Genomic DNA, 288,358 nt, shown 5'->3' with positions numbered 1-288,358 from the left:
AGCAGGTCATATATCTAAACAGTGTTTATACTTAAAAGAACCCCCTGACGTGGTGAACATCCTGATCATTGTGTCGCTCTCATACGAGGTCCATACAGCGAGTTATGTATAGAAATGGTTTGTCATAACAATAAGAAAAGGGAGGATTCAGCCTCTGAGTGAGGTAACTACAAGAGGAGTGCCTTGGTTTTAGGGGCTGGTGTTGTATTTCTTGATGAAGGGGGCACGATACCTCTGAAACGCGTTGAATAAAACCACTGTAAATCGACTACATTCTCTTGAAATACATTCAAATGGCAGCGCGGAACTTTTACTATGAATTCCCTTTGAAGACAGTACTTTCTCTGGTCATTGAAGACCTGTGGATCTGCAGCAGCCGCTATTTATATGCTCCTATCTCATCCTAATCAGGTGAGCTTATTTGGTGTTTATTCTCTCCTGTGTAACGTGGATAGGCCCATATTGCGCTCTTTGTCTCCCCATTTTTTGCAATAGTTGGTTTTAGGCTGGGAGATAAGTGAGTGAGACAGCAGTCTTCACTAGTCTTTGTCCTGGGTCTAGCTGCGAGACAGGTGTGTGATGCATCTAGATGTGTGCCCCTCCCCCACAGCACACGGTCTGCCATGAGACGGAATGATATGAAGGAAATATAAGTGTTTTTTCAACTTTAATCCCATTTTATTTGTAATTGTACTGTACATACAACTTGTCTACTTTTATAATATCTTATTATACTTCTGTAAACACTGCCTACCTTTTTTGGAGTAAAATATATAAAATTACTAGCTTTGTCTCTCCTTGCCCTATAACGTACTGTCAAGTCCTCTGAAGTGAGTTACACTACTAATTTGGATTGGCTCCGGACCCTTAATAAATAAGAAATCGGAGCTGGTGGCAGCGGATTTGTCCTGTGCAATTGGGAGGCTTTATAGCGATGACGGTGTTGTTGATAATTATTGCTCCCGCCTGAGTGGGAGTAGTTTTATCGCCCTCGCTGCAGCGTTCCCATTAGCCAGTACAAAGTAAGGTAGACTTTCTGGCAACTAATTATCCTAGGTGCGGTACCCTGTCTGACCTGAGGGTAAGGGGGGCGCCAGAAAGCTGCAAGTTCCAAACCGGAACTTGGAAGTGGGATATAGATAAATCCCCTTCAGAAAAGAACTGGGCTACCAAATAACCCTGGTTCATGACAAATTGGTGTGAGTGGTGGGGATGATAAGGTATCATCCCACGTGAATAGTGACATATTGGTGGCAGCAGTGGGATCATAGAGCATTAGTGATTGGGTTTGAGCAATCATTCCTTTCACTACAAACTTGCACAGTTCTTGAGAGGACTCTGGGAAAAAAAAGTTTTGGAGAACAAGCTCAGTGTTTACTAGTCCTCAGACGATACCGTGTGTACTTGTGATCACACCCTCCCTTTCTCTTTGTTTTTCTATCCTACCTTTTACTTGTCAATGATGGCAGCAAAAGGAGAAGGTTGGTACACCCAGCAGAAGGACACTCTTGTTGGAATATGCACATACCATGGCCTGGACCCCCATGGCAAAACCAAGGCTCAATTGGTCACGGAACTGGTGCAATTTTAAGCAGACCAAGCCTAGCCTCAGAGCCCTGTGGACACAGAAGACAGCACCAGCGAAAATGGTGCTGCAGCAGAGGTCCAACCACTGAATGACGGCCCTACTAGCAACCAGGGCTGATTGGACCCAACCTGCTGGCTGGCCCAACTCACAGCCATTCCATATGGCACACGGAGCAGTGAGTCCAGCAATGCGCAGTTCCCAAAACCCCGGCCAGAGCACTTTCCTGTGATGGAAAAGGACAGGGACTTGGACACTTTTTTGAGGGCCTTTGAGAAGGCCTGCAAACAGTATTGGCTGCCGGATGATGAATGGGCCCGGTACCTGACCCCAGGGCTAAAAGGCAAAGCTCTGGAGGTGTTTGCTTCTCTCCCGCCAGAGCAAGATGAATACTATGAGGCCATCAAGCAGGCCCTGATAACAAAGTACGAGCTTACACCTGAGATTTACCGTAGAAAGTTCCGGAACCTCCAACGTGCCCCACACGACAGTTATAGCTATGTGGTGCCTGGACTCGGGACCACCACTTTAACCAGTGGACCCAAAGACTGTCAGTGACCACCTTTGCACAGCTGCGGGACCTGATGATCAAAGACCAGTTCTTACATCTTTGCCCTGCTGAGGTGTGACAATTCGTGATGGACAGAGAGCAAAAAGACGTGGCTTAAGCAGCGCAAATTGCTGATGCCTATGAGGCCAACCATAAATCGGAAGTGCGGAAGCCAGTCACCACCAGCTGGAAAGGGGTAAGCCTGCAACCAACCCCAGTGCCCCTGCCAGCTAACTCACCAGAGGCCCTGTCCCTGTTGCCAACAGCATTAGATCTACCACCGACCTTCGCCAGTGTTTTTCCTGCAAGCGGACTGGTCATATCAGCACCCACTGTCCAGAAAAGCAGAAGAACCCCCCAGCCAAGGCCCCCATGACTTAATGCAGCAGTTCTTTTGGTGGGTGGGGCGGTTGGGAAGGGGCATGACAACGTGCAGCACGTTACCGTGGGGGGCCATGTCGCTCAAGGCCTGAAGGACACCAGGGTTGAAAGAACCCTCATCCGACCCAAACTGGCAGCCCCTAAAGAGATTACTCTCTGAAAAACCCTGACTGTCACAGGAATTGGGGGCATCCGCTGTCCCCTGCCAATGGCCCGGGTGTATATAGATTGGGGTGCCGGGAGCGGAGTGAAGGAAGTGGGGCTGCCGATAACTTGCCCATTGATGTTTTATTGGGGACTGATTTGGGGTGGATGGATGCATATTATGTCCCTGACTCCCCTCCCTGATCTAATGCTGATGATAGCGATGGGAAATTGCATGTGTTACCTGACAATGCTTTACCGACTAATGATGTACCTGATAATCATTTTTATGAAAATGCCGAGGGTAATACTGATGCTGCTGTTGAAAATGTGCATGTGGATTGCCCCCACGTAAGGGCAATGGGGTACTCGGTACTGGGTCCTTCAATTCCCTCAGAGGGGATGTCACCATGGCCTGACCCGGACCGTGGCCCTTTGAGGGGCGCCCAATAAAAAGGCAGAGTTCGTAGATAACGGTAGTGTTCGTGACGCCACCTGTGGTATTCGGTCAGAGTGCCTGACGCTGCTCAGGGGTCCGCTGGGGTGATGTTATGGCAGCTAGATGGTATACCTTCCCACAGGTGAAGTATTTCCCCAGGGTTTCCCAGAAGTGTAGATGGTGATGGTGGATGATGTAAGGCGCGGCAAATAACGAGGACACAATGGGTGCAGTCTCTTTACCTTTACTGAAGGCTTCAGCATCCACAGTCCAGAGTGCCGGAAGACAGAGTAGGCAGTGTCCGGCCGGTCTGATGGCAATTCCAGAGTCCCCTTATCCAGGTGGAAATCAGTAGCCTTCCTTCTAGCGCTCGTGCGTTGTAGTACCCCGCTGCTGAGCAACTCGCTAAGGTCCTCACAACTTTTGTGGAAGTTATGTCTTTCTCGCTCTCTGTCCCCCAGATGGATAGGACAAACCCGTATGACGGTGATGGCCTGAGGCTATTTTATAGGGACCCTAGAGACGCCCCTCCTCCACAATTGCCACCGTGTCTGCTTAGGTGTTTAGGTCGGACAGCCAACTTGGAATTGACTGCCCAGCCGGTCTCTGAAGTAAAGCATAGAGTCTATTACTCCCTCGGTGTTCCGGCCACCGTCCCGCACTCCAGAAGGAGGCAGCCTCTCTTAGGACAAAAATCCTTCTGGTTTTTGTTCTCCTTTTGCTGTGACTTCGTGGCTTATTCCCTACAGCACAATTCTCTTTGTGTCCTTTCTTAGGATGCTGCCGCATGGGTTGCAGGTGCAGCTCCGTGTCTTTCTGTCTTACTGAACCTCTGATGTTCTTCCTTTCCCCTCTGTCTGCCTGACAGGTATTCCCTGGGCAAAGCCCAGTCTGCTTCTCTCTAGGTGTTACTTGGGCAAAGCCCAGTCTGCTTCTCTCTAACTTCCTATCCAACCCACCAGTTTTACCCTGTGTGAGGAGTGGCCTAGTAGATAGAACCTTTTGCTCCCCCTGGTGGACTGGAGTGTGAAGTGTGCTGTGTGTTTTGTGATACCTGGCAGGGTGAACTCCTTTGGTGCCATCAGACGTAACATCACTCCCCCTGGTGGAAGAACGACATTACTGCAACGACCAGGACTCTGGGGCGCTCCACATGTTTTACCTGGTAACCATTTATTTCCTAAGAATGATGTGCTCACAGCTGCAGGAGTGCTCAGCCACGTGACTCTGCAGGGTGGGATGGCTGAGGAACCCCTAACAGGAGCAAGCGATGTTGCTAAGGGAGATGCATAGGAACCGTGAGGAAAATAATGCAGTGCAACTGACTAGTGCCACAGAGGAATGTAACTGCCCAATAAGTAGCACTGCTCCTGAGATGGTGGGGGTGGATGGGGAAGTAGTACCCAGAGCAGTGCTGGCTGATGGGTCTGTGGAAATCCCCGGGAAGACAGCCTACACAGCTGCTGTCACCCGCAGTCAGAGTGCCCGGAACGCAGATAACATTCTTCCTTCTGGACCCTCCTCAGTCACAGAGGGACTGAACCAGAGATAGACCCAGAGCAGGTCCCAGAGGGTTCCCGTGGGGAAGGGACCCTGATGTCGCTTCTGGCTGCCCCTAGCCAGGAGTTCCAGGTTGCTCTGCACTCAGATACACGCCTGGAGATTTTGAGGCACCTCGCCAAGACGCCTTTCTCTGTGACTGATAAGGAGAGGGTGTTCTGGGAATGAGTTAGGTTGTACTGTGAGACAGTACCTGGAAAAGGAGTGGTTGAGGGAAAGACAGCTGGTCGTCCCGTACCAATTCACGGGTGAGTTGTGGATTTCTCAATGAGTTCCTACTCACTGGGCACTTGGTGATCAGCAAAACTAAGGCCCAGCTGTCTCAACACTTCTATTGGAACAAGATGGGGACAGATATGACAAACCACTGCTGCTCCTGTATCACCTGCCAAAAAGTGAGGAAGGCGGGGCCTGCTCTTAAGGCTCCTCTGATCCCGTTGACAGTGATAGAGCGTTTTCAGACTATTGAGGTAGACATTGTGGGCCCCCTGGTCGACCCCAGCAGCTCTGGAAAGCAATATGTCCTCACTGTGGTAGGCACTACCCAGTACCCAGAGGCAGTATCTCTGTCCTCAACCAGGGGGAATAAGGTGGCAGATGCACTGTAGGCCATCTTTTCATGGGTAGGATTTCCCAGGGAGATGCTTACCAATCAAGGGACCCAATTCATATCTCGCATGCTGGTTGAGACCCAAGGATGCGACTGGGAGTGGTACCTCCCACACCTGCTATTTGCTTACCGAGAAGTTCTGCAGGCCCAACAGGGTTCTCACCCTTCGAGCTACTGCATACCAGGCGAGTCCGGGGACCACTTGGGTTGGTAAGGGAATCCTGGTAAGAGGAGCTGAACCCTTCTGAAGTGTTCATAGTGGAGTATGTCATGCGCTTCCGTGACAAAATGCAGACCTTGACGCAGTGGTGCATGACAACATGACACAGGCTCAGGCTGATCAGAAGCACTGGTACGAACAGAACGCCCGGGTGCGGACCTACCAGGTGGGTCAAAAGGTGAGGGTGCTGGTCCCCGTACCAAATGATAAGCTTCAGAAAGCCTTAAAGGCCCGTATGTCATCCACCAACAGCTCAACCCAGTCACCTCACGCTTGACCACGCTCTGGGTAGGCGAAAGGCCGTTCATGTCAATATGATGAAGGCTCATCACAAATGTGAAGCCTACGTCCTACCGGTCAGCAGCCTGCCCAAAGACAGGGATGAAGGCCCTCCACCTGGATATGCTGGCTCAAACCAAGGGCGGTGGGTCCATAGAGGACATGGAGCTAAGCGCTTTGTCAACCAAACCGCAGCGGTCGCAGTTGCAGACCACGCTGGAACCCTTCCGGGCCGTTTTCTCTAACCAACCTGGAAGGACTGAGTTAGTGGTCCACTAGGTGGACACCGGGAATCATGCCCCACTACGGCGAACACCCTATTGGAGGTGCAGCAGGTTACAGTATGTGCCAGGAGATCGATAAGATGTTACCACTGGGGGTGATTCAACTGTCAAAGAGTGCGTGGGCCTCACCTGTAGTTCTCGTGCCAAAGAAGGATCGGTCCACCTGGTTCTACGTGGACTACTGGGGGCTCAACGGCATCATGGCCTCTGATGCGCACCCAATCCCGTGCATCGAAGAGAGAATGCCCCTGCTACTTTCCAGTGGATGGTCAACCACCTCCTTCTGGGACTGGAGAAGAACCCGGTGGTGTACTTGGATGACATTACCATCTTCATTTCCTCCTGGGGCAAACACCAGCAGCATCTTCAGGAGGTGCTCAGACGAAATCACCAAGCCGGTCAGACCATCAAGCGGGGAAAGTGCCAGATGCTCATGAAAGAGGTCCACTAACTGGGGCACTGGGTAGGCAAGAACTCTATAAGGCCAGAGCCTGTGAAAGTGAACGCAATCATGTCCTAGCCCAACCCCAGGACCAAGAAGCAGGTGATGTCCTTCCTGGGCACTGCAGGGTACTATAGGCACTTTGTACCGAACTATAGCAACCTGGCAAAACCCTTGACGGACCTCACAAGGAAGAAGCTACCCCAAACTGTCGACTGGACCGATGGCTGTGAGGGGGCCTTCCAGGCTTTGAAAACAGCCCTGTGCAACCCTCCTATGTTAAAAGCAGTTGACTGTTCCTGGTGCAGACTGACACCAACCAGTTTGATCTCCATACTGTGCTCAGCCAGGTTGACTCAGGGAATCAAAAGCACCCCGTGTTGTACATGAGCCAGAAGCTTCTGCCGAGGGAAGTGGCCTACACCACCATTGACAAGGAGTGCCTTGCCATGGTCTGGGCCCTGCAACGTTTGCAGCCCTACTTGTACGGTCACACCTTCACTGTGGTGATTGACCACAACCCTCTACACTAGCTACAAGCCATGTGTGGAACCAACGGAAGGGAGCCTTGCCCTCCAACAGTACGACTTTACCATGAAACAAAAAGGGCAGCAAGCATGGCAATGCAGACGGGTTGTCCCGCCGGGACGAACCTGCCGAGTAGCTTATGGAGGAGTCCCGAGAGGTTCTGCCTCCATAGCGCAGTCCAAAAAGGGGAGGTGTTACAATAATGTGAATATGCCTTGTTTTGAGTATATACCTAAAAGGTCCATGGCTTTTCAGATACACGCTGTGGGCTTTTCCAACCCCCCTCTTCACTCTGCCTAGAAAGCTCTGCTGTCTTAGCCTGCAGGCAACTCCCTCCCCCCTGCTATATGGCTGTAATGTGAGCCCAGTGTGCCAGCAACACTGGGATCACTGAGAAATTGATATGACTCTGTGCTGTGAAAGCCAGTCTCTGTGTAAACCCCTCATTCCCCCTCCCGCCTGACACTAGCTAAAACTGGTACAGCCTGTTCCAAAATGCATGGAACTCTATTGTTCTTTTAAAGTTATGTATACTGGCACTGATCCGGGCTAGAGATATAAGGATTATATATTCCGGATGTCCATCGAGAGATCTATAGCTCATTGAAGTCACATTGAAGTCACTAGGAGCTAAACCCAATGAGTTGCAAGGAGCGGATTTCTCCATAAGCGGGTCATGAATCTACGCCGTGTTTATTCTTAAAAGAACCCCCTGACGTGGTGAATATCCTGATCATTGTGTCGTTCTCATACGAGGTTCATAATGTGAGTTATGTATAGAAATGGTTTGTCATAACTCTAAGAAAAGGAAGGATTCAGCCTCTGAATGAGGTCACCACAGGGGGATTGCCTTGATTTTAGGCTGGGAAATAAGTAAGTGAGACAACAGTCTTCGCTTGTTTTTGTCCTGAGTCTAGCTGCGAGTCGGGTGTGTGATGCATCTAAATGTGTGCCCCTCCCCCACAGCACACGGTCAGCCATGAGATGAAATAATATGAACGAAATGTTAGTGTTTTTTCAACTTTAATCCCATTTTATTTGTAATTGTACTGTACATACGACTTGTCTACTTTTATAATACCTTTTTTGGAGTAAAATATATAAAATTACTAGCTTTGTCTCTCCTTGCTCTATAATGTACTGTCACGTCCTCTTAAGTGAATTACGCTACTAATTTGGATTGGCTCCGGACCCGTTAATAAATAAGAAATCGGAGCTGGTGGCAGTGGATTTGTCCTGGGCGTTTGGGAGCCTTTATAGCGTCAGCAGCATTATAATGATTGTTCCCACCTGAGTAGGAGTAGTTATATTGCCCTCACTGCAGCGTGCCCATTAGCCAGTACAAAGTAAGGCAGCCTTTCTGGCGACTAATTATCCTAGGTGCAGTACCCTGTCTGACCTGAGGGTAAGGGGGGCACCAGAGAGTTGCAAGTTCCAAACCGGAACTGGGAAGTGGGATATAGATAAACTTCCTTCAGATAAGAACTGGGCAACCAAACAACCCCGGTTCATGACAAATTGTTGAGAGCGGTGGGGATAATAAGGTATGTGAACCGTGAAAACCACCAGTCACTTTCAGTAGCAATTGTAAATATAAGGATGGGCCACTCATGGGTACTGCTGTGTACTTGCCCCCAGGCTGCTAAAAATTTTTAGCCAGCCCCTGTACTTTAGGCATATAGGGCCATATAGCAAGCTGTTTTCCTGTCGTTTAATTTATGTTAGGTACAATACAAGCGTTCCCTTGAATCCCATTAGCAGATGGTCCATAAGTAGTGTTGAGCATTCCGATACCGCAAGTATCGGGTATCGGCCGATATTTGCGGTATCGGAATTCCGATACTGAATTCCGATACTTCCCGCGTATCGGATACCGGAATCGGAAGTTCCCAGAATTCAAATTGAACGCAGCAGCCAATGAGGAATGAATGAAAGTGTGGGCACATCCTGTTTAGCATGGTGGGCATGTAAGTACTGGCAAGGCTTGGATTGGCTGCTGAAATGATGTCACTCTGCACTATAAAAAAGCGCTGCCGCCATTTTGCGCTCACTCTGCTGTGATTTCAGTTAGGGACAGGACGCTGTGTTCTAACTGAGGGCCAGTTGAGCTAGCTAATTGCTTTATTTTCCTTTCCAAAGGCTAATTTAGCAAAACGCTGTGTGTTCTTCACTGTTCACCTTGCTCTTGCCTTGCAGCGCTGTTTTAACAGCGTTCTGCAAGGTCTCTGTGTGTGTGTGTGTGTGTGTGCAGCTCACTCTGTAGTCTGTGTGCAGCCATATACCCGGTTGTATTCAGCTCAGGGGGGGTTCACACTGCCTCACACAGTTGTTCTTTTTTGCTCTTAGTGCAGCCTGCTGCACATTTTTTCTCAAATTTCCTATTAGTGTTTTTCCACCAGTCTCCAGCTCTATTGTGGAAAAACACTACATAGGATAACCTAGAGGGGGGTTTTTGGGCCTTGCAGCGCCGTTTACGGCTGTCTGCACGGTCTCCGTGTGAGCCCAGCTCGCCCTGTAGTCTGTGTGCAGCCATAGCCGGTTGGATTCAGCTCAGGGTTCGTTACTGGCTCATACCTTGAGAAAAATTTTCCTTTTTTTCAAATAGTGCAGCCTGTTTAAAATTTGAAAAAAAAAATTCCTATTAGTGTCTTTCCACTCGTATCCAGCTAAATAGTGGAAAAACACTATATAGGATAACCTAGAGGAGGGTTTTTTGGCCTTGCAGCGCCGTTTACGGCTGTCTGCACGGTCTCCGTGTGAGCCCAGCTCGCCCTGTAGTCTGTGTGCAGCCATAGCCGGTTGGATTCAGCTCAGGGTTCGTTACTGGCTCATACCTTGAGAAAAATTTTCCTTTTTTTCAAATAGTGCAGCCTGTTTAAAATTTGAAAAAAAAAAAAATTCCTATTAGTGTCTTTCCACCAGTCTCCAGCTCAATTGTGGAAAAACACTACATAGGATAACCTAGAGGTTTTTTTGGGGGCCTTGCAGCGCCGTTTACGGCTGTCTGCACGGTCTCTGTGTGAGCGCAGCTCGCCCTGTAGTCTGTGTGCAGCCATAGCCGGTTGGATTCAGCTCAGGGTGCGTTACTGCCTCATACCTTGAAAAACAATTTCCTTTTTTTCAAATAGTGCAGCCAGTTTAAAATTTGAAAAAAAAAATTCCTATTAGTGTCTTTCCACTTGTATCCAGCTAAATAGTGGAAAAACACTATATAGGATAACCTAGAGGAGGGTTTCTTGGCCTTGCAGCGCCGTTTACGGCTGTCTGCACGGTCTCCGTGTGATTTAAACTAGCTCTGTAGCCCGATCTGCACCAAAAAAAAGGTTAAGTTCACCAAACACAACTTACACTTGTGTAGGCCACATTTGAAAAATAATAAAGTTTAGTCCACAATTTACAACATTAGTGTTTCTTACACCTGTTAGGAGGAGCATTACAGGAATAAGCACACTAAGGCCTTAGTACTTTTCTGCTTATCTTTATCTGTCAACCAAGATGAAGAGGGCAGGGAGTAAGGCACGTGGGCGTGGGCGCGGAGCAGGGAGAGGAGCAGGGAGAGGACGTGGTGATTCTGTGCCTGCTGCGGGCGCCGGTGACTCGTCGTCACTCAGTTTCAGCAGGGAACAGTCCTTCATGCGCAGCTTTGTCGGAGAGCGCCGTGCACCGCTGCTGCGTGAAGACCAAATTGAAGCCGTTGTCGGGTGGATGGCAGCTAACGCCTCGGCATCGACTTCAGTTAGTGCCACATCCTCTCAGGCACAGAGCACTGGAGAGCAGCCATCTGTCTCTTCACCACCTGCCAAATTGGCCAGGCAGTCAGAGAGCCCAGGACAGGAGCCGTCTCTACTTCTGTTCTCTGAATCTCTTGGCTTGGAAACAGGGGGCCAGCCAAGCAGCATTGGAGAAATGGAAGAAGAGGCAGTGTGCAGTGATGCCCAACACCTTTTTCTCTCTGACTCTGAAGAGGCAGGTGGGCCAGTGCCTCCGGTGACCACAGCGCAGTACGCATCTGATGATGAAACTCAGGTGCCGCTTTCTCGTGCGTACTGTGCTGCTGAGACTACCCAGGAGGAGCAGTTGGTGGCAGAGGGTAGTGGAGATGATGAGGTCCTTGACCCATCGTGGCGTGAGGAACAGGAAGGTGGTGGGAGCAGCTCAGAGGAAGAGCTTCCTCTTACGGGCCAAAGAGGGAGAGGGAGGGGGAAGACTGCGGAGCCTGTAGCCTCCACTTTGGCACCCGTTAGGAGCCTGTCTCTTTCCAAAGCCAAAAAGGGCGCTCCCAAGACTTGCAGTGCCTGGTCCTTTTTTGACACAGTTGCAGATGACATTTGTTTTGTCAAATGCAAGCTGTGTCATCATAAAGTAAAAAGAGGGAAAAATGTCAGCAACCTCAATACCACAAATATGTGGAAACATGTGCGGACCAGGCACGCGGTGGAGTTACAGAAACACACTGAAGATGTAGGCCAACCAACAGCGGCAGCTACCACCTCTTCAGCTCGTGTTGCCTCTTCCTCCAGCTCACGCACAGCTGGTTTGGCTTCCTCCCAGAGACCTTGTGTAATTCCACCCACAGCACCACCTTCCCAGTCATCCTCACACTCCCAGTCTACTCTACAGCCATCGGTAGTACAGGCATGGGAGAAAAGGCGGGCATTCTCGGCCAACCACCCCCGAGCACAGGCTCTGAATGCAGGCATTGCCAAACTGTTGTCCCTGGAAATGCTCTCGTTCAGGCTGGTGGAGACTGACAGCTTCCGTGACTTGATGGCATTGGCAGTCCCACAGTACAAGGTGCCCAGCCGCTTTTACTTCAGCAGGCAGGCTGTCCCTGCCCTGCACAGGCATGTTGAGGCAAACATAAAACATGCGCTACTGAACGCCGTCAGTAGCAAGGTCCACCTCACCACCGATGCGTGGACCAGTCAGCATGGACAGGGGCGATATGTTTCCCTCACTGCCCATTGGGTTAATGTTGTTGAGCCAGGTACAGATCGTGCGAGTGGCGCAGGACGTGTCCTGCCCACTCCAAGGATTGCTGGAATCCAGTCTGTACGCATCGACTCCTCCTCTTACACCAGTTCCTCTGATTCCTCTCTGCAGGATCCGTCACAGTCCACCCCCACATGGACCCGTGAACGTTTACCTATGACCGACATGAGCACAGCCGTGGCCAAACGTCAGCAGGCCGTCTTGAAACTAGTTTCATTGGGGCATCGAAGCCACACAGCGCAGGAGCTCTGGAATGCCATAAAGCAGGAGAGCGATGTGTGGTTACTGCCAGCGAATCTCCAGCCAGGCATGGTAGTGTGTGACAATGGCCGAAATCTGGTGGCAGCTTTGGCCCTTGGCAACCTCACTCACATCCCATGTCTGGCACATGTGCTCAATTTGGTTGTGCAGAGTTTTCTGAGGGACTATCCGGATCTTGATGCCCTGCTGCACAAGGTCCGCCTAGAGTGTGCTCACTTGCGGCGTTCCAGCTTGGCCAGATCCCGCATTGCTGCTCTGCAGCGCCGATTCCGCCTTCCGGAACACCGCATCATATGTGACCTACCTACCCGGTGGAATTCCACGTTACATATGTTGGAGCGGTTGTGTGAGCAGCAGCAAGCAGTTATGGAGTACCAGCTGCATCAGGCGCAAAGAAGTCGCAGTCAGCGCCGATCAGACTTCACAACCACAGAGTGGGCCACTATGAAGGACGTCTGCCAGGTTTTGCGTCCTTTTGATTATTCCACGCGGATGGCAAGTGCAGATGATGCACTAGTCAGCATGACTGTCCCCCTTATCTGCCTGCTTCAGCAAACTTTGCAAGGGTTAAGGGATGATGTGGTGGAAGAGGTGGAGGATGAGGAGTCACCTTTTCCATCAGCTTCTGGAGAGTCAGCGCCACGTGGTTCCTCACAAAGGGGTACGCAGGGGCCAATTTGTGAGGAGGATGAGGAGGAGTCAATGGAGGAGGAAGAGCTCCGTCCAGAGGAGGGAGCGACACAATTGTCCAGTGGTCAGTGTGTACAGCGAGGGTGGGGTGATGACGAGCGGGCAGAGATCATGTCTCAAGCAGGGGACAGCGTTTCTGGGCCGGTTGGCACTCTGCAGCACATGGTGGATTTCATGCTGCAGTGCCTGAGAAACGACCGCCGCATCGACCACATTCTCAACATGCCTGATTATTGGGTGTTCACCCTCCTCGATCCTCGCTACCGGGACAACGTCCAAAACCTCATCCCTGCGTTGACCCGGGAGCGTAAATTGCGGGAGTACCACGACACACTGGTGAATTCCATCATCTTCTCCTGTCCAACTGAGAGGAGTGCTGCTAGTGCTTTACAAAGCAGCTCAGTGCGTCGAGGCAGTGGGGGAGGCTCTGCCCAAAGAGGGAGCAGAAGCAGTGCCTCTGCCCAAGGCAAGCCCAGTATGGCACAACTCTGGCACACTTTTGTGTGCCCGCCCCAAATGTCTACACCATCACCGGCGGCTCCAGTCAGCAGGAGGCAACGGTTCCGTCAGATGGTGACAGACTACATGGCTTGCCCTCTTACTGTACTCCCAGACGGCTCTTCCCCGTTCAAGTTTTGGGTCTCTAAGCTGGATACATGGCCAGAGCTAAGCCAGTATGCATTGGAGGTGCTGGCTTGCCCTGCGGCTAGTGTCTTATCGGAACGTGTCTTTAGTGCCGCAGGTGGTGTACTAACAGACCGTCGCATGCGACTATCCTCCGATAACGTTGACCGGCTTACTTTCCTGAAAATGAACCAGGCCTGGATCTCGCAGGAATTTGCCACTCCTCTGCCTGATTAAGTAATTGGGTGTCATCCAGGTCTCCTGCTGTGTTCATCTTTCTACCACCTGAACTGCTATTCCTGGGCTCCAACACCGCCAGTTGCGGCTCAGAAGTGCAGGCTGCACAGTAAAAACATACGACCCAGTGTTATTGGGTTTCAGTAACGTCAGCTGATCCCCAGCTGTGTAGCCGGCAATGTGTCCTGCGACCGCCACGCTGGCACAACAACCTAAATGTAAGGGAACCTGTCCCCCCCCCCCCCCGTCGTTTGTTACTGAAAGAGCCATCTTGTGCAGCAGTAATGCTGCACAAGGAAAAGGTAGCTCTTTTTTTTTAGCTCTTTGCACACGCAGAACTTAACACTTATAAAATGTGTTCACTGATACCGTTATACCGTCCCGGAGCTGGGACTTTCCTTCGTAATGTGACGCAGCACAGCCGTCATTCCTACCCCCTTGGTGCCATGCGCTGCCTCCTCAGCGTTGTTTTAAGCTGTCACGGAGCCTGCGCTGTTCTGTTATCCCTTGGGCATGCCCTATTTGCGCTGCCTGTCTTCTGACATAATTTGGTGTCAGGCTGGCTGCGCCTGTGCGGCCGCGGTGCCCGAGATCCCGCCTCGCAGTGTCTTCTGATTGAGTCACACTGCGGGCCTGGGATCCATGGGCATGCGCAGTGCATATCTTCCCCTCGGGCTCTCGCTCATTTCCCTCCGCCTTCTTTAGACTGTGCGCCGTCAGCTGATCCCTAGCATGCCACGGCCGTGACACCGCACAGTCTGAAGAAGAGGGAAGGAGGGGAGTGAGAGTCGAGGTTATGCACTGTGCATGCCCATGGTTCCAAGGCCCGCAGTGGGATTACGTTAGATGAGACTGCGAGGTGGGATCTGGAGCAGCGTGGACGCACAGGCACTGACAGCCTGACACCAAATTATGTCAGAAGACAGGCAGCGCTAATTGGGCATGGCCAAGGGCTAACAGAACAGCGCAGGCTCCGTGGCAGCTTAAAACAACGCTGAGGAGGCAGCGCACGGCATCAAGGGGATAGGAATGACAGCTGTGCTGTGTCCCATTACGAAGGAAATTCGCACCTCCGGAACGGTTTAACGGTATAAAGGGACACATTTTTAGTGTTTACTTCGGTGTTTGCAAGGAGCATAATTAAAAGAGCAACCTTTTCCTTTTGCATCCTTAGTGCTGCACAACATGGCTCTTTCAGCTACAAACGTCTTGGGGGGGGGGGGTTAAAGGTTTCCTTTCAACTTGCTCCAATCAGGCTTCGGCCTACACTCTGTTCCTCTGCTCCTCCTGCTGTCCCTGGGCTCTAACACCGCCAGTTGGTGCCTGGAAGTGCTGTGTGCACAGTCAACAGTCGCTCCTCTGTTATTGGGGTTCAGTAACGTCAGCTGATCCCCAGCTGTGTGTGCGGCAATACCTCCAATCTGCTCCTCCTGCTGTCCCTGGGCTCTAACACCGCCAGTTGGTGCCTGGAAGTGCTGTGTGCACAGTCAACAGTCGCTCCTCTGTTATTGGGGTTCAGTAACGTCAGCTGATCCCCAGCTGTGTGTGCGGCAATACCTCCAATCTGCTCCTCCTGCTGTCCCTGGGCTCTAACACCGCCAGTTGGTGCCTGGAAGTGCTGTGTGCACAGTCAACAGTCGCTCCTCTGTTATTGGGGTTCAGTAACGTCAGCTGATCCCCAGCTGTGTATCCGGCAACGTGTCATGCGACCGCCACGCTGGCACAACTAAAATGTAAGGGGACCTGTCCCCCCCCCCCCCTAGGCGTTTGTTACTGAAAGAGCCACCATGTGCAGCACTAATACTGCACAAGGGAAAGGTCGCTCTTGAAATTATGCTCCTTGCAAACGCTGAACTACACACTCATGTAATGTGTCCCCTCACACCGTCCAACCGTCCCGGAGGTGGGACTTTCCTTTGTAATGTGACGCAGCACAGCCGTCATTGCTACCCCCTTGGCACCGTGCGCTGCCTCCTTAGCGTTGTTTGATTCCGTCATGGACCCTGCGCTGTTATGTTATCCCTTGGCCATGCACAGTTTGCGCTGCCCGTCCTCTGACATCATTTGTTGTCGTCCTGGCTGCGCCTGTGCGTCCACGCTGCCCGAAATCACACCTCGCAGTGTCGTCTAATGTGATCCCACAGTGGGCCTGGTATCCATGGCCATGCGCAGTGCATATACTAGCCTCTCACTCCCCTTCTTCACGCTTCTTCAGACTAGGCGGCGTCAGCTGATCCCTAATAGCATGCCACGGCCGTGACGCCGCACAGTCTGAAGAAGCAGGAAGGAGGTGAGTGAGAGGCGATGATATGCACTGCGCATGCCCATGGATCCCTGGCCCGCAGTGGGACTACATTAGATGACACTGCAAGGTTGGATCTCGGGCAGCTTGGACGCACAGGCACTGCCAGCCTGACACCTACATGATGTCAGAAGACGGGCACCGCTAACTGTGCATGGCCAAGGGATAACATTACAGTGCGGGCTCCGTGACAGAACCAAACAACGTTGAGGAGGTGGTGCCCGGCACCAAGGGGGTTGGAATGACGGCTGTGCTGTGTCACATTACAAAGGAAAGTCCCACTTCCGGGATGGTTTGACGGTGTGAGGGGACACATTATATGAGTGTGTACTTCAGCGTTTGCAAGGAGCATAATTTTCGGAGCCACCATTTTCCATGTGCAGTATTACTGCTGTACAAGATGGCTCTTTCAGCAACAAATGCCTGGGGGGGGGGGGTTAAAGGTTCCCTTTCAACTTGCTCCACTGCAGGCTTCGGCCTACACTCTGCTCCTCTTTGATTCCCTGGGTTTCAACACTGTCAGTTGCCACCTGGAAGTGTTGTCTACACAGAAAAAAACACTAGGTGATGTGTCAGTGGGGTTCAGCACCGCCAGCTGTTCCCCTGCTGTGTAGTCGGCAACGTGTCCAGCACAAGCCACGCTGGCACAACAGAACAAAAGCTGCCACCAGTGCAGGCTTCGGCCTACACTCTGCTCCTCTCCTCCTCCTGCTGACCCTGGGCTCAAACACCGCTAGTTTTTGCCCGGAAGTGCTAGCTGCACAGAGAAAAACACCAGCCAATGTGTTAGTGGGGTTCAGCAACGCCAGCTGTTCCCCTGCTGTGTAGCCGGCAACGTGACCTGCAAACGCCATGCAGGCACAGGAACTGAAATTAAAAGGGAACCTGGCCCCACCCCCCCAGGTGTTTCTATGTATAACAGCCACCTAGTACAGCAGTACTGCTGCATTTGTACAAGGTGGCTGACTTTTTCTCCTTGCCCACGTGGAACTCAACACGTACAAAATGTGTCTCATTGAGACCATTCCACTGTCCCTGAGGTGTGACTTTCCTTTGTAATGATACGCAGCACCCCCCTTGGTAGCGTTTCCCGTCTTTTGTCATCATGGTTAGCTGGCTGCGCCTGTGCATCCGCCCTGCTAGAAACAACGCCCCTCGTTGTCATATTTATTTTGTCAGCGAGGGTGTGGTTTATGGGCACGAGCAGTGCATATGTTCGCCTGTCTTAACTCATCTCCTTCCGCCTTCTTCAGACTGGGTGTCCTCATGGCCGCGGCAGGCGATAAGGGATCAGATGAGGCCGCCCAGTCTGAAGCAGGTGTAAGGACATGTGTGAGCGGCAAACATATTTAGTGCACCAGGGCACGAATCCCAGCACCGCAGTGTGATTTTTTAAAAACACACTGTGGGTCTGGGATTCATGTCCATCGCTAACCGCAACGGCCGACATGAAATGAGGTCAGAAGACAGGAAGCGCTCACAGCGCATGGCCAAGGGATCACAATAGCGCAGACTCCTGTACAGCAAATAACAACGCTCAGGAATCTGCGCCCAGTACCTAGGTGCAAATTTTGACACCTGTGCTGCGTCTCGTTAAAAAGACAAGTCACGCCTCCACAACTGTTTGACAGTATAATGGGGTAAATAGTGTACGTGTTTTAGTCAGCGTGTGCAAGGAGCAAAACAAATAGAGCAACCTTTTACTTGTGCAGCATTAATGCTGCACAAGGTGTGGCTCTTGTACCTTGCAACACCTGAGGGGGGGGTTAAAGGTAACCTTTGAAATTGGTTCAACTAGGCTTCGGCCTACACTCTGCTCCTCTACTCCTCCTGCTGACCCTGGGCTCAAACACCGCTAGTTTTTGCCCGGAAATGCTAGCTGCACAGAGAAAAACACCAGCCAATGTGTTAGTGGGGTTCAGCACCGCCTGCTGTTCCCCCGCTGTGTAGCCGGCATCGTGTCCAGCACAAGCCACGCTGGCACAACCGACCAAAAGCTGCCACCAGTGCAGGCTTCGGCCTACACTTTGCTCCTCTCCTCCTCCTGCTGACCCTGGGCTCAAACAACGCCAGTTTCTGCCCGGACATGCTAGCTGCACAGAGAAAAACACCAGCCAATGTGTTAGTGGGGTTCAGCACCGCCTGCTGTTCCCCCGCTGTGTAGCCGGCATCGTGTCCAGCACAAGCCACGCTGGCACAACCGACCAAAAGCTGCCACCAGTGCAGGCTTCGGCCTACACTTTGCTCCTCTCCTCCTCCTCCTGCTGACCCTGGGCTCTAACACCGCTAGTTTTTGCCCGGACATGCAATCTGCACAGAGAAAAACACCAGTCAATGTGTCAGTGGGGTTCAGCAACGCCAGCTGTTCCCCTGCTGTGTAGCTTGCAACGTGACCTGCAAACGCCACGCAGGCACATGAACTGAAATTGAAGGGAGCCTGCCCCCCACCCCCCCAGGTGTTTCTATGTATAACAGCCACCTTGTACAGCAGTACTGCTGCATTTGTACAAGGTGGCTGACTTTTTCTCCTTGCACACGTGGAACTCAACAAGTACAAAATGTGTCTCATTACAGACCATTACAATGTCCCTGAGGTGTGACTTTCCTTTTTAATGACACGCAGCACCCCCATTGTTAGCGCTGCCCGTCTCCTGACATCATTGGTTGGCTGGCTGTGCCTGTGCGTCCCCCCTGCCCGACACAACGCCCCCCGTTGTCTCATATATTTTGACTGCGAGGGTGTGATTGATGGGCACGAGCAGTGCATATGTTCCCCTGTTTTCACTCCCCTCCTTCCGCCTTCTTCTGACTGTGCGGCCTCATGGCCGCGGCATGCGATAAGGGATCAGCTGAGGCCGCCCAGTCTGAAGCAGGTGTAAGGACATGTGTGAGCGGCGAACATATTTACTGCACAAGGCCACGAATCCCAGCACCGCAGTGTGACTTTAGGAAAAGCCACTGTGGGTCTGGGATTTATGGCCATCGTTAACCGCACCGGCCAACATGAAATGAGGTCATGAGACGGCCTGCACTAACAGGGTATTGCCAAGGGATAACACAAGAGCGCAGTTTCCTGTACTGCAAATAACAACGGTAAGGAATCTGCGCACAGCACCTAGGTGTAAATTTGTACACCTGTGCTGCGTCTCCTTAAAAAGACTAGTAGTCACGCCTCCACTACTGTTTGACAGTATAATGGGCTAAATAGTGTACGTGTTTAATTCAGCGTGTGCAAGGAGCAAAATTAAATAGAGCAACCTTTGACTTGTGCATCATTAATGCTGTTCAAGGTGTGGCTCTTGTACCTTGCAACACCTGAGGGGGGGGTTAAAGGTAACCTTTGAAATTGGTTCAACTAGGCTTCGGCCTACACTCTGCTCCTCTACTCCTCCTGCTGACCCTGGGCTCAAACACCGCTAGTTTTTGCCCGGAAATGCTAGCTGCACAGAGAAAAACACCAGCCAATGTGTTAGTGGGGTTCAGCACCGCCAGCTGTTCCCCTGCTGTGTAGTCGGCAACGTGTCCAGCACAAGCCACGCTGGCACAACAGAACAAAAGCTGCCACCAGTGCAGGCTTCGGCCTACACTTTGCTCCTCTCCTCCTCCTGCTGACCCTGGGCTCAAACAACGCCAGTTTCTGCCCGGACATGCTAGCTGCACAGAGAAAAACACCAGCCAATGTGTTAGTGGGGTTCAGCACCGCCTGCTGTTCCCCTGCTGTGCAGCTTGCAACGTGACCTGCAAACGCCACGCAGGCACATGAACTGAAATTGAAGGGAGCCTGGCCCCCACCCCCAGGTGTTTCTATGTATAACAGCCACCTTGTACAGCAGTACTGCTGCATTTGTACAAGGTGGCTGATGTTTTCTCCTTGCCCACGTGGAACTCAACACGTACAAAATGTGTCTCTTTGAGACCATTCCACTGTCCCTGAGGTGTGACTTTCCTTTCTAATGATACGCAGCACCCCCCTTGGTAGCGCTTCCCGTCTTCTGACATCATTGGTTGGCTACTTGCGCCTGTTCGTCCGCCCTGCCTGAATAAAATGCTCCTCGTTGTCTTAATTATTTTGACTGCGAGGGTGTGATTGATGGGCACGAGCAATGCATATCTTCGCCTGTCTTAACTCATCTCCTTCCGCCTTCTTCAGACTGTGCAGCCTCATGGCCGCGGCATGCGAGAAGGGATCAGCAGAGGCCGCCCAGTCTGAAGCAGGTGTAAGGACGTGTGTGAGCGGCCAAAATATTTACTGCTCAAGGCCACGAATCCCAGCACCGCAGTGTGGCTTTATGAAAAGACACTGTGGGTCTGGGATTTATGGCCATCGTTAACCGCACCGGCCAACATGAAATGAGGTCATAAGATGGGCAGCGCTAACAGGGCATTGCCAAGGGATAACACAAGAGCGCAGACTCCTGTACAGCAAATAACAACGCTCAGGAAGCTGCGCCAAGCACCAAGGCGTTATTTTGGACACCTGTGCTGCGTCTCATCAAAAAACCAAGTCACGCATCCACTACAGTTTGACTGTAGAATGGGGTAAATTGTGTATGTCTTTCATTCAGCGTGTGCAAGTAGACAAATTAATAGAGCAACCTTTCACTTGTGCAGCATTAATACTGCACAAGGTGTGTCTCTTGTACTTTGTAACACCTGAGGGGGGGGTTAAAGGTTTCCTTTGAAATTGGTTCAACTAGGCTTCGGCCTACACTCTGCTCCTCTCCTCCTCCTCCTGCTTCAACACGGGCTCTAACATCGCTAGTTTTTGCCCGCAAGTGCTAGCTGCACAGATAAAAACACACGCCATTGTGTTAGTGGGGTTCAGCAACGCCAGCTGTTCCCCCAGTGTGTAGCCGGCAAAGTGTCCTGCAAACGCAACGCAGACACAAAGCTGCCTCCAGTGCAGGCTTCGGCCTACACTCATCTCCCCCTGCTTACCCTTTGCTCCAACACCGCTAGTTGGGGCTCTAGGAAGACAATCTTTAATAGGCAAGGCAACGCATCCGGGTTCCAGCACCGCCAGCTGGTTCTCGGCAGTGTTCTTGTCACAGGTACTCCCTCGTGCCAAGCCTGGTTTCAGCACCGTCAGCTGTTTCCGGGTTGTGTCAACTTCACTGAGACGCCTATGCTTGCCCCGTCGTGGGGCGGTCGAGTTAGCCAACTCCAGGGTGCCTCCAGTTTAGGAGCTTCCTATGTGGGCTGCGTGAACTGGTAGTCAAGGCTGGTTCTGTAGTGCCAGTAGGCCCAGCTCCCCCTGTAGGACTGTTGGGGTTCGGTAACTGCGGCTGCCTCGCGGCCTAGCTGTTCTCTCCTCTCCTGTGGGCCTTGGGGTCCACCACCTGGTTCCAGCACCGTCAGCTGGTTCCGGGCCGAGCCTTTGGCTTAGGTGCCTCCTCCTGGGTATCCGAGTTCCGCCAACGCCAGGCGGTCCTTGGTAGTGCTTTTAAGCGCGGGCACCTACAGCTTAGCAACCGGGTTCCAGCACCGTCAGCTGGTCCTCGGTCGTGCCATTGGCTCTTGCACACTGGGGCAACGCATCCGGGTTCCAGCACCGCCAGCTGGTTCTCGGCAGTGTTCTTGTCACAGGTACTCCCTCGTGCCAAGCCTGGTTTCAGCACCGTCAGCTGTTTCCGGGTTGTGTCAACTTCACTGAGACGCCTATGCTTGCCCCGTCGTGGGGCGGTCGAGTTAGCCAACTCCAGGGTGCCTCCAGTTTAGGAGCTTCCTATGTGGGCTGCGTGAACTGGTAGTCAAGGCTGGTTCTGTAGTGCCAGTAGGCCCAGCTCCCCCTGTAGGACTGTTGGGGTTCGGTAACTGCGGCTGCCTCGCGGCCTAGCTGTTCTCTCCTCTCCTGTGGGCCTTGGGGTCCACCACCTGGTTCCAGCACCGTCAGCTGGTTCCGGGCCGAGCCTTTGGCTTAGGTGCCTCCTCCTGGGTATCCGAGTTCCGCCAACGCCAGGCGGTCCTTGGTAGTGCTTTTAAGCGCGGGCACCTACAGCTTAGCAACCGGGTTCCAGCACCGTCAGCTGGTCCTCGGTCGTGCCATTGGCTCTTGCACACTGGGGCAACGCATCCGGGTTCCAGCACCGCCAGCTGGTTCTCGGCAGTGTTCTTGTCACAGGTACTCCCTCGTGCCAAGCCTGGTTTCAGCACCGTCAGCTGTTTCCGGGTTGTGTCAACTTCACTGAGACGCCTATGCTTGCCCCGTCGTGGGGCGGTCGAGTTAGCCAACTCCAGGGTGCCTCCAGTTTAGGAGCTTCCTATGTGGGCTGCGTGAACTGGTAGTCAAGGCTGGTTCTGTAGTGCCAGTAGGCCCAGCTCCCCCTGTAGGACTGTTGGGGTTCGGTAACTGCGGCTGCCTCGCGGCCTAGCTGTTCTCTCCTCTCCTGTGGGCCTTGGGGTCCACCACCTGGTTCCAGCACCGTCAGCTGGTTCCGGGCCGAGCCTTTGGCTTAGGTGCCTCCTCCTGGGTATCCGAGTTCCGCCAACGCCAGGCGGTCCTTGGTAGTGCTTTTAAGCGCGGGCACCTACAGCTTAGTAACCGGGTTCCAGCACCGTCAGCTGGTCCTCGGTCGTGCCATTGGCTCTTGCACACTGGGGCAACGCATCCGGGTTCCAGCACCGCCAGCTGGTTCTCGGCAGTGTTCTTGTCACAGGTACTCCCTCGTGCCAAGCCTGGTTTCAGCACCGTCAGCTGTTTCCGGGTTGTGTCAACTTCACTGAGACGCCTATGCTTGCCCCGTCGTGGGGCGGTCGAGTTAGCCAACTCCAGGGTGCCTCCAGTTTAGGAGCTTCCTATGTGGGCTGCGTGAACTGGTAGTCAAGGCTGGTTCTGTAGTGCCAGTAGGCCCAGCTCCCCCTGTAGGACTGTTGGGGTTCGGTAACTGCGGCTGCCTCGCGGCCTAGCTGTTCTCTCCTCTCCTGTGGGCCTTGGGGTCCACCACCTGGTTCCAGCACCGTCAGCTGGTTCCGGGCCGAGCCTTTGGCTTAGGTGCCTCCTCCTGGGTATCCGTGTTCCGCCAACGCCAGGCGGTCCTTGGTAGTGCTTTTAAGCGCGGGCACCTACAGCTTAGCAACCGGGTTCCAGCACCGTCAGCTGGTCCTCGGTCGTGCCATTGGCTCTTGCACACTGGGGCAACGCATCCGGGTTCCAGCACCGCCAGCTGGTTCTCGGCAGTGTTCTTGTCACAGGTACTCCCTCGTGCCAAGCCTGGTTTCAGCACCGTCAGCTGTTTCCGGGTTGTGTCAACTTCACTGAGACGCCTATGCTTGCCCCGTCGTGGGGCGGTCGAGTTAGCCAACTCCAGGGTGCCTCCAGTTTAGGAGCTTCCTATGTGGGCTGCGTGAACTGGTAGTCAAGGCTGGTTCTGTAGTGCCAGTAGGCCCAGCTCCCCCTGTAGGACTGTTGGGGTTCGGTAACTGCGGCTGCCTCGCGGCCTAGCTGTTCTCTCCTCTCCTGTGGGCCTTGGGGTCCACCACCTGGTTCCAGCACCGTCAGCTGGTTCTCGGCAGTGTCTTTTGCTCTTGTACCTTCTGCTCCCCATCCTGGTTCCAGTACCGTCAGCTGGTTCCGGGCAGAGCCTTTGGCTTAGGTGCCTCCTTCTGGGTATCCAAGTTCCACCAATGTCAGGTGGTCCTTGGTAGTGCTTTCAGGCACGGGTACCTCCTGCTTAGTAACCGGGTTCCAGTAACGTCAGCTGGTCCTTGGTAGTTCCATTGGCTCTTGGACATTCGGCTACCCATCCGGGTTCCAGTACCGTCAGCTGGTTCTCGGCAGTGTCTTTTGCTCTTGTACCTTCTGCTCCCCATCCTGGTTCCAGTAACGTCATCTGGTTCCGGGCAGAGCCTTTGGCTTAGGTGCCTCCTTCTGGGTATCCGAGTTCCGCCAACGTCAGGCGGTCCTTGGTAGTGCTTTTTAGCACGGGTACCTCCTGCTTAGTAACCGGGTTCCAGTAACGTCAGCTGGTCCTCGGTAGTTCCATAGGCTCTTGAACCTTCGGGTAGCCATCCGAGTTCCAGTTCCATCAGCTGGTTCTTGGCATTTTCTCAGCCTTCTTGTACCTTCTGCTACATTTCCAAGTTGAAGACCCTAACGTCGACAACCCGGAAGACCACCCCGATGACGACGACCCGGAAGACCACCCCGATGACGACGACGACGACGACGGCGGAGACGACGACGGCTGAGACGACGATGGCGGAGATGACGACACTGGAGACGAAGACCCTGGAGACGACAACATGGAAGACCGAGAAGCAGAAGAACAAGAGGCTGCAGAACAAAGAGCAGAAGAACATTAAGCATAAGACTTAATATCAGAGCAAAATATATTATCTAAATTATATGCAGAAGAAGACTAAGCAGTGTATGGGGGTGAGTCCGTTCCTCCTCGTGGTGCCCCTGGATAAAGCCTGATGCTGCAGGCCAAACTGAACGCGGACAAATGTAACTTTTGTGACTGGCAGAACGGAAGGTGTAATCTTCCAACTTTTATAGATAACAACTACGGGAATGCCTGTCACAAATGAGAATATGATGAAGAAGTAGAATAGGAAGAATAATAACAGTGGAATAAAAAGAATATGTAGAATAGGAAGAATAATAATAGTTGAAGAAAATGAATATGAAGAATGTAATAAAAAAAAAAAATAGGTAGAAGATGAAGAAGAAGATGAATAAGGTGAAGAAGTTGATGTCAAGGATGCTGATGATGATGAAGATGAAAGTGTGGGAAAAGAAAAAAAAAAAAGAAAAAAAAGAAGGGGAAGGGCGTGGAATAGTGAAACATCAATATCTGACAAAATAAAAAAAATTTACATACTCAATATCTTTTTCAATCCGAACGTCTTTAAAAAAAAAAAAAAAACATGCTATTCTATTTGATTGGACTAATCCTCATTGCCTTTAATGTCTCCGCCACCTCCCCCATACATCCTACATTATTCTTAGTTGTTTTCCTTCAGGTAGAATGAACCTACAAGGAAAGAAAGGGTTTATTTTAATTCCGATATTTTGGTCCCATTGACTTGCATTGGGATCGGGTATCGGTATCGGCGATATCCGATATTTTTTGAATATCGGCCGATCCAAACCGATACCGATACTTTCCGATATCGGAAGGTATCGCTCAACACTATCCATAAGGTTACCACCAATATCCTAATGCTGTAAATCATTATAATGTACAATTATTACTAAATGCTCCTGTTAATGATGCTACGTAGACTAATACTAGAAGAAGAACATTTTGATGTCACCCAGAAAATCTTGAAAACTTCTGAGTATTTTTTTTGGGGTATATAGTAGCCAAAAATGTTAAGGCAGAGATTGGGTGTTGCCTGGAAAAGATGTCATAGTCTGTAAAAATGAAACACATATTTATTGGATTAAAACAACACGTTTTGGTCCAGGTTGTGCATATTCCTTAGGTTAAAAACCCCAAGGAAAGTGCTACCTTATAAATTAGAAAAAAGAGCAAAAGCAGTACCGAAATGCTTGTTTTTATCCAACACAAGGCAGGGCCTGATCTATGGCTTAAAGGAAATCTGTCACCTCATATTTCGCATATAAGCTGCGGCCACCGCCATTAGGGGCTTATCTAAAGCATTCTGTAATGCTGTACATAAGCCCCCAATGTAACCTGAAAGATAAAAATAAGTAAGATTATACTCACCCAGGGGCAGTCGCGGTTCGGGTCCAATGGACGTCGCAGGTCCAGGTACGGCGCCTCCCATCTTCATGCGATGACATCCTCTTCCTTGCTTCTGTTGCGGCTCCTGTGCAGGCGTACTAATTTGCCCTGATCAGGGCAGCGTAAAGTACTACAGTGCACAGGCGCCGGGCCTCTCTGACCTTTCCCGGCACCTGCGCACTGCAGTACTTTGCTCTGCCCTCAACAGGGCAGAGAATTACTCCTGCACAGGAGCCACAACAGAAGCAAGGAAGGTGATGTCATTGCATGAAGATGGGAGGTGCCGAAACCGCACCTGCGGCGCCCATCGGACCTCCCCTGGGTAAGTATAATCTAACTTGTTTATCTTATCTTTCAGGTTATAGCGGGGGCTTATCTACAGCATTACAGAATGCTGTAGATAAGCCCTAATGGCGGTGGACGCAGCTTATAGCGGAAAAATGAGGTGACCGATTCCCTTTAACATTCTTGGCTTGTATACTCTTGAAACTCCATTTTGTTGTTGGCAGCAGGAGGTGGAGGGGTCGAGAGTCACAGCCTCACAGAGCAGGTGCCCTGCGGAGGTGATGGGTCACAGCATCAGAGCAGCAGCCAACAGAGGAGGTGGAGGTTTGCAGCCTCAGAGCAGCGGTCCGCGCAGGAGGTGGAGGGTCACAGCCTCAGAGCAGCAGCTGGCGGAGGAGGTGGAGGTTTGCAGCCTCAGAGCAGCAGCCGGCGGAGGAGGTGGAGGTTTACAGCCTCACAGAGAAGCAGCCGACGGAGGAGGTGGAGGGTCACAGCCTCAGAGCAGCAGCCGGCGGAGGAGGTGGAGGTTTACAGCCTCACAGAGCAGCAGCCGGCGGAGGAGGTGGAGGGTCACAGCCTCAGAGCAGCAGCCCGCGGAGAAGGTGGAGGGTCACAGCCTCAGAGCAGCAGCCGGCGGAGGAGGTGGAGGTTAACAGCCTCACAGAGCAGCAGCCGGCGGAGGAGGTGGAGGGTCACAGCCTCAGAGCAGCAGCCGGCGGAGGAGGTGGAGGTTAACAGCCTCACAGAGCAGCAGCCGGCGTAGGAGGTGGAGGGTCACAGCCTCAGAGCAGCAGCCCGCGGAGAAGGTGGAGGGTCACAGCCTCAGAGCAGCAGCCGGCGGAGGAGGTGGAGGTTTACAGCCTCACAGAGCAGCAGCCGGCGGAGGAGGTGGAGGGTCACAGCCTCAGAGCAGCAGCCCGCGGAGAAGGTGGAGGGTCACAGCCTCAGAGCAGCAGCCGGCGGAGGAGGTGGAGGTTAACAGCCTCACAGAGCAGCAGCCGGCGGAGGAGGTGGAGGGTCACAGCCTCAGAGCAGCAGCCGGCGGAGGAGGTGGAGGTTAACAGCCTCACAGAGCAGCAGCCGGCGGAGGAGGTGGAGGGTCACAGCCTCAGAGCAGCAGCCCGCGGAGGAGGTGGTTGGTCACAGCCTCACAGAGAAGCAGCCGACGGAGGAGGTGGAGGGTTTCAGGCTCACAGAGCAGCAGCCGGCATCTTAGGAGATGTAATTTTTCTCAGCCATGTTTCTCATAGAGTTATGCCTATTTATACACACCTATCCAAGGTTAGGGACTCCATGTCTATTTCATCCACCTCGTATGATATTGCACAATAAAGCGCACCTTCTTTTTAGTGATTATTTGGAGTATATGTACGCCATTCCTGTCTAGATTACAGGTTTATGCTACTCAAAAAGAAGTGACATTATAGAGATTGGGAGCAAGTAGAGGAATACCAGTTTTCACTTCCAGGTACTTCACTTTTATTAACTACATTTGGGGAGAGAATAAACCTACAAATCCAGTCTGCAAACTGCTGAGAAGAGATTCCTATCAGCATGAATGAAATGATGGAAATGAAAGGTCAAGGAGCAGCCAAAGGCAAGGTCTTATCTCTGCCTTACTATCAGCCCTTTGCTGGCTCTTTGATATATTGTACATTTGTTTTGAATTTGTCTTGAGTAAAAGCAACTACTTTCTCTCTTGAATTTCAGCCTCACTTTATAGCAAGTCACCTACTAAACATTTCACTGTGTTTTCTCAGTTGTATCTTGCTAGGGTATTTTCACACTGAGTAAATAATACTTCTTTGTGAAAATTCTACAGTTTCTCTAAAATTAGTATCTTGAGCATTTGCAGAGGTAGTTTTAGCAGCAGATCTATAGAGTCTGATGGAGCCCCACTTCCACTTGCTACACAAGTTGATACCAAAACTAACAGGCAGATAGTTGCTATCAGATGCAACTTACCTTCGGCACTGAAGATGAAGTTTTTTTGTAAGGTGAATCCAAAATGATTTATTAGACCAACAAGTGAAAAACAGATATAATACCAATGTTTCCGTGTGTAGCCTTTTTCAAGTGTATCTGTATACAGAGACATAATGTGTACACTCAAGATCTGATCAATAATCAAATAAACAACGAGCCAATAAACATGCTCTGTGTCAGGCTATAGTAATTTGGTTTTCACAATACACCTATTGTGATTTATGTACAGAACAAAACAAAACAGAGCAAAAATAAAGAATGACATAGGGATTTTTAACACAAAAAAGGTTACGTGATACACTAATCCCCTTTGTGATGTGCAGCATACAGTCTAAAAGGAAAAACAATGAAACAGTAAAAACAAGGATTTCAAAACACATTCAAAATAGAAAAAAGCCACCTACTGATTATTCTTCATTTCATCCTATTAGTTCTTAGGCCGGTAGTAAAAAAAAATCAAATAGTCCTGGATAACCCCTGTAACAGTTCACGTGTTAATGAACCGGACTGCAGGAGATATTCAAACTAACAACTTGACATTATCACATTCCTCTCGGTCTTTCCCATAACGGAGCTACCTCTTTAGTCATCGCTTGTCAAGTGCTCATCTGAAAAGGTGGATTTAACCGCAGGATATCAGTTAGTATAGGCAACAGGAGACTTGCTTGAAGAGATGTTACCTTGATTGCAGATGTCACATGTGAATAGTACAGAAAGCATGAGAGTATTGCGAGAAGTTGATAACTTGCTTGCTGAGAGGTAAGTATGGACAACACCCAGATAAATAAATAATCTTTTCATTTATATGCCAACATATTCCGCAGTGCTTTACAGTTTGCACACATTATCATCGCTGTCCCCAATGGGGCTCACAATCTAGATTCCCTAGCAGTATGTCTTTGAAATGTGGGAGGAAACTGGAGAGCCCAGAGGAAACCCACTCAAACACAGGGAGAACATTCACAATCTAGATTCCCTAGCAGTATGTCTTTGGAATGTGGGAGGAAACCGGAGAACCCGGAAGAAACCCACTCAAACACGGGGAGAACTGTTGTGAATTCTGTGGCTGAGTTCACTTCTGTGGTCACAAGTGGTATTGCAGTCTCTGGGCTTCCTCCCTCAGGTGTTTTGGTGAGCTCGTTGGCTGCCTTGCTATTTAGCTCCACCTGAGTCTGTCTTCCTTGCTCCTTGTCAATGTTCCAGTGTTGGATCTGAGCTACTGCATCTTTCCTTGGGCCTGCTGCTCTGCTAGATAAGTGCTTCTAGTTTGTTTTCTGTTTTTTCTGTCCAGCTTGCTATTAACTTTTGCTGGAAGCTCTGAGAAGCAAAGGGGTGCACCGCCGTGCTGTTAGTTCGGCACGGTGGGTCTTTTTGCCCCTTTGCGTGGTTTTCGTTTTAGGGTTTTTTGTAGACTGCATAGTTCTCTTTGCTATCCTCGCTCTGTCTAGAATATCGGGCCTCACTTTGCTGAATCTATTTCATTCCTACGTTTGTCTTTTCATCTTGCTAACAGTCATTATATGTGGGGGGCTGCCTATTCCTTTGGGGTATTTCTCTGAGGTAAGTCAGGCTTGTATTTCTATCTTCAGGCTAGTCAGCTCCTCAGGCAGTGCCGAGTTGCATAGGTAGTTGATAGGCGCAATCCACTGCTGCTTACAGTTGTGTGAGGATAGATCAGGTACTGCAGTCTACAGAGATTCCACGTCTCAGAGCTCGTCCTATTGTTTTTGGTTATTGCCAGATCTCTGTATGTGCGCTGATTACTGCACGCTGTGTTGCCTGATTGCCAGCCATAACAGTACAAGGAGCCAACCAATGATTTCCAATAGAGGGAAAAAAGAAATCCTGACATCATTTTTTTTTCTTAGCTCTGTCTTCAGTCTTTTTTTTCCCCTAGACATTAGAGTGCTTCAGGACACAGCTGTGGACATGGATATTCAGGCTCTGTGCTCCTCAATGGATAATCTCGTTGTAAATGTACAAAAGATTCAAGATACTATTGATCGGAAATCGATGCTAGAACCAAGAATTCCGATTCCTGATTTGTTTTTTGGTGACAGAACTAAGTTCCTGAGCTTCAGAAATAATTGTAAGCTATTTTTGGCCTTGAAACCTCATTCTTCTGGTAATCCTATTCAACAGGTTTTGATTATTATTTCTTTTTTGCGCGGCGACCCACAGGACTGGGCGTTTTCTCTTGCACCAGGAGATTCTGCATTGAGTAATGTTGATGCATTTTTCCAGGCGCTGGGATTGCTTTACGATGAGCCTAATTCAGTGGATCAAGCTGAGAAAAATCTGCTGGCTTTATGCCAGGGTCAGGATGATGTAGAAGTATATTGTCAGAAATTTAGGAAATGGTCAGTACTCACTCTGTGGAATGAATCTGCACTAGCGGCTTTGTTCAGAAAGGGTCTCTCTGAAGCTCTTAAGGATGTAATGGTGGGATTTCCTATACCTGCTGGTTTGAATGAGTCTATGTCCTTGGCCATTCAGATCGGTCGTCGCTTGCGCGAGCGTAAATCTGTGCACCATCTGGCGGTATTGTCTGAGAGTAAGCCTGAGCCTATGCAGTGCGACAGGACTATGACTAAAGTAGAACGGCGCGAACACAGACGTCTGAACAGACTGTGTTTCTATTGTGGTGATTCTACTCATGCTATTTCTAATTGTCCTAAACGCACTAGGCGGTTCGATAGCTCTGCCGTTATTGGTACTGTACAGTCCAAATTCCTTTTGTCCATTACCTTAATGTGCTCTTTGTCATCATATTCTGTCATGGCGTTTGTGGATTCAGGCGCTGCCCTGAATCTGATGGATTTGGATTATGCTAAACGTTGTGGATTTTTCTTGGAGCCTTTGCGGTGTCCTATTCCGTTGAGAGGAATTGATGCTACACCTTTGGCCAAGAATAAGCCTCAGTACTGGGCCCAGCTGACCATGTGCATGGCTCCTGCACATCAGGAAGTTATTCGCTTTTTGGTACTGCATAATTTGCATGATGTGGTCGTGTTGGGGTTGCCATGGCTACAAACCCATAATCCAGTATTGGATTGGAACTCTATGTCGGTAACCAGCTGGGGTTGTCAGGGAGTACATGGTGATGTTCCATTTTTGTCTATTTCGTCATCCATTCCTTCTGACATCCCAGAGTTCTTGTCGGACTTTCAGGATGTATTTGAAGAGTCCAAGTCTGATGCCCTACCTCCGCATAGGAATTGTGATTGTGCTATCGATTTGATTCCTGGTAGTAAATTCCCTAAGGGTCGTTTATTTAATTTGTCCGTACCTGAACACACCGCTATGCGCAGTTATGTGAAGGAGTCCCTGGAGAAGGGACATATTCGCCCATCGTCGTCACCATTGGGAGCAGGGTTCTTTTTTGTAGCCAAGAAGGATGGTTCGCTAAGACCGTGTATTGATTACCGCCTTCTTAATAAGATCACTGTTAAATTTCAGTATCCCTTGCCATTGATTTCTGACTTGTTTGCTCGGATTAAGGGGGCTAGTTGGTTTACTAAGATTGATCTTCGTGGTGCGTATAATCTGGTGAGAATCAGGCAGGGAGATGAATGGAAAACGGCATTTAATACGCCCGAGGGTCATTTTGAGTATCTGGTGATGCCGTTCGGACTTGCCAATGCTCCATCTGTTTTTCAGTCTTTTATGCATGACATTTTCCGTGAGTATCTGGATAAATTCTTGATTGTTTACTTGGATGACATTTTGATCTTCTCAGATGATTGGGAGTCTCATGTGAAGCAAGTCAGAATCGTTTTCCAGGTACTGCGTGCTAATTCCTTGTTCGTGAAGGGATCAAAGTGTCTCTTCGGTGTGCAGAAAGTTTCATTTTTGGGGTTCATCTTTTCCCCTTCTACTATCGAGATGGATCCGGTTAAGGTTCAGGCCATCCAGGATTGGACTCAGCCGACATCTCTAAAAAGTTTGCAGAAATTCCTGGGCTTTGCTAATTTTTATCGTCGCTTCATCTGTAATTTTTCTAGCATTGCCAGACCATTGACCGATTTGACCAAGAAGGGTGCTGATTTGGTTAATTGGTCTTCTGCTGCCGTGGAAGCTTTTCAGGAGTTGAAGCGTCGTTTTTGCTGTGCCCCTGTGTTGTGTCAACCTGATGTTTCTCTTCCGTTCCAGGTCGAGGTTGATGCTTCTGAGATTGGTGCAGGGGCGGTTTTGTCACAGAGAGGTTCTGGTTGCTCAGTGTTCAAACCATGTGCTTTCTTTTCCAGGAAATTTTCTGCTGCTGAGCGTAATTATGATGTGGGCAACCGAGAGTTGCTGGCCATGAAGTGGGCATTCGAGGAGTGGCGTCATTGGCTTGAGGGTGCTAAGCATCGCGTGGTGGTTTTGACTGATCATAAGAACCTTACTTATCTTGAGTCTGCCAAGCGCTTGAATCCTAGACAGGCCCGTTGGTCGTTATTTTTTGCTCGTTTTGATTTTGTGATTTCATACCTTCCGGGCTCTAAAAATGTGAAGGCGGATGCTCTGTCTAGGAGTTTTGTGCCCGACTCTCCGGGGTTATCTGAGCCGGCGAGTATCCTCAAGGAAGGAGTCATTGTGTCTGCCATCTCCCCTGATTTGCGGAGAGTGTTGCAGAAATTTCAGGCTAATAAACCTGATCGTTGTCCGGCCGAGAAACTGTTCGTCCCTGATAGGTGGACTAGTAAAGTTATCTCTGAACTTCATTGTTCGGTGCTGGCCGGTCATCCAGGAATCTTTGGTACCAGGGAGTTGGTTGCTAGATCCTTCTGGTGGCCATCTCTGTCACGGGATGTGCGTGCTTTTGTGCAGTCCTGTGGAATTTGTGCTAGGGCTAAGCCCTGCTGTTCACGTGCCAGTGGGTTGCTTTTGCCCTTGCCGGTCCCGAAGAGGCCTTGGACACATATTTCGATGGATTTCATTTCTGACCTTCCCGTTTCTCAAAAAATGTCGGTCATTTGGGTGGTCTGTGATCGCTTTTCTAAAATGGTCCATCTGGTGCCCTTGGTTAAATTGCCTTCCTCCTCTGATTTGGTGCCTTTGTTCTTCCAGCATGTGGTTCGTTTACATGGCATTCCTGAGAATATTGTTTCTGACAGAGGTTCCCAGTTTGTCTCGAGGTTCTGGCGAGCCTTTTGTGGTAGGATGGGCATTGACCTATCTTTTTCCTCGGCCTTCCATCCTCAGACTAATGGCCAGACCGAACGAACCAATCAGACCTTGGAAACATATCTGAGATGTTTTGTTTCCGCTGACCAGGATGATTGGGTGTCATTTTTGCCGTTGGCTGAGTTCGCCCTTAATAATCGGGCCAGCTCGGCTACCTTGGTCTCTCCATTTTTCTGCAATTCTGGGTTCCATCCTCGTTTCTCTTCAGGACAGGTTGAGTCTTCGGACTGTCCTGGTGTGGATTATGTGGTGGACAGGTTGCAGCAGATCTGGACTCAGGTAGTGGACAATTTGACCTTGTCCCAGGAGAAGGCTCAGCTTTTCGCTAATCGCAGACGCCGTGTGGGACCCCGACTTCGTGTTGGGGATCTGGTTTGGTTATCTTCTCGTCATATACCTATGAAGGTTTCCTCTCCTAAATTTAAACCTCGTTTTATTGGTCCGTATAGGATTTCTGAGATTCTCAATCCGGTGTCTTTTCGTCTGACCCTCCCAGACTCCTTTTCCATACATAATGTATTCCATAGGTCGTTGTTGAGGAGATACGTGGCACCTATGGTTCCATCTGTGGAGCCTCCTGCCCCTGTTTTGGTGGAGGGGGAATTGGAGTATATTGTGGAGAAGATTTTGGATTCTCGTGTCTCTAGACGGAAACTCCAGTATCTGGTCAAATGGAAGGGTTATGCTCAGGAAGATAATTCCTGGGTTTTTGCCTCTGATGTCCATGCCCCAGATCTTGTTCGTGCCTTTCATGTGGCTCATCCTGGTCGGCCTGGGGGTTCTGGTGAGGGTTCGGTGACCCCTCCTCAAGGGGGGGGTACTGTTGTGAATTCTGTGGCTGAGTTCACTTCTGTGGTCACAAGTGGTATTGCAGTCTCTGGGCTTCCTCCCTCAGGTGTTTTGGTGAGCTCGTTGGCTGCCTTGCTATTTAGCTCCACCTGAGTCTGTCTTCCTTGCTCCTTGTCAATGTTCCAGTGTTGGATCTGAGCTACTGCATCTTTCCTTGGGCCTGCTGCTCTGCTAGATAAGTGCTTCTAGTTTGTTTTCTGTTTTTTCTGTCCAGCTTGCTATTAACTTTTGCTGGAAGCTCTGAGAAGCAAAGGGGTGCACCGCCGTGCTGTTAGTTCGGCACGGTGGGTCTTTTTGCCCCTTTGCGTGGTTTTCGTTTTAGGGTTTTTTGTAGACTGCATAGTTCTCTTTGCTATCCTCGCTCTGTCTAGAATATCGGGCCTCACTTTGCTGAATCTATTTCATTCCTACGTTTGTCTTTTCATCTTGCTAACAGTCATTATATGTGGGGGGCTGCCTATTCCTTTGGGGTATTTCTCTGAGGTAAGTCAGGCTTGTATTTCTATCTTCAGGCTAGTCAGCTCCTCAGGCAGTGCCGAGTTGCATAGGTAGTTGATAGGCGCAATCCACTGCTGCTTACAGTTGTGTGAGGATAGATCAGGTACTGCAGTCTACAGAGATTCCACATCTCAGAGCTCGTCCTATTGTTTTTGGTTATTGCCAGATCTCTGTATGTGCGCTGATTACTGCACGCTGTGTTGCCTGATTGCCAGCCATAACAGAGAACATACAAATGCAGCACCCCAGGGTCTTGGTCATTGCAGTAATATCGTTCTCCTCTAGGGGGAGTGATGTTACGTTTGGAGACAATAAAGGAGATCTCTTTACCAGGTACCACAAACATACAACATATTCCATACTCCAATTTAACCGGGGGGAGCTATGCTCCTATTTATTAGGGCACTCTTCACACTTAGGTAAAACTGGTGGCCTGGATAGGAAGTTAGGCAGCTGCTGGCTGAGCTTTGCTCAGGTAGTGGGTCCCTGACAGGAGTGGGAGCCTGTCAGAGGCCTAGACAGAGGGTCATGGAGCTGCGGCTGCCCCACGTGCGGCAGTTCCTAAGAAAGGACATGACAAGAGAACTGTATTGTAGAGAGGGTGAGGTGCAGGATCCCGGTAGCTGGAACACCGAGGGAGCAACAGTCCTTTATGCCTTGCTCCAGAGACCTGCAGGACGGCTAATTGCAAGTTACTGATCCACCCTATACCCATGAGGCAAGGTGGCACCCACGAGAGGCCGGGGCATGATAGAGTCCCTGTAAAAAGCCTCAAGCCATCGGTCATACGGGTTTGTCCTATCCATCTGGGGGACAGAGAAAGATAACATCAATAACATCTACAACATCTGTGAGGACTGTTATGACCTGGTGGTTAGGAGCACCCGGAATGACCTGATAGTTAAACCACATACAGGACGAGCTCTGGGATGTGGGAACTCTGCTGACCGCAAGCCCTAATCCTATCACACACACTAGAAATAGCCGTGGAGCGCTCCTGACCAAACCTAGGCGCCTCGTCACAGCCTAAGAGCTATCTAGCCCTAGAGATGGAAAATAAAGCCTACCTTGCCTCAGAGAAATTCCCCAAAGGTAAAGGAAGCCCCCCACATATATTGACTGTGAGTAAAGATGAAAGTCACAAACGCAGAAATGAAACAGGTTTCAGCAAAGGGAGGCCAGACTTACTAAATAAACAGAGGATAGGAAAGGTAACTTTGCGATCAGCACAAAAACCTACAAAAGACCACGCAGAGTGTGCAAAAAAGACCTCCGCACCGACTCACGGTGCGGAGGGGCCACTCTGCATCCCAGAGCTTCCAGCTAGCAAGACAAAATCATGATAACCAGCTGGTCAAGAAAACAGTGAACAAATAATGACTATCAGGAACTTAGCTTCTGCAGGAGAAGGCAGGTCACCAGAGAGATCCAGGAGCGAACTGAACAAATCCAAAAACATTGACAGCTGGCATGGAGTAACGATCTGAGAGGAGTTAAATAGAACAGCCAACCAAAGGATAAACCACGTCACCTGTGTAAGGAACCTCAGAAGCCGCAGCTTCACTCATAGCCACCACAGGGAGCCCATAGACAGAACTCACCGAAGTACCATTCATGACCACAGGAGGGAGTTCGACAACAGAATTCACAACAGAGGACCTTATGAGAGGCTTAGCAGTAAGGTACTACAACACCAAGCTAGAGGAAGGCTACTGATTTCCACCTGGATAAGGGGACTCTGGATTTGCCTCCAAACCGGCTAGACTCTGCCTGCTATACGGATTGTACTCACTCAGATGCATAGGAGGAAACAGGAAGCACATTCTCTTTAGTGTCCATATGGGTTTATTTGCTCCATAAACCACAAAGGCAGCAACAAAAAGGTAAACAGTCCATACATCAGGTCGACACAGCATTAATGTCCATAGAAGAGCTCTGCTCTCTCAGGCCTGAAGGCACACAGGCTGTGCAGTGTCCAGTGCTCAGGCTCTATCTGAAGCCACAGACACAAAAGGGCTTCTCCCTCTCAATACACAGACCACTCTGTAGTGTCCAGCCAGGACACATGGAAGTCTATCCACACTGGCAGACTCCAAAACATTCACTAACGTGCCAAACACACCTCCATTAGGTAGCCTGAAACCATACCCACAGGTGAGGTAACATCACATGCACTGTCACATGATTATGACATCCCTGCATGTCCTCAAACTCCTGCAGGAAAAAGTGTACAGTGATCACCCCCACTCAGAGTGAGGCATGTGGCTGGCCATACCCTCCCATGTCTCATAGCTACCTGCAACCCGGACCCAGGTGCACTAAATGATATTTTTAGTGCTCACGTGCACTAAAGACAAAATACTCTGGGTTGCATCGCAGGGAGCATCCATCCCTGTGACACATACCTCCCATTAACCACGCGACCACCAGTCACACCACACCGCCCTGTGATCTGGTGCTCTGGACTGTGGATGCTAAAGTCTTCAGTAAAAAGGTAAAGAGACTGCAACCTTGTGTCCTCGTTCTTCACTGCGCCTCTCACCATCCACCATTTACACACTGGGACGCCCTGGGGACATACTTCACCTGTGGGAAGGTATACCATCTTGCTGCCATAACATCACCCCAGCTGACCCCTTAGCAGCGTCGGTCACCCTGACTGAATACCACAGGCGTCATGAACATTTCCCCTTTAAAGACCTTTCCCTTTTTAAACGAATGTCCCGAGGGCCACGGACCGGGTCAGCCACCGTGACATCCCCCTTGAGAACCGAAGGACCCAGTACCGAGTACCCCCTTGCCCTTGAAGGCGCTCCAATTTTGGCATCACGAACAGGATCTACTTAAGCCTGAAAATCGGGTCATGTGCGCCTAGAGACTGTGCCAGAATCGTGCTTCAACTGTGATTTGCTAAAGAACTGTGTACTGCAAAAGACCGCCAAAATTCCCGCCAAAATGGCCACCATTATAGTGCCATGCGGCGTACAGGAGGAGTGGGGCATGTCATCGTGGGCGTAGCCTGGAAGAACGGCGCAAAAATGGAAGCCGTCCCCCACAGATACTACTGCATCAGAAAAATATGCCCATCAACCAAAGGAATCCGCCTCCTAGTCTGGGATGGTGGAGGAAGAAGGAACCGCCCTCCAGAAGGGGAGGAGCAGAAACCGGAGGAGGAAACAGTCACTACCCTGGTTGGCAAGATGGCGAGTGGAGGTCACCAGGAGGAGGGGGAGAATACCCGCAGTGCTGTCCGCCAATCGGAAGCTGAGGAGGCTCCGCCACCATGTATGAACCCGGAGGTTCTCGGTGCGGAGGTGGAGGAGCTGTGCCGCCAGCTCCAGAAATCTTGGTACTGCTCAGCTGCCAGCATCCAGGAGCAGCAGCGCAGCCAGCCGACAGAGCCGCAGCCTGCAGTGGAAGAGACCAGCACCAGCGATGCTGTGGCCGCGGGTAAGCCTGTAAACCCTGCCCCGGTAGCTGAGGACACTGCCCCGCTAGTGCCAATCGACTCCCCTCCACCACTACCACCCAGCCGGGTGTGTAGCCGCCTAGAGTGGGAAAGACCCTGGGAGACCCTGAGGACCTCCAACGCCCCGCTGCAGCCCACTAAGGGTACCTTCACACTGAACGATATCGCTAGCGTTGCAGCGTCCTGGCTAGCGATATCATTGAGTTTGACCGGCAGCAGCGATCTGGATCCTGCTGTGACATCGTTGGTCGGAGCAGAAAGTCCAGAACTTTATTTCGTTGCTGGACTCCTGCAGACATCGCTGAATCGGCGTGTGTGACGCCGATTCAGCGATGTCTTCACTGGTAACCAGGGTAAATAACGGGTTACCAAGCGCAGGGCCGCGCTTAGTAACCCGATGTTTACCCTGGTTACCAGTGTAAATGTAAAAAAACCAAACACTACATACTTACATTCCTGTGTCTGTCCCCCGGCGCTGTGCTTCTCTGCACTGTGTAAGCGCCGGCCGGAAAGCAGAGCACAGCGGTGACGTCACCGCTGTGCTTTCCGGCTGGCGCTCACCAGCGTAAACATCGGGTTACTAAGTGCGGCCCTGTGCTTAGTAACCCGATGTTACTGGCCATGCAGCGTGAGGAGTGGGAGAAGAAGAAACAACTTAAGCGCCAGGCCGCGCATGAACGGGATCAGCAGGCCAAAGCCCGGGTCCACAAGATGGGCCATGGAGATCGGGGCCCACGGAGGTGCGAGACTGTAGTGGTGTTTCGCCTCAATACCGGCTGGGGATTCATTAAAGAACCAGACCTTTACGCTGAGGTCTTTGTGAACAGGCGAGATGTGGAGGTGCATTTGATGGAGGGCCACCCTGGTAGGGATCTCTACCCTGGTGATCGCGTCACCTACACCAGGCACTGGGGAGACAAAGGATGGTATGCCCTCCATGTTCATAAACACGAATTGAATGAAGGAAGGTCGCAATCTCGTGACTCAGAGCCATTGCCACCGGAGGCTCCACGTTGCTCAACACCGCCCTCACCTGGCCAGGTGAGAGAAACAACAGCTGCCCCTGAAAGAGCACCTGTCGTTTTGTGCTCCAGATGTGCCGGTGCCCTGGTAGAGCAAAGAACTGTGAGCATACAGACTCCAATCCAGAGTACAGATGCACTATATGTGATGCCGGGCAGTCGTTCGTATCCAAGAGGACTGCCCCCACCAATGCTACTGCCAGAACTGTTTCAGTAATCTACAAATCTGAAAGTGATTGTATATAGTTGACTGTTCATTCTTTTTGCTGCTTTAAACCCAACCAGGGTTATTTCTAAAAGGGGTCCCCTGTTAAAGGGATCCTATGTTTTACACAAGTTGCCTCATTCTTAAAGAACTGCAGAATCATGGACTGTGCATGATCGGAACTTATTTGTAAATAGTTTGTACCCTCTTAAAGGTGCTTCCTACTGGTTTAACAACGGAGGCTTTTACAGAGACTGCCTCCAACAGAAACTGCTACTAATCTTGTTGTGAGAATTGTTTTGTTTTTCAGACCTGAAGAAAAACCCATTGGTGTGGCAGAATTCCGGGTCACGATACACGTCTTGTAGCCTACCGAAGACCAACGTTGGGGGTTCATAACGGGCCCCTCGCTTCACGTTACTTTTGTTGCTAAATTGACTTGATTGTTGATGTGATTGATATTGCACTACCTCAGAAAAGACTTGAGTTTGCTCTTAAAGGGAATGTTCAATTATTGCACTTTGCCAGAAGGTTAATATATTATAGGGTTAACATAGTAGATAAAGTTAAAGAAATTTGAATCCAGATGGGATTATGTTTACATAGTTAATAGTATGCAGCCGGAGATAGAAAATACTTAATGATGTACTTTGAATAAAATTGAAGAAAAATGCAGCAAGCCCGTGGGGGTTGATAGACTGTCCTGCACCTGAATAGAGAGAATACTTGTTTTGCACTTGAAGAAGAATAACTGTAATAAAGTATTGATTTGCACTTTGAGGTTCTACGTTAGTATACCCTTAGAGGGTACTTGCATTTAATAGATAGTATACCTGTATGGGTAATTGTGTTCCATAGTTAGTTAATGCAAAGTTTACTAAATTGTTCCCACAATGTAAATATGCTTTGTTTTGCAATGTTCAAGTGTTCTCACCTCCCATAAAGGGAAGCACAGTTATATTAACTTGTTTTATAGCATTTAAAAATTGCATGTCTTTTTGCTAATGTATTGTTGTTTTCTTTTCCCAGTCCCAGAGTACTGGATTTAATGGGGGGGGGGGGGAGTGCAGCACCCCAGGGTCCTGGTCATTGCAGTAATATCGTTCTCCTCTAGAGGGAGTGATTTTACGTTTGGAGGCAATAAAGGAGATCTCTTTACCAGGTACCACAAACATACAACACATTTCACACTCCAGTCCACCAGGGGGAGCTATGCTCCTATTTATTAGGGCACTCTTTACACCTAGATAAAACTGGTGGCCTAGATAGGAAGATAGGCAGTTGCTGGCTGAGCTTTGTTGGTCCCTGACAGGGGTGGGAACCTGTCAGAGGCCTAGACAGAGGGTCACGAAGCTGCGCCTGCCCCATGTGCGGCAGTTCCTAAGAAAGGACATGACAAGAGAACTGTATTGTAGAGAGGGTGAAGAAGTCATCGCAAAGGAGTGGATACCAGGAGGAGTAGCCGGAACACCGAGGGAGCAACAGTCTTTTATCAACAGCAGAGAAGAAGAAAATATGCGGCACTCACCCCAGGATAACTGTAAAGATTGTGGTCTTTATTGGAGAAAAATGCAAGTTACATCCATCAGGACATCAGGTATATACGAGGGCGCGGTATAGGAGCTCGGACGACGGCCGTTTCGCACACACAGGTGCTTCGACGGGTTGTATCCGGACCCGTCGAAGCACCTGTGTGTGCGAAACGGCCGTCGTCCGAGCTCCTATACCGCACCCTCGTATATACCTGATGTCCTGATGGATGTAACTTGCATTTTTCTCCAATAAAGACCACAATCTTCACAGTTATCCTGGGGTGAGTGCCGCATATTTTCTTCTTCTCTGCTGTTGATGGATTTCTTGTTGGATATTTATGCAGAGCACCGGTTCCCATACTGATTGTGGCGCCTGTATACACAGCTGTCTGCTAATAGTCCTGACTGCTTGGAGACGTTCTACTCTAGTGCCGTTCTACTCTCTGTATTTGCAACAGTCTTTTATGCCTTGCTCCAGAGACCGGCAGGACAGCTAATTGCAAGTTACTGATCCGCCCTATACCCAGGAGGCAAGGTGGCACCCAGGAGAGGCCAGGGCATGATAGAGTCCCTGTAAAAAGCCTCAAGCCACCGGTCATACGGGTTTGTCCTATCCATCTGGGGGACAGAGAGAGAGATAACATCGATAACATCTACAACACCTGTGAGGACCTTATGAGAGGCTTAACAGTAAGGTACTACAACACTAAGGCGCTAGAGGAAGGCTACTGATTTCCACCTGGATAATGGGACTCTGGATTTGCCTCCAAACCGGCCAGACTGTGCCTGCCCTGTGATCTGGTACTCTGGTCTGTGGATGCTGAAGCCTTCAGTAAAAAGGTGAAGAGACTGCAACCTTGTGTCCTCGTTCTTCACTGCGCCTCTCACCATCCACCATCTACAAACTAGGAAGCCCTGGGGACACACTTCACCTGTGGGAAGGTATACCATCTAGCTGCCATAACATCACCCCAGCTGACCCCTTAGCAGGGTCGGTCACCCTGACCAAATACCACAGGTGTCGTTTCGAACACTCCCCCTTTAAAAACCTTTCCCTTTTTACAATGGACGTCCCGAGGACCACGGACCCGGACAGCCACCGTGACATCGCCCTTGAGAACTGGAGGACCCAGTACCGAGTACCCTCTTGCCCTTGGGGGCGCTCCACAAACTCCTTGCCTAATAGTTGGAATGATCTTGGAAACAATGCTGGTTACTGTATATCATGGAAGTCAGGACTAGCAAATGTGATTAGATACTGGGCTATGGGATTCCAGCATGCAGATTGAGATCCCAGAACCCTCTGTGGCCACCTTTCTGTGAAATTGCAAAATCTTGCAAGTTAAACACAGGATCTTGTGATTTGAACTAAACCAGCACTGCAGCATCATTTACTAACTAGTTACCAGTCGATAACCACACTAATAATGTTATAGATCATTAAAGGATATCTCTGTGAGCAGGTTTTATCTGTATATTCTGAGAGCAGCATGATGTAGGGGTCAAAATCTTGATTCCAGAGATGTTTCACTGACTAACTGCTTGCTGCATGTGACATCTGCGACTCGCAGCGGCGGCAAGCGACACCCTACTCATTGAGATCACCACTCTGCCCTGCTGAGCTGCCTCCTGTAGCATTTCCAACAGTGCTTCATCCTCCTGCTACTGTAAGGGTACCGTCTCACAGTGGCACTTTGGTCGCTACGACGGCACGATCCGTGACGTTCCAGCGATATACTTACGATCTCGCTGTGTCTGACACGCTACTGCGATCAGGGACCGCGCTGAGAATCGTACGTCGTAGCAGATCGTTTGAAACTTTCTTTCATCGTCAAGTGTCCCGCTGTGGCGGCATGATCGCATCGTGTAACAAAGGTGTGCACGATATTGTATACGATGTGCGCATAGTAACCAACAGCTTCTACATCGCAAACACGTCATGAAGTTATCGCTCCAGCGCTGTGCATTGCGAAGTGTGACCGCAGTCTACGACGCTGGAGCGATAATGGAGCGATGCTGGAGCGTCACGGATCGTGCCGTCGTAGCGACCAAAGTGCCACTGTGAGATGGTACCCTAAGTCTCCACCTATATAGGGAGGCACTGCCACTTTCTGCAGACATTTAACCCTATCGTGTCCTGCAGAGGTGAGATTCTCTGGCCTATCCAAAAGCAGCAGGACAATTATTAGGCAGCTACTCCCATCACTCCTAGCCTGATCTAAGGTTCTAGTTCAGTCTCTGTCTAGATTCCGGTAAGGTGCTTTCCAGTATTGTCTCTCCTGTTTTCTGACCCGGCTTGCATATTTGTCTATCCTGATCTCTCTGCTCATGACCTCGGCTACGTATAATGAACATGTGCTGCCTGCCCTGACCTCCTATTGTCAATCCACATCTTTGCCTTTGTCCACCTGTGCCTCTTACCCATATCTCTGACTCTACGGTCAGATGCTTTAGAACAAGGTACTGCCCTAGAGTAGTACCTGGTGACTACCGTCAGCCCAGCCTATCCTCACCATCAGAAGCTCTAGTGAATACCCAGTAGTCACTTATCTCACAACCTTCCAGGGAAATCCTGGGCCATGTCACAGTGGGTCCACATCCACCAGCGTTACACTGTCATTTTGATAAAATTTCTGCTTTATCTGCTGTAGATCTAGCTGTTCTCTTAAAGCTGAGCTCTGTATAACCACACCAACACCACTGATTGGCAGCATTCTGCCCATATACAGTGTACACAGAAAGCTACTAATCTGTGATGTGGGCGCGTTATCTAAAGCTCATGAATATGGAGGGATCACATGGCAGCAGGTGTACCGTGCACTAGTCAACTAATGATAATGTCCTGGTGTTAAAACAATGATTTTATCAAAACAACACTAAGCAGCCCAGTAAGTGATGCATTGCTGGATCATAGGGGCAGCACGGTGGTGCAGTGGTTAGCACAGCAGCCTTGCAGCGCTGGGGTCCTGGGTTCTAATCCCACTCAGGACAACATCTGCAAGGAGTTTGTATGTTCTCCCTGTGTTTGCGTGGGTTTCCTCAGGGCACTCCGGTTTCCTCCCACATCCCAAAGACATGCTGATAGGGAATTTAGACTGTGAGCCCCATCGGGGACAGCGATGATAATGTGTGCAAACTGTAAAGCGCTGCGGAATATGTTAGCGCTATATAAAAATAAAGATTATTATTATTTATTATTCAAGGTCTCAGCCCCTACATCATGCTGCTCTCAGATTACATAGCAAAAACCTGGTGACAATTTTCCTTTAGCTGCTTAGTAAATGATGCAGCAATGCATGTTTAGTTTATGGCATGAAATCTCTTAATAGCACATGAGATCTTGTGCTTTGCCAGTGAGGCAACCACAGAGCTTTGTAGGATCCCACTCGCTTCATACCAGGATCCCATGACCTAGAAATTCAAACACATTTTTTTGCTAGAAAATTGGATCTTTTAGGCTGGCATTAGGGACACGTTTGCTAACCTGGCATCTTTGATGCTGTGATGAACCCGCACCTCGCCTCCCCACCTGATGTCATGTCGCTATTATATCGGAGGGATCACGCAGTATAAGGGATGTTTCACACCCCAACAGGACATGTAAGGTCAGCTTGGTACAATTTTACACAGACAGCCCCTGTCCAGGGACTGCGAGAAAGTTACCCACACAGCCACTGATGCGGCACCACGGTCGCTCACAACCCTGAGATGCCCCTTTCACTAACACCAGTGGAACATAAGGCTGCCAGCCTGATAGGACTGCCACTAGATCCACCCTTTTTGCCCTTGGGATTGGCCTTATCCCCCTTCCTTGTGTGTTTGTAGCGAAAACTCCCAAAACCTATGAAGGATCATAATTTCCCAATGGAAAGTCATAGGGTGGTGATTCTGGCACCATCGGATCTGGCCGGCTACCTGGCTTGTACTAGCAATTCTGCGTTTCTTCCCACCCTGGGCTGCTAGAACGAATTTGAGACCCTGGAAAGTGTGAGGCTCAGTCCAGAGATCTCAGAAATGTAACCACTGTGTGACTATCCGATAACTCCATAGTCTCCTTAAATTTCCTTATGAAATTCTACCTGACTGAAGGAAGTTTGAATGAAGCAGTCACACAGCGTGTGCTCCACAGTTGACCATCCTGTATGACCCTGAATACTAGCTGGTGGGGCTGGACCACATGCTGAGACAGGTGTCCTGTTACTGATACATATTATGTTGAAGGAGGATTGTAGGCTGTCATTGAATCCCCCAATTTTCTTCACAGATGTCATCATCTCAGGATTTTTAAGGCCAGCTCAGGAAGCCATTTGTTGCCTGAGTATTCAGAAAATATGGCACATTGCTACCACAGGTTTTTGCATGAGTTAACCTCATATTTCTAGACTCTGCTGCAGCCAGGTGGCTAATTATCCTCCCTGCAACTTGTGCCTGCTGTTCAGCATAGAACTACGACTTCCTATCTCAGTCCAGTGAATCCTTTTGGCATTGCTGATAGCTCTCTGGAGTCAAGCTGCAAGTTCTACAAGTTTCAAACCAATTTCTACTATCTACTGCTATTCCTGTGGTTAACTCTATCCCTGTTGCAAGATACTGATTACATACTGTATACTCCTCTGCTGTAACTTCCCTCCACCTACATCAACTGCTTCCAGCTTTACTTGCCTGTCTCTGTCCCATAAACCCTGCTGTACTGATTATTGCTGATCCGTGTGCTGCCCAGCAAGTTCAGTTATACTGCTTCATTACCTCTGGTCCATGCTGCTCACCTTCACCTTTGGGGTAAGGAATCACCTCACCAAGTGAGCCTTTAACACAGGGATTTTTGATAAGTAATATTCAGTAAAATCCTCTGTCTGTGACTGCCTACTGATTTCATAAATAAAATGTGCCGCCCCAGTCAAGTCACAGGTTCTCTTTAAACTCCCAGCTCATAGACTATTCCATCTAAGGACAGATCCTGCAGCTGGCTTCTTGCATTGTCACACAGAAGGGTGAGAAAGTGAGGTGTTACAATTTCTAATCATTTTTGATCGCAATGAATGAATGAATGAAAACATTCATGTTTACATCCAGAGGCTCCAATCATTTTTTGATCATTCCTAACAGAAAGAGGTTGACATGTTAACTCTGATACAGGTTACAGGAGAGCTCATAGTTTCCTTTTTTACGAAATTACAATTAAGTAGTAGAAATGCTGTTGTGTTTTTTTCCAGAATTTATGCTGAATTCAATGCTGGATTAAAGGACTTTAAATCAAGTTAGATGACAAAATTCTAATAATTAAATATTGTGTACAGTAGGATAAGGAATCTGATTTTAAGCTGTCCATGGTACTGAAGTAAATAGCTCATATATATTGCTACTCAAATAAAATGATTAGGGAGTTTAATCTGCAGGTTCTCTACATCAAATGTGTGAGAAAGTGTTCTGCATTTAGTGAATAGAAACTTTCATTGAAGATGCCATTCACAGCAATCTCTGCCATTGCTATACCGAGAGTACATTTCCATTCTTAAGAGAGAATATAGAGAGAAGTGGATGGATGACTGGATGGATGGATTAATGGATGGATGGATGGATGGATGACTGGATTAATGGATGGATTGTTGGATGGATTGATTGTTGGATGGATGATAGGAAGGGTGGATGGATGGATTGATGGATGGATGGATGGATGAAAGGAAGGATGGATGGATTGTTGGATAGATGGATGGATGGATGGATTGTTGGATGGATGGATAGATTTGAGTTAAATAGAGATATAAGATATGCGAAAGGTTCAACTTGAACTTGAAAGGGCCCTAGATTTCAGGGCTAAAACTGGCTACAAAAGAGCCCACTTATTTAGAATTTCTACGGAGTTCTTCCTTTTTCTGTTTCTTGACAGATACAAAAATATTTAGAATTGAGAGTCCTCAGTGGTTGATGCCTTTTAATGGCTAACTGAAAAGATGGTAACAAATTGCAAGCTTTCGAGACTACATAGGTCTCTTCAACAGGCAAAGACTAAAAGAAATTCTGAAGAATCACATATTTATGCACAACATAGCACAGAAAGAAAAAAAACACATAGATAATACAGGTGACATGAAGCAGAATTACCATGAGTGATAAATAGTTATGTCTATAAATATTGGACCAGTTCTTAGATAAGGAATGTTTTATTGTCCTCTGATTGCGGTCTGGTTCTGTTGTGATGATTGCACATAGTCTAAGGGGCAAGTTCCTAAGTTCCTTAGTTGATGTAAAAAGACATAAATCCAGGCGACATATTCATTCCTGCACTAAGACTGTCAAAGGTCGTCATCAGTTTATATTCCCATACTCTTCTGTCTCTCTTAGATTTGAAGCTACCTTTTAATACAAGTAATTTCATGTCCATAATGTTATGATTTGGGAGACAAAAATGTATTGCCACAGGTAGATCCATTCTTTTTTCTCTTATTGTGTGGCGGTGAGAATTCATTCTTGTTCTAAGATTTTGCAGTGTCTCCCCCACATACAAACCCCCAGTTGGACATTTAGTACAAATAATCTGTTGACAGATACATTAATGTAATTAATTAAGTGTAAATAAAAAGATGGAAAAACACAGGGTATTTGGTTAATATGTTTTTTGCAAATAAGGTATATTAAGCGCTCTACCAAACGTCAAGGTATACCGTATTAGAGCAGTCCTGATTAATGTATGTAATCCCTATCTGATATATTTAAAAACCTGGTCATATGATGTATAATACCTGTATGAGCAGGGTATTAAAGATAGGTACGCAGCACTCATGCAGACATAGGCGGAGTTGAATGGAAGAGGTGCAGCAGTGGGCGGGGCTTAACGGATGAAGTACGCAGCCCTCTGCAGCTCTGCCCAATGAAAATGTGAAACCACCCATAGATAGATAAATAGAAACCGTGGCGTAACATGAAGCTTGTGGCCCCATTGCAAAATCTCCAATGGGCTCCCAACTATCACAAGTCTTTAATAGTCTTTTTATATGTGGCAAATTGGGGCCCCCCTTGTCTGCAGGGCCCAAGTGCAATTGCACACCCTGCACCTATTATAGTTACACCCCAGGATAGACATAAGATAGATATGTGACATGCAGAGTACAGTGAACCCGCTACGCCAAGCATGGGTCGGATCCTTCTTGTCACATGGGGGTTGGCCGTGCCTGGCACTCCGATGCAGTGAAATAGGCACAAGGCTGTGGGTGTGCGGAGGTTTACTCCGGCATTCCTGTCCTCTCGTCTTCTGGGTGTTTAGTGGCTTTTCACCACAATGTTGGTGTGGTGGAGGGAGACAGGATTAAAGTGAACTAGATGAAGCTTTACTGAAACAGCAGCAGGTGTTAACACAGCCAAAAATGGTATGTTTTCTTAAGGACAGTTTCCATGATACAAGCCACCACCAGCAGTAAATTGTGGCACACACTCTGCAACTACAGGTTCAATCGATGGTAGCTAGAGTTGAGCGACCTTGACCTTTTTAGAGTCGAGCCGGGTTTCGCGAAACCCGACTATCTCAAAAGTCGAGTCGAGTGGAATCGGCCGATTATCGCGAAAAGTCGGGGATCGACCGAAACACGAAACCCAATGCAAGTCAATGGGGGAGCATAGTCGGCAGTGAGTAGAGGCCAGGAAAACATGTACAGAGCCCATTGTATTGGCAAAAACATCCATTCTTGCTACTGAAGCTTGTCAATCGTAATTTAGCTTATAATAATTGTAAGGCATTTGAAATTGGGGGTCATTTGGCTAAAGTTGTGGGGGGTAGGGCTGGTTCAAGCAATTAGTGGGCCAAGGACATCTGGACCACGTCACGGCAGTGGAGCAGGGAGAGGTAAGTATTTCAACTTTGCAAGTGCTGTGATCCTGAGCAAGCAGGGGGGGCCCACTCGTTGGCATTGGCACTGGCACAGGGCCCCTCAAAGTACAGCGGTGTGTTTGCACGACGGGGGCGCCTCCCACCGGCAGCAACACTTTTGCGTACTATGAGAGGCCCTGTGCCAGTGACGTCGCCAACGAGTATTCCTCCCCCCACCTGATGAAGGAACCTGCACCTTCATCTGCACCTTCCTCTTTGTCCCCGTGTAATGTGGTATGGTATGCGGGAAGGGGGACCTGACTTTCAGCAGGGTCACAATCTTGCAGTGTAGCGTGCACGGGAAATGTTGCGTTATGGGTCAGTGTAACAGCAGACTCATCTATCACTGGCTGGGCAATGGGCAGGATGAGGAGGAAACACAGATATAGGCCCAAAGAATAAAGTGGGCTAAATGCAGTTCAAAATTGTTAACAGGACTAACCAGGGGGCATTGTTTTGTTCAGTGGAGGACAACTGGAATGAGAGGCTGACACAGAGAGTAGGCCCAAATCTGTAAGTAGTCTAAATGCAGTTCAAAATTGGCAAGAGTAGTAAACAGGCGGCACAGCTTTGTTCACTGTAGGAGAACAGCAAGGAGCGGCAGACACAGATAGAAGGCCCCAACCCAACTAGTAGGCCTAATGCAGTGTAGTTTTCAACAACCACTAAACGAGAGTCGGAAGACCGAAGCAATGGAGAGGAAACCTGGGGAACACCTTGGAGTGGAACACACCGTCTCTACACCCCATACCCAATTTGTAGGCCTAATGCAGTGTAGTTTGCAACAACTACTAAACGAGAGTCGGAAGACCGAAGCAATGGCGAGGAAACCTGGGGAACACCTTGGAGTGGAACACACCGTCTCTACACCCCATACCCAATTTGTAGGCCTAATGCAGTGTAGTTTTCTGCAACTACTAAACGAGAGTCGGAAGACCGAAGCAATGTAGATGAAACCTGGGGAACACCTTGGAGTGGAACACACCGTCTCTACACCCCATACCCAATTTGTAGGCCTAAAGCAGTGTAGTTTTCAACAACCACTAAACGAGAGTCGGAAGACCGAAGCAATGGAGAGGAAACCTGAGGAACACCTTGGAGTGGAACACACCGTCTCTACACCCCATACCCAATTTGTAGGCCTAATGCAGTGTAGTTTTCAACAACTACTAAACGAGAGTCGGAAGACCGAAGCAATGGAGAGGAAACCTGGGGAACACCTTGGAGTGGAACACACCGTCTCTACACCCCATACCCAATTTGTAGGCCTAATGCAGTGTAGTTTGCAACAACTACTAAACGAGAGTCGGAAGACCGAAGCAATGGCGAGGAAACCTGGGGAACACCTTGGAGTGGAACACACCGTCTCTACACCCCATACCCAATTTGTAGGCCTAATGCAGTGTAGTTTTCTACAACTGCTAAACGAGAGTCGGAAGACCGAAGCAATGTAGATGAAACCTGGGGAACACCTTGGAGTGGAACACACCGTCTCTACACCCCATACCCAATTTGTAGGCCTAATGCAGTGTAGTTTTCTACAACTACTAAACGAGAGTCGGAAGACCGAAGCAATGGAGAGGAAACCTGGGGAACACCTTGGAGTGGAACACACCGTCTCTACACCCCATACCAAATGTGTAGGCCTAATGCAGTGTAGTTTTCTACAACTACTAAACGAGAGTCGGAAGACCGAAGCAATGTAGACGAAACCTGGGGAACACCTTGGAGTGGAACACACCGTCTCTACACCCCATACCCAATTTGTAGGCCTAATGCAGTGTAGTTTGCAACAACTACTAAACGAGAGTCGGAAGACCGAAGCAATGGCGAGGAAACCTGGGGAACACCTTGGAGTGGAACAAACCGTGTCTACGCCCCATACCCAATTTGTAGGCCTAATGCAGTGTAGTTTTCTACAACTACTAAACGAGAGTCGGAAGATCGAAGCAATGGCGAGGAAACCTGGGGAACACCTTGGAGTGGAACACACCGTCTCTACACCCCATACCCAATTTGTAGGCCTAATGCAGTGTAGTTTTCTACAACTACTAAACGAGAGTCGGAAGATCGAAGCAATGGCGAGGAAACCTGGGGAACACCTTGGAGTGGAACACACCGTCTCTACACCCCATACCCAATTTGTAGGCCTAATGCAGTGTAGTTTTCTACAACTACTAAACGAGAGTCGGAAGATCGAAGCAATGGCGAGGAAACCTGGGGAACACCTTGGAGTGGAACACACCGTCTCTACACCCCATACCCAATTTGTAGGCCTAATGCAGTGTAGTTTTCTACAACTACTAAACGAGAGTCGGAAGATCGAAGCAATGGCGAGGAAACCTGGGGAACACCTTGGAGTGGAACACACCGTCTCTACACCCCATACCCAATTTGTAGGCCTAATGCAGTGTAGTTTTCAACAACTACTAAACGAGAGTCGGAAGATCGAAGCAATGGCGAGGAAACCTGGGGAACACCTTGGAGCGGCAGACACCGTTAGTAGGCCATACCGAAGTAGTAGCCCCAATGCAGTTTTCAAATTCCTAGAGGCTGAAAACCAGACTATTGACGCCTAGCTTTTTTCAAAGGAGGACAGCTGTATTGAGTGGCGCTGACAGACACAGGTAGTAGACCTTAAACCAAAAATGTGGCTCAATGCAGTTTAAAAAAGGTTACAGGGGTACACAGGCAGCATTGGTCTGGTCAGTGGAGGACTATTTCAATTACGGCCGGCAGACAGACTTTGTATGCCTACTATTAAAAAAAGGATGCTCTATGCAATTAAAAATAGGTTCCAGGGGTACACGGGCAGCAGTGGTGTGGTCAGTGGAGGAGTATTGGAAGGAGGGACCACAAACAGGCGTAGTAGGCCTAACATAACAAAATTTGTCTGTAGGCACTTTAAAATTGGTTCCAGGGGTACACGGGCAGCAGGGGTGTGGTGAACGGAGGACAATTTGAATTAGGGACTGCAGACAGACTTTGTAGGCTGTCCCCTGTGGACCATGCATCCAACACATTAACCCAGTGCGCCGTAATGGACACGTAACTTTTTGTGGACATGCCTACTGGTCCATGCGTCTCTTGTCAGGTCAGGTGCACCTTTCTACTGTTTGATTGCCTGAGTGCTATGACAATGCTGAATTTTTCATGCCGGTGGAGGGATGGGATGGCTTTTCTCGCAAAAGAAGTGACGACTGGGTAGCTTGAACCGTGGTACAGAGTAGTTCATCTGGGCTTTATAAATATAAAACAAAGAAAAAAGTAGGCTCCATGCACTTTCAGCTGGGTTCCAGGGGTACACGGCCAGCATTGGTCTGGTCAGTGGAGAACTATTGGAAGGAGGGCCCGCAGACAGGCTTCGAAGGCCTAACATAATAAAATTGGGCTGTAGGCACTTTATAATTGGTTCCAGGGGTACGCGGGCAGCAGTGGTCTGGTCAGTGGAGACCTAGTGGAAGGAGGGACCGCAGACAGGCTTCGAAGGCCTAACATAATAAAATTGGGCTGTAGGCACTTTATAATTGGTTCCAGGGGTACACGGGCAGCAGTGGTCTGGTCAGCGGAGACCTAGTGGAAGGAGGGACCGCAGACAGGCTTCGAAGGCCTAACATAATAAAATTGGGCTGTAGGCACTTTATAATTGGTTCCAGGGGTACACGGGCAGCAGTAGACAGGTCAGTGGAGGCCTAGTGGAAGGAGGGACCGCAGACAGGCTTCGAAGGCCTAACATAATAAAATTGGGCTGTAGGCACTTTATAATTGGTTCCAGGGGTACACGGGCAGCAGTGGTCTGGTCAGTGGAGACCTAGTGGAAGGAGGGACCGCAGACAGGCTTCGAAGGCCTAACATAATAAAATTGGGCTGTAGGCACTTTATAATTGGTTCCAGGGGTACACGGGCAGCAGTAGACAGGTCAGTGGAGGCCTAGTGGAAGGAGGGACCACAGACAGGCTTCGAAGGTCTAACATAATAAAATTGGGCTGTAGGCACTTTATAATTGGTTCCAGGGGTACACGGGCAGCAGTAGACAGGTCAGTGGAGGCGTAGTGGAAGGAGGGACCGCAGACAGGCTTCGAAGGCCTAACATAATAAAATTGGGCTGTAGGCACTTTAGAATTGGTTCCAGGGGTACACGGGCAGCAGTAGACAGGTCAGTGGAGGCCTAGTGGAAGGAGGGACCGCAGACAGGCTTCGAAGGCCTAACATAATAAAATTGGGCTGTAGGCACTTTGAATTCTCTTGCAGGGGTACACAGGCAGCATTGGTGTTGTCAGCGGAGGCCGATCGTAATGAGTGTCTGCCTGTCAGTAGTCCCAAACAATACATACATGTTAATGTCTCGCATTACAACAAAACGAAAACACAAAAGGGTGCATTCATTAGGTACAGGGGTGGGCTCCTCTGCGTAGTTTCAGACCTAGTAATTTGGCACAAAGTATTTACTTGGGTAAATATAGGACACTGCCCCTGACTATGTTAAGTACCATCATACATGTCAACACAATGGTATTGTCAGTGGCAGGAATTTACGGATGTCAGCGCATAGACTAAACATTGGTGGAACTGTGAGAGATAATTGTGCAAGTGGTAGAGCAATGTTTGAGCTGGGGGTGGGGGAACTCTCTTGTGGCCGGCGGTACAGGCCCAGGGCCCCTCATGTTACAACAGTGTGTCTGACGTTGGGTGCGCACCACCACCGCCAGAGACAATTTATTGTACTATGAGGGACCCAGTGGCAGTGCCGTCGACCAAAAGCGGGCACACCCACCTCTTCAGACAAACAGCACTCTCACGGGTGCTTGCGCCAAGTGGCGATACCACAGCCCCGTGTGGGGAGTTTGGCCATTTAGGGAGGTGTAAACATGTCGTATGCTGGACAATCAGCTGCAAATCATGAGATTGGTAAAGTCATTCAGAGTAGTCCACAGGCAATACCTTTTCATAGGAAAGCTAGGTGTCGGCCGGGCAAGGTGGGGCAAAAGAATTCGAAATCCAGTTGTGGTTCATTTTAATGAAGGTTAGATCATCAACATTTTGGGTAGCCAGACGAGTCCTTTTTTCGGTTAATATTGAACCTGCAGCACTGAATACTCTTTCTGATAGGATACTAGCTGCCCGGGCAAGCAAGCTCCTGCAATGCATATTCTGCCAATTCTGGCCAGGTGTCTAATTTGGATGCCCAGTAATCAAATGGGAATGACGGTTGAGGTAGAACATCGATAAGGGATGAAAAATAGTTAGTAACCATACTGGACAAATGTTGTCTCCTGTCACTTTGAATTGATGCAGCAGCACCTGTCCTGTCTGCGGTCATAGCAAAATCACTGCACAACCTGGTCAGAAAACCCCTCTGTCCAACGCCACTTCTGATTTCTGCACCTCTAACACTTCTGGTCTGCTGCCCCCTGCAGCTCGTGTGAGAACGATCACGGGCGCTGTGTGCTGGGAATGTCTGAAGCAAACGGTCAACAAGAGTTGATTGTTTGGTTGCTAATATTAGTTCCAAGTTCTCATGTGGCATAATATTTTGCAATTTGCCTTTATAGCGAGGATCAAAGAGGCAGACCAACCAGTAATCGTCATCGTTCATCATTTTCGTAATGCGTTGGTCCCTTTTGAGGATATGTAAGGCATAATCCGCCATGTGTGCCAAAGTTCCAGTTGTCAAATCTGAGGTTGTGCTTGGTTGAGGGGCAGTTTCAGGCAAATCTACGTCACTTGTGTCCCTCAAAAAACCAGAACCCGGCCTTGACATGCCACCAATTTCCAGTGGCCCCGGAGAAGCTTCCTCATTAACAAACTACTCATCCCCATCATCCTCCTCGTCCTCCTCCTCCTGTTCGCCCGCTACCTCGTCCTGTACACTGCCCTGACCAGACAATGGCTGACTGTCATCAAGGCTTTCCTCTTCCTCGGCTGCAGATGCCTGCTTCTTTATGTGCGTCAAACTTTGCATCAGCAGATGCATTAGGGGGATGCTCATACTTATTATGGCGTTGTCTGCACTAACCAGCCGTGTGCATTCCTCAAAACACTGAAGTACTTGACACATGTCTTGTATCTTCGACCACTGCACACCTGACAACTCCATGTCTGCCATCCTACTGCCTGCCCGTGTATGTGTATCCTCCCACAAAAACATTACAGCCTGCCTCTGTTCGCACAGTCTTTGAAGCATGTGCAGTGTTGAGTTCCACCTTGTTGCAACGTCTATGATTAGGCGATGCTGGGGAAGGTTCAAAGACCGCTGATAGGTCTGCATACGGCTGGAGTGTACGGGCGAACGGCAGATATGTGAGCAAAGTCCGCGCACTTTGAGGAGCAGGCCGGATAACCCCGGATAACTTTTCAGGAAGCACTGCACCACCAGGTTTAAGGTGTGAGCCAGGCAAGGAATGTGTTTCAGTTGGGAAAGGGAGATGGCAGCCATGAAATTCCTTCTGTTATCACTCACTACCTTGACTGCCTCAAGATCTTCTGTGCCCAGCCACGACTGCGTTTCTGTCTGCAAGAACTCGGACAGAACTTCCGCGGTGTGTCTGTCGTTGCCCAAACACTTCATAGCCAATACAGCCTGCTGACGCTTGCCAGTAGCTGGCCCATAATGGGACAACTGGTGTGCAACAGTGGCAGCTGCGGATGGAGTGGTTTGCCGACTGCGGTCTGTGGACAAGCTCTCGCTTCTGCAGAAGGACGAGGAGGAGGAGGAGGAGGAGGAGGGGGTGCGAACACCTACAGCCAACTGTTTCCTAGACCGTGGGCTAGGCAGAACTGTCCCGAAATTGATGTCCCCTGTGGACCTTGCATCCACCACATTCACCCAGTGTGCCGTGATGGACACGTAACGTCCCTGGCCATGCCTACTGGTCCATGCATCTGTTGTCAGGTGCACCTTTGTACTCACAGATTGCCTGAGTGCATGGACGATGCGCCCTTTAACATGCTGTTGGAGGGCTGGTATGGCTTTTCTCGAAAAGAAGTGTCGACTGGGTAGCTCGTAGCGTGGTTCAGCGTAGTCCATCATGGCTTTGAAAGCTTCACTTTCAACTAACCGGTAGGGCATCATCTCTAACGAGATTAGTCTAGCTATGTGGGCGTTCAAACCCTGTGCACGCGGATGCGAGGATAAGTATTTCCTTTTTCTAACCAGAGTCTCATGTAGGGTGAGCTGGACCGGAGAGCTGGAGATCGTGGAACTAGCGGGTGTGCCGGTGGACATGGCAGAATGAGAGACGGTTGGAGACGGTATTGTTTCCGCCGGTGCCCTACATGCAGTGTTTCCTACTACGAAACTGGTGATTCCCTGACCCTGACTGCTTTGGCCTGGCAAAGAAACCTGCTCAGATACTGCAGGTGGTGCGGAAAATGGTGGCCTTACAGTGACGGCAGGGATGTAGCGTTGCTGACTAGCTTCATTGGCCGAGGGTGCTACAACCTTAAGGGACGTTTGGTAGTTAGTCCAGGCTTGCAAATGCATGGTGGTTAAATGTCTATGCATGCAACTTGTATTGAGACTTTTCAGATTATGACCTCTGCTTAAGGTAGTTGAACACTTTTGACAGATGACTTTGCGCTGATCAATTGGATGTTGTTTAAAAAAATGCCAGACTGCACTCTTTCGAGCCTCGGATCCCTTTTCAGGCATTGCAGACTGAGCTTTAACCGGATGGCCACGCTGTCCTCCAACAGGTTTTGGCTTTGCCACGCGTTTTGTCCCATCTACGGGCCTGGCAGATGAAACCTGTTGCGATGTTGATGCCTGCTGCGGCCCCTCCTCCTCCGCTTCAGAACTACTGCCGCCTGCACCCTGTTCCCCCAATGGCTGCCAATCGGGGTCAACAACTGGGTCATCTATAACCTCCTCTTCTAGCTCATGCGCAACTTCGTCTGTGTCACCGTGTAAGTCGGTGGTAGAGCGTTTGTGATGGGGCAACATAGTCTCATCAGGGTCTGATTCTGGATCAGTACCCTGCGAGGGCAATGTTGTGGTCTGAGTCAAAGGACCAGCATAGTAGTCTGGCTGTGGCTGTGCATCAGTGCACTCCATGTCAGATTCAACTTGTAATGGGCATGGCCTGTTAACTGTTTCACTTTCTAAGCCAGGGACGGTATGTGTAAAGAGCTCCATGGAGTAACCCGTTGTGTCGCCTGCTGCATCCTTCTCTGTTGTTGTTTTTTCTGAAGAGGACAAGGAAGCGACTTGTCCCTGACCGTGAACATCCACTAACGACGCGCTGCTTTTACATTTACCAGTTTCAAAAGAGGAGGCAAAAGAGCTAGAGGCTGAGTCAGCAAGGTAAGCCAAAACTTGCTCTTGCTGCTCCGGCTTTAGAAGCGGTTTTCCTACTCCCAGAAAAGGGAGCGTTCAAGGCCTTCTGTAGCCAGACGACGAACCTGGCTCCACAGCTACAGACTTAGGTGCAATATTTTTTTTCCCACGACCACCTGATGCTCCACTACCACTACCATCATTACCAGCTGACAATGAACGCCCACGGCCACGACCTCTTCCACCAGACATCCTCATTGTTTTAAAAACTTAACCAAAGTAACGGTATTTGTTGCTGTCAAACAACTTACACGGTGAGCTATAACTTCAGTATGATTTAGATATCCCTTTACAGGTGGGTGAGACTGCAAGGAAAATCAGGCACAATGTTACACACTCTGTTTTCGGTGGCACCAAATGAGAGAGATGCCACACACGCAGGACTGTCACTCAAGCACAAATGTCAATATTGATCTCCCACTTTTTTTTTTTTTTTTCAGGGAGAATTTAGAAACCAAAAAAAAAAAATGATTTTTTCAGGGAGAATTTAGAAACCAAATTGAAAAAAATGATTTTTTCAGGGAGAATTTAGAAACCAAATAAAAAAAAAAAGGCTTTCTATGGCCCACTATTTGAGAGAGAGAGATGGCACACCCAGGAGTCAAGACTGGCACACAAGCAGAAAGGCCAATATTAATCTCCCACTGATTTTTTTTTATTTGTTCAGGGAGAATTTAGAAACCAAATAAAAAAAAATGCTTTCTATGGCCCACTATTTGAGAGACAGAGATGGCACACCCAGGAGTCAGGAATGGCACACAAGCAGAAAGGCCAATATTAATCTCCCACTGATTTTTTTTTTATTTTTACAGGGAGACTTTAGAAACCAAATAAAAAAAATGATTTTTTCAGGGAGAATTTAGAAACCAAATTAAAAAAAAATAGGCTTTCTATGGCCCACTATTTGAGAGAGAGAGATGGCACACCCAGGAGTCAAGACTGGCACACAAGCAGAAAGGCCAATATTAATCTCCCACTGATTTTTTTTTTTATTTTTTCAGGGAGAATTTAGAAACCAAATACAAAAAAACAAAAAAATAGGCTTTCTATGGCCCACTATTTGAGAGACAGAGATGGCACACCCAGGAGTCAGGAATGGCACACAAGCAGAAAGGCCAATATTAATCTCCCACTGATTTTTTTAAATTTTTACAGGGAGACTTTAGAAACCAAATTTAAAAAAATGATTTTTTCAGGGAGAATTTAGAAACCAAATAAAAAAAATGATTTTTTCAGGGAGAATTTAGAAACCATATAAAAAAAAATAGGCTTTCTATGGCCCACTATTTGAGAGAGAGAGATGGCACACCCAGGAGTCAAGACTGGCACACAAGCAGAAAGGCCAATATTAATCTCCCACTGATTTTTTTTTATTTTTTCAGGGAGAATTTAGAAACCAAATAAAAAAAAAAAAATAGGCTTTCTATGGCCCACTATTTGAGAGACAGAGATGGCACACCCAGGAGTCAGGAATGGCACACAAGCAGAAAGGCCAATATTAATCTCCCACTGATTTTTTTTTATTTTTACAGGGAGACTTTAGAAACCAAATTTAAAAAAATGATTTTTTCAGGGAGAATTTAGAAACCAAATAAAAAAAAATGATTTTTTCAGGGAGAATTTAGAAACCAAATAAAAAAAAAATAGGCTTTCTATGGCCCACTATTTGAGAGAGAGAGATGGCACACCCAGGAGTCAAGACTGGCACACAAGCAGAAAGGCCAATATTAATCTCCCACTGATTTTTTTTTATTTTTTCAGGGAGAATTTAGAAACCAAATAAAAAAAAACAATAGGCTTTCTATGGCCCACTATTTGAGAGACAGAGATGGCACACCCAGGAGTCAGGAATGGCACACAAGCAGAAAGGCCAATATTAATCTCCCACTGATTTTTTTTTATTTTTACAGGGAGACTTTAGAAACCAAATTTTAAAAAAATGATTTTTTTCAGGGAGAATTTAGAAACCAAATAAAAAAAATGATTTTTTCAGGGAGAATTTAGAAACCAAATAAAAAAATATAGGCTTTCTATGGCCCACTATTTGAGAGAGGGAGATGGCACACCCAGGAGTCAAGACTGGCACACAAGCAGAAAGGCCAATATTAATCTCCCACTGATTTTTTTTTATTTGTTCAGGGAGAATTTAGAAACCAAATAAAAAAAACAAAAAAATAGGCTTTCTATGGCCCACTATTTGAGAGACAGATGGCACACCCAGGAGTCAGGAATGGCACACAAGCAGAAAGGCCAATATTAATCTCCCACTGATTTTTTTAAATTTTTACAGGGAGACTTTAGAAACCAAATTAAAAAAATGATTTTTTCAGGGAGAATTTAGAAACCAAATAAAAAAAAATGATTTTTTCAGGGAGAATTTAGAAACCAAATAAAAAAAAAATAGGCTTTCTATGGCCCACTATTTGAGAGAGAGAGATGGCACACCCAGGAGTCAAGACTGGCACACAAGCAGAAAGGCCAATATTAATCTCCCACTGATTTTTTTTTATTTTTTCAGGGAGAATTTAGAAACCAAATAAAAAAAAAAAAAAGGCTTTCTATGGCCCACTATTTGAGAGACAGAGATGGCACACCCAGGAGTCAGGAATGGCACACAAGCAGAAAGGCCAATATTAATCTCCCACTGATTTTTTTTTATTTTTACAGGGAGACTTTAGAAACCAAATTTTTAAAAAATGATTTTTTTCAGGGAGAATTTAGAAACCAAATAAAAAAAATGATTTTTTCAGGGAGAATTTAGAAACCAAATAAAAAAAAATAGGCTTTCTATGGCCCACTATTTGAGAGAGAGAGATGGCACACCCAGGAGTCAAGACTGGCACACAAGCAGAAAGGCCAATATTAATCTCCCACTGATTTTTTTTTATTTTTTCAGGGAGAATTTAGAAACCAAATAAAAAAAAATAGGCTTTCTATGGCCCACTATTTGAGAGAGAGAGATGGCACACCCAGGAGTCAGGATTGGCACACAAGCAGAAAGGCCAATATTAATCTCCCACTGATTTTTTTATTTATTTTTACAGGGAGACTTTAGAAACCAAATTAAAAAAAATGATTTTTTTCAAGGAGAATTTAGAAACAAAATTTAAAATAATGATTTTTTCAGGGAGAATTTAGAAACCAAATAAAAAAAAAATAGGCTTTCTATGGCCCACTATTTGAGAGAGGGAGATGGCACACCCAGGAGTCAAGACTGGCACACAAGCAGAAAGGCCAATATTAATCTCCCACTGATTTTTTTTTATTTTTTCAGGGAGAATTTAGAAACTAAATAAAAAAAAAATAGGCTTTCTATGGCCCACTATTTGAGAGAGAGAGATGGCACACTCAGGAGTCAGGAGTGGCACACAAGCAGAAAGGCCAATATTAATCTCCCACTGATTTTTTTTTTCCCCAGGGAGAATTTAGAAACCAAATAAAAAAAAAATAGGCTTTCTATGGCCCACTATTTGAGAGAGAGATGGCACACTCAGGAATGGCACACAAGCCCCAAGGCCAATATTAATCTCCTACTGTTTTTTTTTTATCAGGGAGAATTTATAAACCCCACAAAAAAAAAACAGAAAAATAAAAAGGCTTTCTATGGCCCACTATGTGAGAGAGATGGCACACACAGGGATGGCACTCTAGCAGAAATGCCAATCTTAATCTCCCACAACTTATTTTTTTAGGGAGAATTAAAAAAAAAAAAAAAACAGGGACTGTCCTACAATTACTTGACTTTTGGATATGGGATGGACCCCACTCCTTCTTAAAACCACCATAACTACTGTAAACCTAGGTACTAAAATAAATACACAAAACACATTATTTTGGTTGTCAAAATGGCCACAGCTTTTATTCAAATCACAGGATTAAATAATCACAGTAGGAGTCAGGTGGAGTGCTAGTACATTGGGATTCACAAGTACTGCGATATCCCCAGCTGTCTGACATACAGCACCAGGACAGACAGCCATAAAGGGGCGGCACGCACTGGCTTGCCATTCAAGCAGAGCCAGTAAACTTTCAGGGCACCAATGACCCTATTATCCTCACCCTGTGCTTAACCACTGTGCCCGCCCCTGATTGATGTTACCATTACAACGTCCTTGAGGCTGGCCACCAAAGCCGAGCCTGCTCACCACCATGAGGTTTTACATCCTCTATTAGTTAAAATGAGTCCACCTTAACTTGTCTGCAACTTCCACCTGACTCCTAAACCGCAAAGCCGTGACGGGTTATAAATTCCAAGTCTCATTTGACACCTTTTTTTTTTTTTTTTTTTTTATAATTAAATCATTTTTGCAAACTTAAAAATTAGGAGTCCCTGCAAAAGCATTAATGGGACTAAACTTGGCAAACCCCCGACTCACAAAGAGTCATCCTACAGCGCTCAGGAGAGGAAAAACCCCCTGTGGAGGAAACCTCCAGGGAACCATGGCTGAAGGATTGCCCTTCCCTTGGGCTTAGAAGGTTGCCACAAATAATAACTCTTTATAGCCAATATACAATTGAACCTGGTACAAGATATACAATGACAAATTCAAAAATACAATAAAGCATTTATCATTATACAAGCAATAATTAAAAAGTGTAAGGACAGAGATTATAAACAGGGCGGGAGGGCGGGTAATGTTTCCTCCTGTCCATCGTGTGAGAGAAAGAGGGAGAGCCAGAGTTGCCTCCCCTATATAAGCCCCACCCTCCTCACAGTAATAAACCAGGCACAAACATCTAAACTCCTTCCTCTTAAAGCAACATCACTCTTGTTTAAAATCTACACTGCAATACAAACAAAGGCTGCAGGAGTTCTCAGTCCACCCATCCCCAAGTCATGTCCACCTCCGTCTAGTCTCCGGTGGTTTCTATCTCCCTGCAGTAATCTCAGCCAGGTATGGCAGGCAGCAATAAGGAGTGGACTGATGCACAAATGAAATAAAAAGTGTGGACAAACAAACAAGATAGCTGTGCAGAAAGGAAGGAACAACAGGATTTGTGCTTTGAAAAAAGCAGTTGGTTTGCACAGCGGCGTACACACAGCAATGCAGCTATCAGGGAGCCTTCTAGGGCAGCCCAATGAGCTACAGCGCTGAGGAAAAAGAAATGTAGCTTCCACTGTCCCTGCAAACAAAAGGTGGTGTTGGACAGTGGAAATCGCTACAGCACAAGCGGTTTGGTGGTTAATGGACCCTGCCTAACGCTATCCCTGCTTCTGACGAAGCGGCAGCAACCTCTCCCTAAGCTCAGATCAGCAGCAGTAAGATGGCGGTCGGCGGGAACGCCCCTTTATAGCCCCTGTGACGCCGCAGACAGCAAGCCAATCACTGCAATGCCCTTCTCTAAGATGGTGGGGACCAGGACGTATGTCATCACGCTGCCCACACTCTGCGTTTACCTTCATTGGCTGAGAAATGGCGCTTTTCGCGTCATTGAAACGCGACTTTGGCGCGAAAGTCGCGTACCGCATGGCCGACCCCGCACAGGGGTCGGGTCGGGTTTCATGAAACCCGACTTTGCCAAAAGTCGGCGACTTTTGAAAATGAACGATCCGTTTCACTCAACCGTAATGGTAGCAGTTTTTGAGACAAAATGCATAAGAGGAGAGCACTTCAGCAAGCCCTTCCAGTGTCTAAGGCTGGTGTCCAGTGCTGACACTGCAGAATGTTCTTCCACCCCTTTGGGGCCATGACCCCTAGCTGACCTCCATGCCCCACACCCACTAGTCTTCATTATGCGTGGTCAGCAGGTGTTTTCCAATAGATGCTATGAGGGACTTACTTCTGGATGAGTACTCCTGTGTCCACAGCACATTTATAATTAGACTGTGTATTCCCTCATTTCCAGTAGTAGAAGATGATGTGATTGACTACTGCCTGGAGCTGGGGACTCTACGGTGTATAAACTGCTGGGTACACAGATAGATACATAAACAGAAAGATAAATAGATAATACATAGATAGATAGATAGATAGATAGATAGATAGATAACACATAGATAGATAGATAGATAGATAGATAGATAGATAGATAGATAGATAGATAGATAGATAGATAGAAGATAGATATATATTAGATAGATAGATGTGGGATAGATAATAGATAGATAGATAGATAGATAGATAGATAGATAGATAGATAGATAGATAGATAGATAGATAGATAGATATTAGATAGATAGATAGATTCTACTTGCCTATTCAAATTGTAGGCTTGTAGCACAGAAGAGACATGTTTGTCCATTATTGTCGGCATTTTAGCCTGAAAGTGGCATGTACAGTAGGGTTAAGAGAGGACACATGAGAGAAGTGTCACCTTGCTGTGGTTGATGGGCACACATGAATTGGCCAATTTATGTGCTAAGATGCATTGTCTTTTTTTTCAAGCCCCTTGCTGAGGGACAATGCAGATAGAAGCTATTTCCATTGAAGCTATATGTCTTGGCATTCACAGGGTGCTGTGGTTCTGATAGATAGATAGATAGATAGATAGATGACAGATAATAGATAGAAAGATAATAGATAGATGATAGATAGACAGATAGATAATAGATAGATGATTGATAGATAGATAATAGATAGATAGATAGATAGATAGAGATAAATGATAGATAGATAGATAGATAGATAGATAGATAGATAGATAGATAGATAATAGATAGATGATAGATAGATAGATAATAGATAGATAGATAGATAGATAGATAGATAGATAGATAGATAGATAGATAGATAGAGATAAATGATAGATATATGTAATAGATAGATGATAGATAATAGATAGATAATAGACAGATAGATGATAGATAGATAGATAGATAGATAGATAGATAGATAGATAGATAGATGATATGGTAGATAGATAGATAGATAGATAGATAGATAGATAGATAGATAGATAGATAGATAAATAATAGATAGATAATAGATAGATGATAGATGATAGATAGATAATAGATAGATAATAGATAGATCATAGATAGATAGATAGATGATAGAGTGATAATAGATATAGATAGATAGATAGATGATAGATTGATAATAGATAGATGATAGATAGATGATAGATAGATGATAGATAGATAGATAGATAGATAATAGACAGATAGATGATAGATTGATAATAGATGATAGATAGAGATATATATGGTATGAATTCTGCATCAGTGCTTCTGTGTATTATTAGAGGAGCTGATCCGCCATCCTGCTATCAGGCTTTGCCTTCTCTATTCCTTCTTGTCTGACTGTTAAGTGACGGCGCTGACAGAACTGACACGACCAATCAGCTTCTACTCAGCAAGGTCACTCTTCCGTCTTGACTGGTGATTGGCTGCGGTGCCCGGCCTGTTATTACTGTCTGTTTTGATCGGAGGCAGAAGGAGGTCCACAGTCAAACAGAGAAAAGGTCTTGAAGAAGGTAATTAAATCCTGTCAGAGGCAATTATTGGTTCCAGGGCCACGGCTCTGGGACTGAATGCAGATGATCTGAAGCTTTATTCTTTGAGAAATTCTCGAGGTTTTCTGGCACTGCTCCCCGAGCCTCTAATGAAGCGGCCTCCTTTGTGGGAGACAATAGAGTCTTGTGTTATCAGATGCACTGTAGATTTTCTTCAATCATCAGTTATTTTATTTCCCCTCACATTTACATAGAGCAGCGCGGCCTCTGTCAGCCTCCTCCTTAGTGTGAGCTGCTCCTGTGCAGATTGATTCAGCGGCAGCTCCTGTAACAGACCTTACCATAGGGGTTAAATGATATTGTATTTCTGTGCAAACAAACAGGGATAACATGCAGATACTGTATCTCCTGGGAAGAGTGCTGCGAATAGGATTGAACTGCAGGGTCAAAATTGACATTTTTAAAAAAATATTTCAGATTTGCTGTATTACGGGAGACATGTAAAATGTGCTGTATAATTCCTGTTCAGTGTTAATTGACAAAATACCAAATTCTATAAAACAATATTTTTTTTCAGCTAGGGTTATGGAATTAGACATATCTGGAGACATGTAAGTCCATTAATAAAACCTCCACTATAGTCACATTGAATAACTTAATAAGTACAACACATCAATGCTCAATATTTGGGGTATTTGTGGGTCAGTCCCAAGTTTATTCATCAGTATTAGCAAATAAGTAACGATGATGAAGAGAGTACGCACAAGTCTGTCATGGCCTCCACCCACCGCTCCTGTGATGTTGTCCGGCCTATTCTTCTCTGGCTCTCCTATTGCAGACACGTGGCCTCCACTAATGCAACCTCCTATTGCACATCTATATATATAATTGTCTAAGGGTTTTTCCATCTGTCTGTCTGTCTGTCTGTCTGTCCTGGAAATCCCGGCTCTCTGATTGGTCGAGGCCGCCAGGCCTCGACCAATCAGCAACGAGCACAGCGACGATGATGTCATAAAGGACGTAGATATCCCGCGTCTAATTGGTCAGCAACGGGCACAACGACGATGATGTCATAATGGTTGCCATGGCGACGATGATGTCATAAAGGTCGCACAACAGACAACCATACACAAATATGCACAAATCATCATTGCCCATATACTACGGGGACATGAATATTCTAGAATACCCGATGCGTTAGAATCGGGCCACAATCTAGTTCTATTGTATATTTCCCTATTAAAGCTCATGTGACTCGGATAACTTAAAGGGAACCAGTCAGTAGGATCAACCATCCTAAGCCGTCTATATGGGCATGTAGGTCATAGGTAGCTGAATTAAATGATACTTTGATATCTGTGATCTGTTGTCTTATTTCAGAAAAATCCACGTTTTCCTTAATATGTAAATCTACTATTAATTTCTATGCAAAGCCTACAACCCAGTCTAGATCAATGTTTTGGTGAGAAAAGGTAAAAACCAGGACATTCCGGGACCTTTCAATTGAGCCAATGCCAATTCTGTTTCTCTACCCTATGGATTTTACAACTTCTAGATTGTCTATCTGAAAGTCATAAAACCCCATAGCAAACCTCCAGTGGTGACACATGCCTGGTTAACCATTGATCTTTGGACTGTCATTGACTGAACAGTCATTGGTGAACACAAAAGCCACAGTAGTCCTGTATATGTAGAAAGCCAGTCCGGTGTGAGGGCTGTACTGTTCGTGGAAGCCTGCTTAAGCTGTTAATAGCGCTTCCATGGACAGGTTTAGAGCAAGCCACTTTGTCAGATTCCAGGGATTGCCCTGGCCTTCATCCTTTAACCCCTTTACAGGGATCTAGACTTACACAGGGGCTCCTGGGTTGGGGGCCACAGCATAGCTGAAGGCAGGAAGTGTCACCAATGCCAAGGGGTCACATCAAGGACAAAATCCAGAAACATGAGGATGGTTAACCCCTTAGTGACAGAGCCAATTTGGTACTTAATGACCAGGCCAATTTTTGCAATTCTGACCACTGTCACTTTATGAGGTTATAACTCTGGAACGCTTCAACGGATCCCGCTGATTCTGAGATTGTTTTTTCGTGACATATTGTACTTCATGTTAGTGGTAACATTTCTTCGATATTACTTGCGATTATTTATGAAAAAAACGGAAATATGGCGAAAATTTTTAAAATTTTGCAATTTTCAAACTTTGTATTTTTATGCCCTTAAATCAGAGAGATATGTCATAAAAAATAGTTAATAAATAACATTTCCCACATGTCTACTTTACATCAGCACAATTTTGGAAACAATTTTTTTTTTTGTTAGGGAGTTATAAGGGTTAAAAGTTGACCAGCAATTTCTCATTTTTACAACACCGTTTTTTTTTAGGGACCACATCACATTTGAAGTCATTTTGAGGGGTCTATATGATAGAAAATAATGAAGTGTGACACCATTCTAAAAACTACACCCCTCAAGGTTCTCAAAACCACATTCAAGAAGTTTATTAACCCTTTACGTGCTTCACAGGAACTGAAACAATGTGGAAGGAAAAAATGAACATTTAACTTTTTTTTGCAAACATCTTAATTCAGAACCATTTTTTTTATTTTCACAAGTGTAAAAACAGAAATGTAACCATAAATTTTGTTATGCAATTTCTCCTGAATATGCCAATACCCCATATGTGGGGGTAAACCACTGTTAGGGCGCACCGCAGAACTTAGAAGTGAAGGAGCGCCGTTTGACTTTTTCAATGCAGAATTGGCTGGAATTGAGATCGGACACCATGTCACATTTAGAGAGCCCCTGATGTGCCTAAACAGTGGAAACTCCCCACAAGTGACACCATTTTGGAAACTAGACCCCTTAAGGAACTTATCTAGATGTGTGGCGAGCACTTTGAACCCCCAAGTGCTTCACAGAAGTTTATAACGAAGAGCCGTGAAAATAAAAAATCGCTTTTGTTTACACAAAAATGATCTTTTTGCCCACAAATTCTTATTTTCACAAGGGTAACAGGAGAAATTAGACCACAAAAGTTGTTGTGCAATTTCTCCTGAGTACGCTGATACCCAATATGTGGGGGTAAACAACTGTTAGGGCGCACCGCAGAGCTTGGAAGAGAAGGAGTGCCGTTTTACTTTTTCAATGTAGAATTGGCTGGAATTGAGATTGGACGCCATGTCGCGTTTGGAGAGCCCCTGATGTGCCTAAACAGTGGAAACCCCCCACAAGTGACACCATTTTGGAAACTAGACCCCTTAAGGAACTTATCTAGATGTGTGGCGAGCACTTTGAACCCCCATGTGCTTCACAGAAGTTTATAACGTAGAGCCGTGAAAAAAAAAAATTGCATTTTTTCTACAAAAATGATCTTTTTGCCCCCAAATTTTTATTTTCACAAGGGTAACAGGAGAAATTAGACCACAAAAGTTGTTGTGCAATTTCTCCTGAGTACGTCGATACCCAATATGTGGGGGTAAACCACTGTTTGGGCGCACCGCAGAGCTTGGAAGAGAAAGAGTGCCGTTTTACTTTTTCAATGTAGAATTGGCTGGAATTGAGATCGGACGCCATGTCGCGTTTGGAGAGCCCCTGATGTGCCTAAACAGTAGAAATCCCCCACAAGTGACCCCATTTTGGAAACTAGACCCCCCATGGAACTTATCTAGATGTGTGGTGAGAACCTTGAATGCCCAAGTGCTTCACAGAAGTTTATAATGCAGAGCCGTGAAAATAAAAAATATTTTTTTTTTTCCACAAAAAAGATTTTTTAGCCACCAAATTTTTATTTTCACAAGGGTAACAAGAGAAACTGGACCCCAAAAGTTGTTGTCCAATTTGTCCTGAGTATGCTGGTACCCCATATGTGGGGGTAAACCACTGTTTGGGCGCACGGCAGAGCTCGGAAGGAAGGAGCGCCGTTTTGGAATGCAGACTTTGATAGAATGGTCTGCGGGTATTATGTTGCGTTTGCAGAGCCCCTGATGTACCTAACCAGTAGAAACCCTCCACAAGTGACCCCATTTTGGAAACTAGACCCCCCAAGGAACTTATCTAGATGTGTGGTGAGAACTTTGAATGCCCAAGTGCTTCACAGAAGTTTAGAATGCAGAGTTGTGAAAATAAAAAATATTTTTTTTTCCACAAAAAAGATATTGTAGCCCCCAAGTTTTTATTTTCACAAGGGTAACAGGAGAAATTGGACTGCAATAGTTGTTGTCCAATTTATCCCGAGTACGCTGATGCACCATATGTGGCGGTAAACCACTGTTTGGGCGCACGGCAGAGCTCGGAAGGGAAGGAGCGCCTTTTTGGAATGCAGACTTTGATAGAATGGTCTGTGGGCATTATGTTGCGATTGCAGAGCCCCTGATGTACCTAAACTGTAGTAACCCCCCACAAGTGACCCCATTTTGGAAACTAGACCCCCCAAGGAACTTATCTAGATGTGTGGTGAGAACTTTGAATGCCCAAGTGCTTCACAGAAGTTTAGAATGCAGAGTCGTGAAAATAAAAAATATTTTTTTTTTCACAAAAAAGATTTTGTAGCCCCCAAGTTTTTATTTTCACAAGGGTAACAAGAGAAATTGGACCCCAGAAGTTGTTGTCCAACTTATCCCGAGTACGCTGATGCCCCATATGTGGGGGTAACCCACTGTTTGGGCGCACGGCAGAGCTCAGAAGGGAGGGAGCACCATTTGACTTTTTGAGCGCAAAATTGGCTGTCGTGTTTGGAGACCCCCTGATGTACCTAAACAGTGGAAACCCCCCAATTCTAGCTCCAGCCCTAACCCCAACACACCCCTAACCCTAATCCCAACCTCATCCATAATCCTAATCACTAACCCTAACCATAATCACAACCCTTACCCCAAAACAACCCTAATGTCAACCCTAACCATAACCCTAATCAAAACCCTAAATCCAACACACCCCTAATCCTAATCTCAACCCTAACCTCAAACCTAACCCTAATCCCAATACACCCCTAATCACAACCCTAACCTTAACCCTAATCCCAAACCTAACCCTAATCCCAAGCGTAACCCTAATGCCAACCCTAACCCTAATACGAACCCTAATCCTAACCCTAATCCCAGCTCTAACCCTAACTTTAGCCCCAACCCTAGCCCTAACTTTAGCCCCAACCCTAACCCTAGCCCTAGGGCTACTTTCACACTTGCGTCGTTTGGCATTCTGTCGCAATCCGTCGTTTTGGACAAGAAACGGATCCTGCAAATGTGCCCGCAGGATGCGTTTTTTGCCCATAGACTTGTATTGCCGACGGATCGTGACGGATGGCCACACGTCGCGTCCGTCGTGCACTGGATCAGTTGTGTTTTGGCAGAGCGTCGGCACAAAAAAAGTTCAATGAAACGTTTTTTTGTACGTCGCGTCCGCCATTTCTGACCGCGCATGCGTGGCCGTAACTCCGCCCCCTCCTCCCCAGGACATAGATTGGGCAGCGGATGTGTTGAAAAACTACAGCTGCTGCCCACGTTGTGCACAATTTTCACAACGTGCGTCGGTATGTCGGGCCGACGCATTGCGACGGCCCCGTACCGACGTAAGTGTGAAAGAAGCCTAACCCTAAGTTTAGCCCCAACCCTAACCCTAAATTTAGCCCCAACCCTAACCCTAAATTTAGCCCCAACCCTAGCCCTACCCCTAACCTAACCCTACCCCTACCCCTAACCCTAACCTAACCCTAACCCTACCCCTAACCTAACCCTAACCAACCCTAACCCTACCCCTAACCCTACCCCTAACCCTACCCCTAACCCTAACCTAACCCTAACCTAACCCTACCCCTAACCCTAACCTAACCCTAACCTAACCCTAACCCTACCCCTAACCTAACCCTACCCCTAACCCTAACCTAACCCTACCCCTAACCCTACCCCTAACCCTACCCTAACCTAACCCTGCCCCTAACCCTACCCCTAACCCTACCCCTAACCCTAACCCTAACCCTAACCCTACCCCTAATTTTAGCCCCAACTGCTGTTCTCCTGCCGGCCGGCAGATGGAGACAGATGGCGGGCGCACTGGGCATGCGTCCGCCATGTTCTGCTGCCGGCGGCCAGGAGGAGCAGCAAGAGGATCCAGGGACCTAGGTGAGTATGCTAGGGTCCCCGAATCCCCCTATTTCTCTGTCCTCTGATGTGCGATCACATCAGAGGACAGAGAATTACACTTTACTTTTTTTTTTTTTTTTTTTTTTGCGGTCGCCGGTAAACAGTTAATTACCGGCGATCGCAAAACAGGGGTCGGTAATACCGACCCCGATCGTGCTCTTTGGGGTCTCGGCTACCCCAAAGATTCTCCCGGTGCCGGCCGGCGGGCGCACTGCGCATGCGCCCGCCATTTTGAAGATGGCGGCGCCCACCGGGAGACACGAGGAGCATCGGGGGAGCTAGGTGAGTATTGGGGGGCCACCTGGGACCCCTTTTCTCTGTCCTCCGATGTGCGATCACATCGGAGGACAGAGAAATTAAAAAGAGATCGCTTTTTTTTTTTTTTTTTTTGCGATCGCCGGTAAATGGTTAATTACCGGTGATCGCAAATGCGGGGTGGGTTAAAAACCCCCCGAATCATGTTCTCTGGGGTCTCGGCTACCCTCGGCAGCCGAGACCCCGGAGAAAATCGGCCTCTGGGGGGCGCTATGGACTTTTTCCACAGCGCCGTTAATTAACGGCGCTGTGGTTTAAGTACCCTTAGCGGCCGCCGTTAAAAGGCGTATCGGCGGTCGCTAAGGGGTTAAAATTCAAGCCGAGATCAGAAAACAGGAGAAATCAGAAAGACAACACAAAAGCAAGGACTAGAGGCTACAAGCCAGGTAAGCAGAACTCATTGACTAGCAGTGGAAGTCAGAGACAAAGGTGTTTAAACAGCAGACAGCCCCACCCGTGGCTCTCAAATAGGAATAATCTAAACCAATTAACCCTATAGCTCCCTAATCTATTAGCACCATAAGTCCCAGGAATAAAACAGGACTTATGAACACTAGGAGATTTTGAGGTTTTTTTTGTATAAAATGTATATCTTTTATTAAATATAAAATATCAACAAAACAATAAATACATGAAGAGAACAATTTGTCATAAGTATGGATAAATTGTGTGATCCTATTAGGTGACAGCGCAATGTGATCACTAATCAGGACTGGGAAATATAACAAGTTTCAGATATTACCGCTAATTAAGTATATAGATAAGCATGAAACAGAAAGGGTGTTCATATTTCATACATGTGCCAAATTACGGGGACAATCTCTCCCATATAGCACTATATCAGGGGTAAATGTCATATAGAAAGTTCATTTAAACATTGCATCTGTACATGTTGCAGTGAGAGGTTAGTTACCCATGATCTCGGAGCTCAGTCCTGTAGGCGATCACTCTCCCCGACGCGCGTGTTCATATTAATTTAGAGTTTGTATATATTATTTAAAAGAAAAAATATACAATAATTTTTTCTTTTTTTGTTATATTGTACTGGTTTCTTTCTAAAAAAGGACTTATGCTGTCACACACCACTCACAATAAAGGTGCAAAGCTGCCTAGCGGTCGAAACAAAGGGAACAGGAACTGGCACTCGTAGACAGTCAGGAGACCATCACAAGATTGCTAAGGATAATATACTGTGCTAATTTTTATTATTTTAAATGACTGACTACTGTGTATCTGTTGAGTTTAGCAAAATCTGCAATACAAGAATATGATTTTGAATTTCATCCTTCCCACTGAATTCAGTGGACAAAACCTGTTTTCAGCATAATAAATTGGCATACATATATACTGTATTTATAACTTTTTAATGAGATGGTGATAGAGATATATTTTACTGAGATGGAGATATATATCTCCATTAGGATTCGGCTCTGCTGAGTCCAACCCTGTATATATTATATTACATTACATCTCTGGTATCTGATAAAGGGTTATTCACCATGTAAATAAAGTTATCCACAATCCCGATGATGAGGGATAACTTACTGACTTTTGGGAGCTGACAACTGGGAGCCCCAGCAATCCTGAGAACAGGACTGCAGCTCAGCCATGAATGGATTGGAGAGACGCATGCTTGACTTCTGCTCTATTCATTGTCTATGGAACTGATGGAAACAGCCGAGCGCAACTGTCAGCAGCTCTATAGATAATGAAGAAAGCAGAGGCAGAACATGCCCAACTCTGCTCCATCCAGGACAAGACTGCAGACCCCTGTTCTCAGAATCTATGGTGGGGGCAGTGGTTGGATTGAAGACAACTTAATTATTTGGTGAAAAATCCTTTAAATAGCCTGGTTGATTTTCCTATTCTTTATAATTACAGTATCATATATCAATCAAAAGCAAATACAGCTCTGGCTAAAATTACGAGACCACTGCAAAATGTTTATTTTGTCTCATTTTTCTCTTCATGGGTATATTTTTGAGTTAAATGTACATTGTTCTTTTATTCTATAAACTTCTGACATGTCTCCGCATTTCCAAGCAATAAATCTTGTATTTTTTTTTGACAAAGGAAAATGGTCAAAATTGAAAAAAATTCAGTGCTTTCAGACCTCAAATAATGCAAAGAAACTAATTCATAATCATTTAGAAACAACAATACTAATGTTTTACCTCAGGAAGAGTTCAGAAATCAATATTTTGTGGAATAACCATGATTTTTAATCACAGCTTTCATGTGTCTTGGCATGCTTTCCACCAGTCTTTCACACTGCATCTGGTGCAAAAATTTAAGCAGTTCTTCTTTGTTTGATGGCTTGTGACTATCCATCATCCTCTTGATTACATTCCAGAGGTTTTCAATGGGGTTCAGGTCTGGAGATTGGGCTGCCCATGACAGGGTTTTGATGTGGTGGTCTCTAAATTTTTGCCAGAGCTGTATGTTCACACATACATGCATACACAAATACACACACATACACTCATATAGACATAGGTACACACACACATAGATAAATACACATGACATTGCTATTGGTCGATCCTTCCCAGGGACGAAAACCCCTTTTCTATACCTTAGCTTCAGGTATTTTACCAAATAACGACAGACTCTGAACTTGGATCATAATTGGCCACAGTGGCCCTTTATTATAAACATACAACAATAATAAATAACGAAGGGAGGAGTCCTTGAAGCTCCAAACTGGTGGTCAACCATAACAGGGAGTGGACAGAAACAAACCATTTATTTACTCCCAGCCGTAACCATCCAGGCTCGGGAGCACCAAGTACCCCGAAGGGTTAACCATGTCCACTTTTAACCTGGGGATCCGGCCCACTGTTGCCAAGATCCCCCCCCCCCCCGAACCACCAGACCCGAAAACCAAGTTTACACCCACTGAAGGATCCGTACCCCGACGGATCCCCCAGGCCAATTTATCACCAACTCCAAGGACCCCTCCCACCGCCTCAGACCACCATGACCCAGCAATTACACAAAACGCAACAAAGCAAAACACGAAAATTAGGGCGGGCGGGACCTTCTTGCTGCTCCAGAGCGGGAACTGGTGAGCCCCACCCCCCCATCACCTTATAAACCCTGCCTCATGCATATCTCCCCCCTCCCATAATTAACCCCTTCCCCTCCTAATTATCCCTCCCAAACCCCTGTCATGACGGCCTGCACGTACGCCGTCTGCGAGGGGATGGGACGGCTCGCTCCGGCCTGCTCTTGACATTGCTATTGGTCGATCCTTCCCAGGGACGAAAACCCCTTTTCTATACCTTAGCTTCAGGTATTTTACCAAATAACGACAGACTCTGAACTTGGATTATAATTGGCCACAGTGGCCCTTTAATATAAACATACAACAATAATAAATAACGAAGGGAGGAGTCCTTGAAGCTCCAAACTGGTGGTCAACCATAACAGGGAGTGGACAGAAACAAACCATTTATTTACTCCCAGCCGTAACCATCCAGGCTCGGGAGCACCAAGTACCCCGAAGGGTTAACCATGTCCACTTTTAACCTGGGGATCCGGCCCACCGTTGCCAAGATCCCCCCCCCCCCGAACCACCAGACCCGAAAACCAAGTTTACACCCACTGAAGGATCCGTACCCCGACAGATCCCCCAGGCCAATTTATCACCAACTCCAAGGACCCCTCCCACCGCCACAACGAGGGTATTTGAATACCTTAAATACCCGAGGCCCCACCACACTTCACCGCTATTGCCCTTTCAATACCGTTCTGTAAACCCAATGCCCATAAGTCAGTGCCCACTGCGTTCAGGTGAACACCATCACCCAGGAGAAAATCCTCCCCACCCTGTTCCAGCTTCGGATGACGGACAAACAGACCTCCGTTCTTTACCACAAACTTGGCGACCGTCCGATTGACTTTTATTCTAGCCTTGTTGACCTTGTCCGCCGATCTGGCGTGCCTCCAACACCTCCGTGGAACAATATCAGACCACACAACCAGCACCTTTCCAAAAGACGCCCATAATCTGAGAAGATCATGTTTTATATCCCGGATCAATTCCCGACAAGGGCGAATCTCCAAATCGTTACCTCCAACATGCAAAACCAAAATGTCCGGGAATTTATCTAAACGAGCATTGTTGTGCACTTCCTTCAAAACCCCGTTCCAGCCCAATCCCCGAAAGCCCAACCATCTGACCACGGCCACCTCTTTGGAAAACCCGAGCTGCCGACCGTCCCGTCGAACGTCCGCCCGTCTCGCGCCCCAGTACACGTATGAGTGACCGACGATCCAGATCAACAGGGGATTGGAACCTGAAAATACATAACAACTTAAAATCCACAACCGTACTACAATTATGAACATCATGATAAAAACCCCCCTCCTCCATTCCATCCCCACTTAAGGTCTCACGTAGCTCTTATAACGCTTCGACTCCCATCTCCCAATTCGTTGCACTACTTCCGGTCTTAAACCTCCCAAGGCCGCCTCAGTTGCAGCCCCAATTCGGAAGGAGTGAGAGGCAAAGCGAGAAGCATCCAATCCCAACTCTCCCAGAGCTCGTCTCAGCACTGCCACAAACTGAAACTTGGACAAAAAGGACCCATTTTCGTGACACAACAAAGGACCTTCTTTCGGGGGTTGAAAACCACTAAAAACCTCCCAACAACTAACGGGACACATGCGTGAACCCACGACTGCACCCAAAACTACACGTTTTCCTCTACCCTCCTGATCAGTCTTCGATCTACGGAACCAAAATTGTAACCCCTTTTCGGTAAGCACCACATCCCTGGCCCAAAGCCCCCCCTGTGCGTACGTGCTAGGCGACACGATCTCACTCACCCGCAGCGCGCCAAAAAATGACAAGGAAAATGCCAAACGAAAAAGAGCCACCTCAAAGTCAGATGTGCAAATCTCACTGAGTTTCGCACCTACTCGTTCCAACAAGCTAAAGGAAATCGGGCGCCTTAGATCGCCCTTTCCCACCTTCCTTCTGACGCCCTTCATCGCCTGTCTCACTACAAACAACTTCGTTATATCCCGTAAACCTCTAAGCTGAAAACCAAAAGCCAAGGCCGACCGAATCCTCTCTACTTTTGACGCCGACCATCCGTCATCAGCACCCCGTCTCAACCACAATAACAGGGCCCCAACGTAATCCTCACCCATGTTATCCACCCCACAAGACACCAACCAGGTCTCCCAATCACACCACACCGCCCGGTATGCTGCCCAAGTGCTGGGTGCCAAAGACGCCTGAATCAAAGGTCCTGCAGCCCGGATACCACGTTCCAGAGTTCCTGAGGGCAGTCCCGACCCGTCTCCTCCGCCTCCGGAGCCAACGCACGGAAACGCTCCCACTGAAACCGACAAAGAGTCAGCGATGGAGTTCTCAACACCGGGCACATGAATTGCCGAAACATGCGCATTGATAGACATGCAGCCCAACACTAACTGACGCAACACCCGAATGACTGGGGGGGACGATGCCGTCAAACTGTTGATCACACAAACGAGTGCCATGTTGTCACAATTAAACCGTACCCTGCGATTGCGCAAATCTTCCTTCCACAAATGAACAGCTACCAAAATAGGAAAAATCTCCAATAGGGTCACATTTTTTACCAGCCCGGAACCGAACCAGTCGTCCGGCCACCTTGAGACACACCACCGCCCTCCAAAAAAGGCGCCAAAACCGATCCCGCCTGACGCGTCCGTAAACAAATCCAAGTCATGATTGCCAACCACTTCATCCATCAGAAGCGATCGGCCGTTGTACCGTGACAAAAAACTATCCCACACCTCCAGATCGGCTTTGTGCTCACTAGACAAGCGCACAAAATGATGGGGGGACTTCGCCCCTGCTGTAGCACCTGCCAGCCTTCGAGAAAACACTCTCCCCATTGGGATAATTCTGCACGCAAAGTTCAACTTGCCAAGAAGAGACTGAACTTCCCGCAAAGGCAACTTCTTCAAGCGACGCGCTCGAGCCACCTCGCTTCTCAAACCGAGCACCTTATCCTCGGGTAACCGAAACTCCCATGCGACGGAATCAATAACGATGCCCAGAAATGAAATACACGTACTGGGCCCCTCGGTTTTTCCTGGCGCCAGCGGAACACCGAACCGCCCGGCCACCCAAATCATTGTTTGTAACGCCATTTCACAACAACCAGACTGAGCCGGCCCGATGCACAAAAAGTCATCCAAATAGTGGATGATGTAATCCAACCCAGACACATCCCGAACGACCCACTCCAAAAACGAACTAAAAGCCTCAAAATATGCGCAAGACAACGAACAACCCATCGGCAAACATCTGTCAACATAAAACCCTTGGTCCCAATAACAACCCAACAGTCTAACGCTGTCCGGATGGACAGGCAGTAACCGGAACGCCGATTCGATATCTGTCTTGGCCAATAACGCTCCCCTGCCGCATCTACGCACCAAACGTGTAGCCTCGTCAAAAGAAGTATAAACCACGGAACAAAGCTCCGGATCTATGCCGTCATTCACAGACCGCCCCTTAGGGTAAGACAAATGATGAATTAGCCTAAACTTGTTAGGCTCCTTCTTAGGAACCACACCCAATGGAGAAATAACCAAATCTTCAATGGGTGGCGCGGGGAAAGGGCCAGACATCCTGCCCAACGACACTTCCTAGCTCAACTTTTCCGACACGACCTCCGTGTGTAACACTGCCGACTTCAGATTCCTTACAACTTGCGGAATACTAAAAGTAGGTGCAGGTATTTGAAAACCATCCCAAAAGCCCAAAAACAACAACTCCGCTTTCGGCCTATCTGGAAACCTATCTAGAAAGGGGGCCATCACGTCCAGCCTCACTGGCGTCAACCCCTTTTGAATTACCGTCTGGCTTAACCTTCTTCTTGAAGCACTTTGCTGCCCCGTGGGAGGATCCACTGCAATGCGAGCACACGTGCTTGAATTTACAGGTGTTCCCAAATTTGCACTGGCCGTCGTTAAACTGCCAGCACAAGCCGTGCTTCTGGCTCGCTTGGCCAGACTGACTACCTGCTCCCGCATTACCTTGTGCTGCGGTCTGGCCGGCATTTCCGTCCCCCCCTTGAAAGGAGTGGCCAAACTTTGTGGGCGCCATCACCCGCAACCATAGGCCAATGTCCTTCTGATCCCACCGGATCGACGTACGAACTGCCTTCCGCTGCCTAAATTGCTCATCGTACCGGAGCCAGGCCTGGCCCCCGTACGCTCTGTGCGCCTCCCCTATCGAATCCATATAACAGAAAAGCGCCGAACAATTTTCTGGCGCCTTTTCACCAACTACGCTCGCTAAAATCGCAAACGCTTGCAACCAGTTCACAAACGTCTGCGGGATAAGGCGCCACCTCCTTTTTTCCTCATCCTCCTTCTTACTGTCTTCTTTTTTGCTCTTATCTAAATTGAACTTTTCTAAAGGAAGAAGCGAAAAAATTTCCACGTACTCATCTTTCCATATCTTCTCCCTTACTTCCTTCTTCAAATGGGCCCCTAGCGGCCCCTCAAAACAAACGTAAACCTCACCCCGCGCTTTGTCGTCTAAACGGATCCCGCCTTCCTTCTCCTTCTCAGTTTGTACCGACACTGACACCGGGACACTTGAACTGCTGGGTGCCACTGCACCCTCCCCAGATGCCCCGGCACACAAATCTGTAGAACCAACCCACGCGGCCAACGGGGACGGCACCGATCTAACACCACCCAATCTCGCGAGCAACTCCCAAACGCTCGACAATAATTCACCAACCCCTTCGTTCCCCGAAACCGCCCCCATAGCCCCTACCCCACTTGTCTGATTAGCCCCTACCCCCGGGGAATATAATCGTGTTGGAGACAAAACAGACATAGAGTCTTGCTCACCAGGCTGCAGAGGAACTGCAGTCCCCCCAGCCGCAGGCGTCGTCCGTGTCCTGTTGTCCTCGGCTCCTGGTCCACTCTGTCCGCGAGGCTGCGTCTCACCCCGAGATGATGAACAAGAGGATGCGGCCCCGTCTCGGCCCGACGCTGAAGATCCCGATGCGGCCCGATATGAAGGACTGCCCGGTACTGGCCCACCGTCCGATCCATGCCCCGGGGACGCCCGGCCATTACTCCCTCTGGCTCCCACTTGTGCTCCAGCTGACGTACTTTGCGTCCTGGACGGGCCCGGCCGCACGGGGGACGAAGCGGTGCTGCCGGCCGCTGTATAACCGGCTCTCCCTCGCTGACTCACTGTAGCAGCAGGAGCAGTACGCCCGGCCGCAGCTACACCACGGCGCCCCCCCGTGACGTCACTGGTACTTGGCGCTCCAGCGCGCGAAGGCCCCGCCCCCTGAGCTGATGAAGCGGGCCTCACTACCGCCGCAGGCCCCGTCGCCGCTTGTGCACACCTCCCGGACCGGGCCCTGCTGGGACGCTTACCGGCAGGCACACGGTCCGGAGGGTCGATGGAGGGGCTCCTTCGCCGTCTCTGAGGCCGAATCGGATCCGGGGACAGCCGTTGAGGAGGCCGCACGCGCCGGGAGCGCCGCTCACTGCTGGCCGCCGTCTGCGCTCCTCCGCTGCCGCTACTACCGCCGCTGCCGCTGTCGCCGCCCAGAATACCGGAGACCTGGGCCTCCAACCAGCCTGGCGGCTGCTTCTCCGCTGCCGCCCGCAACTGCTGCAGGACACCGTCTATCCCGGACATGTTGACCTTCTTGCTGCTCCAGAGCGGGAACTGGTGAGCCCCACCCCCCCATCACCTTATAAACTCTGCCTCATGCATATCTCCCCCCTCCCATAATTAACCCCTTCCCCTCCTAATTATCCCTCCCAAACCCCTGTCATGACGGCCTGCACGTATGCCGTCTGCGGGGGATGGGACGGCTCGCTCCGGCCTGCTCTCTTTAGGCTGCCGTCACACTAGCAGTATTTGGTCAGTATTTTACATCAGTATTTGTAAGCCAAAACCAGGAGTGGGTGATAAATACAGAAGTGGTGCACATGTTTCTATTATACTTTTCCTCTATTTGTTCCACTCTTGGTTTTGGCTTACAAATACTGATGTAAAATACTGAACAAATACTGCTAGTGTGACGACAGCCTAATACATACACATGCATACATACACACACAAACACACACGCATAAACACATACATAGTGTGTACTTGGGTTGAGCGAAACAGATCGGACAAATTCAAAAATCATGAAACCCGACCTGATCCTAGTGTGGGATCGGCCATGAGGTCGGCGATCTGCACGCAAAAGTTGCGTTTTGTATGACGCTTTCAGCGCCATTTTTCAGCCAATGAAGGAGGACGCAGAGTGTGGGCTGCGTGATGACATAGGTCTCGGTCCCCACCATCTTAGAGAAGGGCATGACAGTGATTGGCTTGCATTCTGCGGCGTCACATGGGCTATAAAGGGGTGTGCACGCCGACCGCCATCTTACTTCTGCCGATCGTAGCATAGGAAGAGGTTGCTGCAGCTTCATCAGAAGAAGGGATATAGTTAGGGAGGGAAGATTAACCCCCAAACTGCTTGTGCTGTAGCGATTTCCACTGTCCAACACCACCATTTGTTTGCAGGGACAGTGGAGGCTATATTTTTGTGCATCAGCTCTGTAGCTTATTAGGCTGCCTTATAAGGCTCCCTGATAGCTGCATTGCTGTTTGCACGCTGCTGTGCAAACCAACTGCTTTTTTAAAAGCAAAAATCCTGTTGCTCCTTTCTGCACAGTTATCTTGTTTATTTGTCCACATTTTTGTGTGCAGCAGTCCTTTTTATTGCTGCCATACTTGTCCTGAGATCATTGTAGGGAGATTGATATTGTACTACAGTCCTTGTATTTTTTCATATATCTTCCAGCCACTTTCTGCCACTTAGACTGCGTTGTTATATACACTGGGCCTGAGTTTTGGTTCAGTCTCCCCAAAAAAAAGTGAGATTCAAATTCTCACAAAGTGGATATACTTCAGTCCTGTTAGTTTGTCGTATATCAGCCAGCCACTTTCTGCCACTTAGATTGTGTTGTTTTATGCACAGGGCCTGAGTTTTGGTTAAGTCTCCCCCCCCCCCCAAAAAAAAGGCAGATTTAAATTCTCAACAAGTTTATACACACCTTCTACCTTGTTTTACAGTACCATATAGCGGTTGTTATTTTGGTTAGATTTTCCAAAAAATGAGGAAGAGGAAGAGGCCGTGGGTGGTGGTTGCCAGCTGCTACTGATGGTGGTGGTGGGGGTGGTGCATCTGGTGGTAGTGGCAAAAGCACAATAGCACCTAAGGTTGGAGGTGTTGAGCCAGCGTCATCGTCTGGCTACACAAGGCCTCGAAGGCTCCCTTATCTTGGAGTAGGAAAACAGCTTTTAAAGCCGGATGATCTAACTTTCATTAAAATGAACCAATCATGGATTTCAAATTATTTTGCCCCACCTTCCCCTGCTGACACGTAATTTGCCTGAAAAATGTCTTGCTTTTGGCCTCGTCTTACTGACTTCTCCAATTCCTCCATTTGCAGCTACTGAATGTCCACCATAGGCCATTTTTATACCTCCCTAAATTGGCTGACTCCCCCCACAGGGCGTGGTCACCACCGGCGCAAGCACCCGTGTGAGTGCCATTTGCCTGGACAGGTGGGTGTGCCCACTCTTAGGCAACGGCACTCGCACAGGGTCCCTCATAGTACAATGAAGTGTCTCTGACAGTGGTGGTGCACAGCCGACGTCAGACACACCGTCGTAATATGAGGGGCCCTGTACCAATACCACTGCCCATGAGAGAGTGTTCCCCCCAGCTCGAACAGTGCTCTACCACTTGCAATACTTACCTCTCCCTGCTCCACCACTGTGTAGTCTGTGCTGTTAAATCCTTCAATGGCACTGCCAATACAAATTTGTTGAAATGATAGATGATAGTTAAAATACACAGGGGCCCTGGCCTCCATTTAGACCAGTTAATACTTTGCGCCTACTACCACTGTCTGCTACTCAGCAGAGGAGCCCACCCCTGTACCTAGCTATGCCTCCTGTTCAGTCCTGTTACCAATTTTGAACTGCATTTAGCCTACTTTATTATTTGGGCCTACTAACTGTGTCTGCGCCACTCATTCCAGTTGTCCTCCACTGAACAAAGCAATGCCGCCTGTTTAGTCCTGTTACCAATTTTGAACTGCATTTAGCCTACTTTATTATTTGGGCCTACTAACTGTGTCTGCCACTCATTACAGTTGTCCTCCACTGAACAAAGCAATGCCGCCCGCTTAGTCCTGTTACAAATTTTGAACTGCATTTAGCCTACTTTATTATTTGGGCCTACTAACTGTGTCTGCCACTCATTACAGTTGTCCTCCACTGAACAAAGCAATGCCGCCCATTTAGTCCTGTTAACAATTTTGAACTGCTTTTAGCTTACTTTAGTATTTGGGCCTACTAACTGTGTCTGCCACTCATTACAGTTGTCCTCCACTGAACAAAGCAATGCCGCCCGTTTAGTCCTGTTACAAATTTTGAACTGCATTTAGCCTACTTTATTATTTGGGCCTACTAACTGTGTCTGCCACTCATTACAGTTGTCCTCCACTGAACAAAGCAATGCCGCCCGTTTAGTCCTGTTAACAATTTTGAACTGCATTTAGCCTACTTTAGTATTTGGACCTACTAACTGAAGAGCCTAACTTACACGGAACAGCACACACACATGCATAGACACATACAGATACATACATACATACAGTACAGACCAAAAGTTTGGATACACCTTCTCATTTAAAGATTTTTCTGTATTTTCATGACTATGAAAATTGTACATTCACACTGAAGGCATCAAAACTATGTATTAACACATGTGGAATTATATACTTAACACAAAAGTGTGAAACAACTGAAATTATGTCTTATATTCTAGGTTCTTCAAAGTAGCCACCTTTTGCTTTGATGATTGCTTTGCACACTCTTGGCATTCTCTTGATGAGCTTCAAGAGGTAGTCACCGGGAATGGTTTTCACTTCACAGGTGTGCCCTGTCAGGTTTAATAAGTGGGATTTCTTGCCTTATAAATGGGGTTGGGACCATCAGTTGTGTTGTGCAGAAGTCAGGTGGATACACAGCTGATAGTCCTACTGAATAGACTGTTAGAATTTGTATTATGGCAAAAAAAAAGCAGCTAAGTAAAGAAAAACGAGTGGCCATCATTACTTTAAGAAATGAAGGTCTGTCAGTCCAAAAATTTGGGAAAACTTTGAAAGTGTCCCCAAGGGCAGTGGCAAAAACCATCAAGCGCTACAAAGAAACTGGCTCACATGAGGACCGCCCCAGGAAAGGAAGACCAAGAGTCACCTCTGCTTCTGAGGATAAGTTTATCCGAGTCACCAGCCTCCGAAATCGCAGGTTAACAGCAGCTCAGATTAGAGACCAGGTCAATGCCACACAGAGTTCTAGTAGCAGACACATCGCTACAACAACTGTTAAGAGGAGACTTTATGCAGCAGACCTTCATGGTAAAATAGCTGCTAGGAAACCACTGCTAAGGACAGGTAACAAGCAGAAGAGACTTGTTTGGGCTTATGAACACAAGGAATGGACATTAGACCAGTGGAAATCTGTGATTTGGTCTGATGAGTCCAAATTTGAAATCTTTGGTTCCAACCACCGTGTCTTTGTACGACGCAGAAAAGGTGAACAGATGGACTCTACATGCCTGGTTCCCACCGAGAAGCATGGAGGAGGTGTGATGGTGTGGGGGTGCTTTTCTGGTGACACTGTTGGGGATTTATTCAAAATTGAAGGCATACTGAACCAGCATGGCTACCACAGCATCTTGCAGTGGCATGCTTTTCCATCCGGTTTGCGTTTAGTTGGACCATCATTTATTTTTCAACTGGAAAATGACCCCAAACACACCTCCAGGCTGTGTAAGGGCTATTTAACCAAGAAGGAGAGTGATGGGGTGTTACGCCAGATGACCTGGCCTCCACAGTCACCAGACCTGTACCCAATCGAGATGGTTTGGGTGAGCTAGACCACAGAGTGAAGGCAAAATGGCCAACAAGTGCTAAGATTGTTGGAATACCATTCCCGGTGACTACCTCTTGAAGCTCATCAAGAGAATGCCACGAGTGTGCAAAGCAGTCATAAAAGCTAAAGGTGGCTGCTTTGAAGAACCTAGAATATAAGACATAATTTCAGTTGTTTCACACTTTTTTGTTAAGCATATAATTCCACATGTGTTAATTCATAGTTATGATGCCTTCAGTGTGAATGTACAATTTTCATTGTCATGAAAATACAGAAAAATCTTTAAATGAGAAGGTGTGTCCAAACTTTGGTCTGTACTGTACATGCATACATACTTACACATGTATAAACACACACACAAACAGACACACAGGGCCAGCTCTTGGTTTTCGTGCGAAAAAAGTCTCAGTGGGCCTCTTCAACACATACCACAATTCATGATGCACAAATATGGCAGAGAAATATACAGTGGGGCAAAAAAGTATTTAGTCAGTCAGCAATAGTGCAAGTTCCACCACTTAAAAAGATGAGAGGCGTCTGTAATTTACATCATAGGTAGACCTCAACTATGGGAGACAAACTGAGAAAAAAAAATCCAGAAAATCACATTGTCTGTTTTTTAACAATTTATTTGCATATTATGGTGGAAAATAAGTATTTGGTCAGAAACAAAATTTCATCTCAATACTTTGTAATATATCCTTTGTTGGCAATGACAGAGGTCAAACGTTTTCTGTAAGTCTTCACAAGGTTGCCACACACTGTTGTTGGTATGTTGGCCCACTCCTCCATGCAGATCTCCTCTAGAGCAGTGATGTTTTAGGCTTTTCGCTTGGCAACACGGACTTTCAACTCCCTCCAAAGGTTTTCTATAGGGTTGAGATCTGGAGACTGGCTAGGCCACTCCAGGACCTTGAAATGCTTCTTACGAAGCCACTCCTTCGTTGCCCTGGCGGTGTGCTTTGGATCACTGTCATGTTGAAAGACCCAGCCACGTTTCATCTTCAATGCCCTTGCTGATGGAAGGAGGTTTGCACTCAAAATCTCACGATACATGGCCCCATTCACTCTTTCATGTACCCGGATCAGTCGTCCTGGCCCCTTTGCAGAGAAACAGCGCCAAAGCATGATGTTTCCACCACCATGCTTTACAGTAGGTATGGTGTTTGATGGATGCAACTCAGTATTCTTTTTCCTCCAAACACGACAAGTTGTGTTTCTACCAAACAGTTCCAGTTTGGTTTCATCAGACCATAGGACATTCTCCCAAAACTCCTCTGGATCATCCAAATGCTCTCTAGCAAACTTCAGACGGGCCCGGACATGTACTGGCTTAAGCAGTGGGACACGTCTGGCACTGCAGGATCTGAGTCCATGGTGGCGTAGTGTGTTACTTATGGTAGGCCTTGTTACATTGGTCCCAGCTCTCTGCAGTTCATTCACTAGGTCCCCCCGCGTGGTTCTGGGATTTTTGCTCACCGTTCTTGTGATCATTCTGAGCCCACGGGGTGGGATTTTGCGTGGAGCCCCAGATCGAGGGAGATTATCAGTGGTCTTGTATGTCTTCCATTTTCTAATTATTGCTCCCACTGTTGATTTCTTCACTCCAAGCTGGTTGGCTATTGCAGATTCAGTCTTCCCAGCCTGGTGCAGGGCTACAATTTTGTTTCTGGTGTCCTTTGGCAGCTCTTTGGTCTTCACCATAGTGGAGTTTGGAGTCAGACTGTTTGAGGGTGTGCACAGGGGTCTTTTTATACTGATAACAAGTTTAAACAGGTGCCATTACTACAGGTAATGAGTGGAGGAAAGAGGAGACTCTTAAAGAAGAAGTTACAGGTCTGTGAGAGCCAGAAATCTTGATTGTTTGTTTCTGACCAAATACTTATTTTCCACCATAATATGCAAATAAATTGTTAAAAAAACAGACAATGTGATTTTCTGGATTTTTTTTTCTCAGTTTGTCTCCCATAGTTGAGGTCTACCTATGATGTAAATTACAGACGCCTCTCATCTTTTTAAGTGGTGGAACTTGCACTATTGCTGACTGACTAAATACTTTTTTGCCCCACTGTAGGTATACTACAATGCCAATGATTTCACTTCTTAAATTATATGAGTGATATCTATTGTAAATTCTACAATACCATACAGCAGAGGGGATTCAGGTGATCGAGGGTCTACATGTTTCAGTATTTCAGTACCGGTAATATTAGAGGTAAACAGGATATTGATACATGTACCTCACCAGTAAAATCTACCCTCAGCAGTGTGCCATTTACAAAAGTCAATTTCCTCCTATACAGTCCTCCATACAGTACAACGGACGTCATATATTAATAATAATATATAGAGCGCCAATATATTCCACAGCACTTTACAGTTTGCCCACATTATCATTGCTGTCCCCGATGGGGCTCACAATCTAGATTCTCTATCAGTATGTCTTTGGAATGTGGGAGGAAATCGGAGAACCAGGAGGACACAGTGGCGTAGGAAGGGGGGTGCGGGGGGGGCGGTCCGCCCCGGGCGGCACAATGCTGGGGGCGGCCGGCGCTGCAGGAGAAGAAGATGAAAAAAAAAAAAAAAAAAAAGACGCCCCTTTAAATCTTCGGGCGGCGCCGTCCGCCGCCACGACCAGGGCCAGCTCCCCCCACCCCCGGGTCCCGCCCCCGCCCCCCGCTCTATACTCACCTCTCCTGGTTCCTGCGGCGCCGGCAGCTGCAGCGTCCTCTGACTCTGCGACGTCTCAGAGCAGAGGGCGCGATGACGTCACTACTGTGCGCGCCGCTCTGCCTCTCTGTCCTGAGCGTCGCAGAGCCGGAGAGACGCTGACTGCACCGGACCTGCGCTGGGAACGGGAGAGGTGAGGATTTTACTTTTTTTTTTTTTTTCTTTATGTCTGACTGTCTGGGGCTGGGGCAATGCTGGACACACTGGGGCAATACTGGAGACCATGGGGCAGATTGCTGGACACACTGGGGCAGTACTGGAGACCATGGGGCAGAATGCTGGACACACTGGGGCAATACAGGAGACCATGGGGCAGATTGCTGGACACACTGGGGCAATACAGGAGACTATGGGGCAGATTGCTGGACACACTGGGGCAATACAGGAGACCATGGGGCAGATTGCTGGACACACTGGGGCAATACAGGAGACCATGGGGCAGATTGCTGGACACACTGGGGCAATACAGGAGACTATGGGGCAGATTGCTGGTCACACTGGGGCAATACTGGAGACCATGGGGCAGAATGCTGGACACACTGGGGCAATACTGGAGACCATGGGGCAGAATGCTGGACACACTGGGGCAGTACAGGAGACTATGGGGCAGAATGCTGGACACACTGAATACTGGACACATTGAGGCAATGCTGGAGACCCTGGGGCAGACTTCTGGACATACTGGGGCAATACTGGAGACCATGGGGCAGATTGCTGGACACACCGGGGCAATACTGGAGACCATGGGGCAGAATGCTGGACACACTGGGGCAGTACAGGAGACTATGGGGCAGAATGCTGGACACACTGAATACTGGACACATTGAGGCAATGCTGGAGACCCTGGGGCAGACTTCTGGACATACTGGGGCAATACTGGAGACCATGGGGCAGATTGCTGGACACACCGGGGCAATACTGGAGACCATGGGGCAGAATGCTGGACACACTGGGGCAATACAGGAGACCATGGGGCAGATTGCTGGACACACTGGGGCAATACTGGAGACCCTGGGGCAGATTGCTGGACACACTGGGGCAATACTGGAGACCCTGGGGCAGATTTCTGGACATACTGGGGCAATACTGGAGACCATGGGGCAGATTGCTGGACACACCGGGGCAATACTGGAGACCATGGGGCAGAATGCTGGACACACTGGGGCAATACAGGAGACCATGGGGCAGATTGCTGGACACACTGGGGCAATACTGGAGACCCTGGGGCAGATTGCTGGACACACTGGGGCAATACTGGAGACCCTGGGGCAGATTTCTGGACACATTGAGGCAATGCTGGAGACCCTGGGGCAGACTTCTGGACACACTGGGGCAATGCTGGACACTGGGGCAGATTGCTGGACACACTGGGGGTAATATACTGGACACACTGGGGCAATGCTGGACACTGGGGGTAATATGCTGGACACACTGGGGAAGACTGCTGGACACACTGGGGAAAGGCTGGACACTGGGGCAGATTGCTGGACACACTGAGGGCAGATTGCTGGACACACTGGGGGTAATATGCTGGACATACTGGGGCAGATTGCTGGACACACTGGGGGTAATATGCTGGACACACTGGGGCAGATTGCTGGACAACATGGGGGTAATATGCTGGACACACTGGGGCAGATTGCTGGACAACATGGGGGTAATATGCTGGACACACTGGGGGCAGGACTTGAGGCATGGGCAGAATGTAGATACGGGGCATGATTGGAGACACGGGGCAGGATTGGATCATGGGGCAGGACGGATACGATGGAGGCTGGTGGGGCAGGATGGGGAGATCATATGGGGTAGAATGGATACTCATGAGGGCAGGATACGACAACATATGGCTGGAGCCAGGAATGAGATAAACGGGGCCAGGGTGGGGAATATTATTACCATAGGGGATAATTAAGGGATATTATTACTGCAGTGATGTATTTATTTTATTTTTTGAGTATACTGTTTTAAATGGGGGGGCGGTCCTGTTACTGTGCAGAGTGACACTATATCACCTTTTTTTCTTCATGTGGTGTAATGTAGAAGTTGTGAAAAATTAAGTAATGTGTTCTGCAAGCGGAGCTCGAGATAACTGTGTTATTTCCTGCAGAAACGAGTCCTGGCTGGAAGGAATGATGGCGGTCTGTGCTGGATGAAAGATGAAGGACTTCACCTAGAGACGTCACTGGTGAGTCAGTGTTACCTATACACTGACACTATACACTGTATACTATATAGAGGTCCTGTGTATAATGTCACCAGTGATCTCTGTATTACCTCTACACAGACACTGCATACTAAGTACAGATCTCCTGTGAATACTGGCACTTATGGTGATAGTATTGTGGGTTTTTTTTTATTACTGATCAGTATTGTAGTATTCAGTCACTATGTGGTGGTAATATGTGGTCTGGAAATGGTGCGGTGGTATTTGTCCCTTGTATGTAGTATTATTCGGTCACTATGTGGCCTGGTCATGGTGTGGTGGTATTAAGTCACAGGTGTGGCATGTGGGGGTGACACCATTAGGCCCAGTTTAAGTTCTACAAAACAGGAAAACCATTTTTGGTAACCTTTGTGTGTATTGAGCTGGGGGGGGGGGGGGGGCGCCAAACTCGGGATCAGCCCCGGGCGGCAAAAGCTCTAGCTACGCCTCTGGGAGGACACCCATGCAAACATGGGTAGAACATACAAACTCCTTGCAGATGTTGTCCTTGGTGGGATTTGAACCCAGGACCCCAGTGCTGCAAGGCTGCAGTGCTAACCACGGAGCCAATATTGCTCCATACAGTATATAATGACCCCATATATTGCTTCATACAGAATAATTGTCCCCATATAAATCTCCACACAGAATAATTGACCCCATACAATGCTCCATACAGAATAATGGACCCCATATAATTCTCCATACAGTATAATGGGACCCAATGCCTCATATAATACTCTATAAAGAATGGGCCTCATATAATGCTCCATACAGGATGGGCTCCATATAATGCTCCATACAGAATGGGCCCCATATAATACTCAGTACAGTATAATGGGACCCAATGCCTCATTTAATACTCTATACAGAATGGGCCTCATATAATACTCCATACAGAATGGGCCAAATATAATGCTCTATACAGAATGGGACCCATATAATGCTCCATACAGAATGGGTCCCATATAATGCTCCATACAGAATGGGCCCCATATAATGCTCCATACAATATAATGGGACCCAATGCTTCTTATAATACTCTATACAGAATGGGCCCCATATAATGCTTCATATATATAAAAAAAAAATCAAATACTTACCTCACCCCTTCCCGCCGCAGGTCCGATTTCCCCAGGGACTTTTGTCTCTGCATTGTTCAGGACAGAAGACGTGCTGTAGTTGAAGCGATGGCCGGGGGACCATCACAGTGAAGGGAGACTACCGTACACAAGATGAGATGCAAACAACAAATGGTAAATTTATTGGAAGGCAAGGAATGAGGAAGGTGCAAACAGGAATATGCAATGGCAAAAGATATTTACAAGCGTTGTATTCTTTAGCTGGGCCATCAAATAGCATGGTGCTCCAACTATTACAGACTCAATATATGTCACACAAGCAAATGCAAACAATAAACAAAGAATGATGCTACTCTACGTATAGCCTCCCTGGCCTTTACTAAGCAGGCCTCACGGCTGCCGTGTTCTATCTGTTGAAGCCTACATTAGGCCCTGAAATGTGCACAAAACAGGAACAAACTCACGGTAATGTTGGGGAGTCAGATCCAATCCAGGGGCCCCCAACAGTCTAGTATGGCGGTGCACACTGCTCTCTGCTCCATGAAACATGGTCTTCTCCTTGCTTCTGGATCTGGGAGGAGCTCTGTTGTGAATTCCGCTCTTGGGCTCCCTCCGGTGGTTGTAAGTGGCACTTTTGTGAGTTCTGCTCTTGGGCTCCCTCTTGTGGTTTCTAGTGGTATGGCTGCTCCTTGGAGTTAGCTGTCTTCAGCTGCCTCCACTTATCTTCTCTTCTGCTCGGCTATTTAGGTCTGGCTCTTTCTTCAGCCAGTGCCACTTGTAAATGGTTTCTGGTTGGATTCACATCTCTTTGGAGTTCCCTGTTATCCTGACCAGTTCAGCTAAGCTAAGTTTTTGCTTGCTCTTTTCTGTCCATAGATTGTGGACTTATCCATTCTGTGCTTTCTATGTTTGTCCAGCTAATCAGTGTGAATTAATTCTGTCTTGCTGGAAGCTCTGGGAGGCAGATTTGCCCTCCACACCTTTAGTCACGTGTGGAGTTTTTTTTGTAAACTCTGCGTGGATTTTTGTAGGGTTTTATACTGACCGCACAGTATTCCATCCTGTCCTATCTATTTAGCTAGACTGGCCTCCTGTGCTCATCCTGGTTTCATTCTGTGTATGTCTTTTCCCTCTCCACTCACAGTCATTATTTGTGGGGGGCTAATCTATCCTTTGGGGATTTTCTCTGAGGCAAGATAGTTTTCCTGCTTCTTTCTTTAGGGGTAGTTAGCTCTTAGGCTGTGACGAGATGCCTAGGGAGCGTTAGGAGCATTCCACGGCTACTTCTAGTGTTGTGTTGAGCTTAAGGACTTGTTATGGACCTGGTGGTTAGGAGCACCCGGCACGACCTGATAGTTAAACTCACACAGGACAAGCTCTGGGATGTGGGAGCTCTGCTGACCGCAGGCCCTAATCCTATCACAACAACTAGAAATAGCCGTGGAGCGTTCCTGACACTCCCTAGACGCCTCTTCACAGCCTAAGAGCTAGCTAGCCCTAGAGATAGAAAATAAAGCCTACCTTGCCTCAGAGAAATTCCCCAAAGGAAAAGGCAGCCCCCCACATATATTGACTGTGAGTAAAGATGAAAGGCACAAACGCAGAAATGAAACAGGTTTCAGCAAAGGGAGGCCAGACTTACTAAACAGATAGAGGATAGGAAAGGTATCTTTGCGGTCAGCACAAAAAACTACAAAAGACCACGCAGAGTGTGCAAAAAGACCTCCGCACCGACTAACGGTGCGGAGATGCCACTCTGCATCCCAGAGCTTCCAGCTAGCAAGACAAAATCATGATAACCAGCTGGACAAGGAAACAATGAACAAATAATAACTATCAGGAACTTAGCTTCTGCTGGAGAAGACAGGTCACCAGAAAGATCCAAGAGCGAACTGAACCAATGCAGGAACATTGACAGCTGGCATGGAGTAACGATCTGAGTGGAGTTAAATAGAGCAGCCAACCAAAGGATAAACCACGTCACCTGTGTAAGGAACCTCAGAAGCAGCAGCTTCACTCACAGCCACCAGAGGGAGTCCATGGACAGAACTCGCCGAAGTACCATTCACGACCACAGGAGGGAGTTCGACAACAGAATTCACAACAGTACCCCCCCTTGAGGAGGGGTCAACGAACCCTCTCCGGAGCCCCCAGGCCGATCAGGATGAGCCAAATGAAAGGCACGAACTAGATCGGCAGCATGAACATCAGAGGCAAAAACCCAGGAATTATCTTCCTGACCATAACCCTTCCACTTGACCAGGTACTGGAGTTTCCGTCTCGAAACACGAGAATCTAAAATCTTCTCCACCACATACTCCAACTCCCCCTCGACCAACACCGGGGCAGGAGGATCAACGGAGGGAACCATAGGCGCCACGTATCTCCGCAACAACGACCTATGGAACACATTATGGATGGCAAAAGAAGCTGGAAGGTCCAAACAAAATGACACAGGATTAAGAACCTCAGAAATCTTATATGGCCTAATGAAACGAGGCTTAAACTTAGGAGAGGAAACCTTCATAGGAACATGACGAGACGACAACCAAACCAAATCCCCAACACGAAGTCGGGGACCAACACAGCTCCGGCGGTTAGCGAAACGTTGAGCCTTCTCCTGGGACAATGTCAAATTGTCCACCACATGAGTCCAAATCTGCTGCAACCTGTCCACCACCGTATCCACACCAGGACAGTCCGAAGGCTCAACCTGCCCTGAAGAGAAACGAGGATGGAAACCAGAATTACAGAAAAAAGGAGAAACTAAAGTAGCCGAGCTGGCCCGATTATTAAGGGCAAACTCAGCCAAAGGCAAGAAGGACACCCAATCATCTTGATCAGCAGAAACAAAGCATCTCAGATATGTTTCCAAAGTCTGATTAGTTCATTCGGTTTGGCCATTAGTCTGAGGATGGAAAGCCGAAGAAAAAGACATATCAATGCCCATCTTAGCACAAAAGGACCGCCAAAACCTCGAAACAAACTGGGAACCTCTGTCCGAGACGATGTTCTCTGGAATGCCATGCAAACGAACCACATGCTGGAAAAACAATGGCACCAAATCAGAGGAGGAAGGCAATTTAGACAAGGGTACCAAATGGACCATCTTAGAGAAGCGATCACAAACCACCCAAATGACCGACATCCTTTGAGAAACAGGGAGATCAGAAATAAAATCCATGGAAATATGCATCCAGGGCCACTTTGGGACCTGCAAGGGCAAAAGCAACCCACTGGCACGAGAACAGCAGGGCTTAGCCCAAGCACAAGTCCCACAGGACTGCACAAAAGAACGCACATCCCGTGACAAAGAAGGCCACCAAAAGGATCTAGCCACCAAATCTCTGGTACCAAAGATTCCAGGATGACCAGCCAACACCGAACAATGAACCTCAGAGATAACTCTACTAGTCCATCTATCAGGGACAAACAGTTTCTCCGTAGGACAACGGTCAGGTCTATCAGCCTGAAACTTCTGCAGCACGCGCCGCAAATCAGGGGAGATGGCAGACAAAATTACCCCCTCTTTAAGAATACCCGCCGGCTCCAGAACACCCGGAGAGTCAGGCACAAAACTCCTTGACAGGGCATCAGCCTTCACATTCTTACATCCCGGAAGGTATGAAACCACAAAATCAAAACGGGAGAAAAAAAACGACCATCGAGCCTGTCTAGGATTCAACCGTTTGGCAGACTCGAGATAAGTCAAATTCTTGTGATCCGTCAAGACCACCACGCGATGTTTAGCTCCTTCAAGCCAATGTCGCCACTCCTTGAATGCCCACTTCATGGCCAACAACTCTCAATTGCCAACATCATAATTGCGCTCAGCAGGCGAGAATTTTCTAGAAAAGAAGGCACATGGTTTCATCACCGAGCCATCAGAACTTCTTTGCGACAAAACAGCCCCTGCTCCAATCTCAGAAGCATCAACCTCGACCTGAAACAGGAGCGAAACATCTGGCTGGCACAACACAGGGGCAGAAGAAAAACGACGCTTCAACTCCTGAAAAGCCTCTACAGCCGCAGAGGACCAATTGACCACATCAGCACCATTCTTGGTCAAATCAGTCAACGGTTTAGCAATATTAGAAAAATTAGCGATGAAGCGACGGTAAAAATTATCAAAACCCAGGAACTTCTGCAGGCTCTTCACAGATGTCGGCTGAGTCCAATCATAAATGGCCTGAACTTTAACAGGGTCCATCTCGATAGTAGAAGGGGAAAAAATGAAACCCAAAAATGAAACCTTCTGAACACCAAAGAGACACTTTGACCCCTTCACAAACAAAGAATTTGCACGCAGGACCTGGAACACCATTCTAACCTGCTTCACGTGAGACTCCCAATCATCCGAGAAGACCAAAATATCATCCAAGTATACAATCAGGAATTTATCCAGGTACTCTCGGAAGATGTCATGCATAAAGGACTGAAATACTGATGGAGCATTAGAAAGCCCGAATGGCATAACCAGGTACTCAAAATGGCCCTCGGGCGTATTAAATGCTATTTTCCATTCATCGCCCTGTTTAATACGCACAAGATTATATGCACCACGAAGATCTATCTTGGTGAACCAACTAGCCCCCTTAATCCGAGCAAACAAATCAGACAGCAGCGGCAAGGGGTACTGAAATTTGATTGTGATTTTATTTAGAAGGTGATAATCAATACAAGGTCTCAACGAACCATCCTTCTTGGCCACAAAAAAGAACCCTGCTCCCAATGGGGACGACGACGGGCGAATATGACCCTTCTCCAAGGACTCCTTTATGTAACTCCGCATAGCGGCGTGCTCAGGCACAGACAAATTAAACAGTCGACCTTTAGGAAACTTACTACCAGGAATCAAATCGATAGCACAATCGCAATCCCTATGCGGAGGTAGGGCACTGGACTTGGGCTCATCAAATACTTCACGGTAATCCGACAAGAACTCTGGGACCTCAGAAGGGGTGGATGATGAAATAGACAGAAATGGAACATCACCATGTACCCCCTGACAACCCCAGCTGGACACAGACATAGACTTCCAATCCAATACTGGGTTATGGACTTGTAGCCATGGCAACCCCAACACGACCACATCATGCAGATTCTGCAACACCAGAAAGCGAAGGGGAAAAAATGAAACCCAAAAATGAAACCTTCTGAACTCCAAAGAGACACTTTGACCCCTTCACAAACAAGGAATTCGCATGAAGGACCTGGAACACCATTCTGACCTGCTTCACATGAGACTCCCAATCATTCGAAAAGACCAAAATGTCATCCAAATATACAATCATGAATCTATCCAGGTACTCTCGGAAGATGTCATGCATAAAAGACTGAAACACAGATGGAGCATTAGAAAGCCCGAATGGCATAACCAGGTACTCAAAATGGCCCTCGGGCGTATTAAATGCTGTTTTCCATTCATCGCCCTGTTTAATTCGCACAAGATTATACGCCCCTCGAAGATCTATCTTGGTGAACCAACTAGCCCCCTTAATCCGAGCAAACAAATCAGACAGCAGCAGCAAAGGATACTGAAATTTGGCTGTGATCTTATTAAGAAGGCGGTAATTGTTGTGAGTTCTGTTTTTGGGCTCCCTCTGGTGGTTACTGATGGTACTGGGTGACTTGTGTTCTCTGCGGTCTCTGGTGTCCACCTGTTCCATCAGGTTATGGGAGTTTCCTATTTAACCTGGCTTTTTTGTCATTTCCTCGCCGGCTATCAATGTAATCAGCGTGTCTTTTTACCTCTGCTCCCTGCGTCTGTTATCTTCAGGACAAGCTAAGTTTTGATTTTCCTGTTCCACGTTTTGCTTAATTTTTGTCTTAGTCCAGCTTGCAGATATGTGATTTCTTGCTGCTGGTTGCTCTAGTGGGCTGAAATTACTCCTCATGTTCCATGAGTTGGCACATGAGTTCAAGTAATTTCAGGATGGTTTTTTGAAGGGTTTTTCGCTGACCGCGCAGTTCACTTTTGTATCCTCTGCTATCTAGCTTTAGCGGGCCTTATTTTTGCTGATTCTATTTTCATAACTACGTATGTGCTTTCCTCTCATTTCACCGTTATTACATGTGGGGGGCTGCTATTTCTGTGGGGTGTTTCTCTGGAGGCAAGTGAGGTCTGTGTTTCTTCTTATAGGGGAAGTTAATCCTTCGGCTGGCGCGAGACGTCTAGGAATCATCGTAGGCACGTTCCCCGGCTACTGCTAGTTGTGTGTTTAGGTTCAGGATCGCGGTCAGCTCAGGTTCCATCACCCTAGAGCTTGTCCTTTTGTGATCCCCTGCCATTGGGATCATGACAGGTAATCAATACAAGGTCTCAAAGAGCCATCCTTCTTGGCCACAAAAAAGAACCCTGCTCCCAATGGTGACGACGAGGGGCGAATATGACCCTTCTCCAAGGATTCCTTTATATAACTCCGCATAGCGGCGTGCTCTGGCACAGATAAATTAAACAGACGGCCCTTAGGAAACTTACTACCAGGAATCAAATTAATAGCACAATCGCAATCCCTATGAGGAGGTAGGACACCGGATTTGGGCTCTTCAAATACATCCCGGTAATCTGATAAAAACTCAGGGACTTCAGAAGGAGTGGAAGGCAAAATTGACAACAATAGAACATCACCATGTACCCCCTGACAACCCCAGCCGGACACAGACATAGATTTCCAATCCAACACTGGATTATGGACCTGTAGCCATGGCAACCCCAAAACGACCACATCATGCAGATTATGCAACACCAAAAAGCGAATATCCTCCTGATGTGCAGGAGCCATGCCCATGGTCAATTGAGTCCAGTACTGAGGCTTATTCTTGGCCAAAGGCGTAGCATCAATTCCTCTCAATGGAATAGGATACTGCAAGGGCTCCAAGAAAAAACCACAGCGCCTGGCAAACTCCAAGTCCATCAAATTCAGGGCAGCGCCTGAATCCACAAATGCCCTAACAGAATAGGACAACAGAGAGCAAATCAGAGTAATGGACAAAAGAAATTTAGACTGTACCGTACCAATGGTGGCAGACCTAGTGAACCGCTTAGTGCGCTTAGGACAATCGGAGATAGCATGAGTGGATTCACCACAGTAAAAACACAGCCCATTCCGACGTCTGTGTTCTTGCCGTTCAGCTCTGGTCAAAGTCCTATCACACTGCATAGGCTCAGGCCTATGCTCAGAGAATACCGCCAGATGGTGCACAGCTTTGCGCTCACGCAAGCGCCGATCGATCTGAATGGCCAAGGACATAGACTCATTCAGACCAGCAGGCGTGGGAAATCCCACCATGACATCATTAAGGGCTTCAGAAAGACCCTTTCTGAAAATTGCCGCCAGGGCACACTCATTCCACTGAGTAAGCACAGACCACTTTCTAAACTTCTGACAGTACACCTCCTCTTCATCCTGACCCTGACACAAAGTCAGCAAGATTTTCTCTGCCTGATCCACGGAATTTGGTTCATCATAAAGCAATCCAAGCGCCAGAAAAAACGCATCAACATCACGCAATGCAGGATCTCCTGGCGCAAGGGAAAATGGCCAGTCTTGAGGGTCACCACGCAATAATGAAATAATGATTTTTACTTGTTGAACGGGGTCACCAGAGGAGCGGGGTTTCAAAGCTAGAAACAGTTTACAATTATTTTTGAAATTCAACAACTTAGATCTATCCCCAGAAAATAAATCAGGAATAGGAATTCTAGGCTCTAACATAGGATTCTGAACCACAAAATCTTGAATGTTTTGTACCCTTGCAGTGAGATGATCCACACAAGAGGACAGACCTTGAATGTCCATATCTACACCTGTGTCCTGAACCACCCAAAGGTTTAGGGGAAAAGAAAGACAAAACACAGTGCAAAGAAAAAAAATGGTCTCAGAACTTCTCTTATCCCTCTATTGAGATGCATTAATACTTTGGGCCAGCTGTACTGTTATGGACCTGGTGGTTAGGAGCACCCGGCACGACCTGATAGTTAAACTCACACAGGACAAGCTCTGGGATGTGGGAGCTCTGCTGACCGCAGGCCCTAATCCTATCACAACAACTAGAAATAGCCGTGGAGCGTTCCTGACACTCCCTAGACGCCTCTTCACAGCCTAAGAGCTAGCTAGCCCTAGAGATAGAAAATAAAGCCTACCTTGCCTCAGAGAAATTCCCCAAAGGAAAAGGCAGCCCCCCACATATATTGACTGTGAGTAAAGATGAAAGGCACAAACGCAGAAATGAAACAGGTTTCAGCAAAGGGAGGCCAGACTTACTAAACAGACAGAGGATAGGAAAGGTATCTTTGCGGTCAGCAAAAAAACTACAAAAGACCACGCAGAGTGTGCAAAAAGACCTCCGCACCGACTAACGGTGCGGAGATGCCACTCTGCATCCCAGAGCTTCCAGCTAGCAAGACAAAATCATGATAACCAGCTGGACAAGGAAACAATGAACAAATAATAACTATCAGGAACTTAGCTTCTGCTGGAGAAGACAGGTCACCAGAAAGATCCAAGAGCGAACTGAACCAATGCAGGAACATTGACAGCTGGCATGGAGTAACGATCTGAGTGGAGTTAAATAGAGCAGCCAACCAAAGGATAAACCACGTCACCTGTGTAAGGAACCTCAGAAGCAGCAGCTTCACTCACAGCCACCAGAGAGAGGCCATGGACAGAACTCGCCGAAGTACCATTCACGACCACAGGAAGGAGTTCGACAACAGAATTCACAACAGTACCCCCCCTTGAGGAGGGGTCAACGAACCCTCACCAAAGCCCCCAGGCCGATCAGGATCAGCCAAATGAAAGGCACGAACTAGATCGGCAGCATGAACATCAGAGGCAAAAACCCAGGAATTATCTTCCTGACCATAACCCTTCCACTTGACCAGGTACTGGAGTTTCCGTCTCGAAACACGAGAATCTAAAATCTTCTCCACCACATACTCCAACTCCCCCTCGACCAACACCGGGGCAGGAGGATCAATGGAGGGAACCATAGGCGCCACGTATCTCCGCAATAACGACCTATGGAACACATTATGGATGGCAAAAGAAGCTGGAAGGTCCAAACAAAATGACACAGGATTAAGAACCTCAGAAATCTTATATGGGCCAATGAAACGAGGCTTAAACTTAGGAGAGGAAACCTTCATAGGAACATGACGAGACGACAACCAAACCAAATCCCCAACACGAAGTCGGGGACCAACACAGCTCCGGCGGTTAGCGAAATGTTGAGCCTTCTCCTGGGACAATGTCAAATTGTCCACCACATGAGTCCAAATCTGCTGCAACCTGTCCACCACCGTATCCACACCAGGACAGTCCGAAGGCTCAACCTGCCCTGAAGAGAAACGAGGATGGAAACCAGAATTACAGAAAAAAGGATAAACTAAAGTAGTCGAGCTGGCCCGATTATTAAGGGCAAACTCAGCCAAAGGCAAGAAGGACACCCAATCATCTTGATCAGCAGAAACAAAGCATCTCAGATATGTTTCCAAAGTCTGATTAGTAGGGTTGAGCGAAACGGGTCGTTCATTTTCAAAAGTCGCCGACTTTTGGCAAAGTCGGGTTTCATGAAACCCGATCCGACCCCTGTGCGGGGTCGGCCATGCGGTACGCGACTTTCGCGCCAAAGTCGCGTTTCAATGACGCGAAAAGCGCCATTTCTCAGCCAATGAAGGTAAACGCAGAGTGTGGGCAGCGTGATGACATAGGTCCTGGTCCCCACCATCTTAGAGAAGGGCATTGCAGTGATTGGCTTGCTGTCTGCGGCGTCACAGGGGCTATAAAGGGGCGTTCCCGTCGACCGCCATGTTACTGCTGCTGATCTGAGCTTAGGGAGAGGTTGCTGCCGCTTCGTCAGAAGCAGGGATAGCGTTAGGCAGAGTCCATTAACCACCAAACCGCTTGTGCTGTAGCGATTTCCACTGCCCAACACCACCTTCGGTGTGCAGGGACAGTGGAAGCTACATTTTTTTTTTTTCCCCTCAGCGCTGTAGCTCATTGGGCTGCCCTAGAAGGCTCCCTGATAGCTGCATTGCTGTGTGTACGCCACTGTGCAAACCAACTGCTTTTTTCAAAGCACAAATCCTCTTGTTCCTTCCTTTCTGCACAGCTATCTTTTTTGTTTGTCCACACTTTTTATTTAATTTGTGCATCAGTCCACTCCTTATTGCTGCCTGCCATACCTGGCTGAGATTACTGCAGGGAGATAGTAATTGTTGGACACTCCCTGTTTTTTTTTTGTTTTTTTTTGTGGGAGATTAAGATTGACATTTCTGCTAGAGTGCCATCCCTGTGTGTGCCATCTCTCACTCAGTGGGCCATAGAAAGTCTATTTATTTTTTTGCTTGATTTGGGTTATAAAATCTACCTGAAAAAATCACTACATCAATCAGTGGGAGAAAAATATTGGCCTCAGGGCTTGTGTGCCACTCTTGACTCCTGTGTGTGCCATCTCTCAGTCAGTGGGCCATAGAAAGCCTATTTATTTTTTTGCTTGATTTGGGTTCTAAAATCTACCTGAAAAAATCACTACATCAATCAGTGGGAGAAAAATATTGGCCTCAGGGCTTGTGTGCCACTCCTGACTCCTGTGTGCATCATCACTCACTCAGTGGGCCATAGAAAGCCCTTTTTTTTTTTTTTTTGCTTTATTTGGGTTCTAAATTCAACCTGAAAAAATCAATAAATCAATCAGTGGGAGATTAATATTGGCCTTTGGGCTTGTGTGCCAGTCCTAAGCGTGCCATCTCTCTCTCTCTCAGATAGTGGGCCATAGAAAGCCTATTTATTATTGTTTTTATTGGGTTTATAAATTTTCCCTGGAACAAAAAAAAAAAAGTGGGAGATTAATATTGGCCTCTGGGCTTGTGTGCCAGTCCTGAGCGTGCCATCTCTCTCACAAATAGTGGGCCATAGAAAGCCTATTTATTTTTTTGCTTGATTTGGGTTCTAAAATCTACCTGAAAAAATCACTACATCAATCAGTGGGAGAAAAATATTGGCCTCAGGGCTTGTGTGCCACTCCTGACTCCTGTGTGCATCATCACTCAGTCAGTGGGCCATAGAAAGCCAATTTTTTTTTTTTGCTTTATTTGGGTTCTAAATTCTACCTGAAAAAATCAATAAATCAATCAGTGGGAGATTAATATTGGCCTTTGGGCTTGTGTGCCAGTCCTAAGCGTGCCATCTCTCTCTCTCAGATAGTGGGCCATAGAAAGCCTATTTATTATTTTTTTTATTGGGTTTATAAATTTTCCCTGGAACAAAAAAAAAAAAGTGGGAGATTAATATTGGCCTCTGGGCTTGTGTGCCAGTCCTGAGCATGCCATCTCTCTCACAAATAGTGGGCCATAGAAAGCCTATTTATTTTTTTTTTTTTTTGGTTTTATAAATTCTGCCTGAAAAAAAAAGGGAGATTAATATTGGCCTTTGGGCTTGTGTGCCAGTCCTAAGCGTGCCATCTCTCTCTCTCAGATAGTGGGCCATAGAAAGCCTATTTATTATTTTTTTTATTGGGTTTATAAATTTTCCCTGAAAAAAAAAAAAAGTGGGAGATTAATATTGGCCTCTGGGCTTGTGTGCCAGTCCTGAGCGTGCCATCTCTCTCACAAATAGTGGGCCATAGAAAGCCTATTTATTTTTTTGGTTGATTTGGGTTCTAAATTCTACCTGAAAAAAATCAATAAATCAATCAGTGGGAGATAAATATTGGCCTCTGGGCTTGTGTGCCACTCCTGACTCCTGTGTGCGTCATCTCTCACTCAGTGGGCCATAGAAAGCCTATTTTTTGTTTTATTTGTTTTATAAATTCTCCCTGAAAAAATCATTTTTATTTTATTTGGTTTCTAAATTCTTCCTGAAAAAAATCATTTTTTTTTTTATTATTTTTTTTTTCTAAAGTCTCCCTGGGAAAAAAAAAAAAATCAAATCAGTGGGAGATTAATATTGCCCTTTCTGCTTGTGTGCCAGTCTTGACTCCTGGGTGTGCCATCTCTCTCTCTCTCTCTCTCCAATTGTGGGCCATAGAAAGCCTATTATTTTTTTAGCTTGATTTGGGTTCCAAAATCTACCTGAAAAAATCACTACATCAATCATTGGGAGAACAATATTGACCTCTGGGCTTGTGTGCCACTCCTGACTCCTGTGTGCGTCATCTCTCACTCCGTGGGCCATAGAAAGCCTATTTTTTCTTTTGTTTTCTAAATTCTCCCTGAAAAAATCATTTTATTTTATTTGGTTTCTAAATTCTTCCTGAAAAAATCATTTTATTCTGTTATTTTTTTTTCCTAAAGTCTCCCTGAAAAAAAAAAAAAAATCAAATCAGTGGGAGATTAATATTGCCCTTTCTGCTTGTGTGCCAGTCTTGACTCCTGGGTGTGCCATCTCTCTCTCTCTCTCCAATTGTGGGCCATAGAAAGCCTATTATTTTTTTAGCTTGATTTGGGTTCCAAAATCTACCTGAAAAAATCACTACATCAATCAGTGGGAGATAAATATTGGCCTCTGGGCTTGTGTGCCACTCCTGACTCCTGTGTGCGTCATCTCTCACTCAGTGGGCCATAGAAAGCCTTTTTTTGTTTTATTTGTTTTCTAAATTCTCCCTGAAAAAATCATTTTATTTTATTTGGTTTCTAAATTCTTCCTGAAAAAATCATTTTATTCTATTATTTTTTTTTCCTAAAGTCTCCCTGAAAAAAAAAAAAAAATCAAATCAGTGGGAGATTAATATTGCCCTTTCTGCTTGTGTGCCAGTCTTGACTCCTGGGTGTGCCATCTCTCTCTCTCTCTCCAATTGTGGGCCATAGAAAGCCTATTATTTTTTTAGCTTGATTTGGGTTCCAAAATCTACCTGAAAAAATCACTACATCAATCAGTGGGAGATAAATATTGGCCTCTGGGCTTGTGTGCCACTCCTGACTCCTGTGTGCGTCATCTCTCACTCAGTGGGCCATAGAAAGCCTTTTTTTGTTTTATTTGTTTTCTAAATTCTCCCTGAAAAAATCATTTTATTTTATTTGGTTTCTAAATTCTTCCTGAAAAAATCATTTTATTCTATTATTTTTTTTTCCTAAAGTCTCCCTGAAATAAAAAAAAAAATCAAATCAGTGGGAGATTAATATTGCCCTTTCTGCTTGTGTGCCAGTCTTGACTCCTGGGTGTGCCATCTCTCTCTCTCTCCAATTGTGGGCCATAGAAAGCCTATTATTTTTTTAGCTTGATTTGGGTTCCAAAATCTACCTGAAAAAATCACTACATCAATCAGTGGGAGATAAATATTGGCCTCTGGTCTTGTGTGCCACTCCTGACTCCTGTGTGCGTCATCTCTCACTCAATGGGCCATAGAAAGCCTTTTTTTGTTTTATTTGTTTTCTAAATTCTCCCTGAAAAAATCATTTTATTTTATTTGGTTTCTAAATTCTTCCTGAAACAATCATTTTATTCTATTTTTTTTTTTTCCTAAAGTCTCCCTGAAAAAAAAAAAAAAATCAAATCAGTGGGAGATTAATATTTACATTTGTGCTTCAGTGACAGTCCTGCGTGTGTGGCATCTCTCTCATTTGTTGCCACCAACAACAGAGTGTGTAACATTGTGCCTGATTTTCGTTGTGGTCTCACTCACCTGTAAAGGGGTAGCTAAATCATACTGAAGTTATAGCTCACCGTGTAAGTTGTGTGACAGCAACAAATACCGTTAGTTTGGTTAAGTTTTTAAAACAATGAGGAAGTCTGGTGGAAGAGGTCGTGGCCGGGGGCGTTCATTGTCAGCTGGTAATGAGGGTAGTGGTAGTCGTGGAGCATCAGCTGGTCGTGGGAAAAAAAATATTGCACCTAAGTCTGGAGCTGTGGAGCCAGGTTCGTCGTCTGGCTACACAAGGCCTCGAACGCTCCCTTTTCTGGGAGTAGGAAAACCGCTTTTAAAGCCGGAGCAGCAAGAGCAAGTTTTGGCTTATCTTGCTGACTCAGCCTCTAGCTCTTTTGCCTCCTCTCGTGAAACTGGTAAATGTCAAAGCAGCGCGTCGTTAGTGGATGTTCACGGTCAGGGACAAGTCACTTCCTTGTCCTCTTCAGCAAAAACAACAACAGAGAAGAATGCAGCAGGCGACACAACGGGTTACTCCATGGAGCTCTTTACACATACCGTCCCTGGCTTAGAAAGTGAAGCAGTTAACAGTCCATGCCCATTACAAGTTGAATCTGACATGGAGTGCACTGATGCACAGCCACAGCCAGACTACTATGCTGGTCCTTTGACTCAGACCACAACATTGCCCTCGCAGGGTAATGATCAAGAATCAGACCCTGATGAGACTATGTTGCCCCATCACGAACGCTATACCACCGACCGACACGGTGACACAAACGAAGTTGCACACGAGCTACAAGAAGAGGTAATAGATGACCCAGTTCTTGACCCCGATTGGCAGCCATTGGGGGAACAGGGTGCAGGCGGCAGCAGTTCTGAAGCGGAGGAGGAGGGGCCGCAGCAGGCATCAACATCGCAACAGGTTCCATCTGCCGGGCCCGTATCTTACCCAAAACGCATGGCAAAGCCAAAACCTGTTGGAGGACAGCGTGGCCATCCGGTTAAAGCTCAGTCTGCAATGCCTGAAAAGGTATCCGATGCTAGAAAGAGTGCAGTCTGGCATTTTTTTAAACAACATCCAATTGATCAGCGCAAAGTCATCTGTCAAAAATGTTCAACTACCTTAAGCAGAGGACAGAATCTGAAAAGTCTCAATACAAGTTGCATGCATAGACATTTAACCACCATGCATTTGCAAGCCTGGACTAACTAACTACCAAACGTCCCTTAAGGTTGTAGCACCCTCGGCCAATGAAGCTAGTCAGCAACGCAACATCCCTTCCGGCAGTGTAGGGCCACCATTTTCCGCACCACCTGCAGTATCTGTGCAGGTTTCTTTTCCAGGCCAAAGCAGTCAGGGTCAGGGAATCACCAGTTTCGTAGTAGGAAACACTGCATCTAGGGCACCGGCGGCAACAATACCATCTCCCACCGTCTCTCAGTCTGCCATGTCCACCGGCACCCCCGCTAGTTCCACGATCTCCAGCTCTCCAGTCCAGCTCACCCTACATGAAACTATGGTTAGAAAAAGGAAGTACTTAGCCTCGCATCCGCGTACACAGGTTTTGAACACCCACATAGCTAGACTAATCTCGTTAGAGATGATGCCCTACAGGTTAGTTGAAAGCGAAGCTTTCAAAGCCCTGATGGACTACGCTGTACCACGCTACGAGCTACCCAGTCGACACTTTTTTTCCAGAAAAGCCATCCCAGCCCTCCACCAGCATGTTAAAGAGCGCATCGTCCATGCACTCAGGCAATCTGTGAGCACAAAGGTGCACCTGACAACAGATGCATGGACCAGTAGGCATGGCCAGGGACGTTACGTGTCCATCACGGCACACTGGGTGAATGTTGTGGATGCAGGGTCCACAGGGGACAGCAAGTTTGGGACAGTTCTGCCTAGCCCACGGTCTAGGAAACAGTTGGCTGTAGCCGTTCGCACCCCCTCCTCCTCCTCTTCGTCCTCCTGCAGAAGCGAGAGCTCGTCCACAGACCGCAGTCGCACAACCACTCCATCCGCAGCTGCCACTGTTGCACACCAGGTCTCCCATTATGGGGCAGCTACTGGCAAACGTCAGCAGGCTGTATTGGCTATGAAGTGTTTGGGCGACAACAGACACACCGCGGAAGTTCTGTCCGAGTTCTTGCAGAAAGAAACGCAGTCGTGGCTGGGCACTGTAGATCTTGAGGCAGGCAAGGTAGTGAGTGATAACGGAAGGAATTTCATGGCTGCCATCTCCCTTTCCCAACTGAAACACATTCCTTGCCTGGCTCACACCTTAAACCTGGTGGTGCAGTGCTTCCTGAAAAGTTATCCGGGGTTATCCGACCTGCTCCTCAAAGTGCGTGGACTTTGCTCACATATCCGCCGTTCGCCCGTACACTCCAGCCGTATGCAGACCTATCAGCGTTCTTTGAACCTTCCCCAGCATCGCCTAATCATAGACGTTGCAACAAGGTGGAACTCAACACTGCACATGCTTCAGAGACTGTGCGAACAGAGGCGGGCTGTTATGTTTTTGTGGGAGGATACACATACACGGGCAGGCAGTAGGATGGCAGACAAGGAGTTGTCAGGTGTGCAGTGGTCGAAGATTCAAGACATGTGTCAAGTCCTTCAGTGTTTTGAGGAATGCACACGGCTGGTTAGTGCAGACAACGCCATAATAAGCATGAGCATCCCCCTAATGCGTCTGCTGATGCAAAGTTTGACGCACATAAAGGATCAGGCGTCTGCAGCTGAGGAAGAGGAAAGCCTTGATGACAGTCAGCCATTGTCTGGCCAGGGCAGTGTACAGGACGAGTTAGCGGGCGAAGAGGAGGAGGAGGACGAGGAGGATGATGGGGATGATTATATTTTTAATGAGGAAGCTTTTCCGGGGCCACTGGAAATTGGTGGCGCGGCAAGGCCGGGTTCTGGTTTTTGGAGGGACACAAGTGACGTGGATTTGCCTGAAACTGCCCCTCAACCAAGCACAACCGCAGATTTGAGAACTGGAACTTTGGCCCACATGGCGGATTATGCCTTACGTATCCTCAAAAGGGACACACGCATAACTAAAATGATGAACGATGACGATTACTGGTTGGCCTGCCTCCTTGATCCTCGCTATAAAGGCAAATTGCAAAATATAATGCCACATGAGAACTTGGAACTAATATTAGCAACCAAACAATCAACTCTTGTTGACCGTTTGCTTCTGGCATTCTCTGCACACAGCGCCCGTGATCGTTCTCACACGAGCTGCAGGGGCCAGCAGACCAGAGGAGTTAGAGGGGCAGAAATCAGAAGTGGCGTTGGCCAGAGGGGTTTTCTGACCAGGTTGTGGAGTGATTTTGCTATGACCGCAGACAGGACAGGTACTGCAGCATCAATTCAAAGTGACAGGAGACAACATTTGTCCAGTATGGTTACAAACTATTTTTCATCCCTTATCGATGTTCTCCCTCAACCGTCATTGCCATTTGATTACTGGGCATCAAAATTAGACACCTGGCCAGAATTGGCAGAATATGCATTGCAGGAGCTTGCTTGCCCGGCAGCTAGTGTCCTATCAGAAAGAGTATTCAGTGCTGCAGGTTCAATACTAACAGAAAAAAGGACTCGTCTGGCTACCCAAAATGTAGATGATCTAACCTTCATTAAAATGAACCACAACTGGATTTCGAAATCTTTTGCCCCACCTTGCCCGGCTGACACCTAGCTTTCCTATGAAAAGGTCTTGCCTGTGGACTATTCTGAATGCCTTTTCCAATCTCGTAATTTTCTGCACCTGATTGTCCAGCATACGACATGTTTACACCTCACTAAATGGCCAAACTCCCCACACGGGGCCGTGGTATCGACACTTGGCGACAGCACCCGTGAGAGTGCTGTTTGTCTGAAGAGGTGGGTGTGCCCGCTTTTGGTCGACGGCACTGCCACTGGGTCCCTCCTAGTACAATAAAGTGTCTCTGGCGGTGGTGGTGCGCACCCAACGTCAGACACACCGTTGTAATATGAGGGGCCCTGGGCCTGTACCGCCGGCCACAAGACAGTTCCCCCCCCCAGCTCAAACAGTGATCTACCACTTGCAAAATTATCTCACAGCTCCACCAATGTTTAGTCTATGCGCTGACATCCATCAATGCCTGCCACTGACAATACCATTGTATTGACATTTTTGTTATGTTAGGCCTTCGAAGCCTGTCTGCGGTCACTCCTTCCACTATGCCTCCACTGACCACACCACTGCTGCCCGTGTACCCCTGGAACCAATGTAAAATTGCCTACAGCCAGCCCAATTTTTTTACTTTAGGCCTTCGATGCCTGTCTGCGGTCACTCCTTCCACTAGGCCTCCACTGACCACACCACTGCTGCCCGTGTACCCCTGGAACCAATTTAAAATTGCCTACAGCCAGCCCAATTTTTTTATTTTAGGCCTTCGATGCCTGTCTGCGGTCACTCCTTCCACTAGGCCTCCACTGACCACACCACTGCTGCCCGTGTACCCCTGGAACCAATTTAAAATTGCCTACAGCCATGTTATTATTTTAGGCCTTCGATGCCTGTCTGCGGTCCCTCCTTACAATATGCCTCCACTGACCACACCACTGCTGCCCGTGTACCCCTGGAACCAATTTAAAATTGCCTACAGCCAGCCCAATTTTTTTATTTTAGGCCTTCGATGCCTGTCTGCGGTCCGTTCTTTCTACTACTACTACACTGACCAGGCCACTGCTGCCAACTACACTGACCAGGCCACTGCTGCCAATTTAAAATTGCCAACAGCAATGTGTTATTATGTTAGGGCTTCGATGCCTGTTTGCGGTCACTCCTTCCAATAGTTCTCCACTGACCAGACCAATGCTGGCCGTGTACCCCTGGAACACAGCTGAAAGTGCATGTAGCCTCCTTTTTTTCTTTGTTTTATATTTAGAAAGCCCAGATGAACTACGCTGTGCAACGGTTCAAGCTACCCAGTCGACATTTCTTTTGCGAGAAAAGCCATCCCAGCCCTCCACCGGCATGAAAAAGTCTGCATTGTCATAGCACTCAGGCAATCAAACAGTAGAAAGGTGCACCTGACAAGAGACGCATGGACCAGTAGGCATGTCCACAAAAAGTTACGTGTCCATTACGGCGCACTGGGTTAATGTGTTGGATGCATGGTCCACAGGGGACAGCCTACAAAGTCTGTCTGCAGTCCCTAATTCCAATTTTCCTCCGCTGACCACACCACTGCTGCCCGTGTACCCCTGGAACCAATTTTACAGTGTCTACAGCCTAATTTTGTTATGTTAGGCCTACTACGCCTGTCTGTGGTCCCTCCTTCCAATACTCGTCCACTGACCACACCACTGCTGCCCGTGGACCCCTGGAACCTATTTTTAATTGCATAGAGCATCCTTTTTTTAATAGTAGGCGTACAAAGTCTGTCTGCGGTCCACTATTGAAATTGTCCTCCACTGCCCAGAGCACTGCTGCTTGTGTACCCCTGTAACTTTTTTAAGCTGCAGTGAGCCACATTTTTGGGTTAAGTCCTACTACCTGTGTCTGTCTGCGCCACTCAATTCAGCTGTGTTCCTTTGAAAAAAGCTGAGCGTCAATAGTCTTGTTTTCAGCCTCTAGGAATTTTAAAACTGCATTGGGGGTACAACTTTGGTAGGGCCTACTAACGGTGTCTGCCTCCCCAAGGTGTGCCCCAGGTTTCCTCGCCATTGCTTCGATCTTAATGCTCTCGTTTAGTAGTTGTTGGAAACTACACTGCATTAGGCCTACAAATTGGGTATGGGGTGTAGAGAGATGGTGTGTTCCACTCCAAGGTGCCTTTCCTGAGCTTCGATCTTCCGGCTCTCGTTTAGTAGTTGTTGGAAACTACACTGCATTAGGCCTACAAATTGGGTATGGGGTGTAGAGAGATGGTGTGTTCCACTCCAAGGTGTTCTCCAGGTTGCCTTTCCTGAGCTTCGATCTTCCGGCTCTCGTTTAGTAGTTGTTGGAAACTACACTGCATTAGGCCTACAAATTGGGTATGGGGTGTAGAGAGATGGTGTGTTCCACACCAAGGTGTTCCCCAGGTTTCGTCCACATTGCTTCGGTCTTCCGACTCTCGTTTAGTAGTTGTAGAAAACTACACTGCATTAGGCCTACAAATTGGGTATGGGGTGTAGAGAGATGGTGTGTTCCACTCCAAGGTGTTCTCCAGGTTGCCTTTCCTGAGCTTCGATCTTCCGGCTCTCGTTTAGTAGTTCTTGGAAACTACACTGCATTAGGCCTACAAATTGGGTATGGGGTGTAGAGAGATGGTGTGTTCCACTCCAAGGTGTTCTCCAGGTTGCCTTTCCTGAGCTTCGATCTTCCGGCTCTGGTTTAGTAGTTCTTGGAAACTACACTGCATTAGGCCTACAAATTGGGTATGGGGTGTAGAGAGATGGTGTGTTCCACTCCAAGGTGTTCTCCAGGTTGCCTTTCCTGAGCTTCGATCTTCCGGCTCTCGTTTAGTAGTTCTTGGAAACTACACTGCATTAGGCCTACAAATTGGGTATGGGGTGTAGAGAGATGGTGTGTTCCACTCCAAGGAGTTCTCCAGGTTGCCTTTCCTGAGCTTCGATCTTCCGGCTCTCGTTTAGTAGTTCTTGGAAACTACACTGCATTAGGCCTACAAATTGGGTATGGGGTGTAGAGAGATGGTGTGTTCCACTCCAAGGTGTTCCCCAGGTTTCCTCGCCAATGCTTCGATCTTCATGCTCTCGTTTAGTAGTTGTTGGAAACTACACTGCATTAGGCCTACAAATTGGGTATGGGGTGTAGAGAGATGGTGTGTTCCACTCCAAGGTGTTCTCCAGGTTGCCTTTCCTGAGCTTCGATCTTCCGGCTCTCGTTTAGTAGTTCTTGGAAACTACACTGCATTAGGCCTACAAATTGGGTATGGGGTGTAGAGAGATGGTGTGTTCCACTCCAAGGTGTTCTCCAGGTTGCCTTTCCTGAGCTTCGATCTTCCGGCTCTCGTTTAGTAGTTCTTGGAAACTACACTGCATTAGGCCTACAAATTGGGTATGGGGTGTAGAGAGATGGTGTGTTCCACTCCAAGGTGTTCTCCAGGTTGCCTTTCCTGAGCTTCGATCTTCCGGCTCTCGTTTAGTAGTTCTTGGAAACTACACTGCATTAGGCCTACAAATTGGGTATGGGGTGTAGAGAGATGGTGTGTTCCACTCCAAGGTGTTCTCCAGGTTGCCTTTCCTGAGCTTCGATCTTCCGGCTCTCGTTTAGTAGTTTTTGGAAACTACACTGCATTAGGCCTACAAATTGGGTATGGGGTGTAGAGAGATTGTGTGTTCCACTCCAAGGTGTTCCCCAGGTTTCCTCGCCAATGCTTCGATCTTCATGCTCTCGTTTAGTAGTTGTTGGAAACTACACTGCATTAGGCCTACAAATTGGGTATGGGGTGTAGAGAGATGGTGTGTTCCACTCCAAGGTGTTCTCCAGGTTGCCTTTCCTGAGCTTCGATCTTCCGGCTCTCGTTTAGTAGTTCTTGGAAACTACACTGCATTAGGCCTACAAATTGGGTATGGGGTGTAGAGAGATGGTGTGTTCCACTCCAAGGTGTTCTCCAGGTTGCCTTTCCTGAGCTTCGATCTTCCGGCTCTCGTTTAGTAGTTCTTGGAAACTACACTGCATTAGGCCTACAAATTGGGTATGGGGTGTAGAGAGATGGTGTGTTCCACTCCAAGGTGTTCTCCAGGTTGCCTTTCCTGAGCTTCGATCTTCCGGCTCTCGTTTAGTAGTTGTTGGAAACTACGCTGCATTAGGCCTACAAATTGGGTATGGGGTCTACGTAGAGAGATGGTGTGTTACACTCCAAGGTGTTCTCCAGGTTGCCTTTCCTGAACTTCTATCTTCAGGCTCTCATTAAATTGTGGTTAAACGGAACAACTGCATTTGGCGTACTAGTTGGTTTGGGGCCTACTATCGGTGTCTGCCACTCCTTGCTGTTCTTCTGGTTTCCTGTCCTGACATTCCATTTTCAGGCTCTCGTTAAGTAGTTGTTAATGTTAGACTGCATTTGGCCTACTAGTTGGGTTGGGGCCTACTATCGGTGTCTGCCACTCCTTGCTGTTCTCCTCCACTGAACAAAGCTGTGCCGCCTGTTTACTACGGTTGCCAATTTTGAACTGCATTTCGACTACTTACTGATTTGGGCCTACTCTCTGTGTCAGCCTCTCATTCCAGTTGTCCTCCACTGCAATGCCCCCTGGTTAGTCCTGTGTTACCAATTTTGAACTGCATTTAGCCCACTTTATTCTTTGGGCCTATATCTGTGTTTCCTCCTCATCCTGCCAATTGCCCAGCCAGTGATAGATGAGTCTGCTGGTACATTGACCCATAACGCAAAATTCCCCGTGCACGCTACACAGCAAGATTGTGACCCTGCTGAAAGTCAGGTTCCTCTTCCCGCATACCATACCACCTTACACGTGGACAAAGAGGAAGGTGCAGATGAAAGTGCAGGTTCCTTCATCAGGTGGGGGGAGGAATACTAGTTGGCGACGTCACTGGCACAGGGCCTCTCATAGTACGCAAAAGTGTTGCTGCCGGTGGGAGGCGCCCCCGCCGTGCAAACACACCGCTGTACTTTGAGGGGCCCTGTGCCAGTGCCAATGCCAACGAGTGGGCCCCCCCTGCTTGCTCAGGATCACAGCACTTGCAAAGTTTAAATACTTACCTCTCCCTGCTCCACTGCCGTGACGTGGTCCAGATTTACTGGGCCCACTAATTACTTGAACCAGCCCTACCCCCCACAACTTTAGCCAAATGACCCCCAATTTCAAATGCCTTCCAATTATTATAAGGTAAATTACGATTGACAAGCTTCTTTAACAAGAATGGATGTTTTTGCCATTAAAATGGGCAGTGTAGGTGTTTTCCTGGCCTCCACTCACTGCCGACTATGCTCCCCCATTGACTTGCATTGGGTTTCGTGTTTCGGGCGATACCCGACTTTTCGCGATAATCGGCCGATTCCACTCGACTCGACTTCTAAGATAGTCGGGTTTCGCGAAACACGGCTCGACTCTAAAAAGGTCAAGATCGCTCAACCCTACTGATTAGTTCATTCGGTTTGGCCATTAGTCTGAGGATGGAAAGCCGAAGAAAAAGACAAAGCAATGCCCATCTTAGCACAAAAGGACCGCCAAAACCTCGAAACAAACTGGGAACCTCTGTCCGAGACGATGTTCTCTGGAATGCCATGCAAACGAACCACATGCTGGAAAAACAACGGCACCAAATCAGAGGAGGAAGGCAATTTAGACAAGGGTACCAAATGGACCATCTTAGAGAAGCGATCACAAACCACCCAAATGACCGACATCCTTTGAGAAACAGGGAGATCAGAAATAAAATCCATGGAAATATGCATCCAGGGCCTCTTTGGGACCTGCAAGGGCAAAAGCAACCCACTGGCACGAGAACAGCAGGGCTTTGCCCAAGCACAAGTCCCACAGGACTGCACAAAAGAACGCACATCCCGTGACAAAGAAGGCCACCAAAAGGATCTAGCCACCAAATCTCTGGTACCAAAGATTCCAGGATGACCAGCCAACACCGAACAATGAACCTCAGAGATAACTCTACTAGTCCATCTATCAGGGACAAACAGTTTCTCCGTAGGACAACGGTCAGGTCTATCAGCCTGAAACTTCTGCAGCACGCGCCGCAAATCAGGGGAGATGGCAGACAAAATTACCCCCTCTTTAAGAATACCCGCCGGCTCCAGAACACCCGGAGAGTCAGGCACAAAACTCCTTGACAGGGCATCAGCCTTCACATTCTTACATCCCGGAAGGTATGAAACCACAAAATCAAAACGGGAGAAAAAGAGCGATCATCGAGCCTGTCTAGGATTCAACCGTTTGGCAGACTTGAGATAAGTCAAATTCTTGTGATCCATCAAGACCACCACGCGATGTTTAGCTCCTTCAAGCCAATGTCGCCACTCCTCGAATGCCCACTTCATGGCCAACAACTCTCAATTGCCAACATCATAATTGCGCTCAGCAGGCGAGAATTTTCTAGAAAAGAAGGCACATGGTTTCATCACCGAGCCATCAGAACTTCATTGCGACAAAACAGCCCCTGCTCCAATCTAAGAAGCATCAACCTCGACCTGAAACGGGAGCGAAACATCTGGCTGGCACAACACAGGGGCAGAAGAAAAACGACGCTTCAACTCCTGAAAAGCCTCTACAGCCGCAGAGGACCAATTGACCACATCAGCACCATTCTTGGTCAAATCAGTCAACGGTTTAGCAATACTAGAAAAATTAGCGATGAAGCGACGGTAAAAATTATCAAAACCCAGGAACTTCTGCAGGCTCTTCACAGATGTCGGCTGAGTCCAATCATAAATGGCCTGAACTTTAACAGGGTCCATCTCGATAGTAGAAGGGGAAAAAATGAAACCCAAAAATGAATCCTTCTGAACTCCAAAGAGACACTTTGACCCCTTCACAAACAAGGAGTTCGCACGAAGGACCTGGAACACCATTCTGACCTGCTTCACATGAGACTCCCAATCATCCGAAAAGACCAAAATGTCATCCAAATATACAATCATGAATCTATCCAGGTACTCTCGGAAGATGTCATGCATAAAAGACTGAAACACAGATGGAGCATTAAAAAGCCCGAATGGCATAACCAGGTACTCAAAATGGCCCTCGGTCGTATTAAATGCTGTTTTCCATTCATCGCCCTGTTTAATTCGCACAAGATTATACGCCCCTCGAAGATCTATCTTGGTGAACCAACTAGCCCCCTTAATCCGAGCAAACAAATCAGACAGCAGCAGCAAAGGATACTGAAATTTGGCTGTGATCTTATTAAGAAGGCGGTAATCAATACAAGGTCTCAAAGAGCCATCCTTCTTGGCCACAAAAATGAACCCTGCTCCCAATGGTGATGACGACGGGCGAATATGACCCTTCTCCAAGGATTCCTTTATATAACTCCGCATAGCGGCGTGCTCTGGCACAGATAAATTAAACAGACGGCCCTTAGGAAACTTACTACCAGGAATCAAATTAATAGCACAATCGCAATCCCTATGAGGAGGTAGGGCACCGGATTTGGGCTCTTCAAATAGATCCTGGTAATCTGATAAAAACTCAGGGACTTCAGAAGGAGTGGAAGGCGAAATTGACAACAATGGAACATCACCATGTACCCCCTGACAACCCCAGCCGGACACAGACATAGATTTCCAATCCAACACTGGATTATGGACCTGTAGCCATGGCAACCCCAAAACGACCACATCATGCAGATTATGCAACACCAAAAAGCGAATATCCTCCTGATGTGCAGGAGCCATGCCCATGGTCAATTGAGTCCAGTACTGAGGCTTATTCTTGGCCAAAGGCGTAGCATCAATTCCTCTCAATGGAATTGATTTACTGCAAGGGCTCCAAGAAAAAACCACAGCGCCTGGCAAACTCCAAGTCCATCAAATTCAGGGCAGCGCCTGAATCCACAAATGCCATAACAGAATAGGACAACAGAGAGCAAATCAGAGTAATGGACAAAAGAAATTTAGACTGTACCGTACCAATGGTGGCAGACCTAGCGAACCGCTTAGTGCGCTTAGGACAATTGGAGATAGCATGAGTGGATTCACCACAGTAAAAACACAGCCCATTCCGACGTCTGTGTTCTTGCCGTTCAGCTCTGGTCAAAGTCCTATCACACTGCATAGGCTCAGGCCTATGCTCAGAGAATACCGCCAGATGGTGCACAGCTTTGCGCTCACGCAAATCTGAAAATTGCCGCCAGGGCACACTCATTCCTTAAACTTAGATCTCAACTTAGATCTATCCCCAGAAAAAAAAAACAGGAATAGGAATTCTAGGCTCTAACATAGGATTCTGAACCACAAAATCTTGAATGTTTTGTACCCTTGCAGTGAGATGATCCACACAAGAGGACAGACCTTGAATGTCCATATCTACACCTGTGTCCTGAACCACCCAAAGGTTTAGGGGAAAAGAAAGACAAAACACAGTGCAAAGAAAAAAAATGGTCTCAGAACTTCTCTTATCCCTCTATTGAGATGCATTAATACTTTGGGCCAGCTGTACTGTTATGGACCTGGTGGTTAGGAGCACCCGGCACGACCTGATAGTTAAACTCACACAGGACAAGCTCTGGGATGTGTGAGCTCTGCTGACCGCAGGCCCTAATCCTATCACAACAACTAGAAATAGCCGTGGAGCGTTCCTGACACTCCCTAGATGCCTCTTCACAGCCTAAGAGCTAGCTAGCCCTAGAGATAGAAAATAAAGCCTACTTTGCCTCAGAGAAATTCCCCAAAGGAAAAGGCAGCCCCCCACATATATTGACTGTGAGTAAAGATGAAAGGCACAAACGCAGAAATGAAACAGGTTTCAGCAAAGGGAGGCCAGACTTTTCTAAACAGACAGAGGATAGGAAAGGTATCTTTGCGGTCAGCACAAAAAACTACAAAAGACCACGCAGAGTGTGCAAAAAGACCTCCGCACCGACTAACGGTGCGGAGATGCCACTCTGCATCCCAGGGCTTACAGGTAGCAAGACAAAATCATGATAACCAGCTGGACAAGGAAACAATGAACAAATAATAACTATCAGGAACTTAGCTTCTGCTGGAGAAGACAGGTCACCAGAAAGATCCAAGAGCGAACTGAACCAATGCAGGAACATTGACAGCTGGCATGGAGTAACGATCTGAGTGGAGTTAAATAGAGCAGCCAACCAAAGGATAAACCACGTCACCTGTGTAATGAACATCAGAAGCAGCAGCTTCACTCACAGCCACCAGAGGGAGTCCATGGACAGAACTTGCCGAAGTACCATTCACGACCACAGGAGGGAGTTCGACAACAGAAATCACAACAGGGACTGCGGTCAGTACAGTTACCACGTCCTTCAGAGCTCGTTCCATGTTGCTCCTAGACCACCGTATCATTACAGTACAAGTGGCCAAAACTGAATTAAATGCATCTCAAAAGAAGGAAAAGAAAGTTCTGAACCATTTTTTTTTTCTGTGCTTTGGTTTGTCTTTTTTTTTCCTCTTGATATCTGGGTGGTTCAGGATATATGCTTTGGCATGGATGTTCAGGGTTTGTTTTCTCGTGTGGATCAACTTGCTGCAAGAGTACAGAGTATCCAGGACTATGTTGTCCAGACTCCGGCTTTAGAGCCCAGAATTCCTACTCCTGATTTGTTTTTTGGGGACAGATCCAAGTTTTTGAACTTTAAAAATAACTGCAAATTGTTTTTTGCTTTGAAACCCCGTTCTTCTGGTGATCCCATTCAGCAAGTAAAAATCATCATATCCTTGCTGCGTGGTGACCCTCAAGACTGGGCTTTTTCTCTTGAAACAGGGGATTCGGCATTATTGAATGAAGATGCATTTTTTCAAGCGCTCGGATTATTGTATGACGAACCTAATTCTGTGGATCATGCAGAAAGAACCCTGTTGGCCTTGTGTCAAGGTCAGGAAGCGGCAGAGTTATACTTCCAGAAATTTAGAAAATGGTCTGTGCTCACTAAATGGAATGAAGAGGCTCTGGCTGCTATTTTCAGAAAAGGTCTTTCTGAAACCCTTAAAGATGTTATGGTGGGCTTTCCTTCGCCTGCCGGTTTGAGTGAATCTATGTCTCTAGCCATTCAGATTGATTGGCGTCTGCGCGAGCGCAAAGCTGTGCACCATATGGCAGTATCCTCTGAGCAAAGTCCTGAACCTATGCAATGTGATAGGATTTTGACTAGAATAGAAAGGCAGGAATTCAGACGTCAGAATAGGCTGTGTTTTTACTGTGGTGATTCGGCTCATGTTATCTCTGATTGCCCTAAGCGTACTAAGAGAGTCGCTAGGTCTGTTACCATTAGTACTATACAGCCTAAATTTCTCTTATCTGTGACCCTGATTTGCTCATTGTCGTCCTTTTCTGTCATGGCATTTGTGGATTCAGACGCTGCCCTGAACTTAATGGACTTAGAATTCGCCAGGGACTGTGGTTTTTCCTTGCAGCCTTTGCAGAGCCCTATTCCTTTGAGGGGCATTGATGCTACACCCTTGGCCAAGGATAAACCTCAGTACTGGACACAGATGACTATGTACATGGCTCCTGCACATCAGGAAGATTGCCGTTTTCTGGTGTTGCATAACCTACATGATGTTGTTGTACTGGGATTTCCATAGTTACAGGAACATAATCCGGTGCTGGATTGGAAAACTATGTCGGTGACTAGTTGGGGTTGTCGAGGAGTACATAGTGACGTTCCTTTGATGTCAATTTCCTCTTCCCCCTCTTCTGAGGTCCCTGAGTTTTTGTCGGATTTCCAGGATGTATTTGACGAGCCCAAGTCCAGTTCCCTTCCTCCACATAGGGACTGTGATTGTGCTATTAACTTGATTCCTGCTTGTAAGTTCCCTAAGGGCCGACATTTCAATCTGTCTGTGCCAGAGCATGCCGCGATGCGGAGCTATGTTAAGGAATCTTTGGAGAAAGGGCATATTCGGCCCTCTTCGTCACCATTGGGAGTGGGTTTCTTTTTTGTTGCTAAGAAGGATGGCTCCTTGAGACCCTGTATTGATTATCGTCTTCTTAATAAGATCACGGTCAAATTCCAATACCCCTTGCCTTTGCTTACTGATTTGTTTGCTCAGATTGACCTCCGAGGGGCATATAATCTTGTTCGTATTAAACAGGGTGACGAATAGAAAACTGCATTTAATACGCCCTAAGGCCATTTTGAATACCTTGTGATGCCATTTGGGCTCTCTAATGCTCCATCTGTGTTCCAGTCTTTCATGCATGATATTTTCCGCAATTATCTTGATAAATTCATGGTCGTATATTTGGATGATATTTTGATTTTTTCCGATGATTGGGAGTCTCATGTGAAGCAGGTCAGGATGGTGTTCCAGATCCTTCGTGATAATGCTTTATTTGTGAAGGGGTCTAAGTGCCTATTCGGAGTTCAGAAGGTCTCTTTTTTGGGTTTTATTTTTTCTCCCTCGTCTATAGAAATGGATCCTGTTAAGGTCCAAGCTATTCATGACTGGATCCAACCCACATCTGTGAAGGGTCTTCAAAAATTTTTGGGCTTTGCTAATTTCTATCGCCGTTTCATTGCCAATTTTTCCAGTGTGGTTAAGCCCCTTACTGATTTGACGAAGAAAGGCGCTGATGTGACTAATTGGTCCTCTGCGGCTGTTGAGGCTTTTCAGGAGCTTAAACGCCGATTTACTTCTGCCCCTGTGTTGCGTCAACTGGATGTTTCTCTTCCTTTTCAGGTTGAGGTCGACGCTTCTGAGATTGGGGCAGGGGCTGTTTTGTCTCAGAGGGAGTCTGATGGTTCTTTGATGAAACCGTGTGCTTTTTTTTCCAGAAAGTTTTCGCCTGCGGAACGCAATTATGATGTCGGCAATCGGGAGTTGTTGGCTATGAAGTGGGCGTTTGAGGAGTGGCGACATTGGCTTGAGGGAGCTAAACACCGTGTTGTGGTCCTGACCGATCATAAGAATCTGATTTACCTCGAGTCGGCCAAGCGGCTGAATCCTAGACAGGCTCGATGGTCCCTGTTTTTCTCCTGTTTTGATTTTGTGGTCTCGTATCTTCCAGGATCTAAGAATGTTAAGGCTGATGCCCTCTCTAGAAGTTTTTCGCCTGATTCTCCTGGAGTCCTTGAGCCGGTTGGCATTCTTAAGGAGGGGGTGATTCTTTCCGCTATATCCCCTGATTTGCGGCGGGTGCTTCAGGAATTTCAGGCTGATAGGCCTGACCGCTGTCCAGTGGGGAAGCTGTTTGTTCCTGATAGATGGACAAGTAAGGTAATTTCTGAGGTTCATTGTTCAGTGTTGGCTGGTCATCCTGGGATTTTTGATACCAGAGATTTGGTTGCTAGGTCCTTTTGGTGGCCTTCCTTGTCGCGCGATGTGCGTGCTTTTGTGCAGTCCTGTGGGACTTGCGCCCGGGCCAAGCCTTGCTGTTCCCGCACTAGTGGGTTGCTTTTGCCTTTGCTGGTCCCTGAGAGGCCCTGGACGCATATTTCCACGGATTTTATTTTGGATCTTCCTGTTTCCCAGAAGATGTCTGTTATCTGGGTTGTTTGTGACCGGTTCTCTAAAATGGTCCATCTGGTACCTTTGCCTAAGTTGCCTTCCTCCTCAGATCTGCTTCCATAATTTTTTCAGCATGTGGTTTGTTTGCATCGCATTCCGGAGAATATTGTGTCTGACAGAGGTTCTCAGTTTGTCTCTAGATTTTGGCGGGCCTTTTGTGCTAGGAAGGGCATTGATTTGTCTTTTTCTTCGGCATTTCATCCTCAGACTAATGGCCAAACTAAGCGAACTAATCAGACCTTGGAGACCTATTTGAGATGCTTTGTGTCTGCTGATCAGAATGATTGGGTGTCTTTCTTGCCGTTGGCCGAGTTAGCCCTTAATAATCGGGCTAGTTCGGCTACTTTGGTTTCACCTTTCTTTTGTAATTTTGGTTTTCATCCTCGTTTTTTTTCTGGGCAGGTTGAGCCTTCTGATTGTCCTGGTGTTAATTCTGTGGTGGACAGGCTGCAGCAGATTTGGACTAATGTGGTGGACAATTTGACGTTGTCTCAGGAAAGGGTTCAACATTTTGCTAACCACCATCGGTGTGTTGGTCCCCGGCTTCGTGTGGGGGATTTGGTTTGGTTGTCTTCTCGTCATGTTCCTATGAAGGTTTCTTCTCCTAAGTTTAAGCCTCGGTTTATTGGTCCTTATAAAATTTCTGAAATTATTAATCCGGTGTCTTTTCGTTTGGCTCTTCCTGCCTCTTTTGCCATTCATAATGTTTTCCATAGATCTTTGTTGCAGAGATATGTGGTGCCTGTTGTTCCCTCGGTTGACCCTCCTGCCCCGGTGTTGGTTGAGGGAGAGTTGGAATATGAGGTTGAGAAGATTTTGGATTCTCGTTTTTTGAGGCGGAGGCTTCAGTATCTTGTCAAGTGGAAGGGCTATGGCCAGGAGGATAATTCTTGGGTTGTTGCCTCCGATGTCCATGCCACCGATTTGGTTCGTGCTTTTCACTTGGCTCGTCCTGATCGGCCTGGGGGCTCTGGTGAGGGTTCGGTGACCCCTCCTCAAGAGAGGGAGGGTACTGTTGTGAATTCCGCTCTTGGGCTCCCTCCGGTGGTTGTAAGTGGCACTTTTGTGAGTTCTGCTCTTGGGCTCCCTCTTGTGGTTTCTAGTGGTATGGCTGCTCCTTGGAGTTAGCTGTCTTCAGCTGCCTCCACTTATCTTCTCTTCTGCTCGGCTATTTAGGTCTGGCTCTTTCTTCAGCCAGTGCCACTTGTAAATGGTTTCTGGTTGGATTCACATCTCTTTGGAGTTCCCTGTTATCCTGACCAGTTCAGCTAAGCTAAGTTTTTGCTTGCTCTTTTCTGTCCATAGATTGTGGACTTATCCATTCTGTGCTTTCTATGTTTGTCCAGCTTATCAGTGTGAATTAATTCTGTCTTGCTGGAAGCTCTGGGAGGCAGATTTGCCCTCCACACCTTTAGTCAGGTGTGGAGTTTTTTTTATAAACTCTGCGTGGATTTTTGTAGGGTTTTATACTGACCGCACAGTATTCCATCCTGTCCTATCTATTTAGCTAGACTGGCCTCCTGTGCTCATCCTGGTTTCATTCTGTGTATGTCTTTTCCCTCTCCACTCACAGTCATTATTTGTGGGTGGCTAATCTATCCTTTGTGGATTTTCTCTGAGGCAAGATAGTTTTCCTGCTTCTTTCTTTAGGGGTAGTTAGCTCTTAGGCTGTGACGAGATGCCTAGGGAGAGTTAGGAGCATTCCACGGCTACTTCTAGTGTTGTGTTGAGCTTAGGGACTGCGGTCAGTACAGTTACCACGTCCTTCAGAGCTCGTTCCATGTTGCTCCTACACCACCGTATCATAACAGTGCTCCTGGAAACTGTAAATCCCTTTCTCAGTATCTTTGTGGCTTCTCAAACTAGCACAGGACAGCCACCTTTGCTACACCTGAAGAATCTGTCTTATTTCATGAGACCACTCCGTCCCAGGCAGTGGGACCTCTTTTACAGGCACAAGCTTAGTACAGACATTCTCTGTAGCAGCCTCTGCCCACACACTCTCAAGGCACAACTCCTCAACTTAGCAAAGGGTAGTTCATTTTACACAGTCTATTGCAGTGGGGAGCAGAACATTCCATTACACCAGACAAGGGGGTGCTGTCTCTTAAAGTGGCAGCGTGTTCCTACTGTCCATAACAGCACCACCCCCCTACATAGTGACATCATCGCGTCCTCTGCCCTGAGTCATCAGACTCACAAGGGGCGGAAGACAGCTTTGGCTGCTTCGGCGGTATGTCCACACCTGCAAATATCCATACCTTCTAACTTTATAAAATATGAAAAGGATACACATACTGTTGTATACATGTAAGGGTGTGACAGGGACTGTCATATGCCTTTTCTCCTGAAGACAATGATGGTAAAATGTGAGTTATGACATGATTTTATTGTATTTATGTATTTATGTATGAGTGGTGTAAAATGTAGAATTGCATAGAATCTTATAGGCACTACTTTATGCAGTTCTTGTAATGTAATTAGTGTTGAGCCATACCTTCCGACATCTGGAAATATCGGATCGGATTGGATCGGACCAATACCCAAAAAATATCGGATATCGCCGATTCCGATACTGGAAACCAATGCAAGTCAATGAGACAAAATTATCGGAATGAAAATAAATCCCTTCTTTCCTTGTAGGTTAAAAAAGACCTGCAGTTTCGCTGTGAGAAATGCTGCAGATCGGGAGGGGGGAAGAGTGTGTGGGCGGAGTGTGGGTGGTGCGTGGGCAGAGATTGTGTGTGTGCAGGGAAGATGTGCATGTCTGTGTGCGGCAATCGCGAGGGTCTGCGGGGATCGCGGGGCTGCTGGGGGTCTGCGGTGGGCTGTCGGGTGTCTGTGCCGGGCTGTAGCGGTCTGTGCTGGGCTGTGGGGGTCTGCGGCAGGCTGTCGGGGGTCTGCGGTGGGCTGTGGGGGGGTCCTTGGGGGTGTGTGCATGTGCAGGCATTGTCCGATGGGGCTACAAGTCCCATCGGGCTATGCATGCTACAGTGACAGTGATTAACACATTAGCCAATGATGGGACAGTAGTAGTCCCATCATCTGGCTAATATGTTGAATGTAAAAAAGACATGAACATACAACAAAACATACAACATATAACATATGACAGAACATACAACATATAACATATGACAGAACATACAACATATAACATATGACAGTACATACAACATATGACAGTACATACAACACATGACAGAACATACAACATATGACAGTACATACAACATACAACATATGACAGAACATACAACATATGACAGTGCACACAACATACAACATATGACAGAACATATAACATATGACAGTACATACAACAGACAACATATGACAGTACATACAACATATTACAAAACATACAACATATGACAGTACATACAACATACAACATATGACAGAACATACAACATACATACTACATACATATAGACATAGAATACATACAGTACATATAACATAGAGTACATACTCACCATCACTTGTCACTTTGATCCTCGAAGCCAGTGTCACATGTAAAAAATATTAAAATAACAAACAATATACTCTCTGATCCGCAGAAATCCACGAATGTCCAACGACGATCTCCCGTGGAGAGCAGCAGCATCAGCTGATGTGACCGCTCTCTAGGGGCTCCAGGAATTCAATGACGGGTGGGAGGTATTTTTTCGCAGTGTATTCCTCCGCCACTGTAAAAAATAGTCCCTAGTCTCACTTTTGGCATTACTGTGTGAGAAAGTTCCCATGCAGCAAATGCCATAAAGTGAGACCAGTGAACTACAGTAACTTCTCAGTGACGCATTGCAGGAGCCATTGTCTCCTGTCATTGTGTCACTGGAGGTCCTATAGAGCAGTGATATCACCCGATGTCACTGTTCTACAGGGGAGATTGTCGTGGGACACTCGTTATTAATTGGACTGCGTCGGACAGGGAGTATACGGTTTATTATTTTACATTTTTTGCAGGCACTGAAGTATGGTAAGTATGGTTAAATAAAGAATAATAAAATATTTTTTCTGGCTGTGTCTTTATTTTGCTTTGAACTCTTTCACTACTCTAGGATTAATAATGGATAGGCGTCTTATTAACGCCTCTCCATTATTAACCCGACTTACTGTCACCTTACAATAGCTACGTGACATTAACCCATTTACCCTCAAGGGTGGTTTGCACGTTAATGACCGGGCCAATTTTTACAATTCTGACCACTGTCCCTTTATGAGGGTATAACTCTGGAACGCTTCATCGGATCCCATTGAATCTGACATTGTTTTCTCGTGACATATTGTACTTCATGATAGTGGTCAAATTTCTTTGATACTACCTGCGTTTATTTGTGAAAAAAATGGAAATTTGGCAAAAATTTTGAAAATTTTGCAATTTTCCAACTTTGAATTTTTATGCAATTATATCACAGAGATATGTCACATAAAATACTTAATAAATAATATTTACCACATGTCTTCTTTACATCAGCACAATTTTGGGACCAAAATTTTTTTTTGTTAGGGAGTTATAAGGGTTTAAAATTTATCAGCAATTTCTCATTTTTACAACACCATTTTATTTTAATTTTTAGGGACCACATCTCATTTGAAGTCATTTTTAGGGGTCTATATGATAGACAATAGCCAAGTGTGACACCATTCTAAAAACTGCACCCCTCAAGGTGCTCAAAACCACATTCAAGAAGTTTATTAACCCCTATCTGTCATTGGACGTACTATTCTGTCCATGTGGGGTGGGCCTTAATTCCCAAGGACGGAATAGTACATCCAGAGCGATCGGCCGCGCTCACGGGGGGAGCGCGGCCGATCGCGGCCGGGCGTCAGCTGCCTATCGCACCTGACATCTGGCACTATGTGCCAGGAGCGGTCTCGGACCGCCCCCGGCACATTAACCCCTGGCGCACCGCGATCAAACATGATCGCGGCGTGCCGGTGGTATAGGGAAGCATCGCGCAGGGAGGGGGCTCCCTGCGGGCTTCCCTGAGACCCCCGCAGCAACTCGATGTGATCGCGTTGCTGCGAGGGTCTCCTTACCTCCCTCCCTGCAGCAGGCTCGGATCCAAAATGGCCACGGCGTCCGGGTCCTGCAGGGAGGGAGGTGGCTTACCAAGTGCCTGCTCAGAGCAGGCGATTGGTAAGCCTGCCGTGCTCTAAGTCAGATCGCTGATCTGACAGAGTGCTGTCCCACTTCAGTAAACACCGTAAGAAAAAAAAAAACTAGACAAAAAACAACGCTTTATTATCATACCGCCGAACAAAAAGTGGAATAACACGCGATCAAAAAGACAGATATAAATAACCATGGCACCGCTGAAAACGTTATCTTGTCCTGCAAAAATCGAGCCGCCATACAACATCATCAGCAAAAAAATTAAAAATTACAGTCCTCAGAATAAGGCGATGCAAAAATAATTATTTTTTCTATAAAATAGTTTTTATCGTATAAAAGCACCAAAACATAAAAAAATGATATAAATGAGGTATCGCTGTAAATGTACTGACCTGAAGAAAAAAACTGCTTTATCAATTTTACCAAACGCGGAACGGTATAAACGCCTCCCCCAAATGAAATTCATGAATAGCTGGTTTTTGGTCATTCTGCCTCACAAAAATCGGAACAAAAAGCGATCAAAAATGTCACGTGCCCGAAAACGTTACCAATAAAAACGTCAACTCGTCCCGCAAAAAACAAGACCTCACATGACTCTGTGGACTCAAATATGGAAAAATTATAGCTTTCAAAATGTGGTAACGCAAAAAATATCTTTCAGTGTGTTGACGGCTGCCAATCATAAAAATCCACTAAAAAACCCGCTATAAAAGTAAATCAAACCCCCCTTCATCACCCCCTTAGTTAGGGAAAAATTAAAAAATTTAAAAAAATGTATTTATTTCCATTTTCCCATTAGGGTTAGGGCTAGGGTTAGGGCTAGGGTTAGGGTTAGGGTTAGGGCTAGGGTTAGGGTTAGGGCTAGGGTAAGGGATAGGGTTAGGGTTGGGGCTAGGGTTAAGGCTACTGTTAGGGTTGGGGCTAAAGTTAGGGTTAGGGTTTGGATTACATTTACGGTTGGGAATAGGGTTGGGATTAGGGCTAGGGGTGTGTCTGGGTTAGAGGTGTGGTTAGGGTTACCGTTGGGATTAGGGTTAGGGGTGTGTTTAGATTAGAATTTCAGTTATAATTGGGGGGTTTCCACTGTTTAGGCACATCAGGGGCTCTCCAAACGCGACATGGCGTCCGATCTCAATGACAGCCAATTCTGCGTTGAAAAAGTAAAACAGTGCTCCTTCCCTTCCGAGCTCTCCCGTATGCCCAAACAGGGGTTTACCCCAACGTGTGGGGTATCAGCGTACTCAGGACAAATTGGACAACAACTTTCGGGGTCCAATTTCTCCTATTAACCTTGGGAAAATACAAAACTGCTGGCTAAAAAATAATTTTTGTGGGAAAAAAAAGATTTTTTATTTTCACGGCTCTGCGTTATAAACTGTACTGAAACACTTGGGGGCTCAAAGTTCTCACACACATCTAGATAAGCTCCTTGGGGGGGTTTAGTTTCCAATATGCGGTCACTTGTGGGGGGTTTCTACTGTTTAGGTACATTAGGGGCTCTGCAAATGCAATGTGACACCTGCAGACCATTCCATCTAAGTCTGCATTCCAAATGGCGCTCCTTCCCTTCTGAGCCCTCCCATGCACCCAAACGGTGGTTCTTCCCCACATATTGGGTATCAGCGTACTCAGGACAAATTGTACAACAACTTTTGGGGTCCAATTTCTCCTGTTACCCTTGGGAAAATACAAAACTGGGGGCTAAAATATAATTTTGGGGGAATTTTTTTATTTTTATTTTCACGGCTCTGCGTTATAAACTGTAGTGAAACACTTGGGGGCTCAAAGTTCTCACAACACATCTAGATAAGTTCCTTGGGGTGTCTAGTTTCCAATATGGGGTCACTTGTGGGGGGTTTCAACTGTTTAGGTACATTAGGGGCTCTGCAAATGCAATGTGACGCCTGCAGACCAATCCATCTAAGTCTGCATTCCAAATGATGCTCCTTCCCTTCCGAGCTCTGCCATGTGCTCAAACGGTGGTTCCCCCCCCAAATATCGGGTATCAGCGTACTCAGGACAAATTGGACAACAATATTTAGGGTCCAGTTTCTCCTGTTACCCTTGGAAAAATACAAAACTGGGGGCTAAAAAATAATTTTTGAGAAAAAAAAATATTTTTTATTTGCACGGCTCTGAATTATAAACTGTAGTGAAACACTTGGGGGTTCAAAGCTCTCACAACACATCTAGATGAGTTCCTTAGGGGGGTCTACTTTCCAAAATGGTGTCACTAGTGGGGGTTTCTACTGTTTAGGTACATTAGGGGCTCTGCAAACGCAATGTGACGCCTGCAGACCATTCCATCTAAGTCTGCATTCCAAATGGCGCTCCTTCCCTTCTGAGCCCTCCCATGTGCCCAAACGGTGGTTTCCCTCCACATATGGGGTATCAGCGTACTCAGGACAAATTGGACAACATCTTTCGGGGTCCAATTTCTCCTGTTACGCTCATGAAAATACAAAACTGGGGGCTAAAAAATAGTTTTTGCGGGAAAAAATGTTTGTTTTATTTTTACGGTTCTGCATTATAAACTTCTGTGAAGCACTTGGTGGGTCAAAGTGCTCACCACACATCTAGATAAGTTCCTTAGGGGGTCTACTTTCCAAAATGGTGTCACTTGTGGCGGGTTTCAATGATTAGGCACATCAGTGGCTCTCCAAACGTAACATGGCGTCCCATCTCAATTCCAGTCAATTTTGCAGGGAATTTTTGAAGGGAAGGAGCGCCGTTTGTCTTTTCAATGCAAAATTGACTGGAATTGAGATGGGACGCCATGTTGTGTTTGGAGAGCCCCTGATGTGCCTAAACATTGAAACCCCCCATAAGTGACACCATTTTGGAAAGTAGACCCCCTAAGGAACGTATCTACATGTGTGGTGAGCACGTTGACCCATTAAGTGATTTACAGAAGTTTATAATGCAGAGCCGTAAAAATAAAAAATCATATTTTTTCACAAAAATGAACTTTTCGCCCCATTTTTTTATTTTCCCAAGGGTAAGAGAGGAAATTGAACCCCAAAAGTTGTTGTAGAATTTGTCCTGAGTACACTGATACCCCGTAGAATTTGTCCTGAGTACACTGGTGCATGGCAGAGCTCCGAAGGGAAGGAGCGCCATTTGGAATGCAGACTTAGATGGATTGGTCTGCAGGCATCACGTTGCATTTGCAGAGCCCCTGATGTAACTAAACAGTAGAAACCCCCCACAAGTAACCCCATATTGGAAACTAGACCCCCAAGGAAATTTGAACCCCCTAATGTTTCACTACAGTTTATTTTCACAAAAATTATTTTTTAGCCCCCAGTTTTATATTTTCCCAAGGGTAACAGGAGAAAATGGACAACAAAAGTTGTTGACCAATGTGTCCTGAGTACGCTGATACCCCTTATGTTGGGGTAAACCTCTGTTTGGGCACACGGGAGAGCTCAGAAGGGAAGGAGCACTGATTTACTTTTTCAACGCTGAATTGGCTGAAATTGAGATCGGACGCCATGTCGCATTTGGAGAGCCCCTGATGTGCCTAAACAGTGGAAACCCCCCAATTTTAACTGAAACCCTAATCCAAACAAACCCCTAACCCTAATCTCAATGGTTAGCCTAACCACACCCCTAACCGTGACACACCACTAACCCTAATCCCAACCTTATTCCCAACCGTAAATTAATCCAAACCCTAACGCAAACTTTAGCCCCAACCCTAACCCTAACTTTAGCCCCAACCCTAACCCTAACTGTAGCCCCAACCCTAACTGTAGCCCTAACCCTAGCCCCAACCCTAATTCTAGCCCTAACCCTAGCATTAACCCTATCCCTAACCCTAACCCTAGCAATAACCCTAACCCTAGCCCTAACCCTAATGGGAAAATGGAAATAAATACATTTTTTTAATTTTTCCCTAACTAAGGGGGTTATGAAGGGTGTTTGATTTACTCTTCATAGCGGATTTTTTAGTGGATTTTTATGATTGGCAGCCATCACACACTAGAAGACGCTTTTTATTGCAAAAAATATTTTTTGCGTTACCACATTTTGAGAGCTATAATTTTTCCATATTTTGGTCCACAGAGTCATGTAAGATCTTGTTTTTTGTGGGATGAGTTGACGTTTTTATTGGTAACATTTTCGGGCACATGACATTTTTTGATCGCTTTGTATTCCGATTTTTGTGAGGCAGAATGACCAAAAAACAGCTATTCATGAATTTCTTTTATACCGTTCCGTGTTTGGTAAAACGGATAAAGCAGTTTTATTCTTCGGGTCAGTACGATTACAGCGATACCTCATTTATATAATTTTTTTTAATGTTTTGGCGCTTTTATACGATGAAAACTATTTTATAGAAAAAATAATTATTTTTGCATCGCTTTATTCTGAGGACTATAACTTTTTTATTTTTTTTGCTGATGATGCTGTATCGTGGCTCGTTTTTTGCGGGACAAGATAACATTTTCAGCGGTACCATGGTTGTTTATATCCGTCTTTTTGATCGCGTGTTATTACACTTTTTGTTTGGCGGTATGATAATAAAGCGTTGTTTTTTGCCTTGGGTTTTTTTTTTTTACGGTGTTCACTGAAGGGGTTAACTAGTGGGACAGTTTTATAGGTCGGGTCGTTATGGACGCAGCGATACTAAATATGTGTACTTTTATTGTTTGTTTGTTTTTTTAGATAAAGGAATGTATTTATTGGAACAATAATTTTTGTTTATTATTATTTATTTAGGAATAATTTTTTTTCACACATGTAATTTTTTTTTTTTACTTTTTTACTTTGCCCCAGGGGGGGACATCACAGTAAAGTGACAGATCGTTAATATGACACTTTGCTGTGCACTGTGTCAGATCAGCGATCTGACATGCACAACAGGGAGGCTTCCCGGCGCCTGTTCTGAGCAGGCGCTGGTAAGCCACCTCCCTGCAGGACCCGGATGCAGCCGCGTGGCCATTTTGGATCTGGGCCTGCAGGGAGGAGGAGGTAAGAGACCCTCGCAGCAGCGCGATCACATCGCGTTGCTCCGAGGGTCTCAGGGAAGCACGCAGGGAGCCCCCTCCCTGCGCGATGCTTCCCTATACCGCCGGAACACTGTGATCATGTTTGATCGCAGTGTGTCGGGGGTTAATGTGCCAGGGGCGGTCCGTGACCGCTCCTGGCACATAGTGCCGGATGTCAGCTGCGATAGATTGGCCACGCTTCCCCCGTGAGCGCGGATGATCGCTCTAGACGTACTATTCCGTCCTTGGAAAGTAGGGCCAACCCCACATGGACGGAATAGTACGTTCAATGGTAGAAAGGGGTTAACCCCTTATTACCCTATATCCCACTGCTACTCGGGAGTGAGAAGAGAGGGGCTAAGTGCCGTAATTGGCGCATCTTACAGATGCGCCATTTCTGGGGCGGTTGCGGGCTGGTATTTGTAGCCGGGGGGGGGGCAATATCCATGGCCCCTCTCTAGGCTATGAATATCAGCCCGCAGCTGTCTACATAGCCTTATTGGCTATAAAATCTAGTGGAAAACCATGTCATTTTTTGGGGGGTCCCCCTATTTTAATAGCCGGTAAAGGCTACGCAGACAGCTGAGGGCTGATATTCATAGCCTGGGAGGGGCCATGGGTATTACCCCCTTCCCAGGCTGCAAATATTGGCCCCCGGCCGTCGACTTTTCCCCTCTGGCACAGAAAATTGCACGGGAGCCCACGCCTTTTTTTTTCCAGTTTTTTTCTTTGTGTTCATTAATCAACATCGGCCTATCTATGGATAGATATATCTATAGATACATAGATGTTTCTATCCATATATCTATCTGGCTAATTTCACACATCAGGTTTTTGCCATCAGGCACAATCTGGCGAGTTTTTAAAAAAATTACCTTTTTTTGTTCTGCTTTTTTCATAGAGTTGTATTAGCATCGGATTGTGCCTGTTGGCCACACGTTTCATCCGTTTTTTGCCGGATCCGTAAAAAAAGCTGTTTCCTCCGGACAGAAAACACAGAGGAACGGTTTTTCTGTCCAGTGAAAAAACGCACAGCGACAGATCCTGCGAAAAACCTATGAAACTGAGATGTGAAATTATAAATCCGACCTCCGAATTTGTTTTTTCATGCATGTTTCCATTCAAATCATGCACATTTTCCATTTATTTATTTCTAAAAACTGCATCAAAATCGCGCAAAAACCGCACCAAAAACTGAATCAAAACTGCATCATAACTGCACCAAAAAGTGCATCAAAACTGCACCAAAACTGCATCAAAAACCACACCGAATACTGCAACAAAACTGCATAAAAAAGCATCCAAAACCGCACCAAAAAACTGCACCAAAACCACACCAAAACGGCATCAAAACTGCATAAAAAACTGCACCAAAACTGTATCAAAACTGCACCAAAAACTGCATCAAAACGGCACCAAAAACAGCACCAAAAACTGCACCCAAACTGCATAAAAACTGCTTCAAAAACTGCATCATAACTGCTTAAAAAACTGCATCAAACAGCATAAAAAACCACACCAAAAACTGCATCAAAACTGCAGCAAAAATAGCACCAAAACTGCATAAAAAATGCATCAAAACGGCAGCAAATCTGCCCCAAAAACTGCATCAAAACCTGCATCCGAAACTAGTGCAGTTTTGATGCAGTTTGTGTTGCGGTTTTTGATGCAAATTTTGATGCCATTTATGGTGTGGTTTTGATGCAGTTTTTGGTGCAATATGATGCAGTTTTGGTGCAGTTATGATGCAGTTTTTGGTGCAGTTTTTGGTGTGGGTTTTGTTGCAGTTATGATGTAGTTTTTGATGCGATTTTGGTGCAGTTGTGATACAATTTTTGGTGCAGTTATGATGCAGTTTTTGATGCAGGTTTTGTTGCAGTTTATGGATGGTTTTTTGATGCAGTTTTGGTGCAGTTTTTGGTGCCTTTTTGATGCATTTTTGATGCAGTTTTGGTGCAGTTTTTGATGCGCTTTTGATGCAGTTTTAGGCTATGTGCACATTTTGCAGATTCTTTGCGGATCCGCAGCGTTTTTTGCAGTGCAGAAACGCTGCAGATCCGCAATTGATTTACGGTACAATGTAAATCATTGAGAAACGCTGCGGTTTAAACGAAGTAGCATGTCACTTATTTTTTGTGAATATGCAGCGTTTTTGTACCCATTCCATTATAGAAATCCGCAGGGGTAAAAAACACAGCAAATCTGCAAAAAAACGCCTATCCATTATTAATCCTAGAGTAGTGAAAGAGTTAAAAACAATATAAAGACACAGCCAGAAACAAGTATTTTATTATTCTTAATTTAACCATACTTACCATACTTCAGCGCTTGCAAAAAATGTAAAATAATAAACCGTATACTCCATGTCCGACGCAGTCCAATTAATAACGAGTGTCCCATGACGATCTCCCCTATAGAACAGTGACAACAGGTGATGTCACTGCTCTATAGGACCTCCAGTGACACACTGACAGGAGACAATGGCTCCTGCAGTGTATCACTGAGAGGTTACTGTAGTTCACTGGTCTCACTTTATGGCAATTGCTGCGTGGGAACTTTCTCACACAGCAGTGCCAAAAGTGAGACTAGGGACTATTTTTTACAGTGGTGGAGGAATACAGTGCGGAAGGACACCTTCCACCAGTCATTGTATTCCTGGAGCCCCTAGAGAGTGGTCGCATCAGCTGATGCTGCTGCTCTCCATGGGAGATCGTCGTGGGACACTCGTGGATTTCTGCGGATCAGGGAATATATTGTTTGTTTGTTATTTTAATATTTTTTACAGGTGACACTGGCTTTGGGGATAAAATTGACAAGTGGATGGTGAGTATGTACTATGTACTGTATGTCTATATGTATATAATGCATTAATGTATTGTATGTAGCATGTATGTAGTATGTATATTGTATGTATGTAGTATGTTGCATGTATGTATGTATGTAGTATGTATGTATTGTAGCATGGCTAAAGGGTGTGTAGTCGACGGGAGGTATGTGCCACATAAGTGCCTTGTTGCTGTAATGTAGCCCGGAGTATTTCTTTGCTGTACATAACCATGTATATATAGGGGCGGCACGGTGGCGTAGTGGTTAGCACTGCAGCCTTGCAGCGCTGGAGTCCTGGGTTCAAACCCCACCAAGGACAACATTTGCAAAGAGTTTGTATGTTCTCTCCGTGTTTGCGTGGGTTTCCTCTGGGTACTCCGGTTTCCTCCCACATTCCAAAGACATACTGATAAGGAATTTAGATTGTGAGCCCCATTGGGGACAGTGATGATAATGTGTGCAAAATGTAAAGCGCTGCGGAATATGTTAGCGCTATATAAAAATAAAGATTATTATTATTATTATATGTGTTTCAGGACCTGTGGTGATGTCAGACCACATGGCTAATCATGTGATGGGTTACTGGGTGTGGTTAGCTCTATATAAGACAGGCTAATGCTTAACACAGCAGAGATGTGTGGAGGTGAAACCCTCCTGAGTGTGTACAGGCTTCAGGACTGAGCCTGTTGGACTGGACACTTTGTTTTCTTTTCCTGAGCTAAAGGCTATTTGTTTGCTGTTATTTTGCCATGTGGTTTATGAAGTAATAAACCCTGTGAACTTTTAAAGGAACGTGCCTCCTGAGTGTCAGCCGTCGCACCTGAGTGAGTGAAATCCCTACAATTGGTGGTAGACGTGCGGCCAGCGTTCCCAGCGGAAGACGTAAGTCTATTATTGAATGTCCTGGGTCAAGTCTGTTGTAAGCCAGCAAGCATTGCCGGGGAAAATGGAGGACCTGCTGAAACACTTGGTCCAGTTGCAGTCACAGCAGGAGCAACGGCAGCAAGAGACCAACAGGCTGTTGATGCAGCAGATACAACAGAGCCAACAGAGCCAACAGGAGCAACGGCAGCAGATGCAACAGAACCAGCAGGAGCAACGGCAGCAGATGCAGCTTCTGGCAACGGCCATCCAGGGCAGGACGAGCGCCCCAACCCCAGGTCTGGCTGATGACACACACGTCCGGAAGACGGTAAGATGCGCATTGCAGAAAATGACTCCCGGGGATGATGTTGAGGCCTTCCTGACGGTGTTTGAGAGGGTCGCTGAGAGGGAAAAACTTCCGCCAGAGCAGTGGGCAGAGGTACTGGCGCCATACCTGACGGGAGAACCCCAGAAGGCGTACTATGATTTGACCTTGCAGGATGCCAAAGAGTATCACAAATTGAAAGTTGAGATTCTCGCACGTTTGGGGGTGACACTGACTGTCAGGGCACAGCGAGTTCACTGCTGGGCCTATCACCGGGACAAACCGCCTCGCTCTCAAATGTTTGACCTGTTGCACCTGGTCCAGAAATGGCTGCAGCCAGAGTCGTGTACACCTGCACAGATGGTGGAACGAGTGATGATGGATCGGTTTGTGCATTCCCTTCCGAGGTCCATACAGACTTGGGTTGCCCAGGGTGATCCCCAGAATGCCGATGAGCTGATCGGACTGGTTGAGAGATACCAAGGGTTGGAAGGCTCCTCCGGGAGACAACCCATGCCGTACTGGGGGTCCCAGAAGGGAGCTGAGTCCCAAAAAGGGGTGGCGCGTCCAAGGTCACAAAGGGCGGGGGAGGTGGTGCCCAAGGTCCCTACGGGTGATATTATTTGTTGGAGGTGCCACAGGCCAGGACATATAGCTGCCCGTTGTTCCCAGACCACTGAGCAGATGGACTGCAGCATGGGATGCCGTTGTTCATACTATGCGTATCCAGCCTGCAGTGTGAACTCTCCGCCCAATGAGGGACCTCAAGCGTGTCCTGTAAAGGTGAACGGTCGAGCAGTAAAGGCACTGTTAGACTCGGGGAGCATAGTGACCCTGGTGAGGGCCACTTTTCCTCTCCACCTGCTCCCGGGAAAGAAGGTCGGAGTGCGGTGCATACATGGTGATGCAAAGTACTACCCTATGGCCAGGGTGGACATTGAAACGGCATGTGGCACTGAGTCCCACATAGTCGGCGTCGTGCAGGACTTGTTGCACCCTATAATAATTGGCCGGGATTTCTGTTTGTTTTGGGATTTGTGGGGAAAAGGTTCTGAGCTCCCTAGCAAGAGTAGGGAACCAATGAAGGGTGTCGCCACACCCGGAGTCAGACAGGTTTCCCTTTTGTGTTCTGGTTGGGGATGAGGAGGAAGTGTCCCTTGCATCTGACATTCTGAAGTTAGAGATAACCGGTGAAAATTTTGGGACTCCCCAACATAGGGACCCCACTCTGAGGGAAGCTTTTAATAATGTCACAGTTATTGACGGGGTGGTACAGGAGCCGAGGGCAGACACAAGATTTCCCCATTTTCTGATGAGTGGGGAGTTGTTGTACCGGGTCACGAAAATAAGGGAGGAGTTGGTAGAGCAGTTGGTAGTGCCGGGTCCATATAGACGGAAGGTGTTGGACATGGCCCATTCACACATCTTGGGTGGACACCTAGGGGTGGAAAAAACGCAGGAACGGGTTGTGCAGAGGTTCTATTGGCCTGGGTGTCACCGGGAAATAGTGAACTATTGCAGGTCCTGCCCTACATGTCAGCTAACTGCTCCCACTCCTCATTTACGGAACCCCCTTGTGCCACTGCCCATTATTGAGGTTCCGTTCGAGAGAATTGCCATGGACTCGGTTGGTCACTTAGTTAAATCAGCCCGGGGCCATCAGTATATATTAGTCATCCTGGACTATGCCACACGCTATCCTGAGGCAATTCCCTTGAGAAATTCTTCCTCGACGAGTATAGCCCGCGAGTTGGTCCATGTCTTTTCCCGGACAGGTCTGCCGAAGGAGATCCTGACTGACCAGGGGACACCTTTCATGAGCAAGGTAATGAGCCAGTTATGCAAAGCCCTGAAAATCTCCCAGTTGAGGACCTCGGTGTACCATCCCCAGTCAGATGGCCTTGTTGAGAGATTTAACAAGACACTGAAGAGCATGCTGAGAAAAGCTATAGAGAAAGACGGTAGAGACTGGGATTGTCTCTTACCCTATCTGATGTTTTCCATTCGTGAAGTTCAACAGGTCTCCACAGGGTTCTCACCGTTTGAGCTTCTATATGGCCGACATCCACAAGGACTCCTGGATATAGCCAAGGAAACCTGGGAAGCCGAAGTCACACCTCACAGGAGCATCATTGAGCATGTGGCCCTGATGCAGCAGAGGATTGCAAAGGTGATGCTCATCGTGAAAGAACACCTCCTCCAGGCACAAGAAGCTCAGGCCAGAGTCTACAACCGGTCTGCAAGAGTGAGGCAGTTCAATCCGGGAGACCGAGTTCTTGTGTTAGTTCCGACGGTGGAAAGCAAGTTCTTGGCCAGATGGCAAGGGCCATATGAGGTTGTCGAGAAGCTTGGTGAAGTAAATTATAAAATTCACCAACCAGGAAGACGGAAACCATTCCAAGTATACCAGGTCAACCTCATCAAGCCATGGAAAGATAGAGAGCCAAAAGTAACTCCATCTTTGTTAAGCAACCCAGAAGGTGAGGTTGGAGCGGTTACTATAGCGGAGATGCTATCGAAGACCCAGAAACAGCAGTGCCGGGAGTTACTCCAGAAAAACAGGGACCTGTTTTCAGTGTTGCCAGAACACACGAAGGTCATAGAGCACGAGGTCCTAACAGAGCCACATGTGCGGGTGAACGTGAAGCCCTATCGTATTCCTGAGGCTCGTCGAGAAGTTATCTCCAAGGAGGTGGAGCGTATGTTGAAGCTTGGAGTCATTGAGGAATCCAAGAGTGGTTGTTCGAGCCCAATTGTCCTGGTCCCAAAACCTGATAGAGAGTAGAGGTTTTGCAACGACTATCGGAAGTTGAATGAGGTCTCCAAGTTTGACGCTTATCCCATGCCCCGCGTTGATGAGCTCATTGAAAGGCTTGGGCACGCCAGATATATATCCACATTGGATTTGACAAAGGGGTATTGGCAGGTCCCCATGGCACAGGAAGCCAAGGAAAAGACGGCCTTTTCGACACCTGATGGATGCTTCCAGTATGTCCGGATGCCGTTTGGCCTACAGGGAGCTCCGGCGACCTTCCAGAGGGCTATGGATAGAGTCCTTGCACCCCATAAGGCTTACGCTGCTGCGTACCTAGATGATATCGTCATCTTTAGCCCAGACTGGGAGAGTCATCTGGAGAAAGTCCAAGCGGTGTTTGATGCTCTAAGAGAGGCGGGGTTTACAATAAACCTGAAGAAGTGTGCCTTGGGTAAGGAAGAAGCTAAATACCTAGGCTATATAGTGGGTCGTGGAGAAATAAAGCCCCAAATCAGGAAAGTGGAGGCAATCCAAACATGGCCGAAACCACTCTCCAAAAAGCAAGTTAAAGCCTTTCTGGGAATCGTGGGATATTACAGGAGGTTCATCCCGAACTTTGCCACAGTGGCTGCGCCTCTGACTGATCTGCTGAAGGGGACAAAGTCGGTGATGGTTAAATTGTCCGAAGAGACAGAGTCAGCCTTCCAAGAGTTGAAAGGGGCTCTATGTAAGCAGCCCGTTCTGATGGCCCCAGACTTCAAGAAAGAATTTATTCTTCAGACAGATGCCTCAGATGTTGGGGTAGGAGCAGTCCTTTCCCAAGAGCTACATGGGGAGGAGCATCCTGTTCTCTATCTGAGTAGAAAGCTGTCCTCATCTGAGAAGAACTACTCAGTAGTGGAAAAAGAGTGTTTGGCCATAAAGTGGGCGGTGGACATGTTACGGTACTATCTGCTTGGTCGTAAATTCAGACTAATATCTGACCATGCCCCACTTAGATGGATGAGGGAAACAAAGGGTAGAAATGCTAGGGTCACCCGTTGGTTCTTAGCCCTGCAGGACTTCAGTTTCCATGTGGAGCATAGGGCTGGAAAGCTGCACGGTAATGCGGATGCCCTATCAAGAATCCCTTGTTTAGTGGGGGAAAGTGCCAAGCCCCATGGCTTTAGGCAGAGGGGGAAGGTATGTAGCATGGCTAAAGGGTGTGTAGTCGACGGGAGGTATGTGCCACATAAGTGCCTTGTTGCTGTAATGTAGCCCAGAGTATTTCTTTGTTGTACATAACCATGTCTAAAGTCTTGTCTAAAGTCCACTTTAAGGGAGGATATTAGCGAAGGGAATGAGGATGTCGAGTCCATATGGGTCGAAATTCATGGAGGGAAAAATGGTAACAAAATTCTCATTGGGGTCTGTTACAAACCCCCAAATATAACAGAAATCATGGAAAGTCTACTTCTAAAGCAGATAGATGAAGCTGCAACCCATAATGAGGTCCTGGTTATGGGGGACTTTAACTACCCGGATATTAACTGGGAAACAGAAACCTGTGAAACCCATAAAGGCAACAGGTTTCTGCTAATAACCAAGAAAAATTATCTTTCACAATTGGTGCAGAATCCAACCAGAGGAGCAGCACTTTTAGACCTAATACTATCTAATAGACCTGACAGAATAACAAATCTGCAGGTGGTCGGGCATCTAGGAAATAGCGACCACAATATTGTACAGTTTCACCTGTCTTTCACTAGGGGGACTTGTCAGGGAGTCACAAAAACACTGAACTTTAGGAAGGCAAAGTTTGACCAGCTTAGAGATGCCCTTAATCTGGTAGACTGGGACAATATCCTCAGAAATAAGAATACAGATATTAAATGGAAAATGTTTAAGAACATCCTAAATAGGCACTGTAAGCGGATTATACCTTGTGGGAATAAAAGGACTAGAAATAGGAAAAACCCAATGTGGCTAAACAAAGAAGTAAGACAGGCAATTAACAGTAAAAAGAAAGCATTTGCACTACTAAAGCAGGATGGCACCATTGAAGCTCTAAAAAACTATAGGGAGAAAAATACTTTATCTAAAAAACTAATTAAAGCTGCCAAAAAGGAAACAGAGAAGCACATTGCTAAGGAGAGTAAAACTAATCCCAAACTGTTCTTCAACTATATCAATAGTAAAAGAATAAAAACTGAAAATGTAGGCACCTTAAAAAATAGTGAGGAAAGAATGGTTGTAGATGACGAGGAAAAAGCTAACATATTAAACACCTTCTTCTCCACGGTGGAAAATGAAATGCTAGGTGAAATCCCAAGAAACAATGAAAACCCTATATTAAGGGTCACCAATCTAACCCAAGAAGAGGTGCGAAACCGGCTAAATAAGATCAAAATAGATAACTCTCCGGGTCCGGATGGCATACACCCACGAGTACTAAGAGAACTAAGTAATGTAATAGATAAACCATTATTTCTTATTTTTAGGGACTCTATAGCGACTGGGTCTGTTCCGCAGGACTGGCGCATAGCAAATGTGGTGCCAATATTCAAAAAGGGCTCTAAAAGTGAACCTGGAAATTATAGGCCAGTAAGTCTAACCTCTATTGTTGGTAAAATATTTGAAGGGTTTCTGAGGGATGTTATTCTGGATTATCTCAATGAGAATAACTGTTTAACTCCATATCAGCATGGGTTTATGAGAAATCGCTCCTGTCAAACCAATCTAATCAGTTTTTATGAAGAGGTAAGCTATAGGCTGGACAACGGTGAGTCATTGGACGTGGTATATCTCGATTTTTCCAAAGCGTTTGATACCGTGCCGCACAAGAGGTTGGTACACAAAATGAGAATGCTTGGCCTGGGGGAAAATGTGTGTAAATGGGTTAGTAACTGGCTTAGTGATAGAAAGCAGAGGGTGGTTATAAATGGTATAGTCTCTAACTGGGTCGCTGTGACCAGTGGGGTACCGCAGGGGTCGGTATTGGGACCTGTTCTCTTCAACATATTCATTAATGATCTGGTAGAAGGTTTACACAGTAAAATATCGATATTTGCAGATGATACAAAACTATGTAAAGCAGTTAATACAAGAGAAGATAGTATTCTGCTACAGATGGATCTGGATAAGTTGGAAACTTGGGCTGAAAGGTGGCAGATGAGGTTTAACAATGATAAATGTAAGGTTATACACATGGGAAGAAGGAATCAATATCACCATTACACACTGAACGGGAAACCACTGGGTAAATCTGACAGGGAGAAGGACTTGGGGATCCTAGTTAATGATAAACTTACCTGGAGCAGCCAGTGCCAGGCAGCAGCTGCCAAGGCAAACAGGATCATGGGGTGCATTAAAAGAGGTCTGGATACACATGATGAGAGCATTATACTGCCTCTGTACAAATCCCTAGTTAGACCGCACATGGAGTACTGTGTCCAGTTTTGGGCACCGGTGCTCAGGAAGGATATAATGGAACTAGAGAGAGTACAAAGGAGGGCAACAAAATTAGTAAAGGGGATGGGAGAACTACAATACCTAGATGGATTAGCGAAATTAGGATTATTTAGTCTAGAAAAAAGACGACTGAGGGGCGATCTAATAACCATGTATAAGTATATAAGGGGACAATACAAATATCTCGCTGAGGATTTGTTTATACCAAGGAAGGTGACGGGCACAAGGGGGCGTTCTTTGCGTCTGGAGGAGAGAAGGTTTTTCCACCAACATAGAAAAGGATTCTTTACTGTTAGGGCAGTGAGAATCTGGAATTGCTTGCCTGAGGAGGTGGTGATGGCGAACTCAGTCGAGGGGTTCAAGAGAGGCCTGGATGTCTTCCTGGAGCAGAACAATATTGTATTATACAATCATTAGGTTCTGTAGAAGGACGTAAATCTGGGGATTTATTATGATGGAATATAGGCTGAACTGGATGGACAAATGTCTTTTTTCGGCCTTACTAACTATGTTACTATGTTACTCTGTACTGTATATATATATATACATATATATATATATATATATATATATATATGTGTTTCAGGACCTGTGGTGATGTCAGACCACATGGCTAATCATGTGATGAGTTACTGGGTGTGGTTAGCTCTATATAAGACAGGCTAATGCTTAACACAGCAGAGATGTGTGGAGATGAAACCCTCCTGAATGTGTACAGGCTTCAGGACTGAGCCTGTTGGACTGGACACTTTGTTTTCTTTTCCTGAGCTAAAGGCTATTTGTTTGCTGTTATTTTGCCATGTGGTTTATGAAGTAATAAACCCTGTGAACTTTTAAAGGAACGTGCCTCCTGAGTGTCAGCCGTCGCACCTGAGTGAGTGAAATCCCTACAGTATGTAGTATGTATGTAGTATGTTGTATGTATGTTGTATGTACGTAGTATGTATGTAGTGTGTTGTATGTATGCATGTATGTATGTAGTATGTTGTATGTAGTATGCATGTTTGTGTTTTTTTTTTTACATTCAACACATTAGCCGGATGATGGGACTACTTCTGTCCCATCACTGGCTAATGTGTCAATCACTGTAATTGTAGCAGGCATAACCCGATGGGACTTGTAGTCCCATCGGACGATGCCTGCACACACACACAAAGACCCACGAGAGGCCCGCACAGACCCCCGACAGGCCCGCTCAAACCCTGGAGAGGCCCGTACAGACCCCCGGCAGGCCCGCTCAGACCCCCGGCAGGCCCGCACAGACCCCCGACGGTCCCGCACAGACCCTGCCCGCACACACAGACACGCAGTCTATGCCCACACACCACACACACTCCATTATAGTGCATCATGACATCATTTCAGCAGCCAATCACAGCCATGCCATTAGTTAACATAAATCCAATCCGAACAAACGGGAGCAAATGCCAGTATAAAAGAATTCCAAAACTTTATTTATACACACTTTTAAACAACAAAGTACAAAATTGTTAAAATGACGGAGATATGACTGCACAATACAGCCACCTCACTAAGTAGCACACCCCATATAAATCCTCAATCAATCCGTAAGTTGACACCCATATACCTAAACTTCACATATATATGCGCACTGGGAACTGGCTATGCATAACCTTAAAGTACTAGTGTACCAATCCTATACAAAGGTTAATCTATCCTATCCACAATATATATGACAGGGATTAGAAGAAAGGCTATACAATAGGGAGCAGATATCCCTATAGTACAGATATCCGATAAAAAGGTTATTGGAAACTATTTACTAAATTAAGCGCTAAGTGCAAAAGGTCGGATCAGTCACTTGTGATCCAAAAGTACAGCAAAATACCAGCTCCCATATACTGCTGTTAAAACTGTTTGTAATGGTACCTGACTCAAAATAGATCTGTGCAGTATTCTACCACAAGGGCAAAGTGCTACAATATAGTCACAGTGCAGTCAAAAGTGCCAAAACCGGCATGTTGAAAACACTGTTTGCAATAATACCTGACTCTTAAATAGACCAGTGCCAAGTTCTAACACAAGGGCAAATGCCACAATATCGTCACAGCAATTGTAAACAGTAAGTGCAGCCAATAGTGTCAGAGCCGGCGTATCAAAACAGCATTTAACAACACCCACTTATGACATCAGTTAGAATGGTAAGTAAAGGGGTATATACGACCTAGTGTAGGCGGCGAAGGTCCCCCATTAGTTAACATGCCTAACATACCTAACAGGATGTGCCCACACTTCTTAGGATTCTCATTGGCTGAATAAAATCAAACTGGCTCATTGCATTATGGGAACTTCCGATTCCGGTATTCGATATTCTAAAAGTATCGGAACTCCGATACAGCGAATATCGGTCGATACCCGATATTTCAGTAGCGGAATGCTCAACACTAAATGTAATGTAAACAATGTATAATGTGAGTAATGTGTAGGGCATAGAGAAAGTGTAGCATTAGATTTCGGACACACAGTTTAGTGAGCATATTAGTAGTAGGATATAGTTAGACAAAAAGAGAAAGTATTTCCTGATTTAGATCAGATAACGATAGACAGAAAAAAAAAGCGGAAGTTCAATGGCAGTGGGCTGGAAACATAGTAAGTACCTATTGTTCTGGCAGTATTGGATGATTGGAAATTCCATGCAGACATTCCTGTAACGTCCAGAGCCTTGAGTTTGAGTCAGGAGCTATTGAGAGCACTGACAACTCTTCCATAATGTGGAAGTTGGAAGTGGAACCATGTGAGGGGGACATAATGAATCTCGGAGTACTGCAGAGCCGGATGGGTAATCACTGGGGCTGAAGGAGAAAGTAAGCGGAGGGATAGTTCCAGATGAACAGAGAACATGAAAGTGTACTGTGCTATGGACTTAAAAGGAGAAGAAGGTTGTGCCCAATATTGCATGTTGTCATCTAATGAACTTGGTGTGTTAAGTAAAGTAGAACTGGTTAAGCTGAGTCGAGTGTCCATTAATTTATGTGCGTCTGTTCCTGGATCCAGAAGCATTGGAGACTGCTGAGGCCTGCGGCTGAAACGTGAGTGTTCTGTTCCACACACACAGCACATATGAACTGGGGCACATTTTACTTGTAAGGAGCCAGGGTGACGTGAGGCAGCCCTTCGACCATGACTGCCGCCTTGCGCACCTTGCACACATAGTGCGCTGCAATATGCTAAAATTTATGTTAACTCACTTCCCTAGCTTTACCCAATCCTTGATACGGGCCCACACAGAAATATAGTTCTTACTTAAATAAATTAGTGTTCTCATACCGTATGTGGTAGAGCTAGTGAAGAGCGAACGTGCTCGCCACAATTCGGTACTCGCCGAGCAGTGAGCATTTCCGGGATTATTTGGCGGTAACTGCAGTCTCCATCCAGCAGTTTTGGCAGACTTTAGAGACCCAATCACGGTGCAGGGATGGTCTGCCAGGCCATGACATGCCGCAGCCATCTTTGTTGTGGTCGTGCAGTGATTGGCTGGGCCGTACAGCATTATTCAGAGTATAAGAGACCTGGCGCCGCCTTGCTCGCCGCATTCTGTTCCTGATTCAGCGAGAGTAGGGAGAGCTGGTGCTGAGATAGGGTCAGAATCGTGGTTTTAGAGGTAGTGTAGGTCTGCAGCTCTTAGATCCACAACTCCTGAGAAACCAACAGTCCTTTTTAGTGCTAATTCATGGGTCCCGATATTGCAGCGCTAGGTAGGCAGGGCACAGCATCTCCACATCAGGGCAAGGCCTGCAGGCACTGTATGTGCATCCATTGGTCCCACTGCATCCTTCCCAAAGCTCCATAACTGTCTGCTGCTGCTGCTTCAGCTTATCTACTATATACATATTTTTTTTTTTCAAAAAATTCACCCTCCCCCCCCCAAATAAATATACAGTCTGTTCTGTCAGACTGAGGCTTGTTGAAAAATCATAGTTTGTCAGGCATACGTAGCATAGTTGTGTGTGCCACTTTTTTTTGGTGTTTTAAATTCACCGAAAAAGGCATCATACAGTTAGGGCCAGAAATATTTGGACAGTGACACAAGTTTTGTTATTTTAGCTGTTTACAAAAACATGTTCAGAAATACAATTATATATATAATATGTGCTGAAAGTGCACACTCCCAGCTGCAATATGATAGTTTCCACATCCAAATCGGAGAAAGGGTTTAGGAATCATAGCTCTGTAATGCATAGCGTCCTCTTTTTCAAGGGACCAAAAGTAATTGGACAATGGATTCTAAGGGCTGCAATTAACTCTGAAGGCGTCTCCCTCGTTAACCTGTAATCAATGAAGTAGTTAAAAGGTCAGGGGTGGATTCCAGGTGTGTGGTTTTGCATTTGGAAGCTGTTGCTGTGAGCAGACAACATGCGGTCAAAGGAACTCTCAATTGAGGTGAAGCAGAACATCCTGAGGCTGAAAAAAAAGAAAAAATCCATCAGAGAGATAGCAGACATGCTTGGAGTAGCAAAATCAACAGTTGGGTACATTCTGAGAAAAAAGGAATTGACTGGTGAGCTTGGGAACTCAAAAAGGCCTGGGCGTCCACGGATGACAACAGTGGTGGATGATCGCCGCATACTTAATTTGGTGAAGAAGAACCCGTTCACAACATCAACTGAAGTCCAGAACACTCTCAGTGAAGTAGGTGTATCTGTCTCTAAGTCAACAGTAAAGAGAAAACTCCATGACAGTAAATACAAAGGGTTCACATCTAGATGCAAACCATTCATCAATACCAAAAATAGGCCAGAGTTAAATTTGCAGAAAAACACCTCAAGAAGCCAGCTCAGTTCTGGAAAAGTATTCTATGGACAGATGAGACAAAGATCAACCTGTACCAGAATGATGGGAAGAAAAAAGTTTGGAGAAGAAAGGGAACGGCACATGATCCAAGGCACACCACATCCTCTGTAAAACATGGTGGAGGCAACGTGATGGCATGGGCATGCATGGCTTTCAATGGCACTGGGTCACTTGTGTTTATTGATGACATAAGAGCAGACAAGAGTAGCCGGATGAATTCTGAAGTGTACCGGGATATACTTTCAGCCCAGATTCAGCCAAATGCTGCAAAGTTGATTGGACGGCGCTTCATAGTACAGATGGACAATGACCCCAAGCATACAGCCAAAGCTACCCAGGAGTTCATGAGTGCCAAAAAGTGGAACATTCTGCAATGGCCAAGTCAATCTCCAGATCTAAACCCAATTGAGCATGCATTTCACTTGCTCAAATCCAGACTTAAGACGGAAAGACCCACAAACAAGCAAGACCTGAAGGCTGCGGCTGTAAAGGCCTGGTAAAGCATTAAGAAGGAGGAAACCCAGCGTTTGGTGATGTCCATGGGTTCCAGACTTAAGGCAGTGATTGCCTCCAAAGGATTTGCAACAAAATATTGAAAATAAAAATATTTTGTTTGGGTTATGTTTATTTGTCCAATTACTTTTGACCTCCTAAAATGTGTAGTGTTTGTAAAGAAATGTGTACAATTCCTACATTTTCTATCAGATATTTTTGTTCAACCCTTCAAATTAAACGTTACAATCTGCACTTGAATTCTGTTGTAGAGGTTTCATTTCAAATCCAATGTGGTGGCATGCAGAGCCCAACTCGCGAAAATTGTGTCACTGTCCAAATATTTCTGGCCCTAACTGTATATTTCTGTGCTCCAAGTTTTTTCATTGTAGGCCGGTATAATTATTTTTGGGCTGCCTCATATTCTATACAGCACTATTTAACATTAAAAAAAAGAGGTGGCATGTAGTGACTGGGGGGCCATGTGTGTGCCATATAGAGAGAGGGGGGGGCATGTGCGTGCCATATAGAGAGAGGGGGCCATGTGCGTGCCTGCAGGGGGGCATGTGGTGACTGGGGGGCCATGTGCGTGCCATATAGAGAGAGGGGGGGCCATGTGCGTGCCAGCAGGGGGCATATAGAGAGCCGGGGGGGACATGTGCGCGCCAGCAGGGGGGCTTACAGAGATGGGGGGCCATATCCAGGATGAGATGGGGGGCAGTGTGCCAGCAGCACAGGGGGCAGTGTGCCAGCAGCACAGGGAGGCAATGTGCCAGCACAGGGGGGCCATATGCCAGGATGGGGGTTATATAGATACCAGGATGAGGGGCATATATATGATTTGTAAGATGGACACTGGCATTATAAGATAGACCCCCATTTAACATAAAATTATTTTTTTCTCTTTTTCTTCACCAAATTTGGGGGTGAGTCTTATAATCAGGTGCGTCTTATAAAGTGAAAAATACGGTATATACAGCACTTTTTAGCATACAATAATATAAACAGGCCACATATTTGCAAGTGTGGTATTTCCGTGATAGCCCTCATATATCTGTGTGCTCCAAGTTTGGTCATTGTAGGCCTGAGGACCACTTTTTTTGCTGTGTGTTACTGAAATTATATACAGCACTATTTAGCATACAATAATATAGACAGGCTACATATTTGCCAGTGTGGTATTTCCGTGAGAGCCCTCATATATCTGTGTGCTCCAAGTTTTGTCATTGTAGGCCGGAGGACTAGGGTTGAGCGAAACGGGTCGAACATTTTCAAAAGTCGCCGACTTTTGGCTAAGTCGGGGTTTCATGAAACCCGATCCGATCCCTGTGCGGGGTCGGCCATGCGGTACGCGACTTTCGCGCCAAAGTCGCGTTTCAATGACGCGAAAAGCGCCATTTCTCAGCCAATGAAGGTAAACGCAGAGTGTGGGCAGCGTGATGACATAGGTCCTGGTCCCCACCATCTTAGAGAAGGGCATTGCAGTGATTGGCTTGCTGTCTGCGACGTCACAGGGGCTATAAAGAGGCGTTCCCGCCGACCGCCATCTTACTGCTGCTGATCTGAGCTTAGGGAGAGGTTGCTGCCGCTTTGTCAGAAGCAGGGATAGCGTTAGGCAGGGTCCATTAACCACAAAACCGCTTGTGCTGCAGCGATTTGCACTGTCCAACACCACCCTCGGTGTGCAGGGACAGTGGAAGTTTTTTTTTTTTTTTTTTTCCCCTCAGCGCTGTAGCTCATTGGGCTGCCCTAGAAGGCTCCCTGATAGCTGCATTGCTGTGTGTACGCCGCTGTGCAAACCAACTGCTTTTTTCAAAGCACAAATCCTCTTGTTCCTTCCTTTCTGCACAGCTATCTTTTTTGTTTGTCCACACTTTTTATTTCATTTGTGCATCAGTCCACTCCTTATTGCTGCCTGCCATACCTGGCTGAGATTACTGCAGGCAGGGAGATAGTAGCTGCCTGCCATACCTGGCTGAGATTACTGCAGGCAGGGAGATAGTAATTGTAGGACATTCCCTGTTTTTTTTTTTTTTTTTTTTTGGTGGGAGATTAAGATTGGCAATTTGGCATTTCTGCTAGAGTGCCATCCCTGTGTGTGCCATCTCTCTCACATAGTGGGCCATAGAAAGCCTTTTCATTTTTCTGTATTTTTTTTTGTGGGGTGTATAAATTCTCCCTGATAAAAATACAGTGGGAGATTAATATTGGCCTTTGGGCTTGTGTGCCAGTCCTGAGTGTGCCATCTCTCTCACAAATAGTGGGCCATAGAAAGCCTATTTTATTTTTTTTTGGGTTTTATAAATTCTCCCTGAAAAAAAGGGAGATTAATATTGGCCTCTGGGCTTGTGTGCCAGTTGTGAGCGTGCCATCTGTGCCAGTCCTGAGCGTGCCATCTCTCTCACAAATAGTGGGCCATAGAAAGCCTATTTAAATATTTTTTTGGTTTTATAAATTCTCCCAGAAAAAAAGGGAGATTAATATTGGCCTCTGGGCTTCTGTGCCAGTCCTGAGCGTGCCATCTGTGCCAGTCCTGAGCGTCCCATCTCTCTCACAAATAGTGGGCCATAGAAAGCCAATTTTTTTTTTTGGGGGGGTTTTAGAAATTCTCCCTGGAAAAAAAAAGGGAGATTAATATTGCCCTTTGGGCTTGTGTGCCAGTACTAAGCGTTCCATCTCTCTCTCTCTCTCAGTCAGTGGGCCATAGAACGCCTATTTTTGGTTTTATTTGTTTTCTAAATTCTCCCTGAAAAAATCATTTTATTTTATTTGGTTTCTAAATTCTTCCTGATAAAATCATATTTTTTTTATTATTTTTTTTTCTAAAGTCTCCCTGAAAAAAAAAAAAAAAACAGTGGGAGATTAATATTGGCCTTTCTGCTTGTGTGCCAGTCTTGACTCCTGGGTGCGTCATCTCTCAGTCAGTGGGCCATAGAACGCCTATTTTTGGTTTTATTTGTTTTATAAATTCTCCCTGAAAAAATCATTTTATTTTATTTGGTTTCTAAATTCTTCCTGATAAAATCATATTTTTTTTATTATTTTTTTTTCTAAAGTCTCCCTGAAAAAAAAAAAAAAAAACAGTGGGAGATTAATATTGGCCTTTCTGCTTGTGTGCCAGTCTTGACTCCTGGGTGCGTCATCTCTCAGTCAGTGGGCCATAGAACACCTATTTTTGGTTTTATTTGTTTTATAAATTCTCCCTGAAAAAATCATTTTATTTTATTTGGTTTCTAAATTCTTCCTGATAAAATCATATTTTTTTTATTATTTTTTTTTCTAAAGTCTCCCTGAAAAAAAAAAAAAAAAAACAACCAAAAAAAACAGTGGGAGATTAATATTGGCCTTTCTGCTTGTGTGCCAGTCTTGACTCCTGGGTGTGCCATCTCTCTCTCTCTCTCTCTCTCTCTCTCCAATTGTGGTCCATAGAAAGCCTATATTTTTTTTCCTTGATTTGGGTTCCAAAATCTACCAGAGAAAATAACTCCATCAATCATTGGTAGAAAAATATTGGCCTCTGGGCTTGTGTGCCACTCCTGATTCCTGTGTGCGTCATCTCTCAGTCAGTGGGCCATAGAACGCCTATTTTTGTTTTTATTTGTTTTATAAATTCTCCCTGAAAAAATCATTTTATTTTATTTGGTTTCTAAATTCTTCCTGATAAAATCATATTTTTTTTATTATTTTTTTTTCTAAAGTCTCCCTGAAAAAAAAAAAAAAAAAACAACCAAAAAAAACAGTGGGAGATTAATATTGGCCTTTCTGCTTGTGTGCCAGTCTTGACTCCTGGGTGTGCCATCTCTCTCTCTCTCTCTCTCTCTCTCTCCAATTGTGGTCCATAGAAAGCCTATATTTTTTTCCCTTGATTTGGGTTCCAAAATCTACCAGAGAAAATAACTCCATCAATCATTGGTAGAAAAATATTGGCCTCTGGGCTTGTGTGCCACTCCTGATTCCTGTGTGCGTCATCTCTCACTCAGTGGCCCATAGAAAGCATATAGTTTGTTACATTTGTTTTCTAAATTCTCCCTGCAAAAATCAATTTTTTTTTTTGGGGGGGTTTCTAAAGTGTTCCTGAAAAAAATAAAAATAAAAAAAAAATAATAGTGTGACATTAATATTAACATTTGTGCTTCAGTGACAGTCCTGCGTGTGGGGCATCTCTCTAATTTGCAGCCACCAAAAAAAGAGTGTGTAACATTGGGCCTGATTTTCGCTGTGGTCTCACCAACCTGTAAAGGGGTAGCTAAATCATACTGAAGTTATAGCTCACCGTGTAAGTTGTGTGACTGCAACAAATAACGTTAGTTTGGTTACGTTTTTAAAACAATGAGGAAGTCTAGTGGAAGAGGTCGTGGCCGGGGGCGTTCATTGTCAGCTGGTAATGAGGGTAGTGGTAGTGGTGGAGCATCAGGTGGTCGTGGGGAAAAAAATATTGCACCTAAGTCTGGAGCTGTGGAGCCAGGTTCGTCGTCCGGCTACACAAGGCCTCGAACGCTCCCTTTTCTGGGATTAGGAAAACCGCTTTTAAAGCCGGAGCAGCAAGAGCAAGTTTTGGCTTATCTTGCTGACTCAGCCTCTAGCTCTTTTGCCTCCTCTCGTGAAACTGGTAAAAGTAAAAGCAGCGCGTCGTTAGTGGATGTTCACGGTCAGGGACAAGTCACTTCCTTGTCCTCTTCAGCAAAAACAACAACAGAGAAGAATGCAGCAGGCGACACAACGGGTTACTCCATGGAGCTCTTTACACATACCGTCCCTGGCTTAGAAAGTGAAGCAGTTAACAGTCCATGCCCATTACAAATTGAATCTGACATGGAGTGCACTGACGCACAGCCACAGCCAGACTACTATGCTGGTCCTTTGACTCAGACCACAACATTGCCCTCGCAGGGTGCTGATCAAGAATCAGACCCTGATGAGACTATGTTGCCCCATCACGAACGCTATACCACCGAACGACACGGTGACACAGACGAAGTTGCGCAGGAGGTACAAGAAGAGTTATTAGATGACCCAGTTCTTGACCCCGATTGGCAGCCATTGGGGGAACAGGGTGCAGGCGGCAGCAGTTCTGAAGCAGAGGAGGAGGAGGGGCCGCAGCAGGCATCAACATCGCCACAGGTTCCATCTGCCGGGCCCGTATCTTACCCAAAACGCGTGGCAAAGCCAAAACCTGGTGGAGGACAGCGTGGCCATCCGGTTAAAGCTCAGTCTGCAATGCCTGAAAAGGTATCCGATGCTAGAAAGAGTGCAGTCTGGCATTTTTTTAAACAACATCCAATTGATCAGCGCAAAGTCATCTGTCAAAAATGTTCTACTTCCTTAAGCAGAGGTCAGAATCTGAAAAGTCTCAATACTAGTTGCATGCATAGACATTTAACCACCATGCATTTGAAAGCTTGGACTAACTACCAAACGTCCCTTAAGGTTGTTGCACCCTCGGCCAATGAAGCTAGTCATCAACGCAACATCCCTTCCGGCAGTGTAGGACCACCATTTAGCGCACCACCTGCTGTATCTGTGCAGGTATCTTTGCCAGGCCAAAGCAGTCAGGGTCAGGGAATCACCAGTTTCGTAGTAGGAAACACTGCATCTAGGGCACCGGCGGCAACAATACCATCTCCCACCGTCTCTCAGTCTGCCATGTCCACCGGCACCCCCGCTAGTTCCACGATCTCCATCTCTCCAGTCCAGCTCACCCTACATGAGACTATGGTTAGAAAAAGGAAATACTTAGCCTCGCATCCGCGTACACAGGGTTTGAACGCCCACATAGCTAGACTAATCTCGTTAGAGATGATGCCCTACCGGTTAGTTGAAAGCGAAGCTTTCAAAGACCTGATGGACTACGCTGTACCACGCTACGAGCTACCCAGTCGACACTTTTTTTCCAGAAAAGCCATCCCAGCCCTCCACCAGCATGTTAAAGAGCGCATCGTCCATGCACTCAGGCAATCTGTGAGCACAAAGGTGCACCTGACAACAGATGCATGGACCAGTAGGCATGGCCAGGGACGTTACGTGTCCATCACGGCACACTGGGTAAATGTGGTGGATTCAGGGTCCACAGGGGACAGCAAGTTTGGGACAGTTCTGCCTAGCCCACGGTCTAGTAAACAGTTGTCTGTAGCCGTTCGCACCCCCTCCTCCTCCTCCTCCTCCTCGTCCTCCTGCAGAAGCAAGAGCTCGTCCACAGACCGCAGTCGCACAAACACTCCATCCGCACCTGCCACTGTTGCACACCAGGTCTCCCATTATGGGGCAGCTACTGGCATACGTCAGCAGGCTGTATTGGCTATGAAGTGTTTGGGCGACAATAGACACACCGCGGAAGTTCTGTCCGAGTTCTTGCAGCAAGAAACGCAGTCGTGGCTGGGCACTGTAGATCTTGAGGCAGGCAAGGTAGTGAGTGATAACGGAAGGAATTTCATGGCTGCCATCTCCCTTTCCCAACTGAAACACATTCCTTGCCTGGCTCACACCTTAAACCTGGTGGTGCAGTGCTTCCTGAAAAGTTATCCGGGGTTATCCGACCTGCTCCTCAAAGTGCGTGGACTTTGCGCACATATCCGCCGTTCGCCTGTACACTCCAGCCGTATGCAGACCTATCAGCGTTCTTTGAACCTTCCCCAGCATCGCCTAATCATAGACGTTGCAACAAGGTGGAACTCAACACTGCACATGCTTCAGAGACTGTGCGAACAGAGGCGGGCTGTTATGTTTTTGTGGGAGGATACACATACACGGGCAGGCAGTAGGATGGCAGACATGGAGTTGTCAGGTGTGCAGTGGTCGAAGATTCAAGACATGTGTCAAGTCCTTCAGTGTTTTGAGGAATGCACACGGCTGGTTAGTGCAGACAACGCCATAATAAGCATGAGCATCCCCCTAATGCATCTGCTGATGCAAAGTTTGACGCACATAAAGGATCAGGCGTCTGCACCAGAGGAAGAGGAAAGCCTTGATGACAGTCAGCGATTGTCTGGTCAGGGCAGTGTACATGACGAGGTACCGGGCGAAGAGGAGGTGGAGGATGAGGAGGATGATGGGGATGAGTATATTTTTAATGAGGAAGCTTTCCCGGGGGCACGGGAAATTGGTGGCGTGGCAAGGCCGGGTTCTGGTTTTTTGAGGGACACAAGTGACGTAGATTTGCCTGCAACTGCCCCTCAACCAAGCACAACCGCAGATTTGACAACGGGAACTTTGGCCCACATGGCGGATTATGCCTTGCGTATCCTCAAAAGGGACACACGCATTACAAAAATGATGAACGATGACGATTACTGGTTGGCCTGCCTCCTTGATCCTCGCTATAAAGGCAAATTGCAAAATATTATGCCACATGAGAACTTGGAACTAATATTAGCAACAAAACAATCAACTCTTGTTGACCGTTTGCTTCTGGCATTCCCTGCACACAGCGCCCGTGATCGTTCTCACACGAGCTCCAGGGGCCAGCAGACCAGAGGTGTTAGAGGGGCAGAAATCAGAAGTGGCGTTGGCCAGAGGGGTTTTCTGACCAGGTTGTGGAGTGATTTTTCTATGACCGCAGACAGGACAGGTACTGCAGCATCAATTCAAAGTGACAGGAGACAACATTTGTCCAGTATGGTTACAAACTATTTTTCATCCCTTATCGACGTTCTCCCTCAACCGTCATTCCCATTTGATTACTGGGCATCCAAATTAGACACCTGGCCAGAATTGGCAGAATATGCATTGCAGGAGCTTGCTTGCCCGGCAGCTAGTGTCCTATCAGAAAGAGTATTCAGTGCTGCAGGTTCAATACTAACAGAAAAAAGGACTCGTCTGGCTACCCAAAATGTAGATGATCTAACCTTCATTAAAATGAACCACAACTGGATTTCAAAATCTTTTGCCCCACCCTGCCCGGCTGACACCTAGCTTTCCTATGAAAAGGTCTTGCCTGTGGACTATTCTGAATGACTTTTCCAATCTCGTAATTTTCTTCACCTGATTGTCCAGCATACGACATGTTTCCACCTCACGAAATGGCCAAACTCCCCACACGGGGCCGTGCTATCGCCACTTTGCGCTTGGACCCTTGAGAGTGCTGTTTGTCTGAAGAGGTGGGTGTGGCCGCTTTTGGTCGACGGCACTGCCACTGGGTCCCTCATAGTACAATAAAGTGTCTCTGGCGGTGGTGGTGCGCACCCAACGTCAGACACACCGTTGTAATATGAGGGGCCCTGTGCCTGTACCGCCGGCCACAAGACAGTTCCCCCCCCAGCTCAAACAGTGCTCTACCACTAGCAAAATTATCTCTCACAGCTTCACCAATGTGTAGTCTAGGCGCTGACATCCTTCAATGCCTGGCACTGACAATACCATTGTTTTTACATTTTTGTTATGTTAGGCCTTCGAAGCCTGTCTGCGGTCCCTTCTTTCTACAACTACTACACTGACCAGGCCACTGCTGGCCGTGTTACCCTGGAACCAATTTAAAAGTGCCTACAGTCAGCCCAATTTTGTTATGTTAGGCCTTCGAAGACTGTCTGCCGTCACTCCTTCCACTAGACTTCCACTGACCATACACTGCTGCCCATGTACCCCTGGAACCAATTTAAAGTGCCTACAGCCAGCCCAATTTTGTTATGTTAGGCCTTGGAAGCCTGTCTGCGGTCACTCCTTCCACTAGACTTCCACTGACCACACCACTGCTGCCCGTGTACCCCTGGAACCAATTTAAAATTGCCTACAGCCATGTGTTATTATTTTAGGCCTTCGATGCCTGTCTGCGGTCACTCCTTCCACTAGGCCTCCACTGACCACACCACTGCTGCCCGTGTACCCCTGGAACCAATTTAAAATTGCATACAGCCAGCCCAATTTTTTTATTTTAGGCCTTCGATGCCTGTCTGCGGTCCATTCTTTCAACTACTACTACACTGACCAGGGCACTGCTGCCCGTGTACCCATGGAACCAATTTAAAATTGCCTACAGCCATGTGTTATTATTTTAGGCCTTCGATGCCTGTCTGCGGTCACTCCTTCCACTAGGCCTCCACTGACCACACCACTGCTGCCCGTGTACCCCTGGAACCAATTTAAAATTGCCTACAGCCATGTGTTATTATTTTAGGCCTTCGATGCCTGTCTGCGGTCACTCCTTCCACTAGGCCTCCACTGACCACACCACTCCTGCCCGTGTACCCCTGGAACCAATTTAAAATTGCCTACAGCCAGCCCAATTTTTTTATTTTAGGCCTTCGATGCCTGTCTGCGGTCCATTCTTTCAACTACTACTACACTGACCAGGGCACTGCTGCCCGTGTACCCCTGGAACCAATTTAAAATTGCCTACAGCCATGTGTTATTATTTTAGGCCTTCGATGCCTGTCTGTGGTCACTCCTTCCACTAGGCCTCCACTGACCTGTCTACTGCGGCCCGTGTACCCCTTGAACCAACCTAATAAAATATTTAAAAAATTAATTTGATTATAAAAAATAAGATCGTGTTGAGATCTCAAATGCAGACATTTTAACAATCAAAACAAACACACAACAAATATCTGGAACTGTACTACAAAGGTCCAACAGCTACAATTTCTTTCTCCTGCAAGAAGTTAACTGAAAGTTTTTTGGAGTTGTTAACACAGATATGGCATCCACCGAGTGTTGTCCTGTCGCGTCTCCTTTAAATTATTTCCAATAAGATGTTAAACTATTAATTTAATAAAATCAATAATTAAAAAAATAATTGAGTAAGTCAAAAGCACATTGCAAATAAACATTAATTACAAATCAAGAAGCATGGCGCGTCCGAGGGTGAGTAGATACCGAATAAGAATATAATCACCCTCGGACGCACAATGCTTATTTACAACAGCCTTCCTTCCTAAGAATCAGCCCTTCCGTGGTGTAGAGAGAGGTTGTTGTTACACTCCAAGGTGTTCCCCAGGTTGCCTTTCCTGAGCTTCGATCTTCCGGCTCTCGTTTAGTAGCTGTTGGAAACTACGCTGCATTAGGCCTACTAATTGTGTATGGGGTGTAGAGACAGGTTGTGTTACACTCCAAGGTTTTCACCAGGTTGCCTTTCCTGAGCTTCGATCTTCATGCTCTCGTTTAGTAGGTGTCAGAAAGTAGGCTGCATTAGGCCTACAAATTGGGTATGGGGTGGAGAGAGATGGTGTGTTACACTCCAAGGTGTTCCCCAGGTTTCCTTGCCATTGCTTCGGTCTTCCGACTCTCGTTTAGTAGTTGTAGAAAAGTACACTGCATTAGGCCTAAAAAATGGGTATGGGGTGGAGAGAGATGGTGTGTTACACTCCAAGGTGTTCCCCAGGTTGCCTTTCCTGAGCTTCGATCTTCATGCTCTCGTTTAGTAGGTGTCGGAAAGTAGGCTGCATTAGGCCTACAAATTGGGTATGGGGTGGAGAGAGATGGTGTGTTACACTCCAAGGTGTTCCCCAGGTTTCCTTGCCATTGCTTCGGTCTTCCGACTCTCGTTTAGTAGTTGTAGAAAAGTACACAGCATTAGGCCTACAAAATGGGTATGGGGTGGAGAGAGATGGTGTGTTACACTCCAAGGTGTTCCCCAGGTTGCCTTTCCTGAGCTTCTATCTTCAGGCTCTCATTAAATTGTGGTTAAATGGAACAACTGCATTTGGCGTACTAGTTGGTTTGGGGCCTACTATCGGTGTCTGCCACTCCTTGCTGTTCTCCTGGTTTCCTGTCCTGAAATACCATTTTCAGCCTCTCGTTAAGTAGTTGTTAATGTTAGACTGCATTTGGCCTACTAGTTGGGTTGGGGCCTACTATCGGTGTCTGCCACTCCTTGCTGTTCTCCTCCACTGAACAAAGCTGTGCCGCCTGTTTACTACGGTTGCCAATTTTGAACTGCATTTCGACTACTTACTGATTTGGCCCTACTCTCTGTGTCAGCCTCTCATTCCAGTTGTCCTCCACTGCAATGCCCCCTGGTTATTCCTGTGTTACCAATTTTGAACTGCATTTAGCCAACTTTATTCTTTGGGTCTATATCTGTGTTTCCTCCTCATCCTGCCCATTGCCCAGCCAGTGATAGATGAGTCTGCTGGTACATTGACCCATAACGCAACATTCCCCGTGCACGCTACACAACAACATTGTGACCCTGCTGAAAGTCAGGTTGCTCTTCCCGCATACCATACCACCTTACACGGGGACAAAGAGGAAGGTGCAGATGAAAGTGCAGGTTCCTTCATCAGGTGGGGGGAGGAATACTAGTTGGCGACGTCACTGGCACAGGGCCTCTCATAGTACGCAAAAGTGTTGCTGCCGGTGGGAGGCGCCCCCGCCGTGTAAACACACCGCTGTACTTTGAGGGGCCCTGTGCCAGTGCCAATGCCAACGAGTGGGCCCCCCCTGCTTGCTCAGGTTCACAGCACTTGCAAAGTTGAAATACTTACCTCTCCCTGCTCCACTGCCGTGACGTGGTCCAGATTTCCTGGGCCCACTAATTACTTGAACCAGCCCTACCCACCACAACTTTAGCCAAATGACCCCCAATTTCAAATGCCTTCCAATTATTATAAGGTAAATTACGCTTGACAAGCTTCATTAAGAAGAATGGATGGTTTTGACATTAAAATGGGCACTCTAGGTGTTTTCCTGGCCCCCACTCACTGCCGACTATGCTGCCCCATTGACTTGCATTGGGTTTCGTGTTTCGGTCGATCCCGACTTTACGTCATAATCGGCCGATTTCACTCGACCCGACTTTGGACATAGTCGGGTTTTGCAAAACCCGGCTCGACTCTAAAAAGGTCAAGGTCGCTCAACTCTACGGAGGACCACTTTTTTGACTGTGTGTTACTGAAATTATATACAGCACTATGTAGCATACAATAATATAAACAAGCCACAGATTTGCCAGTGTGGTATTTCTGTGAGAGTCCTCATATATCTCTGCTCCAAGATTGGGCATTGTAGGCCGGTGTACTTATTTCTTGTCTTTCTTATACTCAAATTATATACAGCACTATTTTGCATATATTAACTTAAAAAAGGCCCCAAAAATTGAATACAGACTTTTAGGTCAAGCTGAGGCCTGCCTGGTGTTTGGGTTTGAAAAATCTTTTGCAGGCATACTGATCACATATTATTTCGCTACGAATAAAGATATTTGTGTTGAGCATTTGAAATAGTGCAGTAGTCCTTTTAAAATGGTTAAGACAAGGGGCAAGGGACGGGGAAGTGTACATGATGCTGATGGTGCATCCAGAGGACGAGGCCATGGCCAAGGTGAAAGTGGGCAACAACAAAGACACACATGTTCTCGCTCGACCTTCCTGTCACAGTTTCTAGGGAACCACAGCACACCACTATTGATGCCAGAGCAGTGTGAAACGGTTGTTGGTTGGATAACTGATAATGCTTCCATTCACTTAGCCACCACCACCACCACCTTGTCTTCCACATGGTCAAGTCTGAGTAGCCATGAGTGTGGCCAGGATATTCCTCACCCTGATCCTCCTTCCTCCCACCATGTTGAGTGCCCTGAGACAACTGATCCCACACTTGGACACTCTGAAGAGCTGTTCAGTTTTCATTTTCAAGATTCAGAAATCTCTGCCGGTCATCTTGAAGTGGGGAAAGATGAGATTGCATGTACAGCTGCCCAAAGCTTTGACCAGCCCCGGTCACACGAAGGCGATGGTGGGAAAGTGTCACAAGAGGTGGACGATGATGAGACACAATTGCCAGAAAGTCAGGAGGAGGAGCAGGGTGTGGATATGGAAAACGAGGTGGTGGACATAGTGACTGACTCAACCTGGCAGGAGGACATGCATTGTGAGGACAGCAGCACAAATGGGGAAGGTGGCATATCCCCACAACCGGCATGAAGAAGCAGTGTGGTGGCAACGGACAGAGGCTTGCATCCGTTCCCAGTAACACCAACATGAGGGAAGTTGCCATTCCAACTGTTAGATCTTCCTAAGTCTGGTTATTTTTTAAAGACTCTGCCGATAACCCCAAACAGGCCATTTGCAGCACTTGCCATGCCCGCATCAGCAGGGGTGGCAAAGCAACCAGCCTGACCAACCCCAGTATGATCAGGCACATGCAAGCAAAGCACCCGACTTCGTGGGCCGAACCCCAGGCTCCAGGAGCGCTGCCTGCTGGTCACACCACAGCTTTTTCCACTGTTTTGCATACAAGCCAATCCCCAGTACACAGTGCATGTGAAGATGCCTCTACCCCTGCACCTGTTGTGGCCCACAGTCAAGCAGCACCATCAGCAAGCCCATCTACGTCCTTGTTCCAGCACAGCGTTCAGTTGTCTATAACCCAGTCTTTGGAACGCAAGCGGAAATACCCCGCCAACGGCCCACAGGCCACAGTCCTCAATTCTAATATTTCTCTTCTGCTTGCGCTAGAAATGCTGCCTTTTAGGCTTGTTGAGACGGAAGCTTTCCCCAACCTGATGGCAGCGGCTGTCCCAAGGTACTCAGTCCCCAGTCACCACTATTTCTCCCGGTGTGCCGTACCGGCATTACACCAGCATGTGTCCCACAACACTACCGGTGCCCTCAACAATGCTGTTACAAGGAAAGTCCACCTTACCATGGACACGTGGACAAGTGCTTGTGGGCAGGAACGGCACACTGGGTTAACATAGTGGAAGCCGGGACCCAGTCGGACCTTGGGATGGAACACATCCTCCCCACGCCAAGGATTTCTGGCCCTACGTCAATCAGAGTTGCCCCCACAGTCTACAGCTCCTGCACCACCTCCTCCTACTCTTCTTCATCCTCCATCTCTGAAATCAACACATCAAACAGAAGCTGGAAGCACTGCAGCCCTGCCTCAGCCAAGCGGCAACAGGCTGTACTGAAGCTGATCTGCATAGGTGACAAACCGCACAATGCAGAAGAGTTGTGGACAGCGCTAAAAGAGCAGTCAGATGTTTGGATGACACCACTGAACCTACAGCTAGCCATGGTGGTGTGTGACACTGTCCATAACCTGGTGGCGGCTCTGAAGTAAGGTGAGCTCACATACGTACCTTGCTTGGCCCATGTGCTTAACCTCGTGGCTCAACGTTTTCTGAAAAGCTACCCGGAGCTTCCAGATCTGCTAGTGAAAGTACGCCATCTGTCTGCCCATTTTAGAAAGTCAGCTACAGCTTCAGCCGCCCTTGCTGTGCTTGAGCAGCATTTTCAGCTTGCAGGTCACCGACTGTTGTGTGATGTCCCCACGTGCTGGAACTCTGCGCTGCATATGTTGGAAAGAATTTGTGAGCAGAAGAGGGCCGTTGTTGACTACCAACATGAACAAGGCCGTCGAATTTCAGGTCAGACTCCACACATAAGACCTCAGGAGTGGACATGGATGTCAGACATATGTAATATCCTCCAAAATTTTGAGGACTGCTCCAAGATGGTGAGCGGCGATGACCCCATAATTAGCGTCACCATCCCGCTTCTCAGCATTCTGAAAACCTCTCTGCTCACAATCAAAGAGGATGCATTGAAGGTGGAGAACGAGGACAGGGAGCAAGGAAACATACAGGGTATAACACTCAGCTCAGCCTCATGTCTTCTCAACATGGATTGGTAGACAATGAGGAGGAGAAGGAAGAACAGGAGCTACTTTCATGCGCTATAGACGGTACTACAAACACATCTGCATTAGCTTCTGTTCAGTGGGGATGGCCTGAGGACAGGGAGGAGGAGGAGGACAGCATGGTCAGTCGTCATGTTGGTGAGGACACGGAAGTCTTGCCTGTTAGCAGTCTGGCATGCATGGCTGACTTTATGTTGCGCTGCATTTCACGTGACCCTCGGATTATCAAAATTTTGGGTGACACTCATTACTGGTTGGTGACACTTCTAGACCCACGCTACAAGGAGAACTTTCAAACTCTTCTGCCTGAGGTAGAGAGGTGTACTAAAATGTTGCAGTAATAGAGGGCCCTTGTAGCGGAATTACTTAGAAAATTCCCATGTGAGAACGCTGGCAGCAGACGTGAGAGTTTGTTGTACAACCAAGGAGGAGTCGAAGCGAGAGAGACAGAAGTATCCAGCTCAGGCAGGGGAACAATGGCCATGTTCTGGGACATGACAGAAAAATGACTGGCACATCCAAACTAGTGTGAATAGGTGCATACCAGGAGCAGCTACCTCCATATACAATATACTGTTGTACTCTATCGTGCCAAAGCATTGTCTAATATGAAATAAATGAAATATGAATAGCAAAATGGCTTTTGAACATTAGGAAAAATATTTGAGAGACGCTTTGCACATTTTTTTGTATACATGTTCTGGGACAGTTTTCTCAGACCCTCTCATCGAGGCAAGGGGTGCTGTCACAAGAAGTGCAATGTTTGGCAAGATGGTGAGGGAGTACCTTGCAGATCGTTCAAACGTCCTCTGTGATTCCTATGTGCCTTTTAATTATTGGATATCCAAGCTGGACACGTGGCATGAACTGGCTCTTTACGCCTTGGAGGTTCTGGCCTGCCCTGCTGCTAGCGTTCTGTCAGAGCAGGTTTTTAGTGCCGCTGGTGGAATTATCGCAGATAAGCGCATCCGCCTGTCAACTGAAAATGCTGACAAGCTGACTCTTATAAAAATGAACAAGGCCTGGATTGGGAAAGACTTCTGTACACCACCAAGTGAAACCAGCGAAACATAACCTCAAATACATTCTCTCTTTGGGGGAGGTGTACTCTCATGCACCTTTTCACAACCACACATGGGTATACGCTTCCACATTTGGTCTTTTTGTTGTTCTCCTCCTCCTTATCCTCATCATCCAGAACCACTAGATAACCAGGGTGAACATGCTCTGTACTGTTATAGGCCGGTGATTTGGGGGCAAGGGGGCTGTGAAGGCACTTTTTTATTTTGTAAAAACAGGACCCCACATTGGGGAATTGGGCATTTCATTACATTGGGCCTACTTCTTAAGTCTGTCTCCTGCAATGTGTCCTTTAACTGCCACTAGATGACCAGGGTGCACGTGCTCAGTACTGTTATAGGCAGGTGATTTTTGGGCACGGGGGCTGTGATGGCACTATATTTTTAACCCCATTACCCCCAAGGGTGGTTTGCACGTTTTGGACCGGGCCAATTTTTACAATTCTGGCCACTGTCCCTTTATGAGGTTATAACTCTGGAACGCTTCAACGGATCCTGGTGATTCTGAAATTGTTTTCTCGTGACATATTGTACTTCATGATAGTGGTAAAATTTCTTTGATATTACCTGCGTTTATTTGTGAAAAAAATGGAAATTTGGTGAAAATTTTGAAAATTTCGCAATTTTCCAACTTTGAATTTTTATGCAATTAAATCAGAGAGATATGTCACACAAAATACTTAATAAGTAACACTTTCCACATGTCTACTTTACATCAGCACAATTTTGGAACCAAAATTTTTTTTTGTTAGGGAGTTATAAGGGTTAAAAGTTGACCAGCAATTTCTCATTTTTACAACACCATTTTATTTTAGGGACAACATCTCATTTGAAGTCATTTGGAGGGGTCTATATGATAGAAAATACCCAAGTGTGACAGCATTCTAAAAACTGCACCCCTCAAGGTTCTCAAAACCACATTCAAGAAGTTTATTAACCCTTCAGGTGTTTCACAGGAATTTTTGAAATGTTTAAATAAATATTAACATTTAACTTTTTTCACAAAAACTTTACTTCAGCTCCAATTTGTTTTATTTTACCAAGGGTTACAGGAGAAAATGGACCCCAAACGTTGTTGTACAATTTGTCCTGAGTACGCCGATACCCCATATATGGGGGTTAACCACAGTTTGGGCGCATGGCAGAGCTCGGAGGGGAAGGAGCGCCGTTTGACCTTTCAATGCAAAATTGACAGGAATTGAGATGGGATGCCATGTTGCGTTTGGAGAGCCACTGATGTGACTAAACATTGAAACCCCCCACAAGTGACACCATTTTGGAAAGTAGACCCCCTAAGGAACTTATCTATAGGTGTGGTGAGCACTTTGACCCACCAAGTGCTTCACAGAAGTTTATAATTCAGAGCCGTAAAAATAAAACAAAAATTTTTTCCCACAAATTATTTTTTAGCCCCCGGTTTTGTATTTTCCTGAGGGTAACAGGAGAAATTGGACCCCAATAGTTGTTGTGCAATTTGTCCTGAGTGCGCTGATACCCTATATGTGGGGGGGAACCAGAGTTTGGGTGCATGGGAGGGCTCGGAAGGAAAGGTGCGACATTTGGAATACAGACTTAGATGGAATGGTCTGCAGGCGTCACATTGTGTTTGCAGAGCCCCTAATGTACCTAAACAGTAGAAACCCCCCACAAGTGACCACATATTGGAAACTAGACCCCCCAAGGAACTTATCTAGATGTGTTGTGAGAACTTTGAGCCCCCAAGTATTTCATTACAGTTTATAACGCAGAGCCGTGAAAATAAAAAAAAAAATTTCCCCTCAAAATTATTTTTTAGCCCCCAGTTTTGTATTTTCTCGAGGAAAAAGGAGAAATTGGACCCCAAAAGTTGTTGTCCATCTTTTCCTGAGTGCGTTGATACCCTATATGTGGGGGGGAACCACCGTTTGGACGCATGGGAGGGCTCGAAAGCGAAGGAGCGCCATTTGGAATGCAGACTTAGATGGAATAGTCTGCAGGCGTCACATTGCGTTGCAGAGCCCCTAATATACCTAAACAGTAGAAACCCCCCCACAAGTGACCCCATATTGGAAACTAGACCCCCCCCACGAACTTATCTAGATGTGTTGTGAGAACTTTGAGCCCCCAAGTGTTTCACTACAGTTTATAACGCAGAGCCGTGAAAATAAAAAATCTTTTTTTTTTCCACAAAAATTATATTTTTGCCCCCAGTTTTGTATTTTCCCAAGGGTAACAGGAGAAATTGGACCCCCGAAAGTTGTTGTCCAATTTGTCCTGAGTACGCTGATACCCCATATGTTGGGGTAAACTCCTGTTTGGGCACACGGGAGAGCTCGAAAGGGAAGGAGCACTGTTTTACTTTTTCAACGCAGAATTGGCTGGAATTGAGATCGGACGCCATGTCACGTTTGGAGAGCCCCTGATGTGTCTAAACAGTGGAAACCCCCCAATTATAACTGAAACCCTAATCCAAACACACCCCTAACCCTAATTCCAATGGTAGCCCTAACCACACCTCTAACACAGACACACCCCTAACCCTAATCCCAACCCTATTCCCAACCGCAAATGTAATCCAAACCCTAACCCTAACTTTAGCCCCAACCCTAACTGTAGCCTTAACCCTAACTGTAGCCTTAACCCTAGCCCTAACCCTAGCCCCAACCCTAACCCTAGCCCTAACCCTAGCCCTAACCCTAGCCCTAACCCTAAAGGGAAAATGGAAATAAATACATTTTTTAATTTTTCCCTAACTAAGGGGGTGATGAAGGGGGGTTTGATTTACTTTTATAGCGGGTTTTTTAGCGGATTTTTATGATTGGCAGCCGTCACACACTGAAAGACGCTTTTTATTGCAAAAAATATTTTTTGTCTTACCACATTTTGAGAGCTATAATTTTTCCATATTTGAGTCCACAGAGTCATGTGAGGTCTTGTTTTTTGCGGGACGAGTTGACGTTTTTATTGGTAACATTTTCAGGCACGTGACATTTTTTGATCGCTTTTTATTCTGATTTTTGTGAGGCAGAATGACCAAAAAACAGCTATTCATGAATTTCTTTTGGGGAAGGCGTTTATACCGTTCTGCGTTTGGTAAAATTGATAAAGCAGTTTTATTCTTTGGGTCAGTATGATTACACCGACACCTCATTTATATCATTTTTTTTATGTTTTGGCGCTTTTATACGATAAAAACTATTTTATAGAAAAAATAATTATTTTTGCATCGCTTTATTCTGAGGACTATAACTTTTTTATTTTTTTGCTGATGTTGCTGTTTGGCAGCTCGTTTTTTGCGGGACAAGATGACGCTTTCAGCGGTACCATGGTTATTTATATCCGTCTTTTTGATCGCGTGTTATTCCACTTTTTGTTTGGCGGTATGATAATAAAGCGTTGTTTTTTGCCTCGTTTTTTTTTTTTTTCTTACGGTGTTTACTTAAGGGGTTAACTAGTGGGCCAGTTTTATATCTCGGGTCGTTACGGACGCGGCAATACTAAATATGTGTACTTTTATTGTTTTTTTTATTCAGATAAAGAAATATATTTATGGGAATAATATTTTTTTTTCTTTTTCATTATTTAGGATTTTTTTTTTAAATTTTTTTTTACACACTTGGAAATTTTTTTTTTAACTTTTTTACTTTGTCCAAGGGGGGGACAATACAGATCGGTGATCTGACAGTTTGCACAGCACTCAAAGAGCGCTGCAGCGTTACCAAGTGCCTGCTCTGAGCAGGCACTTGGTAAGCCACCTCCCTCCCTGCAGGACCCGGATGCCGCGGCCATATTGGATCCGGGCCTTGCTGCAGGGAGGAAGGTAGGAGACCCTCGCAGCAATGCGATCACATCGCATTGCTGCGGGGGTCTCAGGGAAGCCCGCAGGGAGCACCCTCCCTGCGCGATGCTTCCCTGCACCGCCGGCACATCGCGATCATGTTTAATCGCGGTGTGCCGGGGTTAATGTGCCGGGGTGGTCCGTGACTGCTCCTGGCACATAGTGCCAGATGTCAGCTGCGATAAGCAGCTGACACCCGGCCGTGATCGGCTGCGCTCCCCCCGTGAGCGCGGCCGATCGTGTATGACGTACTATTCCATCCTTGGGATGTAGGGCCCACCCCACATGGACGGAATAGTACGTCTAATGGCAGAAAGGGGTTAAGTACAAAAAGGATAACACATTGGGGAATTGGGCATGACATTTCTTTGGGCCTACTTCTTAACTCGGTCTCTTGCAATCTGTCCTGTACCTGCCACTAGATCACCAGGGTGAACGTGGTCTGTGCCAGGCATTTAGGGCTAAGGGGCTGTAATGGCACTATTTTAATCAGTCCAAAATGGACCCCACATTGGGGAATTGGGCATGGCATTCCATTGACCCTACTTCATAACTCTGTCTCCTGCAATGTCTCTTGTTTAACTGCCACTAGATCATCAGGGTAAATGTGCTTTGTACGGTTATAGGCCGGTGAAGTTTGGTCAAGGGGGGCTGTGATGGCACTAGTCTATTTTTACAAAAAGGTAACCCCACATTGGAGAAACCACATCCTTGTTGGCAAACACTTCTTAACATTTGTGTACCTTAAAGAGCTCACTTGAAAAGCTCATTTCTGTGTTGCCTGGTGGCTAACATTGGACACAATACACTTCATATAAATTTGATAAAGCAATGCTGTTACTTTGCCTCAGTAGTTCATTAAAAATATAGCTTTGTCCACTAGATTAGTATCTCTCCTTGCGAGCCTTAACTTTGTCTGCCTCAAATGTACAAATGGAGAATATACAAATGGTGATTTGTAAACAAGATTGAAATGCTGTATACCGAATGCATTCAGACAAATCACATAGCTGCATTTCTTGTAAAACATTTACAGATGTGACAGACAATGCTCATAGTGACACAATCTTGATAAATGTTAGTTTATTCACTTCACAAACAGTTATAAGCCTCTATGTGTTTGCTGTTTGTCATTGTAAAACATTAAGATTTACTGAAACTATGCCAGTGGTGGTTTGATCTAAATCCTTGTGGCTTTTATTTTCTAGGGGTTTATGGCCCCTCGTCTGATGACTCCATGATATCTCAGCTTCATCCAACCATGAAAAGTAGCCACTTGAAGGTGTGGGTGAAACTAGAGTTATTACATAGTGTTATTCACTATATAAGACCAGAGAAACATGACTAAGACAGATGCCAAAACTGGGGTACCTGTACATGTACAGTGTGCTGATACGTGCATAATTGGGGACGCCCATGCAGTGTAGGTAATTTTCCAGGGGTTTTCTGTCTTGGTGTTGCTTCTCTGATATTCCAGACGGATGATGTTTAAAAGCCTATTGGGGATGATCTAAGTATACTGTGTGTCGTTAATCTTAATATATACGTAATCACTATCTTTATTTAATCCTTACATGTACTTATTAACCTGTGCCTGTTAACACATACAAAAGTGTACGCACTCACACTGTTCAATCATACTATTCCTTGAATTTTGTAGTTTGCAATAAAATTGCCTTGTATTGCAAGTATTAGCCTTTTTTAAAGCCGTATATGAACCTTAGTGTTAAAAACATGTCAAATAAAATTGTCAAATTCTCCTGTAAATAATTGTGCAAAGAGGGAACCATCATACCACTAAAAAATATGAGTGCATTTTCCTGGGCCCATCCAGTATGTGGGTTCCAATGCCTAATGGGGTGCATATGACTGAATATGCAGCAGGGCTGGCCATGCTGCCAATGTGTAAAACAAAGGAATACGGGAGTACAAAATGCATATTGTGAAGTGGATTTTCATGGGCATATCCAGTATTTGGGTTCCAAGGTCTAATTGGGTGCATATGACTGACTATGCAGCAGGGCTCACCTTCCTGCCAATGTATAAAACAAAGGAGTATGGAGCGCAAAATACATATTGTGAAGTGAATTTTCCTGGGCCCATCCAGTATGTGGGTTCCAAGGTGTAAGGGGGGCATATGAATTGGTAGCAGGGCTGGCTTTGCATTCAATGCAACATTTTTTCAGGAGGCCCTCCTGGACATCTTATGAAAGGGGTATTGTGGTGCGACGTAATTCTTGGCAGCCCATCCACTCACAGCATAGGCTACAACAGCTTAGGAGACCCACTGTTTCATCATGACCCTTTAAGAAGATTAATGCCGCCTGATGCACCAGTAAAAATAGGCTCTGTGATTTTAAGAGTACCCGAGTTTTCCAATTTGCTCGACCAGAGCAACGAGCACCCGAGCATTTTAGTGCTCGCCCATCTCTAAGTAGAGCGGCTCACTCGGCTGGACACAAAGGTATAACTGGAACACTGTCTCTTTAAGAAAAGGCTTGGTTTATTGTAGCAGCTTAGACCAAGCTGGGAAAGTAATCATGGCCCTCTGTGCGAAACAGCAAAACAAAGGAACAAAAAAACACAGTCCTTTTCTTAGCGGGATCCTCCGATCAAATGTGGTGTCGACTTCACATGGGTCCTGTCAGGACACTGCAAGTGAAGATACAGTGGACCCCCTCCCACCCGCTCTATGGAGGTCCAGTTAAACCAGCCCATAACATAACTGTTTTTACATGTTCAGTGACACGTATCTCCCTTCCATCCCTTCACCCGTGAGTGTCACACATATGATACGCCTTTCATGGACTACAAAGTGCTACCCAAACACAGTATGATGCATAAAGTGACCATTCATACAGAATGATGAGCCCATAGCCCAACACACATAGTATGATTCCCCCAAAGTACATTCCTAAACCCACATAGTATGAAGGCCCCGCAGCCCCCGAAATATGATGGCATGACAGAACATTTCCCCAAATATTATGGTGCCCCCCATATTCGTCCACGTAGCATGATGTCTGTTATGAACTGGTGATTCAGAAACACAATGGACCTGGTGGTTAAGAGCACACAAAGTGACCTGATAGTTACTAATAACATAGGACGAGCTCTGAGACGTGGGAACTCTGCTGACCGCAATCCCTAATCCTATCGCACCACACTAGAGGTAGCCGTGGAGCGCTCATGACCAGACCTAGGCGCCTCGGGCACAGCCTGAGAAACTAGCTAGCCCTGAAGATAGAAAAATAAGCCTACCTTGCCTCAGAGAAATTTCCCAAAGGAAAAGGCAGCCCCCCACATATAATGACTGTGAGTAAAGATGAAAATACAAACACAGAGATGAAATAGGTTTTAGCAAAGTGAGGCCCGACTTACTGAATAGACCGAGGATAGTAAAGATAGCTTTGCGGTCAGCACAAAAACCTACAAACAACCACGCAGAGGGCGCAAAAAGACCCTCCGTACCGACTAACGGCACGGAGGTGCTCCCTCTGCGTCCCAGAGCTTCCAGCAAGCAAGAAAAACCCATATAGCAAGCTGGACAGAAAAAATAGCAAACAAAAGTAACACAAGCAGAACTTAGCTTATGCAGGGCAGAACGGCCACAAGAACGATCCAGGAGAGAGCAAGACCAATACTGGAACATTGACTGGAGGCCAGGAACAAAGAACTAGGTGGAGTTAAATAGAGCAGCACCTAACGACTTAACCTCGTCACCTGAGGAAGGAAACTCAGAAGCCGCAGCCCCACTCACATCCACCAGAGGAAGCTCATGGACAGAACCAGCCGAAGTACCACTCATGACCACAGGAGGGAGCTTGACCACAGAATTCACAACAGTACCCCCACTTGAGGAGGGGTCACCGAACCCTCACCAGAGCCCCCAGACCGACCAGGATGAGCCAAATGAAAGGCACGAACCAGATCGGCAGCATGAACATCAGAGGCAAAGACCCAGGAATTATCTTCCTGACCATAACCCTTCCACTTAACCAGGTACTGGAGTTTCCGTCTCGAAATACGAGAATCCAAAATCTTCTCCACTATATACTCCAACTCACCCTCAACCAAAACCGGGGCAGGAGGATCAACATATGAACCACAGGTGCCACGTATCTCCGCAACAATGACCTATGGAATACATTATGGATGGAAAAAGAAGCTGGAAGGGTCAAACGAAAAGACACAGGATTAAGAACCTCAGAAATCCTATATGGATCAATGAAACGAGGCTTAAACTTCGGAGAAGAAACTGTCATAGGAATATAACGAGACGACAACCAAACCAAATCCCCAACACGAAGTCGGGGACCCACACAGCGCCTGCGGTTAGCGAAACGTTGAGCCTTCTCCTGGGACAATGTCAAATTGTCCACTACATGAGTCCAAATCTGCTGCAACCTATCCACCGCAGTATCCACACCAGGACAGTCTGAAGACTCAACCTGCCCTGAAGCGAAACGAGGATGGAAACCAGAATTGCAGAAAAACGGCGAAACCAAAGTAGCCGAGCTGGCTCGATTATTAAGGGCGAACTCAGCCAAAGGCAAAAAGGACACCCAATCATCCTGATCAGCAGAAACAAAACATCTCAGATATGTTTCCAAGGTCTGATTGGTTTGTTCAGTTTGGCCATTTGTCTGAGGATGGAAAGCCGAGGAAAAAGACAAATCAATGCCCATCCTAGCACAAAAGGCTCGCCAAAACCTCGAAACAAACTGGGAACCTCTGTCAGAAACGATGTTCTCCGGAATGCCATGTAAACGAACCACATGCTGGAAAAACAATGGCACCAAATCAGAGGAGGAAGGCAATTTAGACAAGGGTACCAAATGGACCATCTTAGAGAAGCGATCACAAACCACCCAAGTGACCGACATCTTTTGAGAGACGGGGAGATCCGAAATAAAATCCATAGAGATATGTGTCCAGGGCCTCTTCGGGACCGGCAAGGGCAAAAGCAACCCACTGGCACGAGAACAGCAGGGCTTAGCCCGAGCACAAATCCCACAGGACTGCACAAACGAACGCACATCCCGCGACAGAGACGGACACCAAAAGGATCTAGCCACCAAATCTCTGGTACCAAAGATTCCAGGATGACCAGCCAACACCGAACAATGAACCTCAGAGATAACTCTACTCGTCCATTTATCAGGGACAAACAGTTTCTCCGCTGGGCAACGGTCAGGTCTATTAGCCTGAAACTTTTGCAGCACCCGCCGCAAATCAGGGGAGATGGCAGACAAAATTACCCCCTCTCTGAGAATACCCGCCGGCTCAGGCAAACCCGGAGAGTCGGGCACAAAACTCCTAGACAGGGCAGCCGCCTTCACATTTTTAGAGCCCGGAAGGTACGAAACCACAAAGTCAAAACGGGAGAAAAACAGCGACCAACGAGCCTGTCTAGGATTCAACCGTTTGGCAGACTCGAGATAAGTCAAGTTCTTGTGATCAGTCAAGATCACCACGCGATGCTTAGCTCCTTCAAGCCAATGACGCCACTCCTCGAATGCCCACTTCATGGCCAACAACTCTCGATTGCCAACATCATAATTACGCTCAGCAGGCGAAAACATCCTGGAATAGAAGGCACATGATTTCATCACCGAGCCATCAGAACTTCTTTGCGACAAAACAGCCCCTGCTCCAATCTCAGAAGCATCAACCTCGACCTGGAACGGGAGCGAAACATCTGGTTGGCACAACACAGGGGCAGAAGAAAAACGACGCTTCAACTCCTGAAAAGCTTCCACAGCAGCAGAAGACCAATTGACCACATCAGCACCCTTCTTGGTTATATCAGTCAACGGTTTGGCAATACTAGAAAAATTATTGATGAAGCGACGATAAAAATTAGCAAAGCCCAGGAACTTTTGCAGACTCTTCAGAGATGTCGGCTGAGTCCAATCATAAATGGCCTGAACTTTAACAGGGTCCATCTCGATAGTAGAAGGGGAAAAAAATGAAACCCAAAAATGAAACCTTCTGAACACCAAAGAGACACTTTGACCCCTTCACAAACAAAGAATTTGCACGCAGGACCTGGAACACCATTCTAACCTGCTTCATATGAGACTCCCAATCATCCGAGAAGACCAAAATATCATCCAAGTATACAATCAGGAATTTATCCAGGTACTCTCGGAAGATGTCATGCATAAAGGACTGAAATACTGATGGAGCATTAGAAAGCCCGAATGGCATAACCAGGTACTCAAAATGGCCCTCGGGCGTATTAAATGCTGTTTTCCATTCATCGCCCTGTTTAATACGCACAAGATTATACGCACCACGAAGATCTATCTTGGTGAACCAACTAGCCCCCTTAATCCGAGCAAACAAATCAGACAGCAGCGGCAAGGGGTACTGAAATTTGATTGTGATTTTATTTAGAAGGCGATAATCAATACAAGGTCTCAACGAACCATCCTTCTTGGCCACAAAAAAGAACCCTGCTCCCAATGGGGACGACGACGGGCGAATATGACCCTACTCCAAGGACTCCTTTACGTAACTCCGCATAGCGGCGTGCTCAGGCACAGACAAATTAAACAGTCGACCTTTAGGAAACTTACTACCAGGAATCAAATCGATAGCACAATCGCAATCCCTATGCGGAGGTAGGGCACTGGACTTGGGCTCATCAAATACTTCCCGGTAATCTGACAAGAACTCTGGGACCTCAGAAGGGGTGGATGATGAAATAGAAAGAAATGGAACATCACCATGTACCCCCTGACAACCCCAGCTGGACACAGACATAGACTTCCAATCCAATACTGGGTTATGGACTTGTAGCCATGGCAACCCCAACACGACCACATCATGCAGATTCTGCAACACCAGAAAGCGAATATCCTCCTGATGCGCAGGAGCCATGCACATGGTCAGTTGGGTCCAGTACTGAGGCTTATTCTTGGCCAAAGGCGTAGCATCAATTCCTCTCAATGGAATAGGATACTGCAAGGGCTCCAAGAAAAACCCACAGCGCCTAGCAAACTCCAAGTCCATCAAATTCAGGGCAACGCCTGAATCCACAAATGCCATTACAGATAAGGATGACAAAGAGCAGATCAAAGTAACGGACAAAAGAGATTTCGACTGTACCGTACCAATGGTGGCAGACCTAGCGAACCGCTTAGTGCGCTTAGGACAATCGGAAATAGCATGAGTGGAATCACCACAGTAAAAACACAGCCCATTCCGACGTCTGTGTTCTTGCCGTTCAGCTCTGGTCAAAGTCCTATCACATTGCATAGGTTCAGGTTTATACTCAGATAATACCGCCAAATGGTGCACAGTTTTACGCTCACGTAAGCGTCGATCGATCTGAATGGCCAAAGACATAGACTCATTCAGACCAGCAGGCATAGGAAATCCCACCATGACATCCTTAAGGGCTTCAGAGAGACCCTTTCTGAAAATAGCTGCCAGCGCACATTCATTCCATTGAGTGAGCACAGACCACTTCCTAAACTTCTGACAATATATCTCTACCTCATCCTGACGCTGACACAGAGCCAGCAAATTTTTCTCTGCCTGATCCACTGAATTAGGTTCATCATAAAGCAATCCGAGCGCCAGAAAAAACGCATCAATATTACATAATGCAGGATCTCCTGGCGCAAGGGAAAATGCCCAGTCTTGAGGGTCGCCACGTAATAAAGAAATAATGATCTTAACTTAGATAATAATATATCCGCGCTAGGAGCAATACCCTTTCATTAAACAATGGACCAATGAATAGCCTGTCAAGTCTTAATTACCTATCAGCCCCACTTTTATCTATGGTTGTACCTTTCAAGCACCATATAGACCTTCAGTCTTTTTCATTCAGTTTTACCCACTGGGTGTTGCCGTCCCAATATGGATACTATAATATAAAGAATATTTCAATATTATAAGGGCGCACTTGCTAAACAAATCCTACCAAGAGGATATATGAAATCTATATAAAAGAAAAACGCAAGGAACTGTATATGGAACAATAAAGTTACACCGAAGAAACTAACCCGAACAACGTTACCTCCTGTGATCCGGTTACTTTCTCTCTATTGCGTTGCTTAATGAAGTCCTCCTCCTATGGTCGGACCTTCAAGTGAGTTCGGGAGCTTCGGCGGGCGGTGAACGCTGCTCCGGCCGGAAGCAGCGCTCTAACACGGCCGCTATTTGTGTTTAGGCAGCGTGAAATAGCTGCGCGCTGTGAAAGTTAGCCGCTAGGTATCCCGACAGTGCAGGACCTAGCGTGACGTCAGAGTCACGTGAGCACACACGTGACCGGCTACGGATAGCACAATAGACCAAAAGCCGACGCGTTTCGGAATAAACGTATTCCTTCTTCAGGGATGGTCCATGTAAAGATGTGTGCCCTTTTATTCACAGCCGCAGTCGCTTAACCCCTTCATGTATTAAAGGCGAACAGCTCGATTTCGCTGTTCAGACCTTTCGGCATCAGTGTGTCCAGTTCAAAAATCATCCTACTTTCTTCTCTTGACATCTGCTTGATGTAATCTCCTTTCCTCCAACTTCTAATTACTATTTTTAAACCTGTAATAATGGTATCTTTCATGTCGCCTCCATGATAGTCCACAAAATGCTTTGATAATGGGTGACCTTGGAATTTCTTTTTTATGTTAGTCAAATGTTCATTTATTCTTCTATATAATGGTCTTTTGGTTCTCCCTATATACAATTTATTACAAGGGCATTTTATGGAATAAATGACTCCTGGCGTGTCGCATGTTATATGGTCTTTAATAATCCATTCAGTCAGCCCATTTGTAAGCGATAATTGTTTCTTACAATTTAGTCGTTTACATGACTTGCATTTACGACATGGAAAAAATCCTGGGTATGTACGATATGGAGGATGCGTGGTCAGAGATCTCGGGTTCGGGATTGTGGGAGCTATATTATTCGCCAAACTATTCGCTTTTCTGTATACAAACACTGGATGTTCCGATATTTTTTCTCCTATGATTTTATCATCTTTTAAAATGTCCCAGTGTTTCTTCACTATTTTTTTGAACAGATAAGTATTGGCATTATATTGTGTAATTATCGGAACCACCTCGGACATCTTATTCTCATTTTTATTATTTATTTTTTCTTGGAGTAGTTGGTCCCTTGGTATTCCTTCCACTGATTTTTTTGTCCTACATAAGTGATCCTGAGAGTAACCCTTTTGAATAAATTTTGATGTTAAAGTCACCACTTCCTGATTGAAATCATGTATATTAGAACAATTCCTATGGGCCCGGATGAATTGGCTTCTTGGAACGTTTGTTAGCCAACTGGGAAGGTGGCAGCTGTCGAGAGATATATAGTTATTAGCGTCTGTGGGTTTATGGAAGGTCTTTGTGTGAATTTTCCCGTTTTTGATAAAAATAGTCAAATCTAAAAAGTTAATAAGTTCGGAACTGGTGGTGCCCGTAAAATTTAAAAAATACTCGTTTTTATTTAAATTAATAATAAAATCAGACAATGAATCAGGGCCCCCAGACCATATAAAAACAATATCATCTATAAAACGTTGCCAGAGTACCAGGTTCGCACATCTGGGTCCCTCACTATAAATAGTATGCTCCTCCCATTTCCCTACATATAAATTTGCATAACTTGGTGCGAACCTGGTACCCATAGCAGTGCCCCACTGCTGGGAGTAGTGGTGCGCCTCATATTTAAAATAATTGTGAGTTAATATAAATTTAATACAGTCCAAGATAAAAGTCACTTGTTCTTCTGGTAGTAATCCTTGTCTGTCCAAGAAGAATTTCACTGCCTCACAGCCTTTATTGTGCTGTATAATGGTGTACAGTGAAGTAATGTCTAATGTACCCATAATATAGTGTGATTCCCATTCCACTTTTTCAAGAATTCTGAGAATATGGGTACTATCCTTAAGATAGGATGGAAGTTTAGGAACCACTTTTTGAAGGTGGCAATCTACATACTTCGATATATTTGCTGTGAGGCAGCCTATTCCAGATATAATCGGTCTACCTGGTGGATTGGTTGCACACTTGTGTATCTTTGGGAGATAGTAAATGTATGGTATCCTTGGGTGTTCTATGTTCATAAAATCGAATTCATTTTTAGTGAGGATTCCCTTATCTTTCCCTATTGTGATAAGTTCTTTCAGTTCTTTCGTATATTTCGTTGTTGGATCGCTGGGTAGGATACTGTATGTTCGTTGGTCTCCTAATAATCGTAAGGCCTCTTTTTTGTAGTCCTCTGAGTTCAAGATGACTATACTTCCCCCTTTGTCAGCTGCTCTAATAACTATCTGTTTGTTCTCTTGCATTTGCTTCATAGCCTTACGCTCATTATTGGTTAAATTATTCTTAAATTTCATACACCTCTTATCCGGAATTTTTTTAATATCTCCTATTACATTCCTTTGGAATGCCTCAAATGAATTAGAGTATTCCTGGATAGGATTAAAGTTTGATTTTACTTTTAAGGAGGTGTGTACATATGAGTCAGTTGATTGGGGGGGGATATTAGCGGAATTGGCTTTATTCTTTAAAAAGTATTTCTTTATTGCTAATTTCCGCATAAACATTTTTATTCCAATAAATGCCTGGAATTTGTTAAACTTTGTGTTGGGAGCATATTTGAGGCCTTTGTTTAAAAGGGATACTTCGTTTTTCTCTAGCTTCTGTTTACTCAGATTAAAGATCTTTTGTTGTTGTGATTGTAAATCTTCTTCATTTGTTATTTTTTTATTATTGATGTCCTGTTTCCTCTTTTTTTGGGTAAGTTTCCCAGCCCTACATCCTCTTTTTCGTATTTTTTTGTGGCCAACTGAAAAAAAGGATGGCTTTTTTGTTGTTTATTTTGTTGTTGGTCTTTTTCTTTATTTTTTCCCCCTGATCTAATATTATGACTCTGTTTTGATGTTTTCTTTATAGTTCTTTTTGAATGTTTGATTTTCCTAATGGGAGAATTAGTTATATCCTTATAAACTATATTGGCTCCTCCACTGGTAGATGGGGAGTCAGCTTCATTATTTAGGATACTAAACCTATTCTGGAAAGCTTGTGATGCTATAGGTGTGTATATTGATCTTTCATGGGTGGAAGGCCAGGAATCCTCCAAATTGATACTAATTTCTAAATCTTGGATTTCATTCTGATTAGTTCTAATTTCTACTTCTTCAATGGGATGTACCGAGAATCTGTCATCTGATATTGGACTGTCGGATATTTCATCTAATATTTCCAATTGGCTTAATCTTCTTGGGGTTTGGTATTCTCCCTCAGATTCTTCTATCCTACTCGTCAGGGCGGTCGGCATTATTTGTTGGAATGTAGCCATATTGGCGTCCTCAACAACCAGATTTCTACTAAACTTGTTACGTTTTCTCTCCAAAATTTCCTTTTCTTTTGCTATAATTCTCAATCTGATGTTTCTTGATAATTTAATAATTTCTGCATGATCTTCTAGTGGTTTAATTTCTTCAAATAATTTAGAAATATTGTTCTTTAATATAGTAAGATGTTGTTTTCTTTTCTCAATTATGAAGGAGACAGTACGTACTGAAAATTCTTTAAACATGGCATTCCATTCCTTCACTGTTTCGGGATCACCAATATCTCCAGATATTGCTTTGTATACTGTTAGTCCTTTTGGTATATAATTGAGTGCCAAATAGCTTTCCAATGTGGCCACCTCCCAGAGATCTCTCATTTCTTTAATTAGATGGTGTTCTAAACTTCTTAGGGATTCTATCGTTTTTTCTAAATTCTCACCAATATCTTCCTGTGTATACTCTGTATCAGTTGTATTGAAGAATTTTTTTATGGTATATAATCTTTTGTTCCTGTCTGAACATAAATCCCTCATAGTGTTAGGGTAGTAAGCAGCTGCCTTCCAATTAAAGTGGTAATTTCTATATATAAAATTTAGTATAAAGAAAATTGGTGGCGCTTGCTACACTATTTCCTTGCAGCAGATATTGTCACAGTACCACTTTACTGCGTCGTGTACTAAAGGTAATATAGATAATAATATATCCGCGCTAGGAGCAATACCCTTTCATTAAACAATGGACCAATGAATAGCCTGTCAAGTCTTAATTACCTATCAGCCCCACTTTTATCTATGGTTGTACCTTTCAAGCACCATATAGACCTTCAGTCTTTTTCATTCAGTTTTACCCACTGGGTGTTGCCGTCCCAATATGGATACTATAATATAAAGAATATTTCAATATTATAAGGGCGCACTTGCTAAACAAATCCTACCAAGAGGATATATGAAATCTATATAAAAGAATAACGCAAGGAACTGTATATGGAACAATAAAGTTACACCGAAGAAACTAACCCGAACAACGTTACCTCCTGTGATCCGGTTACTTTCTCTCTATTGCGTTGCTTAATGAAGTCCTCCTCCTATGGTCGGACCTTCAAGTGAGTTCGGGAGCTTCGGCGGGCGGTGAACGCTGCTCCGGCCGGAAGCAGCGCTCTAACACAGCCGCTATTTGTGTTTAGGCAGCGTGAAATAGCTGCGCGCTGTGAAAGTTAGCCGCTAGGTATCCCGACAGTGCAGGACCTAGCGTGACGTCACAGTCACGTGAGCACACACGTGACCGGCTACGGATAGCACAATAGACCAAAAGCCGACGCGTTTCGGAATAAACGTATTCCTTCTTCAGGGATGGTCCATGTAAAGATGTGTGCCCTTTTATTCACAGCCGCAGTCGCTTAACCCCTTCATGTATTAAAGGCGAACAGCTCGATTTCGCTGTTCAGACCTTTCGGCATCAGTGTGTCCAGTTCAAAAATCATCCTACTTTCTTCTCTTGACATCTGCTTGATGTAATCTCCTTTCCTCCAACTTCTAATTACTATTTTTAAACCTGTAATAATGGTATCTTTCATGTCGCCTCCATGATAGTCCACAAAATGCTTTGATAATGGGTGACCTTGGAATTTCTTTTTTATGTTAGTCAAATGTTCATTTATTCTTCTATATAATGGTCCCTATATACAATTTATTACAAGGGCATTTTATGGAATAAATGACTCCTGGCGTGTCGCATGTTATATGGTCTTTAATAATCCATTCAGTCAGCCCATTTGTAAGCGATAATTGTTTCTTACAATTTAGTCGTTAACATGACTTGCATTTACGACATGGAAAAAATCCTGGGTATGTACGATATGGAGGATGCGTGGTCAGAGATCTCGGGTTCGGGATTGTGGGAGCTATATTATTCGCCAAACTATTCGCTTTTCTGTATACAAACACTGGATGTTCCGATATTTTTTCTCCTATGATTTTATCATCTTTTAAAATGTCCCAGTGTTTCTTCACTATTTTTTTGAACAGATAAGTATTGGCATTATATTGTGTGCTCACGTGACTGTGACGTCACGCTAGGTCCTGCACTGTCGGGATACCTAGCGGCTAACTTTCACAGCGCGCAGCTATTTCACGCTGCCTAAACACAAATAGCGGCCGTGTTAGAGCGCTGCTTCCGGCCGGAGCAGCGTTCACCGCCCGCCGAAGCTCCCGAACTCACTTGAAGGTCCGACCATAGGAGGAGGACTTCATTAAGCAACGCAATAGAGAGAAAGTAACCGGATCACAGGAGGTAACGTTGTTCGGGTTAGTTTCTTCGGTGTAACTTTATTGTTCCATATACAGTTCCTTGCGTTTTTCTTTTATATAGATTTCATATATCCTCTTGGTAGGATTTGTTTAGCAAGTGCGCCCTTATAATATTGAAATATTCTTTATATTATAGTATCCATATTGGGACGGCAACACCCAGTGGGTAAAACTGAATGAAAAAGACTGAAGGTCTATATGGTGCTTGAAAGGTACAACCATAGATAAAAGTGGGGCTGATAGGTAATTAAGACTTGACAGGCTATTCATTGGTCCATTGTTTAATGAAAGGGTATTGCTCCTAGCGCGGATATATTATTATCTATATTACCTTTAGTACACGACGCAGTAAAGTGGTACTGTGACAATATCTGCCGCAAGGAAATAGTGTAGCAAGCGCCACCAATTTTCTTTATACTAAATTTTATATATAGAAATTACCACTTTAATTGGAAGGCAGCTGCTTACTACCCTAACACTATGAGGGATTTATGTTCAGACAGGAACAAAAGATTATATACCATAAAAAAATTCTTCAATACAAATGATACAGAGTATACACAGGAAGATATTGGTGAGAATTTAGAAAAAACGATAGAATCCCTAAGAAGTTTAGAACACCATCTAATTAAAGAAATGAGAGATCTCTGGGAGGTGGCCACATTGGAAAGCTATTTGGCACTCAATTATATACCAAAAGGACTAACAGTATACAAAGCAATATCTGGAGCTATTGGTGATCCCGAAACAGTGAAGGAATGGAATGCCATGTTTAAAGAATTTTCAGTACGTACTGTCTCCTTCATAATTGAGAAAAGAAAACAACATCTTACTATATTAAAGAACAATATTTCTAAATTATTTGAAGAAATTAAACCACTAGAAGATCATGCAGAAATTATTAAATTATCAAGAAACATCAGATTGAGAATTATAGCAAAAGAAAAGGAAATTTTGGAGAGAAAACGTAACAAGTTTAGTAGAAATCTGGTTGTTGAGGACGCCAATATGGCTACATTCCAACAAATAATGCCGACCGCCCTGACGAGTAGGATAGAAGAATCTGAGGGAGAATACCAAACCCCAAGAAGATTAAGCCAATTGGAAATATTAGATGAAATATCCGACAGTCCAATATCAGATGACAGATTCTCGGTACATCCCATTGAAGAAGTAGAAATTAGAACTAATCAGAATGAAATCCAAGATTTAGAAATTAGTATCAATTTGGAGGATTCCTGGCCTTCCACCCATGAAAGATCAATATACACACCTATAGCATCACAAGCTTTCCAGAATAGGTTTAGTATCCTAAATAATGAAGCTGACTCCCCATCTACCAGTGGAGGAGCCAATATAGTTTATAAGGATATAACTAATTCTCCCATTAGGAAAATTAAACATTCAAAAAGAACTATAAAGAAAACATCAAAACAGAGTCATAATATTAGATCAGGGGGAAAAAATAAAGAAAAAGACCAACAACAAAATAAACAACAAAAAAGCCATCCTTTTTTTCAGTTGGCCACAAAAAAATACGAAAAAGAGGATGTAGGGCTGGGAAACTTACCCAAAAAAAGAGGAAACAGGACATCAATAATAAAAAAATAACAAATGAAGAAGATTTACAATCACAACAACAAAAGATCTTTAATCTGAGTAAACAGAAGCTAGAGAAAAACGAAGTATCCCTTTTAAACAAAGGCCTCAAATATGCTCCCAACACAAAGTTTAACAAATTCCAGGCATTTATTGGAATAAAAATGTTTATGCGGAAATTAGCAATAAAGAAATACTTTTTAAAGAATAAAGCCAATTCCGCTAATATCCCCCCCAATCAACTGACTCATATGTACACACCTCCTTAAAAGTAATATCAAACTTTAATCCTATCCAGGAATACTCTAATTCATTTGAGGCATTCCAAAGGAATGTAATAGGAGATATTAAAAAAATTCCGGATAAGAGGTGTACGAAATTTAAGAATAATTTAACCAATAATGAGCGTAAGGCTATGAAGCAAATGCAAGAGAACAAACAGATAGTTATTAGAGCAGCTGACAAAGGGGGAAGTATAGTCATCTTGAACTCAGAGGACTACAAAAAAGAGGCCTTACGATTATTAGGAGACCAACGAACATACAGTATCCTACCCAGCGATCCAACAACGAAATATACGAAAGAACTGAAAGAACTTATCACAATAGGGAAAGATAAGGGAATCCTCACTAAAAATGAATTCGATTTTATGAACATAGAACACCCAAGGATACCATACTTTTACTATCTCCCAAAGATACACAAGTGTGCAACCAATCCACCAGGTAGACCGATTATATCTGGAATAGGCTGCCTCACAGCAAATATGTCGAAGTATGTAGATTGCCACCTTCAAAAAGTGGTTCCTAAACTTCCATCCTATCTTAAGGATAGTACCCATATTCTCAGAATTCTTGAAAAAGTGGAATGGGAATCACACTATATTATGGGTACATTAGACATTACTTCACTGTACACCATTATACAGCACAATAAAGGCTGTGAGGCAGTGAAATTCTTCTTGGACAGACAAGGATTACTACCAGAAGAACAAGTGACTTTTATCTTGGACTGTATTAAATTTATATTAACTCACAATTATTTTAAATATGAGGCGCACCACTACTCCCAGCAGTGGGGCACTGCTATGGGTACCAGGTTCGCACCAAGTTATGCAAATTTATATGTAGGGAAATGGGAGGAGCATACTATTTATAGTGAGGGACCCAGATGTGCGAACCTGGTACTCTGGCAACGTTTTATAGATGATATTGTTTTTATATGGTCTGGGGGTCCTGATTCATTGTCTGATTTTATTATTAATTTAAATAAAAACGAGTATTTTTTAAATTTTACGGGCACCACCAGTTCCGAACTTATTAACTTTTTAGATTTGACTATTTTTATCAAAAACGGGAAAATTCACACAAAGACCTTCCATAAACCCACAGACGCTAATAACTATATATCTCTCGACAGCTGCCACCTTCCCAGTTGGCTAACAAACGTTCCAAGAAGCCAATTCATCCGGGCCCATAGGAATTGTTCTAATATACATGATTTCAATCAGGAAGTGGTGACTTTAACATCAAAATTTATTCAAAAGGGTTACTCTCAGGATCACTTATGTAGGACAAAAAAATCAGTGGAAGGAATACCAAGGGACCAACTACTCCAAGAAAAAATAAATAATAAAAATGAGAATAAGATGTCCGAGGTGGTTCCGATAATTACACAATATAATGCCAATACTTATCTGTTCAAAAAAATAGTGAAGAAACACTGGGACATTTTAAAAGATGATAAAATCATAGGAGAAAAAATATCGGAACATCCAGTGTTTGTATACAGAAAAGCGAATAGTTTGGCGAATAATATAGCTCCCACAATCCCGAACCCAAGATCTCTGACCACGCATCCTCCATATCGTACATACCCAGGATTTTTTCCATGTCGTAAATGCAAGTCATGTAAACGACTAAATTGTAAGAAACAATTATCGCTTACAAATGGGCTGACTGAATGGATTATTAAAGACCATATAACATGCGACACGCCAGGAGTCATTTATTCCATAAAATGCCCTTGTAATAAATTGTATATAGGGAGAACCAAAAGACCATTATATAGAAGAATAAATGAACATTTGACTAACATAAAAAAGAAATTCCAAGGTCACCCATTATCAAAGCATTTTGTGGACTATCATGGAGGCGACATGAAAGATACCATTATTACAGGTTTAAAAATAGTAATTAGAAGTTGGAGGAAAGGAGATTACATCAAGCAGATGTCAAGAGAAGAAAGTAGGATGATTTTTGAACTGGACACACTGATGCCGAAAGGTCTGAACAGCGAAATCGAGCTGTTCGCCTTTAATACATGAAGGGGTTAAGCGACTGCGGCTGTGAATAAAAGGGCACACATCTTTACATGGACCATCCCTGAAGAAGGAATACGTTTATTCCGAAACGCGTCGGCTTTTGGTCTATTGTGCTATCCGTAGCCGGTCACGTGTGTGCTCACGTGACTGTGACGTCACGCTAGGTCCTGCACTGTCGGGATACCTAGCGGCTAACTTTCACAGCGCGCAGCTATTTCACGCTGCCTAAACACAAATAGCGGCCGTGTTAGAGCGCTGCTTCCGGCCGGAGCAGCGTTCACCGCCCGCCGAAGCTCCCGAACTCACTTGAAGGTCCGACCATAGGAGGAGGACTTCATTAAGCAACGCAATAGAGAGAAAGTAACCGGATCACAGGAGGTAACGTTGTTCGGGTTAGTTTCTTCGGTGTAACTTTATTGTTCCATATACAGTTCCTTGCGTTTTTCTTTTATATAGATTTCATATATCCTCTTGGTAGGATTTGTTTAGCAAGTGCGCCCTTATAATATTGAAATATTCTTTATATTATAGTATCCATATTGGGACGGCAACACCCAGTGGGTAAAACTGAATGAAAAAGACTGAAGGTCTATATGGTGCTTGAAAGGTACAACCATAGATAAAAGTGGGGCTGATAGGTAATTAAGACTTGACAGGCTATTCATTGGTCCATTGTTTAATGAAAGGGTATTGCTCCTAGCGCGGATATATTATTATCTATATTACCTTTAGTACACGACGCAGTAAAGTGGTACTGTGACAATATCTGCTGCAAGGAAATAGTGTAGCAAGCGCCACCAATTTTCTTTATACTAAATGATCTTAACTTGTTGAACTGGGTCACCAGAGGAGCGGGGTTTCAAAGCCAGAAACAGTTTGCAATTATTTTTGAAATTCAGAAACTTAGCTCTATCTCCAGAAAATAAATCAGGAATAGGAATTCTAGGTTCTAACATAGATTTCTGAACCATAATGTCTTGAATTTTTTGTACTCTTGCAGTGAGATTATCCACACAAGAAGACAGACCTTTAATGTCCATCACTAAACCTGTGTCCTGAACCACCCAAATGTCTAGGGGAAAAGAAAGACAAAACACAGTGCAGAGAAAAAAAAATGGTCTCAGAACTTCTCTTTTCCCTCTATTGAGAAGCATTAGTACTTTGGGCCTCCAGTACTGTTATGAACTGGTGATTCAGAAACACAATGGACCTGGTGGTTAAGAGCACCCAAAGTGACCTGATAGTTACTAATAACATAGGACGAGCTCTGAGACGTGGGAACTCTGCTGACCACAATCCCTAATCCTATCACACCACACTAGAGGTAGCCGTGGAGCGCTCCTGACCAGACCTAGGCACCTCGGGCACAGCCTGAGAAACTAGCTAGCCCTGAAGATAGAAAAATAAGCCTACCTTGCCTCAGAGAAATTTCCCAAAGGAAAAGGCAGCCCCCCACATATAATGACTGTGAGTAAAGATGAAAATACAAACACAGAGATGAAATAGGTTTTAGCAAAGTGAGGCCCGACTTACTGAATAGACCGAGGATAGTAAAGATAGCTTTGCGGTCAGCACAAAAACCTACAAACAACCACGCAGAGGGCGCAAAAAGACCCTCCGTACCGATTAACGGCACAGAGGTGCTCCCTCTGCGTCCCAGAGCTTCCAACAAGCAAGAAAAACCAATATAGCAAGCTGGACAGAAAAAATAGCAAACAAAAGTAACACAAGCAGAACTTAGCTTATGCAGGGCAGAACGGCCACAAGAACGATCCAGGAGAGAGCAAGACCAATACTGGAACATTGACTGGAGGCCAGGAACAAAGAACTAGGTGGAGTTAAATAGAGCAGCACCTAACGACTTAACCTCGTCACCTGAGGAAGGAAACTCAGAAGCCGCAGCCCCACTCACATCCACCAGAGGAAGCTCATGGACAGAACCAGCTGAAGTACCACTCATGACCACAGGAGGGAGCTTGACCACAGAATTCACAACAGATGTCCCCCATATTCCCCATCACATTAGGAGATGACTCCCACAGTCTCACTGCACATAGTATGATGCTCATCATATTTCCCTCCACATACCATTATGGCCTTACAGAGTATGATGTCCTCCACAATTCCCTACACACAGTATAATACCCTCCACTGTCCCACACAGAATGATAACCCTTATGGTATGATATTCGCCACAGTACCCCACACACATAATTATAAAAAAAAAACTTGGAGTGCTGTACAATAAATAAAAAGTATCAAAAATCTTTATTAAATGATTCTGAATACATATTTAAAAAGATCATTATTAACAAACAATAGCAAAAAAAGATGGACAAATGACACTAGTAAGAGGCATAGGTCCAAGGCATAAATAATACATATGCAGTCATAGTATAAACATCATGGTAGTAGTCAAGGAGCAAGTGTCACGATCTTTGTTTGGATCTGTGGCAGATCTGGTTTCCTTCAGATTAAAACGTTTTTTCCTTTCTGGTCATTGGGGGTTAATGCAGTTTTCTCCCCTCGGTGGCCACTGGTGATATTGCATTGCATTGCTGTTGGGTCAGCTGTTTGTTACCACTCCCACCTTCCTTCAAAAGGTCACCTGGTGCATCAGCTGACTGTTGGTTATACAGGTCCTTTGGATACCAACCTTTCTGGAAATGCTGCTGGCTAAGTGCTTCGGTTCTGCAGCTGAACCCTCATTCCTGGTGCCTTACTCTGCTGCGTGGTGCATTGCAGCAGAGAAAGCTAAGTGTGCTGTTATTGTTTCTTTGTCCCTTTGTTGTTTAACTCTCCTTGTGTTGTATTAGTGCAGCGGTGGGACCAGTGCTCTCACCTGCCAGTTCCCTACATAGGGATTAGAGCAGGGCAAGTGAGGGACAAGGTATCCTGGTCGGTGATGGGTTGAAAGAACCCATATAGGGACGGTAGTAAGATCAGGGCACAGCCTCAGGTGAGTGCGGGAGGTGCCCATTCCCCGTTCCCTACCGTCAGGGCCCACCGTTGTTAAAGTGTCCCCAGTGTACCCTTGTGTGTTCCGTCGTTTTGTGACCGACCCGTCAGGTCATGTTACACCTGGGCAGTCACTTCGTGACAGCAAGCTGATTGCTGAGACACAAGTGCACCATGGAGGAAATAAGCAAATAAAAAATCAAGGCAAGTGCAGTTTCAATGATTATGCTGCCGCGATGCACATAGTCAGAGACCAGACTGAGACCTGCTACAGGGTGTTCCCTCAAAACATCATAGTTATGTTGCAAGTGTAACACCCCAGGTACCTGGTTGTTACAGTGGCATTGCTTTCCTTTCGGGGATGGTGATGCCATGCTTGGAAGCGAGGCAAAGATCCATTTAGCAGGTAACACATACATGCAACATGACTCCAGGCCAGAAGGGGGAGCTCTTATCCAGTTTGTGGGTGTCTCCCCTATATATATAATGGCTGGAGGAAGAGTTAGAGAGTTCAGAAAGAGAGCTGGGGCTGTGCAGACATGAGGATCTGCAGCTCCTGTGAGGAAAGCTGGGGCTATGCAGACGAATGGTTCTGCAGCTCCTAGAAAGGAAAGAGGAACAGAACAGAGGAGAAGTGAAGGGCTGGAGGGGAGCTGTGACTGAGCTTCCTCCACATGAATCGCATGAAACCGGTAGCCGGAAGACCAAGGTTGTGAGGGTAACTATGCCCCACGGAGATTGCAGGTCACCTGTCCACCATTAACACCCGAAGACACAATAACAAATAGAGCCCAGAGTCATCCTGAGAGACACCTGTAAAAAGGCTTGAGTTACCTGCCATGCGGGTAGTGTCCTACCTAAAAGGGACAGAGAGAAAGTGAGGACCTTGTGTGAGGCCTTAGGCAGAAACCAACTACAACACAGTGCAGAAAAGAAGGCGTCCAACCCCACCGGGCTAGGGGGATCTCAAAATCGCTTCCAGGCTGGCCAGACTGCATCATCACCTGTGATCTGTACCCTGGTCTGTGGCTGCCTTGCACCAGTAAAAAGGTAAAGAGACTGCAACCTTGTGTCCTCTAGTTCCTCCTGGCACTACACCATCTTTATCTACTAAACCGGGAGCCCTGAGGACCCAGCTTCACCTGTGGGAAGCCATACCATCCCTGCTGCCATAACATCACCCCAGTGGACCCCTTTAAGCAGTGTCGGTCATCCCTAACCAAATACCACTGGTAGCGTCATGAACACTCTTTATTCAAATAACCCTTTTAAGGTTCTTCCCTTTTACTTGGACACCCAGGGCCACGGACCGGGTCATTGCCACCGTGACCACCCCTTTAACGACCTCCGGACCCAGCCTGAGTACCCCAGGGTCCTAGCAGGCGCTCCACAAGTCAGAGACAATAGTACAATTGTATCCATTAGTGCTTACCCATGATGAAGGTGTAAGTTTGCTGAGGAGCCAGGCACGATTCCCGACTCGCGTTTCGCGTTAGCTTTATTAAGAAGGGAATCACACAGAAATATGCCTCACAAGAGGTCCCATGCCCAGCATGATGCCTTACGATCTGCTCTACACAAGATGCCCATCAGTTTACTACATACAATATACTACCACAGTCCCCCCCATACCATGAACACAGTAAGAAGTTCTCACTATTGTCTGAACGCACTAGAGAGTCATGCCAGGCAGACATTGATGGTGCGCCCTGAGTCAGAGAATGACTCCATAAAGAAAATATTTGTCCTGCTGGAGAGGATCCATGGGACTTATGTGCAGGTGGCGCAGATGAAAAGCAAGTTCTTCAATTAGACAGAACCAGACAGAGTCCCAGGCCAGGGGCAATACAAGCAACTGGGAAGAAGTGCCTGACAGGAAAAGTTGGTTTGGTGGCCATCTTGAGAAAGCTTGGTGCTACCTGGAAGAAGAAAGATGTGTGATGTCTCCATCGAGCGCTATCCGCGGCACCAAAATCCCCAGGATCCAACATATGGGACACACCCAGGGGGCCCTCCAGCAAGTCAGCTCTGGCATCATGGATTGTTTAGAAACACGTCATTCCTTGTTCAAACAGGCGGGTTCATCTCTGCAACGACAGAATGACCAGACACAAGTTGGTTAATCCTGAGCTCAGGCCCACCGCAAGGATTATGGTGGGTTTGTGCACAGATACATAATTTGGCGCCAAACTCAGACAGGCAAATATAGGCACTTAACTGCATCAGTGCCCATCACACTCAGCTTACTGAACTACTACAAACTTACATAAACTAACTAGTCTCAATTTAACAATAAAAGTTAATTAGACAAATTTAGCTTTTACTGCTTTCCATGTCCATGGCTTCGCTGTATCCTGGATAGCTCATCTCGGTCCACAACTTACAGAAACACCAGTCCAGAGCTAGTCCACAGCATAGTCAGTGGTTTGTAGCCACACCATGAGATTTCAATGACACTTTTAATATGCACAACTATGGATCCTCCCCATTGCCAACCAGTTTGGTAATCAAACTGCAGGTGAATAGAAGACAGGTGCCCCATCTAATGTGTCAGAATAAACAATTTAATGTTCCTTAACGCAAATAGATTATAACAGCAATCAATCCAAGTGCCATTGCAAGAGGATAAAAGAGTTCTGAAATGCCTCATTGAATTTGTGGGACTGCCAGTGTTATCCGAGTACCTTTTAATGCCAACTGTAAGTCACCAGAATTTTATTAGTCAACTTTATGTTGAACTGTTCAGTGTCTATCCCTAGGGAAAGTTGTGGTCAGCTATTAAATTACATTCAAAGCCATCAAATGAGTGTAAAATATAGAGAGGCTGGATCGACCAGAGTAGAAACAGCTAAATGAAATGTCTCATCCTTCTGACTCAACAAAGGGCAGTGGTATACTGTAAGGAATTATATCACTAACAATCCCTTTCAGCACAGATATCCAGGGCAGTAATTCATGCTAAAGTGACCATGAAAAGTGATTCAACAAATTCAAAAAGTTTTATCGTAGAATATTTTTCCAGGTTCTATATTAAACTGTTTTTGTCTTTAAGGTCTTTTATCCATTCTGCCCTTTAAATGTCTTTCTAGTAGTCTGCTATGCCAACCACAGCCAGATGGAAGCTTAACACTAAAAAATAACTATAATTATTTTATAGAGTTACTTAACACTGTACAGCCGTCACATTACATTAAAGTAAAGGTCATGAACACATTTTTGAGAAAGTAAACTGTTGAGTTATATTAATATTGCAGTCTCCTGCTTACATGATCTCAGACAGGAAAACCCTGCTGTCCTTGTTTTGTGTTCAGACTTGTAAATTAAGCAAGGTGTGACAGGAGCCGATGTATCCTGACAGGACACTAATGAATAATAAGAGGTGTCGTCGCATTTCGATTGGACGTGAGGGAGCTAATGGGAAATTGTCCTGGACAATGTCTTCAATCTTTCGATTCCATACAAAAGAAAAAGCTGTAGATTGTCTGACAAGCCCACTGATGGTTGAACTCTAGGGATCCCATTAGTATTAAACCACTATCATATTTACTGAGCTCCACATGATATGGTGAACATACAAGTTATGTAAATGTTACCTGAATTATACAAATCACTGAAGCAGCATGAGATTCTGATGCCTAAAATTGTGAAAATGAAAACGTTTTCTTAGGTATAGCTGATGGAAGCTCTAGGGTCTGTTGCAAACTCTGTAAAAGTGCCACTTATCCATTTATTGCTAAAATTCCAAGCAAACACTTGAACTGAGCAGCACAGTGGTTCAGTAATTGGCATTGGCAGGGTTGGTGCATTGCAACCGCTGGGGTCACAGGTTCAAATTCCACCAAAGACAATATCTGCAAGGACTTTGTGTGGGTTTTCCCCAAATACTCTGCTTTTCCTCCCACACTCCAAAACCTTACTGTGAGGGAATTCAGATTGTAAGCCCCAATGGAGACAAAGATGATGATGTCTGTAAATCACTGTGGGGTTTGAAGGTGTTATATAAGCAACTTACAGCTCCTTGCGAAAGTATTGGCTTTTTACCTATTTTGTCACATTGCAACCTGTGTTTGAATATTTTCGCAATCCGATTTGAGCATGATGCATCAGCACTAAATTAAATTTATGGAATCATATAACTAAAAATTGACATGTGCATATGCATTTTTAGCGATGAAGACCCTAAAAATTTCCAGTGTAAACAATTCCCTTCATAAGTCACATGCTTAGTGAAAGGAATTCCAACTGTGTGCAACCAAGGATCACATGGTCTGTCAGTATATATACACCTTTTCTGAAAGGCTGCAACATCATTAACCCCTTAGCGACCGCCAATACGCCATTTAACGGCGGCTGCTAAGGGTACTTAAACCACAGCGCCGTTAATTAACGGCGCTGTGGAAAAAGTAAATAGCGCCCCCCAGAGTCGGATTTTCTCCGGGGTCTCGGCTGCCGGGGGTAGCCGAGATCCCAGAGAACATGATTCGGGGGGGGTTTTACCGAACCCGCTTTTGCGATCGCCGGTAATTAACCGTTTACCGGCGATCGCAAAAAAAACCAAAAAAAAAACGCGATTTCTTTTTAATTTCTCTGTCCTCCGATGTGATCGCACATCGGAGGACAGAGAAAAGGGGTCCCAGGTAGCCCCCCAATACTTACCTATCTCCCCCGATGCTCCTTGTGGCTCCAGGTGGGCACCGCCATCTTCAAAATGGCGGGCGCATGCGCAGTGCGCCCGCCGGCCGGCCCCGCGAGAATCTTTGGGGTCTCGGCTGCCGGGGGTAGGGGTAGGGTTAGGGGTAGGGTTAGGGTTAGGGGTTAGGGGTATGGGTAGGGTTAGGGGTAGGGTTAGGGTTAGGGCTAGGGGTAGGGTTAGGGCTAGGGGTAGGGTTAGGGCTAGGGTTAGGGGTAGGGTTAGGGCTAGGATTAGGGTTAGGGTTAGGGCTAAATTTAGGGTTAGGGTTGGGGCTAAATTTAGGGTTAGGGTTGGGGCTAAATTTAGAGTTAGGGTTGGCGCTAAATTTAGGGTTAGGCTTCTTTCACACTTACGTCGGTACGGGGCCGTCGCAATGCATCGGCCCGACATACCGACGCACGTTGTGAAAATTGTGCACAACGTGGGCAGCGGATGTAGTTTTTCAACGCATCCGCTGCCCAATCTATGTCCTGGGGAGGAGGGGGCGGAGTTACGGCCACGCATGCGCGGTCAGAAATGGCGGATGCAACGTACAAAAAAAGTTACATTGAACGTTTTTTTGTGCTAACGGTCCGCCAAAACACTGATCCAGTGCACGACGGACGCGACGTGTGGCCATCCGTCACGATCCGTCGGCAATACAAGTCTATGGGCAAAAAACGCATCCTGCGGGCACATTTGCAGGATCCGTTTCTTGTCCAAAATGACGGATTGCGACGGATGCCAAACGACGCAAGTGTGAAAGTAGCCTTAGGGCTAGGGTTAGGGTTGGGGCTAAAGTTAGGGCTAGGGTTGGGGCTAAAGTTAGGGTTAGAGTTGGGATTAGGGTTAGGGTTTGGATTAGGGTTGGTATTAGGGTTAGGGTTGGCATTAGGGTTACGCTTGGGATTAGGGTTAGGTTTGGGATTAGGGTTAAGGTTAGGGTTGTGATTAGGGGTGTATTGGGATTAGGGTTAGGTTTGAGGTTAGGGTTGAGATTAGGATTAGGGGTGTGTTGGATTTAGTGTTTTATTAGGGTTATGGTTAGGGTTGACATTAGGGTTGTTTGGGGGAGAGGGTTGTGATTATGGTTAGGGTTAGTGATTAGGATTATGGATCAGGTTGGGATTAGGGTTAGGGGTGTGTTGGGGTTAGGGTTGGAGCTAGAATTGGGGGGTTTCCACTGTTTAGGTACATCAGGGGGTCTCCAAACACGACAGCCAATTTTGCACTCAAAAAGTCAAATGGTGCTCCCTCCCTTCTGAGCTCTGCCGTGCGCCCAAACAGTGGGATACCCCCACATATGGGGCATCAGCATACTCGGGATAAATTGGACAACAACTTCTGGGGTCCAATTTCTCTTGTTACCCTTGTGAAAATAAAAACTTGGGGGCTACAAAATCCTTTTTGTGGAAAAATATTATTTTTTTTTTTATGACTCTGCATTCTAAACTTCTGTGAAGCACTTGGGCATTCAAAGTTCTCACCACACATCTAGATAAGTTCCTTGGTGGGTCTAGTTTCCAAAATGGGGTCACTTGTGGGGGGTTACTACAGTTTAGGTACATCAGGGGCTCTGCAATCGCAACATAATGCCCACAGACCATTCTATCAAAGTCTGCATTCCAAAAAGGCGCTCCTTCCCTTCCGAGCTCTGCCGTGCGCCCAAACAGTGGTTTACCCCCACATATGGTGCATCAGCGTACTCGGGATAAATTGGACAACAACTATTGCAGTCCAATTTCTCCTGTTACCCTTGTGAAAATAAAAACTTGGGGGCTACAATATCTTTTTTGTGGAAAAAAAAATATTTTTTATTTTCACGACTCTGCATTCTAAACTTCTGTGAAGCACTTGGGCATTCAAAGTTCTCACCACACATCTAGATAAGTTCCTTGGGGGGTCTAGTTTCCAAAATGGGGTCACTTGTGGAGGGTTTCTACTGGTTAGGTACATCAGGGGCTCTACAAACGCAACATAATGCCCACAGACCATTCTATCAAAGTCTGCATTCCAAAACGGCGCTCCTTCCTTCCGAGCTCTGCCGTGCGCCCAAACAGTGGTTTACCCCCACATATGGGGTACCAGCATACTCAGGACAAATTGGACAACAACTTTTAGGGTCTAATTTCTCTTGTTACCCTTGTGAAAATAAAAACTTGGGGGCTAAAAAATCTTTTTTGAAAAAAAAAATATTTTTTATTTTCACGACACTGCATTATAAACTTCTGTGAAGCACTTGGGCATTCAAAGTTCTCACTGTTGTGAATTCTGTGGCTGAGTTCACTTCTGTGGTCACAAGTGGTATTGCAGTCTCTGGGCTTCCTCCCTCAGGTGTTTTGGTGAGCTCGTTGGCTGCCTTGCTATTTAGCTCCACCTGAGTCTGTCTTCCTTGCTCCTTGTCAATGTTCCAGTGTTGGATCTGAGCTACTGCATCTTTCCTTGGGCCTGCTGCTCTGCTAGATAAGTGCTTCTAGTTTGTTTTCTGTTTTTTCTGTCCAGCTTGTTATTATCTTTTGCTGGAAGCTCTGAGAAGCAAAGGGGTGCACCGCCGTGCTGTTAGTTCGGCACGGTGGGTCTTTTTGCCCCTTTGCGTGGTTTTCGTTTTAGGGTTTTTTGTAGACTGCATAGTTCTCTTTGCTATCCTCGCTCTGTCTAGAATATCGGGCCTCACTTTGCTGAATCTATTTCATTCCTACGTTTGTCTTTTCATCTTGCTAACAGTCATTATATGTGGGGGCTGCCTATTCCTTTGGGGTATTTCTCTGAGGTAAGTCAGGCTTGTATTTCTATCTTCAGGCTAGTCAGCTCCTCAGGCAGTGCCGAGTTGCATAGGTAGTTGATAGGCGCAATCCACTGCTGCTTCCAGTTGTGTGAGGATAGATCAGGTACTGCAGTCTACAGAGATTCCACGTCTCAGAGCTCGTCCTATTGTTTTGGGTTATTGCCAGATCTCTGTATGTGCGCTGATTACTGCACGCTGTGTTGCCTGATTGCCAGCCATAACAGTACAAGAAGCCATTCAATGATTTCCAATAGAGGGAAAAAAGAAATCCTGACATCATTTTTTATTCTTAGCTCTGTCTTCAGTCTTTTTTTTCCCCTAGACATTAGAGTGCTTCAGGACACAGCTGTGGACATGGATATTCAGGCTCTGTGCTCCTCAATGGATAATCTCGTTGTAAATGTACAAAAGATTCAAGATACTATTGATCAGAAATCGATGCTAGAACCAAGAATTCCGATTCCTGATTTGTTTTTTGGTGACAGAACTAAGTTCCTGAGCTTCAGAAATAATTGTAAGCTATTTTTGGCCTTGAAACCTCATTCTTCTGGTAATCCTATTCAACAGGTTTTGATTATTATTTCTTTTTTGCGCGGCGACCCACAGGACTGGGCGTTTTCTCTTGCACCAGGAGATTCTGCATTGAGTAATGTTGATGCATTTTTCCAGGCGCTGGGATTGCTTTACGATGAGCCTAATTCAGTGGATCAAGCTGAGAAAAATCTGCTGGCTTTATGCCAGGGTCAGGATGATGTAGAAGTATATTGTCAGAAATTTAGAAAATGGTCAGTACTCACTCTGTGGAATGAATCTGCACTAGCGGCTTTGTTCAGAAAGGGTCTCTCTGAAGCTCTTAAGGATGTAATGGTGGGATTTCCTATGCCTGCTGGTTTGAATGAGTCTATGTCCTTGGCCATTCAGATCGGTCGTCGCTTGCGCGAGCGTAAATCTGTGCACCATCTGGCGGTACTGCCTGAGAGTAAACCTGAGCCTATGCAGTGCGACAGGACTATGACTAAAGTAGAACGGCACGAACACAGACGTCTGAACAGACTGTGTTTCTATTGTGGTGATTCTACTCATGCTATTTCTAATTGTCCTAAACGCACTAGGCGGTTCGATAGCTCTGCCGTTATTGGTACTGTACAGTCCAAATTCCTTTTGCCCATTACCTTAATGTGCTCTTTGTCATCATATTCTGTCATGGCGTTTGTGGATTCAGGCGCTGCCCTGAATCTGATGGATTTGGATTATGCTAAACGTTGTGGATTTTTCTTGGAGCCTTTGCGGTGTCCTATTCCGTTGAGAGGAATTGATGCTACACCTCTGGCCAAGAATAAGCCTCAGTACTGGGCCCAGCTGACCATGTGCATGGCTCCTGCACATCAGGAAGTTATTCGCTTTTTGGTACTGCATAATTTGCATGATGTGGTCGTGTTGGGGTTGCCATGGCTACAAACCCATAATCCAGTATTGGATTGGAACTCTATGTCGGTAACCAGCTGGGGTTGTCAGGGAGTACATGGTGATGTTCCATTTTTGTCTATTTCGTCATCCATTCCTTCTGACATCCCAGAGTTCTTGTCGGACTTTCAGGATGTATTTGAAGAGTCCAAGTCTGATGCCCTTCCTCCGCATAGGAATTGTGATTGTGCTATCGATTTGATTCCTGGTAGTAAATTCCCTAAGGGTCGTTTATGTAATTTGTCCGTACCTGAACACACCGCTATGCGCAGTTATGTGAAGGAGTCCCTGGAGAAGGGACATATTCGCCCATCGTCGTCACCATTGGGAGCAGGGTTCTTTTTTGTAGCCAAGAAGGATGGTTCGCTAAGACCGTGTATTGATTACCGCCTTCTTAATAAGATCACTGTTAAGTTTCAGTATCCCTTGCCATTGATTTCTGACTTGTTTGCTCGGATTAAGGGGGCTAGTTGGTTTACTAAGATTGATCTTCGTGGTGCGTATAATCTGGTGAGAATCAGGCAGGGAGATGAATGGAAAACGGCATTTAATACGCCCGAGGGTCATTTTGAGTATCTGGTGATGCCGTTCGGACTTGCCAATGCTCCATCTGTTTTTCAGTCTTTTATGCATGACATTTTCCGTGAGTATCTGGATAAATTCTTGATTGTTTACTTGGATGACATTTTGATCTTCTCAGATGATTGGGAGTCTCATGTGAAGCAAGTCAGAATGGTTTTCCAGGTACTGCGTGCTAATTCCTTGTCCGTGAAGGGATCAAAGTGTCTCTTCGGTGTGCAGAAAGTTTCATTTTTGGGGTTCATCTTTTCCCCTTCTACTATCGAGATGGATCCGGTTAAGGTTCAGGCCATCCAGGATTGGACTCAGCCGACATCTCTAAAAAGTTTGCAGAAATTCCTGGGCTTTGCTAATTTTTATCGTCGCTTCATCTGTAATTTTTCTAGCATTGCCAGACCATTGACCGATTTGACCAAGAAGGGTGCTGATTTGGTTAATTGGTCTTCTGCTGCCGTGGAAGCTTTTCAGGAGTTGAAGCGTCGTTTTTGCTGTGCCCCTGTGTTGTGTCAACCTGATGTTTCTCTTCCGTTCCAGGTCGAGGTTGATGCTTCTGAGATTGGAGCAGGGGCGGTTTTGTCACAGAGAGGTTCTGGTTGCTCAGTGTTCAAACCATGTGCTTTCTTTTCCAGGAAATTTTCTGCTGCTGAGCGTAATTATGATGTGGGCAACCGAGAGTTGCTGGCCATGAAGTGGGCATTCGAGGAGTGGCGTCATTGGCTTGAGGGTGCTAAGCATCGCGTGGTGGTTTTGACTGATCATAAGAACCTTACTTATCTTGAGTCTGCCAAGCGCTTGAATCCTAGACAGGCCCGTTGGTCGTTATTTTTTGCTCGTTTTGATTTTGTAATTTCATACCTTCCGGGCTCTAAAAATGTGAAGGCGGATGCTCTGTCTAGGAGTTTTGTGCCCGACTCTCCGGGGTTATCTGAGCCGGCGAGTATCCTCAAGGAAGGAGTCATTGTGTCTGCCATCTCCCCTGATTTGCGGAGAGTGTTGCAGAAATTTCAGGCTAATAAACCTGATCGTTGTCCGGCCGAGAAACTGTTCGTCCCTGATAGGTGGACTAGTAAAGTTATCTCTGAACTTCATTGTTCGGTGCTGGCCGGTCATCCAGGAATCTTTGGTACCAGGGAGTTGGTTGCTAGATCCTTCTGGTGGCCATCTCTGTCACGGGATGTGCGTGCTTTTGTGCAGTCCTGTGGAATTTGTGCTAGGGCTAAGCCCTGCTGTTCACGTGCCAGTGGGTTGCTTTTGCCCTTGCCGGTCCCGAAGAGGCCTTGGACACATATTTCGATGGATTTCATTTCTGACCTTCCCGTTTCTCAAAAGATGTCTGTCATTTGGGTGGTCTGTGATCGCTTTTCTAAAATGGTCCATCTGGTGCCCTTGGTTAAATTGCCTTCCTCCTCTGATTTGGTGCCTTTGTTCTTCCAGCATGTGGTTCGTTTACATGGCATTCCTGAGAATATTGTTTCTGACAGAGGTTCCCAGTTTGTCTCGAGGTTCTGGCGAGCCTTTTGTGGTAGGATGGGCATTGACCTATCTTTTTCCTCGGCCTTCCATCCTCAGACTAATGGCCAGACCGAACGAACCAATCAGACCTTGGAAACATATCTGAGATGTTTTGTTTCCGCTGACCAGGATGATTGGGTGTCATTTTTGCCGTTGGCTGAGTTCGCCCTTAATAATCGGGCCAGCTCGGCTACCTTGGTCTCTCCATTTTTCTGCAATTCTGGGTTCCATCCTCGTTTCTCTTCAGGACAGGTTGAGTCTTCGGACTGTCCTGGTGTGGATTATGTGGTGGACAGGTTGCAGCAGATCTGGACTCAGGTAGTGGACAATTTGACCTTGTCCCAGGAGAAGGCTCAGCTTTTCGCTAATCGCAGACGCCGTGTGGGACCCCGACTTCGTGTTGGGGATCTGGTTTGGTTATCTTCTCGTCATATACCTATGAAGGTTTCCTCTCCTAAATTTAAACCTCGTTTTATTGGTCCGTATAGGATTTCTGAGATTCTCAATCCGGTGTCTTTTCGTCTGACCCTCCCAGACTCCTTTTCCATACATAATGTATTCCATAGGTCGTTGTTGAGGAGATACGTGGCACCTATGGTTCCATCTGTGGAGCCTCCTGCCCCTGTTTTGGTGGAGGGGGAATTGGAGTATATTGTGGAGAAGATTTTGGATTCTCGTGTCTCTAGACGGAAACTCCAGTATCTGGTCAAATGGAAGGGTTATGCTCAGGAAGATAATTCCTGGGTTTTTGCCTCTGATGTCCATGCCCCAGATCTTGTTCGTGCCTTTCATGTGGCTCATCCTGGTCGGCCTGGGGGTTCTGGTGAGGGTTCGGTGACCCCTCCTCAAGGGGGGGGTACTGTTGTGAATTCTGTGGCTGAGTTCACTTCTGTGGTCACAAGTGGTATTGCAGTCTCTGGGCTTCCTCCCTCAGGTGTTTTGGTGAGCTCGTTGGCTGCCTTGCTATTTAGCTCCACCTGAGTCTGTCTTCCTTGCTCCTTGTCAATGTTCCAGTGTTGGATCTGAGCTACTGCATCTTTCCTTGGGCCTGCTGCTCTGCTAGATAAGTGCTTCTAGTTTGTTTTCTGTTTTTTCTGTCCAGCTTGTTATTATCTTTTGCTGGAAGCTCTGAGAAGCAAAGGGGTGCACCGCCGTGCTGTTAGTTCGGCACGGTGGGTCTTTTTGCCCCTTTGCGTGGTTTTCGTTTTAGGGTTTTTTGTAGACTGCATAGTTCTCTTTGCTATCCTCGCTCTGTCTAGAATATCGGGCCTCACTTTGCTGAATCTATTTCATTCCTACGTTTGTCTTTTCATCTTGCTAACAGTCATTATATGTGGGGGCTGCCTATTCCTTTGGGGTATTTCTCTGAGGTAAGTCAGGCTTGTATTTCTATCTTCAGGCTAGTCAGCTCCTCAGGCAGTGCCGAGTTGCATAGGTAGTTGATAGGCGCAATCCACTGCTGCTTCCAGTTGTGTGAGGATAGATCAGGTACTGCAGTCTACAGAGATTCCACGTCTCAGAGCTCGTCCTATTGTTTTGGGTTATTGCCAGATCTCTGTATGTGCGCTGATTACTGCACGCTGTGTTGCCTGATTGCCAGCCATAACATCTCACCACACATCTAGATAAGTTCCATGGGGGGTCTAGTTTCCAAAATGGGGTCACTTGTGGGGGGTTTCCACTGTTTAGGCACATCAGGGGCTCTCCAAACGCGACATGGCGTCCAATCTCAATTCCAGCCAATTCTACATTGAAAAAGTAAAACGGCACTCCTTCTCTTCCAAGCTCTGCGGTGCACCCTAACAGTGGTTTACCCCCACATATTGGGTATCGACGTACTCAGGAGAAATTGCACAACAACTTTTGTGGTCTAATTTCTCCTGTTACCCCTGTGAAAATAAAAATTTGTTGGCAAAAAGATAATTTTTGTAGAAAAAATGCGATTTTTTTTTTCACGGCTCTACATTATAAACTTCTGTGAAGCACATGGGGGTTCAAAGTGCTCACCACACATCTAGATAAGTTCCTTAAGGGGTCTAGTTTCCAAAATGGGGTCACTTGTGGGGGGTTTCTACTGTTAAGGCACATCAGGGGCTCTCGAAACGCGACATGGCGTCCAATCTCAATTCCAGCCAATTCTACATTGAAAAAGTAAAACGGCGCTCCTTCACTTCCAAGCTCTGCGGTGCGCCCAAACAGTGGTTTACCCTCACATATGGGGTATCGACGTATTCAGGAGAAATCGCACAACAACTTTTGTGGTCTAATTTCTCCTGTTACCCTTGTGAAAATAAGAATTTGTGGGCGAAAAGATCATTTTTGTGTAAACAAAAGCAATTTTTTATTTTCACGGCTCTACGTTATAAACTTCTGTGAAGCACTTGGGGGTTCAAAGTGCTCACCACACATCTAGATAAGTTCCTTAAGGGGTCTAGTTTCCAAAATGGTGTCACTTGTGGGGAGTTTCCACTGTTTAGGCACATCAGGGGCTCTCTAAACGTGACATGGCGTCGATCTCAATTCCAGAAAGTCAAACGGCGCTCCTTCACTTCTAAGTTCTGCCGTGCGCCCAAAAAGTGGTTTACCCCCACATATGGGGTATTGGCATATTCAGGAGAAATTGCGTAACAAAATTTATGGTTACATTTCTGTTTTTACACTTGTGAAAATAAAAAAAATGGTTCTGAATTAAGATGTTTGCAAAAAAAAGTTAAATGTTCATTTTTTCCTTCCACATTTTTTCAGTTCCTGTGAAGCACGTAAAGGGTTAATAAACTTATTGAATGTGGTTTTGAGAACCTTGAGGGGTGTAGTTTTTAGAATGGTGTCACACTTCATTATTTTCTATCATATAGACCCCTCAAAATGACTTCAAATGTGATGTGGTCCCTAAAAAAAAAATGGTGTTGTAAAAATGAGAAATTGCTGATCAACTTTTAACCCTTATAACTCCCTAACAAAAAAAAATTTTGGTTCCAAAATTGTGCTGATGTAAAGTAGACATGTGGGAAATGTTATTTATTAACTATTTTTCGTGACATATCTCTCTGATTTAAGGGCATAAAAATACAAAGTTTGAAAATTGCAAAATTTTAAAATGTTTTGCCATATTTCCGTTTTTTTCATAAATAATCGCAAGTAATATCGAAGAAATGTTACCACTGTCATGAAGTACAATATGTCACGAAAAAACAATATCAGAATCAGCGGGATCCGTTGAAGCGTTCCAGAGTTATAACCTCATAAAGTGACAGTGGTCAGAATTGCAAAAATTGGCTCGGTCATTAAGTACCTAATTGGCTCTGTCACTAAGGGGTTAAGCAAGAGGCATCACTATCCAATCACTATGCAGACCAAGGAGATCTCCAAACAAGTCAGGGACAAAGTTGTTGAGAAAAACAATTCAGGGTTGGGTTAGAAAAAAAAATATCCCAATCTCTGATGATTCCCCAGAGCACAATCAAATTCATTATCATCAAATGGAAAGAACATGGTACCACAAGAGACTGTCCACAACAGGGCCGCCTGCTTAAACTCTCAGCCTGCATAAGAAGGGCATTCATCAGAAAGCAGCACAGAGAATAAAGGTAACCCTGAAGGGGCTGCAGAGTTCACAGGCAGAAACTGGAGTATCTGTCCATACGACCACACTAAGCCGTATACTCCATAGAGGTGTTTATTATGGAAGAGTGGGTAGAAAAAAGGCTTTACTTACACACAAAAATTGTAAGCATCATTTTCAGTTTGTCAAAAAGACATGTGGCCAGGGCCAGGACAAAGTATTTTGAAGCCCTACGCTGATGAAGTCAATGGTGCCCACAGCAAATAGGAAAGCAAAGGATGGTGCGTTTTTAGGAGCGCTAAGGAAAAAAGGGTAAAATAATAAATATTTAAAGGGACAAACCTTTATTGAAATATATTGCACTCCACAACGTGTTTTGATAGCAGCAAGCTATCTTCCTCCTTTCTGATGAAGATGGCAGAACGCCGTTGAAGCGAGTTGTGGAGTATCTTTTAAAAAAGGTCTGTACCTTTTATTTCGTTCTGTTGCTTCCACCATATTCCACTTAGCCCTCCTTACTAGACCGCATTTTTGTTTCCTATGACTGCTTTTCTCCCTCCCTGAGGGTGCGTGGCAGGAGCTGCGTTCACAGGCACCTCGCTGACTGTTCAGGACCTTCCGTCACGTGACCGCAAGGACCTACTGTCGCGTGACACCCAGCGTGCACCACGGTCCTTCCAGGCATCGCACAGAGAATGTTCCTTCAGCAGGGAATACTGAAGTCCTGCCTGGCTACCACAGCGGATCAGATTGCCACCATTCACAGCTCTCAGCCTACTACCCTCTGGGCGCACCGCCATCCATCATGCACACACTGATGTTATGTAGGGGTGCATAACCCCTTAAAGTTAGTGGCTACACAGCTTCACCCACAGTCTATTGCTCCAATGGTCCTGCTCATGCGTGTCCCTATCCTCTTTTCTCTTGCAATACTAGATTTCAATCTTGCTTCATACACCAATATATATCCAAGATATTTTGTACTTGTTGAGTCTGGTACACCTCAAAAGAAGTCAAAGGGGTCTCACCAAGGACAATGATAGCATATTAGTAGGATGCCTGTAAAGGAGTTACTTTGGATGATGTGAGTGGGGGAGGACCTCTTTATAAAAAGGCTTGTAGGATGGTATGTCCTTTGAAACATTAAAAAATGTAGTGGCCCTTGGTGGTAGAGAGGTTCCGTACTCTTCAAATTTAAGAGCTTCACTCATGAGGAGGCAACAGTCTTACTTGAGGCAACAGTTTCACTTGTACAGAGGAAGGAAGTTTACACTAAAAAACAAATTACCGGTAGTTCACAGTCTCAACACTTGGCTGACAACAGTCTGCTGGCAGTCTTCTCAGCAGGACTTCCATCACACTGCAACAGATATTTCTTCTCATTGAGGGATTCCTGAGGCAGAGACCGTATATTCCTTGTAGTTTTGTGTTCCACTTTCAGCTCTTCAGTCTCATCCTGGAAAGACGTAATATATTGTAGAATATGAAATATGTTAAATGAAGACAACTAGCTTTAGGGACACAGGAAATTCTTTTAAGTATTTTATTAAAATACATCATAATCAATGATCCATCTGCACTGTGTTGTCTACTTACATGAACTGAGAGCTGAACCTCTGCTCTAATCAGTTACTGTGGATTGTGAGGTTTATTTCAGCAGATGTCAGGATAGCCCGGCAAATTGGGAAATGCCCTCTGCCTGACCCGTAGCTCTCTAGCTGCATGGCACAGTTATATAACATTCCACACAAGGGGAACTTGTCAGAGATTACATAGAAGCAGAAATAGTAAACTATAGAATTTCACCTTGTTTCATGCCAGCCTCCACTATTAGCCCTGGCCTTTTATCTAAATGGCGGTTTTCATCAGAATATCATATTTCAAGGGAACTATAACAATAGGGTCAGTCCACCTTCACTGTTTTAACTATGAATACGATCCAGGCTGCCAGCAAATTACAGGAAGCAACATAATATCTATTGTTCCTATATTTGCGGTATGTAATTTGGTTTTATGCATAGAGGTCTTGTCACCAGCCATTTATTATTTCTATTTCAACCCCAATTAAAGTATCTGAACATGTACTATATGAAAACAGACATATTACAGTGATCGATTTATCTATCAATCTATCTATTATCTTTCTATCTATCTATCTAATCTTTATCACGTTTTCATTCTATAACCATTATCTATACATGTACTTATCTTCTTTCTCTTTATACTCATAGGCCCGACTTCGAAATGTTGCAATTTTTTTGCGCAATTAAGGCTTTTGGCGTTTTCGTGCTAGTTTCCAAAATAAGGCAAGCTGGGGTGGGAAGCTGATGAACTATGGCCAGAAATTGTACTCCGGTCCCTCACTAGAGTAGGATTTGCGTCAAGGTGCATGCCACTTGTCAGATGCTCCTGATTTATTAAGAGGGATGCGCCTGACTCCAACATGCCCCCTCTTCAAGATTGTGTGGCACCCCTAGGGGTATTTGCCACAAAAATAGTTACTGACACTAAACACAAATATTAAGATAGCAAAACTGCACTACCACCTCCGGCCAGAAGGGGGAGCTCCAGAGACTCCCCTTGATCCATTCTGGTCTGAGAGAAGAAATGGCAGTTGGGCTAAGGAGCTGAAAGTGAGAGGTCATACAGCTGAATTTCTAACAGCCCTATGACGGTTTCCAGGCCCAAATCACCGGCCTGAGGAGAAGAGGGACAGAGAAAAGGGACATTGTGAGAACCGGGTAGCATTAATCACTACCCAGAACAGGCGCAAAGACGGATACCGGATCCGTGGCTGTATTCATTATATATAATACAGCAACCGGAAAAACGTGAGGTGATATCAGCTTCACTAGGGCCGGACGCAGCAACAGACACAGAGTTCAGCGGTACTCCCAGAGGGGGTAAGCCGATAAAAGGACTCGGGTTGCCCGTCGAACCAGGACCCAGAGGGGACAGATTGGGCCGGCAGCCAGTTCACATACAGCAGCAGGGCCACACAGAAATTGCGCACAATAAGAGGCGAAGACCCCGGCAGGGTCAAAGTAACTCAGAGTTCCCATACAGACTCCGGTGACAGGACTGGTTGTAAATCCTTTTATGTTAAAGTAAACTGGTTAAACGTTTCAGTGCCTCAGTCTTTCATTTGGACAATAGCCATCTATCCAGGATCGGGATCATCACCGCTGGGAGAACCTGCTGCTGATCAAGTAAGTGCCTGTCCCCTCACGATACCCCTTACACTGTGCATTGCCTGAGGCCACAGCACCGGGTCAAGCCACCTGTGACATCCCCCTCAAGAGACAGACCCCATTGGTCCGGTGCTGGGTATCCCGGTCTCTTGGGCGTCACAATTGCAACCAGTCTTGATGAATCTGGGCATTAGTTCCAATGAGGAAATCTTTAAAAATCAGTTGCAAACGTTGTCAAAGCAGTTATTTTGCCAAAGCATGGATTCTGTGTTTCTCAGTGGTAACAGAACAAAAAAGGGCTGTGTACAGTAGTCTGATGCTCTCATCATATTCTCTTCCATCAATCCCTATCTAAGCAGGTTGGATACATAGCGAAAGGTATAGAACATTTACTCTAAAAAAATGTTAGTATCATATGAAACAACTATTTCAATGACTCAGCATTTTATAGTTCAAGGAATTGTTCTGACTCTACTTACAGTTACTGTGTAATACTAACAATACACTCACCAAATTATGGGTGTCATAAGCTGCAGATAATGGAGAATTTCACCTTTGCACATTAGAGTCAGTGGAAAACACATTGCTACAAGAGCAATTAGTGTCCAGTCCTGAATGCACTTTAAATAGCAGTTTATATAGTAAGTAAATAACAGCGGCTCTTGGCTAGCTGATATCTCTTGCTGCAGACATAGAAGCGGTCATCCCTGCAGAGCTGATTGCTTGCATCAAAATATACAAATGGATGTGCGTGGCCATATTGGTCCTAGACAAGTGTAAATTTGTCACCATCTCTGATTGCTTTTAATGGGTCAACATAGAAACCTAATAGATTTGATGATGTGCACAGACAGAGTCTCACAGTCTGGCATCCCCCTTGTGTCTGGATCCCTGTCTATTACTGTTATTTCATCGTATCTAGGAGTCTCTAAAGCCGGTGTCCCACTTGAAACTGCAATGCGAGAAACTCGAGCGAGTCTCTCGCCTCAATACCTGGCACTGCCGCTGGCGGGTTCTGACCGGAGCGTTCAGCTGCATAGAAATACATGCAGCCAAACACTTCGGTCCCGAGTGCCGGTGGCAGTGCCGGTGGCAGTGCCGGGTATTGAGGCGAGAGACTCGCGTGAGCTTCTCTCATTGCAATTTCAAGAGGGACACTGGCCTAACTGTGAAACCAAACTGGGGCATATAGGAGGAGAATGAACAAAGTGAACACACACAAAGTTACGCCACTGGATTTACATCATTTTCTTTATAACAGAGAATGAGCCTTTTAGTCCGAAGCTGGGATGAGAGGCGCCTACGCAGTGTGGCGTCAGAGTCAGCGCATGTGCATACAGCACTACAGCGCCATTTTATTGAAGACACTGTGTGCTCGAATCCACAGATACAGTGTCTTCAACAAATTGGCTACAGATATCACTGGATGCACACACATTGACTCCAGCACCATTTTATTGAAGAATTGTTCTACAATGGCAACATAGCAGAGCACATGCGTTGGCCATCAGCATTTCCCTATGGCAGGCATGTGCACACTGCTATGTTGATGTTGTAGTACATTACTTCAATAAAATGGCGCTAGAGTCAGTGCTTGCGGATACCGCGATCTCCGGTACCATTTTAGTGAAGACGTGAATTGCAAATTTACAGAAGCACGGTCTTCTCAAAAATGGCGCCGATTAGCAGTGGATGCATCCATCTCTCTGACAGCTGGATGGGAGGCAGCACCTGTACAGTGTGGCCCCCGGAGTCAGAGCGTGCCCATAGCATCAAATCAGTATTTGCACATATCGGACTATGGCGCCATTTTATTGAAGACACTGTGTATGCAAATTCTCAGATACAATGTCTTCAACAAAATGGTGCCCATATCGCCGGATGTGCACATGTTGACTCCAGCACCATTTTATTGAAAATTTGTACTACAACATCAACATAGCAGTGCCATAGAGATATTGGTGATTGCTGGTGGATGTGCACTGCTTTGTTGACATTATAACACTATGTTGATTGTACAATGTGGCGCCGGAATCAGCGTCTGCACGTACAGCACTACAGTGCCATTTTAGTGAAGACAATGTGTTCGGCGAATGGTGCTGGATATCCCAGAGGGTGCACACGTTGACTCTGGCACCATTTTATAGAAGAATTCTGCTACAACGTCAACATAGCAATGCGCTCACTTTGGCCATTGCCATTATCCCTATGGCCAGCGCGTGCGCACTATTATGTTGATGTTGTAGTACATTACTTCAATAAAATGGCACCGGAGTCAATGCGTGCAGATACCATGATCTCCGGCACCATTTTATTTAAGACATTGTATAAATGTACCAATAAAAATGCTCGCCACCTGGGCATAGAACAGGTTCAATAGCTAGTTGAGTTTGATGGTATGTGTTATTATGCTGTAAAAATTAGCCCAGCATGGTTTGCTACTTCTTCCCCTTTTTTAGATGTAATCTTTACTGTGCATTTCGAAGCAGATGGGAACCTAGACTAAGGGGTCTTTCACAAAACAGTTTATTTGGTGCATTTACCATCTGTTAACTTTGCAGAGAGTTCACAGATCCATTACACTGAATGTGACTTTTCACATGCTCCTACTATGCAGCGTTGACATAAAATTTACCAATGCGAATCAATTGTCTTGTGAAAAGAAAGCAGATAGCGTACTGATGTCATCCGTGTGCTGTAAGCTTTTTTTATTACCATCTAAAGAGGTTGTCAGCCTTAAGGTACCTTCACACTAAGCGACGCTGCAGCGATACCGACAACGATGTTGATCGCTGCAGCGTCGCTGTTTGGTCGCTGGAGAGCTGTCACACAGACAGCTCTCCAGCGACCAACGATGCCGGTAACCAGGGTAAACATCGGGTTACTAAGCGCAGGGCCGCGCTTAGTAACCCGATGTTTACCCTGGTTACCATCGTAAAAGTAAAAAAAACAAACACTACATACTTACCTTCAGCTGTCTGTCCCCGGCGCTCTGCTTTCCTGCACTGACTGTGAGCACAGCGGCCGGAAAGCAGAGCGGTGACGTTACCGCTGTGCTTTCCGGCTGGCCGACGCTGATACAGGATGCAGGAGGAGTGCAGAGAAGCAGAGTGCCGGGGACAGACAGCTGAAGGTAAGTATGTAGTGTTTGTTTTTTTTACTTTTACGATGGTAACCAGGGTAAACATCGGGTTACTAAGCGCGGCCCTGCGCTTAGTAACTCGATGTTTACCCTGGTTACCAGTGAAGACATCGCTGAATCGGCGTCACACACGCCGATTCAGCGATGTCTGCAGGAGGTCCAGCGACGAAATAATGTTCTGGACTTTCTGCAGCGACCAACGACATCACAGCAGGATCCTGATCGCTGCTGCGTGTCAAACACAACGATATCGCTAGCCAGGACGCTGCAACGTCACGGATCGCTAGCGATATCGTTGTGAAGTTGTTTAGTGTGAAGGTACCTTTAGGCTACAAGTCTTCAGTCATTGTATGTGACTGCAAGCTTGTGAATCCTCACGGCACGTACACTGCATATTGTGAAGATTCTCTGGCGTCAGTATAAGGGACCATTCACAATGAGCTTTGCATCATCGTCACAAATCACCCTGTTGCGGTACCACTAAGTGCATATGAGCGATCTGAGGTGCCGTCAAGGAGAAGAATGACGTTGGACACCAGAGAGAGGTGGTAGGTGAGTATACCAATGCAATCTAGCTCTGAGGGTCCTATCTACATAACAATAAAATATAGCTGTTATTGATTACCATAAAAATTGATTCTAGACCATCCACCCAATTGACACAAAAACAAAAAACAAAAACGAGTGCTTAACAATGCTCAATTAAAAAATTGGTTTGGTCTCACCAAGTCTCGTTGTCCCATATTGATTTCATCATGAACAGGAGCAAAAATATGTACCTTCTTATATTAATTGGGGGGAAGAGGGTGTCTATCCTTCCCTGTCGTGCCACTGCGTTGCTCTCGTCCTGACAAGGAAAGTCCCCAGGTATATGCTATTTGGGGTACCCACCACCACTCAAGAAATATGTGCATATTCCCTACGCGTTTCCTCCCCAATAAGGGGGATTCTTCAGGGGAATCTCATGATAAATATTAAAGAGTGGGATCTCTTATAGATAATCTTACAATTCAAAGATATAGATAGGAGACCTGCAGTGGCAGATATCCCCCTCTCTAGGTGTGACCATTTGCATCATCAACCCTATTGTAAATGTGGCATAGGGCAGTCGTTCAAATCAGCTCCTTTAAAGGGAAACTTTTCCATCGCACCTTCCCTGGCGTCTGACCTCATATCCGGTCACTCACCCCTTGTCCCTGTTACTAATTAGCTACATTAGATATCAGTGTCATACTTACATGGGTACATCAAATGAAACACCTTTGCACTCAACTTTTAATGCTCAGGTGAAGTTTCTCCCCTTTTCACCATCCACCTCTCGTGTCTCCCCTTTTCCTCATAGTTTGTAAGCTTGCGAGCAGGGCCCTCATTCCTCCTGGTATCTGTTTTGAACTGTATTTCTGTTATGCTGTAATGTATATTGTCTGTACAAGTCCCCTCTATAATTTGTAAAGCGCTGCGGAATATGTTGGCGCTATATAAATAAAAGTTATTATTATTATTATATATTATTATTATTATTATTATTGTAGTACTAAAACGTTTCGGTCCAAAACATACAGGACCTTCATCAGTTACTACAAAGGTGAAATAAATATATATATATATATATAAATACAGTGCAGTGAAAACAGAAACAAAATAAAGTATATACAAAGATCTGCCAGTATATAGTAATGCTGAGCCCAAATTACATATGGATCGCAAAAAGAGAATATATGCATAGAAAAAACGTCATGCAGGCAGAGAGATATAACATCTGGCACCGATGTGAGCTTAGAAAGGGATGAAAAAAAGAAATGAAAAAAAGAAGAAAGGACTGCTACATACCGTACTAATGGGACAGTATAGGGACAAGGAATATGACAAGCAAGTACCAGGGCACGAGGCAGGCAGCGCCTATGTGGGAAAAAGTGAGGGGTGTCACGTTAAAGGAGCCCTAACTAAGTGCCCAAGCTAAAATTGAGACGTATCGTACCTGAAGTAATCATGAGAGAAGCGCCAAATAGGCTAAGGGAAGTGAAAAAAATTGTACGTATAAGCATACAGGAAGCCCCAACGGAGGAGTACCAAAGGTCTAAAGAGACATGTGTTACCTGCAGAATAGAAGCTACGTGTACCCAGGTCAGACGCGGTATCCCCCGCTCGTCCACAGTATGGCCAGCAAATGCGTGTACTAATAGCCGAGGGGCGTGTCCCCAGAGGGAGCTCGCACGAATAGAAGAGCGCTCAATGGAGGCTGAAGTGACGCCGTAAAAGGAAATACAACGCGTCTCCAAGGTGACGGAATGTGTAGCGCCGGGAGGTGATCCGCGGGAAACAAAGAGGGAGAAGGTCCCTAAGCAGGAACCTTCCCTACGGAACACGGTGTGACATGATTAGTTCCGGAGAATGTGTAGCGCCCACTACAACAAAGGGAAAGGACATAAAAGAGGTGGTGCGGCACAGAAGATATGTAATAGAATGAGGACATGATTAGATCCGGAAGAATGTGTAGCGCCCACTACTACGAGGGGAAAGGACCTAAAAAAAGGGGGGAGTTGGTGCGGAACAGTAGATATGCAATAAAATGAGAACATGCTAGAAGGTGAAATACATAGTGCCTCTGGGGAAAATACAGCATAGCATATGTGCAGTGGGTGAAGTCCAGTGGTACGGAATCCAGGCGGAGATATGACAGCAGTGGTAGTATGACTAAGACAGACTTCAATATAAACGGCTCTATAATAGAAAAAAAGAGAATTAGGACCAAAAGACGAGGCACACCTGAATAAAGATACCATATCACATTTTGCATATAACGAAGGTAACCAACCTATACGGAAAAGAGAACTAAGGGCCCACAACTAGTAAACAATAAGGCAAAGTATATTAAATACCATAGGGTAATGTTAATTAGATACCACCTAAAAAAGAATATTGGACAGAAATACCTCTATCAACACAATGTATAGGGATAGAATTAATCTCGCGTGGCTGATGACCAATATGAATCAAATACTAATGATTAGACGAATGGATGTGAACAGAAAAATCAAGGCCCTATGTAAAAAGGCCATTGATCGTAGGGCCCCTAACTATAAAAAGGCCGCCAGGTCATAGTCCCTATTAAGGCCCTTAGGATGTAATGTGTCCAAAGTATGGATCCAAAAGGCCTCTCTGCGTTTTAGGTGAAATATTCTATTCCCTCCCCGTCTTAGTTGGGGGACGTGCTCTATGACCTGAAATTTGAGCTGAGAAATACTGTGGCCCTTGTCACTGAAATGTGAGGGAATGGGTAATAGCAGATTTTGGCAACGTATAGTGGATTTATGTTTGGAAATTCGGTTGCGGATGGCTTGAGTTGTTTCGCCCACATACAGTAAGCCACACGGACATTTAATTAGGTAGATGGCCCATGATGTGTCGCAAGTGAAGAAATCCGGTATAGGAAAAGTTTTACCCGAGTGAGGGTGATGGAATGTAGAGCCCTTGAGTACATTATTGCACTGTGAACAGTGAAGGCAGGGAAAGGTTCCAGTACGTGGGTTTTGTAGGAAACGTTGGCGCGGAATCAATTTATTAGTGCCAATATCCGCTTTCACTAATGTATCCTTGAAATTGGGGGCCCGTCTAAAGCAGGGAAGAAAAGGTTCTTGAAACTCAGGGACCCCCGGGTGAGCACTTGATAGGAGATGCCAATGTCTGCGGATAGACTTATGTAAGACGTATGCAAAAGGATGAAAGGAATGTACGAAAGGGATACGTTTGGATGATTTATTGGGTCTAGGTTGGGAAGGTACCTGTGCTGTCTGGAGTGTAGAGGCTGGATAGCCCCGTTGTGAGAATTTAGATGCCATTTCATGCAGCCTGGTAGGGCGAAGTTCAGGGTCTGACACGATTCTGGAGACTCGATGGAATTGGGACCGTGGTATAGACCGTTTTGTGGACGGAGGATGAAAGCTAGTAAAATGTAATAAGCTATTCCGGTCGGTACTCTTAGTGTATAAGTCAGTTGAAATGGCCCCATCGGGTTTGCGTATAACCATAGTGTCCAGGAAATTGATCTTACTAGAGTCATGTGACATCGTGAAGGAAATACCGGGCCAGGCTGTATTGAGCCACTCGAGAAAGGAGGCGAGGGCTTCCAATGTGCCCCCCCATATGCAGAACACGTCGTCTATATAACGCTTCCATAGGAGAACGTTGGATACAAAAAATGAGTTGGGATAAATCTTGCTCTCCTCGAAGTCAGCCATGTAAGTTAGCATAGGGGGGTGCTACATTGGAGCCCATCGCGGTGCCACGGACCTGCAGATAGAAATCGTCCTGAAACATGAAGTGGTTAGAAGTCAGAATAACAGTTAATAATTCAATACATAGGTTAACCTGGTCACTATGGAGACCTGAGTGTGTTAACAGCTTGTGTACCGAGTTAATCCCCTCTATGTGTGGAATCGAGGTATACAAATCTTTGACGTCCATAGTAACAAGAATAGCCGTAGGTGGAATATTGTTGAGATCCTGTAAGACTTTAAGGAAGGCTCCTGTGTCAAGAATGTAGGAACGGGATTTTTGTATCAGAGGTGTCAAGATTTTTTCGAGATATACTGCTAGAGGGGACAGTATAGAATCGGTGGAGGCCACAATGGGCCTTCCTGGGGGGTTGTCCAGGTTTTTATGTATTTTGGGAATGGTATAAAAAACCGGGACAACTGGATGAGAGTTGGTTAGAAAGTCACAAGTTTTGGTATCTAAGACACCTAATGAAGTGTATTTCATAAGAATATCAGAGATACTCTGACGAATAGACACCGTGGGGTCTCCCGGGAGTCTATGATAAATGGCCCCATCGGGTTTGCGTATAACCATAGTGTCCAGGAAATTGATCTTACTAGAGTCATGTGACATCGTGAAGGAAATACCGGGCCAGGCTGTATTGAGCCACTCGAGAAAGGAGGCGAGGGCTGTCTTTGTCATCCTACCACTGCTGTCATATCTCCGTCTGGATTCCGTACCACTGGACTTCACCCACTGCACATATGCTATGCTGTATTTTCCCCAGAGGCACTATGTATTTCACCTTCTAGCATGTTCTCATTTTATTGCATATCTACTGTTCGGCACCAACCCCCCCTTTTTTTTAGGTCCTTTCCCCTCGTAGTAGTGGGCGCTACACATTCTTCCGGATCTAATCATGTCCTCATTCTATTACATATCTTCTGTGCCGCACCACCTCTTTTATGTCCTTTCCCTTTGTTGTAGTGGGCGCTACACATTCTCCGGAACTAATCATGTCACACCGTGTTCCGTAGGGAAGGTTCCTGCTTAGGGACCTTCTCCCTCTGTTTCCCGCGGATCACCTCCCGGCGCTACACATTCCGTCACCTTGGAGACGCGTTGTATTTCCTTTTACGGCATCACTTCCGCCTCCATTGAGCGCTCTTCTATTCGTGCGAGCTCCCTCTGGGGACACGCCCCTCGGCTATTAGTACACGCATTTGCTGGCCATACTGTGGACGAGCGGGGGATACCGCGTCTGACCAGGGTACACGTAGCTTCTATTCTGCAGGTAACACATGTCTCTTTAGACCTTTGGTACTCCTCCGTTGGGGCTTCCTGTATGCTTATATGTACAATTTTTTTCACTTCCCTTAGCCTATTTGGCGCTTCTCTCATGATTACTTCAGGTACGATACGTCTCAATTTTAGCTTGGGCACTTAGTTAGGGCTCCTTTAACGTGACACCCCTCACTTTTTCCCACATAGGCGCTGCCTGCCTCGTGCCCTGGTACTTGCTTGTCATATTCCTTGTCCCTATACTGTCCCATTAGTACGGTATGTAGCAGTCCTTTCTTCTTTTTTTCATTTCTTTTTTTTCATCCCTTTCTAAGCTCACATCGGTGCCAGATGTTATATCTCTCTGCCTGCATGACGTTTTTTCTATACATATATTCTCTTTTTGCGATCCATATGTAATTTGGGCTCAGCATTACTATATACTGGCAGATCTTTGTATATACTTTATTTTGTTTCTGTTTTCACTGCACTGTATTTATATGTATATATTTATTTCACCTTTGTAGTAACTGATGAAGGTCCTGTATGTTTTGGACCGAAACGTTTTAGTACTACAATAAACTTCACCTGAGCATTAAAAGTTGAGTGCAAAGGTTTTTCATTTGATGTACTATAAGGTGTGGGAACCTACCTTTTGCACCACCACTAATAGTGCACGCGCTGTTATTATTATACTTACATGGGTGTCACCCCTGTTACCTTCCTCGCGGTTCATAGCCTGGAAAGCACAGGGGGCGGAAGTACAGTCACCATCTTTGTTATGTCATATCCTTACAAATGTATCTCCCCTGTATCGCTCCTTGCGGTTCACAGTTTGGAACGCACAGGGGGCGGAAGTCCAGGCACCATCTTTGTTGCGTCACATCCGGTTTCGTCACCTATGGAGCGCACATGTGGGTGGGAGTGTCCCACATTCCTACCTCTAGCCGGTCACATGACCGATCGGCGGGGGGGAAAACCATCCCCACACACCATCTGCCAGTCGGAAGTAAATAATGTATAGTGATTCCCCATAAATTGGCTAAAACCTCAAGTTCTGGCTGACTTAATGAGCCATTCGCAGTTTCACTGTACCGTCCGTGTGTACTTACACATGCATGGCTTAATCTTTGAGACAAGCATATGCTACTGGCAGGATCAACCAGGTGAGGGGCCTCTAAGCTCCTGTATTTGCCACTCAATGTTATGGATCCTAGATCCCAACAGATAGGGAGTGAAGTTGCGGAAACTCAATAAGAAGCAGATTTCTCCTATTAGAGGTCAGTTCTCCAATTAGTGACCTATGGGATGCCCCATCTTTCAAAATAGGGAGACTAGTCAATATGTCCATTCTCATTCTAACGCTTATCATAATAGACAAACATTTTTACTTTCTTAATCGGCAGCCTCAAGCGGCAAAGGCAGCAAATACTTCAGACGCAACCATCTATATCAAAGATATACCCTCCAGAAGGCCACCCCATCACATTTTGGGATGAGGAATAGGACGTCTTACATAAGGGAGGGGGGGAATATTTAGATGGAGAGGAAACCCCCATAATGCCCCACACAGAACCTCAAATGGGGCACGGCTGGGGGAAAAGGGGTAAACTAGGTGGACAAAGAGGAAAGGGGAGGGAAACAACTAGGAGAAACATAATGTCACGATCAGCTGCAGCTGCAGATGCGGCCCAGCCCATAGACGGCCCCAAGCCAACCGACCTCAGAAGGCATGGGGCGCACGTCCCCTGGGGATGCAATACGGACCCTCTATACCGCAGAGGGGGACCCGGGCCTACCCGAACTAGGGGAGGGCAGAGACCGGGGTTCTGTGGCAACTGAGCATGTGGACAAGGAAGGAGACACGTAGGACTTGATTACACCGCACAACTTCAGGTATAGAGAAAGTAAAGTTTACTAAAGTAAAGTCACACAGTACATAAACAAAACATGACGATGTCAGGCTCCCGATGCCACACCTCCAGAAGGGTACCACCCAGTGGACCCCAAAGCACCAACGGATCACCGAGACACGTAGGCGGGACATCAGGACGCAGGTAGGACATCAGAGTACACGAGGACATCAGGGCACAGGCAAAATATCAGGATACAGACAGGACATCAAGACATCGGGACTCACAAAAGACCTCAGGACAGCAGGACACAGGAAGGGCATTAGGACACAGGATTACTGGATAGACAACTGGGACACTGGTGTGGCAGCCCAGGACATCAGCTAAGACACTGGCGTGGCAGCCCAGGTAATCAGTTACATCAGGACATCGAACACATGAAGAACATCAGGACATCAGTGAACACGAGGTCATCAGGATGCAGGTTAGACATCAGGGCACACGAGAACGTCAGGACATCAGGGTCCATGAGGTCATCAGGACACAGGCAGGACATCAGGATACAGACAGGACATCAGAACACAGACAGGACATCAGAACATCTGGACCCAGGGTCACCGGCAGACATCAGAGAGGAGTCGTTTGGTTCCGGACATCCGATACAACCTACAGGCACCACCAGTCATCAGGCTCCAAGCTCCAGGCAGAGGTCATCAGGTTCCAGACTGTGGTCGTCAGGCTCCGGGTATCGGACATAGGAAGGAACTCAAGCGTGATGGTGCAAGCACCGTAATACTGGACATGAGCCAGATGGGGTTAACACCACATGGTAGTCAGAGCACAGAGTAGTAGATGCTCAGCAGCAACACCGGTTTCAAGAGACTCAAAGTCACTGGGAGTGAGGCTCCAGATACAGAGGGATTCCAGGAACATAATCACAGCAGAGACAGTTCAAACAGGTTCAGGTACAGGACAGGTACAGGATCAAAGATTCGGGCCTGGATATACTGCCTCCAGGACAGGCGCCAGAACAGGACAAAACAAGAATCAAGGCAAGGACTTTGGTACCAAAACAAGGAGAGGTGCAGGAACATAAACACACATAGCAAAGTTCAGGAACATTGTGAGTAGCTCACGCCCCCCCATAGGGCAGGGGAACTTTATATAGGAGCTGCCCCTCAGCAATTGGCTGGGGACAGCATTTCAAGTACACACTCTAACCCTGATAAAAGCAGAGGAGGTGTGGCCGCACATGCCCTTAGCACACACAAAAACCATTACAGCACAATCAGTGCAGGAACTGTGGCTTAGGGCACAAGGCTGTGACTGCATGCACTGACACACGTGGAAAGTCATGCACCAGCTGCAAATGACCTCACAACCCGTGGAGAGCTTCCACATCGGCAACCAGGGACCGCACATGAGGAAGGTCATGCAATAGAAAAGACCTAACCACCATGTACGGCTGCGCAGCAGAGCAGGGAACTGAGAAGGCTCCATCCAGGTAACAGCCAACAGTATTCCAGCTCAAATTAGGGGGAAAAGAGTAAAGGGTTAAAGCAAACATATGCATTGTCACGCCGAAAACCAGATACAGACAGAACGGCGTGACACATAATATACAAAACCCCTCTTCCCTCCCATTTTCATGAGATTTATCCAATATTGTTATAAAGTTGAACACATATCATCAACTTGATATAAAGAAACCAGACGGGGGGAGAAGTGGGTGGGAAGGGTAGACTACATGTAAAGGGGTTTGTGTGTAGCAGATGTCACTGGTACAAAAAACATCCATAATTTAGTTGCTCATTAAGACCACGGGGGTGGCATGTGTCCAACCTAAAAATTTACCTCGCGTCCCTTTGCAAGATGATTTTGTCAAAATTGCCTCCTCTCTTGGGTAGCTTTATTTTGTCAATGCCCATAAAATTAACCACCCCTTCATTTCCACCATGAAACATGTGCACATGTCTAGCGAGGGGTGTTTCTCTCAGATTTCAAATGTCTCCCAAGTGTTCCCCCACCCTTTTCCTTAGTTCCCTAGTTGTCTTTCCAATGTAAGTCATATTGCATTCACAGGTTATACAATATATTACCCCTTTCGTTTTACAATTAATGAATTCCTTAATCCTGATTATTTCTCTTGTGTTTTCATTAAAGAATTATTTTCCTGTCTGCATAAATTTAAAAGTCACACAACCACCACATTTGAAGCATCCCTCTGGTTTCTTGGGAAGCCACGTTTCTTTCTGAGGAGGACTAAAGTGACTATGTACAAGTCGATCCCCCAGAGTTTTGCATCTCCTATAAGTGATTTGTGGCCTCTCTCCCACAAATCCCTTTAGGTCATCATCCATCCTCAAGATACCCCCATGGTTTCTCAGAATTTGTCTCATTTTTGGTGCTCCATTGTCAAACGCACGTATAAGTCTCACATTCTTCCCTATTGATAGATCTTTTTCCCATGGTATCAATAAGGTATTTCTGGCCTGTCCTTTTTTGTATAGTGGAATGCCCCCATCAAAACACCCGGTCTGGGTACCCCCTTGAGAGGAACCTTGACCTCATATCGTCCGCTCTTGCCTTGAAATCTCTTGCATCAGAACAATTGCATCTTAATCTGAGGTATTGGCCTTTAGGTATACCCCTTCATTGGGAGTATGGATGATGGCTCGCCCATCTCCGAAGTGAGTTGGTGGCGGTTGGCTTACGGTAGATAGTAGTATCTAAACCATCCTCCCTCCCTGACTTTGTAATCATCACATCAAGGAATGGGAGTTGTTTCTCTCCAATTTCAAAAGTGAATCTGAGCCCCACCTCATTATTGTTATGGGATGCTATGAACTCCTCAAAGGTTTCTCTGGGGCCCCTCCATAGTACAAAAACATCATCTATATATCTAACCCATATATCGATTTTTGATGTATATTCAAGATGGTCTTCTGAAAAAACAATGGTATCCTCCTCCCATCAGCCCAGGAACAGGTTTGCGTAACTAGGCATACAAGAATTGCCCATAGCCGTGCCCCTGAGCTGGTGGAAGGTCTGGCCATCAAATGTAAAGTAGTTATTCCTAAGTACAAAGTCAAGGAGGGTTACCACCAACTCATTATGGGGTACAAATTGTCGACCTCTCGTAGCAAGAAAGTGTTCCACTCCCTGTATTCTGAACTGGTGCGAAATAGATGAATAGAGGGCCTCAACATCAATACTTGCTAGTAGGACCTCTGGTTTGATTGAAATCCCCTATAGTCTTCTCAGGAGATCCATCGTGTCCCTAATGTATGATGGAAGAGATGTCACAAATGGCCTCAAAATCTTATCTATGTAGATGCCCACATTTTGGCCTACACTTCCAATACCGGACACGATGGGCCTCCCTTTGAGAGGATCCAAGCCCTTATGCACTTTGGGAAGTGCATAAAAGGTAGCCATTACAGGATGTTGAGGGAGGAGGAACAGGTATTCAGATGATCTGTCTTTGCCCTCTCCAAAATCCACTGTAGTTCCCTTACACATTCCGATATCGGATTGTGTGTGACCTTCTTATATGTGTTCTTATCATTCAATATGGAGAGACACATCCCACCATATTGTTCATTATTCATCATCACTAGGTTTCCCCCTTTATCGGAGGGTTTCAGGACAACAGAGGTATCCTTTTCTAGATTGCAGTGGGCAGCCATCTGTTCCTTAGTAAGATTCTGTCCATGTCGTACCTGTGTACATTGTTTAATGCCCTCTGTTACCAAGTTCAAAAATATATCTATGGCCGATACATCTCCCTCTATTGGTGGCATCTTTGTACTTATATTTTTGAGTGTAGTGAAAGGGCCCCATCTCACATTCGTTTCTGGGGTCTCCCTGAGGCCTGCCAGTAGTTGTACATCTTGCAACATATCTGGAGGAATGTTGAGGTCTGCACAAGTCCTTCTTTCCTTGTTTTTAAAAAACTTGTGCCACCTCAATTTCCTAACAAACAGGTTGACGTCCTTTATGATATCAAACATAGCAAAGTCTGTTGTTGGTATGAACGAAGGGTTCTTGCTGAGTACCGATATCTCTACGGGGTTAATGCCTCTATCTGATATGTTTTTGACCTGTAGTTCTCCTCCCTGTTGAAATTGTTCTGATTTCTTAGAGGGTATGCTCGATCTAAAAAAACGGGTCTAGTGGTGGATTTGTGATATCTGTTCCCTCTTAGATGCCCCCTATTTCTTCCTCTTTGTCATCCCCTATTTGTTGAAGGCCCCCTCTCTGCCTCTGTCGCCTCCGTCTCCATAGAAGACAGATCTGTCCCTCTGTCTCTTCTGTCTAGTCTGTCCGTAAATCCTTGATAGATACCAATGCACTCACACTACATTACATTAATACAAACACATTTAAACAATAAAAATGTTAGTTGGAGTGCTTCTTTAACCCTATCCACAGGCTAGCTATACTGCTGCTGTATGCAGTATCTGAAACCACACAAAAACGGTTATTTCAATAAATTAAAATAAATCTTCAGCTTGGGTGTTAGGACAAATTCTCCACCTTCTCACTGGCACCAGGAGTGGACAGGTGTGTGACCGCAAGTATACGATTTGCATTCACGCAGACACATGCCAATTAGATGTCCTCGGCCTCACTCAATTCAAGTACATTGGCACGTCTAGTCAAAATGTGGCCGGAAGTGGGCATAGGAGCGGATCTGTTGAAGGTAGTAACGCATCCGTTTAAACAATAAAACTGGTCTTAAAGTTGGGGCTGATGAGAAAGGGCTGTCCTCACAATGCCAACTTCATAGACTGAAATGCTTACTCTGCCTGAAGGCTCCACTGAACCATGACCGATTTTCTTTGCTTTAAGAGATCAAAGGGCAGGAAAAATTAGGTATAAATCGTCTGCAATACCCAATGATGCCGAGGATTGCCCTTACCTGTTTTACCTGTAGGACATTATTGCAAGAGAGCTTGGCTGAGTAGATTACACAAGAAGGAAAACACACAGCAAGTCAGCAGGATCTAGGAGCAACATGGCAGATGTGACAACCTACATGGTGAGCTGCAGCATGTGCTACATGTTCACAGATCGACCAGAAGAAGAATCCAATTTCACCTGTCAGAAGTGTAGACTAGTGGCCCTTTTAGAAGAAAAGGTGCGGGGTCTGGAAGAAAGAATAGCAACTTTGAAACTCATCAAAGAGAATGAAGACTTTCTAGACAGAACAGAAGCATCTCTACTGGTCACAGAAGGTGAAAAAAGTGTCAGAGAACCTCCAAAAGCAGATGAGTGGAAGCATGTGACCAAAAGAAGCAAGAAGACCATGGAGAAATCACCAACCACACAACTGAAGAACCGATATCAAATCTTTGTAGAGGATGAAGATGGCACACCTAAGAATGAAGCAATACCAGCAAGCAAAAAAGAAAAGGGCACACAGCAACAAGTGACAGCAAAAAGTACAGCCAAGAAGCAACGAAGAGTGGTGGTGGTGGGAGACTCACTACTGAGAGGCACAGAAGCAACCATCTGCAGACCGGACATAACTGCAAGAGAAGTATGCTGCCTTCCAGGTGCGATGATCAAGGATGTGACCGATAGGATACCAAAGCTCTTCAGCTCCAAGGACGTCCACCCATTTCTTCTGATACATGTTGGCACCAATGACACGGCAAGGAAGGACCTACCGACAATCTGCAAGGACTTTGAAGAGTTGGGGAAGAAAGTAAAGGAACTGGATGCACAGGTAGTTTTTTCTTCTATCCTTCCAGTAGACGGGCATGGCACCAGGAGATGGAACAGGATCCTTGATGCAAACAACTGGCTAAGACGATGGTGCAGACAACAAGGATTTGGATTCCTGGACCACGGTGTGAATTACTGGTATGATGGACTCCTCGCCAGAGACGGACTACACCTCAACAAACCTGGGAAACACACATTCGCCAGAAGACTCGCTACACTCATCAGGAGGGCGTTAAACTAGAAGAAGAGGGGACGGGAAGAAAAACATTAGACTCGAACAAAGACGACCCAGGAAAACATATTCAGAAGGGAGGTAAGAACATTTCTAAAACAATCCACAGTGAGGAGATTGGAACAAAACAAAATCCTCTAAACTGCATGCTCGCAAACGCCAGAAGCCTGACAAACAAGATGGAAGAACTAGAAGCAGAAATATCTACAGGTAACTTTGACATAGTGGGAATAACCGAGACATGGTTAGATGAAAGCTATGACTGGGCAGTTAACTTACAGGGTTACAGTCTGTTTAGAAAGGATCGTAAAAATCGTAGAGGAGGAGGGGTTTGTCTCTATGTAAAGTCTTGTCTAAAGTCCACTTTAAGGGAGGATATTAGCGAAGGGAATGAGGATGTCGAGTCCATATGGGTTGAAATTCATGGAGGGAAAAATGGAAACAAAATTCTCATTGGGGTCTGTTACAAACCCCCAAATATAACAGAAAGCATGGAAAGTCTACTTCTAAAGCAGATAGATGAAGCTGCAACCCATAATGAGGTCCTGGTTATGGGGGACTTTAACTACCCGGATATTAACTGGGAAACAGAAACCTGTGAAACCCATAAAGGCAACAGGTTTCTGCTAATAACCAAGAAAAATTATCTTTCACAATTGGTGCAGAATCCAACCAGAGGAGCAGCACTTTTAGACCTAATACTATCTAATAGACCTGACTGAATAACAAATCTGCAGGTGGTTGGGCATTTAGGAAATAGCGACCACAATATTGTGCAGTTTCACCTGTCTTTCACTAGGGGGACTTGTCAGGGAGTCACAAAAACATTGAACTTTAGGAAGGCAAAGTTTGACCAGCTTAGAGATGCCCTTAATCTGGTAGACTGGGACAATATCCTCAGAAATGAGAATACAGATAATAAATGGGAAATGTTTAAGAACATCCTAAATAGGCAGTGTAAGCGGTTTATACCTTGTGGGAATAAAAGGACTAGAAATAGGAAAAACCCAATGTGGCTAAACAAAGAAGTAAGACAGGCAATTAACAGTAAAAAGAAAGCATTTGCACTACTAAAGCAGGATGGCACCATTGAAGCTCTAAAAAACTATAGGGAGAAAAATACTTTATCTAAAAAACTAATTAAAGCTGCCAAAAAGGAAACAGAGAAGCACATTGCTAAGGAGAGTAAAACTAATCCCAAACTGTTCTTCAACTATATCAATAGTAAAAGAATAAAAACTGAAAATGTAGGCCCCTTAAAAAATAGTGAGGAAAGAATGGTTGTAGATGACGAGGAAAAAGCTAACATATTAAACACCTTCTTCTCCACGGTATTCACGGTGGAAAATGAAATGCTAGGTGAAATCCCAAGAAACAATGAAAACCCTATATTAAGGGTCACCAATCTAACCCAAGAAGAGGTGCGAAACCGGCTAAATAAGATTAAAATAGATAAATCTCCGGGTCCGGATGGCATACACCCACGAGTACTAAGAGAACTAAGTAATGTAATAGATAAACCATTATTTCTTATTTTTAGTGACTCTATAGCGACAGGGTCTGTTCCGCAGGACTGGCGCATAGCAAATGTGGTGCCAATATTCAAAAAGGGCTCTAAAAGTGAACCTGGAAATTATAGGCCAGTAAGTCTAACCTCTATTGTTGGTAAAATATTTGAAGGGTTTCTGAGGGATGTTATTCTGGATTATCTCAATGAGAATAACTGTTTAACTCCATATCAGCATGGGTTTATGAGAAATCGCTCCTGTCAAACCAATCTAATCAGTTTTTATGAAGAGGTAAGCTATAGGCTGGACCACGGTGAGTCATTGGACGTGGTATATCTCGATTTTTCCAAAGCGTTTGATACCGTGCCGCACAAGAGGTTGGTACACAAAATGAGAATGCTTGGTCTGGGGGAAAATGTGTGTAAATGGGTTAGTAACTGGCTTAGTGATAGAAAGCAGAGGGTGGTTATAAATGGTATAGTCTCTAACTGGGTCGCTGTGACCAGTGGGGTACCGCAGGGGTCAGTATTGGGACCTGTTCTCTTCAACATATTCATTAATGATCTGGTAGAAGGTTTACACAGTAAAATATCGATATTTGCAGATGATACAAAACTATGTAAAGCAGTTAATACAAGAGAAGATAGTATTCTGCTACAGATGGATCTGGATAAGTTGGAAACTTGGGCTGAAAGGTGGCAGATGAGGTTTAACAATGATAAATGTAAGGTGATACACATGGGAAGAGGGAATCAATATCACCATTACACACTGAACGGGAAACCACTGGGTAAATCTGACAGGGAGAAGGACTTGGGGATCCTAGTTAATGATAAACTTACCTGGAGCAGCCAGTGCCAGGCAGCAGCTGCCAAGGCAAACAGGATCATGGGGTGCATTAAAAGAGGTCTGGATACACATGATGAGAGCATTATACTGCCTCTGTACAAATCCCTAGTTAGACCGCACATGGAGTACTATGTCCAGTTTTGGGCACCGGTGCTCAGGAAGGATATAATGGAACTAGAGAGAGTACAAAGGAGGGCAACAAAATTAATATAGGGGATGGGAGAACTACAATACCCAGATAGATTAGCGAAATTAGGATTATTTAGTCTAGAAAAAAGACGACTGAGGGGCGATCTAATAACCATGTATAAGTATATAAGGGGACAATACAAATATCTCGCTGAGGATCTGTTTATACCAAGGAAGGTGACGGGCACAAGGGGGCATTCTTTGCGTCTGGAGGAGAGAAGGTTTTTCCACCAACACAGAAGAGGATTCTTTACTGTTAGGGCAGTGAGAATCTGGAATTGCTTGCCTGAGGAGGTGGTGATGGCGAACTCAGTCGAGGGGTTCAAGAGAGGCCTGGATGTCTTCCTGGAGCAGAACAATATTGTATCATACAATTATTAGGTTCTGTAGAAGGACGTAGATCTGGGTATTTATTATGATGGAATATAGGCTGAACTGGATGGACAAATGTCTTTTTTCGGCCTTACTAACTATGTTACTATGTTACTATGTTACTGGGCCAGTTTTGAGCGGCCTTATTTTCGTTTAATTGGGGTTTGATAACCTCAAGACCAGTCATGTACCCCAAGTAATGAGTGTCACGATATGTAACGACCCAACGGGAGGGTCGGTCAGCGTACGGCACAACAAACACAAAATGGGATGGAAATGGGGAGGGGAAGACCCTACTGATAAAGAAATGAAGGATGGACCCCTCCTGCTCAAACCTGAGCTGTCCCTGCACTCCCCTAATGCTCTAAGTGGGTCCTTCCCCCCACCACCATCAGGAGCCTAAGCCCTCGCTGTCATCTAGCACTGCCCTGGCTAGTGCACTGGCCGGCAAGAGTGCTAACCTCACCACCGCAAAAGGAACAACACAGGGGACAGTGACAAACACGAGGCAGACAAGGAAAAAACACCACACATAGCTTCCAGACTCCGCTTCCAAGCTCCACAAGGCAGATGACACCGAAAGAAGACTCCAAGCTCCAGAAGTAGCTGACACCAGAGAGCTGCAACTGCAGGGCTGGTCTCCATAGAATAACTCTATCACCAACAGTCAGCTGTTGCATCAGGTGACCATTTAAAGGATGGTGGAAGTGGTCACCACCCACATCAGCTGATCTAACAACATTGCAGTTGCAACAGATTACCAGCAAAGGAAACTGACATTAACCCCTGCTGGTCCAGAAAGGAAAAGAGCTACATTTAAAACAAAGAAACCAGTGCTGCTGTGAATCCAAAAATGGATCGTGACAGTACCCCCCTTTCAATAAGGGGCCTCTGGAACCTTATAACGGACCTCAGCAGAAACGACGTTCGGTGAGGATGCCTCGATCCACAAAGGTTCTTCTCCACAGCCATCTGATCCTCAGGTTTACGGCAAACACAGCCCAATGAAGATGGCACTAACCTAGGCTCCAAAGGCGTAATAAATCTCCAGAGAGCCGACCTGTGGAATACAGTGGGGCAAAAAAGTATTTAGTCAGTCAGCAATAGTGCAAGTTCCACCACTTAAAAAGATGAGAGGCGTCTGTAATTTACATCATAGGTAGACCTCAACTATGGGAGACAAACTGAGAAAAAAAAATCCAGAAAATCACATTGTCTGTTTTTTTATCATTTTTTTTGCATATTATGGTGGAAAATAAGTATTTGGTCAGAAACAAACAATCAAGATTTCTGGCCCTCACAGACCTGTAACTTCTTCTTTAAGAGTCTCCTCTTTCCTCCACTCATTACCTGTAGTAATGGCACCTGTTTAAACTTGTTATCAGTATAAAAAGACACCTGTGCACACCCTCAAACAGTCTGACTCCAAACTCCACTATGGTGAAGACCAAAGAGCTGTCAAAGGACACCAGAAACAAAATTGTAGCCCTGCACCAGGCTGGGAAGACTGAATCTGCAATAGCCAACCAGCTTGGAGTGAAGAAATCAACAGTGGGAGCAATAATTAGAAAATGGAAGACATACAAGACCACTGATAATCTCCCTCGATCTGGGGCTCCACGCAAAATCCCACCCCGTGGGGTCAGAATGATCACAAGAACGGTGAGCAAAAATCCCAGAACCACGCGGGGGGACCTAGTGAATGAACTGCAGAGAGCTGGAACCAATGTAACAAGGCCTACCATAAGTAACACACTACGCCACCATGGACTCAGATCCTGCAGTGCCAGACGTGTTCCACTGCTTAAGCCAGTACATGTCCGGGCCCGTCTGAAGTTTGCTAGAGAGCATTTGGATGATCCAGAGGAGTTTTGGGAGAATGTCCTATGGTCTGATGAAACCAAACTGGAACTGTTTGGTAGAAACACAACTTGTCGTGTTTGGAGGAAAAAGAATACTGAGTTGCATCCATCAAACACCATACCTACTGTAAAGCATGGTGGTGGAAACATCATGCTTTGGGGCTGTTTCTCTGCAAAGGGGCCAGGACGACTGATCCGGGTACATGAAAGAATGAATGGGGCCATGTATCGTGAGATTTTGAGTGCAAACCTCTTTCCATCAGCAAGGGCATTGAAGATGAAACGTGGCTGGGTCTTTCAACATGACAATGATCCAAAGCACACCGCCAGGGCAACGAAGGAGTGGCTTCGTAAGAAGCATTTCAAGGTCCTGGAGTGGCCTAGCCAGTCTCCAGATCTCAACCCTATAGAAAACCTTTGGAGGGAGTTGAAAGTCCGTGCTGCCAAGCGAAAAGCCAAAAACATCACTGCTCTAGAGGAGATCTGCATGGAGGAATGGGCCAACATACCAACAACAGTGTGTGGCAACCTTGTGAAGACTTACAGAAAACGTTTGACCTCTGTCATTGCCAACAAAGGATATATTACAAAGTATTGAGATGAAATTTTGTTTCTGACCAAATACTTATTTTCCACCATAATATGCAAATAAAATGTTAAAAAAACAGACAATGTGATTTTCTGGATTTTTTTTTCTCAGTTTGTCTCCCATAGTTGAGGTCTACCTATGATGTAAATTACAGACGCCTCTCATCTTTTTAAGTGGTGGAACTTGCACTATTGCTGACTGACTAAATACTTTTTTGCCCCACTGTATGTTGTGTGCATGCATTACTGGGGGTAGCTCCAGCTGAAAATTACCTGGGCTGAGAATGGCCGACACCCGATACAGCCTGATCTCCCTAGATCTCCAGGTCCCAGTTGCGTACTTCCACTTAATGTTTTTGGTGGACACCAACACATACTCATTCACACACAGGTCCGGACCTGAACATTTATTTCCACGCATGCGTTTGCCAAAGGATGATGAACTCTCTGAGGAACGGACAACAGAGGTGTCTGCCTGTGTCACCAAACTCATGCCCTCACTACATACAGAGGGAACCACCATCCTCCCCTGATCCCTCATCCTGAGAGAACACCAACACTCAAGGTTTACTTGATGAGTGTAGAATCCTGCCCTTACTCCCCGTTAGCACCTTAGCTGCTTCCACTGGAGAAGGGTAGGTTTAAGAAGGATGGCAGTAGCTCCCAGGTAGAAGTCCTTCCAAGACTGGTCCCAACTGACTACCTCCCAGGACCACCAATTTATGACCGGGTTGTGTCCTTTCAGCCAGGGAAGACCTAAGACGATGGGAGTTGGCATACCCTTCAAGACATAGCATGACAGGGACTCTTCATGAAGGGATGCAATACGCAGATTAATATTATCTACAACTTGGGTCACCCTCCCCTGGCTGAGAGGAACAGAGTCAATTGCCTGAATGCTAATGGGTCTCACCAGCATCCTGCCCATCAGACCATGGGTCTGGACAAAGCCAGAATCCAAACAGACTCCAACTCCACTATCCACAAGCACCGATATAGTCTCATTAACCCCGCCAACCAACTCTTCAGCAGGAATGGTACACTAAGATGAAAAGATGGAGGAAATATACACACCCTGGTTGCCTACCTCCACACGACCAGGGGGATGCAGCTTTTGAGATGGTGTACATACTTTGGAGCGGGCTGGGCAGACATTGATATAATGACCCATAAGACCACAGTAGAAACATGCCCCCTTCCCAAGGCAAACGCATGCAACCCAGTTTTAGAACAGACTCCTCCCACCTGAATAGGTTCGTCCATCTGCACCAATGTGTCCTCCTCCCTAGAAAGAACCACAAGGGGCAGGTTCGGTGTAAGTCTCTCCCTGATGCGTCTATCCACCCAGATAGCAAGGGCCATGGCGGTCTCCAACGACCCAGGAGTAGCATAATGCACCAGAGAATCCTGAAGCCTATCTGACAGACCCTGACAGAAATGGCTCCTAAGGGCAGGGTCGATCCACTGTGTGTCAGTGGTCCATCTCCTAAACTCTGAGCAGTACTCTTCAGCTGGCCGGCCCCCCTGCTTGACTTTATGGAGCTTAGACTCATCCAGGGAGACGCCATCAGGATCCCCATACACCAGCACCAATGCCACAAAAAACTCATCCACCAACTGCAAAGATGGGTGGAAGAAGGGCAACTATAATCCCCACACACTGTTTCACACTTCCTGAAGAATGAAGGCGGAGCCTGAAATATAATTTACAGGCCTCCTTAACCCATTTCTGCCATTGGATGTACTATTCCGTCCATGTGGGGTGGGCCTTAATTCCCATGGACGGAATAGTACATCCAGCGCGATTGGCCGCGCTAACGGGGGGAGTGCGGCCGATAGCGGCCGGGTGTCAGCTGCCTATCGCAGCTGACATCCAGCGCTATGTGCCAGGAGCTGTCACGGACCGCCCCCGGCATATTAACCCCCATCACACCGCGATCAAACATGATCGCGGTGTGCCGGCGGTACAGGGAAGCATCGCGCAGGGAGGGGGCTCCTTGCGGGCTTCCCTGAGACCCCCGCAGCAACACGATGTGATCGCGTTGCTGCGAGGGTCTCCTTACCTCCCTCCCTGCAATCAGGCCCGGATCCAAGATGGCCGCGGCATCTGGGTCCTGCAGGGAGGGAGGTGGCTTACCAAGTGCCTGCTCAGAGCAGGCGCTTGGTAAGCCTGCAGCGCTGTAAGTCAGATCGGTGATCTGAGAGTGCTGTGCAAACTGTCAGATAACCGATCTGTGATGGCCCCCCTCCCATAAATACATTTCTTTATCTAAATTAAAAAAACAAACAATAAAAGTACACATATTTAGTATTGCCGCGTCCGTAACGACCCAACCTATAAATCTGTTTGACTAGTCAACCCCTTCAGTAAACACCGTAAGAAAAAAAAAACAAGGCAAAAAACAACGCTTTATTTTCATACTGCCGAACAAAAAGTGGAATAACACGCGATCAAAAAGACAGATATAAATAATCATAGTACCGCTTAAAGCGTCATCTTGTCCCGCAAAAAACGAGCCACCATACAACATCATCAGCCAAAAAATAAAAAAGTTATAGTCCTCAGAATAAAGCGATGCAAAAATAATTATTTTTTCTATAAAATAGTTTTTATCGTATAAAAGCGCCAAAGCATAGAAAAAGATATAAATGAGGTATCGCTGCAATCATACTGACCCGAAGAATAAAACTGCTTTATCAATTTTACCAAATGCGGAACGGTATAAACGCCTCCCCCAAAAGAAATTCATGAATAGCTGTTTTTTGGTCATTCTGCCTCACAAAAATCGGAATAAAAAGCGATCAAAAAATGTCACGTGCCCGAAAATGTTACCAATAAAAACGTCAACTCGTCCCACAAAAAACAAGACCTCACATGGACCAAAATATGGAAAAATTATAGCTCTCAAAATGTGGTAACGCAAAAAATATTTTTTGCAATAAAAAGCGTCTTTTAGTGTGTGACGGCTGCCAATCATAAAAATCTGCTAAAAAACCCGCTATAAAGGTAAATCAAACCCCCCTTCATCACCCCCTTAGTTAGGGAAAAATAAAAAAATAAAAAAATGTATTTATTTCCATTTTCCCATTAGGGTTAGGGCTAGGGTTAGGGTTAGGGCTAGGGTTAGGGTTGGGGCTAGGGTTAGGGTTGGGGCTAGGGCTAGGGTTAGGGTTGGGGCTAGGGTTAGGGTTGGGCCTAGGGTTAAGGCTACAGTTAGGGTTGGGGCTAAAGTTAGGGTTAGGGTTGGGGCTAAAGTTAGGGTTAGGGTTGGGATTACATTTACGGTTGGGAATAGGGTTGGAATTAGGGTTAGGGGTGTGTCTGGGTTAGAGGTGTGGTTAGGGTTACCGTTGGGATTAGGGTTAGGGGTGTGTTTGGATTAGGGTTTCAGTTATAATTGGGGGGGTTTCCACTGTTTAGGCACATCAGGGGCTCTCCAAACGCGACATGGCGTCCGATCTCAATTCCAGCCAATTCTGCGTTGAAAAAGTAAAACAGTGCTCCTTCCCTTCCGAGCTCTCCCGTGTGTCCAAACAGGGGTTTACCCCAACATATGGGCTATCAGCGTACTCAGGACAAATTCGACAACAACCTTTGGGGTCCAATTTCTCCTGTTACCCTTGGGAAAATACAAAACTGGGGGCTAAAAAATATTTTTTGTGGGAAAAAATTTTGTTTTATTTTTATGGCTCTGCTTTATAAACTTCTGTGAAGCACTTGGTGGGTCAAAGTGCTCACCACTCCTCTAGATAAGTTCCCTAGGGGGTCTACTTTCCAAAATGGTGTCACTTGTGGGGGGTTTCAATGTTTAGGCACATCAGTGGCTCTCCAAACGCAACATGGTGTCCCATCAATTCCTGCCAATTTTGCATTGAAAAGTCAAACGGCGCTCCTTCCCTTCCGAGCTCTCCCATGCGCCCAAACAGTGGTTTACTCCCACATATGGGGTATCAGCGTACTCAGGACAAATTGTACAACAACTTTTGCAGTCCATTTTCTCCTGTTACCCTTGGTAAAATAAAACAAATTGGAGCTGAAGTATATTTTTTGTGAAAAAAAGTTAAATGTTCATTTTTATTTAAACATTCCAAAAATTCCTGTGAAACACCTGAAGGGTTAATAAACTTCTTGAATGTGGTTTTGAGCACCTTGAGGGGTGCAGTTTTTAGAATGGTGTCACACTTTGGTATTTTCTATCATATAGAGCCCTCCAAATAACTTCAAATGAGATGTGGTCCCTAAAAAAAATGGTGTTGTAAAAATGAGAAATTGCTGGTCAACTTTTAACCCTTATAACTCCCTAACAAAAAAAAATTTTGGTTCCAAAATTGTGCTGATGTAAAGTAGACATGTGGGAAATGTTACATATTAAGTATTTTGTGTGACATATCTCTGTGATTTAATTGCATAAAAATTCAAATTTGGAAAATTGCTAAATTTTCAAAATTTTTGCCAAATTTCCATTTTTTTCACAAATAAACGCAGGTAATATCCAATAAATTTTACCACTATCATAAAGTACAATATGTCCCGAGAAAACAGTGTCAGAATGATCAGGATCCGTTGAAGCGTTCCAGAGTTATAACCTCATAAATGGACAGTGGTCAGAATTGTAAAAATTGGCCCGGTCCATAACGTGCAAAGCACCCTTGGGGGTAAAGGGGTTAAGAAAAAAATGTATATCTCCCTCCAAAGAACCTGTCAGGCAGAGATATCTTGGGTTCCGGTTGAGCCTGCACATGAGCCAAGAACCAGAACTCCAACACCTGCTGAAGCTGCTGCACCACCTGACACCTCAGCTCCTTAACCTCATCTGTGAGAGTCTGGATCAGCTGAGCAAAAGCCTGTGCTTGAGCCATCAGTTCACAGGAAAAAAGTATTGGTTGGTGATAATGTTACGATATGTAACGACCCAATGGGGGGGTCGGTCAGCAGACGGCACAACAAACAAACAATGGGAAATGAGGGATGGACACCTGCTGCTCAAACCTGAGCCTGTCCCTGCACTCCCCTAATGCCCTAAGTGGTTTCTCTTCCCCACTGCCATCAGGAACGTTGTTCCTCGCTGCCATCAAGCAGCTTCTTTGAGAACTATTGCACATTTTTGGGCTTCGCTGTCAAGCCCGCGGCTCTGAGCGAATCTACTACCGCTTGCACCTGGGACAAGTGGGTATGTCAGTCGCTACTATAGATGATAATATCATCCAAGTATGCAGATGCAAAGCTCTCTTGGGGCTCTGAAACTGTGTCCATGACCCCTATACGTGGCAAAGGCCCCATGTAACCCAAAATGCAGGACAACATAGTGATAGAGATCCTCCAGTGTAATAATAGCGGTCTTTCCTTTCTTCGACTATGTCAGAGGCACCTGCCAGTAATCCAATCCATGGTCAGATCGAGCGTCATGAAGTACTGGACCTGTCCAAATCTCTCAATCAGCTCATCTACCCGGGGTACTGGATACAGGTCAAATTATGACATGTCTTTCAATTTCTGGAAATTGTTACAAAACAGCAATGATCCATCTGGCTTTGGAAGCAGTACAATGGGATTAGCCCACTCACTCCTGGAGTCTTCAATAACTCCTATCTGGAGTATTTTGTTTTACCGTACCCACAATGACTTGCCTCTGCATATTGTACTGTCTCATTCTCATTCATAGCACATAAAAGGAGTACCCTGATCCGTAAGGATCTCCTTAGGTAACCAAAAGAGGTAAAACATTATTATTATTTATTATTATAGCGCCATTTATTCCATGGCGCTTTACAGGTGAGAAGGGGTACACATGATAAAAAACAAGTACAATAATCTTAAACAATACGACTGGTACATGAGGAGAGAGGACCCTGCCCGCGAGGGCTCACAATCTACAAGGGATGGGCAAGGGTAGAACTGGTCGTGCAGCGGTTTGGTCTGTGGTTACTGCAGGTTGTAGGCTTGTCGGAAGAGGTAGGTTTTCAGGTTCTTTTTGAAGGTTTCCATGGTAGGCGAGAGTCTGATATGTCGGGGTAGAGAGGTCCAGAGTATGGGGATGCGTGGGAGAAATCTTGTGTGCAATTGTGGGAAGAGGAGATAAGAGGAGAGTAGAGAAGGAGATCTTGTGAAGATCGGAGGTTGCATGCAGGTAAGTACCGGGAGATGAGGTCACAGATGTATGGAGGAGACAGGTTGTAGATGACTTTGTATGTCATGGTTAGGGTTTTGAACTGGAGTCATTGGGTAATGGTGAGCCCGTCCAGGGATTGACAGAGGGGAGAGGCTGGGGAATTGCGGGAGGACAGGTGGATTAGTCAGGCAGCATAGTTTAGAATAGATTGGAGGGGTGCAAGAATGTTAGAGGGGAGGCCATAGAGCAGGAGGTTGCTGTAGTCAAGGCAGGAAATGAGGGCATGGACTAGGGTTTTTGCAGATTCTTGGCAAACAACTCCTGGACAATAAGTTTTGCCGAGGTGTGACGAAGTGTAATTGCCTCCGGGTAACGAATGGCATAATCTGCTATCAATAATATGTGTTGGTGGCCACTGGCTGACTTTACTATTGGAACCACCAGATCCATGGCAATATGCTCAAAAGGTACCTTTATAATAAATAGAGGAACCAATGGACTACTGAAGTTTGGGGTGGGTCTGGGTTAGCTGACACTCTAGGCAAGACTCACAAAACCTCTGAACCTTGGCATAAATCGTGGGCCAATAGAATTGTCATAGAATACGCTCTTATTTCTTTTTTACCCCTAGGTGACCACCCTACATGTGTTTGTGGGCCATCTCGAGCACCACCCGGCTGTACGATTTGGAGACTAGCAGCTGTTCTACTACTTCGTACCATATTTTGTCAGCCTGATATAGCAACTCCTGGTTGGCCGCCATAAGAGGATTAAACTGCCTCTGTCCCAGGTTGCTGAGCCACTCCATTTATCTCTATGGCCCTTTCCCGTAGCAGGGCCAGTGTGGGATCCTGGAGCTGAACTGTCCCAAAAGTCCCCCAGGGTACTTCCAGCTCTAGGATTAATGTGGTCTCCTCAACCTCTCCTGCAAAAGCCTCTAGGGGAAACCTATCCGCTTTACACTCTTCACATACAGTGGGGCAAAAAAGTATTTAGTCAGTCAGCAATAGTGCAAGTTCCACCACTTAAAAAGATGAGAGGCGTCTGTAATTTACATCATAGGTAGACCTCAACTATGGGAGACAAACTGTGAAAAAAAAATCCAGAAAATCACATTGTCTGTTTTTTTAACATTTTATTTGCATATTATGGTGGAAAATAAGTATTTGGTCAGAAACAAACAATCAAGATTTCTGGCTCTCACAGACCTGTAACTTCTTCTTTAAGAGTCTCCTCTTTCCTCCACTCATTACCTGTAGTAATGGCACCTGTTTAAACTTGTTATCAGTATAAAAAGACACCTGTGCACACCCTCAAACAGTCTGACTCCAAACTCCACTATGGTGAAGACCAAAGAGCTGTCAAAGGACACCAGAAACAAAATTGTAGCCCTGCACCAGGCTGGGAAGACTGAATTTGCAATAGCCAACCAGCTTGGAGTGAAGAAATCAACAGTGGGAGCAATAATTAGAAAATGGAAGACATACAAGACCACTGATAATCTCCCTCGATCTGGGGCTCCATGCAAAATCCCACCCCGTGGGGTCAGAATGATCACAAGAACGGTGAGCAAAAATCCCAGAACCACGTGGGGGGACCTAGTGAATGAACTGCAGAGAGCTGGGACCAATGTAACAAGGCCTACCATAAGTAACACACTACGCCACCATGGACTCAGATCCTGCAGTGCCAGACGTGTCCCACTGCTTAAGCCAGTACATGTCCGGGCCCGTCTGAAGTTTGCTAGAGAGCATTTGGATGATCCAGAGGAGTTTTGGGAGAATGTCCTATGGTCTGATGAAACCAAACTGGAACTGTTTGGTAGAAACACAACTTGTCGTGTTTGGAGGAAAAAGAATACTGAGTTGCATCCATCAAACACCATACCTACTGTAAAGCATGGTGGTGGAAACATCATGCTTTGGGGCTGTTTCTCTGCAAAGGGGCCAGGACGACTGATCCGGGTACATGAAAGAATGAATGGGGCCATGTATCGTGAGATTTTGAATGCAAACCTCCTTCCATCAGCAAGGGCATTGAAGATGAAACGTGGCTGGGTCTTTCAACATGACAATGATCCAAAGCACACCGCCAGGGCAACGAAGGAGTGGCTTCGTAAGAAGCATTTCAAGGTCCTGGAGTGGCCTAGCCAGTCTCCAGATCTCAACCCTATAGAAAACCTTTGGAGGGAGTTGAAAGTCCGTGTTGCCAAGCGAAAAGCCAAAAACATCACTTCTCTAGAGGAGATCTGCATGGAGGAATGGGCCAACATACCAACAACAGTGTGTGGCAACCTTGTGAAGACTTACAGAAAACGTTTGACCTCTGTCATTGCCCACAAAGGATATATTACAAAGTATTGAGATGAAATTTTGTTTCTGACCAAATACTTATTTTCCACCATAATATGCAAATAAAATGTTAAAAAAACAGACAATGTGATTTTCTGGATTTTTTTTTCTCATTTTGTCTCCCATAGTTGAGGTCTACCTATGATGTAAATTACAGACGCCTCTCATCTTTTTAAGTGGTGGAACTTGCACTATTGCTGACTGACTAAATACTTTTTTGCCCCACTGTATATTGGTGACCCCTAAGACAAATATCCACCGACTTGGGATCTTTGGGTTCCACGCCGGGACAGACCTTTACTTTGGGAGGGTTTGTATTACGATCCCATAGGGACAAGTACATATAGTATTGTGCTCCAAACATGGCAAAATTTTCTATGCAGTGGTTTTAGAAAAGCTAAAAACCTTGTGGAAGCTATAATTATGTAAGCTATTTTGGATGCCAAATAGAAATAAACCATTAGCAAAAAAAATTAACTAATAAACAGCAGAAACGCATGTTCCATAGACATATGGAAGAAAACCACCTATCTTCTAGTGATTTTTATTTTTGGGAATGGTGAGACCTTTACAGCTAAGTCTATTTTTGCATGATTTGAGTTAAGTAAATTATGAGTTAATATTCACATCTTATATATCGTATCAAGGACAATAATTTTGCTGTGTTTTGAGCACAGGATGTCTGAGACAAAAATGGAAATAAAAGTACAGGCATAAAAATTGAACAGCAATGTCCCAATGGGATCATAGACTCAGACTTATGAGAAGCACAAGTCAAATTGCATTTCTGCAAACACAGCCTTCTCTGTTATCTTGCTGCTAGAATATCATATGGATAGCCACTGATTAAAGTGAAACTTGTCTTTAATCCTTCCTGAAGCAATGTTCTTCATGAGGAGACCATTTGTCAATTGAGGAGACAGGGAGATCCCATGAGATTGGAGACACACACTGGTTTAACCCTAAAAATGTCAGCATAGAATCCAATATGCAAATTGCCTCTTCTGAGAAAAAGAGGACTTAAACTCTATACCGCCACCTGTTGGAAGTAGCAATGTTTTATGGTAAAGATTATGGGATGCACTGGACCATAAAAAGATCAATGAAACAACCTAGGCTTTTTGTGCCAAGACTGATGGGATCCTAAGTCAGGAGAGTAAGATGTAGTCACACTGCAAAGCCAGAGGTTCACTTCATATCTTGTCATTTGTATAGGAATAAAAAGACCTATAGACCCTTCCAGAAGCTGGCATTTTATCAGGCCACTGGAGGTATTAGGCAAGTAGAGGTGTTAAATGTTACATTTCATATTTAATATGTCTCTTCTCATCTAGACAGTTAAAGGGAACCTGTCACCCCGTTTTTTCAATATGAGCTAAAAATAGGGTTAAATAGGGCCTGAACTGTGCGTTACAATACTGCCTTTATTGTCCCCAGAATCCCCACCTTTACTGCCAAAATACCTTACTAAAGTCGCCGTTTTCGCCTGTCAATCACGCTGGTCAAATGGGCGTGGTTAAATCCCTGTTTCGCTCCTCGGCGTGTCTGACGTAAGTCGATCTGTGAATCGCACAGATCGCGCTCTTTTTTTGAAGTTACGCAGTGAATTCGGCTCTTGCGCCTGCGCAGTATGCTTTGCCCAACTGCGGGCAAAGCCGAAAACCATTAGTGCGCATGCGCCAGCGCACTATGTCCAACAAAATACTTCCGGTGAATGGGCTATATATATATATATATATATATATATATACATATATATATATATATACATACACACACAGACATACATACATATACACACACACGCACACACACATCTAATATATAATTGCCTAGAATACTACTTCCTGCAATTTGTGCCAACTTCCGTGGCTTTGTCCGGAGCTAATGTCCGGAGCTAATGTCCGGAGCTAATGTCCGGAGATTAATTGCCTAGAATACTACTTCCTTCAATTTGTGCCAACTTCCGTGGCTTTGTCCGGAGCTAATGTCCGGAGCTAATGTCCGGAGCTAATGTGCGGAGATAATGTCCGGAGCTAATGTCCGGAGCTAATGTCCGGAGCTAAGTGACGTCAACAGTGTCCAGTGTCTGATTGGTTGCCGCCTGCTGCGAGCGACCAATCAGAAACGTGCCGTACTGTGACACACTCCGCCCGCCATTTTGGTGTGATTTTTGAATTTTTACCTCACAGCAAGTTTCTACTGCGTGGAGGCGGGCCCAGTGACGTTGCTCTTCAAGCTCCTGCCGAATTTCGTCAAAAAAATGATAATACCATTTACCAAAACTATATATATTTAGTTGTGAAGTGGTTCAGTGACATTTTCACACCAATTTTGAACTTTTGTTTGGTGTTTTCTCCATATACTGCCTATTATTTTTGTTCTTTCTTACTATTATTTATTAATTGTATTATTCTTACATTTGAATAAATAAAGTATATATGGATTCTAGACTCCCGATTCTTTAGAATCGGGCTGCCATCTAGTAGATACATAAAAGGACTTTGATTAGGGAACGTGATATCTGTTTACAGCGGCCTGTGTTTTTAGGGAGCTGCTAAAACGGTTTAAGTTGGGGATAGTCCTAATTTCTTGGGGTCAAGTATTCCAGAGGATTGGCATAACTTGAGAGAAGTCTTAGAGCCAAGAGTGGGAAGTACGAATTAGTGCGGATGTTAGTCGAAAGTCCCTTGCTGAGCGTATCGAGCGGGTAGACCGATAAACAGAAATGAGAGAGGAGATGTAGGGGGTACCGCACTATGGAGAACTTTGTGGGTGAGAACAAGCTATTTAAATTGGATACTATTATGAATGGGCAGCTAGTGCATAGACTGGCAAAATGCGGATGCATCCGAGTACCAATTAGCCAGACGGACGACCCTGGCTACTGCAATAAGGATGAACTGGAAAGGGGAAAGTCGAGTGAGGGGAGACCAATTATTAGAGCATTTCAGTAGTCCTGGTGGGAGTGGATCAGGGCAACAGTGAGGGTTTTTTGTTATTTCCATGGAGAGAAAAGGGCAGATTTTAGAGATGTTCTTTAGGTATAAGCGGCAAGAGTGACCAAGAGATTGTATATGAGAAGTGAAGAAAAGATTGGTGTCAAGCATAACATAGTAAAAAGGAACATAAACCAGCTCACCCGTGATTCAGCAACCAAACCTCGGGAGCATGGACCCGCTGTGTCCAGGCGTGCAAGATCCAAAAAAAGAAAGAAATGTCCAGCTTCACCGAGTCCGTAAAAAAGCGTTTTCTTTATTCACAAACTTATAACATGGAGGATACAGACTTCAGCACAACCATATGTGTAAGAATCTCAACGCGTTTCTGGAGACTAGGCTCCCTTAATCATGACCAAATCAATCATGATTAAGGGAGCCTAGTCTCCAGAAACGCGTTGAGATTCTTACCCATATGGTTGTGCTGAAGTCTGTATCCTCCATGTTATAAGTTTGTGAATAAAGAAAACGCTTTTTTACTGACTCGGTGAAGCTGGACTTTTCTTTCTTTTTTTGTCAAACATAACACCCAGACAGCGCGCCTGCTGCCTAGGCGTTATGGTGCCTCCCATATCGAGGGAAAGGTCATATTTAGGGAGGGTAGTAGACGGCAGGAGCAGAAGTTCAGTTTTGGAAAGGTTGAGTTTCAGATAGAGGGCGGACATGATGTTGGAGACTGTGGACAGACAGTTACTGGCGTTCTGTAGTACAGCGGGAGTAAGGTCAGGGGATGATTTGTATAGTTGTGTGTCATCAGCATAATGCTGGTACTGAAAGCCAATTCTGCTGATGGTCTGTCCAATTGGGGCCGTGTAGTGAGAAGAGAAGGGAGCCAAGTACTGAGCCCTGAGGGACCCCAACAGTGAGGAAGAGGAGACGAAGTGAAGCCAGCGAACAGAACACTGAAGGAGCGGTCAGAAAGATAGGAAGAGAAACAGGAGAGAGCAGTGTCCTTTATGCCTATTGGATGGAGCCTAGAGAGTAGGAGATGGTGGTCAACAGTGTCAAAAGCTGTAGAGAGGGTAAGAAGAATAAGCAGAGAGTGATGACCGTTACATTTTGCTGTCAGAAGGTCATTGGTCACTTTGATGAGCACAGTTTCTGTAGAATGTAGTGGGCAGGAGCCGGACTGTGATGGATCTAGGAGGGAGTGAGTGGAAAGGTAACGAGTAAGGAGGGAGAAGACAAGGTGCTCCAAGAGTTCAGAGATGAAGGGGAGATTGGAGACTGGTCTGTAGTTATTTGTGTAGGATGGATCCATCAAAATCACATATAGAACATATACATGAAAAACGGATGTATGAATAAGGCCTAAGAGGCTCTATGGCAAGAGCCTTATTTATAGTAACAAACATATACTTAAGGTGTATATAGTAATTGTAGGGAGCTACTATTTCTTAGTATTAGGTCCTAAGTGTAGCCCTTGACCTATCAAAGGTTTGTGTTCATAACACATTAATTCCAGTGCTTCCTATCTAAACCTGTGCAGAAAACATTATTTTCATTGAAAAATTGAATTGTAGTAATGACATCTATAACAATACAGATGGTGGACGGTCTTTCCTACAAGTTGCCAACTTTTAGAAATGTCATAGATGGGAATATCTGTTATGACCTGGGGGTTAGGAGCACCCGGAATGACCTGATAGTTAAACCACATACAGGACGAACTCTGGGATGTGGAACTCTGCTGACCGCAAGCCCTAATCCTATCACACACACTAGAAATAGCCGTGGAGCGCTCCTGACCAGACCTAGGCGCCTCGTCACAGCCTAAGGGCTATCTAGCCCTAGAGAAGGAAAATAAAGCCTACCTTGCCTCAGAGAAATTCCCCAAAGGTAAAGGAAGCCCCCCACATATATTGACTGTGAGTAAAGATGAAAGTCACAAACGCAGAAATGAAAACAGGTTTTCAGCAAAGGGAGGCCAGACTAACTAGATAGACAGAGGATAGGAAAGGTAACTTTGCGATCAGCACAAAAACCTACAAAGACCACGCAGAGTGTGCAAAAAAAAACCTCTGCACCGACTCAAGGTGCGGAGGGGCCACTCTGCATCCCAGAGCTTCCAGCTGGCAAGACAAAATCATGAAAACCAGCTGGACAAGAAAACAGAGAACAAAATAAGACTATAAGGAACTTAGCTTCTGCAGGAGAAGGCAGGTCACCAGAGAGATCCAGGAGCGAACTGAACGAATGCAAAAACATTGACAGCTGGCCTAGAGTAACGATCTGAGAGGAGTTAAATAGAACAGCCAACCAAAGGATAAACCACGTCACCTGTATAAGGAACCTCAGAAGCCGCAGTTTCACTCATAGCCACCAGAGGGAGCCCATAGACGGAACTCGCCGAAGTACCATTCACGACCACAGGAGGGAGCTTGACAACAGAATTCACAACAAATATCCCTTTAAATTAGGACTTCCTGTGTCATAATTACCCGATTGTAAATGTAAAGTGTCACGATATGGTATGAAATATCATAAGTAGTTCTCTTGCTAGCCTGCGTGGGCTAAGCCCCCCTTCTTGGAGTAACAGTTTGTAGCTGCCAATTCCTGGCTTTCCTTCTCAGAGAGTGTGGGGGAGTTTTATGGCCGAATGGTATTTATGATCAGGTTAGAATCTTCCACTAGCTAGAACTGAAAAGTGGCTCCAAAAATTCATGAAAGATTCTTTGTTTAGTTTTTGTTAGATATTAGGCAAACGATTTAAGCTAGAAATACGAAAATATATATTCTTATTCTCACTCGGTGTATCTACCCATCCCTTGAAACTCGGGCTTCTAACTCCATCTGGTAAAGAAGTAGGGATTTCTCTGTAAATATGTATCCCAGATAGGACATATTTGATCTCATTAGAATGCTCACGTTAATCCGAGATGAATTATGAGTTTGTTAGGACTCTGACATGTTTTGTAGTGAAGTTATAGAAATCAGAGAAAATAGTTTAAAGTTTACTCAGAAGGTAGAGAGAGGAGGGTCTGGATAAGCCAGTCTTTCTGTGATGTCACAGCCTTGAAGTTATAACTGTCTGCACACATCCCCAGCTCAGACTGAGACTGAGAGACTCTCTGCTTGATTTCTTCTTCTGGACTTCTTGTCTTCTCCTGAAGCCAGCAGCCCGTCCTAATGAGCTGGGACATGTGGAAAACTCCACTAGCCTGGTTGCCTGCAATGTTTTGAACATGTGAGTGTTATCTTTTCTCATTTATTCCCTTTATGTTATAATTACCCTTGTACATATTTGCAATTGTCTCATTTGTAACTTCTTTATAAAATATTTTTGATAAAGCACTGCCTAATTTTTTTATGGGATATAATATTATATATTAGTTCGTTTTCCTGTTCTAAACCTTACCCTAAGTCTTCTGAAGGGAAATACGCTACTGTTACTGTTGTGTTGGGTTAGCTTCGGACCCGTTTAATCGAAGCTGGTGGCAGCGAGAGTGCGCTGACTTTTGGGTTATGCTGAAGCGACTGCGGCATTGATAATTATTGTTCCTGCCTGAGTGGGAGTAGTTATCGCGTCGCTGCAGCGTGCCCAATAGCCAGTACATAGCAGGCAGCCTTTCTGGCGACTACTTACTCAGGGTGCAGTACCTAATCTGACCTGAGAGTACAGGGGCGCCAGAGAGCTGCAAGTGTTAAGTGGAACTGTAAGCGGGATATACATAAATCCCTGCAGTTCGTGGTATATAGAAAAGCAGTGGGATACCTAAAATAAGCCCCTGCTGTAAACTAAGAAGTCAATAGCCTTGTGTGTGGTTTTTTTCATCACATCGTGGAGTGGAGGGATAACTAAGATAAACCCCCCTGCACATGTGATAGCAGTCTGTTGGCCTAAAGTCACCCCAACCCGTGACGTAGGGGTGACGGTCACGGTGTGAATTCTGACCCATTGGTGACAGCGGTCAGGGGAATCGTGACATAAAGTATGTGGTGACCCTTTGGAATTCTTTCAAGTTTATTAGACCGGACTAGTTTACTTATAAATACCTGAGTGCAAAAAAAATGATAATAACATGATAAAGCCTCTTTGAGTCATGTAGTTTCCTCTACTTGTTGTACATATTCATATTGCATCAATATATCAGTCAATGTATATGATTATATAAGTGATAAAGCTCCACAACACTGAAATATCATATCATCTGCTGTAATCCCAGAGCTGTCAGCTGCTATTCCTCTCCCTATCACACATACCAGCTTATCAGAAACTATTTTTCTACTTTCACTTTAATAGTCCCACAATACCGTGACCTCTGGCTCCACTGAACTTTCAAACACACAAGTCCATATATCAAATACAAGTTCTCCGATCCCACATAACAATTCAGTCAAGTAAGTGGGAATTGGATTGGCAGCCAGTGGAAGAAATATATATATATTTTTGCTCCTCTTTTTTATTGTTTAACCTTTTCAGTTTGTGTTACCCAAGACAAGTCAGCAATAGAATATTGTGTTATAACGGTAATTTCCTCTTGCTTTAGGAAGAGGAAAAGCCATTTATGTCCTACTGATGTAGACTTGTCATCTGTAATAAGTATTAGATTAGACTTCTATCCTACATAATTCATAAGAGGGAAAAATTTAGATGTGAAATTTAAAGGAACTGATTTGTGTACATCCTGATGAGCGTGTTAGGTTTAAAGGCTCACAATGACACACATAATTTTTGGAAATGCAGGTAATCAACATTTGCCTAGCTGTTTTAGGAGGTTTTCATGCCTTGCAACCAAACATGTAACATAGCTTACTGAGATCTCCTGCGTAAAGCAATATTACAGCTGCATACAGCTGCTATGCCCTTATAAGATGGCATTTATAAAAGTGTGATAATCATAGTGTCATTTATAAGGATGTTAGGCTAGTTTCACATTTGCGTTAGAATCACAGACTCACAGACTTTCAAGAACTCTGATATTGGCCAACGTGTGTATGGAAGAAATTTTAAATTTCCCCTGCCATGACCTCTCCCCAACACTCAAAGTCCACCGATGCCATTTGTTATGGTTGGGGATGAGGCCTTTCAGATGTGTGAAAACCTACTGAAGCTGTATTCCAGTTGGGACTTGAACCACACTAAAAGGATTTATAACTACAGACTGACCAGGGCCCGATGAACAATAGAGTGTACCTTTGGGATTCTAGTCTCAAAATGGCACATTCTTGTGACAGCCATTAATCTAAAAATAGAGACAGTCGATGAGGTGGTCAAAGCCTGTGTGGTTCTCCACAATTACATAATGACTAAGGAGCGACCCAACATTGAACTGGATGAACCAGTTGCAAACCCATTGCCAGATTACCAGCATCACCCGCTGCGGTCAACTGCTGAAGTTGGCCACATGCGGGACCAATTTGCTGCCTATTTTGATTCTGATATTGGACGTGTGGCATGGCAAGACAATATTGTGTAAAATGTCCTGTTGGGTTTGGGCCTGTACCAGTTATGTTTTAAATGTTAATATCTTTTGTTAATAAAATTTGTGTTTTGATATCTTGACCGAATCTCCTATGTATTTCCTCTAAAAACCACTTATGTTGTTAGTGGAAAGGTAGTTGACATCATTACTTCCTGATTCTGTTCTGCAGTATCTATTGGACGCAGACTGAAGATACGATGGAGGTATTATACAAAGCAGATCTACACTCATCAAGTCAGGTGTCATAAAAAATGAATTCATGAGACAAAAATAACAGCCTCATGAATTCACTATTTTCTGACACCTGTCCAGGTGAGTATAGATATGCCTTGTATGACCTACATCGTCTCTTCGGTTTGTGTGAAATAGATTACGTACACTGAAGAAAAAAAAATGGAGGTTATACAAGGCAGTTCTCTACTCACTAGGTCAGGTGTCATATATAATGAGTTCATGACGCAGAGTTTTGTGCATTATGAACTATTTATGACACATGACCTGTTGAGTATAGTTCTGCTTTGTATTACCGCCATTTTCTCTTCAGTCTGCGTCTGCGACACAGAATTAATCAGACTGAAGAGATTATGGAGAAAATACAAATTATATTTACTTTTTGCCACCTCATAACTCTATACCAAACACATAAATCTGCAGTCTTGTACTTAATACCTACTGGAGCTATGATTTGGCAAAAAAAATATAGTGTGTGGGGCACAGTGTTTTATTAGGTGCACGGTGTGTGTTGCCGGCGGCGAAATACACAAATAAGCAAACACTATTGGGGGCAAAAAAAATTATAATTTATTTTTAACCGCCCCCCCCAAAAAAAAAAACCTGCGCCTGCTTGGGGTAGAGTGACAGAACTAGGGGCTGTGTAGCTATGAGGCCTGGCTAAGTGTGGACGATGCAGGGGTGGCAGGAGAAGGGCAATCAACGTAGTGGGATCTGGGAGTTCAAGGATGGGGCTTGACACATGAGAGGGCTGAGACGCACTGGAAGGGTGAAACAAACCTGACATTACAGACACATTGGGAGGTGAGGGGGAGGAATACTAATAGTCCGCTGCTTTTTATTTTTTTTCCCTTTTTGGGATCTATATAGTCTGGGGAGCCTCGGTGGGCTCATTTGTTCTGGCCTGGTCGTGGTGGGCGACCTGTCAGAGTCCAGCTGCAGAACTGCATTGTGCTCATAGAGCGGACAACCATTCCAGAGTCCTGCTGCATCATGGTGGCTGTGAAGCGGAAGGCCATGCCAGGGTCCTGCTGCTGCATGGTGGAGCGGAAGGCCATGCCAGGGTCATGCTGCTGCATGGTGGAGCGGAAGGCCATGCCAGGGTCCTGCTGCTGCATGGTGGTGGCAGTGGAGGAGGTCCAAGCAGGAGCAGCAGTTGTCATGGTGGTGGCGGTGGGCTGTCCAACAGCACTCGGCATGGTGGTGCTGTAGTGGTGTCCGGCAGTGCTTGGAATGGACGTGGCCGTGCAGTGGTATGCAGCAGAGGTCGGCATTGAGGTCAAGCGTGACAGTGTAGGCACAGGTGGATGTGCCGTCCACTGTCTGCTGAAAATACCGACTCTGCTGCATAGCCTGCACATAAGCAGCATTGCAGGCCTGCATGACACTAAGCTGGAGATCAGGAGTAAGGTGCTACAACATGCCCTGTTCAATTTGATTAAAAGAAATGATGTGCTGGCCTCTGGAGGTCGGCTTTCACTTGGTCAAGGCTTTTGGTGACCTCCTGGATACGTGTATTCATATGGCTAATGGCAGTATCCAGTCGGTCACCCATCGCCTTGAGTCCATCATGAAAGACCGAGCTCAAGTGCAAAAACTCGGGCATGAGTGACCTGTCCGAGGCCTTCTGCCGCTGCCAGGAGGAGCCCAAAAATAAAAAAATAAAAAGAGGCAGAGGACTGGGACAGGGGAACACCTGATGGACCAGATTCCTGGTCTCCAGTCTGTGTGGCAGGCCCACTTGCTGCAGCACTGCTGGAAGGCTGGGAGGGGTCTGTGGCTGTTTGATGAAGGACCGCTCCAGAATCAGAGTCAAGAGTGCTGCTCCATGTGCTGTGAAAAAAGAAAAAACACATTACCACCAAACATTTACAAAAGTTAAGCACCAACTCCTGTGGAATAGAAACATACAGATTAGGCAATCCAACACAACCCATTACACCACAAAAAATACTTACGTTTTCTGGGCAAGGACTGGTCTCAAAAATGCAAGGATGAGGTGATACTTGTATTTGCGGATCCTTGCTCCAGAACCACTAGGAAGCCGGCTATCTTGTCGAAAGTCCTTGTTGAAGCGATCCTACATCGAACGCCAACGTGTTTTGACTTTGAGCACTGTTGAAAAATATAAATAATGGTTAGACAATGCACTTTTGACCGTGATCACACAACGGTGTGACGAGAGAAACTCAGGAGTTTCTCTCATCACACACAGTTGTGTGATCCCGGCCAAGGTCACTGCTGCAGCACACCGCATTGCAATACTTACAAATGCATTTCGGACCCGAATCGGGGAGTTGTCCCAGCCATGCCACATTGCTTTGGCCACCTCATCCCATAGCCGCCGGATTGTCACGTTGTCCGAGTGCTGCGGAACCCGGGTGTCCCACAACGGGACTCGCTCATGGACAAGGGAGATGAGGAGGTCATTTTCAATGAGGTCCTCATCCCGTTTTGGAACTTAAAAAATATATAAAGACATTAATGTAGGAGACATTAACATAAGGAAAAGAAAGAAAACAGAGACAGAAAACTGGCATGAATATTGAAAATCAAGAAAAACAGGAGTCAAGAAGAAAAGGGTAAAGAAAGAGGAAAGTAAAGAAATGAACATTCAAGAATAGTAAAGTGAGGATACAATAAACAGTCAGCCATATACAGTGGGCCAAAAAAGTATTTAGTCAGTGAGCAATAGTGCAAGTTCCACCACTTAAAAAGATGAGAGGCGTCTGTAATTTACATCATAGGTAGACCTCAACTATGGGAGACAAACTGAGAAAAAAAAATCCAGAAAATCACATTGCATATTATGGTGGAAAATAAGTATTTGGTCAGAAACAAAATTTCATCTCAATACTTTGTAATATATCCTTTGTTGGCAATGACAGAGGTCAAACGTTTTCTGTAAGTCTTCACAAGGTTGCCACACACTGTTGTTGGTATGTTGGCCCATTCCTCCATGCAGATCTCCTCTTGTATATTACACCAAGGTGTGGGAACCTACCTTAGCACCATTCCTACAGTAGTGCACACGTTTTTTCCACTACATTACCTAGGATAAGTCTTTCTATTGTGTGCCTCCTCTCCTGGCTTCTCTCAGCGCCACGTGCCGACGTGGTGTCTTTAATATAAGATGGTAAATTGGTCACCAGTGGTTTCAAAAAGTAATCGATAATGTTCCCAATTAACTCACAGAGTCCCCCATTACCTGACACTATAGGACGGCCGGGGGGATCCATCTGATTTTTGTGGATTTTCGGTATCAGGTAGAGGGTGGGAAGCTTGGGATGGCTCTCCCGAATCTGTTCCACCAATTTTTTGGTTACCAAACCTTGTACCAGAGCCTTTTCCAAAATATCAACCAGCTGATCCTGAAAGGAGGACATGGGATTAAAACATAACTGACGATAGCATTTGGCATCATTTAAAAGTTTGTTGGCCTGTTTTTCGTATTGATTGATTGGCCAGATCACCAAATTACCCCCCTTATCCGCCATTTAAATACAATATCATCCCAACTTTGCATTTCTTTTAACGCCAGCCATTCAGATCTAGACAAATTCGGTCTACTCCATTGTTTCTGTGCCAGGTTTTCTATGTCCTGTGTCACTAACTTGGTGAAAATTTCCACTGCAGGGCAGAGATTCAATGCTGGAAAAGTTTTGGATTTGGTGAATAGATGCTTAGGGATTATACTTACATCGGATGTTCTCATGTTTTCCTCCTCCAAGGAGATCAAGGCCTCCAAAGCTTCCTGTTCAACTGTTGTAGATATAGACTCTCTTTCCATTCTGGATGTATGTAGCTTTTTCAGGACTAGCTTCCTGGCAAACAGGTGAGTATCTTTTACCGATGTGAACGGGTCTAGATTGTTAGAGGGAGAAAAATTCAAACCACGATGTAAAACCTCCATTTGTTCCTCTGTTAGAATATGATTAGACAAATTAACCACCTGATAGCGATCTCCCGATCTACCATTTCTCTGTGCCTTTTGGAACATATCAGGGAATTTCATCCTCTTCTCATTCCCTTTGGGTTGAAGGTCCCGTGTGCCTTCCAACATCACTTGTCGAAGCTGCACTGTCCCCCTCCGAAACATACGATCTATCAGATTGTGTTCTCTTTCTACTTCTTTTATCATTTCTGGATCCTTTCAATTGCCACCTAAAGATTTTATTAGAGTCATAATCCTCAACGTCACGCTGGTACTTCTTAGATTTTTCTTGGCTAATTTTCTCTTCCCATTTTAATGCGTCACTTTCAAGGTCTTTTGACCATTTGTTGAACTGTTCAGTCGTCATATCCTTTACCAATGATTTAGAAATAGATTCCAAATCTTTGTCCAACTCCAATAGTGAGGATGTATTATTTTCAATTAAGATCTCAATAAACTCAAGGGAACATCTAGAAGCCGCCGCTGTCCATCTTGTAACCAGATCTTTTTCTCCCAATTCATATGTGGGATATAGCTGAATTCTAAGTCCCCTAGGGACTATTTTTTTATCCAAATAGTTCTCAAGCGTAGTTCTATTCCACCATAACTTGGTTTTGCGTTGTAGAGTATATCTGTATTTATGCATTAAATCTTTTACTTCCTGAGAGGTATTTTGCGAAACTACTGGGGTACTCCGAGAAAAAATATCTGTAGCCTTCGACCGCCAGGCACTCTCCCTGGCCTTCAAATCCATATTAAATGGACAATCTGTTATTGAAACAGCAATCAATAATTATTCAACTAAGTCCAACCATCTACCTCTAATGGTACTTCCCTGATACATGCAAACAACCACAAGGTGGCAGTCAAATTACTGTCACCTTAAAGAAGCCAACCATTAATAAAAACTTGAATACATTTTATTTAAAGAAACAAAAAATGAAGACAATACATATACATTTTAAAAACTACTTCCATTTTTCCGGATCCTCCCCCTGGGGAGAGCCATGAGAAGCACACAATTATAAATCAACAATAAAGTGCATATATCAAAAACAAAGAGACTCAGCTTTTCAAACAACACATAGACTATATATAAGATGTTATCAGCCTCCCCTTTCTAATGCTAGTGTCCTATGTTATTGAAGCAGCCCTTAGTACCATTATGTCATATATTACCACCATTAACCGATCATATTCCGGATCCCAACATAAGGTACATAAAGTTATACCAGTGCCATTACCTAGGATAGGTCTTTCTTTTGTGTGCCTCCTCTCCTGGCTTCTCTCAGCGCCCCAACGCGCGTTTCGCCCTTGCTTCTTCCGGGGGCGTGTCTATAGCCCGGCATAGTGACGTATATATAGTATAACTGAGCCAATCCCTAACCGCTGCTATTTAGAATATTACCGCCAGTTCCGTGTGACCTTCCGGCGCATGCGCAGGTTCCCTCTACTCTGGATGTAATGACACTTCGGGACATCCGCCGGGTGGACCGCAAGCTGAAACGCAAGCGGATACCACTAGTGGCGCCGTCCAAAGTGAACAGAGAGAGGGACCCACGCATGCGCACTATCATCAGGAAGTGCGACTTAAGGGAAATTACATAGAAACGCCTCATTCATTCTACGAAGTGCCGTAGTGCCCCTTGTATAACAATAACAGGCTATTAGTGCAAAAGTGAATGGATCATCCCTATATATCGAAATTAAATCTAATAAATAAGGTGACGGCAAATAAATAAATAAATAAGTGCACCGTAACCGAGTTAATACCGAATTAATACATTAATATATATTTGTAAAGTGCATTATAATTATATCTACCAATGAAGATTAATAAAATAAAGTGAATAAGTGCCTTATAACAGGATCGCTATCCTGATTATCCATTGTAAAGTGCATAAGTGCTTAATCCTTTTACTTAGGATAAAAATTCCATATGTGCAATAAATGTAATATAAATCCACAAATGTCAAGAAATAATTTTAATAAATTACTAAAAATACAGCCGTGAACCATAAACTTAAAGTTACAGTGCCTCAAATAAGTGAAATATTAAAGTGACATAGTGAAAGTGATATATAAATAATTAATAAATATGATATAAAAATTATACCTAATCTTGGTGAAAATATCCATGTTTGGATAAACATAGTAAAAAATAATAATTAACACTATTTATTGCCATAAGATCCCACTAGAATACAAATTATTATCCCTTCAATATCGACCTATATAAAAAATCTTATGTGGTGTCTATCTTATACCGACCCATTACACAGTACCCCATATTTTTTTCTAAATACAGGGTCTCTAGAAGCTGATTTGGTGGAACTAATCATGGTTCTACTTGAATTTTTATTGAGCCATAATGTCTTCACCTTTAGCAATCGGATTTATTTACAATTGCAGGGCACTGCGATGGGGGCCTCTTGTGCCCCCTCGTATGCAAATTTATTTTGGGGGGCCTGGGAGAGGGAGGTTTTCCAAGATGATCTCATCCAGGGGATATGTCATATTCACAACTGGATGAGATACATCGATGATGTTCTGTTCATATGGGAAGGCCCTTTGGAAGGCCTAGAACGTATGATGCAACATCTTAACAGCAATACTAAGGACATCAAATTATCATTTAAATATGGAAGAGAAATTGATTTTCTGGACATTAATATCACAGTGAGTCCTGATGGTGTGGTCAGTATGGACATTTTTAGAAAGTCCACATCAACTCATTATTTTCTATACACAGACTCCTCCCATCCCATCTCCACAATTTGCGGAATTCCGGTTGGACAGTTTCTCCGGGCTCGGAGAATCTGTTCGGATGAAAGTAATTTTGAGAAGCAAGCCAGGGACCTGACAAGAAGATTCACTGAAAGGGGCTACAGTAAAAGGATGATCAAAAGAGAATACCTCAGGGCCTCCAAGATGCCACGTAATCAACTGTTGTATAAAGACTCCTTCAGGACTAGAGAACAAGATCACCTCGAACAAGTACGTTTCATTTCAACCTATAATAATAAGTGGCAAGAACTCAAAGAAATCATATTAAAACATTGGAATGTGCTACAAGTGGATCCCACTTTGAGACGGATCTTACCCGATCATCCATCTTTTGTTGCCAAAAGATCGGCAAATTTAAAAGAAACCCTGGTTCATAGCCATTATGAATGGAAGAAAAGTGAGAAAAATATGGGAAGACCGGAATTCTTCCCATGCGGTCTATGTAAAGGGTGCTATAATCATGTAAAGGCAACAAATTTCTGTAATTTTGATGGATCTAGACAATATGAGATTCTGAAACATCTAAATTGTAGCTCACAAGGGGTGGTGTATCACGCACAATGTCCCTGTGGAAAAGTGTACATCGGCCTCACCACAAGAGAACTGAAAGTAAGAACAAGGGAACATGTCAGGGACATTGAAAGAGCAAAGGATGTGGATAATGATGTATCCCTGAAACCTATTGCTAGACACTTTAAGTTCCATCATGGGTGCAATGGCAGGGGTCTTGTGGTGAAGGCTATAGATCAGGTTACGTTAGGCATCCGAGGGGGGGATCTGGGGAAAATTCTCGCCCAGGCGGAGAGCAAGTGGATATATCGCCTGGGAACTTTAAGTCCCAATGGTCTCAATGAGAACCTGGGTTTCTCAGCATTTTTGTAGATAGTAATGTATTGACAGCATTTTGAGAGGTATTTTTTAAGGGCATGGGTGATTTTAATAGGTATGTATATGTTTTTTAATATTTGATGTTAATTTTGTGTTTTTTATCTATTTATAGTATATACTAATGATCCTTTTCCTGCCGCTATATTATGAAGAATGTGAAGTGTTTCCAGGGGATTTTATGGGAATGGATGTCCATCAAGAACAAAGAACAGATGTTGCTATCCATTCATTTCTGTGTTATTTTGTCACTTGGAATATTTATGTATATGTGAAATATGTATATATATATATATATATATATATATATATATATATATTACATAGGTATGGGGTACTGTGTAATGGGTCGGTATGAGATAGACACCACATAAGATTTTTTATATAGGTCGATATTGAAGGGATAATAATTTGTATTCTAGTGGGATCTTATGGCAATAAATAGTGTTAATTATTATTTTTTACTATGTTTATCCAAACATGGATATTTTCACCAAGATTAGGTATAATTTTTATATCATATTTATTAATTATTTATATATCACTTTCACTATGTCACTTTAATATTTCACTTATTTGAGGCACTGTAACTTTAAGTTTATGGTTCACGGCTGTATTTTTAGTAATTTATTAAAATTATTTCTTGACATTTGTGGATTTATATTACATTTATTGCACATATGGAATTTTAATCCTAAGTAAAAGGATTAAGCACTTATGCACTTTACAATGGATAATCACGATAGCGATCCTGTTATAAGGCACTTATTCACTTTATTTTATTAATCTTCATTGGTAGATATAATTATAATGCACTTTACAAATATATATTAATATATTAATTCGGTATTAACTCGGTTACGGTGCACTTATTTATTTGCCGTCACCTTATTTATTAGATTTAATTTCAATATATAGGGATGATCCATTCACTTTTGCACTAATAGCCTGTTATTGTTATACAAGGGGCACTACGGCACTTCGTAGAATGAATGATGCGTTTCTTTGTAATTTCCCTTAAGTCGCACTTCCTGATGATAGTGTGCATGCGTGGGTCCCTCTCTCCGTTCACTTCGGACGGCGCCACTAGTGGTATCCGCTTGCGTTTCAGCTTGCGGTCCACCCGGCGGACGTCCCAAAGTGTCATTACATCCGGAGTAGAGGGAACCTGCGCATGCGCCGGAAGGTCACACGGAACTGGCGGTAATATTCTAAATAGCAGCAGTTAGGGATTGGCTCAGTTATACTATATATACGTCACTATGCCGGGCTATAGACACGCCCCCAGAAGAAGCAAGGGCGAAACGCGCGTTGGGGCGCTGGGAGAAGCCAGGAGAGGAGGCACACAAAAGAAAGACCTATCCTAGGTAATGGCATTGGTATAACTTTATGGACCTTATGTTGGGATCCGGAATATGATCGGTTAATGGTGGTAATATATGACATAATGGTACTAAGGGCTGCTTCAATAACATAGGACACTAGCATTAGAAAGGGGAGGCTGATAACACCTTATATATAGTCTATGTGTTGTTTGAGAAGCTGAGTCTCTTTGTTTTTGATATATGCACTTTATTGTTGATTTATAATTGTGTGCTTCTCATGGCTCTCCCCAGGGGGAGGATCCGGAAAAATGGAAGTAGTTTTTAAAATGTATATGTATTGTCTTCATTTTTTGCTTCTTTAAATAAAATGTATTCAAGTTTTTATTAATGGTTGGCTTCTTTAAGGTGACAGTAATTTGACTGCCACCTTGTGGTTGTTTGCAGAGTCTGGAGGTGTACAGAAGGTCAAAGGAGCTGTGCATGCCCTCAGAGCTGCAGCTCCCAGAAAGAGACATTGAAAGGCAGAACTGTATTGAAGCGAGCATGAAGGAAGTCGAAGCAAAGGAGAGGATACCAGAAGAGGACCAGCCCTACACAGGCTGCCTCCTTCTGAGGCGCAGAAGCCCGGTCGCTGGAACACTGAGGGAGTAAGGATCTTTATGCTTTACCTCAGAGACCGGCAGGACAGCTAATTGTAGGTTACCTGTCCACACCTATACCCAGGAGGCACGATGGCACCCCTAAGAGGCCAGGACGTGCTAGAGTCCCTATACACAGCCTCAAGCCACAGTCATACGGGTTTTGTCCTTTCCGACTATGGGGGACAGAAAGAGAGACACCACTTCTGTGAGACCTTTATGTGAAGCCATAGGCAGAGCGCAAGGGAGGGCTACTGATTTCCACCTCGACAAGGGGACTCTGGACTTGCCTTCAAACCGGCCGGATTCTGCCTGCTCTGTGATCTGGTGCCCTGGACTGTGGATGCTGAAGTCTTCAGTAAAGGTAAAGAGACTGCAACCCTGTGTCCTCGTTCTTCACTGTGCCATTCACCATACCACCATCTACACACCGGGAAGCCCTGGGGACCTACTCCACCTGTGGGAAGGTATACCATCTAGCTGCCATAACATCACCCCAGTGGACCCCTTAAAGCAGCGTCGGTCACCCTGACCGAATACCACAGGTGGCGTCACGAACATAAACTCTATCCCTTTAAAGACCTTTCCCTTCTACACGGACGTCCCAGGGCCACGGACCGGGTCAGCCACCGTGACATCCCCCTATGAACTGCAGAACCCGATACCGAGTACGCCACGGCCCCATGGGGGCGCTCCATTCTCACATTGTTCAGTGTCTTGTTTCCTCCAAGGTTCTTGCCTGTCTGCTCTGCTTCTCTGTCTGCTATGTAGTGACCTGCCAATGCCCACTCCCTCCTTTTATCTCTTTGTATGTGGGGGGTGGCTAATCAGTGTCTAGACATGTTTTCCTGTGGTGCAACGCATGCGTTCACAGACACAAGCAAACGCATGTGCTTGCGAACACATGCGTTAACATAGACCGTAATGCGTTTTTTTGCCGCATTCCTTCCACTAACAACCGCATACGTTTCTATGTGGCAAATTGACGGCTCTAAAATTACTACATGTAACGTTTACCACGCCAAACCGCAGACGAAACGACGCATGCGTCGTCTAACGCGGCAAAACACAACCGATCGCAGACACATGCATCACTAATGTTAAAGATAGGAATACACGGCGCATGCGGATAATTGCGGCACAAACGCTGTGGACACAACTGCAAATGTGAAACCGGCATAGCCATATTGGACTTTATAACAAAGTCCGTCACAGTGCCCTCTATAACAGTAAAAGTCACAGTGCCTTCTATAACAGTGTGTCACATTGCCCTATATAATAGAGTCAGTCACAGTAACCTCTATAATAGTGTCAGTCAAATTGCCCTCTATAACAAATGTCAGGCACAGGGTCCCCTGTAACCATATCGGGCACAATGCCAACTATAACAATGTCAGGCACAGGGCCCTCTATAGCAATGTCAGAGTGTCCTCTATAACAATGTCAGAGTGTCCTCTATAACAGTGTAAGTTAAATTGTCCTCTATAACAATGTCAGGCACAGGGCCCTCTATAACAATGTCAGGCACAGGGCCCTCTATAAAAATGTCAGGCACAGGGCCCTCTACAACAATTCCAGGCACAGGGCCCTCTATAACAATGTCAGGCACAGTGTCCCCTATAACAATATCAGGCACAGGGTCCCCTGTAACCATATCGGGCACAATACCCTCTATAACAATGTCAGGCACAGTGTCCCCTATAGCAATGTCATGCACAGGATCCTCTATAATACTGTCAGGCACAGGGCCCTCTATAACAATGTCAGTCACAGGGTCCCCTGTAACCATATCGGGCACAATACCCTCTATAACAATGTCAGGCACAGGGTCCCCTGTAACCATATCGGGCACAATACCCTCTATAACAATGTCATGCACAGTGTCCCCTGTAACCATATGGGGCACAATACCCTCTATAACAATGTCAGGCACAGGGTCCCATGTAACCATATCGGGCACAATACCCTCTATAACAATGTCAGGCACAGGGTCCCCTGTAACCATATCGGGCACAATGCCCTCTATAACTGTCAGGCACAGGGTCCCCTGTAACCATATCGGGCACAATGCCCTCTATAACAATGTCAGGCACAGGGTCCCCTGTAACCATATCGGGCACAATGCCCTCTATAACAATGTCAGGCACAGGGTCCCCTGTAACCATATCGGGCACAGGGCCCTCTATAAAAATGTCAGGCACTGGGCCTTCTATAACAATGTCAGGCACAGGGTCCTCTATAACAATATCAGGCACAGGATCCTCTATAACAATGTCAGGCACAGGGTCCTCTATAACAATATCAGGCACAGGATCCTCTATAACAATGTCAGGCACAGTGTCCCCTATAACAATATCAGGCACAGTGTCCCCTATAACAATATCAGGCACAGGGCCTTCTATAACAATGTCATGCACAGTGTCCCCTATAACAATGTCAGTCACAGTACCCTCTATAAAATGTCAGGCACTGGGCCTTCTATAACAATGTCAGTCACAGTACCCTCTATAAAATGTCAGGCACTGGGCCTTCTATAACAATGTCAGTCACAGTACCCTCTATAAAATGTCAGGCACAGGATCCTCTATAAAAATGTCATGCAGAGTGTCCCCTCTAATAGTGTCAGTACCCTTTATAACAATGTCAGGCACAATGCCCTCTATAACAATGTCAGCCGCCTTGCCAGCTATAACAGTGACCCTCATAATTTCATCTGTAGCAGTGTCAGCCACATTGTTGACATAATAATCCTGAATAGTCATTGATAAGGCCACAATTTTTAAATCTGATGAGTCACCTTTTGTGACCCAGCGATTATGAGATTCTTTTTTTAGTAACACTTTGTACTTTGTGTTAATTTTAAATTTAGGTGGAAATGTTTTGTGTTTATTTATAAAAATATCAGAAGCTTGACAAAAATTTGTTAAAAAATAGCAATTTTCAAACTTTGAGTAAAGTTTATCCCTTCCCTTTAACCCCTTTACCCCCAAAGGTGGTTTGCACGTTATGGACTGGGCCAATTTTTACAATTCTGACCACTGTCCCTTTATGAGATTATAACTCTGGAACGGTTCAACGGATCCCGCTGATTCTGACATTATTTTCTCGGGACATATTGTAATTCATGATAGTGGTAAAATTTATTGGATATTACCTGCGTTTATTTGTGAAAAAAACAGAAATTTGGCGAAAATTTTGAAAATTTCGCAATTTTCCAACTTTGAATTTTTATGCAATTAAATCACAGAGATATGTCACACAAAATACTTAAAAAGTAACATTTACCACATGTCTACTTTACATCAGCACAATTTTGGAATCAAAATTTTTTTTTTGTTAGGGAGTTATAAGGGTTAAAAGTTGACCAGCAATTTCTCATTTTTACAACACCATTTTTTTTAGGGACCACATCTCATTTGAAGTCATTTTGAGGGGTCTTTATGATAGAAAATACCCAAGTGTGACACCATTCTAAAAACTGCACCTCAAGGTGCTCAAAACCACATTCAAGAAGTTTATTAACCCTTCAGGTGTTTCGCAGGAATTTTTGGAATGTTTAAATAAAAATGAACATTTAACTTTTTTTCACAAAAAATTTACTTCAGCTCCAATTTGTTTTATTTTACCAATGATAACAGGAGAAAATGGACCCCAAACGTTGTTGTACAATTTGTCCTTAGTACGCCGATACCCCACATGTGGGGGTAAACCACTGTTTGGGCGCATGACAGAGCTCGGAAGCGAAGGAGCGCCATTTGACTTTTCAATACAAAATTGACAGGAATTGAGATGGGACACCATGTTGCGTTTGGAGAGCCACTGATGTGCCTAAACATTGAAACCCCCTACGAGTGACACCATTTTGGAAAGTAGACCCCCTAAGGAACGTATCTAGAGGTGTGGTGAGCACTTTTACCCACCAAGTGCTTCACAGAAGTTTATAATGCAGAACCGTAAAAATAAAAAATCATTTTTTTTTCACAAAAACTATCTTTTCGCCCCCAATTTTTTATTTTCCCAAGGGTAAGAGAAGAAATTGGACACCAAAAGTTGTTGTACAATTTGTCCTGAGTACGCTGATACCCCATATGTGGGGGTAAACCACTGTTTGGGCGCATGGGAGAGCTCGGAAGGGAAGGAGCGCCGTTTGACATTTCAATGCAAAATTGACAGGAATTGAGATGGGACGCCATGTTGCGTTTGGAGAGCCACTGATGTGCCTAAACATTGAAACCCCCCACAAGTGACACCATTTTGGAAAGTAGACCCCCTAAGGAACTTATATAGATGTGTGGTGAAGTTTATAATGCAGAGCCATAATAATAAAACAAAAAATTTTTCCCACAAAAATTATATTTTAGCCGCCAATTTTGTATTTTCCCGAGGATAACAGGAGAAATTGGACCCCAAAAGATGTTGTCCAATTTGTCCTGAGTGTGCTGATACCCCATATGTGGGGGGAACCACCGTTTGGGCGCATGGGAGGGCTCGGAATGGAAGGAGAACCATTTGGAATGCAGACTTAGATGGAATGGTCTGCAGGCATCACATTGCGTTTGCAGAGCCCCTAATGTACCTAAACAGTAGAAACCCACCACAAGTGACACCATTTTGGAAAGTAGACCCTCTAAGGAACTCATCTAGATGTGATGTGACAGCTTTGAACCCCCAAGTGTTTCACTACAGTTTATAACGCAGAGCCGTGCAAATAAAATAATTTCTTTTTTTCCACAAAAATTATTTTTTAGCCCCCAGTTTTGTTTTTTTCCAAGGGTAACAGGACAAATTGGACCCTAATTATTGTTGTCCAATTTGTCCTGAGTACGCTGATACCTGATATGTGGGGGGAACCACCGTTTGAGCGCATGGCAGAGCTCGGAAGGGAAGGAGCATCATTTGGAATGCAGACTTAGATGGATTGGTCTGCAGGCGTCACATTGCGTTTGCAGAGCCCCATATGTAACTAAACAGTAGAAACCCCCCACAAGTGACCCCATATTGGAAACTAGACCCCCCAAGGAACTTATCTAGATATGTTGTGATAGCTTTTAACCCCCAAGTGTTTCACTACAGTTTATAACGCAGAGCCGTGAAAATAAAAAATCCTTTTTCTCCCACAAAAATTATTTTTTAGCCCCCAGTTTTGTATTTTCCCAAGAGTAACAGGAGAAATTGGACCCCAAAAGTTGTTGTCCAATGTGTCCTGAGTACGCTGATACCCCATATGTTGGGATAATCCCTTGTTTGGGCACACGGGAGAGCTCGGAAGGGAAGGAGCACTGTTTTACTTTTTCAACGCAGAATTGGCTGGAATTGAGATCGGACGCCATGTCACGTTTGGAGAGCCCCTGATGTGCCTAAACAGTGAAAACCCCCCAATTATAACTGAAACCCTAATCCAAACACACCCCTAACCCTAATCCCAATGGTAACCCTAACCACACCTCTAATCCAGACACACCCCTAACCCTGATCCCAACCCTATTCCCAACCGTAAATGTAATCCAAACCCTAACCCTAAATTTAACCCCAACCCCAACTGTAGCCTTAACCCTAGCCCCAACCCTAACCCTACACCTAGCCCTAACCCTAGCACTAACCCTAGCCCTAGCCCTAACCCTAGTGGGAAAATGGAAATTAATACATTTTTTTTATTTTTTTATTTTTCCCTAACTAAGGGGGTGATGAAGGGGGGTTTGATTTACTTTTATAGCGGGTTTTTTAGCAGATTTTTATGATTGGCAGCCGTCACACACTAAAAGACGCTTTTTATTGCAAAAAATATTTTTTGCGTTACCACATTTTGAGACCTATAATTTTTCCATATTTTGATCCACAGAGTCATGTGAGGTCTTGTTTTTTGCGGGACGAGTTGACGTTTTTATTGGTAACATTTTCGGGCACGTGACATTTTTTGATCGCTTTTTATTCCAATTTTTGTGAGGCCGAATGACCAAAAACCAGCTATTCATGAATTTCTTTTGGGGGAGGCGTTTATACCGTTCCGCGTTTGGTAAAATTGATAAAGCAGTTTTATTCTTCGGGTCAGTACGATTACAGCGATACCTCATTTATATCATTTTTTTTATGTTTTGGCGCTTTTATACGATAAAAACTATTTTATAGAAAAAATAATTATTTTTGCATCACTTTATTCTGAGGACTATAACTTTTTAATTTTTTTGCTGATGATGCTGTAAGGCAGCTCGTTTTTTGCGGGACAAGATGACATTTTCAGCGGTACCCTGGTTATTTATATGTGTCTTTTTGATCGCGCGTTATTCCACTTTTTGTTCGGCAGTATGATAATAAAGCGTTGTTTTTTGCCTCGTTTTTTTTTTTTTTCTTACGGTGTTTACTGAAGGGGTTAACTAGTGGGACAGTTTTATAGGTTGGGTCGTTACGGACGCGGCAATACTAAATATGTGTACTTTTATTGTTTTTTTTTTTATTTAGATAAAGAAATGTATTTATGGGAATAATATTTTTTTCTTCATTATTTAGGAATTATTTTTTTTATTTTATTTTTACACATTTGGAATTTTTTTTTTTTACTTTTTTACTTTGTCCCAGGGGGGTACATCACAGATTGTTGATCTGACAGATTGCACAGCACTCTCTCAGATCACCGATCTGACTTACAGTGCTGCAGGCTTACCAAGCGCCTGCTCTGAGCAGGCACTTGGTAAGCCACCTCACTCCCAGCAGGACCCGGATGCCGCGGCCATCTTGGATCTGGGCCTGGAGCAGGGAGGGAGGTAGGGAGACCCTCGCAGCAACGCGATCACATCCCGTTGCTGCGGGTGTCTCAGGGAAGCCCGCAGGGAGCCCCCTTCCTGCGCGATGCTTCCCTGTACCGCCGCCACACAGCGATCATGTTTGATCGTGGTGTGCCGGGGGTTAATGTGTCGGGGGGGTCCATGACCGCTCTTGGCACATAGCGCCGGATGTCAGCTGCGATAGGCAGCTGACACCCGCCCGCGATCGGCCGCGCTCCCCCCGTGAGCGCGGCCGAACATGCTGGATGTACTATTCCATCCTTGGGAAGTAGGGCCCACCCCACATGGATGGAATAGTACATCCAGTGGCAGAAAGGGGTTAATTCGGAACATCAGACCACACAAAACAAGTTAACAAATACCATTTACTTCATGTCTGCTTTACATCAGCACCATTTGTAAAATCTAATATTATTTTGTTAGGACGGTAGCACATTTAAAAATGTAGCAGAAGTTTTTCATTTTTTTCAAGGAAATTTACAAAGCTTACTTTTTAAAGGGACCTATTCAGTTTTGAAATGACTTCGGGGGACCTATATAATAGATCATCCCAAAAGTTATACTGTCTGAAAGTGCAATCCGCAAAAAAAAAAAAAAAAATCAGATTGCACTCAGACCAATGGTATTCAATGGGTGACATCTCCTCTGTGATTTTTTTTCTCAGCTGAAATCGGACTGAGAAAAAAAAAAATCGCAGCATTCTGCGATTTGCTGCATTTCTCGGACGTGACTTGCCAATGCAAGTCAATGGATGCGAGAAAAAAAAATGCACAGCACTCACACCATGCGAGTGCTGTCCGTTTTTTTTTTTTACGCACCTGTGTTCTTTGAAAAGCTGGCAATTCATATCCGGCTACAATAAAAAAAAAAAAAATCACACTGACATGTTAGAATAGCATAGATAAAATAGAAATATACACATAGAATGCATATATAAATACACTGCTCAAAAAAAATAAAGGGAACACAACAGAATATAACTCCAAGTAAATCAAACTTCTGTGAAATCAAACTGTTCACTCAGGAAGCAACACTGTTTGACAATCAATTTCACATTGCTATTGTGCAAATTGAATAGACAACAGATGGAAATTATTAGCAATTATCAAGACACAATAAAGGAGTGGTTCTGCAGGTTGGGACCACAGACCACATCTCGGTACCAATACTTTGTGGCTGATGGTTTGGTCACTTTTGTATGTTGGTTGTGCTTTAAGATTCGTGGTAGCATGAGACGTACTCTACAATCCACACAAGTGGCTCAGGTAGCGCAGCTCAACCAGGATGGCACATCAATGCGAGCTGTGGCAAGAAGGTTTGCTATGTCTGTCAGCGTAGTGTCCAGAGGCTGGAGGCACTACCAGGAGACAGGCCAGTACACCAGGAGACGTGGAGGGGCCATAGACGGGCAACAACCCAGCAGCACGACTGCTACCTCAGCCTTTGTGCAAGAAGGAACAAGAGGAGCACTGCCAGAGCCCTGCAAAATGACCTCTAGCAGGCCACAAATGTGCAAGTGTCTGCACAAACTGTTAGAAACTGACTCCATGAGGATGGTCTGAGTGCCCGATGTCCACAGATAGGGGTTTGTGCTCACAGCCCAACACCGTGCAGGACGCTTGGCATTTGCTACAGAACACCAGGATTGGCAAATTCACCACTGGCTCCCTGTGCTCTTCACAGATGAAAGCAAGTTCACACTGAGCACATGTGACAGACGTGACAGAGTCTGGAGATGCTGTGAAGACCGATCTGCTGCCTGCAACATCCTTCAGCATGACCGGTTTGGCAGTGGGTCAGTAATAGTGTGGGGTGGCATTTCTTTGGAGGGCAGCACAGCCCTCCATGTGCTCGCCAGAGGTTGCCTGACTGCCATTAGGTACCGAGATGAGATCCTCAGACCCATTGTGAGACCATATGCTGGTGCAGTTGGCCCTGGGTTCCTCCTAATGCAGGACAATGCCAGACCTCATGTGGCTGGAGTGTGTCAGCAGTTGCTGCGAGATGAAGGCATTGAAGCTATGGACTGGCCCGCCAGTTACCCAGACCTGAATCTGATTGAACACATCTGGGACATCGTGTCTTGCACCCTCCACCATCGTGTCTTGCACCCTCCAATGTCACGTTGCACTACAGACTGTCCAGGAGTTGGCGGATGCTTTAGTCCAGGTCTGGGAGGAGATCCCTCAGGAGACCATCCACCGCCTCATCAGGAGCATGCCTAGGCATTGTAGGGAGATCATACAGGCACGTGGAGGCCACACACTACTGGGCATCATATCCTTGTCTTGAGGCATTTCCACTGAAGTTGGATCAGCCTGTAACTTCATTTTCCACTTTGATTTTGAGCATCGTTCCAACTCCAGACCTCCGTGGGATATTAGTTGTGATTTACGTTGATCATTTTTAGGTTTTATTGCTCTCAACACATTCCACTATGTAATGAATAAAGATTTACAACTGGAATACTTCAGTGATATCTAGGATGTGGGACTTTAGTGTACCCTTTATTTTTTTTTTTGAGAATAATATATAAATATTTATTACTCACACACAAGTCAGAAACACGCTCATGTATATTTATATTGCACAGAAAGATAGAAGAAAAGCCAGTAATTCATCTGCCGGTTTCTGTAAAATCAGTACAGGAGCCGACAGGATAGAAGATATGCATTATATACATTAAATACATATATAATAGCTAGATATATAGATGTCAGTGATAGATACAATTAGTACAGTGTGTGCAAATTACTCGAATTTAATTAATAAATGATTATTTATTGGAAAAAAATGGCGTGGACTCCCGTGCAATTTTCAAAACCAGCAGAGGGAAAGCCATCGACTGGGAGCAGATGTTTATAGCCTGGGAAAGGAGTAATACCCATGGAACTTCCCATTAATTAATTTTAGCTCACAGCTGTGTACTTAGCCTTTACTGGCTATTAAAATGGAGGATCCCCCCCAAAAAAAAATGACGTGGGGTTCCCCCATAATTGATAACCAGCAAAGGCTATGCACCGACCGCTCCTGCTCCAATGACCGCTCTTCCCCCAGCTGATAATTCCGCCTCAGTGACCGCTCCTCGCCCCGACTGTGACCAAACACCAGCCGTCCCAGCTCCAGCGACTCCCCGTACCACCGACGAGACATCAATCCCACTCCTAGCATCACAGGGGGTCCAAGAAATTGTCCCCACTACTACTGCAGCTGAACCACCAGTAGCTGCTACCTCTGCTGCAGTAAATGCCCATGCCGCATGACTTAACTATCATTGAAAGACTAAAAGTAGCATCACATTAAGCGACGCTGCAGCGATGTAGACAATGATGTCGATCGCTGCAGCGTCGCTGCAGCGTCGCTGGAGAGCTGTCACACAGACAGCTCTCCAGCGACCAACGATGCCGAAGTCCCCGGGTAACCAGGGTAAACATTGGGTTACTAAGCGCAGGGCCGCGCTTAGTAACCCGATGTTTACCCTGGTTACCATTGTAAATGTAAAAAAAAACACTACAGACTTACATTCCGGTGTCTATTCACGTCCCTCGCCTTCAGCTTCTCGCACTGACTGAGCGCCGGCCGTAAAGCACAGCGGTGACGTCACCGCTGTGCTTTGCTTTACGGCCGGCCGGCGCTCACAGTCAGTGCGGGAAGCTGAAGGCGAGGGACGTGACCAGGCACCGGAATGTAAGTATGTAGTGTTTTTTTTACATTTACAATGGTAACCAGGGTAAACATCGGGTTACTTAGCGCTGCCCTGCGCTTAGTAACCCGATGTTTACCCTGGTTACCAGTGAAGACATCGCTGAATCGGCGTCACACACGCCGATTCAGCGATGTCAGCGGGAGGTCCAGCGATGAAATAAAGTCCTGGACTTTCCCCAGCGACCAACGATCTCCCAGCAGGGGCCTGATCGTTGGTCGCTGTCACGAATAACGATTTCGTTAACGATATCGTTGCTACGTCACAAAAAGCAACAATATCGTTAACAATATTATTATGTGTGATGGTACCTTAACAAACGGTGTTTATTTGCCACCAGGTGTGACCCTGGATCCAACCCTTCCAAGGCCAGGAAGGATTCAGTGCCAAGTGAAGCCCTCTGAATAAAAGGAAATTGAACTGACTGTAAATAGTTACTAAACTTTATCTTTTTCTACTCTAAACCAGTCTAGGGTTATTCCTTAAAGAGGTCCCACATTTAAAGGGATCCTCAGTTTTGCACAAAGTTATTTAAACAGAACTGCAGAATCATGGACTGTGCATGATCACAAACTGTCCTTGTAAATAGTTGTAACAACCCTGCTGGCATCACTACATGGCCTCCCATCCCCCACCTGCATTACACTCAAACTCACTTACTTCTCTGGGCCTTGTGGTGACTTCTCTGTGCTGCCAGCTCCATGCTGTGTGCCTCATGTCTGCTGTTTGCTCTGTGCATGCTCTGTCTGTGTGCATAGGGGGGTGGCGCCAGCAGCTCTTGTTTCTTATAGAGACTGTGTGCACCTTGCTAAGGTGTCCCTGGCCAATCGCCATGAGGCTTCCTGTATTTAAGACATCCCCATCCGTTGGTGGGGGCCAGTGCAACTTACTCCTTCAGTCAGTTCTTAGCTGCTGAAGTGCCAGGCCATGTCTCTGTGACTCTTGTGTTCCGCCACCCAGGGGGGTGTTGTACCCTGGTCTGTGTCCTGTGTAGCCACCCAGGGGGGCTTCATACCCTGGCCTATGTCCGCCACCCAGTGGGGCGTCGTACCCTGGCTTGTGTCCATGTCTCTGTGCCTTGTCTCGTTCCTGAGTCTGTCTTAGTCTAGTCCTGTTCCTGTGTTCGTTTATATCCCTGTCTTGATTTCCTTTCCCTCCTATGTGTTCCCTGTGTCTTGCTTTCGGCTCCGCTCTCTGTGACCTTGCTTTGCTCCTTGCTCTGTATTCTGTTACCTTGCTCTGCACTCTGTGGCTTTGCTCTTGGCTCTGCACTCTGTGTCTTGCTCTGCACTTTGTGGATTAGCTCTAGCTCTGCTCTCAGTAACTTTGCTCTGCATTCTGACCTTGCTCTGCACTTTGTGGCTTTGCTCTGCGGCTCCGCTCCTTGCGGTTCTACCTGGCTCCGCTCTTTGCTGTTCTACTTTTCCTGCTCTTGGCTCCGCCTCCTGCTTTTGGCTCCGCCTCCGGCATCTCTGTTATTGGCTCTAGCTCCTGTGCTTTCGCTCTGCATCTCTGGCGGTCTTCCTCTACCTTTTCTTAAGTCCTCCTGTCTGAACAGGTTCTTGCCTGTGTTACATACCTATATGCAGACTAGTCCCTACCGGTTCTTCCAGTGTACCAGCCTTGTCCGCCTGTCCTGCCAGAGAGCCAGCCATACCTGCCTGCCTACCAGAGCCAGCTGTGCCCGCCTGCCTGCCAGTGTCTCTGTTGTACCAGTCTGTCTGCCTGTGTCCCAGCCGTACCCGCCTGTCTGCCAGAGTGCCAGCCGTGCCCGCTTGCCTGTCTTTGTTCCGTTCCTCAGTGGGATCAGCAGCCACAGCCAGACACCACCCTGGAGTGGTACCTTGTAGCTTCCTATTGCACAAGTCTGACCTCACCATCAGAGGCTCCAGCGAACACCTAGGAAGCTACTTAGTTACACCCCTTCCAGGGAAGTTTGGTCTGTGGTCCAGTGGGGCCACACCCCCGTGCCAACCAGTCTGGGCGTGACAATAGTTTGCACCTTCTTAAGGGTGCTTCCTACTGGTTTTACAACAGAGGTTTTTACAGAAACTGCCTCCAATGGAGACTGCTATTAATCTTGTTTTAAGAATTGCTTTATTTTACAGACCTGAAGAAAAACCCGTTGGTGTGGCAGAATTCTGGGTCAGGATACACATCTTGAAGCCCACCCAACCCATTGTTGGGGGTTCGTCATGGGTCCCTCGCATCACGTCACTCATAATGCTAAAACTGACTCGAATATTGATGGTGTGATTGATACTTTGCACTACCTCAGAAAAGACTTGCGTTTGCCCTTAAAGGAAATGTTAAATTGTTGCAATTTACTTAAAAGTGATAATTTTTGAAAGTATTGAGTAGTTAGATAGAATTGTGTTTTACATAGTCAATAGAATGTAAATAACACCATAGAGTTAAAAGTTAGATAGTCTAAGATGATGTACTTTGAATAAACTGAAGTAAAATGCAGTGAGCCCGTGGGGGTTGATAGACTGTTCTGCGTTCAAATAAAGTGAACCCGTGGTGGTTAGTGCATTAGTTAGCTAGTTAGTTGGTTACAACTTTGCACTTAGAAAAGAATAACTGTTTTGCACTTAGTAGATAGTATACCTGCAAGGGTAATTTCATTTCATAGTTAGTTAATACATCTGTTATTACAATGGTCGGCTATAGAAGTAGGTCGGCAATGTAAATATGTTTTTGTTTGTAACGTTCAAGTGTCCTCACCTCCCATAAAGGGAAGCTTAGTATGTTAACTTGTTTTATAGCATTTAAAAATTGCATGTCTTTTTGCTAATGTATTGTTGTTTTCTTTTCCCAGTCCAGGAGGCATCTGTGTGCCATCCGTGTGCTGTTTGTGTGCTATACTTGTTTACATTGCATAGTGTAGGAGAATCCTTGTAATTTAATCCTATTTTATACATACTGGAAAAACACTGATATAACAGACTGATGACACACTGATATAAATCATTGATGCCACCAATACCGTTTTTTCATACACATGTTTAACCCCTTTGATGTGGACTCCAGCACTGAGCCCACATCTTTCGCGGCACACGCCAGCTGTTTTGAACAGCTGACATGTGCCTCTAGCAGCCGGAGGTGGAATCGCAATCCACCCGCAGCTGTTAACTAGTTCAATCTCTGACAGCGGCATTTAACTCACGCTTCCGAAAATCCCGCCCATCGGTGACCCTCTCAAGTGATCGCTGGTCGCCGATGGGTTGGCATGACAACCAGAGGTCTCCAGCAGACCTCTATGGTTGTCATAGCAAGTGAGCATTTCTGCTACAGGAGATCTGCTCATTGACTGTACAGTATGTAGCAGAGCAGATAGGACAACTGCAGCTACTAGTCTACCCATGGACACTATTGAAGCATGCAAAAAAAAAGTTTTTAAAAATATATATATATATAAAAAAAAAAAAACTAACAGTTAAAATCACCCCCCTTTTGCCACATTCAAAATAAACCAATAAAAAAAAATAAAACATTCACATATTTGGTATCGCCGAGTTCAGAATCACCCAATCTATTAACATAAAAAAAAAGTTACTTGATCACTAAACGGCGTAAAAAGAAAAAAAAACAAAAACACCAGAAATACGTTTTTGGTAACTGCTACATTTCAATAAACTGCAATAATGGGCAATCAAAAGATCATATCTACAGCAAAATGGTATCAATAAAAATGTCAGCTTGGTTTGCAAAAAAATAAGCTCTCACCCTGCCCCAAATCAAGACAAAATGGAAACGCTACAGGTCTCTGAAAATTGTGTTTTTTTTTTAAAAAAAAAAAACAAAGCTTGGTATTTTTTTTACCACTTAAATAAAAAATAACCTACACATGTTTGGTGTCTATGAACCCACAATGACCTGGAGAATCATATTTTCAGATCAGTTTTAGCATTTAGTGACCATGGTTAAAAAAAAAAAAAAAAAACTGTGGAATTGCACTTTTTTTTGCAATTTCATCGCATTTGGAATTTTTTTCCCGTTTTCCAGTGCACAATATGTTAAAACTAATGGTGTCGTTCAAAAGTACAACTTGTACCGCAAAAAAACAGCCCTCACATGGCCATTTTGACAAAAAATAAAATGGAAAAGGCCCGGGGGTTAAGGGGTTAAACACAGACGGGTTAAGGAGGCAGTAATCAAGTTTTTATGTTAAATGTACTTTTTACTTTTGGTCATTGTTACAGCAGAGCTTTCACCTTCTGGCTGATGTGGACGACATCCTCTGAGATACCATATCGGAGATGGAGGATGAAGAGGAGCATGAGGGGGTGCAGTAACTGCTGTAAGATGTGAAAGAATACCTGATAGAAGTAGAGCCAGCAATCCTCGGCATCAGGAACACATGCGCTATGCCAGGGTGTGTCTCGGCCCCAGCCTCACAAGTTCTTTTCCATGTGTCGGAACAATGCCAGTAACTGCATTGGTAAGGCCACAGATGATGTTCCGGGACACATGCTGCTACAAGGTGGGGACGCCACACCAGGAGAAAAAGTGGCGGCTGGGGACCGGGTACCGATGATCAAAGAGCCAAACATGAGCAAGGGGTCAAAAAATGTGAGACGGAAGATGTGGTCAGGGTATAAGCCAGAGAATCACAAAGCCAGACAGGGAACATAGCAGCAGAGACGGATACCAAGAGATGGGGGTCAAAGACAAGCCGGGGTCATACACGTGAATACAAGTCAAAGGCAGGAGGGTCACCAAGGTACAAGGGTCAGAGGCTCTAAACTGGAAGATTGAGCTATCACTATCACTGGTCAGCAGGCTGTGACGGACTGAAATAGACCAGCTAGCTCCAGAAGAAGGCCGAGGAGATTAACCCCTGCATGACCAGTCCCAAGAGAGGAAAGAAGAAAATAAACTCCAGACTGGACCATGACAACTGTGAGTTATACCCCACACGCATTGCATATCATTGCACAAAATATCTTTCAATTTTAGTACCCCATTTTTTTTGTGTCATAGCCAACTTGTTGACACAATTTTGGTGGGCCCCAAAAAATCAAGGCCACATTTATATCAGTCTGTTATCTAAGGCTGATGGCTGGTGTATCTGTGGTGGAAAAATCTTTTATTTGCAGGCATACTTTGCGTAGTTCTATCTACTAGCCTTGTCCTGCTTATTTTTTATTGTTTTCCCAAATTACCAACAAACATAAAAAAATTTATACAGTCTGTTATGTCAGTCTGAGGCCTGGCGTATCTGTGGTGGATTATTGGCAGGCATACATTGCATAGTTCTGTTTGCTGGCCTTGTTCTACTCATTTTTTATTTTTTCCAAAATTACCAACAAACATAAAAAAAAAAGTATACAGTCTGTTATGTCAGGCTGAAGCATGGTGTATCTGTGGTGGAAAAATCTTTTATTGGCAGGCATACATTGCATAGTTCTGTCTGCTAGCCTAGTTCTACTCATTTTTTGTTTTCAAAAATTCACAAAAAACATTAACAAAAATTATACAGTCTGTTATGTCGGGCTGAAGCATGGTGTATCTGTGGTGGAAAAATCTTCGCTTAGCAGGCATACTGACGACATAAAAATTTTCTACAAATAAATCCATTTGTATTCATGTTTTCAAATCTTTCAGTAGTCCATTTAAAATAGGCAAGGAAGTGGACGTGATGCTGATTGTGCGAGGACGAGGCCATGGCCAAGCTGAAAGAGGGCCACAGCTCAACCTTCCTGCCCCAGTTTCTAGGGGACCGCAGCACACCACTGTTGAAGCCAGAGCAGTGTGAAATGGTTGTTGGTTAGATAGCAGATAATGCTTCCAGTCACTTAGCCACCACCATGTCTTCCACACGGTAAAGCCTAAGTAGCCGTGATTGTGGTCTGGAAATTACTCAACCTGATCCTCCTTCCTCCCACCATGCCGAGTGCCCTGAGACAACTGATCCCACACTTGGACACTCGGAAGAGCTGTTCAGTTTTCCCTTTAAAGATGCTGGACTCTTGGCTGGTCAAGTTGAATTGGGGCCAGATGAGATTGCATGTAGCGATGCCCAAACCTTTGAATAGCCACGGTCACACAAAGGCGATGATGGGAAAGTGTCACAAGAGGTTGACGATGGTGAGACAATTGCCAGAAAGTCAGGAGGAGGAGCAGGGTGCGGATGTGGAAGATGAGGTGGTGGATGACATAATAATAATCTTTATACAGCGCCAACATATTCCGCAGCGCTTTACAGTTTAACAATTTCAAACATAACAGTCATAAGTAACAATGTTAACAATAAAATAATTAAAGCAAAATAAGATGACCATGCTCGTGAGAGCTTACATTCTACAATGAGGTGGGGAAGATGCAAAGTACAGGTGTGCAAATACAATGACGTATTTACAATTATGGTCCAGCCATCTTCAGGGGGTGGGGGATCGATGGAGATAGTGAATGGGCTACTTACACACACAAATATAAAATGACTTTGAATATGGAACGTGATAGGCTGCTCTGAACAAATGTGTTTTGAGGGAGCGCCTAAAACTATGCAAATTGTGGATGGTCCTAATATTTTGGGGTAGAGTATTCCAGATGATTGTCGCAGCACGGGAGAAGTCTTGGAGTCAGGAGTGGGAGGTACAGTTTGGAGCAGAGGTTAGTCAAAAGTCGTTTGCAGTGCGCAGCCGTCGGTTAGGCCGATAGACAGAAATGAGGGAGGAGATGTAAGGGGGTGCTGCACTGTGGAGAGCTTTGTGGGTGAGAACAAGAACCTTGAATTGTATCCTGTAATGAATGGGCAGCCAGTGTAATGACTGGCGAAGAGCGGACACGTCTGAATACCGATTAGCTAGATGGACAACACTGGCTGCTGCATTAAGGATAGACTGGAGAGGGGAAAGTCGAGTGAGGGGGGCCAATTAATAGAGAATTGCAGTAGTCCAGGCAGGAGTGGATCAGGGCGACAGTGAGGGTTTTTGTTGTTTCCATGGTGGGAAAAGGGCGGATTCCAGAGATGTTCTTTAGGTGTAAGAGGCAAGAGCGGGCAAGAGATTGTATATGGTATGTGAAGGAGAGATCAGAGTCAAATATAGCACCCAGACAGCATGCCTGCTCCCAAGGTTTTATTATGGTGCCACCCATGGAGAGGGAAATGTCAGGTTTAGGGAGGTTGGTAGATGGCAGGAGCAGAATAAGTTCAGTTTTGGAGAGGTTGAGTTTCAGATAGAGGGCAGACATGATGTTGGAGACTGCGGACAGACAGTCACTGGCGGTTTGTACTACAGCGGGGGTAAGATCAGGGGATGACGTGTATAGTTGTGTGTTATCAGCGTAAAGATGGTACTGAGAGCCAGATCTGCTGATGGTCTGTCCAATTGGGGCCATGTAGAGAGAGAAGAGAAGGGGCCAAGGACTGAGCCCTGAGGTACCCCAACAGCGAGAGGAAGAGGAGATGAAGTGGAGCCAGCAAACAAAATGCTGAAGGAGCGGTCAGAAAGGTAGCAAGAGAACCAGGAGAGAGCAGTGTCTTTAATGCCTAGTGACTGGAGCCTAGAGAGTATGAGAGGGTGGTCAACAGTGTTGAAAGCTGCAGAAAGGTCGAGAAGAATGAGCAGAGAGTGGTCACCATTGCATTTTGCTGTCAGAAGGTCATTGGTCACTTTGATGAGTGCAGATTCTGTCGAATGTAGGGGGCGGAAACCGGACTGTGGAGGATCTAGGAGGGAATGAGTAGAGAGGTAACGGGTAAGGCAGGAGTAGATCAGGCACTCCAAGAGTTTAGAGATGAAGGGGAGATTGGAGACTGGTCTGTAGTTATTTGTGCAGGATGGGTCGAGGGTGGGTTTCTTTAGTAATAAAGTAATGATAGAGTGTTTGAAGGAGGAGGGGAAAATGCCTGAGGAGAGAGAGAGATTAAAGATTGTAGTTAGGTGAGTTGTGACAACTGGAGAGAGAGACTGGAGGAGATGAGAGGGAATGGGGTCAGTAGTGCATGTAGTCAAACGAGAAGAAGAGAGGAGCTTGGAGAATTCTTCTTCTGTGATGAAATCAAATGTGGAGAGTGAGCCAGGGGAAATGCAGGGACATAGTGACTGACCCAAGATGGCAGGAGGACTTTCAGAGCGAAGACAGCAGCACACATGGGGAAGGAGGCATATCACCCCAGCAGGCAGGAAAAAGCAGTGTGGTGGCAGCAGACAGAAGACGTGCATTCGTTCCCCATAACACCAACATGACGGAAGTTGCCATTCCAAGTTTTAGATCTTCCCAAGTCTGGTTATTTTTTAAAGACTCTGCCAATAACCCCAAACAGGCAACTTGCCGCACTTGCCATGCCCGTATCAGCAGGGGTACCAAAACTACCAGCCTGACCACAACCAGCATGATTAGGTGCAGCGCCCCAGAGTTCTGGTTCGTTGCAGTAATGTTGTTCTTCCACCAGGGGGAGTGATGTTACATCTGAAGGCAATGCAGGAGATCTGCTGTCCAGGTATCACAGCCACACACACACTTCACACGCCAGTCCACCAGGGGGAGCTAAGGGTTCTATTAGGCCACTCCTCACATAGGGTAAAACTGGAGGGTTGGTTAGGAAGTTAGTGAGTATCAGAAAGAGGAGAGGAGAGTTCCTGGCTGGGGACCGATGAGGAAAGGTCTCCCGGTCGAGCTGGCTGGGGTGATCCCTGGTCAGATCCAGACTGAAGTCTGAGGAAGAGAGAAAGAAGGACACGGAGCTGCGCCTGCAACCCATGCGGCAGCATCCTAAAAAAGGACAAGAAAGGAATTGTGCTGTAGTGAGTGAGAAAAGAAGTCATAGCAACAGGAGTGAAACATCAGTGGGAGACTAGCTAGAAGCAGGCTGCCTCCATCTGAAGCGCAGATCCGGTGGCCAGAATACCGAGGGAGTGAAGAGCTCTATGCCGTTACTTCAGAGACTGGCAGGGCAGTTGATTCCAAGTTGGCTGTCTGACCTTTATACCTAAGAAGACACGGTGGCAACTTGTGGGGGTCGGGGCGTCTCTAGGATCCCTATAAATAAGCCTCAGGCCATCAGTCATGCGGGTTTTGTCCTATCCGTACCATCTGGGGGACAGAGAGAGAAGTAACAACAGTGAGGACCTTATGGTAGCTTATGCAAGTAGGGACCTACTACGTTACTGAGTGCAAGGGGAAGGCTATTGAATTCCTCTTGGACAAGAGGACTCTGGATTTGCCTTCAGACCGGCTGGACTCTGCCTACCCTGTGGTCCCTACTCTGGACTGTGGATGCTGAACCTTCAGTAAAAGGTAAAGAGACTGCACCCTTGTGTTCTCGTCATTCACTGCGCCTTACACCATCCACCACCTACACTCTGGGAAGCCCTGGGGACATACTTCACCTGTGGGAAGGTATACCATCTAGCTGCCATAACATCACCCCAGTGGACCTCTAAGCAGCATCGGTCACCCTGACCGAATACCACAGGTGGCGTCATGAACATTATCCCTTTAAAGACCTTTCCCCATTCCATCAACGGACCTCCCGAGGGCCACGGACCGGGTCAGCCGCCGTGACATCCCCATCGACCACAGAAGGACCCGGTACCGAGCATCCCATTGCCCTATGGGGGCGCTCCACATAGGCACATGGCAGCAAAGCACCTGACTTTGTGGGCCGAACCCCAAGTTCCAGGAACACTGTCTGCTGGTGACAACAGTGTTTCTTCCACTGTTTTGTGTAGAAGCCAATTCCAAGTTCACCGTGCCTGTGAAGATGTCTTGGGCCCTGCACCTGTTGTTGCCCACAGTCAACCAGCACCATCATCAAGCCCATCCACGTCCTTGTCCCAGCCCAATCTTCAGTTGTCTATATCCCAGTCATTGGAATGCAAGTGGAAATACCCAGCCAATGCCCCACAGTTCACAGTACTTAATTCGAACATTTCTCATCTGCTTGCACTCGAAATGTTGCCTTTTAGGCTCGTTGAGACAGAAGCTTTCCACAACCTCATGGCGGCCACCATCCCAAGGTACTTGGTCCCCAGTCGCCACTATTTCTACTGGTATGCCATACCGGCAATACACCAGCATGTGTCCCACAACATTACCTGTGCCCTCAACAATGCTGTTACAGGTAAAGTGCACCTAACCACGGACACATGGACATTTGCTTGTGGGCAGGGATGGTATATCTCACTGATGGCACACTGGGTTAACATAGTGGAAGACGGGACCCAGTTAGACCTTGGGATGGAACACATCCTCCCCACGCTGAGGAATGCGGGCCCTACGTCAATCAGGGTTGCCCCCACAGTCTACAGCTCCTGCACCTCCTCCTTCTCTTCAGCCTCCATCTCTGAAATCAACACATCAGTCAGCAGCTGGAAGCACTGCCGCACTGCCTCAGCCAAGTGGCAACAGGCTGTGCTGAAGCTAATCTGCATAGGTGACAAACCACACAATGTAGAAGAGTTGTGGACAGCGCTGAAAGAGCAGTCAGATATTTGGATGACACCGCTGAACCTTCATCCAGGCATGGTCATGTGTGAGAATGGCCGGAACCTGATGGTGGCTCTGAGGCAAAGTGAGCTCACACATGTATCTTGCCTGTCCCAGGGGCTTAACCTCGTGGTTCAACGTCTTCTGAAAAGCTACCTGGAGCTGCCAGATCGGCTAGTGAAAGTACGCCATCTGCCTGCCCATTTTCGAAAGTCAGCTACAGCTTCAGCCGCCCTTGCAGCGTTTGCAGCTTCCGGCTCACCGACTGCTGTGTGATGTCCCCAATCGTTGGAACTCTATACTGCATATGTTGGAAAGGATTTATGAGCATAAGAGGTTAGTTGTTGACTACCAGAATCAACAAGGCCGTCGATATTCAGTTCAGACTCCACACATAAGACCTCAGGAATGGGCATGAATGTCAGACATATGTACCATACTCCAGAATTTTGAGGACTGCACCAAGATGGTGAGTGGCGATGACGCCATAATTAGCATCGCCATCCCACTTCTCAGCATTCTGAAAACCTCTCTGCTCACAATTAAAGAGGATGCATTGCAGGCAGAGCACGAGGACATGCAGCAAGGAACCATACAGGGTGATTACACTCAGTCCAGCCTCATGTTGTCGCAACGTGGATTGGTAGACAAAGAGGAGGAGGAAGAACAGGAGCTACTTTCATGCGCTATAGACGGTACTACAAGCACAGCTGTCATACCATCTGTTCAGCAAGGATGGCCTGAGGACAGGGAGGAGGAGGAGGACAGCATGGTCAGTCATCCTGTTGGTGAGGACACGGAAGTCTTGCCTGTTAGCAGGCTGGCACGCATGGCTGACTGTTGTGAATTCTGTTATCGAGATCCCTCCTGTGGTCATGAATGGTACTTCGGCGAGTTCTGTCCATGGACTCCCTCTGGTGGCTGTGAGTGGAGCTGCTGCTTCTGAGGTTCCTTCCACAGGTGACATGGTTTATTTCTTGGCTGGCTGCTCTATTTAACTCCACTCAGATCGTTACTCCATGCCAGCTGTCAATGTTCTTGTACTGGTTCAGTTTGCTCTTGGATCTGTCGGGTGTCCTGTCTACTCCAGCAGAAGCTAAGTCCCGGCTAGTTTTTTATTTGTTCTTTGTTTTCTTGTCCAGCTTTGCTATCATGATTTTGCTTTGCTAGCTGGAAGCTCTGGGATGCAGAGTGGCATCTCCGCACCGTGAGTCGGTGCGGAGGTCTTTTTGCACACTCTGCGTGGTCTTTTGTAGTTTTTTGTGCTGACCGCAAAGTTACCTTTCCTATCCTCTGTCTGTTTAGTAAGTCTGGCCTCCCTTTGCTGAAACCTGTTTCATGTCTGTGTTTGTGACTTCATCTTAACTCACAGTCAATATATGTGGGGGTCTGCCTTTTTCTTTGGGGAATTTCTCTGAGGCAAGGTAGGCTTTATTTTCTATCTCTAGGGCTAGTTAGCTCTTAGGCTGTGAAGAGGCGTCTAGGGAATGTCAGGAACGCTCCACGGCTATTTCTAGTGTGTGTGATAGGATTAGGGATTGCGGTCAGCAGAGCTCCCACTTCTCAGAGCTTGTCCTTTGTTGGTTTAACCATCAAGTCTTTTCGGGTGCTCCTAACCACCAGGTCATAACAGCTGACTTTATGTTGCGCTGCATTTCCCGTGACCCTCGCATTACTAAAATTTTCATTGACACTCATTACTGGTTGGTGACACTTCTAGACTCATGCTACAAGGAAAACTTTCAGTCTCTTCTTCCAGAGGCAGACAGGTGTACAAAAATGTTACTGTACCAGATGGCCCTTGCAGCGGAATTACTGAAAAAATTCCTTTGTGAGAACGCTGGCAGCAGACGTCAGAGTTTGTTGACAACCAATGAGTCCAAGCGAGAGAGCAGAAGTAAAATCCAGCTCAGGAAGGGGAACAACGGCAAAGTTCTGGGACAGTTTTCTCAGACCCTCTCATCGTGCCGGCACAGAGGAAAGGGGTGCTGTCACAAGAAGTGCAATGTTTGGGAAGATGCTGAGGTAGTACCCTGCAGATCGTGCAAACGTCCTCCGGGATTCCTCTGTGCCTTTTAATTATCGGGTATCTAAGCTGAACACGTGGCATTAACTGGCTCACTACGCCTTAGAGGTCCTGACCTGCCCTGCTGCTAGCATTCTGTCAGAGCGGGTTTTTAGTGCCGCTGGTGGAATTATATAGCAAATAGATCAATGGCTGCACTGAACTGTACTAAAGCACGGGAATGTGCGATACATGAAATGTGAATAGCATAATGGCTTGTGAAATCTATGAAAAAACACATGATATGCTTAGCGCAAAATTTGGCCAAAAAATGTGAGCCCATCCACCATCGTCAAGGTAATCTCATGGATCGGATGAACACTTACCTCTGGCTCATAACATGGTAAAGCCTGCATTTATAGGAAGGTTGGAACCAACTGTGTTTGGATGTAATTAAAATCACAGGTGGTGGTATTATAACAGATAAACGCATCCACCTGTCAACTGACAGTGCTGACAGGCTGACGCTTATAAAAATGAACAAGGGCTGGATTGTGCAAGACTTCTGTACACCACCAAATGAAAACAGCAAAACATAACCTCAAGCACATTGTCTTTTTTGTGGAGGTATATTCTCATGCACCTCTTCCCAACCACACATGGGTATCCGCTTCCTGATTTGGTCTGTTTGGTGTTATACTCCTCCTTATCCTCATTCTCATCACCAACAAACATTACAACACCAGGGTGAACGTATTCCGTGATGCAAGTGTTACTCCCCCAGGGATAACTGTCATCAAAATGAGATGTATGTATGTATATTCTTCCCATTTATTCTTATATTTTTTATTTTTACTATCTTGGGACCATCCTCTTATGACCTAGTGTATACCTCTACAATAGAAAAATATTGAAATACTATTATATTAAATTTTTATTTATATCCCTGTCTCTGAGCTGTTGCTAAGGACAAACATATCTTGTTGGACACATTCTGGCTTCATATCTATGAACCTGTGTTTGCCCCTCCCTTTTGTTATTTACTTTCATAGGTGGATTCACAACCTTTATTTATTTGTTTGATTTCAGTATGATTTATCTTTATGTCTCCTTATTTTCCACCACTAGATCACCAGGGTTTACGTGTTCTGTGCTGCTACAGGCAGTCCAATTTTTGGCAAGGGTGTCTATGATGCCCATAGTTTAATTTTTTAAATATTTACACCCCATGGGGAAATGTTTGTCAGCTTTTGTACTGCCTAGTTTTTAACGAGGCCTTCATCAATGTCTCCTCATTCTCTACCACTAGATCACCAGGGTTAACGTGTTCTGTGATGCTACAGGCAGTCAAATTTTTGGCAAGGGTGTCTATGATGCCCATAGTATATTTGTAAAAAATGTACCCCCCCCCACCCATGGGGAAATGTTTGTCAGCCCATGCATTGCGTGTATGGGCATTACAAGTCTAGGAGACCTGCTCCTTTACATTGGGCCTCATTTTTAATGAGGCCTTCATCAATGTCTGCTCATTCTCTGCCACTAGATCACCAGGGTTAACATGCTCTGTGCTGATACAGGCAGTCCAATTTTTGGCAAGGGTGTCTATGAGGCCCATAGTGTATTTTTAAAACATGTACCCCACATAGGGAAATATTTGTCAGCCCATGCACTGAGTGTATGGGCATTACAGGTTTAGGAGACCATTTTTGTGTTCTCGTTTTTCGCTCCCCTCCTTCCCAGAGCCATAACTTTTTTATTTTTCTGTCAATATGGCCATGTGAGGGCTTATTTTCTGCGGGATAAGTTGCACTTTTGAACAACATCATTGGTTTTAGCATGTTGTGTACTAGAAAATGGGAAAAAAAAAAATTCCAACTGCGGTGAAATTGCAAAAAGTGAAAACGCACACTTGTTTTTTGTTTGGCTTTTTTGCTAGGTTCATTAAATGCTAAAACTGACTGGCCATTATGATTCTCCGTGTTATTATGAGTTCATAGACACCAAACATGTCTAGTTCACAGTTTATCTACTAGGTAAAAAAAATTCCAAACTTTGCTAAAAAAAAAAAATTGCGCAATTTTCCGATACCAGTAGCGTTTCCATTTTTTGTGATCTTGGGTTGGGTGAGGGTTTATTTTTTTGTGTGCCGAGCTGACATTTTTAATGATACCATTATTGCATTTTAATGGCAAGGGTGTCTATGATGCCCATAGTATAACATTAACTATCCTTAACATTGGGCCCAGTTTTTAATTATGCTAGTTGGGCAGGGAAGTCTGTGTGCACATATACACATTACTGCAAGGCTTGCAGGCACTGTATCTGAGTCTGTAGATCTCCCTGCATACATCAAAAGGCTCCATTACTGTCTGCTGCTGCGTATTTTATATATACCCAGCTGTAGTTATCCATAGCAATTTTTTTTTAAGAGTTATACCTGCTCATTTTATTGTAAAGAAATGCATAGCTCCCTTTTTTCTACATTTATTTGCTTGGTCACACTGCAAACTACAGCCAGGTTATTGCACTACAAGAGTGTGGAAATATAATTTTGTAACTATTTTTAGGGGGAACCCAGGCATCAGATTGAGTGCGCCACAAAATATTCTGTAGTGTCTTAGAACATTTTTGGACACCATTTTGCTGCCCCAAAAATCTGTAGCCGGCCCAAAAATATTTAGCTACAGTTGTCATATTTAGCACTGTGAGTTGTATGCCACACGCATCGCATATCGTTGCGCTAAATATCTTACAATTTTAGTACAATTTTTTTGGGGGGTGTCATAGCCAACTTTTTGACACAATGTTGGTGTGCCAAAAAGAATCAAGGCCACATTTTGATCAGTCTGTTATCTCTGGGTGACGCCTGTTGTATCAATGGTGTCAAAGTCTGTGCTTCGCAGGCATACATTGCATTGTTCTGTCTACTAGCCTTGGTCTTCTCAGTATTTAATGTTTTCAAAAATTAGAAAAAAATACAAAAATTATACATTCTGTTATCTCCGTCACACGCCTGGTGTATCTGTGGTGTCCAAATCTTCGTTTTGCAGACATACGTTGTATTTGTGGTCTGCCTGCCTTGGTCTACTCATTATTTTTTCTTTAAAAAATATTTTAAAAAATATATATATTTTATGTCTATTATTGCCGTCAGACGTTCAGTCTATTTGTGGTCTCCAACTACTTGCTTTTCAGGCATACTGATCACATATAATTTTTCTCCAAATAAATCCATTTGAATGGAGCTTTTCAAATATTTCAGTTGTCCATTTAAAATAGGCAAAGCAAGGGATGGGGATGTGATGCTCATGATGCATGCAGAGGATGAGGCCGTGGCCAAGCTGAAAGTGGGCCACAACAAAGACTCACATGTTCGCGCTTGACCTTCCAGTCATAGTTTCTAGGGGACCGCAGCACACCAGTATTGAAGCCAGAGCAGTGTGAAACGGTTGTTGATTGGATAGTGGATAATGCTTCCAGTCACTTAGCCACCATCACTACCATGTATTCCACCGGGGCTTTCCAATTTTCCTGTCTCTGGAACATCATCTTATGACCTAGTGTATACCTCTCCAATCTAACAATATTGAAATACTATTATATTATATTTTTATTTATATCCCTGTCTCTGTTGCTATGGACCAACAGGTCTCGTTGGACACATTCTGGCTTCATATGTATGAACCTGTGTTTGCCCCTCCCTTTTGTTATTTTCTTTCATAGGTGGATTCACATCCGTTATTAATTTCTTGGATTTCAGTATGATTGATCATTCATTATGTCTCCACATTCTCCACCACTAGATCACCAGGGTTAACGGGTTCTGTGCTGCTTCAGCCAGTCAAATTTTTGGCAAGGGTGTCTATGATGCCTATAAAATATTTGTTACAATCTTACTACCCCAGGGGGAAATGTTTGTCAGCCTATGCACTTAGTGTATGGGCATTACGAGTCTAGGAGACACGCTCCTTTACATAGGGCCTAGCTTTTAACTCCACCCACTCTACAGATGTTCACTCAACCTAGCCCTAAACATGGCTGATTAACCCCTCTCAGCACTTAGTGTGCTGGAGCGTTTTCCTAGGCTCATATCACTGGAGCTAACAATTGCAGTGATACATATATCCCATCCCACCTCAAACTTTTTTCATCTTTGCAGGATGCAGCTAGGCACTGTTGGTGTGGGAAATTGGGCTGTTTGCCCCTATGGTGTGCACTTATAGGGTCAAGGCAACCTGTCTAATCTCATAGTATGAGCATGACCAATAGGCTGTAAACTGGCATGGTGCAATGCACCTATATCTGTGATGGGCACCTTATTCGTGCCTTATCCATGTGCATTTGAAATACTAAGCATCCACCTCTACCCCTCTACATGGATTGTAGATGCATCAGTATTTTGCACCTGTGCTGGCGCCTTTTGTCATGAGAGCCTGCTGCATACTGCAGTACATTAGTAATGTGACAAAGCATTGGTAAATATGGCTGCTTTCTTTTCTGATTTTTTTTGTATTCATATACTTTTCTTGGAAACACCTACAAGAAGGCTTCATCGAGAGGCAACTAGTCAATAAAATCAAGTTTATTAGGTACAATAATAAAATCAAACCATAAAGGCAAATAAGAAAGCAAAAAAGTGAGAAAACACAGATGAGGTAGATAGGTGGCACAGCCTGGACATATACAAATAGGTAGTCAGTATACAAAAATATATATATATATTGTGATCGACGGCATCCTGATGAATGCTTTTGCTGGACACCGGCTCTCAGGTTACAACTATGCTTTACGTTCTCTATAAACGTTATTGGGCTGACACAGACATTACCCATGGCCCAGATAGTGATTGTACCAGGCCCTGGTAGAACCTGTGTATTCATATAGTAGGCCCACAATCCTGACAGCCAGAGGGGTGGTTGATGTCCACAAGTGGAGGGTACCAGTTTTTGTTCTTAACTGTGGAGAGAAGGAGCTTCACTTAACCAGATATGCCATACTTGCCAAACTGTTTACTGTTGATAATAATGTAATACGGGCAAACGAACCCTTGGTCCCATCCATCCAGGCGGAGAACAATGGCTCTGCAGGACAAATGGAGGATCAGTGTCAGAAATTACACGTGGGCACTGACTCTACCCCATCACACCAGAAACATGGGGCTTACCGGGTGGTCCATGAGTATTCAGCAAACACCCACTAGATTTTGGGCAGGTAAAAGGGGTTCAACATCATATCCCTACGGGAAGTCATACACCCATTAAGGAGAGATACCGGCCTGTACCTCCAGCTCATTACCAGTGTGCCAAAAGTATGTTGCGAGAGATGAAGGAGGCTGGGGTAATCCGAGATAGTTGTAGCCCCTGGGCAGTTCCATTAGTCCTCATCAGGATAAATGATGGCACAATGAGTGTCATCTGTTGAAATCCAAAGTGCAGTACCTTGGCCATGTGGTAAGCTCTGAAGGAGTTACACCAGACCCTGACAAGGTCACCATGATCAGAGACTGGCTGAAGCCCAGAAATATCCATGAAATCCGACAGTTCATCGAGTTGGTAGGCTACTACAGAAGATTTATTAAAGACTTCATCAAGATAGCCGCACCACTGCAAGACCTGTTAGTGGGTGAATCTAAGAATACCCCATTTGACTGGAACGACAGGCTGGAGGGATCCTTCGCTCAGTTGAAGTTGACTCTCACGGAAGATGAGGTACTGGCCTACCCAGAATATGACCAACTGTTTGTGCTGTACATGGATGCCAGCAACGTGGGATTGGTATCAGTACTGTCCCAGGTACAGAAAGGCAAAGAAAGGGTAATTGCCTACGCCAGCAGGAAGCTTTGTCCCACGGAAAGGAACCCCGAAAATTACAGTTCCTTTAAACTAGAGTTCTTTGCCATCGTCTGGGCAGTACCAGAGAGGTTCAAGCACTACCTGGCCTCAGCAAGATTCACAGTTTACATGGACAACAATCAACTGACTCACCTGGAGATGGTAAAACTAGGTGCCTTGGAGCAGCGATGGATGGCCCGGTTGTCCAACTATGAATTCACCATAAAGCACCGGGCAGGGCACAAAAATGTCAATGCTGATGCGTTGTCCAGGAAGCCAAACTTACCAGAGGTGGGAGACGATCCGGAGGTACTTGAAGAGATAGAGTTACCAGCTTTCTATCACCCCAGAGCAACTCAGTATTCTCATTATGTGAGGAACAAGCACAATAACAAGCAAGAAGCCATGCTGAACCCATTGCCCCACCATGAATGGGCAGAGACACAGGACAGTGACCGGCGGTCCATCTGGTCAAAGAGCTGCTGACTCAAGCAGATTCACACCCTGGACCAGATGATCCATGAGAGACTCAACAGCTATGGCAGGAGAAAAGCAAATTGTTTATCTACGACTGTCAGCTTTGCCGGAGAAATATCTACCCACGCACTCACGAGTTGGTCTGGCAGATAGTGGTCCCAAGACAAGATGTGTCAATGGTTCTGGAAGCGTACCATGATGGAGCAGGACACTTCGGATGGAAGAAGTTAGAGATCCTGCTACGTGGAAGGTTCTACTGGATTGGCATGAGAAAAGCCATTGAAAAGTGGTGCCGAGAGTGTGGCCCATGCAACCTGCGCAGAAAGGATTGTGACAACCAGAGGGCTCCCCTACAGCCCATAGTCTCCAAATAGCCACTTGAACTGGTGGCCTTAGACCACGTGAAGCTAACTCCAAGCTGGTCAGGCTATGTCTATGCTCTGACTATTATGGACCATTACTCCAGATTCCTGGCAGTAGTATCTTTCAAGGACCAGACAGCAAAGACAGCAGCCAAAGCCTTCCAACAACACTTTTGCTGACCACACGGATACCCTGAGAAGGTACTTACCAACTAAGGCCCAGTCTTTGAAGCGGAAGAGTTTCAAGAGTTCTGCAACCTGTACGGATGCAAGAAAATAAGAACAACACCATACCATCCACAAACAAATGGTACGTGTGAAAAGATGAACCGGGTGGTAATCGATATGTTAAAAACTTTGCCTTTGCACGAAAGAAACTTATGGCCAGAGTTGTTGCCAGACTTGGTAGATCTGTACAACACATCCCAGTGAATTCCACCAACTGCACTCCAGCATACCTGATGAGAGAAAGATCTAGCAAATTACCTGTTGATCTTGATTTGGGAGTCTTAACCCCAGAGGCAACCTCACCAGATGCCGACTGGGATACTGTGCGACATCAGAAATAAAGCCAAGTACAGGAGTGTGTAGAAAGAAGCTTCTCCCAGGCAAGACAGAAACAAGAGAGAGACTATAACCAACGTGCCCCTGCAATTCCCTTGTCACCATTTGAACAAGTGCTGAAACGTAAAAGGAGAATGCACAAACTCGATGACCAGTGGGAAGCAGAACCATATACCATATTACCATCAAACTTCGACAATACGAAAGTATGCCTTATAAGCAAAGATGGAGGAGAAACTTCAACTGCGGTATCCAGAGGTCACCTTAAAGTATGCCCTGGCAAACTGAGAGAAAAAGAAAAGGACCCAGGAACTTCTCAACCCATGGAGGAAGAAGAAAACAAAACCACACCTTTCTTGGAGATTTTCCCCAGTCTTGGACTCAAATACATCAAGCCACAGTGATACCTGTCTTGACTTTTCCCCAGTTGGAAATACCATCGGAAAATGTGACTCAGAACCATACTAAAACAGAAGAAACTTTACACCAGCGGGCTTAAGCAGCAAATGTCACCCCAGCAGTGTAACCAGAGAATCCACCCTCTGCTATCGGTGAATCTGTCAGACCCATGGTGAATCTAAGAAGTCGCAGACAATTACCCAGTTTACCTACACAATGCAGGCCCACAAGTAGCAAAGACACTAGTGGGTAAGTGGGTACACAACAGCTAAGGCAAACATATTAGACCAAAAACTGTGTAGGTCTACTCGTAGCACCAAGGGCCAAATCCCAGCCCGTTACAGGGACTAAAAATGTCAATAATTGGTGTTTCCTGTTTGAAATGTTTGCATATATTTTTGACAGGTTTAAAATGGACAATGGGGTAATGGACAGTGGATTACCCAAAAAATGTCTTTGTAAATAGTTTGGCACCCTCGAGGTGCACCCTGGTTCTACCCACTTTACCGGCTGGGCAGGGCCTTGCTTCCACAGACCTGAAGCAGAAAACCATCTGGCGTGGCCAAACCCCGGGTGTTATGACCTGGTGGTCAGGACTATAATGGACCTGGTGGTTAAGAGCACACAGAATGACCTGATAGTCACTGATAATTAAGGACGAGCTCTGGGACGTGGGAACTCTGCTGACCGCAATCCCTAATCCTATAACACACACTAGAAATAGCCGTGGATTGTGCCTAACGCTCCCTATGCAACTCGGCACAGCCTAAGAAACTAGCTAGCCCTGAAGATAGAAAAATAAAGCCTACCTTGCCTCAGAGAAATTCCCCAAAGGAAAAGGCAGCCAACCACATATAATGACTGTGAGTAAAGATGAAAATACAAACACAGAGATGAAATAGATTTAGCAAAGTGAGGCCCGACTTACTGAACAGACTGAGGATAGGAAAGGTTGCTTTGCGGTCAGCACAAAAACCTACAAAAAGACCACGCAGAGGGCGCAAAAAGACCCTCCGCACCGACTCACGGTGCGGAGGCGCTCCCTCTGCGTCCCAGAGCTTCCAGCAAGCAAGACAATAATAAAAATAGCAAGCTGGACAGAAAAATAGCAAACCAAAGAGAAACAAACAGGAACTTAGCTTCTGATGGGAAGACAGGTCACAAGAACGATCCAGGAGTGAACTAGACCAATACTGGAACATTGACAGGTGGCATGGAGCAAAGATCTAAGTGGAGTTAAATAGAGCAGCCCACTAACGACTTAGCCTCGTCACCTGTGGAAGGAAACTCAGAAACACCCAGAGGAAGTCCATGGACAGAACCAGCCGAAGTACCATTCATGACCACAGGAGGGAGCCCGACAACAGAATTCACAACACCCGGGGCTGGATATGTCTTGTAGCCCGCCCAAACCTATGTTGGGGGTTTATTATGGGTCCCTCACATCACTGTTATTTATAAACAAGGAAACCCTGGTATAAGGCCAGATGTACTGTTATAAAATTTGTTTGCAACATTAAAAGCCAAAAGTGCCTCCCTTAAAAGATGAAAAAGTTTAGCCTGTTCAAATGTTTTTCAAAAATGTCTTATCTAACCTGCAAAGTTTATGTTTCCTTTTCCCCAGTCCGGGAGTACTGGATTAAACGGGGGGTATGTGGCACCCCAGGAGTTCAGGCACCACAGTAGTGCTGCATTACTCTTGGGGAGGGTAGTGCTATGCCTGGAAACAAGAGGGATCTCTTTGGCAGGTAATTCACACACACAACACCTTCTGAATCCAGGCAAGGAAGGGGAGCTCAAAACCCGGTTTTTGGGCAGCTTCCCTGATTAAGCAACCTGGTCTGGAGGAGGAGTCAGTCCAGTCTGGTGCAGACAGTCGGTCCAGAGAGACCAGAGAGAGCAGATGTGTAGCAGAGACAGGAAAGGAGCAGAGGAGCGATTTGAGGGCTCAAGGAAGCTGCAAGTGGGCCTCCGAGGATCTAGAGCGCAGAGACCAGGTATCGGGAGCCCGGGGCTGTGGGGAGCTGCAAGCCAGATGGCAGAACTGGAGGGCACAGAACTATACGTATATTGCCCAAATTAAGCCTGTGGTATAGCAGCATTCTGGAGCCTACAGTCACCGTGCAGAGACCCCAGAAGGAATGGCTCAAGCTGCCTACCATACAGGTACAAGTAAAAGAGAAAAATGTTCCAGCTTCTTGATAAAATGTAAAACTTTAATCCATCAAATAGTAGAAGACACAGTCCTGGGACAATGCCATATCACAAGTGAAGAAAGCTACGCGTTTCGACCATACGGTCTTTGTCACAGCTGTGACAAAGACCGTATGGTCGAAACGTGTAGCTTTCTTCACTTGTGATATGGCATTGTCCCAGGAGTGTGTCTTCTACTATTTTATATGATGGATTAAAGTTTTACATTTTATCAAGAAGCTGGAATATTTTTCTCTTTTACTTGGATCTGCACTACGTCGAGTCAGGACGAAGTTCCGTGCTCCTTGCACATATCGGTGAGCTGGCTTTTTTCTTTCTTTGTACTTTACCATACAGGTACCTGTCCCAGAACAGGGGAAAGAACCAGGACCTTGTTAGGACACTTCAGGCAGCAAGGGACTTATAGCGAGTGCAAAGTGGAAGGCTCCCAACCTTACTTGCCAAGGGGATTTCACTTGTTTCCAGGCTGCCTGGACTCCTATTGTACCTGTTGCCAGTACCCTGGACTGAGGCCTGTTACATCTTCAGTAAACCAGGTAAAGACTGCAATGCTGTGTCGTTTACCCATTGACCAGCATACACCATCATCACCATACACCTTGGGAGCCTGGGGACCCCGCTTCACCTGTGGGAAGCGTCACCATCATTGCTGCAACAACATCCCCCAGAGGAGCCCTTTAAAGCAGCGTCGGTCCCCCTATTGACCGAACTCCACAGGTAGCGTCACGACAGATTTTATCACAATTCCCTTTAAAGACGGTTCCCCCTTAATTGAGTCCCAGGGCCATGGACCGGGTGCAGCCACTGTGACATCCCCTTTGCTACGCACCTCAACTCTGTAAGTCAAAGGTGAGATTCTGCTCTATGCGGTTGCTGTTTTTTGTCCACACTGGGATAATAAGTCGCCCAGCGAACTTCAGTGATATCATCATCCAAGACCTTTTAAGGCTGACTGTGAAACCAATGTGGCTATGGAGTTTGCCTCAGCAACCAGATCTCTCATCTAACTATCATCCCTGCAAACCCATGTTTCTTTAATCTGCAATGACTTCCTTGGTCAGACCTGCTGCTAACCCTTTGTCTGCTGTAAGCATTATGAACTTTACTCTGGATTTATTCACATTATAAATGCTGCTGCAACAGACTGTATTTTCTCTAAAAACTAGCTTGCCTGTTCATCAATGCTCCCAGTGGCTATCCATTTGTTTCATGATGAATCCTTCCTCTGCTGTAAGCGCAACAAACTCTGCCATGGAGCTGCTCACATTTCAAACCTTGCCACAACAGATGGCATCATCTGGTATAAGCACAATTTACTCTTCTCTGGAGCTGTTCACACTATACAAGCTGCTGCAGTTTTGGACTATATTGCATCTGTTTCTGTGTATGCCTGCACTCCTGACTCCTCACTCCTCCTCTGCTTTTCTGCCTGTTGTCCTGGTCCTGGCTGTTCCACATGCTATCCAGCCAGTCCTCCTCAACGTGCTATCATCAGGGTCTGACCTGCAGCCTAGAGAATCCACATCAGCAGGTGAACCCATAACATCTTAGTTATCTCTTTTGTATACAGCTATATTACCTGTCATTTTAATCCAGCCTCTGATGATAATGAGACATCTGAAAGCTGTTCTGTAAATAAGAAGTAGAAGTCTAAAATAACCCCAGATTTTTATGTTTTACTACAGATTGTCATATCAAAGAAAAAATTGCCCACCGTGTTTTTTTAAGACATTAAACACAGACACCTGATTGGAACAATTCTGCCTTCTTTAAATCATTTTGGATAAACACTTATGCAAAGTATGCTCCTTTTATATATTTCCTGACCGGTGGTATTTGCTTTACTGCAAATCCATGTTTTCAGGACACAAATCTATTTTACTCATTTTGACATTTAGATGGATATCTTTGAAATATGTGTCCTGGCATCACAACAAAGAGAGAGAAATCCATTCAGATCTCCATGCATCAGAACTGAGGGCTTCAAGAGTATCAGATTGATCAGACACCATAAGACAGCTCAGACCTTGTAGGAATCCTGTTTGGAGTCTACCAAGGTCAGGGCGCTTTGCTCCCTTTCTACAATACAAGCTATTCTAATATGTAGCAAGAAGGGACTTTTCATTTCTAGGTGATATTTTCATACTAAATCACACAGATAATGAAGTAACTACATAAAGGGACTATTTTGATAAACTCCAAACTATTGTAATTTTTGGACCTATAAGGGCTTAAACTCCCAAAGAGTCTGGATGTATTTTTTTTACAGCTGAATGTCTGTTCAGATGTTGCAGCTACTGCCTTGACATGTGACACCTACTGTCACTTTTCAAGCAAGGCCTTGTCGCTCTGGAGATAAACAGCTTTTATTATGAAAATGGTTATTTTTCACCTAAGGCTACTTTCACACTAGCGTTTTTTTTAAATCCGTCACAATGCGTTGTTTTGCAGAAAAAACGCATCCTGCAAAAGTGCTTGCAGGATGCGTTTTTTCCCCATAGACTTCTATTGACGACGCATTTGCGACGGATTGGCACACTTCGCATCCGTCTTGTGACGGATGCGTCGTGCTTTGGCAGACCGTTGGGAGAAAAAAACCCTACATGTAACGTTTTTTTCTCCCGACGGACCGCTTTTTCCAACCGCGCATGCGCGGCCGGAACTCCGCCCCCACCTCCCCGCACCTTACAATGGGGCAGCGGATGCGCCGGAAAAATGCATCCGCTGCACCCATTGTGCAATGCAGCAAACGCTAGCGTCGGAATCTCTCCCCGACGCATTGCGACGGGGAGATTCCGACGCTAGTGTGAAAGAAGCCTAACATTGAAAACCTTGTTTTGTTACATGACTAGTGTTGAGCATTCCGATACTGCAAATATCGGGTATCGTCCGATATTTGCTGTATCGGAATTCCGATACCGAGTTCCGATATTTTTACGATATCGGAAATCGGAATCGGAAGTTCCTATAAGTTCCCAGTCATCTTCTGCGTGTGCGGTGCGTATGGTTCCCAGGCTCTGGAGGAGAGGAGACTCTCCTTCAGGCCCTGGGATCCAAATTCATGTAAAAAATAAAGAATAAAAATAAAAAATATGGATATACTCACCCCTCCGACGAACCCTGGCTATCACCGCTGCGAGCGTCTGCCTCCGTTCATAAGAATGCAGTGAGTGAAGGACCTTCGATGACGTCACGGTCAGGTGACCCTCTATAATTTGTAAAGCGCTGCGGAATATGTTGGCGCTATATAAATAAAACTATTAATAATAATAATAATAATAATAATAATAATATTATTTTGTACTGGAACTTGGGACTATAAATTATGTTTCAGCCCCAGAGCAATTGTTCCTTATGTCCATGCAATGATCCAACCATTTTAGTTCAAAATGGATGTAATGCAAAAAAAAGTCTAAATTTTAGAAAAAAAATCATTTTAATGTGGTTCTGAAAGGCTGATATTAACAATAGCATTACTGTAGGGTCAGCATTTAATATACCTTAAAAGTAGCATAAAATTAATTGGAGTTGGATTAGGCAGTTTCATGAATAACTATTTCTGCTTTTATTCCTCTGCTGTCCAAAAAGACATTTGGCAAATGCATTAAAATACAGTAATAATAAGTATATTAAAGTAGACAGTTTGGCTTGATTTTTTAGTGTTAGGATTATTTCAAGTGGTTTTCTGATTCAAAAAATAAATAAACGGAGACAAGTGGTATAAAAAGAACAACCTTAATCCAGCACAGACACTTGTTTACAACCAGTCAAGTTTAGACCACTGCAGGCAATCAGTGGCCACAATGGTCATGTGACATCCCTTACTGCCATTACTGCTCAGCATGAAGCCATGAGGCCAGTAGTACAGTCCATGACTTCTGCAATCAGGAGACATTACTTTTACAGCAGGTGGCTAGCCCTCTTCTAGGTTGTAAATTACATTTTAGGATGTAAATAAAATATTACTGTATTTAGTATGGTGGCAGATCCTTTTCCAATATGTGTGTGTTGACATCATACACAGA

The 288,358-nt window shown here is 45.6% G+C and overlaps 1 long non-coding RNA gene across 1 annotated transcript; it reads left to right on the top strand.

Annotated features, from left to right (window-relative positions):
• The first annotated feature begins 64,399 nt into the window (after positions 1-64,399).
• On the top strand, positions 64,400-250,043 carry LOC138649400 (uncharacterized). Its single transcript, XR_011315303.1, has 3 exons — positions 64,400-64,447; positions 248,677-248,921; positions 249,712-250,043. It is a non-coding gene; the product is annotated as an uncharacterized lncRNA (long non-coding RNA).
• The last annotated feature ends 38,315 nt before the right edge of the window (positions 250,044-288,358 follow it).

Source organism: Ranitomeya imitator, chromosome 9 (genome assembly GCF_032444005.1).
Source record: "Ranitomeya imitator isolate aRanImi1 chromosome 9, aRanImi1.pri, whole genome shotgun sequence".
NCBI lineage: Eukaryota > Metazoa > Chordata > Amphibia > Anura > Dendrobatidae > Ranitomeya > Ranitomeya imitator.
The sequence above is the reverse complement of the archived record's forward strand: the minus strand, read 5'-3'. Positions and strand labels throughout refer to the sequence as shown.